Source organism: Pinus tabuliformis, chromosome 1_2 (assembly GCF_031772625.1).
Source record: "Pinus tabuliformis cultivar Carrire ecotype Pingquan chromosome 1_2, CPIR1, whole genome shotgun sequence".
NCBI lineage: Eukaryota > Viridiplantae > Streptophyta > Pinopsida > Pinales > Pinaceae > Pinus > Pinus tabuliformis.
The window spans coordinates 1,151,275,267-1,151,563,624 of NC_142298.1; the positions used below are offsets into that span (position 1 = coordinate 1,151,275,267).

The 288,358-nt window shown below is 39.3% G+C and overlaps 1 protein-coding gene across 1 annotated transcript; it reads left to right on the forward strand.

Moving 5' to 3' along the window:
• The first annotated feature begins 47,691 nt into the window (after positions 1 to 47,691).
• LOC149210288 (uncharacterized) lies at positions 47,692 to 189,418 on the forward strand. The gene is made up of 4 exons (XM_089396675.1): positions 47,692 to 48,115; positions 101,119 to 101,228; positions 187,363 to 187,550; positions 188,531 to 189,418. Exons 1-4 carry the CDS (start codon positions 47,943 to 47,945, stop codon positions 189,401 to 189,403), a joined length of 1,344 nt encoding a protein of 447 aa, XP_089252801.1. The 5' UTR covers positions 47,692 to 47,942; the 3' UTR covers positions 189,404 to 189,418.
• Positions 189,419 to 288,358: the final 98,940 nt, after the last annotated feature.

The window sequence follows — 288,358 nt, forward strand, 5'->3', positions numbered from 1 at the left end:
ACCATCTATCCTGATTTTTATATTGTAGGGGAATTGAAAAACTTGTGTATAAAAATTCCACTCCTCCAGGCCATACAAGACATCCCAATCTATGCCAAGATAATCAAAGAATTATGCGGAAAGAAGCCTGGAAGGAAATTAAAAAATCCACCAACTGTTCACGTAGTAGGAACTCAATCTGACCTTATCTTAGGCAAACAAGTACCAATCAAGTATGAAGACCCAGGAAACACTGTAGTAACTGTTCAAATACAAGGTTGTACCTTTCCAAACACATTGGTAGATCTTGGAGCAGTTATTAATATTTTGACTATTGAAACTTGTAATATTATGGGAATCACGGCCTTAGAACCAACCTCAACTCTATTATAACTCGCTGACAGATCGGTGGTTAAGCCTGAAGGTACTCTACAAGATATAACCATCTCTGTCAATTCTTGGGAATATCCTGTGGATTTCTTGGTCATTAACCCAAGAAGTAGGTTGGACGAGCATCCTTTGATATTAGGTCGACCATGGTTAGCAACAACAGATGCATTCATAGGATGTCGTGCAAGAAGCATGACAATCACTAAGGGAAATGCTGTGAAAAATCTTATTTTGTATCCCCCAGCTAAACCAAGTTTGCCTATTACGAACCCTCAGTTACACCTGCCTAGATATCTAGAATAAAATATAGGCTCACCTCTTACATTAGAAGAAGACCTAGGACTTAAAGATCAAATAGAAGATGATGTAATTAGTAGCTTCATCAATAAACCAACTATCATAACTAATCCAACATGCCAAATGATAAAAGCTATAATTGATAATGAGGCACAAGGAGACCCCTTGAAAGATTCAAATGACCAACATATTCCCACGATTGTTGTTCATAATAGCAGGCCAATTGAGATTGAACCAGGAAGAACCCTTAATATCAATGCTAATCTAGATAATCATCAGCAATAAAAACTAAACTAGATCCTTCGTAAATATAAAATATCTTTTGCCTGGGAATAGTCAGATATGAAAGGCATCAATCCAAAATTGTGTACTCATCACATATATATTGAGAAAGATGCTCATGCCATTCGACAGCCCCAAAGGAGGTTAAACCCACACCTCAGGGATATTGTGAAACAAGAACTTCAAAAAATGTTGGATGTAAACTTTATATATCCCATCTCAAATAGCCAGTGGGTCTCCCCGTTGGTAATCGTCCCTAAAAAAATGGAAAATTGCAAATTTGTGTAGACTACAGAGAACTTAATAAGGCTACTCAGAAGGACCATTTTCCCCTTCATTTCATAGACCAAGTCCTTGACACTTTAGCAGAGAAGCAGCTTTTCTCCTTCCTGGATGGCTTCAGCGACTATAATCAATTCAGATTTCTCTGGAATATCAAGATAAAACTACATTCACCTACCCCTGGGATACGTTCGCATACAAAGTTTTACCTTTTGGATTATGCAATGCTCCAACTACATTCCAGAGAGCAATTTTGAGTATTTTTTTTATCTAATTAATGAAGGACTTGAATTGTATATGGACGATTTTACCCCATATGGTGATGATTTTGATCAGGCTTTAAAGAATCTGGAAAAAGTGCTTGAACGATGTATTGCTACCAGGTTATGTTTAAGCCATGAAAAATTCCACATGATGATGACCGAAGGTGTGGTTTTGGGACACTATATTTTGCGGCTAGAATTCAGGTAGACCCAGCAAAAATAGAGGTAATCCTTAAACTGCCTACACCCCATACACAAACTGAGGTACGTAGTTTCCTTGGCTATGCAAGGTATTACCGCAAATTTATAGAACATTTTTCAAAAATAGTTGCACCTTTATATACTTTAACAGGTAATGTTGAATTTGAATGGTCTGACAAATGTGATATTGCTTTTGCAGATCTTAAGAAATTGGTTTCGACAACACCAGTATTAAGAGGACTGAACTAGGAGTTACCTTTCCACATCTCCTCAGATGCATCGGATATATAGCCATAGGTACTGTTCTTGCACAAGAAGAGAATAGGAAACCCTACAATATCTATTACATTAGAAAAAATCTTACTTCTGCCGAATTAAACTATACAGTGACAGAGAAAGAATTTTTGGTTGTTATATACGCTATCAATAAATTTCGACATTATATAACAGGATATATTGCTTTTTTATATATTGATCACTCTGCTATCAGATATTTTGCTAATAAACCAATTACTAGTGGACGAGAAACTCGATGGCTATTTTTATTGCAGAAGTTTGATATCACCATCAAAGATCAGCCAGAAAAGAGAACCATGTTGCGGATTTTTGTCTCAGGTTCCCAAAACAAATGATCCTTTATCAGTAGATGACCAGTTCTCAAATTAACATTTATTCGTTGTGAAAATCAAAACACCCTGGTATGCAAATGTGGCAAATTATTTAGCAATTGGAAAATTTCCAGCACACCTGTCAACAAGGGAAAGGAAACTGACTATCCAGCGCAGTGCAGATTTCTCTTGGATTGGCGAGTATCTTTTTCACACTGATTCTAACTTTCAGATTCGTAGGTGCATCAGAGAAGATGAAATATATGATGTCCAAAAGGCTTGCCATGACGAACCGTGTGACAGACACTTTGTGGATCGCAGAACTGGACATAAATTTCTTCAGATGGGCTATTATTGGTCCACAATATTCAAGGATGAAAAGAAATATGTTCAAGCCCGCGACAACTGTTAGAGGATGGGCCGTCCTAACCAAGCTGAAGAGATGCCCTTGCAGCCACAATTGGTGGTGGAACATTTTGAAATATGGGCATTGGACTTTGTTGACCCCTTTAATCCACCATCAAATCAAAAAGTTTATATACTGGTTACCACAAATTATGTGACTAAATGAGTATAAGAAGTAGCTTTACTGAGGGCCAAAGAGGAAGCAGTGATTAATTTTCTCTTTGAACTATTTGTGCGATATGGATTACCAAGAGAGGTAATAATAGACGGAGGACTGCAATTCACAGGACATAAAATTTTGGCCACTATACAAAATTATCATTTCAAACATAGAATTACTTCTCCATATCACCCACACGCAAACGGACAAGTGGAGAGAACTAACAAAGTCTTGGAAGCAATTTTGACTAAAACAGTCTCGACAAGTCATCATAATTGGGCAACCAAGCTTCTGGAAGCCTTATGGACCTATCGAACAACATGACGCAATACTACCGGTTACTCCCCTTATCATCTTGTCTTCGGTAAAGAACCAATTTTTCCAATAGAATTTGAGATAAAGACTCTTAGGAGGGCCCAGGAGATTGGATTGGATTTTACAGAAGCACAAACGCAACACCTATAAAAACTTAACGAATTAGATGAAACACACCTATTTATTTTCCAACGCACAGCTATTATTCAACAACAAAGGGCTAAGTGGCACGATAGGCTTATTAAAAATAAACTGTTTCAAAAAGGCGATTGGGCATTGCTATATGATTCAAGATTCTAATACTTTCCTGGGAAATTGCAAAAAAGGTGGCTCGAACCTTATGAAATCCAAGAAGTACATGATAATGGTACCATAACTTTAATCACCATCGACAGGTCTGATACTCCTTTTCTAGTAAATGGACATCGGTTATGCCTCTATCATCAGCCGCTCACAAAGGAGTATTTTTATCAAGAGGTAAGTAGTGATCCTACTTTTCAAATTATAGCTGCCTAGGGTGGTAACCCAGTAGCTCTATCTCCATGAAATCTATTTTTTCCATGTTATACATAATATATATACTTTTGTTTGGAATTTGGTTAAGTCTTTTTCTTTTTTCCTTCTTTCTTTTCTTTAGACATGCTGGAATTTTGGCACAACTGTTGTTCCTTACAGCTTAGTCATTGTCTATTTATAGTACAGTTGTTGTTCCTTTCGTTACAGTTGTTGTTCATTTGAAAGAAACAATTATTATTCCCTTCGTTACAGTTGTTTTTCACTTCAACAGTTGTTGTCCCCTTTGTTATAGTTGATGCTCATTTCAAAGTGACATTTGTTGTCCCCTTTGTTACAACCGTGTTTCACCTTAAAGGAGCAATTATTGTTCCCTTTATGACTGTTGTTGTTATTTACAGCCCAACTATTGTTCCTTTTAGTCGATTGTTGTCCTTTGTATGTCCGACTATCCATTTGGTTATGAACTTAGATGTGAATTCTAAAAGTATTAATCTTTAGTTTATCATGGTGATAAATATAGAATCTTCTTCATTACCTTTGGAGAATATTTTTCTTTTTTTCATCTAGCACATCCTATCAATTTAAATATTTTCTCTATATCCGGATTTTTATGGAAATATCATAAATTGTTCATGATTTATAACCACCATACTAGTTTTCTCTTTCTTATTTACTCAAATGGTGATTTTCTTCAAAAACATAATAAAAGGACTAAGACATATCTTATCTGGAATTTTTTTTACTTCTTACACCATCCCTAACTCTTAAGGAGTTGATGAGCCTCCTTTAATGATTAAAAATAATAAAAGGAAAATAAAACAATTATGGAAATGTACTCAATTTAACTTTTCTCAAAAGGATAGGCGGTCTCACCACGAGCCAACCTACCAAGATCATAGGAGATTAACATAAGTGACATTCCCATTATGGCTACCAAACAAGGGTAATGGCCTTTGACACTAGTGCCAATGGACAAGAGGTCTCATCATGAGCCAGTTTGTTTACTTTGTTATGATCTAGTGAGTGGCATTGTTGTTATCTGGCTATCACGCCAGAACAATGGCCTTTCTGAGAAGAATCATTTAAATAATTATATGTTAAGGGTACTTGCTCATCTAAGGGTTAAAAGGCAACCCTGTCGAGGTTATGAACGCCTGCTAGCACTAGTGGCTCTACCTGTGGTATTGAAGTTTAACTTGAACTACCATATATTTATTATGTCATTAAGACTTCCTTTTCTTTTCAAAAAAAGGGTGTTATCACCACTACTAGTATGTAAAATTTTTCTCTAAAACTACTAAAGGTGGCACATTTATATCACATGAACAAATCATAATTTTCTGAATATCCGTAATAAGCATTATTATTTCTAAAGGTATTTTTCTATATTTCGTTACTTATTATTCTCCAAAAAGAAATATTTTCTCTTTTCCCCATGGTATACATATCTTGTATGCTTTAAATATCACAATGATTTTTAACCATTAGCACATCATGCATTTACTGTCTTTTATTATCCTCCATATGGTTGCGTATGATCTGACTGTCTCCCGTTACAATTCATTAAATACCTCTATATAGATCCGATTTTCCACACTCTTAAAAGGTCGTGGTCGACCTTTCTCCTATTGGAGGAGGTAGGCAATATCACATGTATAATTTGATGGGGTACAATCAGCAAAACCTTGTAATTAATATGATAGTTCTCTTCGCACATAATCCTGATTTTGACATAATATATGCTACTTTATCAAAAGACTTATGGTTCAATAGCTTTGCATGCAGGCACTGTAGCTGTTTCATGAATTAGCAAGCATGGGCAGAAAATCTATTCGCAGTGAACCCACTCTACTGAGGATTACTGAGCAAGCCCATAGGATCCTAGAATGGGTAGGATGGGTGCAATACTTTGCTCGATTATAGGGGTTCGACGATGGTGTTGCCTTGGAATTTCTACAGAACTTAAGCAATGAAGGCACAACAGTCTAAGGCAGGAAAATACCAGTTACTAAAATAATCTTGGCAGAGGTCATTGGTATTCCCACAGAAGGGGTAAAGTGGGTAGATAAACACACTGGACTTCAAGATGTCATGGAGTTATTTGCAGACCCTGGTGAGGAATTGACCCAAAAAGGTAAGGGTCTTCACCCTGCTTCACTCAGCGAGCCATGGCGGGAATTAGCTGAAGTAATTCATAGGTATATCACGTGTGATGGGCGCCATGATGTGGTAAGACCCCGACATCTTAAACTTCTAGCAGCTCTAAAACTGAAAATAGCAATAAATTTTCCTTTCTTCCTAAACTTTCTTTTGTATGAAGTTGCCAGTAGAATAAGTAAAGCTAAGAACCCCAATGTTGTAGTTAGTCATCATGGTCTATTCAAATCAATAGTCATTAGAGAATTGACCCAGTTGCAGCTAACATAAGATAATTTCATAAGGCCTAATGAACCATCATCTTTAGAAGAGATACCTGAAACAAAAAATGAACAGCCTGAAACAGGAATTGCCCAGCTTGAATTTGGAAATGTTCAATTAGAAGAAGAAAATCATACCTCGGTAGTGCAAACTCCGCACAGGGGCTGGAAAAGAGTAGACTCTATTTTTGTGTCTCTCTCTGTCAAACATAAAAGGTTTGATCGATTAACCTAGCCTAGAAGTCTTACTGAGCATAGAGTGGAGGCACGACCATCTCAAGGATCCCCTGCAGAACAGTAGGGCGATTTCCCTCAGATTATGAGGAAGAAATAGCTCGAGTTCTAGAAAATATGGGGACTCTCTTTGCAGAAGATGTGGGTTGTTTTGAATACCCACCGGAATGAACTCATACCCCTACTCCTTCGACCTCCACCCATAGATCTCATGATACAGAAGTATTACCTCTTTACGAAAATACTAGAAGCATGTAGGAATCCATTGAAACAGTGTAAGAAGGATCCAGATTCTTCTGCGAAAAATAAATGAATAATAAAATAAATAAATAAACAAATGTTATCTCCAGAAGTCAGAAGGTGACTCAGGTGGTACAATTCCACTTGATCAAGATCCTGAAGGTTTTGAAACTTCTCCTGTTGATGAAAATATCATTGTTGTCCCCTCTTTGTCTATTGAAAAATATACTTAAGAGATAAAGAAAAGAAACAATCATAGGGTAAAGCTATTAAAATAGGAAAACAAAAAACTAAGGAGAAAGATAAAACAACTCAAGAAATGGTTAAAGGATTCTATAAAGACCTATAAGAAGAAGATAGAACTCAAGACAATTGGGATTCAGAGTGAAAACTTTCTCAATTCCGCTGAAACTCAAATTGAGGAAATTTGTACCAACTCTGTGGGAACACAAGCAGATTTCTATCTCTCTGTGGCATCAACTAAAGTAGCTACTCAAATAGATTTAGTAATGACTTTTAGTGAAGCTACTCAAACTGAAATTATACCTCCTTATTATCCTTTAATTAAGGATGTCACCATTCAAAAATTGAACATAGAATTGGCAAAGTCTCAGCAAATTTTAAAGCAATATCAAGGCAAAGTCATGCCTTAGGCATAATACCAGGAACTCTTAAAGAAATTCAATGCATTATCGGTTATAGAAGATGATACTTACGTTGATCTTAGGGAAAAGTGGAAAAAGGTAGAGAAAGTACAAGGTCAGCTCCAAAAATCTTGGAGCAAATCAAAGAAATTTGTTCTATTTACACAGATGCATTGTCTTGCAGATCCCCTGCCAAAAACTATGCACTATTTTTACTTGAACGTTACTTGTTGTTGAAAATTAAAGTTGTGAGATCAGACCAACCTTTTGAATTTAGTACCATTACTGATTTTATCAAGTGTTTTCAAGAACAGAATGAGGATGTAAAATATTTCTTGTGTGAATTGTATTTACATAATTTCTTTTTGGAGGATGAAAAGGATGGAAATCCTAGTCCTTTCATTGGGGATGTTCAGTTCCAAGCTTTTATATCCTTTGCTAAAAATCAAATTAAGTGGGCTAAAGCATACACTGTGTTTCAGAAAAGAGAGAATGGACTAGATCTCTGGGTTAGAGGTGAGCCTGCAAGTCCCCTGTGAACTTTCATACAGCATAAGAAATTCATGGAACAAACTGGAGTTGCGTATACTCTAGCTCCTATTCGTAGAGATACCCTTAGGTCAGGCATTGAATATTTTGAAGAAATCAAGGAAGAATCCTTTCAGTCTACAAAGTAAAGACGGAAGGCATCCTCCAATGAGGTCAAGAATAGAGAACCATTCAATTATAGGAATTCCATGGCAGATGCTACACGACTAACATGTTATAGTAATTTGGTTATGAAAAAAGGTCCCACCTGGATTGGATGCTAGTATAGAAGTCCTATTATTTGGTATCCCCCAGAGGAGTATCAATGTGAATATGAGCTTTCTGAAAGACAAGAAACCATGGCTTTTGAGGTACTCCGAAACAAAAATGGATTTCGGCTTTATAAAGAAACCACCTATCCGTAATATTCCTTGACTTTATTGCATGTCAACTATCTTATTGCATGAGGACACGCAAAAAGTAAGCTAGGGGGTATGTTGGGTTGTGAAAAAGGTATGCTTTTCCTCTTTATTACCTTGGTTGATAATATGTTTTTCAATTATTTTACTTTTAGTTTGAGGATATTTGGAAGAAAAGAAAAATGGAAAATGGTTGAAAGTATTGTCGATTAATTTAAGTATTTTTTATGTTATAAGTCTTAATTAATTTAATTTAATTTGTGTGTAGAACAACTTGATTGGAAAATCGTTGTTCCTTCGAATGAGTGGAAAGCGCTAAGTATGGACAGTTTTTATCTTAACTAGGGAAATTCCAGCTAGGAATACACACAAGACAACTCAAGAAGATAAGAATTGTTATTAGAAGTTCCGATGATCACGACGCGAAATCCTGAGGATCTCCCAATGCTCAGGATAACTCCATTTACTAGCATTTTTATGTAATATATAAGTCAGTCGTCAATAGAAATGGAGAGAGACTTTACTTTTCATTCTTACAGTGAAACTGAGAATAATTATTCAACCTTGAAGTGTTATAAACGATTTTGTAACTTATTTTGATATTAATGAAGAGTTAAAGATTTTGTGTTAAGTTCATGTATTGAGTTTCTTACGACAATTCCTTCTGGGGACCTCGGGCTCACTGGAATATTTACTGCTCGGTTATATTATTTTCATTTACTCTCTTTGTGAATATTGTTATGCTATTTCCTTTCACAGTCGGAAGTGGATTATATCTTATGTTTTCTAATGCTACTACCTTTCCTGAATTTGTTAAATACATTTTATGAGATTAAATGTTTTACTCAATAAGTTTACTGAGTTATTTCAGCTTTATGAGACTTTTCGAATAATGGTGTGATGTAAGTAATTTTCCTTTATGCATATGATTCTGTAGAAGCATTGTGAATTTGATTGTTGAATCTCGTTAATTCCTTTGATGAGTTTAGAATTATAAGTAATAGGAAGTAAAACGGTTGATGTGTGAATAGTTTATTTCTGCAACGATTGGATAGATTTAGCACTTCATTTGAGTATTTTGTAGTAAGAGTGGCTTACATTTCAATCTTTTAGGATTTTATCTTGTACACACTATGCCAACAGCTTTGAAATAAAAGACGAAACCCAGGTTAACATAATTAATGTAGGATTAAGATTGATTTTTAGAAGTCATCTTAGTTACCCAACATAAGGAAGGAGCAAGCAAGGAAGAGCAAGATCAAGCAACTACAATAGTATTCTTTGCAGGTATCGATTTGCATGTGTATTTTCCTTGCTATATTTGGCATGCCTAACGTTACATGTGGTTCTTTTGTTGTTATGGTATGGGTTTTTCCAGGTGTGATAGTGTTTTAAACCTAGTCTTTCCATTTCTGGATAGCCATAGTGTGATGGAGTTCTCATATTTTGGTTTAGTTGGATTGTCGGATGGATTTGAAGCTGAGTGAGGTAGATCTCCGAATGATAGCATGCATGGCATAGTGGTATATGAACTGGAGTGTGGATCACAGTAAATCCACTAGCCTAGTAACCCCCCAAGCCAAACTACGGGTTGTGGTAAAGCCAGGATTATGTTGCCTCGATGGGCCTAGGAATCCTAGCCGGTGAATGGCAGGATATATGGTAAAGCTAAGAGGTAGATTTCTCTCCATTGGGCCTAGTAATCCCAGGTTTGGGATATGCAGTAAAGCCTGGAGAGTAAGTCTTGGTTAGGGCCTATTGATCCAGTGTGGATTGCGGTAAAGCCTGAGAGACTAAGAGATAGGAAAAATTCTCACAGTGTAGGTGGAGAAATCTTGTGGCATCCATGCTTGTTTGGCCTAGTGATCAGGTGAAAGTCATGGTAAATCCTATTATCACATGTTTACTGTGTGGGCCTAGTGATCTAGGATGGATTACACTAAAACTTGGTTTCTATTAATGAGGATGAGGTGGTTTAGCCTCGAAATGCCATGGTTGGTTATTTTGGTTTGAGTCCCACATCATGCTTGGAATATGGCACAGGGGTGAATGGCTAAAGAGATATTTGGTTCAAACATTCTATGGTTGGGTGGAACGTGGTAGTCCCATCCCAGGTTTGGATTTTGCATCATTGAAATGAGGTTATTTCTCCTTGTATTTCTATGGGTATTATCCCATTTTATATGTGGATCATATGGTTGTAATTTCCTTGGTATTTATGTTGCCATTATGTTGGTTATGTATATGTTTTATGATAGTGGCTATCCATGGCTCTCATCATGTTTTTACTTGTAAATGAATGAACAATTTATTTATGACCTAATAGATGATAATGCAGCAAATGACATAAGGGAACAATGCTTCATAGCGATTCTCATAAAAGTATGAGACCCTTATGCTTAAATATGTTGTTTACACCTTTAGATTACATATTTGTGATATGTTTGACGAAATTCCTGTCATGGCTAGTAGGGGTCTACTTAAGGGCTTGTTCAAGTATTTACTTTCGCATCATTGTTTCCTTGTTATCTTTCTGTTATGAAGGTATCATTCAATTCTGGGCAATGACCCATGCTCTAGGCCTGAAAAAGTAGCTCAAATCCCGGGGACGCTAGCACAACGCTGGGAAAAATAGTCCTTGAACGTTGGCATGCCTTGGCATGAGAGTGTCTAGAGCCTCCTCGACGTTGTCAAGTCCATATCATGGGAGCATCCGGGGGTCAAGTGGTCTAAAACCTCAGTGGGACCTTAGGGCTAGCTACTTGAGTGGTTAGGATGGTTCCTGGGAGTCCCGTAGCTATTGTGGAAGGTATGTATGTTGTGTTTCTATCGATTCCACTTCATTACGGTCACATAGGAGGTTTAATCTAATCATAGTAGCCTCTAGTCACATGTTTACCCCAGTTGACTGGTTACTTGGGTAGATGTGGGAGGAGGGTGTTACATAGTGGTATCAGAGTAGGTTGCGCTCTCTTTAGATCATATATGATACCACATAGTGGTATCAAAGCACGATTCACCCCTCAGACTGGATGGTTGTGTGTGTTGGTCATGCATTCATGTCTTTTGCACGTGTGTTAATCATCCTTGTGGTCTATGTTCTTGTTGCATATGCATGGTGTCAGTCATGGTTGTAGTGATGTCGCCATGTGAAAGAGAATGTTGTTGTTATGAAGTATGTCTTCATGAGTGTATGATTGGTTACATGTTGTTTATGCTTGCGTATTGTCAGTGTACGTTGGTATGGTTATTGTTGTCATGCATGAGGTCATGGTATGTGTAGTTGATATGCTCATGCATTAATGACTGGACTCTAGCTAGACTGATGGTTACATGGTTATATGCTTATGTATCATATGTTTATATGTTGTTATGATTATGTTATACATGTATTACATTGATATTTTGATCTTGCAGACAACGTATCCTCCCCGAATTTTTCTAAGGTACATTGGTTTTTTGTGATTTTGTTTAGCTGACATAGTATGCCTTACATGAAAGAGATCAAAATGACTAGCAATATGGTAGACTACAAAGACTCTCCCTATGAATCAGATGAGCAACGTGGTGTTGGGAACTCTTCTGATTTGGCAAACACATTGAGAAACTTGAAGGAATATACTAAGGAGTTGTAAGGCAGAAAATGGAAAAATAATGTAGGCACAAGAGAAGCAAGAAGAGGTTAATGCAATAATGCTTCAGAGTTTGTCAGAATTGCAGCAACAAGGGCCACTTCAGATCAACCATGGATAGGAGGACATAACTAATGGGGTATACGATAGTAGGTCTCATGGTGGTTACAGGTCAGGTAGAGATGACATGGTTAGATATGGAAAAATTTTGGATACTCCAGATAGGAGAGGTGATGGATACATGTATTATTCTAGTTCTGGTTCTTATAGGCATTATGATCATCATCATTATCATCCTTACAGGAGGAGTGATATGGGATACTTGCCAGATGAGTTTAAGAAATCAAAGCTACATACTTTTGATGGAGATGTGAAGAAGTTGGAAGATGCAAGGGCTTGGATACTAGCTTGGATACTTGGGATGAAGAAGTTCTTTGAGTTACACGAGTACAAAGATAATATGAAGGCCAGAGTTGTTATCTTCAACCTGAGAGGTAAAGTAGACATCTGGTGGGAAGATGTGAAGCGAGTTAGAGACATCAGGAGAGGTGACTTGACTTGGCATGAGTTGTAGAGGCTTTTCAGTAAGAAGTACTTGTCAAAAAGGCAATGTGACAGTAAGGCCAAATAATTTTGTGAGCTAAAGATGGGATCAATGACAGATTAAGAGTACATGACTAAGTTCCTGGAGCTATTGAGGTATGTATCATATCTTAAAGATGAGAAGGCTAAAGGTCAACGGTTCATCAATGGATTTTCATTAGCGTTTAGAGATCGAGTTGAGTATGATGAGCCTTGGTCACTTGAGAAGGTTATTGGGAAATTGAAGCATTGCTATGAACAAACAAAGCATAAGAATGAATTTCAGCAAGGTTGGAAAGGAAAAGACAAATGTAAAGGTAAATGACAACCGAAAAGAATAAGGCCTCAAAATGTAGATGAGAAAGAAAAGGTGGCACCACAAAAGAGGTTTAGTGTAGCTAAACATGGAAATGGTTCACAACATCAACATAGAGGTGAGGGTACTAGTCGGTTGGAGTGTTTGACATGCGATAAGGATAACCTTAAGAGAGATTGTCCATGAAATCATGGTGGTAGGCCTCATATATATAATGCACAGGAGGCACAAACTGTTGGGCATGTTGGTCATAGCATTGCTCGTATTTATGCAACACTGGATAACAAACAGGAAGAACATCAGGCATCTATCATTGAGATGGATGGTAATATTTGTGTTCAAGTTATTTCTATTTTGATTTACCCTAGATCTAATTCTAATTATGCTAGTCCTAACTTGGTGGATAAGTGTGGTTTGAGTAAGGAATTGAATGCAGAATCTTGGTTAGTGCAGTTGGCTACATGTAAAAATAAGTGAGTTCATCATTGGGTAAGAGCTTATGCATTTGATTTTAATGGTATGCCTACCGCAACACATTTGAATGCATTACCATTGGGATCATACAGTATGTTGTTGGGCATGGATTGGTCGTATCTTCATAGAACCAAGGTGGATTGTTATGAAAAAGTCATTGAGTGTGTGGATGACAATGGGGAACCAAGATTCTTGCAGGGAAATAACAAAGCCACATTAGTTAGGATGGTGATAGCTATGCAGGCAAAGCGTAGTCGCAGAAAAGGGTGTGTGTTATTTGCAGTGCATATTTCTAGCTACAAAGGTAAGGAAATTGAGGATGCAGATGTTTTGAGAAGGTACCCAGTTCTACAACAGTTTCAGGATGTATTTCTTGAGGACATTTTAGAGTTTCCACCTCACAGAGAGGTATAATTTTCTATTGAGTTATTGTTAGGGGCAGCTCCAACATCAAAAACACCTTACAAGATGAGCACACCTGAGTTAGTAGAGTTGAAGTTGCAGTTGAAGGAAATGTTGGACAAGGGATACATTAGGCCAAGTGTATCGTCAACTCCACGTTAAGCACAAATGGCATCAGACATTGCCCTCATACCAAACTATAAAATATGCCAATTTTTTCTTTAAAAATTTTATTTGAAAAAATAATTAAATTATGTAATATATTTCTTATACATTCAATTATGTTGCGCATAAATATTAATAAAAAGGCATTGGAATTTAATTAGCCTTAGGCATTTGTAAAGATTAAGATTTACTCAGTCGATTCAAATTTTAAAATTTTATTTTATATAATTCTATCAACCATAAAAAATTATGATAGAAAACAAATTATAGATTAAAATTAATAAAATATATTTGATTATAAATAACAATTTTGAAGAATTAAAAAATGGTATGATTAAGCTACTATAGGCTTCCCAACTCTCAACACAATCCAGAACCGAACCTTGGCCTACAAAAATTGGGTCAGAACGAAACCCCACAGACCAGGTAGCTCAATCTAATAAAAACTCGAACTATGACATGTGGTTCATATATTAAAGCCAAACAAAAAAAATCAAAATATCCAATCACACTTTAAACCACTCGATAATAACATAAATATTTCGATAACAAATGCCTATGTGACTTGGAAAAAAAAAATCAATAGGGAAAAAAGTAATAATGAATTATTACACAGACAGAAAGAAGTGAAAGTGTAACCCAAAGCGAAAGGTATAGTTTAAAAAAGACTAAATAGAAACAAAACACCACGAAACGTAAGAAAAAGGCTTTAAGAGGACAAAGATGTCATGTAGAAACCAAATAAACAATGAATCAATCAATCCTCATTTTATTTGAGATCTCGGAGTTTTTTTCAAAATGCATCACACACAACAATTTAGTATGTTAACTCGTCATTCACCACACATGTACTTCAGTATGGCTCACTGGTCTTCAACTAAGAACATGAGTATGGGCACTCTTACCAAATTGGCTCACTAGTCTTCAACTAAGAACATGAGTATGGGCACTCTAACCAAATCGCAAGGCACTGTAAAACTCTCCAAATTTGTTAGCACACATCTCAGAGTTTAATTACACAACATGCCTTTCTATGCTTATTTAATTTGATTTGCACTGCTAAATTGAAGATTGACTATGCTTTTCTTTCCTCGGTACAACTGAAAGACTTGGTTCATTCAATTTTTGAATGGCGTAGAGCATACTATGTCTTTCCAACCTTTCTTAAGACTATGAGTTTTCTCCAACTTTATACAGATCATAGAATTTGATAGGGTCTCAAGTCTTCTCCAGCTATGCAAAAGGATTTCTTCCATTTATTACAAAATGGCACCAGGAGTACTTCATTTTTCATTTGGACAGATTGCAAAGAAAATCCATCACTGAAATAATGAGCTCCACCAACTCCATCGACCAAACTCTATGAATTAGTATAGCGCAGTGTCATCGACCTTGATTCCTTTACGTCAGTGAGCTTTTTGTCGTTTTGATATTAATTTTAGCATTTGTAGAACTTAGCGGATGTTTCAGAATTTAGCAGGCCTTTAAATTTTGATAAAACAATAGCCTACTTTGACCTTTACGCCAAATATTTCTTATTCCGCTTAATATTAATTTTAGCATTTGTAGGATTTAACGGATGTTTCAGAATTTAGCAGGCCTTTAAATTTTGATAAAACCACTGCCCACTATGACCTTTACGCCAAATATTTCTTATTCCGCTTAAAATGACGTTAACGCCAAATGTGGGCTCCTCTTTCAGTGTTGGTCGGGAAGTCGGAGGTCGAACTGCATTACCTACTAAGTGCCTTCATTTGTAATGACTTGCTTGAAGGCTTGACAAGCCCAAACGCCCGATTCAAGGTAATTTTCTTTTGATTTTTTGCCGAAGATGATTAAACTAAATGCACATGAAAACCCTCACAAAATGACCCCATGGCACAAACTTTAAGGAATTTCCACATCATCGAATTACATCACACATGCATCATGTTGATGTCATCAACGCCACATGGTGCCTCTAGGGTACTGACACGTGTCACCAAGATTTGCCCATTTGGCCACCTAAAAATGTCGAAAACACATGCCACGTGCCTGAAGTGCCATGTTAATATGAGTTGATGCCATCTTGCCACTTTGATTGCCACCTATAGCTGGTCCCACACAGGTTTGGGTTCGAGGGTCGATCTTGTAATCCTACTGAAACCTCCTGATTGGGCCGACCTACTAACTAGGCCAAAGACTCGACTAGGCTAATACATGTAAGTAAAGGGTCCCACTTGGTCAGGAATTGGGGGCCAAAGGTCAGGGGTCAATCAAACCCTTTTTGACCAATGGCTTGACTCACCAGAGGCCCAACTAGGCGGGGGTCAGGGCCCAACTGTCCTTCTTTGTTCTCCCAATTGGCCTGACCTTCTTAGCCTTCTTACTGCCAAACTTCAACTCACCATAACTTCTTCATCCTTAGGAGTTTTCTAGGATGCCATATACCATTGGAAAGCTATTTCTGAGCATTATCCAACAATGCCATTTATAGAAGCATACGAATTGATCTCTTAAGACAAAAAAGTCTTCAAAAACTAGAACTTCCCAACCAACATAGTTATAACATTTTATAACATCTTTACTTATCCTATTACTATGATGGTTATCTATCAAAGAATGTAGAAACCATAGGACTCCCCCCTGAACTTAATACACCATGCATCTACCATCCTTTCTCATTTGACATTAATTCCAACATTATGCTCAACAATCTCCCCCCTTTGTCATTGATGGAAACAGTTCCAGACCTCGTTGTACCAACTCCCCCTAAAACCAATCAGTGTTCTCTCCATCTCTACACTCCCTCTATCCTCAATAATCATTCCACTAAGAAACTTCTTCTCCCCCTTTGAAATCAATGGAAATGGATGCACCCAACAAAAGAAACTCCCCCTGAAAGTTTGCATCCTACTCTTTAATTGATCCAACAAGCTAAGTAGTTTCCAATACTCATTCAAATTGAGTCATTTGGTTGTAGGAGAAACAATTTCGATTTGTTGCCTGAGATACTCAAAAGGTTCTTGTGTCAGAGGCTTTGTAAATATATTTGAAAGCTGCTCATTAATGGCCACATATTCAAGTCGAACAACATTAGCAACAACTTGTTCTCTTAGAAAATGAAACTTAATTGGAATATGTTTGGTCTTAGAATGCATGATAGGATTTTTAGAGATGTTGATAGCACTAGTGTTGTCACACATTATTGGAATTGAATCATTCAACTCTACTTTGATGTCCTTTAAGGTTTGCTTCATCCAAATAATTTGTGTGCAGTAGGTAATGCTAGTAATGTACTTAGCATCAACCGTAGATAACGAGATTGAGTCTTGTTTTTTGTTGATCTAAGCGTTGGGTTGTGTTATATTCTTTCCACGACTAGCCCACGTAGTTAACCGGGGATTAGGAGGGGGGCGGAGCCCCCACCTTCATTGTGCTGATTGCGTAGCGGGGGGGTCACAGGGGGTTTGAGGGGTGTAGGTAACCCCACTCTATGGGGTCCGGGGCAGCGGCTCAGAAAATTTTGGTTTTGGACCCTATGTTAGGTTGGACGGACCTACCCATGGTTTTGTGCATTATTTTCACACATGGTTTTGGACGCGATGGTTTTCAGTCCATGGTATTAGATGCTTCGGCATGTATAAATATGTATTGTAACATTGAAAGGATTATAATGAAAAATCAAGCTGGTAGTCCCAGTTTTGGGATCCAGGGAAAAATCTTTGTGTATATGTGTTTTATGTGTTATGCTCTTGCATTGTTTATTTTCTGTGTTTTAGAATTCATATGCAGGTAATTTTTGTACAGGGTTAAAACCTACATTTGGTATCAGAGTTGTTTTGGATTCAAGGGGACGCCTTTGTTGCTGAGGGGTTTCGCTCGGGCCTCTAGTAGACCTTGTTCAGTGGGATATCTATGAGATCGATTGTAGTGGTGAAAGAAGATGCCAAGTAGTGGAAAGATAGAGATCGAGAAATTAAATGGTCAGAGTTTTGAGTTGTGGAAACTCAAGATGGAGGATCTATTGGTGGATAAAGATCAGTGTATCGCAGTAGATCCGGGTACTAAACCAACAGGAGTGTCTGATGAAGAATGGAAGAAGTTGGATCCAAAGGCAAAGAGCACAATACGATTATGTGTCTCAGATTCAGTATTGCTGAATGTATCAAGGGAAGCTACGGAAAAGGCTTTGTGGGACAAGTTTGGGACTTTGTACCAATCTAAGTCTCTGGTGAATAAACTGTTCCTGCGGAAAAAGTTGTATAACCTGATGATGAAAGATGGAGACTTGGTGACAGAGCATGTGAATACATTTAATACTGTGGTAAGTCAGTTATTATCTGTTGATATTAAAATTTCAAATGAAGATAAGTGCATCAGTTTGTTGTGTTCTCTACCAAATTCGTGGAATAGTCTGGTTATTGCAATAGGTAGCAATACAACTACCTTGCAGTTTGATGAAATAGTATCATCCTTGCTAACGGAGGAGATGAGACAGAAAAATATGTAGAGCCAGAATGATTATGTCTTGTCTGTACGAGGACGGTCCCAAAACAGAAACAAAAATAAGTCATCGAGTGGGAGATCTAAATCTCCAAGAAAACCTGTAAAGGTGGTGAGCTGGAAATGCGGAAAGGAAGGGCACTACAAAAGGGACTGTAAATCTAGAGCTCCTGATAAAGGAAATGGATCTGATGATGCTCCTTCTGCAGAGGCGAAAACCACCTTAGATTAAGGTGGGGATGTGTACTTGGCTTCTTCAAGTACACATGTAGATCATGAGGCATGGTTGATTGACTGAGGTGCATCCTTTCACTTCACTCCCCATAGAAAGTGGTTCTGCGAGTATGAGAAATATGATGGTGGTGATGTCTTCTTAGGGGATGATAGGAAGGCTAGAATCGTAGGTCACGGAAAAGTAAAGTTGAAGTTGCAAGGTGGAAGGGTTAGAACACTTCCGGGTGTTCTTCATATTCCTGCATTGGCCAGAAATCTGATTTCTGTAAGCAATCCGAATGATGCAGGTGTAAAAATAGTGTTCGAGAAGGATACCTGCAAGATGATTCGGGGAGCACTGTTGTTGATGCGAGGAGTTTGGATTGGAACTTTGTATAACCTACAAGGTAGCACTGTTGTTGATGGGTGCAACAGCTCTGTGGTTCCTGAAAGTGGAGCAGAAAATCTAGTGGTCTCTAGAGAGAAGACCATGTTGTGGCATCAAAGGATTGGACATATTGGAGAAAAGGGCCTTTGAATACTTCATGGTAAAGGTATGGTAGAAGGTATAAGTAATAGCTCTTTGGATTTTGATTTCTATGAAAAATGTGTATATGGGAAGCATAATCGAGTGAGTTTCCCCTCTGGTGGTAAGAGGGTGAAACAAATATTAGAGCTTGTGCACAATGATGTGTTTGGACCTATGAAGGTTCCATCACTGGGTAAGTCTGTGTACTATGTATCATTTATAGGTGACTTCTCAAGGAATACATGGATATATTTCATTAAGAAAAAATTTGAAGTCTTTGACAGGTTTAAAGAATTTAAGGCTCTGGTGGAAAACCAGATAGAGAAGAAGATAAAGATGCTGAGAACAGATAACGGTGGAGAGTTTTGCAGTAAGGAATTTTAAGAATTCTGTAAGAAGTGTGGTATAGCACGGCAGAAGACTACTCCATATACACCTCAGACTCTACAGTAGAGGAGGAATCAGAAGATGAAGAGCCACAAACTCCGGGTGTGAGCAGATCAGTTCAAGAAATAAGGCAGCCAGAAAGGTATAGTCCCTCTAATTTCTGTTCAAATTTTGCTTTATCTATGATGATGATCCCAGAACTGTGAAGGAAGTAGTAGATTCAGAGGATGGAAAACTCTGGAAAGAGGCCATGGTTGATGAAATGGCATCTTTGCACAAAAATGAGGCTTGGGATCTGGTGGAGTTGCCGGCTGGAAGGAAACCCATTTGCAGCAAATGGGTGTTCAAGAAGAAGACAAATGCAAAAGGAAAGGTGGATAAATACAAAGCTCGGTTGGTAGCAAAAGGTTATTCCCAGGTGCCAGGAATTGATTTTGGTGATATTTTTTCCCCTGTTGCCAAGGTAGTTTCTATTCGATTACTTTTATATGTTGTTGCTGCTCTTGATTTTGAGGTAGAACAGATGGATGTGAAGACAACATTCCTTCACGGGGATCTGGAAGAGGAGATCTACATGAAGCAGCCTGAAGGTTTTGCGGTGAAGGGTAAGAAAGAACTAGTATGCAAGTTAAAGAAGTCTTTGTATGGGTTAAAATAGTCACCAAGGATATGGTATTAGAAATTTGATACATTTATACGGGGACTTGGCTTCATTAGAAGCAAAGCAAATCACTATGTGTATTTTAAATTAATTGGTGACCATGTTATTTATCTGGTCTTGTATGTGGATGATATGTTGCTGGTTGGAAATGACAAAGAAATTATCCAGGATTTGAAGATCCATTTGTCCCCCAAATTCGACATGAAAGATCTTGGTGCTGCAAACTATATTTTGGCCATGGAAATTAAAAGAGATCGAACAAAGAGGAAGCTCTGGTTAAACCAGAGGAAGTATGTTGAGACAATATTGCAGAGGTTTAATATGCAGGATAGTAAACTGGTGAAGTTTCCTATTCCTGTAGGTGTAAAGTTATCTATTGAATAGTGTCCCAAGACACAAGAAGAGGAAGAGGACATGTCCCATGTTCCATATGCAAGTGCAGTGGGTAGCCTGATGTATGCGATGGTCTGTACTAGACCAGAAATTGCACATGCAATAGGAGTATTGAGCAGGTTTATGTCAAAACCAGGGAAGGAGCACTGGACAGCAGTGAAGCAGGTTTTCAGGTATTTGCCTGGCACTACTGATTATGGTTTGTGCTACCAAGGAAGACCAAGATTGGACAGAGTGTTGGATATTCATGACTTTGTGGATGCAGACTGGGTTGGAAATCTGGATCAGAGAAGATCTCAAGTGGGTATGTGTTTAACCTATTTGGAGGTGCAGTCAGTTGGATGAGTAAGAAACAACTTGTAGTAGCACTATCAACTACAGAGGCAGAATACATGGCAGCCACTCATGCAAGCAAGGAAGCAGTTTGGTTGCAGAGATTGTGTTCAAGTATGGGGTTAGTACAAGGAGCTATAAGGATAGACTATGATAGCCAAAGTGCAATTTTCTTGGCAAAGAACCCTGCATATCATTCAAAGACAAAGCACATTGATGTTCAGTATCACTTTCTGAGGGATATGATAGAAGACAAAAAAGTGTTTCTGGTAAAGGTGGACACTTTGAAAAATACTACAGATGCATTGACAAAAAATGTGAGCTCTAAGAAGTTCTCTTGGTGTAGAGAAACAATGGGCGTTGCAGGGCTGGATAAATGACTAAGCTCTCCTATGGCCCCCTGTGGAAAGAAAACAACAAGTGGGAGAATGTTGGGTTGTGTTATATTCTTTCCACAACTAACCCACATAGTTAACGGGGGTTAGGGGGGGGGGGCTGTGGCCCCCCCTTCGTTGCACCGATTGCGTAGCGAGGGGGGTCACAGGGGGTTTGAGGGGTGCAGGTAACCCCACTCTATGAGATCCGGGGCAGCGTCCCGAAAATTTTTGGTTTTGGACCGTATGTTAGGTTGGGTAGACCTACCTATGGTTTTGTGCATGATTTTCACACATGGTTTTGGACGCAATGGTTTTCGGTCCATGGTTTTGGACGCGATGGTTTTCAGTCCATGGTATTGGATGCTTTGGCATGTATAAATATGTATTGTAACATTGAAAGGAATATAATGAAAAATCAAGCTAGTAGTCCCGGTTTTGGGATCTAGGGGGAAATCTCTGTGTATATGTGTTATGCTCTCGCATTGTTTATTTTCTGTGTTTTAGATTTCGTATGTAGGTAATTTCTGTACAAGGTTAAAACCTACACTAAGACACAAGACAATCTCCCAAAAAGAATGTTGCACCAAAGGTGCTTTTCCTGTCATCAAGGTTGCCAACCTGATCAACATCAATGTAAGTTATTAATTTAAAGTCTATATCTTTGGCATAACATAAACCAAAGTTTGTTGTGCGTTGCAAGTATTTGAAAATCCTTTTTACAAATTTGACATGGATTTCTCTAGGGCTAGCTTGAAATATAGCCACTACTAAGCCTACTGCTTGCATGATGTCTGGTCTTGAGGTAGTGTGGTACAACAAGCTTCCAATCACCGATTTGTAGGTTGTTTGATTTACAAGATGACTTTCATCCTCTTCATATAGTTTGCAACCAGTAATCACGGGGGTAATAATCTGATTGCATTCTTCCATCCCAAATTTCTTCAGTTTTTCTCTTAAATACTTGGATTGAGAGATGAAGATGTCATTTTTAGATTGAGTAATTTGAAGCCTGAGAAAGAAGGATAGATATCCTATCATATACATATCAAATTCTTTCTACAAAGACTCAACAAATTGGTGTCCCATTCATTCCAAATCGCTACTAAAAATAATATCATCCACGTAAACCCCAACAACCAGCAAATGATCATTTTCAGATTTTATATACAAATTACTATCAACAGATCCTCTGTTAAAACCTTGTTTATTTATCTAATCTGGCATACCAAGCTTTAGGTGCTTGTTTTAGTCCATATAGGGCCCTCATCAGTCTGCAGACATAATCTTCATTCTCTGAGAGCTTGTACCCTACTTGTTCGTCTATATATACTTCTTCCAAATCTCCATTGAGAAAGGTCGATTTCACATCCATTTGATATACTTTAATATTGTTATGAAGAAGAAGGAGGTGGTAGAGGTAGAGGTAGAGGAGGAGGAGGAAATAACAATAATAATGGAGGAGGTAGAGGTCCCATTGGAGGAGGAAATAGAGATGGGGATAATTCATTTGGGTTTCCCATTGTTAATGAGGATTCCCGAGCCACTATGAAAAACATGTCACCATCCGTCCTCCCAAATTTCCATGGGTTAAGAACTGAGGACCCTGAAACATTCTTGTTTGAATTTGAAGTTGTGTGTCGAACCTATGACTATCTGGATGATACTCAGAAACTCAAGCTGTTCCCCTCAACATTAAAAGATCAAGCTTTGAAATGGTTCATGGGGTTACTTACTCAATCCATTAGGACTTGGGATGAAATGAAACAAACCTTTTTGGATAGGTATTTGGACTATTGTATGCCTACTAATCACAAGGACGAGGTATTTAAAATGATGCAAAAAGAAGATGAGAGCTTAGAAGATTTGCTTGAAAGGTTTCAATATAACTTAAAAAGAGCAAAGATGAGTAGCCTGGATGAAGAGACCTTAAAAGCCCTCTTATTAAAAGCCATTAGGGATGAATGGATAGTTATCTTAAACATGATGGGGAAAGGGGATATCTCTCAACTTTCTCTCAATGATATAGCAGAACTTTGTATCCATCTCTCAAGGGGCAAATCAAAAACTCAAAAAGGGCCTAGAGATCCTTCTCTCCTTAGGGCAAATAAATCTGCAACAGGATCCGTGAGTAGGGCTGAAATCGGCAGTATGCTTGATGAATTTAAAACTGACATCTTAGGGAGTCTTAGTGAACAAATTGATACCCTTAAGATCCAAAACAAACAAAAAGCAGAAGCTGAGGCTATGACCATTTTTTGCCCGAAGTGTAGAAAGAAGCATGCTTTAAGGGAATGTCCCTTGGAAGCAAATGTTGTAGAAACATGTGTCATTTGCTCAGAAACTCATGAGACCAAGGATTGTCCTTCAATCCCTGGCCTCAAAGCAGTCTTTCAAGAGGATCCAAACACACTTGAATCTCTCTGTTTTGTTGCAAGGAGACCTTGGCAAGGACAACAGAATCAAGGGTTTAACAACTCTATGAATTCTCAATCCCAACCAAATTGGAATCCTTGGCAACAACCTTGGCCTCAACCACAAAATGCTTTTCAAGCATGGTTGCAAAGCATGCAAAATCCTTATGCGAGACTTGCTCAATTCTATCAATATCCTCCATCATTTCAGAATCAGCAAGCTCCCCAACTTCCAAATCAAGGTCAACAATTATCATTGCCATACCCTCAACAACAACAAACTCCTCCACAAAATCAAAATTCTCAACTCACCCAGCAGAAGTCAAATCAACTTCCCTCTCAGCCATTACCAAACCCAAATAATAGGAACCCTCAAAATGCTTATGTGATGGAAGGTCAACCATTCCCTACCTATATGGTTGTTCCTCTCAATGAAGTACAACTCAGATCAGGTAGAATCTTAGATCAACCTTCCACAAGTGTTCAAGAACCAAGCATTTCTGAGGAAGAATCTCTCAAAGTCAATAAAGGTTCTGAAGTATCACTTCAAACCCAAAAAGAAAAAGAATCAACTCCCTTAGTTGAGCAACCCACATCTTCAGCTACTCCTCCTTTTCCTGAAAGATTGCAAATTGACAAAGGAGTGGAGAAGCAGATTTGGTTGCCTGACTATAGCTTTCTAGATGAATTGAAAAATGTCTGTATCAAGATTCCCTTGTTAACAGCCATTAAGGAGATTCCCATTCTAGCAAAGACGATAAAGGAGTTGAGTTTGAAAAAAACAATAAAAAGAACCAGAGATACCAAAAGGATACATCTAGTTGGAAAAATTGCAGACATTATGATGGGTAAGATTACCATGCAAAAGTATGTGGATCCCGGTAGTCCTATTGTCAAAACTCATATTAATGGGGTTGAAATCCCAAATACCTTGATTGACTTAGGAGCCGCTATCAACATCATGAGTAGACAGACCATGGATCAGTTAAAGCTTCCTAACCTTCTCTTTACACCTACTTTGCTGCAACTTGCAGATAGATCAATCATTAAACCTGATGGTGTATTAGAAGACATTCCTGTCTCTCTAGATTCTTGGGAATATCCAGTTGATTTTATGATTTTAACTCCCAAGAACAATCTAGGAGGACATCCTCTTATTTTAGGAAGACCTTGGCTGGCCACAGCTGATGCTTTCATAAGTTGTAGGTCTGGGGACATGTACATATCAGATGGTAATTCTACCAAGAAATTCAACTTGTATCCTTCCGCAAAGGCAATAACAGAAATAGGAGAAGATGAGTGGATTGATGATGAGGATACCCTTCAACCTGTTCTAACCATCTCTGAGATTAGTGAGGACAGTCAAATTCTAAATACATTAGAAAATTTTGAGATACCTTTAGAATATGACTCTTCACAGTTTCAGTTAGATGCAGACATTGAATATCTCTCCTCAATGGAAGAGTTTGGTAGTTCTACAGTTGAAATCTTTCCAGGAAAAACATTAAACATTAACAAGAACTTGGAAAGACTACAACAAGAAGAATTAACTAAACTGTTGCAAAAACATTCCACTGCCTTTGCATGGGAATACACTGACATGAAAGGAATCGACCCTAAGACTTGTATTCATCACATTTATATTGAAGAAAACAACAGACCTATTAGGCAGCCACAAAGACGGATGAATCCAAATCTTAGGGAAATTGTGAAAGAAGAACTTCAGAAATTGCTCAAGGTAAACTTCATTTACCCCATTTCAGATAGCCAATGGGTTTCTCCCTTGGTTATAGTGCCCAAAAAGAATGGTAAATGGAGAGTTTGCATTGATTATCGAGAATTGAACAAAGCAACCTTAAAGGATCATTTCCCTTTACCTTTTATTGATCAGGTACTAGACACTTTAGCAGGTAAAAAGTATTTCTCATTCTTGGATGGTTTTAGTGGTTACAATCAAATTCAGGTAGCACCTGAAGATCAAGACAAAACCACATTTACTTGTCCTTGGGGAATTTTTGCCTACCGAGTACTCCCTTTTGGATTGTGCAATGCACCCGCTACATTTCAAAGGGCTGTACTAGGAATCTTTTCAGATCTGATTCATGATTGTGTAGAGGTATACATGGACGATTTCACAGTTTATGGTAATACATTTGAAGAAGCTTTGGCAAATTTGGAAAAAGTACTGGTAAGATGCAAGGAAACAAATCTTTCTTTAATTCATGAAAAGTGTTTTATGATGTTTACTGAAGGGATTGTTTTAGGACATCATATTTCAGGAGATGGAATCAAAGTTGATAGATCTAAAGTCGAAGTCATCTCTAAGTTACCTATTCCTAATTGCCAAAGGGATGTTAGAAGTTTTCTTGGATTTACTGGTTATTATAGAAGATTTATTGAAAACTTCACTAAGATAGCATCCCCTCTTTTCAAACTCCTTACTAAAGATTGTGAATTTAAGTGGGATCCTGAATGTCAATCTGCCTTTGAAGCCTTAAAGACTAGAATATCTGAAGCACCCATTCTAAGGGGTCCAAATTGGAAACTCCCTTTTCACATTTCTACTGATGCTTCAGATACAGCTTTAGGAGCTGTTTTGGGACAAAAGGATTTGATCCCTTATGCCATTTATTACACAAGTAAGAATTTGACTCCCACTAAGTTAAATTACACTGTTACTGAAAAGGAATTTCTAGCCGTTGTTCATGCGATAAACAAGTTTAGACACTATATAACCGGCTATGAAACCTTTGTCCACACTGATCACTCTGCCATTAGATACCTCATGAACAAACCAGTCACTAATGGTAGAGTTACAAGATGGCTTTTGCTTTTACAAGAATTCAACATAACTGTGTTAGATCGACCAGGTAAACAGAACACAGTAGCTGATTTCTTGTCTAGAATCCAAAACACTAATGAGGACTCTCCTGTAGAGGATAAATTTCCAGATGAGTATTTGTTTGCAGTAACTACCAAAACCCCTTGGTATGCTGATATTGCTAATTATTTAGTTACTGGAAAGTTACCTTTACATTTATTTCCTAATGAGAAAAGGAAAATCATTCAGGATAGTTCACATTATTCTTGGATTTCTAATGAATTGTTCAGAACAGGGCCAGATTTGATGATCAGAAGATGTGTACGGGAGGATGAAATGCCTGACATCCTTAAGGCATGTCATGACGAACCTTGTGGCGGACACTTTGCTGATAAGAGGACTGCTTATAAAATCCTTTCATTAGGATATTATTGGCCTTCTCTCTTTAAGGATGCAAAGCAATATGTTAAAAGGTGTGACAGTTGTCAGAGAGTTGGGAGAGTATTGGGAGTTTTTCATTCCTCCAACTTGAATTTTAGGGGAAAAAAATTTCCTTTACAAGTTTCTAAAATCATCTCCCCTTGTTTCTTGACCAACTCTTGTTTCAAGAGTCTATTCTCATCCTCTAATTTTCCACATGTCTTTTGTGTTTCTACTAATTGAAGTGTTAGGTTGTCTTTGATTTTAATGGATTCTTCAAGTTTTTTTGTTTGATAAACTAACTCATCATTATCAAAGTTGTACATACCTTCCTCAACTCACAACAACTACTCTTTTAGTTGCTTGTTCTTCTTTCTAGCCTTCTTTAACTCATCAAGAGCATTGATGAGCTCCCCTTTAAGATCCACTACTCCTTCTTCTTCCTCAAGGTCTGAGTCATTATTGGATTTGGAGTCAACTTCAAATGCTATAAGTAAGCACTCATTCGGTTCATCTTTAGAAGAATCCTTGTTTTTTTCTTATGATGCAAACCTTTCTTCTTTGGAGTATAGCCCTTCTTCTTGAAGGATTTCTTCTTTTCATATTTCAGAGTTTTATCTTCGAGCTTCTGAACCTTATCCTTTTCTGATTTTTCTTTGTAAGGACACTTGGAAAAAAAATTCCCAACTCTTCCACAATCAAAGCATTTGAAGGGTAGCTTGCCTTTATACTTACCTGAACCACATTTTAATTTTCTAGAAAAATGAGCTAACTCTTGATCAGATTCATAGATGGAACATTCTTGGTGATCTTTGTGCTCCTTGGTCTTCTTAGCCACTTAAAATGTTGCCTCCTTTGGTTTAGTTTTCTCTTTTCCTAATCTCATCTCATAGGTTACGAGTGTCCCATAGAGCTGGTCCATTGTGAGATTTTTTAAGTTTGTCATCTCCTCAATGGTTGGGATTTTGGCATTGAATCTCATAGGTAGAGATCTCAAAACCTTCTAAACAACTACTTCATCTTTGAGACCTTCACCAATTCCTCTAATCATGTTGGTTACTTCATCAACTCTAAGGAGATACTATGTTATGTTTTCTTCCTCATTCATACTTAAGCTCTCGAACCTCATTATAAAGCTTTCAAACTTGGCTTTCTTAACTTTATCATCCCCTTCATGACTCTTATTAAGTTTATTCCACACTTCTTTGGTTGACTTATAGTGCATTACCTTTACTAGTTCAAATTGACTAAGATCAAAGAGAATGGCATTCTTGGTGTTTGCATTGTTCCCATTGACCTTTTATCATTTTCATTTGCACGAGGGGTTGTTGGGACAAGATAGTCAACTAATACAAAGCTTCAAACATCTACCCCTGGGGGCATGAGATAGGCATCCAACCCAACTTTCCAAAAAACATAGTTTGTCCCATCAAAGAATGGTATATTACTTGAGTAAGAATCATGATTCTCTTGTCTAGACATGGTATCTTATATATCTAACTTTCAATGGTTAAATTGTTCCTTAAGGAACTTGGCTTTGATACCAATTGTTGAAATAATGAATTACTAAGAGATGGGGGATGAATAGGTAATTAATGCTAATTTTAACAATCAATATCAATTATTATTTTTCTCTTCACTTGGCAATCACTCATATGAACATTCTAGCTAAATACATAAGTAGCAATGTAAACCATCCACATGAGCACACCATCAATCATGAGCAACATACACACATGGACATAGAGATTTAATGTGGAAACCCAAAAAAGGAAAAACCATCAATTTGTTGTTATTATGATGTAACCATAGCTCCTACTCAATTACATTTGTTTGATTGTGAAAACCCACTCACAGGAGGCTCTAACCCCCTTTAAATTAGAAAACCACAACTTGGTAAGAGGCTCCAACTTCTGATCAATGCAGGCCACAACTTGCTTCAACTAGCTATCCTATTTTTCATACAATTTTTAGACTAAAGACAATTGCTTACTTCAATTACAAAAAGCATAAAGAGCCTGGTTTGTTTTCTCTTACAACCCCTTCCTCTCTACTCTGCATCCACTAATCCATGTGCATATTGGTGGCCACCCTCCTATTCCACTTGGACCCCCAACACTGTCTCTTTCAGTTTTTCAGTTTCCCTAATTATAGCACAATTTACTATTTTTGGTAGTTTTTTGGGTCATGAACTTCCGAAGTCGTTTTGAGGCCCTAAACGATTCTTTTAGGAAAAACAGAGAGACCGAAAAAGCCTCAAAGAAATTGCCATATGCTTTCTTGTTTTCGACCTCTTCTTTGAGATCTTTGAAACGAGGTATTATGATAACCAAACAGAGATCGTATGCCAAAGTTACGACCTAGGGAAATTGATGTACCAATCTACCCAAACAAGGCCCACAATTTTGGTGCTTCATCTCCTAGGGTTAGGTTTTTGGATGTTTAGGGTTTTCTGTTGTAGATCTAACCCGGAAATATTATAGATCTGATATCAAAACATAAGATAATGCAAATATACCCAGAAATAATATGAAATGCTTCTTTATTATCAAGACCCTTAAGGTAGGGCAACACCATACATTCACTCCTTAAGGAAGGAGAGCACTCCACAAGCCATATGCCTGTTCATGCAATAATACTTCTCTTCATATCTCTCCATGTGGAGTCTCTAGCCTCTATATAGGCCTCATACATACAATACCATGCATCATTACCATGGTTCCCTCATACCATCAACTAATACCATGGGCCCATTACATTATTATTAACTACTTGTGGTCCCTTACATGACATGGGTTAACCACCTTATTTATTACTATGGCCCCTCCCATTATTACATTATTACCTTCGGTATCTCCCTTGGTACCCCATATTATCCCCCCTAGGTATATAACATTCCACCCCCCTAAGCATGTTTCGTCCCCGAAACATGGGAAGAACACAAATAATAAGATCTACTCAAAAGAGTAGTCCACTGATACCATGCACGTGCATCTAGCCATCCAAGAGAAAGGTGAACCCTCGATCTCGCTGGTGCCTCGCTCGCTTGAGATGGAAGTTGACCATGGCAGCTCTTCTGTGTTGATGTGCAGTGGGTGGATCTTCTCTCCTCGCGATCCGTCATGTGACGACTTGGTGTCCATCTTGATGGTTGTCTCGCTGGGTGATGTGGGTGATGATATGTTGAAGTTTTAACCCACGATGGTTGTTTCTTTACTTCACCCTGCTGTGGTGCCTGTTGTGGTGTCTTCTTTTTCAATATGACTTCAACCACTGATCCCTCCTCTGATGTATCATCACCTGTAACCTTTTCTTCTTCAGCCTCTGTTTGTGTTTGATTGTCGACCATCAACTGCTCATCATCTGATATGTCAGTCCCTGTAACATCTTCTGCGTCGACTTCCGTGGACTCTACCTATTTATTGATGGAAATATCCTGTAATGTAATTTTCTTCTTTTTATACCATAGCTTTAGGAATTTCTTCTGCACATTAATATTGATAGTACCCACGGATTCCATCCAAGGATATCCCAAAACAACATCCATATTATCCATCTCTGAAGCATAAAAATCACCATGCAACACATATTTATCCATAGAAATCTTCAAATCCTTGTACACTTGAACATCCTCATTATCAACCTGTGTATGTTCAATTTGTTTTGCTGGGACTTGCAATTTTTTTGCCAAATTAACACTGATAAAATTATGTTTACAACTAAGATTGATAGAAACAATGATTTTCTCTTTCCGAATCAATCCATGAACCTGCAATAAAGATATACCAGTAGGAAATAACCCTTTACATGGCTCATTCTCCTTTTTTCTAGCACAAGACCATTTGTCTAAAAGGACTTTTTCAAATTCTGCATCGGAGAGTTTGGTCAACTGGTTGTTATCAAGTGAGAAATTCCATTTTTGAGCCTCGCCTCTCATATTAGACAGCATTCGAAACTTCCAAAATATCCCATATGTGGACTTGTATCTTTGTATGCATTCTTCAATAGTAGGACCATCATCTTTTCCTGTAAAATGTAGAGTCGCCATGAAGAAAAAATTCACTTACTTGGAGAAAATTTGTAATTGTCACAGTTTCGTCAATATTGCTCAGAATCTCTATTATAACCTATTTTTGGAAATGGAGCAACCATTCTGCATTTGCCCATGTGATAGAAATCCTGATTTCAGGGAAAATTTTAAGAACCCCCCCTAAATTTATAAATATAATAAATGGGCGAATCTCCATGGTATATAGGAAAAATGGAAGGCGATTTTATCAATAATATAATATGTATATATAATTTTTTGGCGAATCTCTCACCAGGCATGGCGAATATTTTACTCAATTATAAAATCTTGTAAGATCTTGGCGAGTCTTTCACTAAATAATAAAACTTTGTAAAGTCCTAGTGAATCTTAGCATAGGCTACATGCTGGTTTAATTCCCCCATTTAAATAGGCTACATTCCAGGTGAATACCATGGGTCAATACCATGTGCCATTTTGGTGAATACCATGGGTCAATACCATGTGCCATTTTTATTTTTATTAATTCTAATATTAGGGTTAATAATGGTTTTTTGCACGGTATTAATAGCAATCTAGTCCATGGTATTTGTCCCATAGTATTTTGGCCATAGGTTTCACCTAAATATAACCCATTTTTTGAGTGTTCGTAAATATAAGGTGACTTATGGACTAAATATAAAAAAAATGTTTTATTTGTTTACCATACCTCTCATTTATTTATATTTTTATTAATTTACCATACCTCTTTTACAAATATGGTATTTGGCCCATAGGATTCACTTAAATAAAACCTCTTTCTTGAGCCTTCATTAATAGAACGAGGGTTATGGACTAAATATAAAAAGAGGTTTTATTTATTTACGATACGTCTAGTTTATTTATATTTTTATTTATTTACCATACCGTTTGAGTAAGTATAAAAAGACGTTTTATTTATTTACCATACCTCCACTTTACTTATATTTTTATTTGTTTACACCGTTACATGTATATAATGTGACTTATGGAGTAAATATAAAAAATGTTTTATTTCTTTACCATACCTCTCATTTATTTATATTTTTATTAATTTACCATACCTCTTTTATAAATATGGTATTTAGCCCATAGGATTCACTTAAATAAAACCTATTCTTGAAAATGGGCGAATGGATTCACTTAAATAAAACCTATTCTTGAAAATGGGCGAATGGGAGGTTGTAAGTCCTAATTTCAAGGGCTAAATTTACCTTTTTTACCCTCTCCCTTAAAATAAGGTGGGCTATTTGAGGTGATTTGTAAAAATGTACTATGATACAAAATATTCGCCCACTAAAAATTTAAAACCCCTTAATTTCGCCAAAGGGCGAACATTCGCCCCTAAAATTATCCTTGCCTGATTTAGACACTAGAATTACAGATCTGCGCTGCTACTTTCTCGCCGTCACCCAAAATTTCTGCAAAAAGAGCTGATTTTAAATCAGCGATATCTCCCTCATCCGGACTCCGATTCAACTGATTTTTTTTTTTGAAATTATGTGTTTTTTCACAAAGATTCCATATCTGCAATTAGATCTTGCAGATCTTGTACCAGGACGTCTAGATCTGCGCCGCAAACTCACTGCCCTAAAAAATTGTCTGCAACCCCACTGATTTTTAGATCAGCGATATCTCCTTCATCCGGACTCCGAATCAACTGATTTTTTTTTTTGAATTTGGGTATTTTTTCACAAGGAATACAGATCTGCAATTAGATTCTACAGACCTGGCACCAAAACGTACAGATCTGATCTGCAAATTCGCCGCCCAAAAATCCCTGCAAAAAATTAAAAAAATAAAAATTCTCCACTTTGGTGCCCAAGAAAGTGCTCTGATACCAATTGTTGTAGATCTAACCCGGAAATATTATAGATCTGATATCAAAACATAAGATAATGCAAATATACCCAGAAATAATATGAAATGTTTCTTTATTATCAAGACCCTTAAGGTAGGGCAACACCATACATTCACTCCTTAAGGAAGGAGAGCACTCCACAAGATTAGTTTTTCGGTCAAAGTGGTCCATAAGAGCTTTAGTGAATTTGTCCCAAGTCAAGGGCCAACGATAGCGACGTTGATGCCCTTGCCACCATTGCAATCTTTCATTGTCCAAGTACATTGTTCCCAAATTCAGCTGAGTCTCATCATCCATGATGTAATTCAATCTAAAACATTTCTCCATTTGTGCTAGCCATTTGGCTGGATGAGAGCCATCAAATGGATATAAGTCATTCAAATTCAGATCTCGGCCCGCCATCACAAAAATTGGCGAAAATTTGAAATGGTCACTTTCGTACCCTTGGTACCCCATATTATCCCCCCTAGGTATATAACATTTTCCATTATTTGTCAATAATAAATATGCCTTGGTGCCTCATTGTAACACAGTTTCGAGGCATGTAGCCGCCACATCTCTTCTTACAGATAAGCCACCATCGCCCGAGCTAGTTTATTTCGATTCTGTTTGTAAGCATATTTCAGTATTCTGATATTAATCAAATGAAGTGTTATTTCTACTGCATCTCTGTATTTATGGTTATATATGTAATTTTTTGCATTCATGTTTTTAAGTTCAGATCAGTGGTATCAGAGGGGTCTACTCTTTCTCTGTTTTTCTTTACATGTCCCCAACGAGGTTAGGGTATAAGGATTTATGGTTCGATCTGGTTGAACCTTTGCAAAACTAGCCTTGCAAACCTCGACGGCCTCATATAGCAGAAGAAAATAAAGACGAGGGGCCGGGAGATCCTATCAAAATATTTCTCCAGGAATCCCTCGAGCGACAAAGGAATGTGATGAAGGATAACTTTGCCCAGATCCTTCGACGGCTACCCACAAGCGACGCATCTTCATCCAGCAGCCGCTCTGGAGGCACCATTCCTTTTAAGGTACAAGTTAACTTTTACATTCCCATATTTAAGGGCCAGATAGATGCAAACATCGTAGATAAATGGTTGAATTTGTTAAAAGGATATTTTTCAGTTCATGACTTTTCTAATCGAGAAAATATTACTTTTTTCACTTTTCAAAGCCGCCCCACACGTCAAGGACTAGTGGTAAACCTACTATGAACAAAAGGACGAGAGGGAATCCTCACTGTTTTTAGTTGCACCCACTTGGGATTCTTTTTGAGACGCCATCAAGGAACAATATTACCTTGTCGAGAGCTATGAAGATAAATACATAAAGTGGATCGCACTACGGCGGGGAAGGGACCAAGATGTGTCAGAGTTCACAAATGTTTTCCATACCCTTCGCACAAATTTGGGTATCAAGGATTATGAGAAGAATTTGGTACTCAAGTACCACAGCTGTCTACACAAGTACAACCAGGACGATATGGAGTTCTTGGACATCTCCTCACTCGACACGACATGATACGTTGTCAAGATTGAGCAGAAGTTTAAACAGAAGAAGCAAGACTTTTGATTTGAGAATCTGAATCAAGGAAAAGGTGCCCCCAAACCATAGAGCAAAGGCCAAATCTAAGGTGGGGCGACCTGGGACAACCTGCCGAAGCCGCAATCAAAGAAAAACACCACGAAGACAAAGAAGGACACAGGAAAATGGTGTGAGTTCCATAAGAGATCCACTCACAACACAAGTGAGTGTCAGGCCAAGCAGTCACTAGTGGCCAAGTTGAAGGCTTCTGATTCATACACATGTTACAACTCTAAGTCATAACTTGACAAGGGGAATGATAAAGGGAAGTAGATCATTGACATGGAGCCTAGTGCCACCATGGCCACCACCAAGATCTATAAGAATGAGCCTGAAGATCCAGAGGAGGGGGAATGCCTCTTCCACTCGCAGATGTGGGAGAAGGGTTCTCCGATGCAATTCATTGTTGACAGCAAGAGCCAAAAGAAACTCATTTCAATAGAGGTCATGAAGTGGTTGGGCCTACCGACGACAACACACCCACATCCATACACAATCGGGAGGCTTCACCAAGGACAATATCTCTGTGTCAGCCAACAGTGCCCCCTCCCCTACAATATCAAGCCCTTCATGGATGAGGTATTGTGTGATGTTGTTCCTCTTGAAATTTGTGATGTATTATTAGGACAACCATACTGTGGAAGTGGCATGCTATATCTAAATCTAGACCTCGCTCTGTGATTATTACTTTAGGAAATAAGTTGACCAGGATATGGAGGTAGCCCCACCTACCACCATCTCCATGATTACTGCAAAGCAATGCAGTATGATCATTTCCCATACTAGGAAATTTGTTTTCCTTATGATTCGTCCTCAGGGAAAGAAGAAGGTTATGGCCATGACTTCTATAAAGGGCTCCTCTGCACAGTATCAACAGATGGACATGGTCGTGGAGGAATACAGGCACATTTTCGCCTCACCTACAAGGCTACCTCTACACTGTCAGGTCAAGCACTCCATTGATCTGACCCCGGGTGTGCCACTACCCAATGGACCAATCTATCGATGCTTTTTTCTGGAGAATGATGAGATCAATATGCAGATTTAGGAGTTGTTGCAAAAAGGGCACATCATGCCAAGCTCATCACCCTATGGGAGCCCAATTGTATTGGTACAGAAGAAGGACAAGACATGGAGACTCTGTATTAACTATCGAGCATTGAACAAGATCACTGTCTAGAATAGGTACCCAATCCCCCGTATTGATGAACTTTTGGACCAAAAGGGGGCTAAATACTTCAGCAAGATTGACTTGAAGTTTGGTTATCAACAGGTTCCTATCAAATCCTTCGATGTGTGGAAGACTGCCTTAAAATCCAAGGAGGGCCTTTTAGAATGGTTGGTCATGCCTTTCAGGTTGACGAATTCCCCCGCAACCTTCATGAGATTAATAGACGACATCTTGCGTCTCTTCACCAATGCATTTGTGGTGGTGTATTTAGATGACATCTTGATCTTCAACCAGAGTTGGGAAGAGCACCTCCACCATATTCGATAGGTCCTTCAAACCCTGCAACAACACAAGTTGTGTGCCAATTTGGAGAAATGCACTTTTGGCATGACCCAGGTTCAATATCTGGGGTACATCATTGATGAGAAGGGTGTGCATGTGGACCCAACCAAGATACAAGTCATTCGGGATTGGCTAACCCCAACCACTCTAACAGAGCTCTGCAACTTTCTAGATCTTGCCAATTTCTACCACAGGTTCGTGTTGGGGTTCTCCCATATCACTTGGCCTTTAATTCAAGTCACCAAGGGCGAAGCAAAAGCAAATTTTTTTTGGTATGAAACCCAGCAAAATGTGTTTTCCAATTTGAAGCATCACCTCTACTTTGCACCAATGCTCACATTACCAGACCTGCAACAACCATTTGAGATTGAGACAAACGCCTCTGACTATGCTATTGGTGCAGTTCTTACTCAATAGAGGCATCTAGTGGCTTACCACAGTGAGACACTTTCAGAAACGGTTTGAAAGTATCCCACTTATGAAAAAGAAATGTATTCCATTGTGCAGGCCTTCCATCAATGGAAGCATTACATTTTTGGGAAGGAAACAGCCATCCACACAGACCACCAAGCCTTGTAGTTCATATAGACACAAGGGAAGTTGCATAACGATCGCCATTAGAAATGGTTCACCTACCTGCAATAGTTCCATTAGAACATTAAGTGCAAGAAAGGCAGCACTAATAATGTTGCAGACTGCCTCAGCCAACCACCAGTCATGGTGTTGATTACTATGCTTGACTCCTATGGGCATGAAACTTTGGGGTGGCCACATCTTTACCAAAGCGATCCAGAATTCGGAAGCACATAATAGACACTCCTAGAAGGGAAGAAAGTTACAAATGTTCACCTTCAGGATGCACTATTATTCCACTTGGGACACATTTGTGTTCCTTCAAGTGAGCGTGCCAAGATTATTTGGGAGTCACACTACAGTCGGGTCGTTGGACATTTCGAAATAGAGAAAACAGTGGCGGTATTGCAGAAGTATTTTTATTGGTCGAAACTTCGTCAAGATGTTGGGAAGTACATTAGATCCTGCACCATTGACAAACCAACCATCACGAAGCAAGGCCTATATACTCCTCTACCTACTCCTAGTTGACCTTGGGAATTTATCTCCATGGATTACATGTTGGGCCTTCCTTCTACTAAGCATGGCAACGACTGCGTTTTCGTGGTCGTTGATAGATTCTCTAAGATGTCCATCATGGCGGCCTACAAGAAGAATATCATAGCAGAGACCACTGCTAAGCTCTTCTTTGAGCAGTGTGGGTACAATTTGGGATCCCACAGTGCATTGTCTTAGATCGAGATGGTAGATTCCTGAGTGCATTTTGGTCAAGTCTCTAGTCGATGCTGGATACAAAACTTACTAAGTCTACGACTTTCCATCCCCAAACTGATGGCCAAACAAAGGTTGTCAATAGGATGATCGTACACATTATGCGCATGTACAACTCAAAGCATCCACGTACATGGGATGAACGTCTCCCCTATGTCCAGCACAGCTACAATAGAGCTCTCCACAGCTCAACGGGACACAACCCCTTTCAGGTAGGGATGGGATTTCAACCATTATGTCCCATTGATGTAGCCATAGCATTTGTAGCTACTTAGGCGAATTCGGCTCATGTCCAATCCAAAGCTAACAGGGCTAACAACTTCATTGAGCTCATTACACACATCCAACAACAGGTCCATGATATATTGGACAAAACCAATGCTAAGTACAAGCAGTGTCATGATCAACATCGGGTGCCACACAAGTTCCAAGTGGGCGACAAAGTTTGGCTACAATTGCAGAAGGAGCGCCTCGCTGGACGCTATTGCAAGATTCGCCCGCTCCGATATGGGCCATACACCATCACCAGGGTTGTAGGGGAAAATTCCTTCAAGCTCAGCATTTCATCGTTCCTTGGTCTGCACCTAGTGTTTAATGTAGACCGCCTTCGGCCATAATTTCCACCATGGCTAGACACATCGGACATTGCAGAAGAACTCACACCAACGGAGCTAAACCTAGACTGCATGGAACAGGCCACAACTAATCGAGTCATGGACATACAAATCAATAACACTCGCCAACAGAAGATCCAACTGTATCAGGTTGTTAAAGTTTTCCAACTCCTGCACCAAGGCAAGTGGCTCACCAGGGACCAAGTTCAACAGAAGTTTCCCCATCTCATGGAGGCACTCAACGCAATGAGGACCATTGCTTCCTAAGGGGGGACGACTGATCTAGGTGGATATTGGTTGCCACCCTCCTATTCCACTTGGACCCCGTTGTGCTATTCAACAACCCCCCATTTTTTTATTTTATAAATTCCTTATGAAATTTACTATATTAAAATAATAAGGACCATTTAATTTTTAAAAAGCCTTTGATTTTTCTAAAACAAACAAAAAATTTGAGAAAATCAACATAAAAATTGTGAATAAAATCTTATAATCAAAGTTTAATACTTAGGCTTTTTAATTAAAACCCAAGTTTAAACCTTGATTATCCTACAAAAACAAATTAAATAGCCCCCGAGACCCAAACTATACTTAGGCTTAAGTATTAAACATTATGGGTTATTTGATTAAATAACAAAATAAATCGGAGTTTTTCCCAAATGTTTAACTCTTTACAAACTCCAACTCACCGCTATCCTGCATTGCATATCCCATAATAACAAAAAATAAGGCAAAGACCAGACTTGAATGGGTTATTAACTACTTCTAAAAAAAAAACCCGCGTCGATCGCAATCACATGATCCGCTATTATATAAGTCCAAGCCTCCTACCTTAGCCAATTGCGATATGAGATAAAGCCCAGACCCGACGGGAAAATACATGCCAACCCATGAAATCCTGCCTCCGCGGGCTATCGCAAAAGTTCCAAAGTCCATACTTAGCTCCCTTTCCTGATTGCGATATGTGATAAAGTTGAACCTGCCGTGATTATAAAATGCGTTTAAATTAAATATCATGTACGCGCAATCACAAAATTCCAAGAGTCATGCCTCATTTGAATTGCGATTGCAATATGACTCGATTGCTGATTACGATATGACATTAGCAGTGACGTCAGTTCCACGTCATCTGCCACATCACTTATCACCTGCCAAGTTCCATGTCACCATTCCACATTATCCACCACGTCATAGTGATGTCATCCCACATATCGCAAATCGCAAATCTTTCAACCACCTCTTATAGTTCGCAACTCCTAACGCCTATTGCGACAATCCTGTGTCTTGCGATATGCGATCAAGTCCCGTACACGATAGAATTATACATTGTAATTCATTTAATCCCTGCATCCACAGCTATCACAAATAACAAAGGATCACCATATCACTGCCTCCTGTCACGATATGCAATTAGGCCCAGACCTGACGAGATTATAAAATCCATACCATAAAACCCGCATCTAGAGCTATCAAAGTTACCAAAGGGTCATGCCTCATGCTGATTGCGATAAAGCCCTGGACCCGACGGAATTATACAATGTAATCCATAAATTCTCGCATCCGTGCAATCGCAAAAGTCATGGACCTTAAGCCATTCCTCCTTTTCCCATTCCGATTGTGATTTGGCCTTATTCAAATTTTCGTCTATTTCAATAGGGATTCTCCTTGCTTGAAATATGACGATAATTCAACCCTCGGTCTAAAAGCGATTGTGATTTTGCGATAAAACTGTAAAATTCTGACTTGTCTTACCACATACCTCACTCCACATGACTCTCCATGATGGGTTTTTTTGGGATTTATTATGCTCTACGTTTTTTCCTGATTTCCTGCAAAATTTGATTTGTTTCAAATAAAATTCACTTAACATCTCATTTATGTTTATATTATCGATTTTTGTTTGTCATGTTTAGGTTCATGACAGAGGAAGATAGATGTTCTAATAAGTTGGCTCTCTATTGAGAAAAGGGTTACCCTTTCCTTCAATCGAGATAGATTAGATTAATTGCGTTGTAGACTTAGTCTTGCATGTGTTATCATAGATCTTACATTTCAGAATTAGTTTGCATTTAGATTAATTATACATTCCTAGAAGTCCTCTTTTGAGGCAAAACTTTAGATTGGTTTGGTTGTTCCACAAAAACAACTTAAGGATCATTCTTCTTGCCTGATCAACTCGAAGAATTGATTTGATGGCCCTAGCTATTAGCAATCAAAGACATATTTAAAGCTGATAGCAGTTGGGAGAAGGTAACTAGACCTAATTGAACCAGTCAGAGCCACTATCCCAAATGGAAAAGGAACTGCTTTAAGGTCAGCACTGGGTTGTTTCCCCAATGTTGTGGTAGCGATTTTCAAGGCCTCAACATTTTTGGTGCTAGAAGGAGGGCCTTGAATTAGTTATTTGTTTAAATTTTGTTATATCATTTTTTAACTAATCATGGCTCCCATATGCATTCCTACACTTGGTCATGCATTCAGTTCACCTAAGCCTACACGAGGCATGCCCAAGAAGCAGATCGAGTCCTTGTCACAATTAAAGTTTGATGGTGAGAGTAATATTTATGCATTAAATCATATTGCTTGTTTTGTTAATAGATGCAAATATTTTAATATAAATGTTGATAATGAGATCTGCATGCTTTTCACTCTCACATTCAGAGGATGAATCCACAAATGGTTCAAAGTGCTTCCCGAGAAGTCGATTCATTCATGGAAACATCTTTGCCAGGTATTTCTCAAAGCACATCAAAATTACAATTACAATAGTTTGTGTTTAGAATTATATAATATTTACATGTCTGTGTAGGCTTTAACCCCGTACAGAAATTACCTGCATACGAATTCTAAAACACAGAAAATAAACAATGCGAGAGCATAACACATAAAACACATATACACAGATATTTTCCCCTGGATCCCAAAACCGGGACTACCAGCTTGATTTTTCATTATATTCCTTTCAATGTTACAATACATATTTATACATGTCGAAGCATCCAATACCATGGACCGAAAAACCATTGTGTCCAAAACCATGGACCGAAAACCATCGCATCCAAAACCATGTGCGAAAAATCATGCACAAAACCATAGGTAGGTCCGCCCAATCTAATATAGGGTCCAAAAACAAAATTTTCCAGGGCACTGCCCCGAACCCCATAGAGTGGGGTTACCTTCACCCCTCAAACCCCATGTGACCCCCCCCCCCCGCCCCCACTAAGCAATCGGTGCAACGAAGTGGGGGCTCCGCCCCCTTCTAACCCCCCGGTTAACTACGTGGACTAGTCGTGGAAAGAATATAACACAACCCAACATTCTCCCACTTGTTGTTTTCTTTCCAGAGAGGGCCACAAGAGAGCTTAGTCATTTATCCAGCCCTGCAACTCCCATTGTTTCTCTACACCAAGAGAACTTCTCAGAGCTCACAGATTTTGTCAATGCATCTGCAGTATTCTTCAAAGTGTCCACCTTTACCAGCAACACCTTTTTGTCTTCTATCATATCCCTCGCAAAGTGATATTGAACATCAATGTGCTTTGTCTTTGAATGATATGCAGGGTTCTTTGCCAAGAAAATTGCACTTTGGTTGTCACAGTCTATCCTTATAGCTCCCTTTACTAACCCCATACTTCAACACAATCTATGCAACCAAACTGCTTCCTTCCTTGCATGAGTGGCTGCCATGTATTCTGCCTTTGTAGTTGATAGTGGCACTACAGATTGTTTCTTAGTCATCCAACTAACTACACCTCCAAATAGGTTAAACACATACCCACTTGTAGATCTTCTCTGATCTAGATCTCTAGCCCAGTCTGCATCAACAAAGCCACGAATATCCAACACTCTGTCCAATCCTGGTCTTCCTTGGTAGCATAAACCATAATCACTAGTGCCACGCAAATACCTAAAAACCTGCTTCACTGTTGTCCAATGCTCCTTTCCTGGTTTTGACATAAACTTGCTCAATACTCCCACTGCATGTGCAATGTTTGGTCTAGTACAAACCATTGCATACATCAGGCTACCGACTGCACTTGCATATGGAACACGGAACATGTCCTCTTCCTCTTCTTGTGTCTTGGGATATTGTTCAGAGATAACTTTACACCTGCAAGAATAGGAACCTTCACTGGTTTACTATCCTGCATATTAAACCTCTGTAATATTTTATCGACATACTTCCTCTGGTTTAACCAGAGCTTCCTCTTTTCCTGATCTCTTTTAATTTCCATTTCAATGGAGGGGGTTTCCTCTAGTTTGTCCACCAAAAAAGGTTTGGGAGCCTGAGCTGGTGGAGCTGTTTTCTTGGGCATCTGAGCATGGACAACATCTTTGTATGAAAAAGCCGCAACTGAAGATGACTGTCCAACAGCTCCCCCTCTCAAACGAAGGGTAAAAATGATGGAGGCATTTCTCTTAATGTTGTAAAAAGAAAGGGGATAAAGATCCTCAAGTTGTTTACCTTCGTGGAGGAGTCGTTGAGATGCAAAGGGAATCCCCAGCTTGAATTCCAGAATTTGCTTGAGGTCCTGCACTAGATCCGAAGAGCTCACCCATTGTAGCAGAGTTTTGCCAGAAAGGAGCACGATCTGGATCTGGAACGAGGCAGAGAGATCAGACTTCTGCTTTCCTCTACAAATCTGAGACGAGAGGAAGCTGGTGCTTTGGAGGGCCACCTTTTCCTGAACTTGCCGCAGGGGCTTGTGAGAAGATGTGGAGAGAGTCCAATGGTCATTGAGTTTGTCATTTCTTTCCGCCCAAAAGAGCTCCCAGATGCTCCATCCAGGCAGATCCAGGAAGCTGAAAGAATTCTGAATATGAAATACAAAGTATCGACTATTCTGGGGAGACAGAGGAGGTACTAATGGGGATGAGTAGCCTTCTAGAGCGTAATATTTCTTCCCAAGAGCCGCAGCCTGAGGAGAAGCAGGATTATATTCTGCATTTCCGTCCTTAACCTTTGCATCTGCTATCTGAAGGGGGCGGCTGTTACGATATGCAGCAGCAGAGGGCCGAGATCTGGCTACACCGTTGTCCAGAGCGGAGCAGATTAGAGGGAGGTGAGCTCCCAGAAGGGAATGGAATACATGCGGCTCAGCATCGATGGAAGAAGCCAGCATTCCATGTCTGAAGCTCGCGTCGCCATCTTCTGCAGGGCCGAGCAAAGGCCAGACGGCGGCTGAAGGAAGGGAGGCGACGACAAAGAGATTAGGGTTCATCTTCGGAGCTCTGACTAGGTCAAATCATAAAACATGAGATACTTGAAGATTAAAGGTGATCGATATTTCTTCACGCAATAAATATGAAAACATTTCACAAATAGTACTAAGAAAATAGATCCAAAGAAAGACAAACAGAGAAATTCATATTTTTTTTCTTGCTGAGAAGTGTTGGCCAACTAGACTACCCGTCAATGTTCTGCTAATAATTTTTTTATATGATGTCCGATTAAAGTGATTCTAGAGACAAAATAAATTATATTCATATGGCTATATCTATTAGAAATAGGTTTTGAAAATTCCATGAGGTGCTATGTGAAATATGCTTAGGAACGACCTGTATGACGAAGTTATTTTAAAATTCCCACATAGACCAATAGTTAATATTTAGGTGTAACTTTTTGTTTGTTGATAGATTAAAATGATTCAAATTGGAGATGAAAGTATATCCCTTATTGTATCTCTAGTATAACTAGGTAAATAATAAGAATTGATGGGTCAAATATGCAAGTGAACATACTAGGAAACATAGTTTAAACATTGTAGATTTAGGAAAGACAAAAAATATTTCATGGATAACTATATCGCATGATATTGAAATGAAATAATTCAAATTGAATTGCAAGCTATATTCATAGGAGAATACACCATGGAAATAATTATGAAATATCTATCCATTTAGGCGCTGAAAATTGATTGTCCCAACTTTGCCCTAACTTTCATTTTAACACTGAGTGAGTGTTGTGACCAATTTTTTTTGTTTGATATCCAAGTTGGGAAATTCAAATATAATTAAAAAATAGATTTCAAGGGCTATTTTAGGTACAAATAGTTTTTAAAACCATGCCTATATGGTCTCTCAAAACAAAACTATCCCAACTCTATTTTAGTAAATCTGTCAAGCCAACATGTTAGAATTATTTGATTAGCATTTTTTTTTTGTTAAAAAGATGATATGGTAGTAGTGAGATGGTAAGAATGGAGTTATAACAATGGGATTCTAACATACCTATCATGGGAGTTAACAAAGTGACCCGTTATTTGGAATATGAATGTATTTATTTTATTGAACTTTGTTTTTAGGGAATTTGTAAAACAACAATGTTGCAGAAAAAATTGGCTTAATTTTTCATGTAAGTACAAAGTTGCTTTACACTAATGATTCTCCTACCATTTACTTGTAAGATTGTTCTTTAAGGAACTATACTAACTAGGAACCAACCATACATTTGGGCCAAATCGTAGTATAATTACTAGGAACCAATTGTGCTCCAAGGCCAAACATCAACCTTGATGGAAGGAATGAACTATTGGTCATCCTATGGAGTACACATTCCCATCTACGAAGACACCTATGCATCCAACCATGGTGCTCACTAGTCATATAGAAGAATGGTGTGGATATAAGATATATCATTGTCAGTCCTACATTCTTTTATAAAATAATAGTCATTAACAAAGAAACAATTAGAGAATATGAAACATGTAATTCTATGGAGAGAGTTTGGATTAAATTTATCATACGAAAATACTCCTTTATTCACTTGTAATACTGTGACTAAGAATAATATACCAACTGAGAACCAACCTTACCTTTGGGCCAAACACTGGTATAGGTTGACTAGGAATCTGTTATACTATAGGGCCAAACATCAACCTTGACGTAAGGATTGAACCATTAGTCATCCTATGGACACATTCCCATCTACCAAGACACCTAGGTACCCATACATGGTGCTCGCCAATTCTATAGGAAAATGGTCTAGATACGAGATGTATCAACGTCAATCCTACATTCTTTTATGCATCCGCCATTGAGGACTTATAATGAAATAGTATTCCAAGGGAATGGAGGAGATGAGGCATGTAACCACATTGTACCAAACATACTCAAACATTATATCCAACCATTAATTTATATTATTATAAAACATAATAATAAAATAAAACCATATATATATATATATATATAGTTTGGCATAGTCAAACTTACAACTTTTTCATTGAATTCCATGATACAATTTTAAGCAAGATCGTGATTTTCTGTATATATATATATATATATATATATATATATATATTCTAACTAGTAGATAATATCACTGATCCAGATTTAAACAGGAATGCAACCAATTACAGAGGTAACCATAAACACAGAGATGCAATAGAAATAATACTTCATTTCATTAATGTAAAATACTGAAACATGCTTACAAACATAAATGGAAATAAACCAGCTAGGGTGATGGTAACTTATCTTTGAGAAGAGATGTGGTGGCTACATGCCTCTAAACTGTGTTACAATGAGGCTCGAAGGCCTATTTATTGTTGAGAAACAATGCAAAACCCTAAGCATCCAAAAACCTAACCCTAGAAGATGAAACGCCAAACTGTGGGCTCTGTTTGGGTAAATTGGTACATCAACTTCCCGGGGTTGTAACTTTGGCATACGATCTCCGTTTGACACGCACAATATCTCGTTAAAAAGATCTATTCGAGAACTACAACTTTGGATTGATGTTTCTCCTAGTTTTCCCAAAAAACGTCGTTAAGGGCCTCAAAACAACTCCGAAAGTTCAGGACCCGAAAAACTGCTAAAAATAGTAAAAAGTGCTACAATTAATGAAACTAAAATGCTGAAAGAAACAATGGTGGGGGTCCAAGTGGACTTGGCGGGTGGCCACCAATGTCCACCTAGATCAATTACCTTTCTCAATGCATTTTTTTCTGGTTAATTTTAATCAAATTTCGTCAAAGATTTTTAAGAACTTGAGTTTAAGTTGTTTAATCTGTAGAATTCAAGTGGCTGAAGGGTTTTTTAGGGCACTGAATCCATTTATACATTCAAAAATGTATTTAAAATGACAAAATATCATAATCTTGAAATTGTATCACGATTTTGTCTATGAGTTAGACTACCCACTAAAAACATAGGTGCCCCTAATTATGTGAGGGAATAACATGGACATCATTAATTACATGATCAACCCTATTATATTAATTTATTTATAAAACATAATAATATATATATATATATATATATATATATATATATATATATATATATATATATATATATATATATATAGTCAAACTTACAATCTTTTCATTGAATTCCATGATACAATTTCAAGCAAGATTGTGATTTTCTGTCTCTCTATATATATACACGCACACATATATTCTAACTAGTAGATAATATTACCTTTCTCAATGCATTTTTTTCTCGTTAATTTTAATCAAATTTCGTCAAATATTTTTAAAAACTTGAGTTTAAGTTGTTTAATATGTAGAATTCGAGTGCCTCGAGGGTTTTTAAGGGCGCTGAATCTATCTATACATTCAAAAATGTATTTTAAGTGACAAAATATCATAGTCTTGAAATTGTATCACGATTTTGTCTATAAGTTAGACTACCCATATATATATATATATATATATTAAGAAAAGAAATCGACATCCTATTAGTCTAAATGCAAGCAAAAGTGAGGTGTTGGTACCAAGCAAGCCCACAATTATACTCACTTAAGCATACTTGTCTTAAGCTTACTCACTTAAGAGTACTTGTCTTAAGCTCTTGAAAGCCATTACAACTATAATAATGAAGGCATTAAAGCTCATCACGTCAGTAGCAGATATTTGAACCTAGGTGTGGAGGATAATAATGGTTCCGCCCAACCACCCAAGGTAACCTCAATTGACTAAATTTTTTTGGGTATTGGGATCACCTAAAGAAAGAAAACACAAAAAAGAGAGAGGTCACACACCTAGTTAGCTACAATATAAACTGAGTTAAGAGCACAACATAATTACTCTATTCTAGAACTAGAACATGTCATGCAAAAATGGAATATCTACCTCAATGTCTGTCACATATAGCAAGGAGCTAAAGAATTTTGTTATGGAGAAGCTTTGTAAACGGGTATGGGAAAAGAGTTGGGTAGAAAGAAGAAGTACTACATTGAAGAATTCAACCCTATGTGTGACCTACAACAAAAAGAGTTCATTGGAGCTAGCATTCTATGGAGGGCAAAGGTTCTTATTGCTCAATTAAGAACCAACTCACATAAACTTCAGTGTGAAACAAGACGGTGGAAAAGGCCTAAAGAAGCTTGGGAAGAACGAGCGTGTACATTTGGCACGTCTGGGGCAGTGGAATCTGAAAAACATTTCATTTTGGAATGTGATGCGTTCAAAGACATCAGAGAAAGTTATGGGAATATGTTAGCATCGGTTTCTTGACATTTTCTTTTCATCGAGGAGATTGTTGGAAGGTTGGGCCAATTCATCATCAATTTGAATAAGAAAATGATTGAATTGCAAAAGGTGAAACACAGGGAACGATGGTCCCATAGACTATTTTTAGTCTCTTGGATGTTAAAATATCATTTCATTTCATTATAAAACTTGAACTTAGGTGAAGAATATCACAAAAATTATTTCCAACCACTTAAACTAAACTCCTCTTGGATGTTAAAATATCATTTCATTTCATTATAAAACTTGAACTTAGGTGAAGAATATCACAAAAATTATTTCCAACCACTTAAACTAAACTCAATTGAATAATTTTTTTTATTAATATTAATATAATTGTGAAAAGTACCTAGGTTAAATTTACAATTTCAATAATACAACATTTTAAACAATATTAAGAAAAAGATATATCCAAAATCATCCGAAAAGTATGCACAATCAAAACGTAAAACAATTAAATTATACAAATGGTTAATGGTTCATGTCTTATTCTCAACTGAGATCGTTTCAGAGTTCTTTCCTCTAACTCAATCCTTCCACAGGTTCGTCTTTGTTGACACTCAGCTAAATTTTTTGGTGCTCAGATTCTAAATCTTAGGCAGCTGCGAAAGGAAACGAACTTTTTAATGCTGATCTTCTAAATACGAGGCAGCTGCAAAAGGAAACGAATTTACAGTCCAGAGCATTTTTGCTGCAAGGATTTTGATGCTTGGAAAGTCATGAATCCTTTAACACAAGTAAAGAATCTACAGAAGATAACCGCGAGGGAAGCGGCCGCCGGGATATCAGAGGACGCTTCATGGCACGCAAAGTACAAAGAGTCCGCGTATGTCTTCGTTGGCGGTCTCCCATATGACCTCACGGAGGGCGATTTGCTGGCAGTATTTGCTCAGTAAGTGTTTTTTTGTATTTGAAAAATTTCATTTCCAGCCTGTGAATCCTTGCGATCTTCGAACACTAGATGTTTAATTTAGTAAAACCACGAAAACTCTAAACCACTTTGAAGCGTTGCAATTTTTTAACAGTATGGTATTCATTTACGATAAATTTGGTTTAAACCGATACCTTCAAATTGAAAACCTAAACTACAGCAACTTCTGCAAAAAAATCGATCTAACACTCGTGGAAAATCCCATTCAATCAAACAGTAGGGAAAATTGTTTGAATACAATGCTCGCTTAATTTACATAGACCACATACCTGTGAGCCACCAGATTGGCTGCTGGAGTAATGGGTTAAGACGCTAGTCTTGTACAAGTACAGGGACACGCTTTCCTTCCGTGTCTATGCAAAAGAATTGCTCTCTAAATCCGTAGAACTTCTCATCTCTTTCGCTATAAATTCTGAGTGCTATTCTATTTAATACGGGTATGTGCTTCATTTTCTTTTTGCCCAGAATCTTTTCTGTATTCAGGTTTCTGTCATCCGTAATGGTCCATAATGGATTAAGTAAAGTCTTTTGGTAGAGAATTTTTTGGCCTATGCGTTTCGAACCAACCATCTTTCGCTAGAGAATTTTTTGGCCTATGTGTTTCGAACCAACCAGTGTACCAGATGAAGAGGCAGACCATTGCTTTCTATTTAAGCCTTTGCCATGATATGCCTCTTCATCTGGTCTTCATCTGGTCTTGATGATGAACTACTTGTTGGTTCGAAAAGCGTCGGCAAAAAATTTCTCTTATCTGATTTCTACCGAAAGGCTTTACTTAATTCATATAGATCCCATTGACCGGCCATCTGGGTATTATAAGCAGATAAGTTGCCCTTTTTGTCTGGGTATATTGTTATTATTATTATTATTTTGAAATGAACAATAAAAACCCCATTCATAGTAATTTGCAGATCTACTTAAAATGAAAAAAGCCAGATAATAAAAGCTGTCCAGGAAGCTTGAATTGATCACAATTTACAGAAATATAAAATGTATATTGCAAAAATAAGTCTGGAGCGCAAATTGAGTGACAAGACACAAAACCGTAAATATCTGTTTGGGACTTTGGTCACCCAAACATCAAGATTTGGAAACATGCTGCCAAAATGTGGCTATGTGGCCCAGAGGACATTCAACATAGAAAATACCATAGTTTTTCTGAATAAACTGACTGCAAGCCAATGGATGAATGGCTAAGTCGCTATGTTAGAATACTATTTCCACTGTATTTGTCTGCTAAACATGTGAATAAAATATCTCAGGTGCAAAATATCGAATCTATTTCAACTTTCTTGCATTTGGCAAAGCCAATGATGTTTCTAAATTCTAGCCACTAAAAGAAAATCAATTATGAAGTTTGATTATGGCCACAATTCCAAATGCCAACTAAACTGTGGCTGCTACATAAAATGTCCACCAGAAGAGCCAGGAATCCTTCCGCTAACATTCTTATAAACCCAGACATTGAGAGCAGCAACTAATAAAATTGTGTTGACAAAGTTGATCACAAAGTTTTCACCAAAGAAGGAAGAGAGGATGTAGAGCGCTATTACCGCTGCCTTGAAAACAACATGAAAAAAACTTGTCTTTGCGTTGCAATAATTTTTCTCTCTGCTATTTTTGAAGAAATAAAGTCCATTTTAAACAGATGGGCATTGAATATTGCCTCAAGCCATTGGCACTGCCGCTGCCCTAGCCCGAGTAAATTATTTTTTTCTAAAATCTGGTTCAGTTGCTGACTGAACCTGGTAACAAAAAGATGTAGAGTGCTATTGCTGCTGCTTCGAAAACAACATGAAACAAGCATGTCTTCACATTGGCATAGTTTTTCCCCTTTTTAATTCATGGAGAAACAAAGCTTGTTCTCAACAGGTGAACATCGAATGTTTTTTCAAGCCATTGGCGCTCCCATACACTGAGTAAATTATTATTTCCTAAAATCTGGTTCAGTAGCTGAATGAACCCTGTAACAAACATGAATGTAATGCACATTGATTTTATTTCATTCCAGGTCGCTTTGAGCTTTTTGGATGTTTCTGTGTGCGAACAACTAGGGTTTCCTTGGCAGTAATTTAGGGTCATCCAGGTTTACTGCGAAACCTAAATCATGGTCATTTGTTTCTACGAATGAAAGACAATTGTGAATACCAATCAGTCTGGAATTATAGAAGCAAGGAAAATAGCATTTCTTATGACAGCCCCACTCTTACATGGGTTGGAGCCAAGGTTGCGGTGGAGCGGCTCCCCCCTTTTGAATCCACTCCTAGAGCGCGCTCCGGGCAGGAGTGACCCTGGGAGCGTGCTCCTAAAATTTGCTCCCTGTGGGAGCGAATTTCGGGAGCGCAGTCCCTAAATTTTTTTTTGCTCCTTGCCAATTCAGGAGTGATAGAGGGAGCTATTGAAGATTGGAAGCAATAATTTTTGAGTGGGGCAGGCTACTGTTCAAGCCTATGGCCCTAGTTTTGATATGCAGTTCATGGTAATGTTAAGAATAATGTTGGTGGAGAATGTCACTTTTACTTAAATTTTTAACATTACCATGAAATGACTCCGGATGTTTGAGAGTGGTTTCGACATCACTGGATTTCATATGGAGAAAATAGAATTTTAGATCGCACTCAAAATCCAACAGACTTATCATTTTTTCATGATTTCAGGAATGGGGGATTGCAATGTTACCATTGGATTTTGTCATGTACTAGGGTATGGAACTTGTATTTAATCAAGAGCACCAAGCCCTCTATGTGGGGGAGGCTCCCAATAATCAAGAGCACCTAGGGTACTAGGGTATGGAACTTGTATTTAATCAAGAGCAGCAAGGCCATTCGTCTATGCAAGAGGGGACTCCCAATAAAGCATGAGACAAGAAATTAGAAATTTCTCGTGGCAAGAGGGTCAAACAATAGATAATAGATTTATTTGTCTTTTCTAGTTTCTAGTACTTTTTATAATTATTGACTCTTTCATATTTATTATGATATTTTGTAAACAATATATGACAATTTAAGTTTGAAGTTTGAAGTTGGCATTTATAACTCATTGGTAATGAATTATGAATATGACGCTTTGTGAAAGTTGAAACATTTCGTTTCATGTTAGATATTCTTTGTTATCGTTTGGTTACTTGGTAATGATAATGGTTACAAGTACAAATTACAACTTTAGTGATCAAGGATGATAAATGTTATATATTGAATTTTGAAAGCTTGAAACATTAAGATTTATGAATCATAAGACTCGATGTGTTGTATGTTACTAACTTGTGGACGTGGTTGATGAAGATTATAACTTCTAAATGATTGATGTTATATGGTTCAATCTATGTTTTTATGTTTTTTATATCTAATTCATCATTCTACATTTTTTTGTTGACATGTATGTATCAAAATATATAAAATTATATATTATATAAAAATTCGCTCCCAATTCGCTCTTGAACTGGAAGCTTTTGAAAATGTCCCCTCCTGCTACCGCTCCCAAGTAACTTTGGTTGGAGCTCTCAGAACCCATAAAGAAAGTGCCGGCAGACAACAATCTTCAAAATTGAAACTGAGACAGATCAGTAAACCACCAGATCTATATTGTAGCTGTCCTGGTTACATCCACCTGTATTGTCAAGACGAATGCACAGGTCCTGACATATAAACCTCAAGAGTCAAGACCGTCTAATGAATACTCACCATTTTTGGTTCTTACTTCTACCACTTTAACCTTGACCTTCAGTAATTCCTTTACCTGAAGGCATGATGTCATAATTTGAATATATTTTATCAAGGAGTGGGAACAATTTTGGTATTTGTAAGTACATTTAATTTGTCAAAAGAGCAGAAGTGAACAATGCATGGCGGGCTTATGTTGTAGTCCAGTCTCCACAGCATGTTCATGCATGTCTCCTGCAACCCTGCTGTGTTCTGAATAAATTAGTGTTTATCTCGATTGAGTTTTCAGATCCTCAGGAGTCAGGAGACACCCATAGGTTCAAGGCATTGATCTGTGTAAAATTTGAACATTAAATTTGGCATAATTGGCTATTTCAACACTTGAACGTGGCTCTTGCTTTAATGAGCTTGAAAACTGTATTTTGTCATATGATTTTTTTACATGTTGGGGCTTGTTCTCCGATGGCCTTTGGATTTCATAAAAGCTATTCCTGGGTTTTGTCACAATGTCCAGGAACATTATGGTATCGTTTTATGTTGAATTCTTTTTTCCTTGCCTTTTTTTAATAGAAGATGCCCCCACCATGAATAGAGATGGACTTAAAATCAGTGACGCTTGGAGGTTGGTTATACATTGGTTGAGTCTTCTATTGTTTGCCAATCTGTTGCTTTCATTATCACACAATGTCCAGCAACATTATGGTATCGTTTTATGTTGAATCCTTTTTTCCTTGCCTTTTTTAAATAGAAGATGCCCCCACCATGAATAGAGATGGACTTAAAATCAGTGACGCTTGGAGGTTGGTTATACATTGGTTGAGTCTCCTATTGTTTGCCAATCTGTTGCGTTCATTATCACACGTGTCTTTCAAGGTATATCCTTTCTAATTAGTCTTTTAGTTCACACTTTCTTTATATATAAACAACTAAAGTTATGCTAATTAGTCACCTTAATTGGCATGCATTTTAATCTGGGTTTATATATAACCAACTTAATACTATACTAATGACTTAGGTGGCATACATATTTGAACTATCTAATAATTATGGTTTTAAGCATGATTATTTGCTAGAGGCAAACCAAAGATTGTTGGAAATTCTCACGGATTAGAAATGAAGGAAACATAATATATTAATTTGGAGGACCATGTACAGCAAACTCGATACTGGTGAAACAGAAACATGCAGACTGAATGTGTGCACACACATCCACACACATGATTGAGTCTTCTTAATTCAACTGCCAGATATCAAATGCAACCACCAAATCCTGATGATGGACCAGGAGTTTTTGGTCAGAAACTTTGAGACATAAAAAATGAAATGCTAGAATTCCAAAGCTGTTTAAGACACCAAAGTTTTCTGTTCCTTTACCAAATTCCTATGAGCACTTGAAAACACAATTTAGCATCCTGGAATCGCTCCTGCTCAGCCTAAAGTACAGCAAGGTAGAGAAATAATGCCAGTGCAGGCAATGCTTGTGAATCTTTATCTGGTCTTTATTATTTAACTAGTACTGAGAAATGTGCAGAAGACAACCGTTTAAAATTAGAAGGCAATGCAACATGAGCTCATCTTATCAAGCCTGACCTTGACTGTCTTTATTAATGGAAAGCACTTAGAAGATTTGTGAACTGTAGACACTGTGGATTCCTTTAGCGGTAACAGCAGTTATAGCTCCTATTACGATTTTTGGGTTCCAACCTACATAATCAGATGCTAGAGCCATTATTTCAGTTCAGAGGGTTTCTCTTTGATACTGTTTTATCACTCTTTTTATCTACTAGTCACTGAATGTGCAGTTCTTTTTGGTTCTTATTCTAACCACTCTTCTTTATATTTTTCATTTGCTCTACTTCTCATTTATATTCCCTTGCTGGAATCTTTTTCTTCTCTTTGACTTCAACTTCATTTCTTTATCCGTTGCCTGTACTTTGCCTGGAATCGCTCCTGCTCAGCCTAAAGCACAGCAAGGTAGAGAAATAATGCCAGTGCAGGCAATGCTTGTGAATCTTTATCTGGTCTTTATTATTTAACTAAGTTGCACGAAACGTGGCCCTAGGGGGCGTTTCGCCAGGGGAAACGAAACGAAACGCGTTTCCCCATACCGTACGGCCTGGAAACACGTTTCCGGCCGTACGGGCCACGTTTCCCCAAAAAAAACATTTGTTTTTTAATTTTTTTTTTCTAATGTAGATCTCTTACATTTGTTTGCCCTAGTGTTGATATGCAGTGCATGGTAATGTTAAATTCTTAAAGTAAAAGTGATATTAATAAAGAAGAATATCACTTTTACTTAAATTTTTAACATTACCATGAAATGACTCAGGATGTTTGAGAGTGGTTTCGTCATCATTGGATTTCATATGGAGAAAGTAGAATTTTAGATCTTACTCAAAATCCAGCAAACTTATCTGTTTTTCAGGATTTCAGGATTGGGGGGATTTCAATGTTTCCATTGGATTTTATCATGTACTAGGGTATGGAACTTGTATTTAATCGAGAGAACAAAGCCCTCTATGCAGGGGAGACTCCCAATAATCAAGAGAATGTAGGGTACTAGGGTATGAAACTTGTATTTAATCAAGAGCACTAAAGTCATTCGACTAGACTCCCAATCAACCACGAGACAAAAAATTAGAAATTTCTCGTGGCTGATTTTGGATATGTTAAATTTGGACAACTAGGTCCAAACTCCATGTTCTGATGCTCAGATTAAGAGGCTAATATTTTTGTTGGATTCCTCTTTTTGAGAGGTGTAAAATCCATATAAAAATAGTCTTAATCCGATGAGCAGAACTTATATTTTGAATTTATTATTCTTAATAAATTATATGTGCAAGGTCAGCCTGTTTTGTAATGTAGGCTCACATGCCCAACAGATGTGTCACACACCCTCATTGATGGATATATATACAGGAAAAGTTGGAGAGAATTTGAACATAACTCACATCTTCCTCTCTCATCCTAAAAAGTACGAGCTACCTGGAGGACGAATTTCAGCCTCACGTGGGAAGGACGAAGAGGATTTCTTTTGCTGCTAGGGTTTCTGCTGCTAGGGTTTTGCAGAAGTTTGACCAGCGTTGACTTTGGTCAACGCTTGGTCCAAACAAGCTGAAAACTTGTGGGAGGTTCGATTTTTGAAGGCCGTACTACCTGGCACAAAAATCGAGGTCAAAGGGTTGACCGTTTTGCTGCTGCGTTGACTTTCAGCTTGCTGCCCCTGCGTTGACTTTTCAGGACAGCGTTGACTTTTGTAGAACTGACTTGGGTTGACTCATCTACTGGTTGGAGGGTTGTTGTGACACATGCTGGGCTGGCTGACCAAAGGAGACTTTGCTGGTTGAAGCATCCTGTTGACCGCCGAAACGAACACATACATTTTTCTTGTTTTTGATTTGTCTTCTGTAAGATCTGCTTATATGTTCTATCTGCATTTTGCTTATCTACTTGTATGATTGCTGTGAGAAAAGTGAAATTGCTCTTTGCATAGAACATCTACAAAACTTTACATGGTATCAGAGCTGAGGTGAAGACAAACTCTATCTATAGCAATCATCATCGAAGGAAATGGATTCCTCTAAGCTTGAATTCAGGGAGAATGACAAGCTGACTGGAAGTGATGACTTCCATGCCTGGAAGATGTTATTAGATCTCAAATTAGAAGATCATGATCTCCTAGATCATGTGACAGGGAAGATTCAAGAACCTCCATCAAATGCCTCTGCTGCTGTTAAACACAAGTATAAGAAGGGAGAAATCAGAGCAAAGCTGCTGATCAGGGAATCCATAAATAAGAGTCTGGTTGCCTACATATCTGAACTAGGCACATCCAAGGAGATGTATGACAAACTGATACTTATGTTCCGAGTAAACAATGTGAACCAAGTGCTATTCCTCAAGAACAAGTTGAAGAATATGAAGAAGGGCCGAGACGAGTCTATTCAAACTTTCTTTATGAAGTTGACCGAAACCAGGAACAATCTGCTAGCTATTGGGGAGACAATAACTGATCGTGAGATGGTTCTCACCGCACTTGGAGGACTTCCATATGAATGGCAAGTATTCACAACTACCATTCTCAACAATAATACCATCCCTAACTTTGATGAGCTTCTGTCTAGATGTATGCAAGAAGAAACAAGGATGAAGGAATTTGATAATGAAAGAAATGCTGCCTATGTTGCTCATTCCCGAAAGAAGAACTCTGGTGGTTCCAAGGACAAAGGAAGGACTAAGACTCAAAAGAAGAAGGGTAAATGTTTCACCTGCCATAGGACTGGACACTATGCTAGAGAATGCCCCTTCCAGAAGAATTCTCCCGATAGTGACGACAACAACAACAACCAAAGGAATGGGAATCGAAGAAATGACAAATCCAAAGGAAAGAGGAAGACTCACTTTGAAGGAAACAATCCACCTTCTAAAAGGACCAGAAATACCAGGTATGAGGAGTCTAATGTTGTTGATAAAAGAAATGAGTATATTCTAATATTTGCTCTCTCAGCTGCATCTCCGCCCGACACTATGGATGTCTGGCTAATCGATAGTGGTGCCTCAAGACACATCACCGGATTCAAGGAAGCACTTTCTGACATGATTGAAAGGGATACTGATCTAGAAATTATCCTTGGGGATAATGCCACTTATCCTGTGAAAGGGACCGGGACTGTGACCCTCCACTTGTCTCAAGGACAAGTCCTCCATCTACAAGATGTACTCTATGTACCCAAATTGAAGAAGAACCTTGTGTCTGTATCTGCCATGGAAGACAAAGGATTCAATGTAACTTTCTCTGATGGAAAGGTACTCATGTGGAAGAAGAGCTTCAAGGAAGCTATCTCAATTGGTTTTAGGGTTGGTACACTCTACCAGGTTGGAGGGAGTCCGTTGGGAGCTATGACTTGTGATACTATCCGTCAAACCGAACTATGGCACCGAAGATTTGGACACCTTCATTACAAGGCTCTTCCCGAAGCAAGGAAGGTGGTGACAGGGATGCCTGATTTTGGAAATAATCATAAAGGTGTATGTAAGGGCTGTGCTGAAGGAAAACATACAAGGGGACCTTTCCCCTCAAGTGTCACAAAGACATCTGAGATATTGCAACTGGTCCATTCTGATCTTTCCGGTATGTTACCTGTAACATCCCTGGGGGGATGTTCTTACTATATGACATTTACTGATGACTTCTCTCGCAAAACCTGGATATACTTCTTGAAGAAGAAGGATGAGGCTTTCATGTGGTTCCGTACCTTCAAAGCCTTGGTGGAAAATATGACCGGAAAGAAGATCAAGATTTTGAGGACTGACAATGGCACTGAATATGAGTCAAATGAGTTCAAAGACTTTTGCAAAGAAGCTGGCATTAAGAGGGAGACTACCACTGCATATACTCCTGAGCAGAATGGTGTTGCTGAACGCAAGAATAGGACTATTGTGGAAGCTGCCCGTGCCATGCTATGTGACCAAGGTCTTCCAAAGTTTCTGTGGGGAGAAGCTGCAAATACTGCTGTGTACATTCAAAACCGATGCCCTCATTCTGCTTTGGACTCCAAAACTCCCGAAGAGGTTTTCTCTGGTAAGAAACCTGATGTCTCACATTTTAGAATTTTTGGATGTCCTGTCTATTTTCATGTGCCGAAAGAAAAGAGAAGTAAGCTGGATGCTACTGGGAAGAAAGGAATGTTTGTGGGCTACAGTGAGACTTCTAAGGCATATAGAGTCTATGTACCTGGTCAAAGGGAAGTAGAGATAAGCCATGATGTCACTTTTGACGAAGATGCTTCCCTGAAGAAAGTAGTAGATCTTCCTAGATCTGAAGAAAACCATGAAGAAAGACCTGGAAATCTGGAAGAACCCCAGGATGAGACTATGCCTGATGTTGAAGGGCCAATGGACCCTATTGATCCTTCCCCTTCTCTAGGAAAGAGGCCATCATGGCTCAGGGACACCCTCGAAGATGCTGAGGGTCATGCTGCCCCAAGGGGAACATTCCAAGAAAGCAAGAAGCCGTGTAGATACCAAGGGTATCTAGCTGCCATGAGTACTATTATACAATCTGAACCTGGATCTTTTGAGGAAGCCATCAAGCATCAAGTCTGGAAGGATGCTATGCATGAAGAATATGAGGCTATTATGAAGAATGATGTCTAGGATGTGGTCCCGAGACCGAAGGACAAATCTGTTGTCACCGCTAAATGGCTCTACAAGATTAAACATGGATCTGATGGGAGTGCTGAAAAGTTTAAGGCAAGATTTGTTGCCCGTGGCTTCTCTCAAAAAGAAGGAATTGACTATGACGATATATTTGCACCTGTGGCTCGATATACCACCATCCGATCCATCATAGCCCTTGCTGCTACGCAAGGATGGAGTCTTCATCAGATGGATGTCAAGACCGCTTTTCTGCATGGTGCAATAAAGAAAGAGGTGTATGTAGAACAACCTCTGGGATTTGAAGTTCAAGATCGAGACACTTATGTCTGCAGGTTGAAGAAAGCCCTCTATGGGTTAAAGCAAGCACCCAGAGCTTGGTATGAGAGGATGGATAGTTACTTAATGAAGCTGGGCTTCACTCGAAGCAATGCTGATCCAAACCTTTACTTTAAGGTTGTGGAAGGAAAGCCTCTCATTCTAGTGCTGTATGTGGACGACCTCTTCCTGACAGGTAATGACCCTCTCATTCATCAATGTAAGAGGGAGCTTGCTGCTGAGTTCGAGATGAAAGACCTAGGACTGATGCACTATTTCCTAGGCCTGGAGGTCTGGCAGAGACCTGGAGAGATTTTCCTTTCTCAAGGAAAGTATATTGTGAAGCTTCTGGAAAGATTTGGGATGGTGGACTGTAAGTCCGTGTCGACACCAATGGAACTCAACTTTAAGAAGTTGAGTGGCAGCGCTGCAGGGCCTATCTTGGCCAATCCTACTGAGTATCGTCAACTCATAGGAGCTTTGATGTTCTTAGTGAACACCCGTCCGGACATATGTTTTGCAGTGAATACTTTGAGTCAACAGATGGTTGAGCCTCATCATTTTCACTGGGTTGGTGCCAAGAATCTTTTGAGATATCTTCGGGGCACGATAAACCATGGGCTGAGATACACTGCCGGGAGTGTGATACTCCGGGGATATACTGATGCCGATTGGGCTGGCAGTGTGGTGGATCGTAAGAGCACATCTGGATGCTGTTTCAATCTTGGTTCTGCTTCGATCTCATGGATGAGCAGGAAGCAGAAGTCGGTGGCTTTGAGCACTGCGGAGGCCGAATACATTGCTGCTAGTATGGCCTGTTGTGAAGCAGTTTGGTTGAGGAAGCTCTTTAGTGAGCTGTTCCAACATGTGCTAGATACCACTGTAATACTCTGTGATAATCAGAGTGGGATTCGTATGACTGAGAATCCTGTGTTCCACGACCGATCCAAGCATATTGATATCAGGTACCACTTTATCCGGGATATGGTACAGCGAGGCGCCGTAAGGCTCGATCATATAGGAACTGATGAGCAGGTCGCGGATATTCTCACTAAGCCCCTGGGGAAGGTCAAGTTCCTAACCTTCCGTGAGAGTCTTGGTGTCGTGGAAAGACCCTATGATGTGGGTCCTGTTGGACGATGAGCTCTGGGAGCTCTGGGGGGCTTTGGGGATAGCTTCTCGGAGCTATAAGCACTCATAATGCTTCTGCCCCACCCTTGTGATTATTGAGCTGGTTCGCCACTCATTTAATCTGTGCCCCGTATGCATCCTACCCATTGAGTTCAGGGCTCATGGGAAGTACCTCTCATTTGGCCAATGAGGTGTGGAAAAGCCAGAGACTATTAGCAAAGACTGATGGACGCATCAGAGATTGCCGTACTCTCTATCTAGGATGGCATGGTCCAACCACTTGATCTGGGATCAAGATTTGTGAGGTCTGGGACCTCTGGACTGATTATGTTAGTCGGGGAATGATGTCTTTGTGACTGACCCACTTCTGTTCTGAAATAAAGAAGCCAGCAAAGCAAGTTTCGGCGGGATGACTCACGATGTTAATTGCACTAATAGATGGAGTTCTCCCTAGTTGAGAGGGAGTGTTAAATTTGGACAACTAGGTCCAAACTCCATGTTCTGATGCTCAGATTAAGAGGCTAATATTTTTGTTGGATTCCTCTTTCTGAGAGGTGTAAAATCCATATAAAAATAGTCTTAATCCGATGAGCAGAACTTATATTTTGAATTTATTATTCTTAATAAATTATATGTGCAAGGTCAGCCAGTTTTGTAATGTAGGCTCACATGCCCAACAGATGTGTCACACACCCTCATTGATGGATATATATACAGGAAAAGTTGGAGAGAATTTGAACATAACTCACATCTTCCTCTCTCATCCTAAAAAGTACGAGCTACCTGGAGGACGAATTTCAGCCACACGTGGGAAGGACGAAGAGGATTTTTTTTGCTGCTAGGGTTTCTGCTGCTAGGGTTTCGCAGAAGTTTGACCAGCATTGACTTTGGTCAACGCTTGGTCCAAACAAGCTGAAAACTTGTGGGAGGTTCGATTTTTGAAGGCCGTACTACCTGGCACAAAAATCGAGGTCAAAGGGTTGACCGTTTTGCTGCTGCGTTGACTTTCAGCTCGCTGCCCCTGCGTTGACTTTTCAGGACAGCGTTGACTTTTGTAGAACTGACTTGGGTTGACTCATCTACTGGTTGGAGGGTTGTTGTGACACATGCTGGGCTGGCTGACCAAAGGAGACTTTGCTGGTTGAAGCATCCTGTTGACCGCCGAAACGAACACATACATTTTTCTTGTTTCTGATTTGTCTTCTGTAAGATCTGCTTATATGTTCTATCTGCATTTTGCTTATCTACTTGTATGATTGCTGTGAGAAAAGTGAAATTGCTCTTAGCATAGAACATCTACAAAACTTTACAGGATATTTCTATTTTCATTATGTGATTATTCATGAGTAAATGTGATGTAAATTTAGATACTTATAGTCTATGCATTGACAATTGACAATTTTATCGTAATGTAATAAATTAGAATGTATCATATATGCTTTATGATTGCACATATTTCTTAAATTCCTAATATATATATATATATATATATATATTCGCGTTTCCCCGTTTCCAAAATTTGGGGAGGTTGCGTTTCGCATCGCTTCCCGTTTCGGAAACTCGTACCCGTTTCCCCGTTTCGTGCAACCTTGTTATTTAACTAGTACTGAGAAATGTGCAGCAGACAACCATTTAAAATTAGAAGGCAATGCAACATGAGCTCAGCTTATCAAGCCTGACCTTAACTGTCTTTATTCATGGAAAGCACTTACAAGATTTGTGTTTAGACACTGTGGATTCCTTTAGCGGTAACAACAGTTATAGCTCCTATTATGACTTTTGGGTTCCAACCTACATAATCAGAGGCTAGAGCTATTATTTCAGTTCAGAGGGTTTCTCTTTGATACTGTTTTATCACTCTTTTTATCTACTAGTCACTGAATGTGCAGTTATTTTTGGTTCTTATTCTAACCACTCGTCTTTATATTTTTCATTTATTCTACTTCTCATTTATATTCCCTTACTGGAATCTTTTTCTTCACTTTGATTTCAACTTCATTTCTTTATCCGTTGTCTGTACTTTGCTTCAAGTCTACCTGCTTGATAAATGTGTTTTCTTTCTCCAGTATTCAGAATTACTAGGAGGCATTGAAGTTCTGAAGTTAACCAACGATATTAGATGAGAGATATTGTTTTTGTTTAAAACTGTTCATTGCAACGTTAAGATTGCAATATTGATACAGAAGAGTTCCCTTTTTAGACTGCTGTTTAAAGACTTGTATTCATGTTTCCGTGTTGGAATGCACAAATTGGGATAAGTGTGAAATGCTTTTCATTAAAATGATACAGATATAAATACATGGTTTATGATCTTTGGGTTCATCTTCCTGTTAGAAAATCAAAAGGCAGAAAGATTTTCTTATCTTTGATAATTACTTGTGATTTCCTTAAATTCTTATTAACTTCTTTATGTCTTCTTTAACTTCTAATCATCAAGCAACTATCAAAACCATAAACATGAAGATCAAGGACACAAGATGTAGGCTCTCAGCCAGGGCAAAAACCCCTCTTCTAGGGGAAAACCCAAAAAATTCTTCTCTTCTTTCATGAACCAAATCAAATGAGACAACCAAGACCTAAGACCAAGACAAATGACCTTCTCCAATCCACCAAGTCAGCTTCCCATGAAGATAAGTCAAACTTCCAGAATGAAGTCAAGGAAAACATCTAAAATCATGTCAACTAGGGTCTCGGCCCTCTCTTCTACTTCTGCAATTTTTGGTCCATTGTCTCCATCCTGTACCTTCGGCCGTACAATACTTCAGATCTCTTGCATGTGTGACAGAAAATGATAGATATTTCGGCTTCCTTTGATAAGTGTCTCCTCTTCTTCGTTGATGATTCTCCTTCTTCCTTTTGGTTCTTCGCATTCTTCTTCACTTGTGTGTTTCAGATTGAATTCCATGAATGAATGATCTCTCAATAGGTCGAATGCTCAACTATTTATAGTGGTTTGAAGCTCCTCTATTAGGCCGACATGAAGAGAAGGGCAGGCCGACTTGGTGGAGGAGTATTGCATGACCAAATTACATAAAATAATTTTATTTCTTTTACACAATGAGCCCAAGAAGGGTCTAGGACAAGATGACATGGACAATGACTCACGACATAAACCCTAGAAGCACACAATGGGTGCTTTGACCTAGAAAAAAATAAATAAAGCATGAAACCCATGCTTATAAATAATTTTTCTTTTACAATAATTTTTTTTTTCTTTCCTTTTGACAAATATATTACATCATGACCCAAATACAATTATGAAGACCGATACTAGTTACATTTCTCAACACTCCCTCTTAACTAGGGAGATATTCATAATTGTTCAACTGGTACAAGGTTGACCTCAATTTGAAATGTTCCAAGAAGAGTACAACAACATACGTAATGCTAGGGATACCCTAACTGCCAAGGTATCCTCCCAACAAGGACTTAGTTGTCATCAAGGAAACTTGCCACTATAGGTACGATTAGGCTACAACCATGGTATCAACCCAATTGGATATAGATACCATTTAGGCCTTTATGCCAAGTGTTGTCGCTCCTTGAGATGGCCTCAGATTACTTACAAGACCAATGCCTGGGCACATCTAGAGTCTGTGTCTTGTATGATTCTTAGGAAATAGGAGACATCACACACACACATACACACATAATAAACAACATGGGTTGGTTCATTCATCTAAAGGCGTAAGCCATGTATTTCTGGTACTTCTTCACATATACAACTCACAGAAATATATGCATGAAATAGTGGAGGCTGAGTAGTTCAAGGACCTACAGTTTAATAAGCTTTGATAGAGCAATGAGAGAGGATAAGGAGGAGTAACTCATCACATAGAGCTTGAAGCATCAAGAATTCTATACTTAACACAGAGCTCGAAGCATCAAGAATTTCTAAACTTATCTGAGTTAAAGGTGGATATAATGGACAAAAGAGACATTGGGTGCTATGATTCATGGAGCGCAATTTTAAAGATATAATTTCAATAATCCATACAGGCATATGCATTAACAAGTCGATATAAATGAATCTGTGAGGAAGTTTGAAATATTTCTAATAACTATGATTACATGAATGCAGAGAAGAAACATGAACATAATGGATTTTAACAAAGGGAGAACATACTGTAGTACTCGAAGGTGGAATCACCACCATTTTCTTTATGTTCTGAAAGATGCATATCATACAGTGATATAGTCTAAAAATAACATGTAGCCTTTTCTTTAAGATTTTTGAACCTTTGTAAAGTGTTGCTTCCCCCTATTTATCTGGAGAGGGGATTGCTGAACATTGATTACAACAAAATATCTTCAGTCGAGTCTCAATTGTCAGATCGACTAGCTGTCTCGTCCAGGGATGGCTTTGTGGCCCAAACACATTGCAAAAGATTAATTGCCTGATTAAATGATTACCTCATTAAATGATTGACACATTACATGATTACAAAAAACAGGTCAATCGAGCAGATGAACATGCCAACAAAATATCTCCATGCCCATCCCTGTGATTGCCTTTGCTTCAGGTTGTTGCTGGCCCACGGTTTGGTTTCTTGTGTCACTTGGCCAGTTCCCATCGCTTCTGCCTTTATGGCTCGGATCGTTAGTTCTTCAAAACTGGGAGCGATCATCTATCATTTTAATGCCATAGTACATAAGGATAGGTCGCCTGGGCAGTACTTTGTCTTCCCCCTGTATGGGGCACCATGCTGAATAATCAAGTCCTCCCGAGCTTCCAAGTCTTTGTTTACTTCTGTCAGCATTGACCCTGGTTTCGTGTCACAAGGGGTCTTTCTGGGTCAGTCCATGCCGAGTTTGAATGCTCCATCTCCTTTCTTAAATGCCACAACTGCCGACCCACCACACCTTTAAAGTTCTGCACTACCTGGTCGCCAAGTTATTACATCAAGGTTTTCAATTTAACAATCTTTACATGGATGGGGCCTTCCGATCCATTTTAGCCCCTTTTGCTTCATGTGATCGGGGGCTATGACCAGGTGCTTAGTCCTCGGGCGCTGGGCCTTCAAACTCCTCTTGACACTTGCGATCACTGATCTGTGTGATTGGGCCCACTTGGGATATCGTAATTGGAGTATAAGAGAGGGCTTTCCTACCATATTACATAGAGCCTGCCGATTGTCTGGACGCGAGACTTCAAGAAAATAGGATGCATAAAATATCGCATCCGGGAGGGGTCTTGCCTATCGGAATTGTAGGTCGAGAGGGACCTTGCTTTGTGCGATCACCAATCTGCAGGATTGGCCCCTTTAGTGCTTGGCACTTGGTTTTTCGCTGCAATCCTTTGTTAACTAGTTTTCGGCCCCTCCTGACGACTTTACACTATATCAGGACTTTTCCACTTCGCAATCTTTTAACCCTAGTCCTGCCCAGAATCGCTGGTCGCTGATATTGCAAGACCTCCGATATTGTGGGAAGTCCAACATGTGGGACCTCCGCCCGCCGATTTGCGATGTGCGATATTTGCGATCGGCCGATCACAGATTTCACTGTTTCCCCTGCCGCTACCTCAGAAAAGCCTTGATTGCGATTTGCAATGAGCTTGACCCTTAGCCATTTTTTCTTTGTTTTCAAGATTTCAAAGGGTATCTTCAATCTGCTCTAACTTTTGATCCAGGAGTCCATTTTTGGACTTCCACCTACCGTTGGAAAGCTTATTTCGAGCACTATTCATTGGAGAGGGTCCGATTTAGCTTTGAGAGCCTCTGTGGCTTGGAATATGGCTGCAAACTTCTCTGTTCTTTGGTACTCTTTGTACAACTAGAACTCTATTTTCAAAAGGTGACAACATTGGCTCTACCTGGGGACAATGCCTTGCTAGCAAGGTGTTGAGAACCTGCAAACTGTGAACTTCTCCTTTGGGCATGGAGTCTTTTCTAAACAAACAATAGTTTTGTGAAAGTGGAATTTTCAACAGAAACTGGAAATTTCATCTAATTATTACAATACACACACCAGTATTTACAATGAGTGCAAGACAAGTACCTCTAGTTTTGGAAATAGAGTTTGAGGAACTGACCATTTACCGACAGTTCCAACGATTCACCATCCATATTTTCAAGTAGGTACGTGTTATTTCCTCTCTCTTCTGCAATATTGAAAGGGCCAAACCATAATGGATCGAATTTTCTGTGTTTGCCTTTTTCTTCTCGTCGGACATCCCATCGGAGAACTAAATCTCCTGGTTGAAGAGGTCGATCCTTAGCCTTCCTGTCAAATAAGGATTTCATCTTCTGTTGGTAATTTGACAATTTGGCCCCACCTGTTCTCTGTTTTCATGACGTTTCTGATTTATCCTTCGTGTCAAGGCACTTGGCTCTTCCTCAGCTTCTTGTAATAACTTCGCCACTGGCATTGCTAATTGGCTAGGTTGCACAAAATGGGGAAATGGGTACGAGTTTCCGAAACGGGAATCGATACGAAATGCAACCTCCCCAAATTTTGGAAACGGGGAAACGCGAATATATATATATATATCTATATATATTAGGAATTTAAGAAATATGTGCAATCATAAAGCATATATGATACATTCTAATTTATTACATTATGATAAAATTGTCAATTGTCAATGCATAAATTATAAGTCTCTAAATTTACATCACATTTACTCATGAATGATCACATAATGAAAATAGAAATATCCAAAATCAGCCATGAGAAATATCTAATTTCTTGTCTCGTGCTTGATTGGGAGTCTCCTCTTACATAGTTGAATGACCTTAGTGCTCTTGATTAAATACAAGTTTCATACCCTAGTACCCTACATGCTCTTCATTATTGGGAGTCTCCCCTGCATAGAGGGCTTGGTTCTCTTGATTAAATACAAGTTCCATACCCTAGTACATGATAAAATCCAATGGAAACATTGCAATCCCCCCAGTCCTGAAATTCTGAAAAACAGATAAGTCTGCTGGATTTTGAGTGAGATCTAAAATTCTGCTTTCTCCATATGAAATCCAATGAGGGCAAAACCACTCTCAAACATCTTGAGTCATTTCATGGTAATGTTAAAAATTTGAGTAAAAGGTTGAAAATGAAAATTAAAGGAGAATATCACTTTTACTTTAAGAATTTAACATTACCATGAACTGCATATCAACATTAGGGCAAAAGTTCACTTTTATAACTGTAGATAGGCATCTAGAAGCAACTAGAAGTCACTAGGATAACCTAAAAATAAATTAGAAAACAAATTAAATTAAAAAAAACACAAGTAAAAAGCTGAAACGTGAGTCGTACGGCCCTGAAATGCGTTTCAGGCCGTACTGGCCACGTTTCAGTTTCGTGAAACGTGGCAGTATGGCCTAAAACGCGTTTCAGGGCCGTACCACACGCGTTTCAGTGTTTCGTACTCGTTTCCGTACGGAAACGCCCCCTTGCCCTACGTTTCCTGCAACATAGCTAATTGGATTGAGAATATTGTAGCCTTACCATACACTAGCTCGAATGGCGATTTTCTAGTGGATCGTTTAGGGGTTACTTGATTAGCCCACAGGGAAAACTTCAGTTGGGAGTCCTAGTTCCTCTGATTCTCGGTGATGGTCTTCTTCAGCACTCTCACCACCATTTTGTTTGAGGACTCAGCCAAGCCATTACCTTGAGGATAGTAGGTAGTGGAATGCCTGATGATAATATTGATTCTTGAATTTTTGGCAGAAGCTGGTGAATTTGGCAGATTTTAAGACTTGAGCATTGTCATTGATAACTTTGATAGGACAACCAAAGCGAGATAACATGTTCTCCTCCATAAACTTAATTACCACTGAGTCTGTAGCGTTTCTGGCTGGGATGGCCTCTACCCACTTGGTGAAATAATCCATGGCCGTTAATATCCACTTGTGTTGGCCACTAGACGGTGGGTTTATTTCTCCTATGAAGTCTAGTCCCCACTGTCTGAAAGGTTCTTCCACATGCACTGGAATTAGGGGGAGAGGAGAAAGTTTTTGCCTTTCAGCAAACATTTGGCACTTTTGGCACGACTTGACTTGGGAATGAACATTTCCAAACAGTGTAGGCCAGTAGAATCCTGCCTTGAGGATTTTGTGTGCTGTGGTCTTCCAGCTGTAATGACCTCCACAAACTCCTCCATGAAATTCCTCAATCACTTTATGGGTTTCGCCCTCTACCAAACATAACAGCAAAACTCCCACTGGGTCCTTCCAGTAGAGTTGACCATTGGATATGATATATATACTTTTGCGCTTGCAATCTCAGAGTTCGGTATTTGGATTTATCTAGCCCCAGCGGGCACCTCAAGAATAAGAGATAATGGATGATATTCTTATACCAGGGTGATCCCTCATATTTAGCATAGATCTTCTGCTCGGATGTTTTAATCCCATTCTGATGAACCTCTAGTCTGCCTTCCTCTGTTATCAAGTTTATCCCTAAAGCTTGGCAATTAGATTATGATAAAACCTTGGCCAACCCCTGTCCTTTTATGAGCTTAGTAGGCTTGATGTCTAACTCATATTCTTGTATCTTTGCTATCCACCTACCCCTTTTTCCTTCGCTGTCTCCTTGCACTAGGATGTCCTTGACTGCTGTCGTTGGGACAAATGCTGTGATTTTTGATTGTAGCACATACATACGAAATGCCTTCAAAGCCTTGACTAGTGCATAGGCTTGTTTCTCCAAGATGTTATATTTTAGCTCAACATCCCTCAAGACTTGGCTGAAGAAGGCGATGGTCTATTCATAACCATCTTTATTCTTCTGTAGCAGAATTGCGGCAATAGTATGCAGAGAAGCAAAAGAAAAGATATAGAAAGGCATTGAATAGTCGGGGCTGACTAGTACCGGGGCTTCAGCCAAAGCTTCTTTAATTATAATAAAAGAATCTCGGGGGGCAGGGCTCCACTTGACTTCATTTTCCTTTTTAAGCATGTTTGGACTCTGTAATACCTTTGACTATTTCTGCATAGTTGGGTATGAACCTCCTCAAGAAATTTATTCTCCCCTTTTTTGCTTGGACCTATTTCTTATTTCTGGGTAGAGGAATATGATTGATGGCTTCGACTCGTTTAGGGTCGATCTTCACTCCTTCTTGCGCTACTATGTGTCCTAGTAGCTTCCCCTCACTCAGGGCGAACTGAGATTTCTTGGGATTCATAGAAAGACCATACCTCTTGCATTTCTCAAAGGTGAGCTTCAAGTGGAGGATGTGCTCTTCATCATTCTTAGAGAAGATTGTGATATCATCCAAATAAACAACCACGAACTTGTCTTGCTCACCTACAAAATCTATATCCATAGCTCCCTGAAATGTGGCCCCTGCATTAATAAGACCGAAAGGAATGCGAGCATATATTAATGTTTTCCACGGGGTGGTGAAAGTAGTCTTCTTCTGATCATCATGGTGGACTGTTACTCAGTTGTAACCAAAGAACTCATCCATCATGGACATTTTGACTAAGCCAACCACCTTCTGCAATATATAATCCATCTTAGGCAGTGGGTAGTTGTCTTTCAACGACGCCCTGTTTAGATTCCGAAAATCTACACATAGCCTTATTTCTCCATTCTTTTTCCGGACTAGGACTAAGTTGGCCACCCACTCCGAGTACCTTAAAGGCACTATGATTTTGGCCTGTAGAAGTTTCCTCACTTCTTTTTCAATGGAGGGGAGTAAGAGTGGATTAATATGCCTGAGCTTCTGCTTGCATGGTTTTATTCCACTCTTTAAAGGAATCTTATGCTGTATGATGTTAGTATCAAATGTTTTTAGATCCTCATAAGACCAAGCAAAAACATCCTTGTAGATTTTGAATAGATTTAAATACCTTTGTTTATATTGCAAGGGGATTCCTTTTGATAGCCTGACCATCTGGGGTTCATCCTCTGAGCCGATATTGCACTCTTCTACTTGTTTGTCCATCTTCAAAGCCATTTGTTTGGAGGCTATGTCGTCCTTATTAAATAATCTTTCCAGTGGGACTAGTCCGCGAGGAATGGTATTCCCTTTTAGTTGTAGAATTTTGCATCCAGCCACTGTGTCTTCCCAGGAAGTGGTTTCTTGATTAACCTCTTTTTCCTCTTCTTGGTCAATGGTTGAGTTAGTGAACTCCCCAACGACTTCTATAAATCGTTTCACCTGTTCGTCATCCTTGAATACTTGCCAGTGCTTGAATTTATCAGGTATAGAGGGTCTGTATGTGACCTCCACCTCATACCTGAGGAGCGGATTTTGAGGTGGGCTTGAAACTACTTGTTGCTACAACAAGGGAATCAACCATTATGTTTCCTTCTCGGGGCAGAAATTGGATATTACAGGAAAAAGTTATCAATTAGACCCCACACTTCATTCCGGTGAGTCCTCACTCTGGGGTGTTTGGCATGGCACTGATTTCTGATCTGCCTTACAACCAGCTCAAAGTCTCCATACATCGTTAGGCATTCAATATTCATGTTCTTTGCTGTTTGTAGCCCGAGGAGCAATGCTTCATACTCCGCCACATTGTTGGTTGCCTCAAACTCCAGCTTGAATGAGAGGGGTATCAGGCTGCCCTTTGGAGATACCAACAATACTCCTGCTCCATTTCCCTCTTTGGAATTTGCTCCGTTAAAGTATAATTTCCACACTTCGTTTTCATTTGCGTGCTGGTGTTCTAATTGCCTTGTTAGGTGTATTGATGTTTCTTCTAAGATGGTCTCATCTTCTTTGAGGAACAGGTAGGAGAGGTCGCTTTCTTTTCCATGCACTGGGGAGTTTTTTGAGCCTTTAGCTGGGGTCATTTTTTTTACAAATCCAGACCTTTTGTACAACTTCCTTTGTTTGCCTCCAAAAGTGGGGATAGTGGCATAAGTTAGATCTAACTTGATAGAGCCCCCCACCTTGGAACCCAAGACCTAGATAGGAGCATGCCGAACCGAGGGGGAATATCGACCACCACTATGTCCATTACTACACTCTTCACGGGGATTTGAGCCAGGTTCACCACCAGGTCCTTTATCATTCCCAAGCATTTGACCCTCTTAGTGTCAAAGGAGTATAGGTCCTTGTAGGGCCTGGTGATTTGCAAGCCAAGCTGTTCCATCACTGTTAAGGGCATGAGGTTGTGCGAGGCTCTAGAGTCCAACATGCAATTATGTAATAAGAGGTCATGGATTACTAGGGTCACATAGAAGGGTGCAATAGAAGGATCAAGTTCTTCCACATGAGGCCCAAAAACAACCATTGGCCTTTCTTCTTGAAGGTTTAAACAATCATGCGTAGGTGAAGAGGTGGATGGAAGCATGAATTGAGAGACTTGAGCTATATAAGTAGGTTGCTTTAGAAGTTCAATCAGCGGAACATGAATCTTTACCCTTTCGAGCTCCCTTTGAAGATTGAATGTAGGTTGGCCCTTATCTATACCTCCTGGCTCTACTTCTCCTTACTTACCACTGGCGGTTTTTAGTAGAACATGTGCCTTCCTTTCTGTGTATTCCTCGGAACTATTGCTTTCCTTATTTGAGGAGACTTTTACCTGGGATGAGTCAGGATTCAACTTACCTTTCCCTTTATTTGGCACTGGGGAAATATCTTGGGGAGCATTTCCCCCTTGTTGTTCCGGTTCCCTTGTCCTCTTTCTTGAAGATCATAGATCATACTTTCGGTGTAGCTGTGCTTGCATGAAATCCACAAACTGTTTATAATAATAATCTATGTCCTCCTCATTTGCTGCTGCTTCTCTATCATGACTAGTCCTTTGGTGAGCCATTTTTTCATGTTCTTCTTCAGAGTAAACGGAATACAAGTTCTCATGTGTATCCAACAATTGTTCATCGGGACCATCTTCTAAATATAGAGGATGATGGATTTGATTGAGTTGTTCCTTTCTTTCCCTTGGAAGTATTTGCAATGGCGGCCTTCTGTACTGTGGGTTATAAGCCCGGTTGTTGCTTTGAGCATTCTATTTGGGGAGACTCTTGTTCTCAAGTTCAAGCTTTCCAACCTTATGTGATAAACTCTTGATGAGTTTATCTAGTTCATCCCACTTCAGATCTAGTGATTCTTTAGCTTGACTGGAGGAGGATGCTTTTTCTTTCCCCCTTTTATTCTCAGTAGGTTCCTGCTTTCCTATTGACTAGGGTAAGACCAAAGTCGGATTCAAAGGCTCCCAAAAAAGCTATGCGAGCAACAGTTGGAGGAGGCTTTATCTCACCCGGCAGGTTATTTTTATTTTTTATTTCTTTTTGGCTGTGGTTCACGAACATCTTGGTCAATAGGTGGTTGCTACGTCCACAGAAAATCTGGGTTGATCGACCCTGAAGGGAATCTAGCCTCGTGGCCCACTAGCAAGGCCTAACCCCAAGGGCTTCGGGTAGAATGGACCTTGTGACCTCCCGAACGGCGAGGCACTTATTTTGACCAACTGAGCTAACCCTTGGGGCTCCCAGCAGGTTATTATACTGCTTATTGAACCTTTTTATAAATTTTTAATTGTCCCCTTTCAGCTTCTTGCTTATAGCATTAAACTCTGTGAGGAGGTACTCATGATTTCTCTTTTCACCCCATTTTTGTGTGAAAGAGTTTTCAAGTTCCTCCCAGGTAGTGATGGAGGCATTAGGTAGGGCTTTAAACCATTTTCTGGCTTCTCCATCAAGGGATTATATGAAGAGTCTTAGGACCACATCCAGTTGTTCTACATTTAGATTCTCAGCAAAAGCACAGAAGGTTTCAATGTGTCTCTATGCAGTGTTTTCATCCTCCCCATTGAACCTAGGAAAAAGCTTTAGGTAGTCCTGGGGCATAACACTTAGGGGCTGAGGTAAATCAAGAGGGGCATATTTATTCAACAAAAAACCCAAAACAACCATCTGGATTAATGGAGGGGGGTTAAGATTTGTTGGAGGAACTTGGGCCAAAACCACAGTGGTTGGAGTGGCTAGACTGAAAGCAGGGTATGTAAGGGTCTTAGGAGTAAATCCTGAGTAGTGAGTAACAGTGGGTTGGGAGCTGGATGAGGAAGCTTCAAAGACTGATGAGATGGTAGCATAGGTAGTAGGAGTTTTCTCCTTCCAGACTTTCTTGAAAATTAATTTCTTTGGGTCAGATACAAACGGGGTTTTCTACTGAGAGGTATCTGAGTGAGTGTGAGGCTTTTTAAAAGCTAGGATGATAAATGATAATGGGGTTTGTGGAGTCGCCAAGGTGATGTGGATGCAATCAGAACGCCTTTGCTCACCTACACAAAGAGTGCTCAACTTGTCGTATCCCAGGGGAAAAATCCTTCAATACATTCCCCAACAACGGCGCCAAAAGATGTTGTCACTCCCAGAGATAGCCTTAGATTGCTTACAAGACCAGTGCCTGGGCACATCTGGAGTCTGTGTGTCTCGTATGATTCTCATGAAATAGGAGACACGCACACACATATATATAATAATAATAATAAACATGGGCTGGTTCATTCATCAAAAGGGGTAAGCCATGTATTTCTGTTACTTCTTCACATATACAACTCACATAAATATATGCATAAAATAGTGGAGGCCGAGTAGTTCAAGGACCTACAGTTTAATAAGCTTTGACAGAGCAATGAGAGAGGATAAGGAGGAGTAACTCATCACATAGAGCTTGAAGCATCAAGAATTCTATACTTAACACAGAGCTCGAAGCATCAAGAATTTCTACACTTATCTGAGTTAAAGGTGGATATAATGGACAGAAGAGAGACTGGGTGCTATGATTCATGGAGCGCAATTTTAAAGATATAATTTCAATAATCCATACAGGCACATGCATTAACAAGTCGATACAAATGAATCTGTGAGGAAGTTTGAAATATTTCTAACAGCTATGATTACATGAATTCAGAGAAGAAACATGAACATAATGGATTTTAACAGAGGGAGAACATACTGTAGTACTCAAAGGGGGAATCACCACCATTTTCTTTATATTTCGAAAGATGCATATCATACAATGATACAGTTTGAAAATAACATGTAGCTTTTTCTTTAGGATTTTTGAACCTTTGTAAAGTGTTGCTTCCCCCTATTTATCTGGAGAGGGGAGTGCTGAACGTTGATTACAACAGAATATCTTCAGCTGAGTCTTAGCTATCAGATCGACTAGTTGCCTCGGCTAGAGATGGCTCTGTGGCCCAAAAGCATTGCAAAAGATTAATTACCTCATTAAATGATTGACACATTACATGATTACAAAAAACGGGTCAATCGAGCAGATGAACACACCAACAAAATATCTCCATGCCCATCCCTGTGATCGCTTTTGCTTCAGGTTGTTGCTTGCCCACGGTTTGGTTTCCTATGTCACTCGGCCAGTTCCCATTGCTTTTGCCTTTATTGCTTGGATCGTTAGTTCTTCAAAACTGGGAGCGATCATCTATTAGTTTAATGCCATAGTACAGAGGCAAAGGTCGCCTGGGTGGTACTTTGTCTTCCCCCTGTACGGGGCACCATGCTGGATAATCAAGTCCTCCTGAGCTTCCAAGTCTTCGTTTACTTCTGTCAGAGTCGGCCTTGGTTCGTGTCACAAGGGGTCTTTCTGGGTCAGTCCTTGCCGAGTTTGAATGCTCCATCTCCTTTCTTAAATGCCACATTTGCCGACCCACCACGCCTTTAAAGTTCTGCACTACCTGGTCGCAGAGTTATTACATTGGGGTTTTCCATTTAACAATCTTTACATGGATGGGGCCTTCCAATCCATTTTAGCCCCTTTTGCTTCATGTCATTAGGGGCTATGACCAGGTGCTTGGTCCTCGGGCGCTTGGGCCTTCAGACTCCCCTTGACACTTGCGATCACCGATCTGCGCCGATTGGGCCGACCCGAGATATCGCAATCGGAGTATAGGAGAGGGCCTTCCTACCATATTACATAGAGCTTGCTGATTGTCCAGACACGAAACTTCAAAAAAGTAGGATGCATGAAATATCACATCCGGGAGGGGTCTCGCCTATTGCAATTGCAGGTCAGGAGGGACTTCGGCGGAGGAGGGACCCTGTTTTGCGCGATCGCCAATCTGCGGGATTGGCCCCTTTAGTGCTTGGCCCATGGTTTTTCGCTGCAATCCTTTGTTAACTGGTTTTCGGCCCCTCTCAATGACTTTACAATATATCGGGACTTTTCCACTTCGCAATCTTTTAACCATAGTCCCATCTAGAATTGCCGATCGCAGATATTGCAGGACCTCCGATATTACAGGGAGTCCGACATGTGGGACCTCCAATCGCCAATAAGCCGATATGCCGTGCCTTGGACCCGCCGATTTGCAATGTGCGATATTGGCGATCGATCGATCGCAGATTTCGTTGTTTTCCTCTGCTGCTGCTTAAAATAAGCCTCGATTGCGATTTGCGATGAGCCTGACCCTTAGGCATTTTTTCTTTGTTTTCATGCTTTCAAAGGGTATATTTAATCTGCTCTAACTTTTGTTCCAGGAGTCTATTTTTGGACTTCCACCTACCGTTGGAAAGCTTATTTCGAGCACTTTTCATTGAAGAGGGTCCGATTTAACTTTGAGAGCCTTTGTGGCTTGGAAGATGGCTGCAAACTTCTCTGTTCTTCGGTACTCTTTGTACAACTGGAACTCTGTTTTCAGAAGGTGACAACACCAAGAAACCATCCCTCAGGGATCTAGGTATCATCTACAAGGTTAGAGCTCCACAATACCATTGATACCCTCCCTCTTCGGGATCCAGACATCATCAAGGCCTGCCAAGATGTCTTCTGAAGTACCATCATACAGGTAGTTTATGGTACCTCATCTCTCCCTCTTAACCAAATTAGAGATATCCACCAATTCAAGCATGCTCCTTGTTGACCACTACGTGTCAACGATCCATAGCAGTAAACCCCCTTTTTTCGCAAAAGGGATAGCGCTTGATTGATGTGTTCATGCCATACAAATATCATCATCAATTTCACTTCCAAGATGTTATGTAAACCCTTTCTGCATGTGTATAATGTAAATAATCTCAACAGATCTGTGTCGTGTGTGTAATTGCCTAGGTAAACCTACTTTTCTGGTGATGATCTACATTCTGGGAGGCTTTTTGTCCGACTGATCTATTCTCGGATGATCGACAAAGTTTTCTTTCAGTCTTACCCCAAATTCGGAATGAATTTTGTCACTGAGATCTTAAGCGAGTCCTAGTGTTCTAGATCGAGTCTATGTAAAAGTGATTTGGGAATAATCCTAACTATTTGGTTAGGTTATTTTATTACAAATTACTTGGTTTGTTGGATTATATTTGTGTTACAGAAATGGGTAGTCTGTGAGGGTCTTTTGCAAATGGGTTTTCCCTCTTGAGATGTAAAAAATATGAAAATCATGATGTAAAGTGTCTTGAGGGTTGGAAAAATAATTTATCCCCTCATAGGTTAATTAATAAATTTTTTGGATCTTTTAGAATAGGAGGCTCGATGGTGAAGGCTCGAAGGAGGCGATGGAAGCGACTAGACAAGGGTTAGGTTTTTCCCTGAAGCTGGCAACCTGAGGCTTGGACAGGTTCTCTGCCCCTGTGACTTGGATCCTGTCTTGACCGTGGGTCGTCTTTGTCCCCGTATGGCCTTCCCCGTTACCATTTTTTCCATTCTCCGTCAAGGGTAGGCTTCCAAAGATTGATCATGGCAGACCCTGTGGATATTATTTTCCTGCAAGAAACCCTTGGTAGCGTTGAAGCTATCTTTGGGTTGCTTGTTTCAATGATCCCGGGCTAGACTTTTCAGGCCCTTGACGCATCCGGGAGATTTGGAGGTTTGGCCCTAGGCTTCAACTCTCAGACCACTAAGCTTATAAACTGCTGGGGTGGCCCTGGGCACCTGGGGGCCGATCTTTTTTCAGCAGAATTGAACTCCGAGATCAAGTTCATTAATGTGTATGCCCCTTGTCACCAGAGGACTGAGTTTTGGGAAAAACTCTTGAGCTCTGAGATTCTCTGGAAGGAACCTCTAATCCTGGGAGGGGACCTTAACTTCTCAATAGGTCACTCGGAATCCTGGGGTCACCATGCCCAGGCTGACCTCCTCTCAGACTTCTTTGAGCACATTTTGGAAGCGGACAGCATGGTGGACCTTCCCTTAGCAAAGCTGCATCCCACCTGGAGGAATAACAGAGTTGGGGAAGCCAACCTTTCCAAAAGGCTGGATCGATTCCTCATTAAGGAAGGCCTTCTTAGCTCAGGTTTCAATCTCAGGCAATGGGTGGGCACAGGAGGACTTTCAGATCATTTGCCCATCTATTTTGAAATCAGAGGAAGGATAGAAAAGCCTAAGGGTCCTTTTAAATTCAACTCCTCCTGGCTAAAAGAGGCTTCCTATATTCAAATGGTCAAGACCTTTTGGCAGGCCCACCCCCTGCTGCTAGAGGGAATATCGCCGAAGGCTTTGTGGCTAATCTAAAAGATTTGAAGAAACTCTCAAAATCTTGGGCACATAACAAGAGAGTGATGGATGATAGAATCCTCCGGGAGATCGAAGCAGAGATCGCTGTGATCGAAAATGACAAGAGGGGAGTCTTCACCTCTCCTGATCAAAAGGACAAGCTGCAATCTCTCTATGTCTCCCGAGGCAAAATCTTGAAGGATAGAGAAGAGACATGGAGACTGAGAAGTAGGGCAATTTGGCTACTTGAAGGTGATGATAACACGAAATTCTTTCACAAATTTGCAAATGGGAGGAAAGCAGTTAACACCATATGGCAGCTCAATGATGAAAATGGGATCCCCTCAAACACTTTTCCTCAGCTCTCGGGTATGGCTACTTCATACTTTAAGCAGATTTACAGAGCTCCCACCAATGTCTCTCTAGCGGAAATCATTCGAGTAGCCCAACTTTTCCCTTGCTTTGTGGATCAAGAGGAGGCATTGGAGTTGGAAAAGGAGGTCTCAATGGGTGAGCTGGAGGCTACTCTCAAGTGCTTCAAGAGAGACAAGAGTCCAGGTCCGGATGGCTGGACAGTAGAGTTTTACTTGACCTTTTTTGAGACTATTGACCCTGATCTTCTCAAAGTAGTTGAGGCCTCTAGGAGAGAGGGCAAGATGCTGGATGCCTTCAACTCCACTTTCATTGCTCTCATCCCCAAGTCAGCCAATCCTGCCTCTTTTGATGATTTCTGGCCTATTTCTCTGTGTAACTGCCTCTACAAAATCATAGCCAATCGCCTGCGACCTATCCTATCCTCCCACATCTCTCCAGAATAGTTTGCCTTCCTCCAAGATAGGCAAATCCATGAGGCGGTTGGAACTGCGCAGGAGGTCCTGCATACCCTTCAGACTAAGAAATTGAAAGGAATGATCCTTAAGGTGGATCTCTCTAAAGCCTTTGACAGAGTCAGTTGGCTCTATATAAGAATGCTCTTAACTCACTTAGGGTTTCCCTTTGCTTTCATCAAATGGATAATGTGCTGTATCTCTAACATACCCTTCAGTGTGTTGGTCAATGGAGCGGCTTCCCCCTTCTTTCTCTCCGAGAGAGGTCTTAGACAGGTTGCCCTTTATCCCCTTTGCTTTTCTTGCTAATCATGGAAGGCCTGAGCAGGCTTATCAAAGAAGATCACACTCGAGGCAGACTCCAAGGAATCAAAATCTCTGATGGATGTACCCTGACTCACTTGTTATTTGTGGATGACGTTCTGATCTTTCTCAATGGAGGAATAGGGGACCTAACATCCCTGAAGAACTCTTTCTCTCTATTTCAGACAGCTACTGGGATGATTGTAAATTGCAACAAGTCCACTCTAACAGCACCAGGCTGCTTGCCCCACGAGACTCATTATGCCCTCCTTCGTTTCAACTTCACCCTTCTGAGAATGGAGGAGGGGCTCCGATATTTGGGTTACAAGCTCAAACCTCTGGGCTACAAAATAGCAGACTGGGTCTGGCTTATAGCTAAGCTGGAGAAAAGGCTGAATATTTGGTATCTCAAGTACTTATCCAGGGTCGGCAGATTAACTCTAATAAAAGCAGTACTGGAGGCTACTCCGGTATATTGGATGGCCCTGGCTTGGATCCCAAGAGGCATTCTTACCAGGATACAAGCCCTATGTAGCAGGTTCCTATGGAAAGGCAATCAATCAGGCAAAATTTTTGCATGGGTCAAATGGGAAGCTCTTTCCATTCCAAAAAAATGGGGAGGCTGGGGAATTAAGAAGTTGGAAGATTTCTCCTCAGTGCTAGCAGCAAAGCTAGGCTGGCAGATCATCACCTCAAACAGCCTGTGGACAAAGGTGGCCATCTCCAAATATATTGCCCCCTAAATGTGCTGGACTGGCTAAGACAGCCATTAAGAACCACTTCAGGGATATCAGTAATCTGGAAGGCGGTCCTAAAATCTATGGAGACCATCAGATCGGGCCTCATCTGGAGAATACACGATGGCAATGCCGTGAGGATAGGGGAGGATCCCTAGATAGGCTGCGGAAATGCCCATAGATTGCCTCCTGAGCTTAAAGCTCACCTCTGGGAATCGGGCATTACTCATATTAGCCAAATCGCCAACCCTGATCAAACCTTGATTTTTCAACAAGCTTGGAAATCAGCTCGAAGCCTGCTCATTCCTTTGCAATGGGAACAGACTTGGAACAACTATACAACGACTTTGACTGAAGCACAAGTCAGAATTCGAGAAGGAGCAGATGAATTAATTTGGGCTCATGCAAAGACTGGGAAATACTCTCCTAAGGAGGGCTACTTGATTCTAGCAGATAAATACAAACCTCAAGCTCTCGAGGCATGGTGGCGCCTTTTATGGAAGCTTAAGGCCCCCCCAGAACTCGCCTCCTCATGTGGACGATCCTTAGAAACAAAATCCCAACAGGGGACAACCTCCTTAAGCGAGCACAGCATGGACCTTTTTGGTGCTGTCTGTGCAAAAGCAATAATGAATCTGTGGACCACCTCTTCCTGAATTGCCAGGCTGTAAAAGACCTCTAGAACCAGTCCACCTTATCCTTTTCTACCCCTTGCAGATGGCAGGGAGGCTCACTGTATGAGGCCTGGATGAATTGGTGGGCTAGTGCAGCCCCACCTAAAACCAGGAATCTTCCCCTTCTTATCTGCTGGGCCCTCTGGATAGCTCGCAACAACCTCATTTTCCAGAACATCCCGCCCCACTGGCCTTCCATATCAGCCCGTATCATGCATGATTTTAACATCATTCCAGAAGAGGATGTCATCCATCAGCCTAGATCCATCGTCCCTGAAATCATCAATCACCAGTTACCCTGGGCCTACTTTGATGGCTCTGCTCAAGAGCAGGGCTGTGGGGGAGGGGCCTTACTGTACTTATCAGACTCCCATTACTTCAAACTGCAAATGGGCCTGGGAAGAGGCACAAATAACTTTGCAGAACTATCCTCAGCCAAATTCCTCATCCAATTTGCACTGGGAAAACATTGTAGAGCTCTTCAGTTATTTGGTGATTCAAAAGTAATCTGTGACTGGCTAAACAAAAAATCTTCTTGTTCAGTTTTTACTCTGAGACAGATTCTGGATGAGGCTCATCGTCTCATCACTCTTTTTGACTCCTTCGTATGCTCTCACATCTACAGGGAAAGAAACTCAGTTGCCGATTCTCTATCCAAAGAAGCTGCAGACAGGCCTCCAGGCATCTGGCTGATCCAGGAACAGAGGGACGGGCACCATTACCAGTTCTACCACTGGCCGTATATAGATGCTCTAGTCTAAAGGGCTTATGGGAAGCCTGGAACATGTTTTTTATCATAAGTTATCATCTGTAAATATTCATATTTGCATCAAATTACCAAACTCATAACAGACAAGTACTCTTTGACAAGAGCAATTTTGATTAAAATTTTGTTGATCTAGCAACTGTGCCTCCCTGCGCGGATCAAGGCACCTGTTACTGATTTTTTTGGACTTTTCTTAAGTGTTGATAGACACCTTGCTTCTTTTACAGCATATGCAATCTGCATATACAACATGTAATTTTCTTCTTTAATGAAAATTACGATTTTTCCCAGGGGAAAAAAATAAATTTTCTGGCCAAAAATCAATTAAAATCTTAAGCCAGAAATTTAATTAATTCTAGGTCCTAGGTAAATTTAAATTCTTGGAAGGCAAAATTCGTCGGTCCTTAAAAATTAAATTTTAAGAGGTCCAGGGACTAAGCTAAATTAATTATTTTGATAAATTTTAAGCCTTTGATCCCTGGAGTTAAGTCAAAGTCAAAATTTTGGGGAAATTAATTCAAAAATTTAATTTTTGAATTAATTAAAATGCATTTAATTGCAAAATTTGATTCCCCAAATATTTAAATATTTTGACAGATGAGATTTAAAGAAATTTTAATCCTCATCAACGGTCGAGATTGCTTTGATGAGGATCACTTGAACTAGCCGTTGGAGGATTTATTTTTAAATAGGAAGTCATTCGTCAGTCAATTCATCTGACCTTTGAGTCGTGTGCTAAGTGAAAAGCTCTCGCGTAATCCATTTTGAATAATAAGAGAAGGCTTTGGGGTTAATCTTCACCGGTGTGACTCTTCATAGAAATACTATAAGATGCATTGCTTTTCATGCGTAATTTTTTTTAGCCATTGATAATAGCTTCTGAAGAGTGATTTGAGTACAGGTATCTTGCTTAGTCGCTGGGGTTTGAATAATAATATAAATTCTGAACGTAATAGCAGGTATCTCTATTTGTCTGAGTTTTATTATTGTTTTCTCGCTCTATTTTGATGGTTGAATTGAGTTTTGCAGGAAAGTCTTGATTTTTAGATCATCGGGCGTTTGGGGAAGTTTTCAGTTGGACCAACCAACTCCCGATCCATGTTTTCTGAAGAGCCCAACTTAATTTGATCCCGGGCTTATCATAAGATTTTTAGTGGTGATGCATGAAGGGTTTTGAGCTAAGCACCTCCTTTAAAATTTAGAAATTTAATTTTTATGTGGGAAATTGATAGATCTGGCTGTTGAGAGCCTTAGACTATAAGATTTGGGAGCGGAGTTGGACTCATACTCCTTAGATCTGATAGATCTACCATTCTTGTACATAGATTTGTAAATTATTTTTGGTTTTCTGGGTTTTAGTTTTATCATTGTATATATCGCTTGAGTGTTTCTTGTTGTCTTGCAGCTACAAATCTGAGGAAGAAATTTGTATAGAGTCCAAATCTAGGCCTTGGAGGGTAAGATCTGGATCTCTGGGGTTCATCAACATCATTTTGCAGGAATATTATCTGGTTTTTTGCAGTCCAAGGGATTAAAATTTTTTAACTCTGGAAACGATTTAACGAGGGTTTTCATTGATAAATCTGAAGCATAAAATACATTGCTATGAAATTCGTTTTTTGAGGTTTATCTTGAATTTTGGGATACAATTTCTCCGCTGCCTGGAGTTTTTCAACAGAAAATTTTCGGATTTGTTTGTTTCCTGAGGTTTTCTAACAGATTTTTTTTGAAAATCGTTTTGCTACCTTGGGTTTATCCCTCTCGCTTGCTGCGTTTTTCTCTTCTTTGGGAGATTTCGAAATTTTTTTACTGCCATTCGCTGCTCCGATCCATACCTGTGTGTTGTCATTGTGCTCCCTTCTCCACTCCTCGGCCCTCATTTCTTGGCTCTCTGCTCTCCTGCGGCTCCCTCTCTTCTTCTACTCGCAACATCCTTCAGAACCTTAGATCCCTCTCCTACGCTGCCCCATTCTTCCTGTCCGCATCCCTTTCTGTTGTAGTCCGCAACCTCTTTTCACCATATGCATGTTGCTAACTTGCAGCTACAACTCATCCACCCTTCGGAACTGATCGTTGTCCGTGCATCCTGCCATTCTTCCCCTCCATACTCTCGGCCTCCTCCTGCTGTCGAGCAACCCTGCGATCTTACCCTGATTCATCCTCTGCTTAGGCTCCCTCAACTTGCATTCTAGATCTTCTGTTGTCGAGCTCTCATTTTTGCTCGTCGTTGCCATCCCTTCGACCTGCACGCAACAACAAACAAAAAACTTTCGATTTTTATTTTTATGTATGTGTTTTATTCTTATGTATGCGTTAGTTTAGGTCTTACTTTTATTTAGTTTAGTTAGTCCATTTTTTATTTCATTTGTATATTTTGGTTAGGGTTTAGGTTAGTCCATTTTTATATATATATTCGATTTCATTTTTTTTTTAAAGCTTTAGTTAGATTCATTTCTTCCCTTTTTTATCATTCGATCTTTTGTTTTTTGTTTTTTGTGTCTTTTTTTTTTAATATTTTTTTTCTTATTTTTTAAAACATTAAAAAACTTAAAAATCTAAAAAATAAAAAATATAAAAAGATTTGAAATTTTTTTTGTGACTTTGGGATTGAGAATAAAATAAACTAAAAAGGGATTTGCGCTTTCACATTCAATATTTTAATGTGGCATATGGCCCATTAAAATTTTAATTTTTAACCCTTTGATTCATTTTAACTCTGTCACATTAAAATATTTTGATTTCTTCATTCCAGTGTTGCACACATCGCGATCGGGATTTAATCGGCGCCGGGAAAAAAGCGGAAAAAATCGTTAAAATCGGGAAAAAATCGGAAAAAAGCGGGAAAAAATCGTTTGGCACAAAAATATTCATTTTTTTTCATTTTTTTTCAATTTTTTTAATATCTAAACCATCTACAACATAAAATAAATACATTGACACATAAATATGATAAAAAAACTAATATATAAGATGCTTAATATCATTTCTAGCGCTAAAATCACACATAACATTGAATCATGTCCTGAATAGTAAGTCCCAACTCAGCCTCAAAATATCAACAAAAAATATGATAATGTATCTCATCATGTCATAATGTCATATACAATAAAATGAAAGTCTAATCCTATTGATTTCCTCTGCCCCTCTTGCGAGAAAATGCCACAGCTTTCCCTTTCCCTCTAGATGTAGATGCTGGTGCCCGTGCAGGTGGAAATGGCAGTGGAGTCTGATGTGATCTAGACGTTGAAGAACTAGAAGTAGGAGCTATAGGAGGTAGACCACGTCCTCTACTGGTGGCAGGGGTAGCCCGGGCAGGTGGTGTCACCTGGAAACATTACAATCTCCCAATCCTGAAATCCTGAAAAACTGATAAGTCTGCTGGATTTTAAATGAAATCTAAAATTCTACTTTCTCCATATGAAATCCAATGAGGCTGGAACCACTCTCAAACATCCTGAGTCATTTCATGGTAATGTTAAAAATTTAAGTAAAAGGATGAAAATGAAGATTAAGGAGAATGTCACTTTTACTTTAAGAATTTAACATTACCATGAATAGCATATCCATACTAGGGCCTAGACTTGATCATTAAGCTACCCCACTCAAAAATTATTTGTTTCTTTCAAAAAACATTGCATGAAAAAACCCAAAAAAAGTTATAAAACTATGCTGTCCTGATCCCCCACGATTTTTTGTTAAAAATCGCGCTTTTTTCGAAAAAATCGCGATTTTTTGAAAAAAGCGCGATTTTTTCAGTAAAAATCGGCAAAAAAAAGTAGGCGATTTTTTCGTATAAAAATCGCGATTTGATCGGCAAGATGAAAAAATCGCGATTTTCCGATAAAATCGCGATTTTATCGCGATTTTAACAACACTGCTTCATTCAACTAATTTCCTAAGGAATAATTAAAATTCTAATTTAAAGTTCCTTGGTGTTATTTGGTGATTAAATGCAATTCACATGATTTTTCTATGGTCAAGGTGCGATAAATGTTTTAAATCATATTGATTTTTGAGAAAGATAATTTTGCTAGATTGTCCTGCATACTAAATTTTGGGCATTTTTCAATTAATTGTTCATGATCATCGCTTTGTCACATTTATAAGTTTTCTCTGGATAACTTGTTTTATTAGTCTATGGTTAATTCAAATATTAAAGGCACTGGTCTATAGTCATTTATATCTTGTGATTGTGTCTTATTTTAATCTATCTATCTTAATTGACCGAGACTTGCTTTAAATTCATCAAGTTGTTCATCCTTAAAATCTCCTAGAGCTCGTGTTCCACAGGCTACCCTCATCCATTCGCCTTAGGGACTACCCCGTTGACTTGTCTAGGAGAGAGTCTAATCGGAGTGAGTAAGGATTAGAGTGACAACCCTTACTCTGAGCGTTGTCGCGGTGCCTGGACACTTTGTGCGACAACACTCCTAAAATAAACTAACTTATTGTTGGGAAGAGATTTCGCCAACACATCAACGATTTGTTGATTTGTTGGCACGTATTGTAGCTTCACGACCCCAACCGGTATCAAACTTCCAATGTATATGTTCTTGTATGCTAGCACAAAACTCTGGGGTCTTCAATTATTCTGATGCTGCTTAGGTTAACACATCTCAACGAAAGTTTCCTTCTTCAACTTCTTCGGCAACAACAAACTCAACCTCAACACTCTCCAAAACATCCAATTCTTGTTCACAACTTCATCAATCACAAACACGACTTTATTAATCATGAATAACCATCTGTAGTGCTTTAACCATTCTCCAATCCTCATTCTTTCTTCATGGTCTTCACTATAACTGTCACAATATTTCCTCCCTCTAAACTGGGGAGGTATACACCTTTATCCAAGCTTCTTTTCTTCTAGGGAACAAATCCATTAACATCTATTACGGCTCCCTCTTACCATCATGCTCAACATCATCATCAAGTCATCATCAAGTATAAGGTAGGTAAGCATCTTCAACATCTTGAAGACTATGTACTTGCAAATCTTCGACAACAAGTATAACCAAGAACAAATATATTGTAATGTCTCAAATATAAACTTTGCTGAAAATTGCATTTGAAAATTATGCCATCAATTTAAATAACAATTTGCACAAATTCACCCATCAATTTAACAACAAAACTGGAAAATACAATCTGCAACTCAACTCTGATACCACTGTAATGTCCCGTTTAGATTTTGCTGTTAAAATTATGAAAATTTTCTTCAGGAAAATATGTCATGATTTCTGTTCAACAATATGATGAAAATGCACCAAGAAATTGCCGACAGATAATTTATAAATCTTGAAATAAAAAATGTTGCTACTAAGATAAATTAATAAATGTTGCAAATACAGAATGTGCAACAAACTCAACTTTATTTATAATGATATAAAATATGATAATACAAGCCGGAAGTAGCTGAGACAATGATGGCCACCAAATAATCTGCGACAATACTGAACCTGGCCTCCAAAATAGCAACTAGAAACTAACACCCAAATTGAGAATCTGAATGATCCTCACTCCAATCTTTAGACACACTATAGATCTAATCTCCAATAAGACTGTTGAAGCTTTGTGAGATTTCTGGGTGAAATCTCCTCAATGGTGGGTTGAGTTTTCGTCTTGGTGCTACTGCTGAAGCTGGGAACCCCCAATTCTCCAAAACTCTCCACAAGAAAATATCACAACTCATGGATGTTCCAAATGATCTCCTCCTCCTCCTTTTAAAGACTCCATAGATAAATCTCCGAGTCTCTAGAAGCATCTTATTTTGTTTATTTTAATATTATTTTATAAACTTCTTTTTGACTCCATTTAAGTGACTTTTAATTTTATTTTATTTCATTAAGTCACTTTTGGCCATTTTTCTTTCAATTAATTATTTTCCCCTCTTTTAATTTAATTAAGTGACTAATTAGAGTCACTTTTAATATGGGAAAATGGTTAACCACCCACCATACTTTCTCTGGCCACTGGAAGTCACTTTTAAGCATCCCATCCTGTAGATGTTCTTGTTCCTATTCCAACGAGCTATTACGTTGAGGTATTCCATTAAATATTCCTTCTAGAAAGCCACCTCAAGTGTAATAAATTAAGTCAGGCCCATTAATAACTCTATTTTTTGAAAGTTGTTGGAATGCAACAGAACGAAAGGCAAATTGTGCGGATGATTGTATATGCCAAACAAATGCCATCAGATCCCATAAAAAAGTCCTCAAAACTCCTCCGATACCCCTGATGACATAATGTTGCTCTTGCGCCCTGGGCATCACATACCTTGGAAACCCATCCTGGTTGTATTATAGGGGAAAAGAAAAATGGGGACATGACATTATATGTACAAGAGCATGAAGTCAACTTTATCAAACTAGGGTTAGTACGATATTACAAAGAGAATATCTAGGGTTATCAAACCTTTGAGTAACAAATCAATCTTTAGATATCCAGACCTAAACCTGGTTAGGTTTACAATTAACAAAGTAACCACTTTTCATGTCCTAGACTTTCACAACAAATTTTGCTAGGGTTTTGTCACAAACTTTAGATACCATTATCAAAACTAAACCTTAGATATCTATAACTGAACAATTTAGGATTTCAATCATAGCGAAAACATTTTACATCATGCCCTAGAATCTTATATCAATTGTAAACCCTAGCAATTATCAAAACATTAATACAACTAGACCAAGTTAGGGTTTTAACCATACAAAAACATATATGCCTAGGGTGTCATTCCTAGGATCTTACATTAACTATTATAAGGGTTTTGTCATAAACCCTAATTCATCAAACCCTAAAAACTAGGGTTTCATCATATGTTCTAGATATCATCAACAAACCCTAAAAGGCTAGGGTTTTTATAGTGAACCCTAAAGGTTAGGGTTTTACCAAAGTGAACAAAAGATATATAATATGATAAGGGTTGATTTAATCTAAAGATCAATCACCCTAACAAATAAGAATCTTTATGATTCTATAGCAAAACCCTAAACATGAGAGAGTTAATAATATAAAGTAAATTTCAAAATGATCGTACCTTCTTATCTACTACAAATCTTACAATTTTACATACCTCGAGTTGCTCTTTTTACAAACCTTGTAGGGCTTCCTATTGAAGGACTCCCTCTGCAACAAAGCTTCTTACAAGTCTGCCTTTGAAGAATCCCTCTGAATCTAGTCACAATCCTTACTCTTTAGAATATGTCTACAAGGTTAGTCAATACAAAAGAAAGGATAATAATCAAGCAACACGGGTAATGCTATATAAATATATATATATATATATATATATAGAAAATCAAAGATAATACATATCTTTTGTGAGAAGGTGGAAGTTCCCTTTGGAAGGGCTCCCTCGCACCATGAAGTATCAACATCCACATTTCTTTATGTACCTCATAGTTATCAAAACCGGATTGGTCATTGAACCAGTAGACCCCCTAAACCGGGAACCGGTCAGAACTGTATGGAAACCAGTAAAAAAACCAGACCAAAAAACCAGTCAACCAAAAACACATAAAATATTTAAATTTTAAAGAAAAACATATATATTCATGTGCATCCATATGAATCCAAACCATTTATACACAAATAAGCAAAATTTCTCATTTATATAGCATGTAAGAGTGCACATAACCAAAATAACATAGAGTGCAATCTATCTCTAAACTGAAAATACATCATCAAACAAGCTCCACATGGCCTCTAACATCCAAAAAAAAATATGCTGCAACAAATACCTACATATCATCAAAATCATTGCCTATTGGGATCTTTGTCATCAATCTCACCCTCTAAGAATTAAAATACGATAGAAAAATCATAGCATGTCAAGTCAAGATTTTGTTTGAGTTTGCGTCACTCTTCTGGCTGGTCGATTTGCTGCCCAAGAGATTTGATTTCTGCCTCCCGACTTCTGAAACTCGAATTCCCTCTACAAATTTTGCACTCCTCACTGGCTTCTGCGCGGCTCTGCGTCAGCCCCTCTGGCTTAGCGCTGCCATTGCTGGATTACTCTCTGCTGATGATTCTCTGGCTGAGAAAATCACTCTCTTCGGAAGCTATCCCTGCCCCTCTGCTGCAAGAAATCTCCTCAATCGAATTTTCCTCCTGAGAACTTCTCACTTCAGAAAATCGATTTCTTGATCTCTCTTAGTGTGTTTTCCAAATGACCCTCAAGCCCCTTCTTATATCTTCTTATTGGACAACCAACGATCTAGATTGACTCCCAATCAAAGGCTCAAATCATTTTGACTTGATCTTCGTTTTTTCTAGAAGCTACACCCACAATTAGATTAATACCCATTAATATTTTAATTTCCCTAAGTTTAGACTTAGGAACTCCATTAAAAATATTAATTATTTTAATATAATTGTCTTTCGGTGGAATTTCCCAAAACGCTTTCTGGGTTCTTTGGAATACATATGCCCAAGCCTTCCTACAAAATTTGAGGCTTAGAGCACATCCGATGCTACCCCAAATCAACACTCCCTCTTACCGAGGAATGTGCTCTTAACAATATACTGCTGCTGCATACTGCTTTGACTTTGAAACATCGTCCTCTGCGCTGCTGATGTATGACATGCTGTCCATCAATTATTGCGCTGCTGATGTATGACATGCTGTCCATCAACTACTGCGCTGCTGCTGCAACTGTACTGCTGCCTTTGACACTGCCACTGCGAATGCTACCTTTGTACTACAACTCCCTCTCAAATGCTACATCTGCTATGCTGCTAGCGCTGCCACTGCTAACACTGCATCCGTACTGCAACTCAGTTGCTGAGAGAAGCAATTGAAAAACATCGAAAATTACTAAACTAACTGTGTTCAGTATGATACCATGTGAATGCTGGAATTGATTGCTGCTAGTCTCTGCGTTGACCCTCTGAATCTCCTGCTACTGTGGACTTCTGCTCTGTGCCATCTGCACTGCTGCCAACTCTGCTCTGCGCTGCTTAGACTCTGACGCTTCTAGCCACGACAACTGTCTCCCTGACATTCCTTGGCACCATTTGACACTACTCCATCCCACTACTGCAAAACTAGGCTCCCGTAGCAAGATATTGATCCGATAGGTGGACTCCTCAAGGATCCTACCCATCTATAGCTCTTTCGAACTACAGCTCCAAATCAGCCCACCTCCCTCCTAGAGGTATCTCGACTATCATGGCGAACGGGAGGTATCTTGACTATCATGGCGAACTCCTCCTCCTCTTTGATCTTCGCGGTTGCAACCTTAGGATTGTGCTTCTCATCCTTGTCCTTTTTCTTTAAAGGACACTGGGATGCATAGTTGCCCATCTTGCGACATTTGAAACACTTCACCTTGGATACGTCCTTCTTTCGTCTTTGTTGCCCATGCTGCTGCTTTCGTCAAGTTTGACCTTGACCAGGTCTCTCCTCAGCTCCTCTTGTTTTAGAGCTGCCCACATCTTATCCCAATTAGGCAATGCTGCTTTGCCCAGGATACTCTGGACAAATACTTGCCACTCATTTGAGATAAAATTGAGGTCCAGTCTAACTAACTCTGAATCTTGAGGTGTATGCCTCGCAACAGACAACTCATCACAGGTTTCCTTTAGCTTCATGAGGAATGGATCCACGTGCTCTCCCTTCTGCATCTGAGCAAATCTCAACTTCTGCTCCAAGTACATCTTCTGCTGCACGGAAGATCCCTGATATAACGTGGCCAAGGCATCCCACATCTCCTTAGCAGTCGCTATTCTAGCAACGCGACACACTACATGATCCCTGACTCCATCTGGGATCATCCTGTTGGAACTTGGCCTTTCCCATCTTAGCCTTGTACTTTTTCAACGGATCTGCATCCGCAAGTTCAGCCACCACATTGTCGACGTACGTCTTGAGGGCATGCTCATCTAGAAAGAAAGACATTCTAGCCTTCTAGATGATGTAGTTGATTGCCAGTCCAACCTATCCTGATCCCTCAAGCCACTGGTTGCCATCTCCTCCAAAAACTGTCGAACAACTTCCTCTTTCTCCTTAATGCGTAGCGTCTAGGCTGGCTTATGTACTCCTTGATGGAGTTGGTAAGTCTGCTGCTCCTTTGCTACCTAACAAATGAGAAATACATATTTCCTTAGCAAGAAACCACGGAGGAAGTATTCCCTCACTATGCGATCGGCTTCCTTCTTCCGACGACTTTTCTGGCCAACACTCAGCTTGCAGAAATCTGCATCCCTCTAGCTCTGCGCCGAGGCTTTGTGTGGCTCCCTCTGCCTTGGCAAATTCTCGATCGGACAGTCTTACTTCTTTGTCGATCCGCTCAGAGAGAGACAACTTCAAAAATATAGCCCTCTTGGCTAGAACTTCGCAATCCCTCAGGGGATTCGAACTGCTGCTTGTTGCAGCAAGTTGGTCCTTGCTTTAGTGCCAGATCTGCTACTCCTATTTCACATCAACAAGTCCGATACCATGTGAAAATTCCTAGATCTAACAATCTCAGGAATCCTATTGCAACCAGTTGAATCTACTTCACTTAGATTGTAAATTACATTACAAACTTATTTCAGATTTCTTCTTGAAATATTGAAGTAAATTACTGAAGCAGCCTACACCAAATTAAATATGATTCTGAAACATAGAAACTGAGCAAGAAAATACAAACACATAGGACACCGTTATTTCTGGACAAATGTCCACGGAAAAACCCAATGTGGAAAAACCGATGCAACAACTTTGAGGGTCTATTATTAATTAGTAGCAAATTCTGAATACATCTCTGAATACCTCACAGGGTTATTCAATTACAGAGAGAGAGATACTGACAGAAAAAAATTGTGAGGTTACCTCACACTATCACTAGAAATCTTGGCTGATCCAGCCCCAGACTGATTGCCCCCGACTTTTCTGGCTGCCTCTGCACAGTATCTGCGTTAGCCCAACGTCAAGATCTCTGGGGACCGCTTCACTCTTTTCGATGGTTGATTTGCAGCCCAGGAGATTTGATTTCTGCCTCCCAGTGTCACACCTCGGTTCCCGGCTTTTGAAACTTGAATTACCTCTGCAAATTTCGGACTCATTGGCTTTTACGCTGCCTCTGCGTTAGCCCCTCTGGCTCAGCGCTGCTACTGCTGGATTACTCTCTGCCTCTCTCTGTTGATGATTCTCTGGCTGAGAAAATCACTCACTCTCCGGAAGCTATGAAATCTTCTCAATCGAATTTTCCTCCTAAGAACTTCTCACTTAAGAAAATCGATTTTTTGATCTCTCTTAGTGTGTTTTCTAAATGACCCTCAAGCCCCTTATATCTTCTTGTTAGACAACCAACGACCTAGATTAACTCCTAATCAAAGGCTCAGATCGTTTTGACTTGATCTCCGTCTTTTTCTAGAAGTTACACCCACAATTAGATTAATATCCATTAATATTTTAATTTCGGAACTCCATTAAAAATATTAATTATATTAATATAATCGTCTCTGGGTGGAATTTCCCAAAACGCTTTCTCGGTTCTTTGGAATACATGTGCCCAAGCCTCCTTGCAAAATTTGAGGCTTGGAGCACATCCTTTGCTACCCCAAATCATCACCTATTATGGGCTACTGCCCAGTTAAGACAAACATTAAAAGAAAAAAAGAAAAATAGGCACCACTTGCCGCGTTCTACGTGGCTTTACTGTATGAAACTGGAGAAAAACGGTTCAAGTCACCTGTTGGAATTGGTTTTCGGACTGGCCTAAATTGACCGCTCCAATTTGGTCTTTATAACACTGATGTACCTGCAACATTTATTGACAAGTACTACCAAAAATATACAAGTACAAGAGTTTATACTAGGGATTTCAAATCCAATCCCTAAGATATTAATTCTAGGGTTTCAAATACAAATCTATACTTACTAGGGTTTCAAATTTCTCCCTAGACTACCTCCAAACCTTAGAGACCAAACCTAGGGTTTCTACGAGGGAACAAAATATAATAGGGTTAGCGTTTCTTAACCAACTAGGGTTTACAAGAATTTAGGTGCTAACATCTTTTGACATTAAGGCTATAAACCCTAGAACCAAAAATGAGATTTTAAAACCCTAATTTTATATAGAATGAAAAAGAAAAACATTTGTACGTACCTCAAGGACTACCTACCATAGTCCTTAATGATCACCAGAAGTATGTTGCAACATTTTCTCTAAGATGTCATAAATACTCCAAGGATGTTGAGGACAAGCGCTGCCTTTGAAGGTGTTGCAATTTTTATTGATAAGATGATTAATTGTAGCTTCATAATCCTATAAGCTTGATATCCATTTTTTCCAACCAGGCATGCTTTCTTCATCAATATAAATGTGGATGCAACCTTCTTCTGAATTGTAATAAGGGTAACTTTTCTATGAACTATATAACCATCCTTTATTGTAGAATGAGGCCTTTCCTTACTCGCTAGACTACAAGGCTTAGTTTTGGTAAAATCTGTAGAAGACTTTGGTCCTTTCAAAAAGGATTTGTTACGATTCTTGTTTTACTCAGAGTGAGGATGGCTGCCATACTCATATTTACTTCGCAATACATGGGTGGATAGCAGAGCATAGATTTGACGTGGCAATTGTCATATTGATATCCAGAAGAAAGTGTTGGGAAAAAGTACGAAGTAAGAAAGGAAGTAAAAAAGGAGTGTGAAGTTAGAGGAGGAAGAAGAAAAGAATAAAGTCAAAATTTTGGGCTATCTCTCTCTCTCTCAGGTGGATTCCTCTAGGAGATCGAAGTCTCTCTTGTCAGGTTGAAGTTTCTACTACTGCTGCTGCTGCCAGTTGCTGGGTCAAAGCTGCTACTGCAGGTTGTTGCTGTTAGGTCGAAGTTGCTATTAAAGGGCTATCATCTGCAAGAAGAGAGGGCTAACTTGGTGTGGAGGAAGTCTTTGTCTAGGTCAAGAGTCTTAGATTATCTCGTGAAATTATGGAAGGAAGAATTGTTGATTGGGTTTTCCTCTAGAGAGGGGTTTTGCCCTGGCAGAGTGCCTACATCTTGTGTCTTGTGTTTTTGTAATCTTCATACATACATAATTTGGTAATTGCTTGATGAAAAAATAATATAACAAAGAAGAAAAGGAAGCCAACATAATTCACAAGTAATTATCAAGAAAGAGAAATCTAACCCTAATTCTACTAGTATTGATTTCTCAACATGGTATCAGAGCCAAGGTCAAGGAAGATTGAAGATCACTCTATTGACTTGAAGGAAATGGTTACTCCCTCTATGATAAGTTATATGAGAAAGGGATTCAATACTGCAGGAAGCTGGATCATACGTGAATGACTTACTTAACGCAGTTGAATCCCAAAATGATATCTAATATAATGCACTGCGTAAACCCTCATACTTAAATTCAAAAAGAGTGAAGGGATCTCTGCTTGAATGATTCATGAGGCACAATACTTGCTAAGGTTTTGCAAATGGGGTAGCAAGCTAAGTGGGCTTGATTGTGGGGAAAACTCCACAGTTAAGCGCGCTTGAGCCAGAGGCGATCTGGGATGGGTGACCTCCCGGGAAGTCCTGGTTACCGGGTGCAAGCCCCGGAAGTGATGATTGACGCTATGTGATTCATTTCACTAGTTTCAATCCCACTTCTTCACTCCTGTGAGCATCACCCGATGCAATGAGTGCTAAGTGAACTATTCAAAAATCATGGGAAATTAGTCAGTTACGACTACCTCTCATGGAAATGGTCATACGTGAATGACTTACTTAACGCAGTTGAATCCCAAAATGATATCTAATATAATGCACTGCGTAAACCCTCATACTTAAATTCAAAAAGAGTGAAGGGATCTCTACTTGAATGGTTCATGAGGCACAATACTTGCTAAGGTTTTGCAAATGGGGTAGCAAGCTAAGTGGGCTTGATTGTGGGGAAAACTCCACAGTTAAGCGCGCTTGAGCCAGAGGCGATCTGGGATGGGTGACCTTCCGGGAAGTCCTGGTTACCGGGTGCAAGCCCCGGAAGTGATGATTGACCTATGTGATTCATTTCACTAGTTTCAATCCCACTTCTTCACCCCTGTGAGCATCACCCGATGCAATGAGTGCTAAGTGAACTATTCAAAAATCATGGGAAATTAGTCAGTTATGACTACCTCTCATGGAAATGGTCATACGTGAATGACTTACTTAACGCAGTTGAATCCCAAAATGATATCTAATATAATGCACTGGGTAAACCCTCATACTTAAAATCTACTACTTATTCAACAAAGTCAAAAGTCAAGGCTTCTTGGCTACACTTACATGGTATCTTAATGATGATAATGCACTTATTATTGACAGTGGAGCATCAAGGCATATGACAAGTAAGGGTAAACAACTTCACACTCTATCAAAGGAACCATCTTCTCATGCAGTGGAATTAGGAGACAACAAAAGCTATGCTGTTAGAGGCTTGGGATCAACATCATTGAAGCTGGAGAATGGAGCTAAGGTGAAGAAGGAGGAAAAAGGCAATTTAAGGATCTATTGAAAGGAATCTAAGGAACCTCAAGAAGTTGATCAAAGGATCATATAAGGAGACCTTATAAGGAAAGAAGCTTACTATCTTCAAGGACAATGTCTAACACAATAAAGGGATAAAGCAAATTAGAAGGAGCATCCAATTACAATGCTTGGAAGAAGAAGATTGATCTCATCCTCGAAAGGAATAAAGTCTTGGATCTTGTAAAAGGAAAAGTGAAGAAGTCTACAGAGAAATCAATAAGTCTAAAGGGCCAAGAAGAGGAACATGAATCAAGCAAACTTTGCCAAAGAAGTTTCACCAAAGAAGAACAAGATGGAAGGATTCGAAGTCAAAGACCTATTTGCTAGGAACTCTATCCCTTGCATATCCTTCTACTTTTGAATTGCTTTCCTTTATGTTTTGATTTCTAGGTTTAACATGCTTTGGAAAAACATTTTTGAATTGTTTTGATAAAGCTATAGGCATCCCTCGAGATTGGATTAAAAGGGAGTCCTTGCCATTTTTCCAAAGATAAGTATCTTACTCCTTGTATTCCCTTTTTCATTTTTTGGTTTCCTTTACTTATCTATGTTTTGTTTGTATTAAATACTAATCGCATTTCTATTCATATTTTCCTTGTTTAGGAAAAGCTTGCTGAATACTCAAGGAACATGGAAGAAAGCTTCACAAGACAAAGCATTACAAGTACAAGGTTTGTTAAGAAACAAAGGTATGCCTTAAACTATAAGTTTTTGTTCTCTTCATGATATTCATTCTTGATAAACTATTACTAACATTATTGTGTCTAGCTCTCTTGAATCATAAAGATTCTTGATTGGGTGATTCATCATTAGATAAATCTACCCTCATATCTTTGATTATTCTTATGGAACCCTATGAAGGTTCTTTGTAAAAACCCTAACTTAAGGGTATGTCAATGATAATGTGTGAAACCCTAGCCTACTTAGGGTTATTGGTGAAGTCTAAGAAAATGCTATTCTTGATGTTTGATGTCATGTTTGGGTTTTAGTATGGTTATGAAAACCCTAACTTGTTAGGGTTGAATGGTGATGTCTGAAATCCCAAACCTTTGAAGTATTGATAAATTAGAGTTTGATGTGTTATGTATTGAAACCCTAGATCGTTAGGGTTTGGTAGGGTGTATAAGTAAGACCCTTATTTTAGATAATGTCCTAGGAATGAAATCCTAGGTATATATGTGTTTGTTCGATCGAAACCCTAGTATGATCAAATTTGTTATATGTCTAACTTTAATATATTGATAGTCGTGTCATTGGGTTTGACTAACACATGTTATGATATGCTTGTGCATGATGATGGAATCCTAGATATATGTGTTGACCTAATTGTTGATGGTCATGAATCTTAGGGTTTGGAACTAAGCCCTAGTCAAAGTTTGATTCTCTAGGATGATAGTATTTGTGAATTCTAGTGTGTTGTAACTAAACCTTAGTAGAAGCTCAATTCTCTAATATGTGATGATTAGTGTGAAAGATTGTTGAAATCTGAAGTTGAGCTGTGATTGGTTTTGATTATTGGAACTTAATGGCTCTTGTATGAAATCTAGGATCTTGCACTAAATCCTAGTGGAAGTCTAACATATGAGTTCTAAAGTTGTTAGATGCATATTTGTTTGAATTGCTTTTAGGGTTTGCAATATTTTGTAGTAGAGTATGTCATACCTTTGGAAGAAATATTGAAGCCTTAGATATAATGAAGGTTGTTCTCTTGATTGAGGTGCTCGAAGTCTTGATGATGAAATCTAGGGTTTATGACAAAAGCCCTAGCATATAGTCGAAATATAAAAATATGTGTTTCTTGTTGTTTGTGAACCTAACTAAGTTTAGTTATTTGATGTATAAAGTCTAATGCTTCCATTATTATATGATTCTGATATGGTTAACTTCATGCTTCTATAGATTTGGTTGTACTTGCTATCTAAGTTGTGGAGGTACATAATCTTCAAGATGGTGAAGATGTTCATTTGATAAGCATGATGAAGAAAGTTATAGGGATGATGATGGTCATGATAACTCTGATAAGAAGGATGGAAGCCATGAAAGATTCTTCGATGTCATAGAAAAGAAGTTGATCTCCCTGGTTAAGAGGGAGTGATGGATATGGTTCTCTACTTCATGTGTCATGCACTAGACTAGGACTAACAATTGTAAGTCTTAGTGAAGGCCATGAATGAAGATAAGGACATATCACTCTTGTCTTTGGAAACAAGTTCCGAGTTGAAAGGGAGGGCATATTATAGTCATGATGGACACCTTGAAAGAAGAAAATTGGAGAATGCATTGTGAGGAGCAGCTGAGATAAGAAAAGCAGGATCTGTTTGTAGAATATGTTGCTGCATGTGAAGTAGGAAGACAGATGTATGATTAAGGAATCTTCTGTCAAGATCGTTTGGAAGTCCTACTATGATAAATTGAGAAGCAACATCAGTTGTATGGAAGAACCCAAAGGTTTGTGTTTACTTATGTACATTTGAAAGTTTGTTACTGATTGGGGTTGTGTTTGTACAGGTAAATCTCTCAAAAGTTTGATAGCATGTTGGTTACACGAGAGAGATTTGTTACTGATCTGTTTGATCAGGGAGGATTTGTTACTGATTGGAATAATTGAGAGTGTTAAGGCTTTGTGTGTAAGACACATTGCCTAGGAGGACATCTGGCCGACACTTTGTGTTGGTGTCTAGAACCCAAAGTAGGGAGGGTGGTGTTGGTCATAGAGATATGACCTCAGATACACACCTAGATCTTTGGGTTGATGGTTAGCAAGTAAGCCTAATGGTACCTAGACTGGTTGAAAGCTTTAGTCCATCTTAGTCCCACCTGGATAGATTGCCCTGGTCAGGAATCTAGTCCATGGCATTGTGAGTGCCTAAACTGTTGGAGGACCTTGGATAGATTGCCTGGTCAGGAATCTAGTCCATGGCATTGCGGTGCCTAAATTCTTCATGGTTCATATGTTTTGAGATCTTCCTTGTACTTGTTATTATGAATACCTCCCTAGTTAAGAGGGAGTGTTGAAATATGTAACTAGGTTCGGTCTTCATAAATGTATTTGAGTCACAATGAAATGTATTTATCAAAAGAATGAAGAAAATATTATTATTATTATTATTGTTATGACTTATTAAAGCATGGGTTTCATGCTTGGGTCATCATGTTTTAGGTCAAAGTCCCCATTGAGGACTTCTAGGATTTATTCTGTCATTAGAGTCATTGTCCATTAAAAGAGACCCTTCTTGGGCTTTTGAATCATGTAAAAATAATTAATATTGAGTCAAATATGCTATTTGTCCCCTCCACACCAAGTCGGCCTCAAGGAGATCAAGTCGGCTTCAAGAAGGGCAATTCAACCTCACTAGAAGGCTATATATATAGGGCAGTTCGATTTCATTTGGAGTATTCACACTCTCTCTTATAGTTTGATATCTAGAAGAAAGTGTTGGGAAAAAGTGCGAAGTAAGAAAGGAAGTCAAAAAGGAGTACGAAGTTGGAGAAGGAAGAAAAAAGAAGAAAATCAAAATTTTGGGCTATCCCTTTCTCTCAGGTGGATTCCTCTAGGAGATCAAAGTCTTTCTTGTTAGGTCGAAGTTTCTGCTGCTGTTGCTGTTGCCAGTTGCTGGGTCAAGGCTGCTACTGCAAGTTGCTATTGCTAGGTCGAAGTTGCTATTGAAGGGTTATCATCTGCAAGAAGAGAGGGTTGACTTGGTGTGGAGGAAGTCTTTGTCTAGGTCAAGAGTCTTGGATTATCTCGTGAAACTATTGAAGGAAGAATTGTTGATTGGGTTTTCCCCTAGATAGGGGTTTTGCCCTGGCAAAGTGCCTACATCTTGTGTCTTGTGTTTTTGTGATCTTCATACATACATAATTTGGTAATTGCTTGATGAAAAATAATATAATAAAGAAGAAAAGGAAGCCAACATAATTCACAAGTAATTATCAAGAAAGAGAAATCTAACACTAATTCTACTAGTATTGATTTCGCAACACCCAAGCCCATGCTGCTGATCTCGTATCTATGAAATCTTCATAAAGTAGTAGGCCATGTCTTCATCCTTCGATTTCATTATTCCGTATAGTTGGTTTCTCAAAGAAATCTTTTGACTTGATGTGCTTATAGAGTACAGAGTTACTAGCTTGTCATACCTAGCCTTAGAAGTCTTAAAATTAACAACAAATGGAACAAGATGATCCTTAATGGATTCCACATTAATCCTTTGTGCCCTTATTTCTGCTTTGTATTTTGCTATCTCTTTAGTCTTGTCTTTGTTCGGTTTAGCAACTTCACTGAGGACATATTCCATTACTTCATGTTTTGTAAGTGCCAGATCAATCCTTTTCTTCCATGCTCAGTTAATCTTTTGAGCTAACGAGCTTATTGCATTCCTTACAGAAAGAACCCATATGACCTGTAGATTCAGACATAGAGTAATAATATGATACTTGTCAACCAAGAGTCTTTCCTTCTTTGATGATGTCTCCAACTATCTTGATGCTTTCAAGATCTTCAAAGAGACTTTAATGATGTCCTAGAAATATGTCTTCTAGGATACCTTCAACAACAACTTCAAAGAGTAATGAGTGATTCTTTGATGACCCCTTCAAAAATGACTTCCAATGAGCCTTCTTGTGATCTTCCTTCTCAAGCCTTCCTTTGATCAGAGTTTGATGTAGTTTTCTTCCTTCCTTCAATAATAGTTTGATCCTTCTGCAATTGGTGCCCCTTGGCAAATCCTTCTTTGTGTCCACAAGATGATCTTCTCAACTGCCTTCTCTTGTTCACCTTAGCTCTGATACCATGTTGGAAAATGCAATATGGCAGCTATTAATTCAGATTTTCCTTAACCTTAATAATTGCTTGTGAACTTTATTTATCTTCTTGTGTTTTCTTTATTAGTTCTTCTTCATCAAACAATTATCAAGAACAAATAGTAAAAACAATGGACACAAAAATTAGGCTCCAAGCCAGGGAAAAACCCCTCCAAGGGGAAAACCCAAAAAATTCTCTTCTCTTCTTATAGAATCTTCTTCAAATGAGACAACCAAGACCCAAACCCTAGACCAAGTCCTTCCTCCAAGTACCAAGTCAACCCTTTAAGAAACCCTTCAAATAGGATTAGGTCAACAAGGCTCAATCCTACATTAACCAGCTTCTAACTGCAATTTTGATCCTCAGCCTTGACCTTGTAACTTTGGCTTGCAACTTTGACCCTTTAGCTACTGCAAAATCCCTAGGAAAATTCTTCAAGAGATCCTTCTTTTGAGCAAGACAATACTTCCTAAGGTCAATGAAGTCAAATTAGAGTGTTCGTTCTTCTAGCACCTTGATCCGAAAACTTGATCTCCTACAATTTGGACTTGCGATTTTGGCCTTCTTGAAGCTGCAGAAACCCTAGATTTCGCATGTGTGAGAGAGATAGAGCCCGAAAGCAAACTTTCCTTGTTCTTGGATTCTTCTTGCTTTCTAGAGCTTCACTCTTCCTTTCTTGCTTCTTCCAGCTTCATATTGAATTTTTTCTTGAGAGATCAAACTTATGTGAGTGAGTGTGTCAAATTAGGTTGAAGCTGCCTGTATTTATAGCCTTTCCAAGGGGTCGAATTCCCTCCTTTAGGCTGACTTGAAGCTGCCAGGGCCGACTTATAATTAGGAGGTTTCTAGGACCTTTTGCACTAAAAATAAATTCCTTTACAAGGTACATCTTTCACGGAAGGGTCTTATAATCATGGTGTTGACTCTCTTGACTCATGATAATATATTATATGACCTTACAAACCCTAGAAGCATGAAGAACATGCTTTTACCTAGAAGACCATCAATAAGAAGCATGAAACCATGCCTTAAAATGATAACTTTTCTTTCTTCTTGTCTTTGTTACCTAAGATATACATGTTGAAATGGGTATAATAACAATTATGAAGACCGAAACTAGTTACATTTCCAACACGTTTGACAGTAATAGTTCCCTTATTTTGAAATGTTACTTGAAGTTAACTTAGCATTAGGAATCTATGATTTTTGAACTAGTACTTCTTAGAATTCTGTGTTTGTATTTTCAAAATTATAGGCCGACACCACTAGTAAAGTAGAACAATCATCCAAGGGGTGCAAATATACCTTTTCAGCACCTCTGACCTGCTGGTGTAAAGATTGCCTCTTTGAGATCAATGTAGTCTTGAAGGAAAGGGTCAAGCATTGCCCATTCTCATTTATTTTCCAAAATTTTAAGAGGTGAAGTAGTAGGATATGCCAACAGTCTGTAAGTGACTGGTATGCAGATTTCTTCTTCAAAGTATCACTATTTAAAAAAGCAGTTTGCAAAAGTAGGCATCGGCCGATAGGTTAATGTATTAATTTATTAAAAACATATTCTACCTTACCATGTTGTGAGATTTATTATCATTATTTTTGTTTAGTTAAATGTAGAATCTATTGAATTTTGAAACTCTTGGAAGACATTTTCTCTTCCCAGTGCATAGTTTTAACATAATGATTCTCATTATCAAGTTTTTTGTGCTTACTGCATTCATTCAAAGATTGAATTCTTGGTTGTTTTGGCAGGTATGGAGAGATCGTGGATGTCAACCTTGTGAGGGACAAAGCTACTGGAAAGTCAAAAGGCTTTGCCTTTCTTGCATACCAAGACCAAAGGAGTACTACCCTTGTTGTTGGTTGGTGATTTGCTCTCTATTTAATATTGACATTTGCTAGTCTCTCCTTCTCTCTCTCTCTTGCTCACACACACACACACACCAGACATGTTCATATTTCTAAATTCTCATCTTCTTTACCTGTTTTATGCTTTAGTTTTGTGGAAAGGTTTTGATTGCAACTTTGATCCTCAAATATGATTCCAATGATAATTTAAACCTTGTGATGCTGCAAGATTATAAAAATGGTTAAATTTCAGATCTTGAATAGTGTTTATTTTGTGATACTAGTATTGGCAACTGTATATTGTTGAATGGAAAGCTATGTTATGCTTGGGGGTAAGTTGTATCCTAATTTCATAATCGATGGGCTATACTGTACCAATTTCTACATACCAAAGTACTAAAATCTCAAGACAAACACTAATAGTACTAAAGGCTCTATATTTTAGTTGTTGGATCCAAGTATCTGAAGTGCCACTAGTTGTTTTTGACTAATTATGGGAGTGTTACCACAAAATCTAGCAGCCCTAGTGCAAAGCTTCACTAGGCAACCTAGTTCTCATTGCAACAAAGAGATCAGTCACCACTGTCACCTCAGTGGCCTCTCTCTAGCTGTTTGGTGGTGGATGTTGTCCCCACAAGGGAGGCTTCCCTAAAGAAATCACCAACAAGATATCCAACAACTAGGGGCTTGGGGGTGATATAAGGTCCAATGGTTGGAGAGAAAGGTACCTGCTAGACCTTGAAAGGCCGAGATAAGAGCTGTAGAAATTCAGATACACTTTCTAATGACCTTTATGGTTTAAAAGATACTGTTATAATTTACTGTTTTAATGATATGCAAATTTCGGACATACAATGGCATATAAAAAATTGAGAAATAGCCTATAAATGATAAGTTCAATAAAGGGATCAAGGCTATCGAAGAGGCAAGCAAGGGTTAGGTCAGTGTTACTTGGGAGCAGGAGCTAAAACGGGTGCGGGAGCGACATTTTCAAAAGCTCCTGGTTTGGGAGCGAATCCTGGAGCGTTTTTTATATAATGTATATATTTTTTATATTTTGATACATATATGTCAACAAAAACATATAGAATGATGAATTAGATATAAAAAACATAAAAAAACATAGATTGATCATTGAACCTTATAACAACAATCATCTAGAAGTTATAATCTTCATCAACCATGTCCACAAGTCAGTGACATACAACATATTGAGTCTTATGAATCATGATTCATCAATCTTAAAGTTTCAACTTCAAGCTTTCAAAATTGAAAATTCAATATATAACATTTATCATCATTGATCACCAAAGTTGTACTTGTAAGCTAAGTTTAACCATTACAAGAAATAATATCTAACATGAAATGAAATGTTATAAAATGAAATGAAATGAAACAAATTTCATGAAGCATCATATTCATAATTCATTACCAATGAGTTATAATTGCCAACTTCAAACTTCAAACTTAAATTGTCATATATTGCTTACAAAAATATCATAATAAATATGAAAGAGTCAACAGTTATGGAAACTACTAGAAACTACAAAAGACAAGTACACTGTAAATCTATTATCTACCACTTCATGTGGCCCTTGCCATGAGAAGTGTCTGATGTATGAGCAGGTCGTGGTGGTCTTCTAGGAGTCTCCTCCCTCACAAACCGACGACTAGAACCAGAAGGCACATGCCCTCCATGTGAGGGTATAGATGGAGGCGGCGACAACAACGGAACAAGACTCGAAACTTGAGCATTGCTACTAGATGGTGGATGTGGCATGGTTGTTGCTTCATCTTCCTCTCATATAAGTTCCGCTTCCAGTTCTTCAAGATGTATAGTGTCATCCTCCAAATTATCAGACTCTGGGTGGTTGTCCCAAATTTTATATGTTGGATCCTCATAAGCCCGATCATAGTAATGATTCAACAACCTCAAGTTGTAGTGCACATAAACCAAGCTTTCTGCCCGGTCTTCATTGAGTCTGTTTCTTTTCACATTATGTATGAAACTGTAGGTGCTCCAACACCTCTCTGCAAAAGAAGTATTTACAACCTGTGAGAGAACATTTTTTGCCAATTTTGGCAAAAGTCCCTGGCAGCCATATGCTTCCCACCATGTGAGAGCATCAAATCTGTCTCTATCTTCCATTGCATGGAAGGTACCAAACAAACCAGTGCAACTGAAGTATCTGCGTAATTCAAGACGCAGACTAGCACATTCCTCCCTGTTAGGTATCAACTTGTCTAATGCTTGCAAATATTCTGTAGATACCTCTTCATATATATGGGTTTTGACCCTAACCCCACCCCCTGGTGTAGGTTGGCCCAACCGAGATGCAGAGTAGTATTTTGACGTAAGGATGTACGCCAAGGCATGTAGTGGAACATTAAGTTTATTCCACCGTGTACACACACAATTATGAATCAGTGTATACAAGTTGGGATCTTTTTTATGAACAATATCTTTTATTTTCCCCAACATGGTATCCATCTGCTCATACGCTTCCCCAATCGTTGGTTTATCTATATTTGCAAACCGAATCATGTGATAAATGGGCTTGGTGAATTCCCATACTTGCCTCACACGTGCCCAAAACATACCATCAAGAGCGGTCTCCTCCACCTGTTCAAAACCTTGCCTGTCAGCTGCATTTGTAGCCTTTTCCTTTAATACTTGCCAGTGTGGACTTGATACCATGCTAGCCAATGGCTCTCTTACCTTCAAAAGGCACCTGAAGGTGAGGTAATAGCTACCAAATGTAGTCCTCGCAATCTTCAACAACTCCAGTCTTGAGTGACTGCGGAAAAGGCCATGGGTATTGCTATGATTTTTAATAAATTTTATCATTTCTTTGCCTTTCTTTTACAAATCACCAATCCGTTTGTATTGTTGGTTTTTGTTCTTAACAATATCATGCATCAAAAGGTTCATTGTGTGAACCAAACACCCATACCAAAATATGTTGGGGTATTTATCCGCAATAATTGCCTGCTGCCTTACAATTAGGAGCATTATCAGTGATGATTTGGATGACATTGTATGTCCCAATACGGTCAATTGTATCAAGTAATGGTTCTGCAATGTTGATGCCGGTCTTGAACTTGTCTAAGTAATCATACACTGAAAGAAAGATGGCACCACTAACAGACACAACAAGAATACTTATCAATGGCTTGCCTTTTACATTTGTCCATCCATCAGAGACAATGGACACCCCATGCTCAGTCCAAGAATTTGTCATTCTAATCAAAGAATGTGATATTTTTGCTTTTTCATGATCAAGTCCAACGGTTCTAGCCTTGTCATACCCAAGGCTCTTGTATCCTTTAGGGGCATCATTTATGGCAGAAACCATTTCATGCCAATAAGGTGAGTGAAGAACATTGAATGGTATCCCACATGCATAGAGAAACTTGTAAAATTTTGAATCCACATCATTCCTACACCCTTCATCAAGGAAATCTGATATGCTTCTACGCCTTAAACTTGGTGACCCCGTGCCCCCATATCCACTGCCTTGGGAGGACCCTGAAGGAGTTCTTTGTGCATGTGATTGTGAGCTTGGTTTAAAGAAACCCTTTGATTTTTTAGATTTGTATTGGGCTTCATCCTCTTTCCTTATGTATTTGTCTCTATTTGCTGGTGACACACATGTACAAGTTTTGATTCATATTTGTTTATCTCCATCCCATGGCCTTTTCCCGCAGAGGTGCTTTTTGGCACGGGTGTATGAATGAGTTAGCTCAAAAAACATAGGAGTGTGATGAGTTAGCTCAACAAAATTACAAATTATATCTAACTTTCAAATTATAAACGATTTAACAAACTTTAAAAAAAAAGTAAAACTATTAAGAATTTGAAAATTGAAATTTTTGTTTACCTGGCTCATCTGCTTCTCTTGCAATCTTTGCTAGGTTCTTCCCAAAGGTACCTGCTGCATCGCTGAATATATTGGCCTGTCGGTGTATCTCCAGCTGATCAGACTCCAATGGGATCATGCGTTCAATGCAATCAACCAGTCCATCTCTGACCTCCCCCCTCAAAGCTCCTGACTCCTTAGCTTTATAATGATACCGTGGGTTCAAAAAATACCCAGCTGCATGTATAAGGCGATGGAGTTGATTGTTCCATCTTTCATCAATGATTGCCCAAATGGGCCCATACTTTGCCACTCTATCCTTGTATACCGTCTTTATTTGCTCCTTTGCTTGATCCATAGCCTCATAAATGAAGCCCATAGCCAACCTTTCCCCATCCACCAACGGCAACACCTTAACTAGTGGCTCAACAAGCTTCACAATCTCTGCTGCCTTTCTCCAAAAAGTTTCTTCATGGACTTTCCTTTTCAATTCTTTGCCTTCTGGTTTGTTAGACCAATTGCTTTGATTCCATTCATCACTGGAAAACATCTTTTGCAAGTTTCTATGTTGGGAAAGCATAGATTGCAATGTCAAAAAATGTGTAGCAAATCTAGTGATGGCAGGCCTAATAATATCCTTGCCCCCAGTGTGTTTCCTCATGAGGCTCAAAACCAATGTATGATTGTAGATAAATTTTGTTATGCTTTTGGCATGATCTATAGTGTTTTTGACCCAATCTAATTTTCCAATATCCTCAAGCATGAGGTCTATGCAATGTGCAGCGCATGGGGGCCAAAAGATGGTCCTATGTTTTTCCTCTAACAGTTTACTAGCAAGAACATAGTTAGAGGCATTATCTGTGATGATTTGAACAACATTAGCCACCCCCACCTCCTCAACAACCTGATCCAATAGCTGAAACAACAAGTGGCCATCTTTTATCTTATTAGATGCATCAACTGATTTTAAAAACATGGTTCCCTGTGGGCAGAAGACAAGAAAGTTTATGATGGTACGATTTCTTTGATCAGTCCATCCATCTGACATGATGGTACACCCTGTTCTTGCCCATGAGTCCCTGAACTCTTGCAAATACTCATTAATGGATTGAATTTCTTTCTGCAAACGAAACCCCCTTAGCTCATGCATAGTAGGGCCTTTGAAGCCTTTTCCAGCAGCATGTATGGCATCAAACATAGGCTCATAATATGGTGAACGAGCAGCATTAAAGGGGATATCAGCATCATACCACCATCTAGCTATGTAATCACAAGCAGTCTCCCTCAATTCTTTCTTCCAGTGGTCATCTAAAGTGGGCTGCATTTGAGTTTTACTAACTTCAGGACCATGTGCATCTGATGGAGAGGAGGGAGTGAAATAACTTTTGATAGTCACATCACCCTTTTTCATTCTACCCTTTCCCTTATCTTGAACAGAACCAAAAGAGGGAGGAACATATCAGAAAGGGTTGGATGTATCAGTTTGAGGGATAGAGGAAGAACCCTCAAAATCATAGTGGGGGTTGGTAGCCATCATTTTTTGTATCTCCCTCTTCCTCCCAATTTCAGCCTGTATGTCTTTTTGCCTAGCCTTATCTTCTTTAAATTTCTCAAAGCTGGCCAACAAATTCTTTCTAATCTCCCCAATTTCTGGTGAGGTACATGGGGTAATTTGGCCTCTAATCCCTGCCAAGTGTTGTTTCAGCCTATTAATGCCCCCAGGACCTTCCTTAATTTTCCTATGGCAAAATTTGCATTGCATTTGACTATCAACCATTTCAACATATGCCCAAGCAGGATCTCTTGCTCTAGGTGCCATTTTTTGACTAGGAAATGAAAGCAAACAATCTGAAAATGACAAAAAAAAAAACGTTGATTCAATGTTCATTTATTTGACAAAAAACACTCTCTAAGCTTTCTAGATATGCACCTAAAATTTACTAAGCAAAAACAGATTTATAGAGGTGGAAAAAAATACCTCCAGGCCCAAACTGCCTCCTCAAGCTTGCTCCAAGAATCAGCTCCTCAATGCTGCTCCAAATGGCTGCCCAAGAAGCTCCTCACTCCAGCTACAATGCTCCTCCAAGACTCCTCATTGCTACTCCAAAACAAGCTCAAGAACTGCTCACTAACTCCCAAAGAAGACTCTCACTCAAATGCATAAGACTGCTGTGAGTGAATGAGAGCACTTGGGTGTGTTAAATAGGGTTTGGGAGGGGGAAATGGACCCCAAAAATCATTTAGCATATTCATATAACTGTTTGGGGTCCAAACCAAACAAAAAACAATTAAAAAATCCATTAAAAAATATATTTTTTGCTGTTTACGTGTGCCTGGGCCGTTCACTCGGCCAACCGGACCGTTTCCATGGCCGGGTCACTCTCCTTGCTGGCGAAACGGATCAACCCGGCCGTTTTGGTTTCGAAACGGCCGTTTCTTAAAACAGGGGTCAAAAAGAGGCTCTTCTAGTGGCAAGGACAGGGTTTCTACAGCTGTCAATGGAAGCCCTAGACACTGTCAAAGAGAAGTCTAAAACACTTTCAAGGAAGCATGCCCTAGCTGCAGTCTTGGAGGAGTCTTATCACAGCAAAGAGAGGCTCCTACGCTGTCCTAAAGGAGACTTCTATAGCACAGCAAGGAGAGGTTAGAACACTGTCCAAGATCACTGTTTCAGGAAGCCCTAATGAAGACCTAAACGCTGTCCTAAAGGAGGAGACACATCCGCTATCTTAGAAGTGCCATTATGCCCTAAATGCAAGCCTTACTAGAGGCCTAATTAGGTGCCCTTATACACAGTCCCTTTGTGCCCTTATCTGTTGTCAAGAAGATACGTACGCAGATCAGAAAGGGTCCTTATTGCTGTCAAAAAAGGCCCTAACACACAGGCTTCTAACCGCAGTTTGTGAGGCCCTAATCAGAAGGCTGAACCTAGTATTATATATGTTGATTTAGGTGACAACGAGTTCTACCAACGCTGATTGGGACAATGGATTGCACAAGGAGTTAGAGCCCTAATCTATGGGTTGTTGGGTGAGTATAGGTGCTGGTGTTAGCCCTATACTCCTACGGAGGACATCAGCGAGGTATGCTAAGACACATGGGACAACAACAAGGTATGGTAAGGCTAAGGGGACAACAACAAGGTATAGCATGACTGTTAGGGACAACAACTACAACAATATATCTAGGCAGTAGTGGCAAGGGACAACTGCATAGTAAATGGGACAACAAAGGAGTGTTAAGGCAAACATGGGACAACAACAAGCATGGACAACATGTCAAGCATGCAAGCATGGCCAGCATGCCAAGCATGGTGCAGCATGACAAGCTTGGACAACATGGATAGTAGTGGCAAGCATGGTGCTGCGAGCACATGAGACGTGCTGTATGACAACATAGTTCAACAATGACACATGGGACAACAGTGCAACATAAGGTGCAGCAGTATGATGTGTACAACATGGTCAAGATGTCCAACATTATGATGATGGGTGCAGCATGGTCCAACACGGTGAGGTGGAGCATGATGACGAGATGCAACACAATGATAGGTGAAGGAGTCACCTTGGAGAATCAGTTGAAGTAGCATGTCTTCAACTGATCTCATCTATCATCTTCTTAGAGAAGATCTATGCTCTTATCTAGATAAAGTGTTGACTTCTGTTGTAAATGTACTATCTCTCTCTCTCTCTCTCTGTGCTAAACTATTGAAGAACATATAAGAAGAATTGATCAAGGGTTTCCCCATATTGGGGTTTGTCCCCGGCTAGCACCACATCTTGTGTCCTCTTGTCTTCTGCGATTTATGTTTATGTTCTATCTGCAGTTTACTTTAATGGTGACGTGATTGCTAATCTGGAAAAGGTATTGAGCTAACTGTGAAAATTGAAATAAATTGCTCTAAGCATAGAACATACCTAAAATTAACATGGCATCGGAGTTGAGGTGAAGACAAAGCCCAAGCAAGAGTGAAAGAGCAATCACCAAAGACAGTTGGGAAAGGACAAAAGGATCAATGGATTCTTCATCCCTCTTCAAATTCACCGAGGGTGAAATCGAAGCAGAGAATATTATCAGAATGGCGCAGCGGAAGCTTCTGATGGCCTACCTAAAGATCACTTCAATGGGAAGTCCATATCTAGGGGAGGAAGGAAAGGCAAATGCCTTGGTTATGATAAATCCAACCATTATGTGAAGGAGTGTCTAAATGGTAGGGACACATCACTTGATGATGAGAACAATCATTCCAGTGACATCTTCAATGATCAGAGGAATGACAGGTAATGTAGGTCATGAAGGAAATGACCGACTCTTCAAAGAAAGCAAGGAACCTCAAGAATGAAGAATCAAATGTTGTTTCTGATAAGATAAAGAAGCGTTATCTTGTATTGGCCCTCTCCTTCAGACTCTTTGGGAATTTGGCTTATTGATTGTAGTGCTTCAAGGCACTTCATCGGATAGAAGGGTGCTCTCTCTAACTTGGTAGAGATGGAAACAATCGTGAGATTATACTTGGAGTCAATGCCACCTATCCCGGAAAGGGTGTAGGGAATGTTACCCCTCAAGTGAATGAGGGTAACTCGATTCATTTACAAAATCTCTTTTATGTACCTGATCGCAAGAAGAACCTGGTGTCCATTTCGGCAATGGAAGTCAAAGGTTTCAGGGTGGCATTCATTGATGGAAAGGTACGTGTTTGAAAATGGAATTTTCAAAGATGCTTTTGAGTTCAGGGTTGGCAATTTGTATCAAGTTGCAGGATGGTCCATTGGGGACCATGTCAGTTGACACATCTCATCTATAGCATCGAAGGTCTACTTATTATGGGGCCCTACCCGATGTGAGTCAGATGGTGACAGGGATGCCTGAATTCAAGAAGAGCATGAAGGTACATGTCTGAGATGTACCGAAGGAAAATCTTACAAGGGGACCATTCCCCTCATGTAGCAGGTCCACAGGTTTGGAACAACCCGAGGGGTTTGAGATTCATGATCGGGAATCTCATGTCTGCAAGTGGAAGAAAGCCCTTTATGGCTTGAAGCAAAACACCCCGAGCTTCGTACGAGAGGATTGATAGCTGTTTGATGAAGCTGAGATTCACTGGGAATGAAGCTGATCCAAACCATTGCTAGAAGGTTGTGGATGATAGACCTCTCATACCGACACCTTCTGAGGACGACCTCTTTCTGACAGGTGCAAACCCTCTCATTTGCAAAAGTAAGAGGGAGTTGGATTTCGGATTGGGAATGGTGAACTGCAAGCCGTGACTACCTCGATGGAGCTTAACTTTCAGAAGTTATGTGGTATTGACGCTGGACCAGATTTGGGAAATGCCTCTGAGTTTCATAAACTCATTCGCATTGATTTTCTTGGTGAACTTCCGTCCGGATATATGTTTTGCAGTTAGCATGTTGGGCTCATATTTGGTCGAGCCTCGCTAGATTGGTGCCGAGAATTTTCCGAGATATCTTCAGGGCACAATCTCTCATGGATTGAGATACATTGCCGGAAATATGAAATTGCATGAGTATTCGAATGTTGACTGCGTAGGCAGTGTGAAGGATCTCAAGAGCACTTCTGAGTGCTGATTCTCTTTGGGTTCTACTTGATATTCTGGATGAGCAAAAAGTAGAAGTCAGTTGCTATAAGCACCGCTGAGATCGAATACATAGCTACGAGTATGACCTCGTGTGAAGCTGCCTGGTTGCGGAAGCTCTTCAGTGAGTTGTTTGTACACATGATGGATACCACCATGATCTTCTGTGTCAACCAGGGGGGATTCAATTGTTGAGGAATCCTGTATTCTATGATTGCTCCAGTATATAGACATCAGATACTACCTTATCTGGGATATGGTACGTCGATGAGCGAGGAGGCTCTATTGCATTGAGACTGATGTACAGGTTGTAGACATTCTGTCAAAGCCCCAGGGAAAGGTCAAATTTGTGACTTTCTCGAACGACTTGGAGTCGTTGAGAGACCTTCTTATGAGGGTCCTGCATGTTGCATGCATTGAGCTCTGGGAGCTTCAGAGGGCTTAGGGTACTTATTGGAGCAACAAGCGACCATAGGCGACTCACCCTTCCGTAATGGTGCGTGGTATACAGGGTGAATGGCTCAGCCTTCCCCTGTGATACCCCGTGGCGACTTAGGGACAGGATGAGTGGTTCTCCTGTTGAGGCATCCTACCCATGCAGTCTGGGATTCATGGGAAGTACCTCTCATTTGTCCAATGAGTAGGGGAAATGGGGTTAGGGACCATAGTAGTACTATCGATGGACGCATCGTTGTATTTACCGTTCTCCTTATGCTAAGATGACCTCCATTGATCTGGGATCAATGAAACTGATCTAGGATCAGTATGAGTGGTTTGAGACACTCTCTTGTGATATTGATCTGGGATCAATGAAACTGACTTTGGGTCAGTAAGAGTGGTATGACACACTCTCTTCATATGGAATTGAGTTTGGGTCAGTAGAGAATGGTATGAGACATTCTCGATCAATTCTTCTTCTTTATGGTTCAATAGAGCAGAGCAGTGCACGACATTGATGGCAGAGATAGTACAGTCGGACAGATGGGTCAGCGGATGGAGTTCTCCCTAGTTGAGAGGGAGTGTTAAAATTGGCAACTAGGGCCAAACTCCATGTGGGTCATCTTATTTATGGCAGCTGATATTTTTCTTGGATCCCTCTCATCGAGAGGTGTAGGATTGATCTAATGATCATCTGATTCCGATAAGTATTCATGGAGTTATGAATTTAATTGTGTTATAAGACAATTCGTCAAGGTCGGCCAACAACCAAATAACCCACACACGTGCTCTACGATTTAGTATAAAAAGAGGTGACTTGATAGTCATTTCTACACACTTCTATCTTGATTTCTCTCCACATGTCTTGGGTTTTAGTGGAAGAGAAATCTAGGAGTGGAAGCCGTAGTTGGAGGAAAGAAGACTAAGGGAGTTGCCCTAGAGGAGATGCCCTAGCCCTAGACGTAGTCAAAAGGAGAAGACTCTACGCAGTTTTATATGAAGTCAAGAGGAGGCTCTTTTAGCGGCAAGGAGAGGCTTTCTATAGCTGTCAATGGAAGCCCTAAACGCTGTCAAAGAGAAGTCTAAATCGCTTCAAGGAAGCATGCCCTAGCCGCAGTCTTGGAGGAGTCTTATCACAACAAAAAGAGGCTCCTACGTTGTCCTAAAGGAGACTTCTATAGCGCAACAAGGAGAGGCTAGAACACTGTCCAAGATCACTGTTTTAGGAAGCCCTAATGATGACCTAAGAGTTGTCCTAAAGGAGGAGACACATCCGCTGTCTTAGAAGTGCCATTATGCCTTAAATGCAGATCTTACTAGAGGCCTAATCAGATGCCCTTATATGCAGACCCTTTGTGCCCTAATCTGCTGTCAAGAAGATATATATGCAGATCAGAAAGGGTCCTTATTGATGTCACAAAAGGCCCTAATACGCAACCTTCTAACCGCAATTTTTGAGGCCCTAATCAGAAGGCTGAACCTAGTATTATATATGTTGATTTAGGTGACATCGAGTTCTACCAAGGCTGATTGGGACAACGGATTGCACAAGGAGTCAGAGCCCTAATCTATGGGTTGTTGGGTGAGTATAGGTGCTGGTGTTAGCCCTATACTGCTACATAGGACAACAACAAGGTATGCTAAGACACATGGGACAACAACAAGGTATGGCAAGGCTAAGGGGACAACATCAAGGTATAGCATGACTGTTAGGGACAACAGCTACAACAATATATCTAGGCAGTAGTGGCAAGGGACAACTGCATAGTAAATGGGACAACAAAGGAATGCTAAGGCAAACATGGAACAACAAGCATGGACAACATGTCAAGCATGGTAAGCATGGCCAGCATGCCAAGCATGGTGCAACATGACAAGCTTGGACAACATGGATAGCAGAGGTAAGCATGGTGTTGCAAGCACATGAGACATGCTGTATGACAACATGTTTCAACAATGACACATGGGACAACAATGCAGCATAAGGTGCAACAGTATGATGTGTACAACATGGTCATGAGGTCTAGCATTATGATGATGGGTGCAGCACGGTGAGGTGCAGCATGATGACGAGATGCAACACAATGATAGGTGAAGGAGTCACCTTGGAGAATTTGTTGAAGTAGCATGTCTTCAACTAATCTCATGTATCATCTTCTTAGAGATGATCTATGCTCTTATCTAGATAAAGTGTTGACTTCTGTTGTAAATGTACTATCTCTCTCTCTCTGTTGAACTATTGAAGAACATATAAGAAGAATTGATCAAGGGTTTCCCCATATTGGGGTCTGTCCCTGGCTAGCGCCACATCTTGTGTCCTCTTGTCTTGGAAAATCTTCTACGATTTATGTTTATGTTCTATCTGCAGTTTACTTTAATGCTGATGTGATTGCTAATTTGGAAAAGATATTGGGCTAACTGTGAAAATTGAAATAAATTGCTCTAAGCATAGAACATACCTAAAATTAACATAAATCTTGTCTCTTTTTTGTGCATTTTGATCTCTACCGTTCTACTGTTGAATTTTTGAAGTATAATTGCTGATTGATATATTGAATTATGATAAAAGAAGATCTACATCAAAAGTAATTATTTGAATTTCAGAAATATTGTGCTAACCCTAATTGTGCTAGAAAATCAACATGGTATCAAAGCTATGATATTATGACAACAAAGAATACTGAACTGAATGATGCAACTGGAAAAGAGAAGTTCAAGGAGGATGATATTACTGCCATGAGTCTAATAGTGGACTCCATTAAAAGATTATCTCAATCCCTACATTGCAAAGCATGATACCTCCAAGAAGATGCATGATGCACTAAATCTACACTATCAAGAATGTTGGTTAGTCCACAAGTTTGAAGAATGAGCTCTAGAATACAAGGATGACAAATAACGACATTGTGGCTTCATACTTCATAAGGATTCCACAAATTAGAGATCAAATTTCAACTACTATTGGAGAAACCATCTCTGATCAAGAACTTGTGACTACTGCACTCAATGGTCGCCCTAGATCATGGGATGCATTTGCAACAGGCATAAGCAGTTGGAAATAAGCTCCTTCATTTGAGAAATTATGGACATCATGTGCTCAAGAAGAAGCAAGATTGATGTCTAGAGATTGTCAAGATGAAGAAGGTCAAGCCCTTGCAACTCGCTTCAAGGACAAGGGAAGGAAGAAGTTTGGACCTCAGCATAAGAAGTCAAGAAAAGGGTCTTCTTCCTCTAAGAAGAAGGTAGACTTATCTAAGATACAATGTTATGGCTGTCAAGAATATGGACATTCAAGAGAAATTGTCCTAATATGACTAATAAGAAAAAAAGGGAAGCAACATACTTCCACAACAAAAGTTGAAGAAGATGAAAAACCAAAGAGATCCAAGGGTGACAAAGATTTCTTCTACTTTTTTTCTTTGACAGGTTCATTTGCAGATAATGATGACATGTGGCTGGTAGATAGTGGAGCATCAAGACACATGACCAGAGAGCGTAGGAATATTTCAAGCATGACAAAAAAGAAGTTGTCTCAAAGGGTTGAATTGGGAGACAACAACAACTATGTAGTCAAAGGAATTGGGAATGCATCCATAGAGTTGGAATCTGGTAACAACGTTCATCTCAATAATGTCCTTTATGTACTAGGTTTGAAAGGAATCTTGTCTCTGTTTCTTGTTTGGAAGACAAAGGAGATAGGGTTGCTTTTGTGGATGGTCAAGTACTTGTTTGTTCAAAGGGCTCTAGTATAGATGATGTTAGGGTTCTTCAGATTCGTGATGGTAGCCTGTATAGACTTTTGAGTCAACTAGATTAAGCATTAGTACATGACGAAATAGATCCAGGTGAGTTATGCCACCAAAGGTATGGACATCTTCATTTCAGAGCATTGTCTGAATTAAATGAAATAGTGTCAGGGGTTCTTGAACTACAGTTAAAGAATGATGGTGTATGCAAAGTCTGTGCTCTTCGGAAGAACATCAAAAAACCATTTCTAAACAGTGACAACAGATCTAAGGAAGCTTTGGAGTTGGTTCATTCCGATGTATGTGGTTTGATGCTCGTAAGATCGCTTGGTGGTTCGTTGTACTATGTGACATTCATTGATGATTTCTCCCGTGAGACATGGATATATCTCTTAAAAAAAGATGAGGTATTCGACAAGTTCTAGGAATTCAAAGCTAAATTGGAAAACTTGACAGTTAAGAGGATCAGATACTAAGATCTAACAATGGAGGAGTATACACCTCAAAAGAGCTTGTTGCTTTTTGCAAGCAGGCATGGATTAAGAGGGAGCTAATTGTCCCTTATAATCCAGAACAAAATGGTGTAGCTGAACGAAAGAACAAGTCCATTGAAGAATTTGTCAAGGCCATGATGCATGATATGGACTTGTCGTTGTTCTTATGGAGAAAAGCATCACGAACAATTGCATACATTCAAAATCGAAGTCCTCATAGAGCTCAGGAAGGTATGACTCTTGAAGAAGCCTTCTCTAAAAGAAAGTCAGAAGTTCGGCTTATGAGAATCTTTGGTTGTCTTGTATATATTCTTGTTCCTAGGGATAAGAGGAACAAGTCGGAACCTCCAGGAAAGACATATTTGTTTGTTACAGTGAATCATCAAATGCCTACAAAATTTACATTCTAGAGCAAAGATGAATTGGGGTTAGCCAAGATGTCACTTTCGATGAGAAAGTGGCATATTGGTGGTCTAAGGAAGTCTCCATAGATTCCTTGGATGAAGTAAAGTAGGAGGCCTCAAAGGAGGAGCATTCAAGTTCTGTAGAATGTACCGTAAGGCCAGAAGGGCCTCAAGATCCAGTAGAACTAGTCATAGTTCCCTAGATCAAGAAGAGACTAGCATGGCTTAAATCCACATTAGAAGAGGCGGAAGGACTTGCAACTCTTGATGGCACATCTAGAGATGTGAAGAAACCTAAAAGGTTCTCTAGCTATGCAACTCTTATGAGAAAACTCATTAATGAAGAACCTTCCACTTATGAAGAAGCAACCAATTAGTAGGTATGGAAGGAAGCAATGAATGAGGAGTACCAATCTATCATGAAGAATGATGTTTGGGAAATTGTGCCAAGGCCTAAGGGGAAGTTAGTAGTAATTTCCAAGTGGATATATAAGATTAATCATGTGGTAGATGGGAGCATTGAAAAATACAAGGCACGATTCGTGGCTAGAGGGTTCTCCTAGAAAGAGGGAGAAGACTATGATATGACTTTTGCTCCAGTTGCCAGGTACACCTCTATTAGATCCATCTTTTCACTTGTTGCTTCTATGGGATAGGAACTACACCAGATGGATGTAAAGACTGCTTTCCTAAATGGAGTAATTGAGGAAGAGGTGTACATAGAGCAACCACAACGATTCGAGGTATATGGAAAAGAGTCTCATGTTTGCAGGTTGAAGAAGGCCTTGTTATTGAAATAGGTAACTAGGTTCGGTTTTCATAATGGCATGTGTAATCATGATTTTATGTATTTAATGAAAAGAGAAAAATAAATTTATTGTTTATACTTGAGGCATGGGTTTCATTCTCAAGGGAAATTTATCTTTAGGACAATCACCCATTGAGTGCTTCTAGGTTTGTCATAAAGTCAATTGAGTCATTGTCATGTATTGAAGACCCATTTGGGCATGTTACATATTGTAAAGAAAACTTATTTGAGTCAAAATAGAGTCAAAAGACCCTCCAAGACCTCGTCATGGTGCAAAGATCAAGTTGACCTACATGAAGGGACAAGTCGGCCTAAAGATAGCAATTCGTACCCCTCACAAGTTTATAAATAAGAAGAAACTTGACCTCATTTGAAGACTCACTCAAGCAAGTTCGATCTCCTCAAGATAGAAGATGGAAAATGACGAAGAAGGAGAAGAAGAACAAGTTCAAAGTTTTGGGCCTCTCTCTCCCTCTCTTTTGTTAGGGTTTCTATAGTTATTGGGAAAGGCGAAATTCTGAAGCTGCACCAAAGTTGCGAAGCTACATCCAAGTTGTGAAGCTGCATCGACGCTGTGAATCTGCATCGAAGTTGCCAAACTGCATCGAAGCTGTGACGCTGCAAGGTCGAAGCTGTGAAGTGCTGAAAATTGACAACTATGAGATGAATTTCTTTGAATATAGTTTCATTTATAACCTTTCTAAAGTGACTTTCTAAAAATGGAGAGTCATGTCTATCTTCACAACCATGACTTTCCAAAAATAGTAAATCACCTTCCATCAATTCGTAATCATATATACATTATGGAAATTCACTAACTTGTCCTTAATCAATCTCAATTGTTTAATTTTTAACTCAATAATCAATATTATTATTATTACGATTATCCTCTTTATGGTATTCTTATATTATTATTAAAAAGAAATTCAAGTCTCTCAATCATGTCATATGTAACTCCCCTCAATTAATGCATATGTTACTCCCTCTCTCACAATGGATTCATTTCTCTCTCTTTAATGCTCTTACGCACCTCTTACACTGTCTTACACATTTTAATGACTCGTCATAAAAAGATTCCTCTTACACCTCTTTAATGCATAAGTTACACTCCTTTCCTTTGTGGCATAAGTTACACCTATTTTGGCATATGTAACTCCTCAAGGCATAGGAGTTACTCCCTCATGAATTCGACCTCCTTGCTCTTCCTATATATTTGTGTCTCTCATCCTCACTTGACACACTTGTGCTTGTGAGAGGAGAATTCGAACTTGAGAAAGAGAGAGTTGGAGAGTCTAGAGGAAGATTGAGAGAGAGAGAAAGAGTCTTGAAGAGCAAGAGAAAATCGTGCAAAGCCAGTGATTCAGTGTTTGCATCAACTACTGCTATCAGAGATCTTCTTCAGATTTGGGTGAACTTCTTCATTCTCTCATTGTACTTTGTATCTCTGCTGAACAATTGATTTCTAATAGAAGAAGAATCTGGTTGGGTTTTCCCCTTGTGGGTTTTTCCCTAGTCATTGACCTAACTTCTCTGTGTCTCATTGAGTTCTTGGCTGTCTTCCATTGTGCATATGGTTTATGTTCTATCTACAATTACTTAACTTATTTTGCAGCACATAGAAGTTCTGGATTTAAGTTATTGTAACAACAAAACATCAAATTTTCAACATGAAGCTGCAAAGTCGAAGCTCCTTCTAGGTCGAAGCTGCTGAAGTTGCATCAAGGTCAAATTTGCAAAAAATATTTATGGGGCCGAAGTTGTTGGGGAAGTTTCTGGGAGGTCAAAGTTTGTTGCTGGAAGCCATTCGAGAAGAAAAAGTTGACTTGGTCTTGGAGGGTCTTGGTCAAGGGTCATAGGTCTTGGAATTCGTCAATTGAATTTCTATAAGAAGAGAAGAATTCTAATGGGTTTTCCTCTTAGTTGGAGAGGTTTTGGCCCTACTAATCGCTTACATCTTGTGTCCTATTGTTTCACTGTTCTTTATGATTTGGTCGCTGTTTGATGATAGAGAACACTAATAATAATAAAGGAAAGAAGAAGTTAATAAAGTAAAGTAAAAATATGTCACAAGTAGTTATCAAAGTAAGAGAAATCACCTAATCTAGCAGTCCTATATTTCTCAACACTTGTATGGACTTAAACAAGCTCCAAGAGCTTGGTATGCTCGTATCGACAATTATTTGACAAGACTGGGATTTACCAAAAGTGAAGCAGATCCAAACCTTTACTTTAAGGTTGTGAAGAATGCACTTGTGATCCTATTATTATATGTTGATGACTTGTTTTTGACAAGTGCCAAGCCTCTTATCATTCAGTGCAAGAAGCAGTTGGCTTCTGAGTTCGATATGAAGGATCTTAGGTTGATGCACTATTACTTGGGATTAGAAGTATGGCAGAAACCTGGTGAAGTCTTCCTTGGTCAAGGGAAGTATGTGATAAAGATCCTTTAGAGTTTCAGAATGATGGATTGCAAGTCCATGTCGACTAACCTGAAGAGGTTGAGAGGCTTCGGCTCCAGTTTGGTAGATCCATCTATTTACAGGTGGCTAATTGGTATGCTAATGTATTTGGTTAACACTAGGCCAGACATTTCCTTTGCTGTGAACACTTTGAGCCAATTCCAGTCTCTAGATAGAACCAAGACATGAGTATATTTGTGTGGTACAATGAATTATGGCTTGAAATATGTTGCAAATAGGGATGTACAACTTTAGGTATATACAAACGCAGATTGGGCAGGAAGTGTTGAAAACAGGAAGAGTACCTTGGGAGTATGATTCATGATATCACTATTTTAAAAAACGGTTGAGTCGGCTCGAATTCGGCCGAGTTGACCGAGCCATACCCTTGGCCGGTCCGGGTCGGCAAAAAAACCGGTCCGATGGCCGGTTTGTTATTGAATTGGCCGAGTCGGTCACCGACTCAGCCGGTTCGGTAACAAACCGACTGACTCGTCCGGGTCCGAGTTAAACCGGCCGAACTGGCCAGTGACGCCCAAAGCTTCTAGTAGGAACTAGTTTCTAATGACACGGAAGCAGGTGAAACTATCCCTTTAGCTTGCTAGTTTTGCTATTTGAAGGATACAAGAAGAAGAGAATTGGGGAAAAAAGAAAATATTTTGATGTCATTCAACAACCAAAAATGGTTGAAGGGATTGTAGATTTCAGCAGGCATACATGAATTAAGGCAGTGCACACTGTTTTGTTTCTTCTATCAGCCCATCAGCTGTACCTATACCTTGCACAACCGAGTCTTGGCGGCCTCTTTGATAATGGGAAATTACTACACTGTTGCATAGGTTCTTTAACATGTCTTGACCCTTACTGTATTCATCTCTGCAGCCAGCTGCACTCATGTAACACTGCTATTTCATATGAGTTGGTTTTCCTGGGGGAGTGCTCTTTAAACTGTGGCTTCTCTAGTAGTAGCCAGTAGTACTGGTGACTAGTGATGTTTTATAGTTTACTTTTGTTGTAGAGGCCATTTAGAGCCTCCTTGGTTATGTGTTTTTGTTTTGATCTCTATATCATGTATGTATTGGATAGTGCACTGGTTGCCATTTTGATATAATGGATATATTCATGAGCCTACTTTGATCATATGTTGTCTTCTCTCTATATTCTAATGCTTTTTGTTTGGAAACATGAATGAAAATATTTAAAGTTACATTTTTTCATAAAAAAAATTTAATGTATTTTTTACAACGACCGAGTCACTGAAATCAAATTGGCCGAGTCGATACCGAGTCGGAGTTGGAGTCAAAGCCGATCCTCGACCGGTTCCGAACCCGAGTCAAAGTTTTAAAACATTGTATGATATTGTGGATAAGCAGGAAGCAGAGGTCAGTAGCACTCAACATTGCTGAAGCAGAGTACATCGCAGCTAATGAGGCTTGTACTGAAGCAGTATGGCTCCAAAAGTTGTTTGTAGGACTTTTCTGCCAAGCATTGGAACGACAATGATACACTGCGATAGTCAAAGTTGTGTGAAGCTTCCAGAGAATCTTGTGTTACATGACAGGTCGAAGCATATCGAGATAAAGTACCACTACATCCGTGACATGGTGCAAAGGAGAGCAATAAGGCTCGAGTACATCTCCACTGATGAGCAAACAACTGATGTTCTTACGAAGCCGTTGCCGAGGGGCAAGTTCGTATACTTTAGAGACAAGCTAGGGCTTGTGGAGATGACCCCTCTTGTTGAGAGGGAGTGCTGATTTGTCTGCAGCACAGATGGATAGGGAGAATGGGTCCAAGAGACCTAGAGGGCTCAATAGGCAGTGTTGAGCGAGTGTCTCTTGGAGAAGGACCCCGATCACACACAAGAAATGGTGGAGTGAGGTCCTGGACCTGATCACACACTAGGCATGGTGCAGTGAGGTCCGTCAGCATTTGGACCTTGATCGCACACCAGAAGGGTGGAGTGAGGTCTTGGACCCTGATCACACATCGAGTAGGGTGGAGTGAGGTCTTGGACCCTGATCGCACACTAGGTAGGGTGGAGTGAGGTTTAGTTCAAGATCTAGACCCAATCACCAACTAGGTCGGGGTTGAGTGAGGTCTTGGCCCAAAGTGCTCACCAGGAAAGCATGAGTAAGTGCTTGCTAGTTGAGGGTCTCAACATTTTGGCCTAGGTGGTGGCCATGGGATTTGAGGATCGATCACTCTGGAGGAGTGAGTCCTGATATGTTGATGACATTGCCATGAGTTTGGTACTGCCTCCAAAATGGCCGCTAGCGGATGCTGATAATAATGATGATGCTGGTAATAATGAATAAACTTTTCTTTAGAGAGATTTGTTCAATATGAGAACATCTATGCCAGTGATCATGAATACCTCCCTAGTTAAGAGGGAGTTATGAAATTGTAACTATAGTCGGTCTTCATAATGTACTTTTGGTCACCTGATGTAATTACATTTATCATTATAAAGCATATTTATAAATGCTTGAGTCAAAGAAAATTTATCTTGAGTCAAAGTCCCATTGCGACTTTTAAAAGATGTAAATTTGAATTTTTGAAATGTAATTTTTGGCTCCAAAATGTGACAAGTCAGCCCGTCCAAGTCAAGTCGGCCCTGGCCAAGAGATGCGTCTATTTACCCTAGACAAACTACTATATAAAGGCAACTCGAGCTCCTCAATTGGTAGATTCGTATTCCTCACTCAAAACAACTTCTGGGCAAGCGGAAGAGGTCAAGAAGGACGAAAAAGGACAAAGAAAGAAGGCCGAGGCTCTCTCTCTCCTCATCAACTAGCACGTGTGGATAGAAGTCTTTCTCTATGATTCACATTGTTTCAAGGCATTCTGTTGCAGGGGAGTCGAAATTTTCAGGGTTAACTGGGTAGTTTTTAGGGGCTGAAATTCTAGGCTATTGGATAGTTGCTGGGAGGCCGAAATTTCTAGATTAGGTAGGCAGAATGAAGTGCAAGATTAGTTTGGGTGACTTGACTTGGAGGAGAAGACCAGGTTTGACCATAGGTCTAAGCGTGTCTCTTGTTGAACAAGAAGAATTTCTCTATTGAAAGGGTTGCTGGGTTTTTCCCCATTTGTGGGTTTTCCTAGGGTAAATCTTGTCTCTCTTTTGTGCATTGTGATCTCTACTATTCTACTGTTGAATTTCTAAAGTATAATTGTTGAATGATATATTGAAATAAGATAAAAGAAGATCTACATCAAAAGTAATTATCTGAATTTCAGAAATATTGTGCTAACCCTAAGTTCACTAGAAAATCAACACCTCCTAGAATGGACAATCTCCATCAAGTGACAAAGTGGGTCCACGAGTGGTCCTCATTCCAAGAAAATCATCAAAGTGCATGGGCAGATCTCCAAGTAACATCTCTTGCATCGTGACGTCGTCTCCAAGAAGGCTCACATCACCCCTTTAGGGCATGTGGGGATGATGTGGCAATCTCTAAAGCAAGCGTTGGCATCTAGGCATGATGTGCTAGCCCTCCAAAGTCATCTCAATTATCTCCATCATCATTTGGGCTTTGGAACAAGGCAATGTCAATCAAATAGTGTCAAGGCCAACCTAGGGTTTCCTGGGTCCATTTTGGCACATTGTTAAATAAGCTAATGCCTTGGCTTCTTGATACAATGTTTCAACATATGGAGGTGTAGCAATTGGGGTACAACCATGTGGATGCTCTTGAAAGCCCAACGTTCATCTGAGGGCAACACAGGAGACAACTAGAACGGAGTGGGCGGGGATTAGAGTGACAACTCCAGTCTTGAGCGATTGTCGCGGTGCCTGTACAATCTAGGCAACAACATTTTTTGGCACCGTTGTCGAGGATAGATTTTTCTGTCGTTGGTCCTCACGACATCCTATCTTATCATATCGTCTTATGAACTTTCATCCTTCATTCATTTGTCCTGCCAACGCCATAACATTTTTTGGCACCGTTGCCGAGGACAAGTTTGCTTGTTGTCGGGGTTTACGACATCTTATCATAATATTTTTCGCCATTCATTAACCCATCAAGCGACACAACATTTTTGGCACCACTTCCCATCATTTTTCATCTTCTCATCACCTTATCTTTTGTTCTCTCACTAATCTCTTCATCTTGTTCATTCACACCATTAGCACCTGGACATTTAGGTTGGTTTCCTGTTTGGGTGGCGACTCCACTTATTCATCCATTCACAAGAACGTACCCTAGAAGGAATCCTAGTAGCCTAGTTAACCCCGCTCCCAATCCTGAAAAGGTTTTAAGAGCCCGGTTAAACAAGTTACATTCTAGAGATCATTTAACTTTTCTCGGACAGGAAGCTCTCCTTGATCTCCATTTGCTTTTTATGAACCATCCTATAAATCAGGACATCATGGGTGACTTTTGCAGGCCTTGCAACTTCACCAATGTTCAGGGATATCCACATGATCTACCGAATGAATCCAAGAAATTAGTGGCCTTGCCTCTCCAAGCTGTTATAGCAGAAGCCCCTTTTTAGCAATGGGGGTTGGATTTCATTGGTAAATTTAACCAAAATTCTAGTAATGGTTATTCATGGATTTTGACAGCAACAAATTACTTCACAAAGTGGGTTGAGGCCATTCCAACAAAGCATGCTACTGAGAAGGTTGTCATGGATTTCATTGAAAATCATATCATCACCCGATTTGGTGTTCTAGCTAAGATCACGATTGACAACGCCAAGGCTTTCAACTCTTCCGAGTTTTCTTCATCTTGCTTCAAGTAGGCATTATTCTGTTAGATTATTCAAATTATTATCCCCAAGGAAATGGTCTCGCTGAATCAAGCAATAAAAATTTAATCACCATCATTAAGAAGATTGTGGGGGATAATAAGCGATCTTGGGACAGTAAGATCAAGTATGCATTATGGGCCGATAGAATCACAAAGAAGAGGGCTACTGGAAAAAGCCCTTTTGAGCTTGTTTATGGTTTGGAAGTAACCTTGCCTGTTCATCTGAAGCTTCCCGCTTATCAGCTCCTTCAGCATTTTACAGAGGACAAAGATGCAATACAAAAAAAATAGATCAAATAATGGAACTTGATGAAGCCCGCAGGAACACTTTTGATAACATATGCTAGAGCTAGGCCAAAACAAAAGAGGTATTCGAAAAATCTTCACGGAACAAGTCTCTACAGATTGGTGATATGGTACTATTATGGGATCGCAAAAATGAGAAGCCCGACAACCATGGAAAGTTTGACAGTCTATGGCTGGGACCATATATTATTAGAGGAATCACTGGAGCAAATTCTTTCTATCTTAACACTTTGGAAGGCGATCTTGTGGACCTGCCAGCAAATGGGCAGATGTTGAAGTTGTACTACAGAGATGACATCTGATGCCATAGGGCATCATTTTGTATAGTATCTCTAACCCTACTCCCTTTTATTTCATGTCATTAGATAGTTTTATTTCACGCATTTATATTATGTCTTTTATATTTCAATTTGTTAGAGTAGATTTTTCTATTCTAGCGATATTTTCTATATATGCATGATGATTTTGATTTTGAATGGATATCTATTTGATGGACTTCTGTTTTCTTGGATGCAGGATTATGAGGTTCTCACGTTACTTTATGGAAGCAACGTGTCCCCATATGGAGCCAGATGTTGCACAGTATTTGTCAAAGTTCCAAGGAAGCGAAAATGTATTTTTTTTAACAAGATCGGATTGTATGTCAGCAGTCCATGTGTCATTGTTAACTCATTCTGCAAGTTATGAAATGTAAATGCTGCTAGTAAGACCTTTGAATGTATGTAACAACTTATGTAAGCTTATTATTTGGCGAAAAGTTTCATCCTAGGAAGTTTTTCGTCACACTGACTCGTGTGTTTCTAAACACAGATGGTCGACAAAGTTTTTTCCTCCAACCTCACCCCAAAGCTAGAGTGGAATTCTTCGTCAAAATTTTAGGTGAGTCCTAGTGTTCTAGTAGAGTTTAATGTAAAAGTGATTTGGGAGTAATTTAAGCTAGTTGATTAAATTATTTTATTACAAATCACTTGGTCTATTAGATCATGTTGTGTCACAGAATTGGGTATGTGTCTTGAGGGTCTAAGCCAAATGTGTATTCCCCCTTTGAGGGTTGTAAATGTAAATTTTTTATGTATTAGAGGGTGGGAAGATATTAAATCCCCTCATGTGTAAATTAATTAATTTTTCTGACAAAATAAAATTAAATCCTAAGCCAGAAAATTAATTAATTAGAGTCAAATTAAGTTGACTCAGGAAAATTAATTCTCCAAGTGGAAAAATTCATGGTTCTTAAAATAATTAATTTTTGAAGGTCCTACACCAATGGAATATTGTATATTTCAAGAAAATTTGGACCCTTGGACCTTGGTGGTTAAGTCAAAACCAATTTTTTTAGGAAATTAGTTCAAAATAATTAATTTTGAGCTAATAAAAATGGAATTAAATGATAAATTTGAAAATTCCTAAAAAAGTAAAAAATCAATGGCTAAGATTAAAAGATGATCAAGTATTTTTTGACGATCGAGATTATTTTGACAAGAATCAAAGAGACTAGCTGTTATTTTTCCACTTGGAGGATTTAACTATAAATTAGAGAGTCATTTGAGTCTTTAGCATGATGATCTCTGGCTAGAAAATTGTTGCGGAAGCATATTTGTAACACTATTGTCTCACTGGGAACTATTTTTTCTATCATAATAAAGACTTTGGGGTGCAATTCAAGGTGTTCAAGTTCATTGATTTTTGGTACGTACTGACTACGGACTTTCCTATGTTGTGCTGAATAATGGTAAGATCTGTTTTCATTAGATGGAGATAAAATCATGCTATTGATAGTTTTGGGCTAATTTTAGGTGGTTTGATTCCCCATATGATTAACAGATTGTTTTGAGATAAATACATAGTGTTCGCAGGTACTTTAGTCCTTGGCTTCCAAGTTCACAAACTTAGGTAGGAATCATTTTGCTTAGATCCCAAATATTTGTGTGGTGGATTAAATTTTCGCCAAGGCTATAGTGTGCATTCGGGTTTCTAAAGTGTTTTCAGCGATTCATCAAAGAAATAACCATAAAAATATTTTTCTCGAAAATTCAAATTTTTTAAAACCTTTGTATATTTGTAGATTTTGTAAATAAAATTTGCAAATTATTTTATCTAACTTTGGTTTCGGGGTTTTAAGAAATTTTGTATATATTTGGGGTTTGGGTGTTTTATTTTCATTTTTGCAGGTTGAATCAAGAGATCAAGCTGAAATAGAGAACTAGATCTAGGCCTTTGATGGTAATATCTAGTCTCTAGAAAATTTTGCAGGGTTACCTACTAAAAACGTTGCAGCAAAAGTCAGATCCGGAAGAGGAATTTTATTTCTAAAGCAAGGGTTTCACTTTCTAGGCTTCCTGGGCCCGGATCCAACCTTCTCTAGCCCAGTGTCAGCCTCTAAGGTCCCTGCGTCATCCTTTTATGCCCTGCGTCATCTTTTCTAGCCCTTTTAGGGCAGGCCATAGCATTTAGAGGCCTTGGCTTCCTCTTCTAGGCCCAAAGTTTGGGCCTTAAGGCCTTAGAAGGCCTAGCCGTGGGCCCTAGGCCACATAGCTGCCCTTCCTTCACCCTAACGGCTGCCCTTTGAGCTAGCCATGGGCCTGGAGGGCTGTAAATTGCCCCAAAAACCCCAATGTCAAGGCTTCAAGGGCCTTCCTCCTCCAATGTTGTCTTTCCTTGGCCTCCTTTGATCCCTGATCTGCCTTTCTAGTCTCCTTATCCCCCAATGCTAGCCTTATTAGACCTAGCGGTGGCCTTCCTTGGCCAAGTTTGCCCTAGTTTTCCCTAGTTACATATCTGAAATTTTCAGGACTGATTCCTTGGTGGATTTGCAAGAGAAATTTGCACAAAACTTGTGTTTGCTCTTTAAACCCTCATTTTGCCTCTGTTTTATTACAACAGTGATAACAGTGATATATTAGCCCTAGAATCACATTCAAATTGGTCAAAGTCACTTAAAATTGCAAAATTTTGGTTTTCCTAAATTTTGGCCACTTGGGCATCTTAGATCTAGCCTAGATCTAAAAATTTACTTGCTGGAATTTCCTGCATAATTTACTGAATCAGATCTGCAGATTTTCTGAATCACACATTTAAAGAGGGCTAAAAAATTGAATTTTTCAGTTTCTGTAAAATTTTCCTATTTTTGGGCATATTGGCCATTGATTGTAGCATCATTAGCTTGTTGATCTGTTAGTTTGTTTAATGTTGTTATAAGATATTTCAGATCTGATATAGCACTAAACACTGTATGTTAAAGTGGTTTAAGACTCATATTTCACTTTGTCAAGTTATTGGGCATTTCACTGATCATTACTAGTTAATATTGGCTTGTCATCTATTGGATCTGAGGTGTTTTCCTCACTGCTGTTAGAACTTTCTTACTGCTGTCATAACAATCATATATAACATCTTAAGAGGTTTGAAAGCTGTGAATTTACATTGGTTAAACACCGGGAAATTTTCTACCTCGATTTAAGGTGATTTCATTACTGCTGCCATAGAACTAACAATTGCTGAAGTATTATTGTTGATTTTGGAATCTAACATTTGTTAACTTGACGCATAATACACTCAACACTTAAGCTCTAAATCTCTGATCTTGTGATTGGTATAAGTTGCTTTAACATTTGGAATGTAATTGGCATCATTGTGTTTGGCATCTAATTAATAAATCATTTCTCTAAGTCATCTTAAACATTTGGCATCCTGAGTTTTGTCGATTATCATTCTAAGTGAGCATTTCAACATTGGTCATTGGCGTATCTCAAGTAACTATTGTTGATCTCAGTTTTAAACATCTCGTGGAATATTTTTTGAATATTGACACTTATATCTTGTATTACCTATCTTGTCTTAAGATTTTCATCTTAAATACTCTTGCTATAAGATAATTCACATTAAGTACTTAAATAACATGAATACTAAATAGTCTTAACTCAAGAAGTCTTCACTCAATCCATCTTGCACAAGCATTTTATGATCTAGCTTGCATTAAGAAATTTACCTCCTCGCATAAGCTAGGTTGATAGACTTCTAGGGAAACCCTTTTCCAATTAGCTTGAGGGATTCAACTTTTCATAGTGGTTAACACTGTGACTTTGTATTCGTCAGAGCCACAGTCTCTACAGCGTTGGAGGCACGGGGTGGTTGGAACACAGGAGGAGGTATTGTTAAATCAGGCCTTTGCCTATTTCCTGTTGGCTTCCATCCCACAACCTACTTTGAAGACTGTTTCTCAAAACAGTTAAGGGAGAGGTTCTACTTAGTCTATGCATATAACTAAAAATAACCAAGATCATCGCATCACACATAGATTCTAGGATTTGCACATCATATAGGTTAGTCAATCATCTAAGTAGCGGGTGTCCATCCAGTGACTTGGCATTAATTTACATTATGCAAGAATTGTGACTCCATAAGGCACTGGTCTCATACTTAAGACATCTAATCTAATCATTAATTTTGCTAAATTTAGCCAGTTAGCTAGGCCACTCATCCGTGTCTTCCAAGCAAGTTGGTTCCCAACTTGTTTTCTTTCACCTTTTTCCATAGGGACTACCCCCATAGCTTGTTGTTGGGAGATTGCTAGAACGGAGTGGGCGGGGATCAAAGTGACAAACCCCGCCCTGAGTGGTTGTCGTGGTCCCTGTACAATCCGTGCGACAACATGGCTGACTTGGTGGAGGCAACAAGGACATTTTGACTGAATAATAAATTTCTTTCTTGATTTACAAAGCCCAATAAGGGTCTATTACATGATGACAAGGAATAAGACTCTAGACATAAACCCTAGAAGCCTTCAATGGAGGCTTTGACCTAGAGCATGAAACCCATGCCGAATAATAATTTTTCGTTTCTTTCTTTTTGACAAATACATTACATCATGACTCAAATACAATTATGAAGACCGATACTAGTTACATTCTTCAAGATAATGTATCCTCTGAATATCTTGCCTATTTGTGCAAGGAAGACTTGTTAATGTGGGATGAAGGTAAAATTGTCCCTACAAAATGGAAGAAGATTCCCTTTTAAGAGAACCAAACTTGTATTCTTTACTTTGATAATGGAAACCTATTGCTAGAGGTAATGGGTATAGTTGACAAAATCGACCCACTTATTTAGATTTTATGCTGCAACGATGGTGAGGATCCTGAAGTCTGAGATGACTATGATGGTTTTACTATCTAGGGAAAATTTTAGGGCCGAAATTTCGCAAATGGGCTATTTTTTGGACTTTTTTCTAAAAAACTTATTCGTCAATTTGGTTAAAAATTCGCCTATTTTTTACATTTATATGATTAAATGGATGATATTCACCAAAAAATTACCAATTTTAATAATAAATTACATGTTTTTTATCGAATATTTGCCTACATTATATAAGTATGTATTTTCAAACCAGAATAGTTGTCTACAATATTATATATCGGAAAATATTTAAATCCTTAAAAAATACCCTGTTACTATCTATTAACAAAATGTCTTTTCCCCTAATAGTGAGTAAAAATATTGTAGTGGTTGCCTTACATTGTGGGAATGTAGCCCTCCAATTGCCTAGGTTGGCTCCCATTGCATTACTGTTCTTCTCTTTCCTAGCTTGACAATTTAAAGGTGAAACTTTAAACTTAAAAGTGTGCCTTTGCCACTTGTGGCTTTGTAGAACTGCTCGTGTATCATAAAATGCAAAAGTGGAACACATGTTTGAATTTTTTTTTGCTTGCTTTGTGAGATTCACACACAAGCGTGGACAGGAATACACATAGGAATTAGAAAGAGTGGATTAGTTCATACATTAGATGATGCAATGTCTCATTACATGGTAGGAGGAGAGGAGTGCATTAAGTAACTCCCAAATGTTTATTTTTGTGTGTAGCATTGGGAGGTATTCCTGCATGCCAACAGGTCACCTAAGTTGGCCTAGAAGAATGGTAAAAATTAAAATAATTTTTATTTTATTTTTGGGCATCATATAGGCTCAAAAAGGATGAGTTGGCCCCACCATGAAAGGGTGTGTCCCTTGGTCAACATTCAACCCATTCGGCTTGTATATATACATGTGACATTCCATTTTCATCATCAATTCATCAATCTTCTCTCTCTTAAAGTAACCACACATATGACAGAAGAAGGCAAAATTCTGATTGATGTTGATCGAGTGATTTGTTTGACCATTGAATAGGCTGCAGGCCATAGGGGTTGCAGAGTGCAGAGATACAGGGGCTGCAAGGCTTGATTTCTAATAGAGTTGACCAAGGTTGACTAGTAAAAGTTTGACTAGGTTTGTTATTGACTTGGATAATTGGCACAAACTTCTAGATAATTTGGATTTGTAAACCTTGCTAAAGAATAATTTCTCCTAGAAGAAAATTGGTTGGGTTTCCTTGGGAAAATTTGTTTGTCTCTATTGTGCATGGTTGTCTCTTTATGATCTTAATGTTTTTATTGCATTTAATGCTGAGATTTTCCATGTATAATTGCTCATTGATATTAGTGGCATAAGATAAATTGTTAAAGATCATTAGGTAGTAATTATCAGATTGGAAAATTCGTTTCTATTGTTCATCTTGTAGAAAATTCAACATGGTATCAAAGCCTTATTGAAAGAGCAGCCATGGAAGTCATTCTAGAGCTAAAGGGAACTAGGTGTTAGTTTTTGTAGCATCGAATGTGTTATAGCCATGAAATTTGGTGGAGAGGCTCTAATACATGAGATCTCCAAAACCCAGAAACCGTTGGAAATTCCAGCTTGAGATGGCTTAAATAGATTATTAACCAGTTTTTAAATATTTCCTAAGTCTAAACTTAGGCAATATGGTTAATTAATCGAAATTAATTAAGTTTAGGTGAGAATAGTCTAGAAACTCACACTGATCGACTCAAGATGATCATAGCCATTGATTAAGTTTTAATCTTGGTTATTGGTGCTCCAACTGTGGATTATAAAGGGAAGTCGTTGGGCACTTGGAGAAGACACACCAAATACACCAACAGTTCGATTTCCTTGGCAGATTGATTTCCAAAGAGCAGCAGCAGTTGCCGGAGAGCTAGAGATCGAAGCAGAGATAGTGAGGGTAGGGACAGTGATACGAAGGAAGTTTACCAGTTCCGGAGAGGTAGAGCAAGAGGTCGAGTTATTCCCAGCGGGGTAGCGCAGAGGACTGCGTAGTTGCTTCTGAAGCACAAACGATTTAGCTGGAGGAAAAATCGTTTTCAGTTCCAGAGGTCGGGCAAAAGTATTAGAGTGTTAGATAAGTGATTTCCTCAACAGAGACAGTCATAACGACTTCATTAGAGGTAGTTCTGGGCTAGACGTTATAGGGCCAGAGCAAACATTGCGTAGAGGCTAGTGTAAGGGTTCCAGGAGGACGAGTTTTTGAAGGAAAGTTGTGCCGGGGTTGCTTGTGGAGGTAGGGAATTTCCCTTAGATAAGTTTGGCCATATTTTCTTGCTGTTTGGATTGCCGATTGGACATTCATAGATTGTACTCATAATTCGTTGTTGCATAATATTATAAAACCCTCAGCTGCACCGATTTTCCCGCATTGGGTTTTTTCGAGGACATTTGTCCAAAAATAACTGTGTCATTTTTATGTGTGTGTGTTAGTATTTTCTCAATTTCTAGCGCTATTATTTTTCGTAGTTTTATTTGTGAAGGTTGCAGTGTGATTAATTTGGTATTTGCCTTAGCAAATAAATTTTTAAATTAATTAACACATAGAAGAATTAATTCTAGTTGCTGCAATAGGATTTCAGTTTTGAAATTTTCATATGGTATCAGAGTGTGATTGATTAGGTAGGAAGCTCAGAAGTGAAGAGGAAAATTTCTTTGTTCAAAGGGAACAACAGTGTAAATTTTTTTGGTGCTGCGCAGTGCTTAGTTAGGTAGTACGAATTGATAGGAAGAATTCGATTTTCAGTTGCCGGAGGCAGAAAAAGTTCGAATTTCCCAAAACAGTGATTCCAGCAGGTAGAGGGAGTAGCAACAGCTCAAATCATTGAGTAGATTCCTTGGCTGGACGCAGAGGGTTTTTGCAGCAGCGGAACCAACGTCAGGTGTAAGAGAAAAGCACACACAACAAAGGGAAAATTTCTCTCAGGGAACTTAGAGTCTTAGAAGTTCGATTTTTCCAGGTAGATTGGTAGTAGCAGCTAGCAGATCTGCGCAGTCCAGAAGGGAGTGCGAGTAGCAGAGCAACAACCAAGCAGAAGGAAAGAGGGGAGATTTTCGACAGTTTTTGTGTGATGGTCACAATAAGGCTTAGAGATTAGGACAAGTTGGATGGAGCTTCCAACTATGTCATCTGGAAGGCTAGGATATCCTTCCTCCTAGATGAATATGGCCTGGAAGCCTACATAGACAATGTGGTGGTAGCTCTTTACGATGCAAATCAGCGAAAATAGTACAAGGAGGAGATGGCAAGGGCGAAGCGGTTGATCTTGGATGGAGTCCAAGATCATATAGTGGCACATGTGGTAGAGAAGGGAACAACCAAGGAAATGTGGCATGCTCTCTCCACGCTATATCAGGGTACTTCCGAGCCGCGAAAGATGTTCCTAGAAGAGAAGATGAGATGCATAAGGATGCAAAAGGGGGAAGGCATAGATCTATTCCTCACCATGATTTAGGAGGTCCCTAACCAACTTGCAGCTGTTGGGGCAACACCTCAACCATTAGAGCTAGTATGATTGACACTCAACAGTGTCTCGGAGGATTGGCAAGTATTTGTCCAATGCATATTGGGCAGAGACACTTTGCCAAGATGGGACAAAATGTGGGCCGATTTGCAACAGGAGGAGTTGAGGCGAGCTCTGCTGAAGAGTTCCATTAGCGACAATAATAGATCGAAGGTGGTGAAGGAGGAGGAGAATGTGGCCCTCGCATCTAAGGGTCCCAGCCAGGGGCAGGGGGAACAAAGAAAGGATAGGAAGCACCTGTCAAAGGTCAAGTTCTTCAGATGTGGTGAGCTCGATCACTACAATAGGAAGTGTCCTCTTGGGAAGAAGGACAAGCAGGAGAAGTAGGACCAGTAGGCAACATCAGTTGAGACTTTGTGATGATGGCAGCCATACCTCGAGGAGTGAGTTGGGGTGACTTGGAGATGTAGCCCTAGAGAGCTACAGATTTGGGCAGGTTCCACTAAGGAGTCCAACTCATGGATCATTACCTAGCTACAGGGGCCCATAGTATTCAGTAGAAGGATGGATCAATGTTAGGAGATGTAGTCAGTACCAGAGTGACAATTGTAGACTAGTAGCAGTCAAATGTTGGAGAGCATAGTGCAGAGTATGCAACAATGCAGAGTTGGCAATAACGCAGAGTGGCACCGCGCAGAGTCAACAACAGTGCAAATTTTTCAGAGATGGTGCAGAGGCTAGTAGCAATCATGACTTGAGAGACAAATGCATCATATTGAACATAGTTGATTCAATAGTTTGGATTTTTCTTAGTTGCAGTTGTTGCAATTGCAGCAACAACAAATGAGAGGGAGTACAACAGGGTCAGCAACAACACAAATGTAGTGTCAGAGTTGTGTTGTGGTTGGTGGGCAGTGGCAGGCAGTGATAGTGGCCAGACATTAGCAGCATGACAAAGGATGATACAAAGACAGGGTGTTGTGGCAGAATATGCAACAGTACAGAGAACACAATCCTCACTAAGAGGTAGTGTTAGTTTTTGTAGCATAAGATGTAGGGCTGCAGGGGAACGGCTCCCCCCCTCGAATCTGTTCCTGGAGTGCGCTCCCGAAATCGCTCCCACAGGGAGCGAATTTCGGAAGCGACCACGGGAGCGAAATTTTCATTCCCTAGCCTTTTTTGCAGTAACATTCCAAATGCACTTTTTTTTCAAAGAAACAAATAATTTTTGAATGGGGCAGCCTATTGATCAAGACTATGGCCCTAGTATTGATATGCGACTCATGGTAATGTTAAATTATTAAAGTAAAATGATGACAATGAAGATTAAGAAGAATGTCACTTTTACTTAAATTTTTAACATTACCATGAAATGACTTTGGATGTTTGAGAGTGGTTCCGACCTCATTGGATTTCATATAGAGAAAGTAGAATTTTAGATCTCATTCAAAATCCAACAAACTTATCAATTTTTCAGGATTGGGGGATTGCAATGTTTCCATTGGATTTTGTCATTTATTAGGCTATGGAACTCGTATTAAATCGAGAGCACCAATCCCTCTATGTACCTTGATGTTAGTGACGTTGGTTGTTGAACTCCTCTGTCATGACCCTACTAAAAATGTACCCATCACTCAAACAAAATCTTGATTTGACATGCTATGTTTTTTCTATCTTATGTTTTTTTTTTGTAAATCATGCTAATTCTATTATAGTACAAAAAAGATTACAGAGAGAGTTACATCCGCCACAAAGAGTTGGCTACATGAACAGTTTGACATTCTGAGACTGAAACCGAGCCGGAGAAAAAGAGGGACTATGAAACTGTCCGCTGACCCCAAGCTAGAACCAACAGAGAACTGGACCTAGGTGCTATACTTCCACTCCCTGCCGAGGTGAGGGAGGAGTTTACAGACCTTGCAAATCCCACATTCAAAAAACCCGACATGACAGACACAGACATTATAATCGACATACAAAAAACTGAGTGGTGCGACCCGAAAACTATCACAGACTGACTCCCATTATTTACTGTAGCTGCTACTTCGACATCCTGAGACTGAACAAAGTGTTTCCATAACACACAGAACGACCATGCAACGTGCCTAGGCATCCACGGAGGTGGATGGTTGCTTCTCCACCACTGGACAGGCATATGGATCTGGTTGCTCCTCCACCACTGTACAGGCATATGGGTCTGAAGCACTCGAGTCTGTGTATGGCGCGTCGTCCTTCGCAGGCTCGCTTGTTCCCGCTCTATTCCCCGCCACCGCACCCGAGGCTTCCGCAGGCTGTAATTGCGGACCCTGAACAGGCGAGGGTGGCCGAGGCTCTGCTGGGGCTTCTGGTCTATCTGCATGGTCGCATTTTTCAATGCGCACTGAAACATAGTAGATTGTGTTGTCCAGAGCACACGGGAACTTGAAGCGGGTTGATGGGTGCGAACCAAACGGACACACCGCGGCTCTTCCCCGCCCTCTGCCTCTTCCGCGCCCTCTTCGAGCTCCTGGTGAGCTAATCTCCTCCGACGGGGAGTCGAAGGATGCCGAGGAACGTGGCGATGAAGCCCGACCTCTGGCACCGCCTCTTGAACCTCCCCGCCTGCAAGCGCCACGTAACCTCTCACGCGGCATCCTGTAATCAACAAATAACCAATTCTGTCCAGAGGCCGCGAGTGCTTTGCGCCACCGAGGATTCTAAATCCGTGCAACAACTTATACAACAGATGAGAAACAGGTAATGGAACACGAATTCGAATAGCAATGCTTACCACACAGGTCGAAAGCCGAGCCTTTTCAGGAGCTGCACGGGGTAAATCGCTCCCAGAGAGCTGAGCAGACCAGAACCAGGTATGACCAAAGCGCCGAAGGGCCAAATCTCTAACAAGGGCGCAGAGGAACTGAAACACTGCGACACTCAGAGCTTCTGGAGGTCGAAGGCGCTCAGAGACTTTGCTTAAAAAGAGCAGAATGACACTCAATACACTGAACCATAGCATAGAGCCGTAAATTCTCTGACAATCCAGGGTTGAGACCAGGGCCTCCGTAGCCGAGGGCCGAGGTCTGAGTCTTGGCTCATGCACCCACGGTGCAGTCATCCAAGAGCCGAACGCACCATTCACAATTGAGACCATACAGAGCTTCCAACAGACAATGGCGCTTCCCGCACCTTCCAACGGAACACCTCTCATCGGCAAACCAAGGCGAACGACCAATATACCTCTGCAACCAGCTGTTCTCCCCCTACCATTAATGCTCGCATAACTGTTGGCCGGACCGAGGTGATGGCTTCTCGAGGCTTCGGTCCATTTGGCTGGAGCGAGCGGCCACTTGCCATTTAATAAGGCCGCCTCCTCATTCATTGCGCTAATTAACACCCGCAGCCGGGGGTTGGAGATCCTGATTTGCCAGAGAGAGGCAATCTTGTTGTAGTTGAATGTCTGTTGTGTCATTGAGATTACCTGAGTAGGGGTGACTATTCAGATCGACTCCTTGATTGGCTAAACGATCGGCTACCTTATTGGCGGATCGTTTGACATGCTGAAAGATGATACTATTGGGGCTTCTGAGCCTTGCCTCCAGTGTTTCTAGTCTGCTAAGCAATCTCCAGCTAGAGGCTACTTTGGTTGTTGGTGTTCCTACTTGAATTCGAATAGCTGCATTGATAAGGATCTGGGAGTCTCCCTCTGCTACCAGCGGATAGAACCCCTGTTGATCAGCTACACATATACCTTTCCAAAGACCTTCCAATTCTGCGACATTATTGGTATCGTTTCCAATCGAGCCAAAGAAGACATGTTGGATGATTCCTCTGTCGTTTCGAATTACTCCTCCATATCCCGCTGGTCCCGGATTCCCCTTGGCTGCGCCGTCGAAATTCAATTTGAATGATGCAGAGGCTGGGGGGGACCAATGCAAAGGGGAGACAAGCTTGTTATGATGTCGAGTTGGAGCAGAGGGAGCATAGGAAACATGAAGATCCCATGATTTCCAAATGAGAAGCTCTTGGGGGGAGGAGGGCCAATCCGTTTCTTGCCAAATCTTGAGTGCCAGTGTCTCTTGAAGGCTTTGCTTGAGGAGAAGCCAAAGAATGTCTGGAGGGCGATTCCTATTGTTGAAGACTCTGTTATTCCTCTCCTTCCAGAGGGTCCAATAAAGAAAACCTGGGATGAGTGTCCACAGAGCGTTCAACAGAGGGCTTTGATATGGCGTCTTGGGCCAAGTTCTTAGAAGATTTGCTATATCCCCTTGACGATTTCCTAATCTTTGAGTACATCTGTCAATTTGATTCCAGAGTTGAGTTGCAAGGGGGCATGTCTCCATCAGATGCAAAATGGTCTCTGAATGAAGAGAGCAATTTGGGCATCGGGATGGTCCTATAAAACCTCTTCGTTGCAGATTGTCCCAGGTGAGGATTCTTTTTTTGCTTAAAAGCCATAGAAAGGTAGAGACTTTGGGCCACAATTTGGGTTGCCAGATGTTGCGCCATAGCTGATCTTTGTCATTGTGGTTTTGTGCATACCGCAGAGTGTAGGCTTCTTTTGTGGTGAAGACTCCTTTTGTTGTGTGCCCCCACCTCAATCTGTCCTGCTTATTTGACTTTTTGATCTTCCTGTGATTTAGTTCTTGTTCAATTTCTTCAAAGGTTTCTCCTTGCCAATCCTCCTGCCAAGTACTAGCGGGCCTCCATTGTTGATAGTCTGTGTGTGCGTGCTGCTGCCAAAACTGAGATATGTTAGCAAGATTGTTGCATTGCATGTGAGTCTGCCAGAGGGGTTTTTGGAAGATTGAGGCGAGTTTTGGGAGCTGCTGCCATGAGTCCTCCCAAAAACGCGCTGAGTTCCCTGAATGAACTTCCCAGAAACTATACTCTTGAATGAATGCGCTGTGAAGTTTTGCTGCGTTCCAGATCATGGAGCCTGAACTGCTTGGATTGAATCTAATCAAGTCCTCCCAGCAACTGCCAGACGCATATTTAGCTTGCCAAAGCTTCGCCCAAGGTATATGTGGTTTGACAAGCCAATTCCACCAGACCTTTGCGCCCATGGTATTATTGCTGTGCAAGGGGTCCCGTAGGCCCAGTCCACCGTTGAACTTTTGTTGGCAGACTTTTTCTATCTTATGTTAATGCTTAGAGGGTGATATTAATGACAAAGATCTTGATTTTCCAACAAGACTAAAAAATTAGACATTTCTCGTGGCAGCAAGAGGCCCAAGCGTTAGCAATAGATAATAGATTTACTTGTCTTTTATAGTTTATAGTAGTTTTTATAACTGTTGACTCTTTCATATTTATTATGATACTTTTTGTAAACAGTATATGACAATTTAAGTTTGAAGTTTGAAGTTTGAAGTTGGCAATTATAACTCATTGGTAATGAATTATGAATATGATGCTTCGTGAAAGTTGAAACTTGTTTCATTTCATTTCATTTCATGTTAGAGATTCTTTGTTCTAATGGTTACACTTAGCTTACAAGTACAACTTTGGTGATCAATGATGATAAATGTTATATATTGAATTTTGAGAGGTTGAAACTTTAAGATTGATGAATCATGAGAATCAATATGTTGTATGTTACTAACCTGTGGACGTGGTTGATGAAGATTATAACTTCTAGATGATTGATGTTATATGGTTCAATCTATGTTTTTATGCTTTTATATCTAATTCATCATTTTACATGCTTTTGTTGACATATATGCATCAAAATATAAAAAAATATATATTATATAAAAATTCGCTCCCCGATTTGCTCTCTAACCGGGAGCTTTTGAAAATCCCACTCCCGCTCCCTGTTTTTGCTCCCGCTCCCAGAATACATGAGATCTCCAAAACCCAGAAACCGTTTTTGGAAATTCCACCTAGAGATGGCTTAATTAGATTATTAAACATTTTTTATATATTCCCTAAGTCTAAACTTAGGGAATATGGTTAATTAATCAAAATTAATTAAGTCAAGGTGAGAATAGTCTAGAAATTCACATGGGATCGATTCCAAGATGTTCCTAGCCATTGATTAAGTTTTAATCTTGGCTGTTGCTGCTCCAACAATGGATTATAAGAGGAAGTCGATGGGCACTTAGAGAAGACACCAGATACACCAACAATTCGATTTCCTTGGCAGATCGATTTCCAGAGAGTAGCAACAGTTGCTGGAGAGCCAGAGATTGAAGTAGAGACAATGAGGGATAGAGACAGTGATCCAGAGGAAGTTTTCCAGATCCAGAGAGGCAACAACAGAAGGTGACGCAAGCGGAAACAATGGTTTAATAATAAACCCACAAATGGATCATATGACCCAACAATCACCCTGCTTTACACCCTTTTCCACAAAATATATGCCTTTCCCTATCGGAGCCGAAATGCCTTCGGAAACACTTAAACAATGCTTTTTCCTTTCGGAACCCAAATACCCTTGGAAAATACCAAAACAACGCTTTATCCTTTTTTTAACCGAAATACATGTGTTAATGCCGAAGATCGGGATCTTGCCGATCGAACGGTCAGGATTTAATCGCCTTATCGGTGGTCGACAGTCGCAAGGCCCTTATATCGGCGCTTCCCTTTGGCAGGGTCCCGATGCGATTATCACTAATCGCTATCGGCGATCGCTATGGCTCCCACATAGGCTTTATCGCTCCGCTCCAAAGTGCCGATGCGATATGTTGGCAATCGCATATCGCAAGGTTTCGGGGTTAAGTCTTTGCCATCCGCCGATCCGATATATATATAATATGTCTCAGACCCGATAAGTCCCAAAAGCAACATTTATAACATTTCAAGTCCACCTTACGAATCCGCTAAGTGTTTTTCATTAAAACTTAGTGTATTTTGGGTTTTCTGCTTGCGGAATTAAACAACACTAATTTTGCCTTCGTCGCTGGGTTTTCCATCATAAAACAAATGGAAATGCATTTATTGATTCAAAATAAAGGAAGTTACAGAGTCTCGGCCTTAGGCCTGATTACCTAGATAAAGACCTTTGTCTCACAAGAAATGCAATCCACCCACTATCTCTCTGCTTTCGTTCTATTCACACTCTTTCACTCTCAATTCATTCCTTCCTCTGTAAATACACACATAAACACATAATTACAAGTTGAGGCTCTCTGCCCCTCTCTGGCTTGATTATTCTAGTTAGCGGCCTTCTTCTCCTACACAGCCTGTAGGCTTACAATGCTCTCGAATCCTCTCTCCCTGTCCCCTTTGTCTCGAATTCCTCTTCAGAAAAGAAAGGGAATTACATATATCTCCTGTCTAACAGTTTCCTTCTCAATTGAAGGGATAGACTACATATTTAGAAATCAAATATTATCCTAATATGAACAATTCCAACTACTTGGCTTGATCTCCACGCAGGGAGGATCACTTTGCCATTTATTCCCAATTCAGTTCAGAATTAGGCAATAATTAATTACTTACATTTATTTTGAAATTAATACAAATTAAACAACCAAGTCTTCCTCCAAACTTGCATTAGCCACAACATGTGACCACTCCATCACATTGCTGGCTAGGCCTAGATGCTTCTGCATCAGACTCCCAAATCTTAAATTAAACATGATCTCCTGATCATGCGCTTCTGATCTGTATCCTCCTGGATCCCATACTTTGTTTGGTAGTCTGTCCTTGGTTACTGCTGTTGTTTGTTGTCCTTCAGGTCCCCATACTTTATGCTGTAGTGCCTTATTAGCCATGCTCTCACTGTTTGCTGCTGTCCTTTTCATATATCTTACTGCTGTTTGCTCATCTTTATGGTTTATGCGAGACTTCCACATCTTAATTTGCAGTTTTCCATTTCCTTCACTTGTACCATTTTTTCCAGCCAATCTTCCTTTCTTCTTTTGTCCTTTATTTAGTTTATTGGAATGTTGTGTTATGAGTTTCCACAACTCATCAATTTCCTTGTCTACTTCACTTCTCAGATGATGAATACTATCCTCCTGCAACTGATTGTGTTCCTGAATAAGGACATCATAATCTTTGTGCCAATACCTTCTCCATTGATCTCCTGCAACAATTCCAGTTCCTTTTTCTGGTTTCTCATTCATGGCTTCATCATTTCTTACAACAATTCTACAAATTTCTTGAAAACTCAGAATTTTTCCTGCTTGGTTAGGTACTTGGTTAAGGATTATGGCATTATATTTGTTTGCGTATGAAATGTCACTTTTAGCCTCTTCTTCGTCAATAAACCCCTGTAGTATAATAGTAATTTTGTTACTATCATCTCTTGAATTCATTTCTAGTTCAACACTCCCATACTGTAGATTCAACATCATTCCATCTTTCTGAGACATTTTGATCTCACCCTTCATTAATTCGATCTGATCTTCAGAATTAACTCCTTGGTTCAAATTGACTTCACATTGCCTTGTTCCTGCATATAAATCTTCATCAGAATTAATCAATTCAATAAACACAAATGCTTTACCCTGTTTCCTCATTATGCCAACATTTCTGACAACTTCTTCTCCATATTTGTCATTCATGACAACTCCTTCATTCTTATTCAGTTCTGGTTGTACAGTCTGATCCCTTATTCCTTGGTTTCCTTGCCTCTTACCCAAAAGACTTGACTCATGCCACAAATCTGTCATCTCATTTGGAATTTCTCCCAAAAGCTCTGCACAATCTCTACTATATTCATTGTCTGCAACATCTGTCTTTGGTCCTTCTTTACTCTGGCTTCCTTCAAGGTCAATAATCTTCAGTAACTGTTTATCATCTGCAAAGTTTTCTATATCAACTTCTAGTAGTTGCTCTCCTTTGGCTTCAGTCCTCAATAGTTGTCCAATATCTATATAATTCACTACAACTATGTTTAACAACTGCTCTTCTCTCTGTATCACAAGATTATTTGAATTCCCTTCTTCTAACTTCTGAAAAATCATATCTTTGCTTTTCCTTTCCCTTATGACAACATGAATCAGTTGTCTTACTTCAGTGTATCCTGCATTTACACACAACATATTAGTTTCAAAACTATGAGATACCAAGGTCTCCTCAAATAATTTCATCATCAACTCTTCCAGTTGACTTCCACTTCCTGAATACATCATACGATTCTTCATTTGCTTTGTATTAGCTTTATCAATTTTCTTGAGAAAACTCTTTGTTCTATGTTCATATGAATGGATCTCTTTCTTTCCAAACATTCCTTTGATCTCAATAATTCTTTTGCCATCCTCCTTTTGAATTATCCTTTGGATGTCATCTGACTGGACATATTCCTTCACTTGGCTGTAACTTTTCTCCTTATTCTTCATATGACTGTGGGTAGTCATCTCTTCATCTGTTAATATAATAGTTTCCAATAACTGCTTGTCTTTCCTCAAGTCTACATGACCTGCAAACATACAACAATCATCAATTTTAAAAACACAATACCTTTCATCTTCTTTTGATGCTTCAAGCACCAATCCTTCATCATAGATCTTCTGGATTTCAGCAGACCCTTCTTACTGTGACTCTATTTCTCTGAGTCTCTCCTTCTCTAACATATCAATATGAATTTGTTCAAGTTCCCTGAACTCGTTCATCAGCTTGCCATTCCACCTCTGTTGCAATAGCTTCCACTTGACCCTTTTCTTCATTCTCCATTTGTATCTTCGGTCTTCACTTGTCTTTCTTTGTACTACCAGACTAATCTCTGGTTCTTCATTCTGTTGCCAGTTGCTATACTTCTGCAATCTAATGCCTTCCTCAAATTCATTCTCATGTTGCTGATCATCTCTTTCAAATTGCTGGTTCCTTCCATCTTCATCTTGCTGGATTAATACTTCTGTCTCCTTCATGTCTCTGAGGACATAACTTCCTTGTTGCTCCTGATCTTTCATCTCACCTTCAAATAATCTCTGCTCAATTTCTCTGATTTTAGCATCATATTTATTAATGTTGTCTTCCACACCTGTAGTCACATCATTAACTGAAGAGTCTAAACATTTACTTAACTCTATAAATGTTAGAGACACTTCATCCTCATCATGCATAGTAACCATTTCCTTTTCTTCATCAGGTTCTGAAAGCTTCATTTCTCCTTCGGGTTCCTTAAGCAATATTTCCAAGAATTCTAATTCCATATGAAATCTCTCCAGCAGTTCATCACAACTTCTATTCTCAGCTTCATTCTTTTCCTGGCAATCCTCCTTAATTATCCTATTTTCTACACTGTCATATTGCAAAGTTCTTTCATCAATTTCATCAGACAATTTCATTTGCTTACCTTCTTGTAATACCACTATGGCATTGTCATTAGACTTTTAGTCCATATCAACTTCATCTGACTGTCTTACACCAAACAGAATTTCATCTATGAACTCTTTCTGCTGCAATAGATTAGCACCTTGTTCCTCTAAAAGGCATTCTCCATCATACTTCACCTTAAGAGCTTCATTTCTGTTTGTGATAGTTTTACTAGACTGTCCATCATTCTCTGCATATCCTGCAAACATACACAAACTATGAGAATAAAAATCACAAGGCTTCATTGCCTCATCTGCTTCCATTGTCATCATATCTTCGAATTGTTTTGAACTATGCCAATAGTCCATGAGATCTTCAACTGATCTCCCATTATCCTCTTCACCCAACATTTCACTTTGTTCTAGTTTGCAAATGGAAACTTCCATTTCTGCTTCTGCTTCTCTGAGTTCCTCTGGTTCCTCTTGAGCACTCAATATCTGCTCAATCTTTCTCAACTCTTCTGCTATCTCTAAATTCACTTGCTGATTTCTCTTCTCTTGTAGCCTCTGCCACTTTACTCTCCTTCTCATGGTCCAACCATGCTTCTGGTCTTCATCACTTCTCTGTAGCATCACCATCAATATTCCAATTTGGAAATCTATTTCAGCTCTCTCTCTGTCAAACTCTTCTTGACTCATCCTGATGTCATTTGCTTTGGCATCTTTCCTTTGGTTGTGGCTTCTTTCTGAACCTCTGCTATGACTATTAGTAGTCACCTTCTCCTCTCTCTTCATGAGCTCCTCACTTCTATGCAACAAGCCTCTGCAACAACAAGTCCTCCTTACTGTGATCTTATCTCACTAAGCTCTCCTCACTCAGTGTTTTGGTAAGCACGCTCTTTTATCTGGAACCTCCTCTTGAGTAACACCTTTGCTCCTTCTAGGCTTCTGCAATCTCTCACTCTCCCTTGAGAACACTTCAACTGTCCTCTCTGTCCAATCTCTTGTTGGATTCTTCAGGTTCACTGCCATTTCAGAGTGCTTTCCTTGCTCTGCTTTTAATTGTTTCATACAGAATTTCTCTATTCTGTTTAACCCCAATTATTTAATTACAATTCTGCTCTGATACTGAAAATGACGCAGGCGGAAACAATGGTTTAATAATAAACCCACAAATGGATCATATGACCCAACAATCAGCGCGCTTTACACCCTTTTCCACAAAATATATGCCTTTCCCTATCGGAGCCGAAATGCCTTCGGAAACACTTAAACAATGCTTTTTCTTTTCGGAACCCAAATACCCTTGGAAAATACCAAAACAATGCTTTATCCTTTTTTTAACCGAAATACATGTGTTAATGCCGAAGATCGGGATCTTGCCGATCGAACGGTCAGGATTTAATCGCCTTATCGGCGGTCGGCAGTCGCAAGGCCCTTATATCGGCGCTTCCCTTTGGCCCTTATATCGGCGATCGCTATGGATCCCGCACAGGCTTTATCGCTCTGCTCCAAAGTGCCAACGCGATATGTCGGCAATCGCATATCTCAAGGTTTCAGGGTTAAGTCTTTTCCATCCGCCGATCCGATTGTGTGATGCGATATATATAATATGTCTCGGACCCAATAAGTCCCAAAAGCAGCGTTTATAACATTTCAAGTCCACCTTCCGAATCCGCTAAGCGTTTTTCATTAAAACTTGGTGTATTTTGGGTTTTCCGCTTGCGGAATTAAACAACACTAATTTTGCCTTCGTCGCTAGGTTTTCCATCATAAAACAAATGGAAATGCATTTATTGATTCAAAATAAAGGAAGTTACGAGTCTCGGCCTTAGGCCTGATTACCTAGATAAAGACCTTTGTCTCACAAGAAATGCAATCCACCCACTATCTCTCTGCTTTCGTTCTATTCACACTCTTTTCACTCTTGATTCATTCCTTCCTCTGTAAATACACACCTAAACGCATAATTAGAAGTTGAGGCTCTCTGCCCCTCTTTGGCCTTGATTATTCTGGTTAGCGGCCTTCTTCTCCTACACAGCCCGTAGGCTTACAATGCTCTCGAATCCTCTCTCCCTGTCCCCTCTGTCTCGAATTCCTCTTCAGAAAAGAAAGGGGATTACATATATCACATGTCTAATAGTTTCCTTCTCAATTGAAGGGATAAACTACATATTTAGAAATCAAATCTTATCCTAATCTGAACAATTCCAACTACTTGGCTTGATCTCCACGCAGGGAGGATCACTTTGCCATTTATTCCCAATTTAGTTCAGAATTAAGCAACAATTAATTACTTATATTTATTTTGAAATTAATACAAATTTAACAACCAAGTCTTCCTCCAAACTTGCATTAACCACAACATGTGACCACTCCATCACATTGCTGGCTAGGCCTAGATGCTCCTGCATCAAAAGGCCAAGTTATTCCTAGTGGGGCATTGCAGAGGACTACACAGTTGCTTCAAAAGCGCAGCTTGATTTAGCTGGAGGAATAATCGTTTTTAGTTCCAGAGGTCGGGCAGAGGTCCCAGAGAGCTGGAGAAGCGATTTCCTCAGCAGAGACATGCAAAACAACTTCATCAGAGGTAGTTCTGAGCTAGACGTCATAGGGCCATTGCAAGCACTACATAGAGGCCAGTGTAGGGGTTCCAGGCGGACGAGTTTCTGAAGGAAAGTTGTGCCGGGTTTGCTTGTGGAGGAAGGGAATTTCCTTAGATAATTTTTGCCAGATTTTCTTGCTGTTTGGTTTGCCAGTTGGGCATCCATAAATTGTACTAATAATTCACACTTGCTTAATAATATAAAACCCTCAACCACTGCGTCGGTTTTCCCGCATTGGGTTTCTTGGAGGACATTTGTCCAAAAATAATGGTGTCATTTTTATGTGTGTGTGTGCTAGTATTTTCTCAATTTCCAATGCTATTATTTTCCACAGTTTTATTTGTGAAGCTTGAAGTGTGATTAATTTGGTATTTGTCGTAGCAAATAAATTGTTAAATTAATTAACAATTAGAAGAATTATTTGTAGTTGCTGCAATAGGATTTCAGTTTTGAAATTTTCACACTAAGGAGAAATAAGAAGAATGAAGCCATGGATAAGAAAGATATAGTACCTCTAAGGTTCTTCCTTTTTAATTCGCGGGTAGCCGAACATTGGCTCAGAAGCTTTCAACTCTGCACATTGTGGAATCACCCACATTCCGAATTGTGTGGGCTTTGCCTGTGTAAGAATTTTCCAAATGATTTCTTCTACAGGACAATCTAGTTAGAAGATAGCCTAGGTGAGGATCTCACTTGCATTTTATATGATGTTTTTGATTTCATCAAGGAGGTTTGTGGGCAAGAAGATTGTAGGTTATTTATGTATTGTTGCCAAGGGATTTCAAGATTTGTGGCTATTGTTACAACATACTTGATGTGGAAAGAGAACAAATCATTTGACGATGCTTATGCATTTGTCAAGGCGACAAGGTGTATTGCAAGCCCCAATATTGGTTTTGTTGTCCAGTTTTTGCAATGGCAGTCAAAAATATAAAACCCACACAGAAAAAATGTTTTTCACATTTATTGTGTGGTCCCTCATCTTCATATGCACCATTGCATCTGGTTGCCAAAACTGTAACAAATTCAAGTATCTATTCTCTTGATTTGAGAGGAGTCTTTGTAATCCAATTATCTAGATTCTATATATATATATATATATATGGAGGGGTGGAGGGGCAGACCAACCCAAGTATCTGTTCTCTTGATTTGGGAGGAGTCTTTATAATCCAATTATCTATATATATATACTACAACATACATAAATGCTTTTCAACTAGTCAGATATAAGCATGCACAAGGCCCATTGGTATCATGCAATGAAGGATTCGAGCGAACAAAACTTTGTGAAGTGTTAGTTTTTGTAGCATCAAATGGTGTTCTAGTCTTGAGACTTTGTGGAGAGGCTAAAACACATAAGTTCTCCAAAACCCATAATTTTTTTATGGAAACTCCACCTAGAGATGGCTCAATTAAATTAATTAAATTGGCAGAATTAAATTAATCAAATTTGCCAGTGTTCTCTTGGGCAGAATTGCCAGTTTGGCGACATTTTGTTGTATTAAATTTTTTTGTTGCTGCTTAATAATAAAAAAACCCTCAGTGCATCAGTTTTCCCACATTAGGTTTTTCCGGGGACAATTGTCAAAAAATAACTGTGTTATATTTTTTTGTGTGCTAGCATTTTCATTTCCACAATATTTTAATTGTGAAGATTGTAGTGCGATTAATTGGTTGTTGCCGTAGCAATAAACTGCATAATTAATTTTACAGTTAGAAGAATTAATTCCAGTTACTGCAATAAAAATTTCAGTAGTGAAATTTTCTCATGGTATTAGAGCCAGGTTGACCAGACAGGAAGCTCAGAAGCGGAAGGAAGAAATCGTCCAGATTTGAGGGAGTTTGACAACTTGATTTTCATATTTGCGTAGAAGTTGGCCAGAGTTTGAACTGCTGGGCAAAGGGTTCAATTTTTCTATTACAGGTGGTTGAAAAAATTCACAGAGCCCATTAGCAGTTCTAACAGACAATAGTGAAGCTGGTGAAGCAAATTAATGTTTTCGCTGCGCAGTTTTTGTTTGGGAACAAAGGGCTTTGCAATAGGTGGCTGGAGCAAAATTATTACCGGCCAGAAGAGGAATATCACACATACTTGTTTTCCGTAAATTCTTCAGTAAGCCATAGAAAAAATTTATATTCAGGAGGCTTCAGAATTGTCTTCCAGGTTAAAGGACGAATTTGCTTGCTTATCAGGCTCAACTTCACAGGGTGTCTGGTATATAGATAGTGGAGCGTCAATTCACATGACGGGTTAGAGAATATTTCTCTAGCTACAATGAGGAGCAGATGGATTTCCAAATTACGATGGGAAAGAGAACGAAGTGTACTCTAGTGGGGAGAGGTACCATTGATTTTCAGAGGGAGTCAAGAGCTAGTACTAGCACTACAGAGGTATTGCTTGTGCCAGGATTGAGGTGAACCTGATTTTAATATCTCAGCTATAGGATAAGGGATATGATGTTCACTTCGTAGGCAAGAAGGTGTTTGTCAAACACTCGAGCTAGAAGAAGGTGAGATGGATTAGAGTTTGAAGCAACAGGTTGTACAGGTTGCAGCTCGATTCTCCAATTGCACTAATAGGCAACGACAATAGCAGTGGGAAGGAACTGAATGAGCTATGGCATATGAGAATGGGACATTTACACCATGGAGCACTCAAGATGCTCAGGGAGACAGTAATAGGGGTTCCAAAACTTGGCACAAAACACGATGATGTGTGCAGAGGGTGTGTGCTTGGGAAATATGCTAAGGCAACATTCCCAAGAAGTGACAACATAGTAGATGGCGTGTTAGGACTTATACACTCATTTGTGGCCCGATGTCCATTAGGGCTCTCAGTGGGGCTGAATACTTCGTCAACTTTATTGATGACCATTCTAGGAAAACTTGGATCTACTTCTTGATGACCAAGGATGAGATCTTCGATTGGTTCAATGAGTTTAAGGCTCTTGTAGAGAATGCGACATGGAAGAAGATCAAGGTGCTTCGCTCACATAATGGTGGAGAGTATGTTGATAAAGACTTCACGTTTTTTTGTGCGAAGGAAGGCATTAGAAGAGAGTAGACAACTCCATACAGTCCACAACAAAATAGGGTAGCAGAGTGGAAAAACAAAACTATAGCTGGGGCTGCAAAAGCAATGTTATATGACTTGGATGTGCAGAGGTTTCAATGGGTAGAGGCATGTAACACAACAATGTATATTCAGAACATGACTCCTCATATGGCATTGGGGAAGAAAACACTAGAAGGAGTCTTCACAAGGAAGAAGCCAAAAGTTAGTCACTTCAAGATTTTCAGTGACATTGCTTATTTCCATGTGCCAGATGAGAAGTGCACCAAATTGGATCAGACTGCAGAAAAGGGGTCCCTCGTTGGGTATAGCGAAACCTCAAAGGAATACAAAATCTACATTCCTAGCAATGGGAAGATTGTAGTGTGATGGGACATAAAGTTCATGGAGGACCAGGCTTTCAAGAGATCTCGTGAGATGCTTGCAGGTGATTAGAATCAGCTAGCTGAAGCTCCATTGGTCCAACAGCAGGGGCAACCACAAGGGCAACTAGTGGGACAGTCACAGGTATCCAGTACAGTGACCAGTACTAGCATTTCCTCAGGTGCAGGGGATCTAGTGGGGTCACAACAGACAAAGTAGTAGAGGCAAGATGAGGAGGAGTTGGTTGAACTTCTCAATCTCCTGAGAAGCTAGACGGACTTGGCTAGGTCATGCTGATTTGACCAGGGGAGATGGATACATTCACTTGAGGAGCCATGAAGGACTTTGGTTAGACCATGCTGATTTGATCAAGGGTGAATGGCCCAAGGCAATTGTAGGATTGGACAAATCTCCTATGAAGCCAAAAGGACTTTGGTAGGTCATGTTGATTTGACCAGAGCAGATAGCTGTAATTCACCTAAGAAGCCATAAAGGAATTTGGTTGGGCTAGTTGGGCAGGGGTGAATGGTCCAGGGCAGATCTTCTCCTTAGAAGGCATAAAAGACCTTGGCTTGGTCATGTTGATTTGACTAGAGGAGATTGATACATTTACCTAAGTAGCCATAAATGACTTTGGCCAGGCCATGCTAATTTGGCTAGGGGTAAATGGCCTAGGATACACACATTGCCTACTTTAGGATGGAGTGATTTATAAACATGCATCAACATAGCAAGCTCATGAACTTTTCTCATGAAGGAGAAATTTTAGCTAAGGTTAAATTTGTTGTAGCCTGTTGGAAATTGGATAAACCAACGCTCTCCATGTGTTTTGCGACATGGACTAACCGCCTCTCGTGGATCCTTATCTCTGGCGATGCGTTCGTTGACTAACACCTGCGGGTTTTGGTCTAACGACAATTGTGATTCCCAACAAGTGGTATCAGAGCGTAGGTCATGAGTTCGATACACCCCTGACTCACGTGGGGGGGGGGATTGTTGGAAATTTGATAAACCAATGCTCTAGCCGCCTCTTGTGGATCCTTATCTCTGGTGATGCGATCGTTGACTAACACCTGCGGGTTTTGATCTAATAACAATTGTGATTCCCAACATAGCCAAGGAGAATATCTCCCTCGCTAAGAGGGAGTGTTGACTTTTGTGTGTAGTGTTACCCACACAAAGTGGGTGACCCCATAGGAGAATTTTTCTCGTAGATTTGTCTTTAGCCGACAACCAACAACCCCCGACAGCCACCAATGTAGCCGCTCTATTGTGCCATTTGATCTCTGCTCCTTGAGCTAGTCATATGTCTCCTCACCCATCTGTTGAGGCATATGTTTTAAGGTGGGCAGTCCAATCCTAAAGGTATGATTTTCATTGTGCAATTAGGTGCATATGCTTGTTTTTCCTTGAGCACTTTGGGCATGGATTATTGGGTGACTTGGAAGAAGGAATGGTTTTGACTGTAGTTTTGTTCCCTCACCTTAAATGGGGGATTAATACTCAATTCTAGTCCTGTGGGATCTCCCTTATTGGCTTATAGCTTCACGAAGGGCACTACTTAGGAAACCCCAATTTTGGTAGCATGGTCCCATTTTCCCATTTCATATTTTTCACTCCCCTCTGCACATTACAAGCCCTATTTCATCATCTTCTCTCTCCGGGTCCACAAGGCACTGGTACACACCCTCCCCTTGTCCACATGTTTGGGTCGAGCCTGGAAATGTTGCCTCGGAGATTGATGCAGCTAAAAAAAAGGTTGAAAGCATATCATGGCCACAAACAAAAGAAAAAAATATTACAAAATGCAAAAAATGGCTAGGAAATTATATTAGCACGTGGGAAAAAGCCAAACATGAGCTCTACCCCTTCATTATGGCCATCACCGTAGTTCTTAAGGCCCCATGAGTGCCCCCACATCATTAAGGAACCCGTGCACGTCCCAACCCCTGGTGGGCGATGAATTGCCCCACCTTAAGGGGGTAATTAAGGGGGTAATAACTGCTTATATCATACACAACATGCTCTCATATCTTGGAGCCCTGAATAGTGATACAAAGAGAAATCAAGAAATGGCAAAAGACAAATGAAGAAGGGTGGAAAAACAAAGGCTGTGGTAGCTCATGTATCCACGGTTGTGCCCTTCTACATCTATACACTTAAATGTATGGACATCCCTTATCATTACCATGGACCCATGGCATTTGGCTTTGAGACCCTTGTGTCCCTATTCATTTCATCATTATTCATATGACCACTATAAAATAAAGGATGTGCCTTGGACCAATCTTTTCCCTTAGGGGTTGGGAACACCTATTAAGGTTGTTTATTAGCCACTCCTACATATGGAGGTAACACTATTTTAAGCTTAAAGCCTCAAATTTGGAAGGGAAGCCCATTATGAAGTCTCATTTGTGCTTATGACTAACAAGCTTGGTTCACTTAGATGCACTAATGAATTATTGTACCTCATGGTGACGAAGCGCATTGGATCTTACATGTAATTCGTAGGTGATTTCATCATGGACTAGACAACTTAATTGGGGCCCAAGCCCATCATAGGATCACATTGACACACCTAGGGGATGCTTTGAGAGCCATGGGACTCCATCATGTGTTAGAGCATCATTTCATTCCATGGGCACCCTTGGCACCTTCAACAGTTTGTTCATTGCCCCACATGATTTGCGAGATGATGCACTTGGACCAGCATGCCCCGACCGACTTAGCATGATCATGGTGGTTGATTCGAGGCCCAAAGGAGGTTTTTCTCACCCTTGAGACATGTGAGGGTAGACACCATCATCAGAGCCCTCATTTGGAGCATTGTATAGGCTTTTCTTTCGTTTGGAGACCCAAGAGACCAGCTGATGTGCCCCAAACCCACTTTGGGGCCCCACATGATGGCATGCATAGAAAATTAGGGGTCATCCCCTAATTCATATTTATTGGAGCCCTCTCTCTCATAATGGCACTTAGAGGACTCAACACGTCCTTCCAATGGCCCTACATCATCACGATGTCATCAATACAACTTGCATATGGGTGGCTAATTCATAACTTGTGACAACTACTTGGTCGTCTTGTGACCAAGACTTTTTTTTAACACGTTATTTTATAACTTTGGGGGCTCATTAGGCTAATTCAATTTAGAGAGACACATAAATAGAAGTGAGTCTCATTTGTGAGAACTCATTATCATCACTTGGGATTTGCGGCCCTCTTAGGCAACTTTGCACTTTTTCTCTTGGGATCTTTTGGAGTATCTTGGATGCATTATGATATTTGGAGCTGATTTTTGATCTTGTCTTGAAGCTACCTCTTGAATATGGATGGATATATTGCATGGTGTTAATTTTAGGTATGTTCTATGCTTAGAGCAATTTATTTCAATTTTCACAGTTAGCACAATATCTTTTCCAGATTAGCAATCACATCAGCATTAAAGTAAACTGCAGATAGAACATAAACATAAATCGCATAAGACAAGCCAAGACAAGAGGACACAAGATGTGGCACTAGCCAGGGACAAACCCCAATGTGGGGAAACCCTTGATCAATTCTTCTTATATGTTCTTCAGTAGTTCAACAGAGAGAGAGAGAGAGAGAGAGAGAGATAGTACATTTACAACATAAGTCAACACTTTGACTTATCTAGATAAGAGCATAGATCATCTCTAAGAAGATGATACATGAGATCAGTTGAAGACATGTTGCTTCAACTAACTCCCCAAGGTGACTCCTTCACCTATCATTGTGCTGCATCTCGTCATCATGCTGCACCTCACCGTGCTGCACCCATCATCACAATGCTGGACCTCATGACCATGCTGTACACATCATACTGTTGCACCTTATGCTGCACTGCTGTCCCATGTGCCATTGTTGCACCATGCTGCCACAACTGTCCCATGTGCCATTGTTGTACCATGCTACCACAGTTGTCCCATGTGCCATAGTTGCATCATGTTACCACACTGTTGTCCCATGTGGTATGCTGAACCATGTTGACATACATCATGTCTCATGTGCTTGCAACACCATGCTTGCCATGCTCTCCACACTTGCCATGCTGTCCATGCTGTCCATGCTTGCCTTGCTGCCCATTCTTGCTGCTGTCCCATGTTTTCCTTAGCATTCCTTTGTTGTCCCATTTACTATGCAACTGTCCCTTGCCAGTGATCGAAGTATCAAACCTTAGATTGAAGAAGAAGTCTACACCAGCAAAAGTTTTGAATCCTCTTAGGCATCATGAAAAGACCACAAAGACCCTCATCAAAGTTGACAAGACCTACAAAGCAAGGCAACCCAAATTATAGACATCCAAAAGAAGCATTTCTAGGACTAAGATGACATCATCTTGGAGAGAGTCCAAATCCTAGAAACATTTCTGATCTGCACTCATTCACCACCGAGAAAATTGAAGTATCTTGAAGGCTAGAAGGCATTGTCATCATCTTCAAAAGCTATAAGGCAAGTTCCCTCTCATTGAAGCAAGGATCCCCTCCTTATCCTTGAAAAAGAATTATCCGAGAAGCATCAAGTCATCTTCATCGATCATCATCAACAAACAAATCAAGTTGAAGATTTCATCTTCACCTAACAAGTAAGTATCTTTATTCTATAATCTAAATCTGGTAAAATGACTTCGTTTTGCAAGGAGATCTATAAGCTAGTTGGGTCATCAAACTTCCTTGCATGGAAAAGGAGGATAGACATAGTCCTCGAAGAAAGTGAAGTCATTAATTGTATCTATGAAAAAGTCTCCAAACCATTCGAAGGTCAAGTATTATTTGAATACATGGAAAGGAATCAAGGGGCTCAAGGAATTCTTATAAAATCAGTCAAAGGTCCCCTCATTCCCTATATGGCAAAATTGGAGACATCAAAGAGATATACGATAAGCTGGTAAATCTATTCTCTGAAGATGTGATGAGAAAGGTCATATCTCTTAGACCTGATCTACACAAATTGAAGGTGTCAAAGGATGAAGGCTTATCTTCATACGATCTCAATTACAAGATTTGGGAGAGATAATCCTCATTGTTCTAAATACACTAACTGATGAACAAGGTAACAAATGTCTCTGAGGTTAAGAAGGCTATCCCATTCAACAACGTGTGGTCTCTATGCAAGATAGGAGAAGAGAGTTTGAGGACAAAAAAAATTCAGACATTTGTCGAAAGGTAAGAAGAACATAGCTAAGATTCAATGCTATGAGCGTTATAGGTAAGATTGTCAAGAAGGGCAATAACAAGGAAGATAGAGAAGAAGTCCATTTCACCAAAGAAGTGGAGGAAGCTGAAAGAGGAAAAGCATTTGAAGCAAGAGCTCGTGACATCACCATAGGGAAACATGAAGGACAACTGGAACAAAATCTATGGCAGTCAACTAGAAGGATATTACTCTTGGGAACCTCATTAGAATCTTAAGGAAAGGAAGAAGTCATCCAAGACAAGGCCCATCATACATCAAAAGGTAACATTTGCTAGAAAGGGATATGCAACATCCTCAAGGTTCTCTAATGGAATCTTCATCGAAAGGTTCACCGATCTAGAGAAGAAGCAAGTGATTCATCAGGAACTCCAACATGTGGAATTCATGGGATAATGGTATGATGACATAAGAGATGAAGCAAATCAAGAGGTTGAAGCTCTTTTTCAGCGAAGGAACCTGCTGAAAGAAGCTTAGATGACCTAAAGGTAAATGAGGTATGTATGCTTGTATTCGATATTATAAAGTCATGTTGTATGGTTGTAGGTAACATGGATCACTTCTCTATCTTTGAGAAGCATGATCAAAGGAAAGGAATCTCCTCCTATCAAAGGATGCCAGAAGGCATGGGTCACACTAAATGAAATCAACATAATATATGAAGTATGAGGTGGTTGATTACATTTGAGGAACTCTGATTGGAAGCTATTGGGAATGAAATATATGAAGAAAGGAAGGAATAGATCATAGACTATGCAACCATGGAAGACAACATTCAACATCTGAGACCAAGAAGATTTGACTTGGAGATCTCATGGAAAGATATGAAGACTTTGATGGAAGTCTGTAAAAGATGGAGACCCTTGACAATGGATATCTTTGGGAGATATGTCAACATGTATGCAACATGTTGATGCAAATTGAAATATGTCATGATGAAAGACCACCACAAAGGTAATTTTGATTTAAGAGTGCATTTCTTATTTTTAACAAATATTTGGATGGGCTTATGCAGGATTGCCAAAGGAAGAACTGTGGATGTCTTCCCAGAGGAACATGTAGAAGGATGTAAGATCCTTCTGAAAGAAAATGGTATGAAGAAGGCAGCATGACATGAGGCAAGGCTAGATGTAGATTGATGGATCACTTTCTGATGAAAGGAATTATGACATGACTGACTCATGAATGAAAGTGATGGATGGTCTGTTGTCATGACCCTTCTCAAACACATTTGTAACAAAGTGCTGCTCACAATTTTGCACAATTTTGGCCAAGGAAGAGAATCCATAATTTTCAACTTAGGGACCTAGGAGGCAATTCGACTTTATTTGGTTGCTAGTGGAATGTGGGGGCCACCCACATGGGAGTTCGAATTGGCCCATTCGAATAGCTTGGAGGGAAAGTCGAATAGGTGGATGGAGGGGCCCACATGAGGCTAGGGAGGCCCAAGGAGTTATAAGGAGGGAGCAACTCTCATTTTGGATTCATTCTTACACCTTGCAATCAAAATTACTTGACTGTTCGCTCTGCTGTTTAGCTAAGTCAACCGGCTGTTTAGCCATGAATCTCTCAAGCGGGAGATTCAACCTCTACTTCGGGGGACCATCCGTGCCCGCCCTAGAGAGGCAATTCCATAAGTATTTCAGGAGTTTCAGGAGTGTGTTACAACACTACCATTCAGCCACAACAGGGAGTGCGTATTGCTGGCTAGTTGGAGAATACACAAGGGGAGTTTGGAGTTATCAGTGACCAAGTATTTGTTGGGAGAGTTAGAGGATTGGGAGAGCAGCAAAGGGCCAGCCTTTCCTGTGAGTTTGGAGCTAGCAGAGACGGCATCCCAGCAGTTTGATTTAAAGTTACCTGGGCCTGCGTAGAGAGCCATCACTAGGCTCACGTGGGAGTTGGAGGAAGAAATTGTAGAGCTGGCGCTGACCAGGAGAAGTAGGAGATCACTTGGAGGGCCATTTGAGGAGGATTGTTGGAGTTGGGAGAGCAGGGATTGATAGGATCAATCGCAACAACAAAATTCGAAATTGGAGGAGGGACAAGCTGTGAAGGGTCAATTTTTCAAGGTTGGAACCAAGGGAAACCCTTTCTGGGTTTTTTTGGGTTTTGGGCAAGGATCATACTCCTAAATTTATAGATTTTTTTGGGCAGATCTAAGGGGTCAAACAGGGGTTCCAACTCAGCCGACAACTAGAGGAGCTAAGGGGAATTTGGGCCAAAATTCCGATCTCAACATTTGGTCAATTCCTCTATGGTTTTTCTGGCTTTAGGCCAAGGAGCAAGGAGCTGAAATCTCATAATTTTCTGAGCACGAGAAGCAATGGTTCCAGCCCTTCGAAGTCGGCAGACTGAGCATTTTTTTGGGGCAGGGCAGTTCAGTTTGGTGCAACAGTTGTAGCAACCTTCAATTCAACATTTTCTCACTTGGGTTTTGTCATGCTTGTCCATTGAGACAAGCCCAGGTGCACCATTCTATTTTACTATTGTATTTGCTCCTGAAGAAGTAATAAAATGGCTCAACAGATCTCTATTTCCAGTGTTTCCATGGGTGCTTAATGTATATTTCGCTTTTTTGATTGCTGGATTGTTTGCATGCTTTGTATATCACTTACATTCCTGTTTAGGAACATTACATCTGTGCCATATGAAGAAGTCCCAAAAGATGAAGACTCCGTGACGAAGAAATTAATGACATCGAAGGAAGGAGTTCTTCAAGCAACTGATTATGAAGAACTGCTTTAGGTCCCTAATTAAGAGGGAGCTTGGAAACGAGTTTCTTACTTGGAAGAAACTTGGAAATTCCTAAGCTAAGAAAGATGTTAGGTACATTCCTTCCATAGGAATTAGTACAGTCCTTTATTGGAATTGATATGTCCTCCCTAATTAAGAGGGAGAGATAGATGTTGAAATTTCTAAGTCTAACCTGTTAGAAAATCTTCTTGCACTATCTAGTTTATTTCACTTACTTGTTTATTTCTTAACAAGTTATTTAACCATATAAATATTGAAAATAAACACAAGTGCAGTCTCAACTCATCTACAGATCATCAACTGAAAATAATAGACAAACACACAAGGGACACTGTTATTTTTGGACAATCGTCCCCGGAAAAACCCAACTTGGGAAAACCGATGTAGCGGTTCTGAGGGTTTTATTATTAAGCAACTTTCTTGAGTACAACTAGGGTGCCAAATTGGCTCACCCAACAGAGATATCTATTTGGCAGTAATACCTCTCTTCGGAAGCAGATATTCGGCAAGTCTGCTACACGAAAATCTATCCAACGCTTCTTTGAGGCTCTGCGTCAGCCCTCCTGGCCTCTGCGTCAGCCTTCTGCTGCTCTGCGCTGGCTCTCTGGCCTTTTGTGTCACCCACGTAGGCCCTACCAGCCTCTGCGTAGTCACTCTGGTTCTCTGCATGGCTCCTGCTGGCTCTGCGTAGCCTCCTTTGCCTCAATGCTGATCCTTCAACACTATCGCTGCCTCTCTGCTATGCACTCATTGCCCCTCGCTGCAACTCTGATCATTTGTTCGACTTTTCTTAGCAAACCCTGCTCCAGAAAATCGAACTAATTGATCAATCTTGGTGTCTCTCCAACTGACCCTCAAGCCTCCTCTTATACTTTTTCGGTTGAGTCTTCAACGGCCAAGATTAAATCTCTAATCAACGGCTAAGAGTAGATTTGGATTGATCCATGTCTTTTAGAACATTCTCACCCAATTTTATATTAATACCCATTACTATTTTAATTTTCTTAAGTTTAGACTTAGGAACTCCATTAAAAATATTAATTATTTTAATACCTCTCTAATCGGGTGGAATTTCCCCAAACCATTTATGGGTCTTGAAGATCTCATGTGCTTTAGCCTCTCCACCAATTTTCATGGCTAGAGCACATTCAATGCCACCCTAAATCAACAGACACGTCATTCTGGTCTTCACCTGGGAAAGATAGAATGGAGGGTTGGGTAATCATCTGGCATCCGATACTCTTTGAGGATGAGATAGGGAATCCAAGATAAGAGTAGTCATGGACCGATATTATTTGAGGACTAGCTATCCAAGGTAAGAATAGTCCAAAGAAGGTCATACTCGGTGAACACCCGGGTGGAGTATATACCTTGAGAGACAATGATTATGGTGTTTATAAATCATTGGTCTCGCCAGTATTGTGCTCTTATTGTGTGGATAGAGCTATTAGTCAAGGCCTTGCTATGTGACAATGCTGGTTAAATATGATGCTAGACAGATGGGTTACCAATCTGACTCTTCTTATGAGAAATTCTTTAGATTGAGAATCACCAAGTACCATTATGAATACCTCCCTAGTTAAGAGGGAGTGTTGAAAAGTGTAACTAGGTTCGATCTTCATAATGACATGTAATTGTGATTTCTGAAAGAAGAAAAATAAAGTTATTTTGTAATGCTTGCTTCATGGGTTTCATGAGCAAGAGATTTTGTTTTAGATGGCTTCCATTGAGAGCCTTAGGATTTGTCATAAAAGTCAAAGATTCGATGTCATGTATGAAGAGCCCTTCTTGGGCATGTTACATATATATTTAAGTCTATAGGATTGTCCCATAGCCCTCCAAGACAAGCACATGGTTCTCCTATTCAAGTCGGCCTCCAAATGAATTAAATGGCACATGTTGGCTCACCTAATTTAAGACACACCCCTTCGTTGAGGTTATGCCGGCTTATATATATGGGCATACCACTATATATAGGCGTGAAGGGTATTCACATTTACATAGAGAAGAATTCAGACATCTCTCTGTAGTTCGGATAAGGTGATAGTCAAAAGTTCAGACATCTCCCTGAATTGGGGTGGACAACTAGAGTGAACAATACAGATATTATCATAGTCAAGGGAATTTAGATCCCTCTGAAATTCGGGTAACCAAGCATAGTGACAAGTTTGGATCCCTGTGTAATTCGATAGGAGACTACAGTGATACATACAGTTAGGTGTCATGTCTAAGAAACACAATTTCGGAAAGGATATAGAAGCTATAGTTACAGTTCGGTGCCATAATGAAGACCGCTGTTTAGTGCTATGAAGGAATTGCATGGTGATTCGATGGGATCTCAGTAAAGGTCTTGGTGCTACCTTAAAACGAAAGATATAAATACTATCTTAAGAGAGATGGCTCAGTGCCATCATAGAAGTAAGGTCTTGATAATATGATAGCAAGGAGGTCTCACTGTAAAGGAGATCTCGATGTGAAGACAATGAGAAGATCTCGGTGGTGATAATATCTCAATGCTAAGAAGGTCAAAGTGGAAGAAGAGTCAAGAAGAAGGTTGATTGTCCAGAGAACATGTGTCTTGGTCTTGGATTGGCAAATAGGTCAAGGGTCTTGGTGTTGGTATTCGTCAATTGGAATCTCTATAAGAAGAATTTGTGTAGGTTTTCCGCTCAAAGAGTAAGAGGTTTTGGCTCTGGTTGATAGCCTACATTCTGTGTCTCTTGTCTATTTATGTTCATGCATTGGTAGCTGTTTGATGAAGAAGAACATTAATAACATAATGAAGAAGATCCTAATCTAAAGTTGTAAAAAGCACTCACAAGCAGTTACCAACAAAGAGAAATCAGCTAACTAATGATGCCCTGGATTTCTCAACAATCTCTTTACATTTAAAAATAATTTCTTTTACATTGAATCAACAACCCTCCAAGGGACATTACATCATGTCCTTGATCTTGACCTTGTCAAAACTCTAGGGTTCTCAATGGGTGCCAAAAACTAATAAAATAATCTATGGGCAAGAAACCCATTTTTCAATAATAATTTTTCTTTTAAAATATAATTTTTTTCTTTTTCCTTTGACAAGTACATTGATTACATCAAGTCATGGTACATAAACAATTATGAAGACCAAACCTAGTTACCATTTTCAACTGAGGGATTAGAGGGCAAACCAATAGGCCTAATGGCCTTGTTTGTGACTATAGAGGCTTCCAATGAACTTGGCTACTTGCAATCACCAAGTTAGCTCCAAAATCACTGCAAAATAAGATGTTTGAGACAAAATTACAATGCAAACACAATCAATGACTGAATGAGGGCGAAGAAGGGTAGGATAGGGCTAGAAGAAGGCCAAGAGAGGCTAGAAGAGGCCACTACTAGGAGAAACAAGGCCAATAGGGCTACTGTCCAGGGGAAAAGAGGCCAAAGAGGGGGGGGGGTGAGAGGGCTAGAAACCCTCCTAAGGCCACGATAGTGCTAAAATGGCCTGCGACTAGGAGGAAAGCCCCACGAGGGGCTAAAGCCCTAAAAAGGGCAACCGATAGCCCTAGAAGGGCTGATGGCAAGGGAACAAGGCCCTAAGGGCTTGCGGCCTTAGGGAACAAGGCTAAAATGGCCTGTGACTCACCCAAACAAGGAGAAAAAGGCTAACGCAGAGGAAGAAGAGGCCACAATTAAGCTGGAGTAGGGGACCACTAGGCCTTTAGAGGCCTATTTTTAATTTTTTTTCCGAACCCTGCAATCACAAAAATTTACGACAAAACTATCGAAATTCCTTCTTTGAGGGCCAACGTCTTCCTTTCCTTGCTGGACGTTGAGCTTGGAGGGAGGCCAGGGGCTAGATCTTGCCTTCCTAGGCCTAGATCAGCCCCAAAACCCCAACGAAAATGCTCAATTAGGATGGACGTCCCACTTGGAGGAGTGAAACCCTTCAAACCCTAGCCTTAGGGCTCGATCTTCCACAAAAAAAAATCTATTTCCTTTGAGGTTTGGAGATCCATCTGCAAAAATAAATGAAAGAATTCCAAAACCCGAAATAAATACGAAAAATTCAAAACCCCAAAAAATCCTAAGTGGTACAAAATAAAACAAGGGTTAGAAAATAATTTACAAATTATAATTATTAGCTTGCATTAACAAATAAATTCTTTGTAGCTCAAGATCAAACAAAAGTTTTGAATATTTTTTAGATAAATTGCATGGATGAATAATTTCGAAAGATAGACCAGCCAAAACCCTTCTGCAAAATAATTCACCACAATGCCCCCAAAACAATACACCTCTTTTTTCGCAAAAGGGATCCATCATGTTCGAGTGTCCGTGCCATTTAGACTTCATCATCATCGATAATTTTATGAATATGTTAGCCCATTTTGCATATGTAAATTGTAAATAATCTTAATATGACCATGTTTGTATGTAATAGCCTAGGTAAACCTATGGTTTTGGTGACTATCTCCTTTCTAGGAGGTTTTTTGTCTCACCGATTCATCTTTGTCTCTAGACACAAATGATCAGCAGAGTTTTTCCCTCCACTCTTATGCTAAAGCTAGAGTGGATTTTGTCGGTAAGATCTTAGGAGAGTCGTAGTGCTTTAAGATCGAGTGTATGTAAAAGTGGTTTGGGAATAATCCTAGCTAATTGACTAGATTATTTTATTACAAGTCACTTGGTGTACTAGATTATATTTTGTGTCACAGAAATGGGTATTTTTTGAGGGTCTATAATGAATGAGTTTTCTCCCTTCATGTATTAAATGTAAAATCTTGATGTAAAGAATATTTAGTGCATGGCACCTCATAATTAGACACCATGGCTAAGTATTTTTTTCCCCTGGGAAAAATCATAATTTTATTAAAAATAACAAAATTACATTTTGTAGATGCAGAAGTGCATATGCAACAAGCAGCACAAAAGTCTGCAGTCAAAAACAGAAAAAACCGGAAAATATAGTACAAATGGGGAGGAAATTATGTTTTCCTCCCCTTTTCTTCTCAACCTTTCGCCACTCCCCCAGAGTCTGTGAGGATGAAAAAAGTACGAGAGAAGAGTCCCCCACAATGCAAGGATTATCCTTGTCTGTATCAGAGTGATCTGGAGAATGCTGTCTTTTAGCTCCGCTAGTGTCCTCTATATCTGGTATCTTCTCCGGCAAAGAGTCCATCAATTCCTGTGCTGCAATTTTCTCAGATTCTGGGGACTTGTGTATCTGATTGTTAGCTATGGGGATGGATGCCGTGGCTTCTTCCCCAATAGGATCATCATCATGTTCAGGTGGAGGGTTAACTGCCTCCTCGTCCTCTGTTTCTTCTTCTGGATTCACTGTGCATTGCCAGCCTCTTGGTTTTTGTGCTTGTTTCTTGTTTCTTCTGTTTTCTCTTTTGACTTGTGGACAGTTATTACGGAGGTGACCTGTTTGTTGACAGCCTCGACACCTGAAGGCCGTGTTTTCATAATCTAGTGGCTGTTTCCACTGTGTGTTGTTATGGATCAGAATTATGCTATCAGGTAGCCCTTGACTAAGATCAACCTCCACACAGATTCTGGCAAAAGTATGTATGCATCTTGCAATTCTTTCCACGTCTTGCTTGATGTATTTACCTATCGCATTCCCCATTGCTTCAAAAACTTTGGGAAGCTAGAAGTGTAATGGGAGGTTGTGTAGCCTGACCCATACCGGCATTTTGGAAACCACCATAGAGGAGGGGTCAAATCCCGGAACCAGGGGGTCATGAAGAGTCCTGCATTGCCCCAGAACCATGGCCCCTCATGGAGGACATATTCTTTTTCCTTGACCGTGTCGAATTTGACAATAAAGAAACCCTTGGAGCACAAATGGATGTCACAGTTTGTTGTCCATGTGGAGAAGATCCATTGTCTTAATGCATCTGTTTTGGGCCAAAAGCCATTGAATCTACATATGACAGCCATGGAAGAGAAATCAGTATAAAAATTGTTTACCTCAGGCAAATCGATTGTCAGTACTGGAGTCTGCGATCTTTGCTCCACAATATAGGGTCCAGGTAGATCTTGTGTTGGTGCTGGCTTGTTGGTGGCTTCCCCCTTCCCTTTGACGGCATCCTTGAAAGAACCTGTGCCCTTTGAGCAAGATCCAAAGCTTCCACCTCTCAGCCTCGTGCTTAGTATGATGGTTGAGTCTCGCACAATGCTATAGTGCTGCACTGTATATTTATCCTGTAGAATTTGTCCTGCATATACCAAGCTTAGCAGGTTTGCTGAGATGCCTAAATCTTCTTGTATTTCATCCTTTATATTTTTTATCAGCATCCCTGTCCAGATTTGCTTGCAAATCGTATTCCTTGACAGGGTTCTGATGAAAATTTGTGTCCGTTCCTGGCCGGGGTCCTTGATGGCTAGTTTTGTTTTTTTCCCCGGAATCTTCTGCTATTTGGGTCACCGATGCAATAAGGGGTGCAGGCTCACCGAGGTCATTTTTCCCCTGCTCATATAAAATACCCACAGGTCCTGTGTGTATCAGGGAAACCCTGTCCACTCGACGAATGGCATTTTTGATGGGGAGGGCCCGAGTCTTGTATTTCTTCTCTGCCTTGAAATCATGCTCCCACGTCTGTTCGGAGGTGTACGGGGGTGCATCGAAGCGCTTGTACCACGACCCTATGCTCCCGCCCCTTTCTTGTTTGTCGACCTTTCCTTTAAAAATTTTCCTGAGAACGACGGTTCGGTCTTCCCTCCCCAAAAAGGTTCTCGAAACAACGTCCAAATGAATATAAACCCCATCACAATGATGCACCAGAAGGAAAATACATTCGTATTTCTCCATGGCTAAGAGGAATCCCACCCGGGGAACCCTTAAAAATAAACTATAGCAAAGGAAAAAACATGGAGAGAGGATTACCCACGCAACAATGGCCTCTCCATCTCGCTTCGCCCGCAACGACAGATAAAAAACATCCGCATCAATGGGCTCGGATCTTTGAGCATCAAAATGTATGCCATTAATGGTCTTTTGTCTGTCCACCAAGCAAGATGCATCCATATAATCGCGCTCCCCTGTTTCATGTGAAACCCTCGGAACAATATGCCATATTTCCAAAAGAGTCTCTGCCAGAGAAGTCGTTCTATGACCGCTACTACGGTTTTTTGTTGTTGAATATCTTAGAGCCCAAAAGCCCCCGACTGCCATAGTCTCCAGCAGTGGATTGAGCCCAGACGTTAGGGCCGAACTGCAAAGAGTAGAGACGCGAAAACCTAACGAGAGCGAGAGCCATATTTTTTCCTCAGAATCATTTTTATGTTCCATGGCTAAGTATTAGAGGGTTGGAAAAATAATTAATCCCCTCATAAGTCAATTAATTAAATTTTCTGGCCAAATTAAATTAAAAATCCTAAGTCAGAAATTTAATTAATTTTATGTCCTAGGTAAATTCAAATTCTCCAAAGGCAAAATTCGTGGGTCTTAATTTTTTTTTTTTTAAAGGTCCCGAGCCAATGGAATATTGAAAATTTTAAGAAATCTTGGACCCTTGGACCTTGGTAGTTAAGTCAGTCAATTTTTGAGGTAATTATTAAATGAAAAATTCGAAATTCCTCAAAGAATAAATAATGTCAACAGATGCGATTAAAAGATAATGAAATCTTTTTCAATGATTGAGATTACTTTGATGGGGATCAAACGAACTAGGCGTTGGAGAATTTATCTTTAAATTAGAGGTCAGTGTCAGTTTATTTTTTATTTGATTTTTGAATCGTGTGTTAAGCTCTCAAGCTCTCTTGTATATTTTCTGGAATTAATGCAAAAGTCTTTGGGGTTTCAACTTGCAGTGTTGTTCCTCTTCATAAATCTATGGTAACATCGTTTTAATTTCTGCAAATATTATTTGAAAATCGCAAATCAACAGCTCTCTTAGAATAATCTGAATACATATATCTTATTCAGTTTGTTGGATATAGAGTAACATTTTTAATTTTGATTGAATTAGTAGTGTTTCTATTTCTTCAGAATTTTTATTGTTATTCTATTTCTCTACTTGGTTTGATGGTTGATCTAGTGTTTGCAAAAGATCTCTAAGGTTTTCATTGAGCGTTTGGGGATAGTCCTCGGTTGGACCAACCAACTCTCAACATATATTTTCTGAAGAGCCTACCTCATACTAACTTCAAGATTTATCTAAAATTTAAACTTTTATGCATGAAGTTTTTGGGATAGTACCTCTCTAAAAAATAAGTCTTTTAAATATTCTGTGGAAAAATTGATAGATCTGGCTAGTAAGAGTCTTATATCTTTAGATCTGGGAGTGGAGTTGGACTCATACTCAGATTTGACAGATCCGCAACTCTTGTGCATAGAATTGTAGATATCTTGTATAGATCTGAAGATTTTCTAATGTGGGTTTTTGGGGTTTTGTTTAGTTTTTGTATATATTGGATTTGGGTGTTTTTGGTTTTTGTTTTACAGGTGTAGATCTGAAATAAGAAAAGGATTTGAAGCCAGATCTAGACCCTGGAGGGCAAGATCTCGCCTTCAGTGATTTGTCCGAGGTCCGAAAATTATTCAGAAGGGACATTCAAAATTTTGATTAAGGATCTCCATAAAGAATTATTTTTTTTTTCGAAAGGTAAAAGAGGTGAAATTTCTGGGTTTTAGGCCCTAGGGGCAGCCCTGCTTAGCTGTGTCCTCCTTCTACGCCTTATGGCTTGCGTCCCTCTTCCCCTACCTTTTTACTCCTCCTTTTTCTTCCTCCCTTCCTTCCCTTTTCTTCCTCTCTTCCCTCCTCTGTTTTCCTTCCCCTTGGCCTTTTCTTCCCTTATCTTTCCTTTTCCTAATAGGTTGCAGCCTTTTCCTAATTATTCCCTCAGGCCTTGCCTGCGGCAGGCCTTTCCTTGCTTCCTACACCTCTATCTCTCCCCTAATCCACTCCAGCTCCTTATCTCCCCATGCTACAAACCTTTCCACCTATCCTATAGTCTTCCGCTGCCTCTTGACTAGCGTGCTATTCTATTTCCCTAGCCGCTAGCCTAACACTGCTCCTAAACCTACTATGCAGCCCCTTCCTAAGGCTGCTAACCCTTAACGCAGCCCCTGAAAGCCTTGCTTACCCTTATTCCTCCACGCCTAAACCCTCTCTATACCTTGCTACCTATACGCTGCCATATTTCCTTATGGCTGCAAGCCTTCCTAAGGCTGCAGGCCCGTCAGCCCTACACAACCTCTTCTTTTCCTCCCTAACCCTTTGCCCTCACCTACAACAATCTTTATCCATGTTAGCCCTCTTTCATTCCGCTGCTAGAACAACCTTCTCCTCGCTATTGGACACAGATTATCATTATGGCAATATTCGAGGAGCAACAGAGCTATCAGAGGAGCCAAGAGGAGCAGACAGAGACACATATGTATATGTCATATATATATGCCAAAGAAGAGGGGCGCACAGAACAGACGAAGGAAACAGAGAAACAGAGCCATCAGAGAGCTTATATGCATGCGTTTAACAGCAACCAGAGTCATCGAAGCCACGGAGGAAGCAAACAGAGTTATCGGGAGCCATCAGGAGCAGAACTCATATATATATATATATATATGTTATCGGGCCTGTAAAACCCATGTATGCATGCTTTAACACTATCGGCGGAGAGAAAGCCCATATATATGTGTTTAACACTATTGGAGGCGCAAATGGAGGCTAAGGCATGTACATAGGCAAATACACTATCGGAGGCGGAAAGTGGACTTCAAACTTTATACATGGGAGCGGTGAATCATATCGGGTTCGGCACCTCATATCGCATTGGCACTTTGGGAGCGGCGTTACAATATGTGTAGTGGACCATTGCGATCGCCGATAGCGATAATCGCATCGACATTTCGGAGTGGAGGTAATACAGTGTTAAGCGGCCCTCTTGCGATCGCCGATAGCGATATATATATATATATATATATATATATATACACGGACCCGATGCAATATCACAACTGACTTAATATAATATCGCGTCCAGTGGTGGATCAGCCGTCGGCCATCGGCGATGCCATGGTCTTGATGTATAAAGGATCTCCGGAAGTCTAAAGTGCCGATTGCGATTTCACTATGGACCCGATACAAGAATAGGTGCAATTGTAATATTTCCTCAAGTCCGCCTTTTAGTCCGTTTGACTGTTTTTCTCATATTCTCTGTGTAATGGAATTTTTGGTTTGCGTGGGGTGTTTTAAGCCAAAAGGCTTAGGATGGCTGTTCTGATGGTTAAGAACGCTGAACGTCAGTTGAAAGGGGTGAATCATGGTGATTATGATTGCGACCGGGACAAAACATCTTCGTTTAACTGAAAAAACTTTGTGCATGCCCGCAATCATTGCCTAAAGGAGCACAATTGAGGTAAACTGGGAAGATGTGTTCTCCGTGGATCGTTTGGACCTGTATAATGAATCTACGTGTCCCCAGAAAGTCAGTAAACTTGCACAGCACAGAGGAAGCCACAAAGACTGAGGAGGAAGCCTAAGAGGCAGTGCAAGTGGAAACGAATGGACAGAGGTATGGGAATGAATAAAATAGTAAAAAAAGAGAATTGTAGTTGCTGTTATTGTGGTGAAGAACCAGAGTGTGAGGTAGCAGAAGCAGCAGAGGCAGCAGAAGCAACAGAGGCAACAGAGGCAGGAGAGGAGTGAAGGAGAACCTCAGTTGAACAGAGATTAGCAGCATACCAGTTTATACCAAGGTTGGGTTGGAGCCCAAGAGGTTGGAACCTCAGAACTGAACGGGACTAAAGTCCTTAGGGGTAGGTGCTCCTAAGTGCAGAACCATTGCAAAACAGAGTTGGTGCTCTGGAGGTTGGAGCCTCACTAAAGTCCAAGTTGGAGCTTGGCAACTAATCACAATCAGATATATACATATATTGTATTTATTTCATTGCATTGTGTTGTGTTCAATAAAAGCATTAATTCCAGCTGTTGATTTCTGTGTTAAATATATATATTCTTTTGGTAATAACTAGAACAATTAAAAAGAAATATTGATTCATCCCCCCTCTCAGTATTTCCAACAATTGGTATCAGAGCAGGTTTCTTCATACTAGCCTAACAACTTGAAGAGGGATCCGTAGCCATGATGAGAAATCACAAAGCATCAGGAAGACCTCCTCTGTTTGATGGCACTAACTTTGGTTTCTGGAAAAAGAGGATGACCTACTACTTAATGTCCCTTGGGCTGAAGTCTGGCATTTTGTTCAAAATGAGTACCATATGCCTACCACTCTTCCAATGGATCAAGACAAGAGGAAAGCCTACATTGCAAATGCAAAGGCCTTAAACTCCCTCACTAGTGGAATCACTGACTTTGAGTTCACAAAAGTCATGAACTGTGACTCTGCCAAAGAAATGTGGGACAAGCTAGTTGGCTTATACGATGGAGACTCAAAAGTCAAGAAGGCAAAGCTTCAAACACACAGAAGACAATTTTAAAGCCTGAGGATGGAAGATGAAGAAGATATAGCAGCATACCTTCTCCGAGTAGCTGAAGTAGTCAACTCCCTTAAAGGATTGGATGAAAAAATTGAAGAAAGTACCGTTGTTCAAAAAGTATTAAGATCTCTTCCAAACAGATTTGACTCCAAAATAAGCACCATAGAAGAAGCAAAGGATCTAGATACCCTCAAGATGGATGAACTCCATGGAATCCTCACTGCCTATGAGATGAGGAAAGGCGGCCCAAGCTCCAAAGATGCAGCATTCAAGGCTTCAAAGTTAAAGAAGGGGAAAGAAAAGAATGATTGTAGTGATGAGTCTGATGTGGAATCCGAATTGGCTCAATTTGTACGAAAGCTGATGAAAGGATCTAAGCTTAAAGGCAAGTACCCTCTTATTTATTTTAAGTGTGGAAAAATAGGTCATTATGCAGCAAAATGTCCTCATAAACATGATAGTGATGATGAAGGAAAGTCTAAAAGAATGGCACACAAAAAGAAAGGGTTCAATAAGAAGAACTTCTTCTTGCTATTCTCTAAGCAAGATGAGTCTGATGAGGATGAGTTTATGGTCATAAAAAAAAAATCAGATGAGGAAAGTGACCATGATGAAAGCCAAGAAACATTATTCATGGCATTCACAAATGATGATGACTCAGGGCTGGAAGGAAATGTAGATGAATTGTTAATTAGTGCCATTGAAGAAAATGAGAAACTACGGAATAAAATCATTTCTCTCAAAGTGGAAAACGAGGAAACAAGAAGGAGAGAAGATCTCTTGGAAGCAAAGCTAAAAGAAAAAGAAGAGACTTGTGAAGAACGTGAGGCCGAAATAGTGTCTTTGAGAAAGGAGTTGGAGCAAATTAAAAAGGGCTGGAAAAGCTCTCAAATACTTGAGACTATTCTAAAAAGTCAAAAACCCCAACATGACAAGTCTGGAATAGGTTTCAAAGGAGAATCCTCAAGCACTAAGAACAGTGCGAAAAGCTATGCCGATGCACTTTCCTGCAATCCAAAAGAAGAAAAAGTATGTTATCAAAAGCCCATTCCAGATCCAAAGAATGAAGAGAGAATTATTCCAAAGAAGAATGTGGAGTCGAATCATGGACACTACAACAAATACAAACCTGTACTCCACCAAGGGCCCATCTCAAATCCAAAGAATGAGGGAGGAGTAATTCCCAGGAAGGAAATCGACTCAAACCGTGGCTGCTTCAACAGGTACAAAACCATCTTTCTTGGACACTGTTTTCACTGTAAAAACTTTGGTCATCAAGCCAGACATTGCATGGCTCGCAAAAGTGAAATGCCAAAGCTAAAGGACCGAATAATCAATTCAAATGCCCCCAAAAGGCAGGGACAAATCAAAACCTTCAATTCATTTGATCCCTTGACCAAATTTGATCTGATTTGCTCTTTCTGCTACAATAATGGACACTATGAACAAGACTGCCCACTCAAAGGAAGAAAGATGAGTAGTAAGAACTCTAGCATGGATAAATGCGACTTGGCTCTATATGCTCAAAATAACGGAAACCATTGGTTTGTGGATAGCGTGCTCCAGACACATGACAGGAGACAAAAAGAAGTTTGTCTCATTGAGCAAAAAGGAAGGGAATGTGTCCTTTGGAAGCACATATGGCAGAATTGCAGGAAAAGGAACTGTTACTCTGATCAATGGAAAAGGAAAAGCTCAAGATGCTTTGCTAGTTGACGGACTCAAACACAACCTCCTGAGTGTCAGCCAAATCTGTGATCAAGGACATAAGGTTGTCTTCAGCACCAAAGGCTGTGAAATAAGGAACTCTGCATCAGGGGAACTTGTGGCAAAAGGGGTGAGAACACCAAACAACATTTACATTCTGAACAAGATTCAAGAAAATAAATGCTACCTGAGTCAGACAGATGAAAGTTGGTTGTGGCACAAGCGACTTGGACATACAAGCTTCGAAAATCTGATCAATATCAGCAAGATCAAAGCTATACGAGACATCCCAAGGCTGTTCAAACCATAGTCTTAAAACTCCGACTCTGACTCCGACTCGGCCGAGGATCGACTCTGACTCTGACTTCAAAACGGTAATGACTCGACTGGCTCGATTTCAATGACTCGGTCGTTGTAAAAAATACATTAAATATTTATTTTTTTTTAATAAAAAAACATAATTTTAAAGATTTTCATTCATGTTTCCAAACACACAGCATTATAATATAGATGGAAGACAACATATGATCAAAGCAGGTTCATGAACCAATCCATTATATCAAAATGGTACCCAATGGCAATACATAGTCAACTGTCATACATGATCAAAGACTCAAAACAAAAAACACATAACCAAGGAGGCTAGAAATGGCCTCTACAACAAAAGTAAACTGTGACCAGACTCCAGTACTAGTACTACTGGCTAGTAGCTATTGCCAGAGGAGCCAAGATCATGTCGATCAATCTCTGGATCATCATCAGAGGCAGACAGGGGGCCCCTTGGCTCCTCCTCCTCCTCATCATCTCCAACTACAAATGTAGAAGTGGTACCACTAGCATGCTGTGCAACTGCAGCAGATGCAACCTGAGATAGAGTAGATATGCGGTTGCGCTTCTGTCGTGGCTGAGCAGAGGAAGCACCTACAACTGGAGTCCTTGCTGGCTGTGAGACTGAGGCCGGTGGATTGGGATCTGCATTCAACTGAACAACATGTTCAAGTTCAACTGATGTCTCGATATCTAAATCTAAATCAAGATCCTCATCAGGATCAAACTCTGCTGGACGACTCTCCATTACCCAATCTGATGTTGGATCAATGTCTTCCAACACAATGGGATCTGAATCAGGTCTTTTGTTTAGCAAATGGTTTCGTCTGAGCCGGAGGTTGTATTGGACATAAACTAGATCATTTAACCGTTTTTGATCCAAACGGTTTCTCTTCTTTGTGTGAATCCTCTCAAAGACAGACCAGTTGCGCTCACACCCAGATGCATTGCAAGTTTGACTCAAAATACAAATTGCAAACCTTTGCAATTCAGGACAATGGCCACCAAAGGCCTCCCACCATTGTGCCGCAAAAAACGTAGGAGTGTAATGAGTTAGCTCAACAAAATTACAAATTATATCTAACTTTCAAATTATAAACGATTTAACAAACTTTAAAAAAAAAGTAAAACTATTAAGAATTTGAAAATTGAAATTTTTGTTTACCTGGCTCATCTGCTTCTCTTGCAATCTTTGCTAGGTTCTTCCCAAAGGTACTTAATGCATTGCTGAAGGTTGTGACCTGTCGGTGTATCTCCAGCTGATCAGACTCCAACGGGATCATGCGATCAATGCAATCAATCAGTGTATCTTTGACCTCCCCCCTCAAAGCTCCTAACTCAGCTTTATAATGATACCGTGGGTTCAAAAAATACCCAACTGCATGTATAGGGCGGTGGAGTTGATTGTTCCATCTTTCATCAATGATTGCCCAAATGGGCCCATACTTTGCCACTCTATCCTTGTATACCGTCTTTATTTGCTCCTTTGCTTGATCCATAGCCTCATAAATGAATCCCATAGCCAACCTTTCCCCATCCACCAACCGCAACACCTTAACTAGTGGCTCAGCAAGCTTCACAATTTTTGCTGCCTTTCTCCAAAAAGTTTCTTCATAGACTTTCCTTTTCAATTCTTTGCCTTCCGGTTTGATAGACCAATTGTTTTGATTCCATTCATCACTGGAAAACATCTTTTGCAAGTTTCTATGTTGAGAAAGCATAGATTGCAATGTGAACAAATGTGTAGCAAATCTAGTGATGGCAGGCCTAATAATATCCTTGCCCCCAGTGTGTTTCCTCATGAGGCTCAAAATCAATGTATGATTGTAGATAAATTTTGTTATGCTTTTGGCATGATCTATAGTGTTTTTGACCCAATCTATTTTTCCAATATCCTCAAGCATGAGGTCTATGCAATTTACCAGCAAGAACATAGTTAGAGGCATTATCTGTGATGATTTGAACAACATTAGCCACCCCCACCTCCTCAACAACCTGATCCAATAGGTTAAACAACAAGTGGCCATCTTTTACCTTATCAGATGCATCAACTGATTTTAAAAACATGGTTCCCGTGGGCAGAAGACAAGAAAGTTTATGATGGTACGGTTTCTTTGATCAGTCCATCCATCTGACATGATGGTACATCCTGTTCTTGCCCATGAGTCCTTGAACTCTTTCAAATACTCATTAATGGATTGAATTTCTTTCTGCAAACGATACCCCCTTAGCTCATGCATAGTAGGGCCTTTGAAGCCTTTTCCAGCAGCATGTATGGCATCAAACATAGGCTCATAATATGGTGAACGAGCAGCATTAAAGGGGATATCAGCATCATACCACCATCTAGCTATGTACTCACAAGCAGTCTCCCTCAATTCTTTCTTCCAATGGTCATCTAAAGTGGGCTGCATTTGACTTTTACTAACTTCAGGACCATGTGCATCTGATGGAGAGGAGGGAGTGAAATAACTTTTGATAGTCACATCACCCTTTTTCATTCTACCCTTTCCCTTATCTTGAACAGAACCAAAAGAGGGAGGAACATATCAGAAAGGGTTGGATGTATCAGTTTGAGGGATAGAGGAAGAACCCTCAAAATCATAATGGGGGTTGGTAGCCATCATTTTTTGTATCTCCCTCTTCCTCCCAATTTCAGCCTGTATGTTTGTTTGCCTAACCTTATCATCTTTAAATTTCTCAAATCTGGCCAACAATTGCTTCCTAATATCCCTAATTTTTGGTGAGGTACATGGGGTAATTTGGCCTCTAATCCCTGCCAAGTGTTGTTTCAGCCTATTAATGCCCCCAGGACCTTCCTTAATTTTCCTATGGCAAAATTTGCATTGCATTTGACTATCAACCATTTCAACATATGCCCAAGCAAGATCTCTCGCTCTAGGTGCCATTTTTTGACTAGGAAATGAAAGCAAACAATCTGAAAATGAAAAAAAAAAAAAAAAACATTGATTCAATGTTCATTTCTTTGACAAAAACCACTCTCTAGGCTTTCTAGATATGCACCTAAAATTTAATAAGCAAAAACAGATTTATAGAGGTGAAAAAAATACCTCCAGGCACAAACTGCCTCCTCAAGCTTGCTTCAAGAATCAGCTCCTCAATGCTGCTCCAAATGGCTGCCCAAGAAGCTCCTCACTCCAGCTACGATGCTCCCCCAAGACTCCTCACTGTTGCTCCAAAAGCAAGCTCAAGAACTGCTCACTATTCTCAAAGAAGTTCTCACTCAAATGCATGAGATTGCTGTGAGAGAATGAGAGCATTTGAGTGTGTTAAATAGGGTTTGAGAGGGGGGAATGGACCCTAAATAACATTTAGCTAATTCATAAAACACCTTGGAGTCCAAACCAATCAGAAAACACCTTAAAATTTCATTAAAATAATGTTAAATCGCTGTTTTAGTTGGGTTACGGGCCGCTGTTTGTGACTCGGCCGAGTCAGTACGGAAACGGCCGAGTTGGCCGATTCAGCCATGACTCGGCCAAACGAGCCGTTTCTTCAACCGAGTCACTCCTGAGGGCATCGAAACGGACCAACTCGGCCGTTTCCGTTTCGAAACGGTCGTTTTTTAAAACTATGGTTCAAACCAAATCAAGGAGTATGTGGTCCATGTCAACATGGAAAGCAAACCAGAACCAGCCACAAGACAAATGAGCTCTCTACATCGAAGCCCTTGGAGATCATTCATGCTGATGTGTGTGGGCCAACTAGAAATCGGGCACTCCAAGGAGAAAGCTACTTTGTGTTATTTGTTGATGACTATACTAGAATGATGTGGATATATTTTATAAAGTATAAATTTGAAACTTTTGAGTGTTTTAAGAATCTAAAAGCTCTTGTGGAAAATGAAAAAGATTCAAAAATTAATTGCCTCAGAACAGATAGAGGGGGAGAATTCACATCAAACGAGTTTGGTAAGTTCTGTATTCATGGAATTAAAAGGGAATTCTCTGCTGCCAGAACACCTCAGCAAAATGGGGTAGTTGAAAGAAGAAACCGAACAATCCAAGAAATGGCAAGGACAATGTTACTAGCAACAGACTTGCAACCGAAATTCTGGAGAGAAGTAGTAGGGACAACTATCTATACGTTAAATCGAACTCAATTGAGACCAAACTGTGAAAAAACACCTTATGAGTTATGGAAAGGAAGACCAGCTTTAGTAAAGTACTTCAAGATCTTTGGAAGCAAGTGCTTCATAAAAATCAATGATGGCTCACCAAAAAAGTTTGATTCTCGGGTTGATGAAGGGATATTTCTTGGATACTCTACACGGAGCAAGGCTTACAAGTGCTACAATTTTCGACTGAAGAAAATAGTGGAAAGCATTGATGTAAAGGTTGATGAAGGACTTCCAGAAAAAGAAATTGAAGAATATGAAGATGATCTTTTCATTGAAGAAGAACCTGAAGAAGAAATAGATGAGGAAGAAGAAGAAGAGAAAGAACCACCTCATACCCCTTCAAAGATGAAGTTTATCCAGAAATATCATCCAGAAGAGCAGATTATTGGCAATAGAGATGAAGGGATGCAAACCCGAAGAAGGGTGACCATTACACCAAAGAGAAATGTTATTGCTCTTCTATCTATGACAGAACCAGAAACATTTGCAGAAGCAAGTAAGGATCCTCATTGGGTAAAAGCCATGGAAGAAGAAATGTCCCAAATTGAGAAGAACAAGACATGGGAGATGGTACCTCATTTAGAGGACAAAAACATAATAGGAACCAAATGGGTGTTCAAAAATAAAATGAATGAAGAAGGACAGGTTATCAGAAACAAGGCAAGGCTAGTTTGCAAAGGCTATTCACAAATTGGAGGAATTGACTATGAAGAGACATTTACACCAGTAGCCCGTATGGAAGCTATCCGGATGTTCTTGGCTTTTGCTTGCTCAAAAGGATTCAAAATCTATCAAATGGACGTGAAATCAACATTTCTAAATGGGGAACTCAAAGAAGAAGTCTACATGGAGTAGCCAGAAGGGTTTGATCTAATAGAAGGAAAGGACTTAGTCTGTAAGTTGAAAAAAGCTTTATATGGGTTGAAACAAGCTTCTAGAGCTTGGTATGCAAGATTTGATCACTATCTACAACAACAAGGCTTCAAAAAGGGCGTGGCTGGAAGTAATCTATAGATAAAGACGAATGAAGGTAAGTTATTAGTTACTCTTGTTTATGTCGATGATCTGATCTTTGCTAGCAATAATGATGAAATGAGCCATGAATTTTCTCAAAACATGTCAAAAGAGTTTGAGATGTTAATGATAAGAGAGCTGTCTCACTTCCTTGGACTTCAAGTATCTCAAACCAAAGCAGGACTGTGTATATCTCAAATCAAATATCTAAAAGACATGCTCAAAAGATATGGAATGGAGGACTGTGCACCCATGAGCACACCTATGACAACAAACTGCAAATTGAGCAAATATGATGACTCCCCTCCAATAGATGCAACTCATTACAGATCAATAATTGGAGCCCTTCTATACTTAACGGCTACAAGACTAGACATAATGCAGGCAGTAGGAATGGTGGGAAGATTTCAGTCTACTCCCAAACAATCCCATTTATTAGCTGTGAAAAGAATTCTCAAATATCTGAAAGGAACTCTTGATTTCGGTCGTTGGTACCCAAAGAGCTCAAAACTCACTGTTACTGCATACACCGATGCTGATTGGGCTGGAAGTATAGATGATCGGAAAAGTACTAGTGGAAATGCGTTCTTCCTAGGAGACTGTTTAGTATCCTGGCTCAACGAAAAGCAGTCATCCATATCATTATCCATAGTCGAAGCCGAGTATATTGCTGCAGCAGATTGTTGTACTCAGATACTATGGATGAAGGAAGCTCTAAAAGATGTCGACATATGTATAGATCAACCGATTACCGTCTATTGTGACAACACAAGTGCTATCAGTCTCAACAAAAATCCAGTGATGCACTCAAGAACCAAACACATACCAATCAAGTATCATTTCGTTCGTGAGCAAGTAGCTGAACAAAACATCGTCTTGGAATATATCAGTACTAAAGAGTAGATAGCTGATATTTTCACAAAACCTCTTCCTCGAGAAGCATTCGAACATCTGCATCAAAAGATTGGGGTTATTTCTTTATCATCACTCAAGTTCATTCATAAAGATGTAGTAGGACAGGGGAAGTAGTTTGACAGGGGGAGTCCATATGCTTTCCTTTGCCATTGATGTCAAAGGGGAGAGCAGAAGAATATTGCCATCAATAACAAAGGGGGAGATTGTTGGACACATATTGTCATTATGGCAATATTCGAGGAGCAAACAGAGCCATCAGAGGAGCCAAGAGATGTAGACAGAGCCACATATGTATATGTCATATATATATGCCAAAGAAGAGGAGCACATAGAGCAGACGAAAGAAACAGAGAAACAGAGCCATCAAAGAGCTTATATGCATGCGTTTAACAACAAACAGAGCCATCAGAGCCACAGAGGAAGCAGACAGAGTTATTAGGAACCATCGGGAGCAGAACTCGTATATATATATATCCTTTTATGTTATCGGGCTTGTAAAACCCATGTATGCATGCTTTAACACTATCTGCGGAGAGAAAGCCCATATATATGTGTTTAACACTATCGGAGGCACAAACAGAGGCCAAGGCATGTACATAGGCAAATACACTATCAGAGGCGGAAAGCAGATTTCAAACTTTATACATGGGAGCGGTGAGTCATATCGGGTCCGGCACCTCATATCGCATCGGCACTTTGGGAGTGGCGTTACAATATGTCTAGTGGACCATTGGGATTGCCGATAACGATTATCGCATCGACATTTCGGAGCGGAGGTAATATAGTGTTAAGCGGCCCTTTTCTTGCGATCGCCGATAGCGATATATATATATATATATATATATATATATCAGTGTTGTTAAAATCGCGATAAAATCGCGATTTTATCGGAAAATCGCGATTTTTTCATCTTGCCGATCAAATCGCGATTTTTATACGAAAAAATCGCCTACTTTTTTTTGCCGATTTTTACTGAAAAAATCGCGCTTTTTTCAAAAAATCGCGATTTTTTCGAAAAAAGCGCGATTTTTAACAAAAAATCGTGGGGGATCAGGACAGCATAGTTTTATAACTTTTTTTGGGTTTTTTCATGCAATGTTTTTTGAAAGAAACAAATAATTTTTGAGTGGGGTAGCTTAATGATCAAGTCTAGGCCCTAGTATGGATATGCTATTCATGGTAATGTTAAATTCTTAAAGTAAAAGTGACATTCTCCTTAATCTTCATTTTCATCCTTTTACTTAAATTTTTAACATTACCATGAAATGACTCAGGATGTTTGAGAGTGGTTCCAGCCTCATTGGATTTCATATGGAGAAAGTAGAATTTTAGATTTCATTTAAAATCCAGCAGACTTATCAGTTTTTCAGGATTTCAGGATTGGGAGATTGTAATGTTTCCAGGTGACACCACCTGCCCGGGCTACCCCTGCCACCAGTAGAGGACGTGGTCTACCTCCTATAGCTCCTACTTCTAGTTCTTCAACGTCTAGATCACATCAGACTCCACTGCCATTTCCACCTGCACGGGCACCAGCATCTACATCTAGAGGGAAAGGGAAAGCTGTGGCATTTTCTCGCAAGAGGGGCAGAGGAAATCAATAGGATTAGACTTTCATTTTATTGTATATGACATTATGACATGATGAGATACATTATCATATTTTTTGTTGATATTTTGAGGCTGAGTTGGGACTTACTATTCAGGACATGATTCAATGTTATGTGTGATTTTAGCGCTAGAAATGATATTAAGCATCTTATATATTAGTTTTTTTATCATATTTATGTGTCAATGTATTTATTTTATGTTGTAGATGGTTTAGATATTAAAAAAATTGAAAAAAAATGAAAAAAAAATGAATATTTTTGTGCCAAACGATTTTTTCCCGCTTTTTTCCGATTTTTTCCCGATTTTAACGATTTTTTCCGCTTTTTTCCCGGCGCCGATTAAATCCCGATCGCGATGTGTGCAACACTGATATATATATATATATACGTGGACCCGATGCAATATAATAACTGACTTAATATAATATCGCGTCCAGTGGTGGATCGACTGTCGGCCATCGGCGATGCCATGGTCTTGATGTATAAAGGACCTCCGGAAGTCTAAAGCGCCGATTGCGATTTCACTATGGACCCGATACAGGAATAGGTGCGATTGTAATATTTCCTCAAGTCCGCCTTTTAGTCTGTTTCACTGTTTTTCTCATATTCTCTGTGTAATGGAATTTTTGGCTTGCGCGGGGTGTTTTAAGCCGAAAGGCTTACGATGGCTGTTCCGATGGTTTAGAACGCTGAACGTCAGTTGAAAGGGGTGAATCATGGCGATTATGATTGCGATTGGGACAAAACATCTTCGTTTAACTGAAAGAACTCTGTGTATGCCCGCAATCATTGCCTAAAGGAGCATAGTTAAGGTAAACCGGGAAGATGTGTTCTCCGTGGATCGTTTGGACCTGTATAATGAATCTACGTGTCCCCAGAAAGTCAGTAAACTTGCACAGCACAGAGGAAGCCGTAGCGACTGAGGAGGAAGCCTAAGAGGCGGTGTAAGCGGAAACGAATGGACAGAGGTATGGGAATGAATAAAACAATAAAAACAGAGAACTGTAGTTGCTGTTATTGTGGTGAAGAACCAGAGTGTGAGGTAGCAGAAGCAGCAGAGGCAGTAGAGGCAGCAAAAGCAGCAGAGGCAGGAGAGTAGGAGTGAAGGAGAACCTCAGTTGAACAGAGATTAGCAGCATACCAGTTTATACCAAGGTTGGGTTGGAGCCTCAAAACTGAACAGGACTGAAGTCCTTAGGGGTAGGTGCTCCTAAGTGCAGAACCATTGCAAAACAGAGTTGGTGCTTTGGAGGTTCGAGCCTCACTGAAGTCCAAGTTGGAGCTTGGCAACTAATCACATTCAAATATATATTTATATTGTATTTATTTCATTGCACTGTGTTGTGTTCAATAAAAGCATTTATTCCAGCTGTTGATTTCTGTGTTCTATATATATATAGATGCCTTTGGTAATAACTAGAACAATTAAAAAGAAATACTGATTCACCCCCCCTCTCAGTGTTTCCAACACTAGCCACCCTTCACTGTCTTCTGCTGCCTCATCTCCACCAAAGCAGTAATAAAAATTGCAGTTCTTACCTTCCAATTGATAACATTTTTATTTGCTGATTATCTGGAGTATTTGAGGACTATTTCTGGAAGAAATTTGAAAGGGACTCATTGATTTTCTTATGATTTGAGGACTGAATTCAGTATATAGACTTGACCTCAAGCTATTAAAGTTTTGATATCATTCTTGCAGAGGTCTGATTTACATTTATGTGGATTGACTAATCTCATCCGGGCAACAAGTAGCATTACAGTGAAAGGGCAAGTACTATTGGCTGTTGCCACCCTTAATTGATATATATTCTATTACATTATTGAATCACTGTTAGCAATCTCGGTCAAAGTTTAACTTGTTGTATTATATCATCCAAGTGAGAGCATCATCATGAATACAGTTGACTGTCATTAACATTCAGATTTAAGGTTCATCATAACAATGACTGCATTGTTTTATTAGACTTGTTTCATGAATGTTGTATCTCTTTTAAGAATCCATTATCTTTAAAACATCTTTTGAGTGAGTGCTCATCTTGTTCATAAGTATTAAAGCTCGGATCTGATTCCTTAGCAAATTGATCTATTAGCTATGATGGTTCATTTCATTGACAAAGGCATTTAAAGAAGTAGATTGATAATTGTTTGGCTCATTGACTGTGGTTAAAGATATTTCTAATTTGATCATCTCATATCCATTTGCTAGTTGCATCATACAACTCATCTTCATCATACTAACATCTCTTCGCAGCATTGTTATATTGTAGCTTGATATCATTTCTTAGCAAGTACATCAATTTATCATTGAGTATTGTTGTCTAAAGGCACTGGTCTATCATTTCTATCTTGTGGTTTGCCTAATCATGTTTAATTTAATATATCTTAACATTGCTCATATCGTTAATACTTGCTTTAATTAATAACCAAGTTACATCATTAACAAATTTCCTTGCCATAGATCTCCTAGGCCCTGTGGTTCCACAGGTCTCCCATCATCCATCCGCCTACAGGGATTACCACCTTGAGTTAGCTAGGAGAGAGTCTAACGGAGTGAGTGGGAATCAGAGTGACAACCCCTACTCTGAGCATTGTCACGGTGCCTAGAAACTTTGTGCGACAACAAAAGGCCAAACAAGGTCGGCCCTTACCCACAATATGTGAACTTGGAGCCTAGGGGCTAGCGTACTTGTAAATTTCTATAGATTCTCAAGATAAATAGATAATTCATACATTGAATCAGATCACCTAAGATAACTTGTATAATAGAATGTTCTTATCACGAACAAATGAAATAACAATTAAAAAAATATTCAACACAATATAGGATAAACACATAGCCAACACATACCACAGATTAGTAGACGAAAGAACACCATGAACTGAACCCCAAAGTCTTTCTATTATGAGAAAAATGTTTCTAGTAGAGCAGTAGCTTAGTATATGCGTTACAAAATTACCTCATCCAAAGATCATCTGTGAAAACAGAAGCTAGATAGCTTCTTTATATAGAGAAACCCCTCCAAGTGGAAAGTAACGATTAGTTGGCTTGATCCTTGTCAAAATAATCTCGAATGTCGAAAATAACGTGATCTTTTTTTAATCTCCACCGTCTAATTTTTATTTTTGAGGAAAAATTCCTCTTGAAAGCCATTTTTTATTAATCCAAAAATTAATATTTTGGATTAATTTCCTAAATAAATTGACTTTGACATAACCACCAAGGTCCAAGGCTCGAATTTTCTTAAAATATCCATTTTTCCCTTGGTGGAAGACCTCCAAAAATTGACTTCTTTTTGATTCACGAATTTTTGATTATTTTCCACTTGGAGAGAAATTAATTTCTCTATAATTATTTTTTGACTCTAAATTAATTAATTTTTTGGTTTAGGATTTTTATTTAATTTAGCCAGAAAAATTAATTAATTGACTTTAGAGGGGATTTAATAATTTTTCCACCCTCAAATATTTTAGCCATGGTTTTTGATTGCGAGGTAACATGCACTAAAATAGTTTTTACGTCAAAATATTGCAATTAATTCAACCCTTAGAAACGGAAATACACATTTAGACCAGACCCTCAAGACATTACCCAATTTTGCGACACAATATGATCTAGTATGAAACCAAGTGTGTTTATAATAAAATAATTTAGCCATGGTGTTCTGATTACAAGGGACCATGCACTAGAATTATTCCTAAACACACTTTTATAATAGACTCGATAAACACGAGGACTCACCTAAGACCTTGTCAACGAATTCCACCCTAGCTTTGGGGTTATAGCTGGAAGAAAAAACTTTGCCGATTAGACGTGTTTACAAACACACATAATTTGGGGAGGTTAGAAGACTTCCTAGGATGAAATCCTTTGACAAAATTAGAGTCTTACCTAGGTGTTGTTACATAATTTTACTGGTCATACCAACATTATTTACAAAAAAACTTTGCAGAAATTGGGTTTACAAGGATGAATTTCATGATGACTGATGACTTTGATCTTCAAAAAATTTTCTCCACTTCTTTGTACTTTGCTTTCTCAGGGTGTTGACAAAGTGTGGTCAACAAGGATGATTATGCCTTTAGCCCTATTAAGTGCTTCTAGCCCCCAAGGGGAAGGACATTTCATAGTTATACTCATCAATCCATAGGTGCATGTGATAAGGTGGTGATGGAATGGGCAAGACTTCAAGGAAGATGGCCATAGCCATAGTAGCAACTGGAGGAGGTCCAACATTTGTAAGTGCTATTATGAGAAAAAGGAGCAATTATGGAGGCATGAATTATCCCTTTCCTTGGCCTACTTTTTCCACCCCTCTAGTGCGCCTTTTACTTTAATGATTTTTCTTTTTTCTTGCATAGCTTCGGAGACCCAACTTTCTTTACGCTTTTTTAATACTCCTTAAAGATGTAGTAGTTTATCGCTCATCAAGGTTGGGACATTCAAGAGCTCCCTTTAGATAAAGCATGAAATGCTGAAGAACTGGGTGATGGCTTATGAGGGGGGTAGATCTCATGCTAGGTTTGTGCCCATGTGCTTACTATGCCCCAACCAATGTTACTTGGGAGCGGGAGCGAAAGCGGGGAGTGGGAGTGAAAACGGGAGTGGGAGCGACATTTTTAGAAGCTCCCGGTTTGGGTGCGAATCCCGGAGCGATTTTTTAAAAATATATATATTTTTTAATTTTTGATACATATATGTCAACGAAAACATGTAGAATGATGAATTAGATATAAAAAACATAAAAAAACATAAATTGATCATTGAACCATATCACATCAATCATCTAGAAGTTTATAATTTTCATCAACCATGTCCACAAGTTAGTAAAATACATATTACAACTGCAACATGTTGAGTCTCGTGAATCATGATTCATCAAATTCAATCTTAAAGTTTCAACTTCAAGCTTTCAAAATTGAAAATTCAATATATAACATTTATCATCATTGAAACATGAAATGAAATGTTATAAAATGAAACATGAATAATGAAATGAAATGAAACAACTTTAGTCTTTCACGAAGCATCATATTCATAATTCACAATCATTACCAATGAGTTATAATTGCCAACTTCAAACTTCAAATTTTCATTGTCACAGTCATATATTGTTTACAAAAAATATCATTATGATATGAAAGAGTCAAGAGTCAAGGACTCAAGACTCAACAATTATGAAAACTAATAGAAACTAGAAAAGACAAGTAAACTGTAAATCTACATGTGGCCCTTGCCACGAGAGTCTCTAGGAGTATAAGCAGGTCGTGGTGGTCTTCTAGGAGTCTCCCGCACAGACCGACGACCAGAACTAGAAGGCACATGCCCTTCACGTGAGGGTGTATATGGAGGTGGCGACAGCAAAGGAACAAGAGTCGGAACTCGAGCACTGCCACTGGATGGTGGAGGTGGAGGTGGCATGGCTGCTGCAGCTGCAGCTACAGCTGCTTCATCTTCATCCCTTATAAGTTCCTCTTCCAGTTCTTCAAGATGCACTATACCATCCTCCAAATTGTCATCCTCTGGGTGATTGTCCCAAATTTTATATGTGGGATCCTCATAAGCCCGATCACAGTAATGACTCAACAACCTCAAGTTGTAGTGCACATAAACCAAGCTTTCTGCTCGGTTTTCATTGAGTCTGTTTCTTTTCACATTATGTATGAAGCTGTAGGTGCTCCAACACCTCTCTGCAGAAGAAGTATTTACAACCTGTGATAGAACTTTTTTTGCCAATTTTGGCAAAAGTCCATGGCCGCCATATGTTTCCCACCATGTGAGAGCATCAAATCTATCTCTGTCTTCCATTGCATGGAAGGTACCAAACAAACCAGTGCCACTGAAGTATTTGCCTATTTCAAGGCGCACAGCTGCACATTCCTCCCTGTCAGGTATCAACTTTTCTAATGCTTGCAAATATCCACTAGTTACCTCTGCATCTAAATGGGGTTTGGTCCTAATCCCACCCGCTGGTGTAGGTTGGCCCAACCAAGGTGTAGAGTAGTATTTTGGCGTAAGGATATACGCCAAGCAATGTAGTGGAAGATTAAGTCTATTCCACCGTTCACACACACAATCATGAATCAGTTTGTACAAGTCGGGATCTATGTTATGAACAATATCTTTTATTTGCGCCAACATGGTATCCATCTGCTCATACACCTCGCCAATCACTGGTTTGTCTGTATCTGCAAACCGAATCATGTGATAAATGGGCTTGGTGAAATCCAATACTTGCCTCACACTTGTCCAAAACTGACCATCAAGAGCGGCCTCCTCCACCAGTTCAATACCTCGCCTGTCAGCTGCATTTGTAGCCCTTTCCTTTAATCCCTGCCAATGTGGACTTGATACCATGCTAGCCAGTGACTCTAGTACCTTCAAAAGGCGCCTGAAGGTGAGGTAATAGCTACCAAATCTGGTCTTCGCAATCTTCAACAACTCCAATCTCGAGTGACTGCGGAAAAGGCCATGGGTATTGCTATGATTTGTAATAAATTTTATCATTTGTTTGCCTTTCTTGTACAAATCACCAATCCATTTGTATTGTGCATTTTTGTTCTTGACAACATCATGCATCAGAAGGTTCAATGTGTGAAACAAACATCCAGACCAAAATATGTTGGGGTATTTATCCTCAATAATTGCTTCCGCTGCCTTACAATTAGGGGCATTATCAGTGATGACTTGGATGACATTGTATGGCCCAATACGGTCAATTGTTTCAATTAATGCTTCTGCAATGTTGATGGTGGTCCTGAACTTGTCTGAGTAATCATGTGCAGTTAGAAAGATGGCACCATTAACAGACACAACAAGAACACTTATCAATGGCTTGCCTTTTACATTTGTCCATCCATCAGATACAATGGACACCCCATGGTCAGTCCAAGAACTTGTCATTCTATTCAAAGAATGTGATATTTTTGCTTTTTCATGATCAAGTCCAACGGTTCTTGCCTTGTCATACCTAGGGATCTTGTATCCTTTAGGGGCATCATTTATGGCAGAAACCATTTCGTGACAATAAGGTGAGCGAAGAACATTGAATAGTATCCCACATGCATAGAGAAACATGTAAACCTTTGAATCCACATCATTCCTACACCCCTCATCAAGGAAATCTGATATGGTTCTATGCCTTAAAGCTGATGACCCTGTGCCTCCATATCCATTGCCTTGGGAGGATGCTGAAGGAGTTCTTTGTGCTTGTGATTGTGAGCTTCGTTCAAAGAAACCCCTTGATTTTTTAGATTTGTATTGGGCTTCCTCCTCTTCCCTTATGTATTTGGCTTTATCCGCTGCTGACACCGCTGGACAAGTTTTGATTCCTATTTGTTTATCTCCATCCCATGGCCTTTTCTTGCAGAGGTGTTTTCTGGCATGGGTGTATGAACCTATATAATTATTGTTGCAATGGGGGCAATGAAATTTAGTGGTTCCACCCCCTGTCCCTGCTTCAGGGCTGTTAACATATTTCCACAATGGGGTTTGGTCTTGTTTAGTTTTTTTGAGAGTCATGTTCACCCTCCTCCAGCTCCTCCTCATCGGGGTTTTCATCAAATCCACTTTCTCCAGCTTCTTCATCCCCCTCTTCATTTTGGCCCCTCCGTTTCCTACTCTCCAGCACCATAATAACCATAAAAGGGACCAAGAAGAGGAAAATGCCAAGAAATATAGCCAGGTCCATGATGTTTGATATTTGTAGGCTTCTGAATCTGCAAAATTTAATGGGAATGAGAATATGAAAATTAATTTAATTTATTTAGATTAATTAATTTAATTTATTAACATTATTTTTTTACTAAATAAAGTTAATAAACTAAACTAAACTAAATTAAACTAACTAAACTAACTAAACTAAACTAAATTACTACCTAACTAAGGTTTAAAATACTAAATTACTAACCTCTTTGCAGGCTTGCTCCTTGCTCCTTAGTGCTTGCTCCTCGCTTCTCCTCACTCTTTTGCTCTTGCTCTCCAGCTAAACTCAACTCATTCAAGTGATAATGAAATGTTTTTTGCCCCAATGTGATTTTAAAACATATTTTTTTTAAAAAAATTAAATTTTGTTTCGCGTCCGCGATTTTTTTTCCATGCGGAACGCTCCCGGCATTGCTCGAATCGCTCCCGGAGCGAAATTTTAACGCTCGGGAGCGATCACTCCCGAGCTGTAATTTTCGCTCCAGGAGCGACGCTCCCGATATCGCTCCCGATTTTGGCAAGGAGCGCAATTTTTTTTAGCGGGAGCGTGCTCCCGACCCGTTCCCGAGCCGCTCCCGCTCGGAGCACGGATTGGGAGCGGGTTCGAAGGGGGGGGGAGCGCTCCCCCGCAACTCTGGTCCCAACCATCTTTTACATTTTTCATTTTCGTTATATGTGGGTTCACATGCTTTTATCTTTCTTTCAATTACATCAACCTCTTGGGGCAAACTTTTGGGCCGGTGCTAGTCTTAATGACAAATGACAATCAACCTAAATAATGGATGTGGATAATAAGGAAAACATGAAAGTGTTAAGTATGGATTACCTTGGGCACACCATTTTAATGAGCGCCTCCTATTATTGCCGCTCCTGAAGGAAGGACCTCATGGGAGGTCACACTGTACTAGGAGCAAAGGGTAACCTCCTAGGTAAAGCATGGGAACAAGGGTACAACCAAGAGCGGTCAATCATCCACCTTGGCCTGCGATCCATATTAGTAGGCCCCAAAACATTAAATGAAAAGACATGATTACATAAATGGTTAGTGTATGTTCCGATAGGTGACCCACCTACCTTTGAAAAGTATGCCAGATGGGAGAGATCACTAACGGGAGCATAGGTGAACTTGAAGAGCTTTGATGTAAAGCTATTTATGGGCCATCAAAGGGCTGCTGACTGGCTCTCTGACCAAATGGGAGAAATTTTTTCTCCTGTGGGTTACCCACTTTTGGTGGGTAACAAGCCCTACCAGGGAAGCCTTCCTTGTGTTGGACTGTGTCCTTCACTAAGGAGAGGGGAGTAGTTGCTGAGGTGACAGTGGTAACACTCCTATGTTTTGCACATAGTTTAGATCTCCTAGTGAGGCTTCACACTAGGCTGCTAGATTTTTCTCTTTTGTTTGTTCTGATTTGTTATCATAATGTTTTATGTGTTAGATAAAAAATAATGTAGCTGCTATCTTTTAGACTATTGGGTATGGAGAAACAATTGTTGGATAGGACATTTGGTTGATTCTAGCTTATTGGCAGTTTGTTCATGTTCTTTCTTCAGTTCAAAGCACCTTTTTATTAAAAATATAAGCAGTGTTTAATGCTTAATTCTTGCAGATAATTTGAATGGTGCAAACGTCGTAGGCAGGACTGTGAGAGTTGATCATGTAGCAAATTACAAGAAGAAGAAAGAAGAGGATGAAGAGGAAGAGCAGAAAAAAAGGGAGGAACGTGGTGTTTGCTATGCTTTTCAGAGAGGTGAATGCAACCGTGGGTCCGCTTGCAGATTTTCACATGATGAACAAGTAATATGATTCTCTCTTTGTCAAGGAAAAGTGTGAATAGTTTTTTATTTTCACGTTTTGTTGGGGAAAGATGTAAAATATTGAAGGAATGCGTTTGAGGCAGTGGCAAATATCACCAATTTCTCCCAGTATTTCAAAAATTTTCCTGAGTTTTTTCAGGTTAGCAATTTGTGCAGTATTTTCTGAGTCTTTTAAGTCCGATTTTTTTGTGGACATTTTCTGATAATTTCCAATACTTCTCCAATATTTCCAGTAGGTTTCTTTCCAAACTGCAGCGATATATTCCCTGAAACATAATTTGCAACATTGGTTTTAGGCCATGTCAATAAATAATAGTAGCCACCATTTTATAGATGTTTAGGCTTGAACGTTGTAATGTTTATAGAACCACCATACACGTGCTCGGAAACATTGAACTGAATTTATGTGATTGCCCCTATCAATCTTGCACTTAGTCACAATAGAAGAGCATGCGCTATATGTAATAACTTCCCTTTGTCCATAATTCATCACCTTGTTGCTGCTTCCTTCTATCTTTTCTTTTTGCTGATTGTTGGATACCATAGTTGTATTTTGTACAAACATGCTAAGAATGCATTTCAGCTATCTGTTGTATATTATGCCAGTTTATTCGTTGATAGGAACATGAGAGGGTGACACAGAGAAGATTGACTTTGAAAATTATTTTTTATATTTCTTACAACAGTCTCTTAGGAATTGTTCTGTCTCTCCATGTAGGAGCCTGCAGTCTTAATATTTGCTTCATACATCTAAACCTAACATTTAAACATTTCTCTCATAATCTTGGGTTGAAATATGCAGAGTTTAGGTGATCATCCTAATTGGAAAAGGGCTTAGCAACAGCATTTAGGTTGTCTTCTTGATGGTTTTACCTTTCAGTTTTCTTCAATCTTTTGATCAAAATTGTCAATCATTTTTATGCTTATTAAGTTGTGTGCTGTTTGACATGTTATTGACAGAGAAATGCAAATACTGGTTGGGGTGGCAAAGACAGTGGTCCAAGATGGCGGCATGATCAATATGATCATTCGTCCCAAGGAGGGCAACAGTTAAAACCTAAAGATGATAGCAGAGGTGGTGATGTCAGGTCAAGACATGGCATTCAAGAAGGGGATAACAGGCCAGTACCTTCAGGAAAACCTGGCCAAAGGAAAAAAGATGATGGCAGTCGAGACATCCTTACTGCAAGACATAAAGAGACAACTTCAAAAGAGGACGTTAGACAGTCAAGATATGACGACAAAAGAGGAAGCCATAATAGATTAACAGAAGAGGAGGGTGGTATCTCTAGGCATGATGAAAGTCGCTACATGGATAAAGCAACTGGTAGTAAGAATGATCATAAGAGGAGAGGATTTGGCTCAGGATCAACTGATGCTAATGAGAGAGATGAAGAAAGGAGATCAAGGGATCACAATAGAAAAACTTATGATAGAAATAAAAATGATAATGACAGGAGAGAAGAAAAATACGTTGGCTTGGGGTCAAGAGATGCTGATGAAGAAAATGAAGATAAGAAGTCAAGGGATCACAGTAAAAGAGATTATGATAGGAATGTAAAGAATAATGACAGGAGAGAATCAAGATACTCTGGCTCAGGGTCAAAGGACGCGGATGAGAGTAATGAAGATAAGAGGTCAAGAGATCACAGTAAAAGAGACTATGATAGAAATGAAAAAGATAATGATAGGAAAGAAGTAAAATACTTTGGTTCAGTGTCGAGGGAATCTGATGAGAGACATAAAGATAAGAGATCAAGGGATTACAGTGAAAGAGATTATGATAGAAATGAAAAAGATAATGAGAGGCGTGAAGCAAAATATCGCAGGTGAAATTGTTATCCTTTATTCCCAAGATTGGGCATATATACAACATAGTAACATGATGCATTAATATGTTCAAAGTTTATTTCTCTGGTTTAAATATGTAAAATGGAATGTCGAGTGTTTGAAAGAAATCCTTCTCGCTTTCAGGCTAATAATGCTTCTTATACACAAAAACAAATACTTACTGATTCTCTGATATCCTTGTCATAATACTTCTATTGCCTTTTTATGCAAATGCATCTTTTCTCCTTGCATATTTGACACTTGTTAATCCAATTGTTAAGCCAATGGTGTAGTTCATGTGCAGATGTGCTAAGTAGGAGCTTAGATTTTCACAAACTCTGGAAAAAACTATGTCTTCTCAAATTATTGAAGAACACACATTTTATAGTCTTTTTAAAGAGAAGCATGGCATCCTACATTTTTTACATGCACCACAAATATTATCTGGGCAGCAAAGTTTAGGGCAGTGAATAGTCTAACACAACCAGCGAAGATAAGAACTACTTGTTGGATCATTAAGGCAATTTGTGTTAAGTTATGTCCACCAAATCAAACCCTTGGTTAGACTTTGGCGTGTTAATTTCTCTCAATGCATATATTTTTCTTACATGACTGTGTCCTCGCTTTATGGTCCTTGTTTTGTTGAATGCTTAACTAGGTATTGGCAAATTCATGTTGTTCTAACTCAGAATTTTGCTATCTCTTGTACCTGTAGTTTCTTAGGTTTTCGGACCTGAACTTGTGCCTCTTATGCTACCTCATGCACCTATAGTTTCTCAGATTTTTAGACCTGAACTTGTGCTACACTATTTCAGGTCTTGGTCTCTGTGGTTTAGGGCTTAACATGAGGGTCGTAGCATCGATAAGTCTGTTTAGGTTAGGTCTTACCCATAGTATAGTTAAGGTTAGTTTTAGGGTCTTGTATAGGGTAGTATATCCACACTTCAAAGTTCAAACTAGTGACATGTAACCTTGCAATCATGGCCGAATGAAGGAAGTAGACTGTCATTGAGAGTGGTTCCTTAAGCATATTATAACGACAGACCAGGACAGAGGTATATTTCTTAGGACACACACTAACTGAGACTTTCTTGTGTTGTTTTTTTACAGTAACATTATTCATCACTTTGGCTGAAACCTTTCTGTAGACTGATGAAAACTTTATAGTAGAATGATGGGCTGCTGGCTGAGTTGCAAAGCATAAGCCCCTGAGGTGAGAGATAGTGTTATATAGCTGTGGATACAATAGATTTATGCAATTTGTAGAGGAGATAAATGTTCCCTGGTGTCCTATTCGTTCTATTGTCCATCTAAATCCCCAATGATTGATTTTGAAACTCTAATGCCCCAAGAGCTCAGTTTATTGTTAGAAAAGTTGTGAAAGAGAAGTAGCCTTCACATGGCTACTAGGATATATTGTATGGCACATTTGATCCTTGCTATCACGAAGGAAGGACAAGATCATCATTCCATGTCATTTATCATCAACTGTGCATGTTCCTTGACATCATGGTACATGTTATTCAGGGGAAACTTAAGCTTGCACTCAATTTGTTGTCTGTAAACTTGCTGCCCCATATTCCTGAATCCTGAGGCTATCAATAACTATTTGTGGAGTTTCCTGCTTGTTGTAGACTTGCGAGATGGCTCTTGACAAGTGGGCAACTTCTGTGTGTTCCTGGTCACAGGCACAAAACCATGAAAAGTGCCCAGAATTAGCACCAAAAGAAGAAAAAAATCGAGACCAGTTTATTATTAGAAAAACAAAAAACACTTGACTCTGAAAAATGCATCGATTCTTTTCTCTTCCTTATGAACCATGACTGAGCAGCCTGTCTTGTGTTGACTGTGTGGAGCTGTTTGTGTGTTAGGAGCTATGTATTGAAGCCAAACTTGGCACTGTGTGGTGGAGTTAAACTTGGAGATGTGTGTGAAATTGCAGTTGCACCATCCAACTATCAGTTCTGTTTTCATTTCCCATGGATATAAGTTGAGCATAATAAATTTACATTTGAAGTTTGAAGGTTTCTCTGGCTCAGAGTGACTAGTCTTTATATTTTATCTTTATGACCTTTCCTACTATAAGATTAGTAGTAGATGGCATTCCTTTTTATCTATTTTTAAATGTCCTCACAACTGTTGTAAGCAATGATCATCATGTCTCGTTTAACATTGAATCTGTTTTTATAGTCATGAAATAGGAGGATTACCCTCATTGATCGTTGACTCCTTGTAAGTTGGAACAGAAAATGCTAGAACGCAGAATAAATATATAAATATTTTATTAAAAGATATGAAAATTACAGATGATGTCTGATTACAATGGGGCTCCTGGCTTAAATACCGCCATGGACACCCTTTGGGAAAGGGCATGATCTTATGATCGTGCCCTTTCGCCTAACTAAACCTAAATTAAATAATAAACCTAAAATTAACTATTTTTTACATAACATTGCCTTCCTCTCGAAAGAATGCTTTGTCCTCAAAGCATACGTAACGACGGATGTTGTTGACAAAATGCTTCATTCTCCCAAGAAGCTTCTTCTTCGGGCAAGTCCTTCCACTTGATCAGATATTCCTTGATAGTACGATAACGAAGCTTTCTTTCTCTAGTAGACAAAATACCTTCTGGTTCTAAAATGACTCTTCCCTCATCATCTAGGGATGGAAGTGTTGTTTGCGCTGTTTGATTGTTACCTAGGGCCCTTTTAAGGCAAGATACGTGGAAGACGTTGTGAACACGACTTGTCTCTGGAAGGCTTAAACCATATGCAACTTGGCTAATCTTTTTGTTGATCTGATAAGGTCCATAAAACTTTGGTGCCAATTTGTTTTTACCTTTCTGTTTTAAGGATAATTGTTTGTATGGTTGGAGCTTAACAAATACCCATTCTCCAACTTCAAACTCTCTTTTGGTTCTGTTACGGTCTGCTTGTTGCTTCATACGATTCCTTGCATTATTTAGATTTTCTTTTAATATTTGGACGATTTTCTGGGTTTCTTCTAATTGATCTTTAACAACAGGTAGATTTGTTTGGACCATAGCTAGATCTTTCCATTTCGGGGGTTCATATCCATATAGGGCTTGAAATGGCGTCATTTTCGCTCATGTATGATAGGTGGAGTTATACCACCATTCAGCAAGGTGTAACCATTGAGCCCATTTATTTTGTTTTTCTGTAGCGTAGCAACGTAGGTAGGCCTCCAAACATTTATTGACAACTTCTGTTTGGCCATTTGTTTGCGGGTGATAAGCGGAACTCATATTTAAGTAAGTTCCTACATGGTTGAACAATTCCTTCCAGAAATTACCTTTGAACTTGGCATCTCTATCACTTACAATGACTTTTGGAAAACCGTGCAACTTATATATATTTTTGCAAAATATTTCAGCGATTTCTTTTGCTGAGTATGACTTCTTTATTGCCATAAAGTGAGCATATTTGGTGAGTCTGTCGACTACTACGAAAATCTTGTCCTTGCCTTCAGATACTGGTAATCCTTCAATAAAGTCCATCGAGATTTCCTCCCACTTCTGATTTGGAATGTTTAAGGGGTGAAGTAATCCTGGTGTCGTAATATTTTCGCTTTTATTCCTTTGACATGTATCACATTCTGCTACATACTTCTGAATATCACGATTCATTCCCTTCCAAAAGAAGGATTGACGTGCATTGTAGTAAATCTTAAAGAATCCTACGTGTCCAGCTGACGGTGAGTCATGTAATTCTTTGAGTATCTTAAACTTAAACTTGGAATTTGTACTTAGATATATTCTTCCTTTATACCATAGGATATCATTCTTCCACTCAAATTTTGAGTTGTTGGGAAGGTTATTGATTATTGCTGTTACTTCTGAATCCTTGGCATACTCACTTCGAATTTCGTTAAGCCACTCAGGAACAACAACCGACATTGCAAGTAGTGTTGGTTCTTCATCTTTCTTGGATAAGGCATCGGCTACTACATTGTCTTTACCTCTTTTATGTAGTATTTCCAAGTCAAAAGCGGCAATTTTTTCAATCCATTTTTGTTGTTCTTCGGAAAGCGTTTTTTGTTGAAGGAGATGTTGGAGACTGTTATGGTCTGTTCGAATAGAAAACTTACTTCCCAACAGATATTGCCTCCACTTAGCTAGTGCGTGCATGATAGCGAGCATTTCTTTTTTGTATGTGGATTTGAGGCGCTCTCTTTTATTGAGCTTCCTACTTTCAAAAGCTAAGGGATGTCCTTGTTGCATTAGTACTGCACCTATACCGAATCCAGAAGCATCACACTCAATGATAAATGGTTTAGAAAAATCTGGTGTTGCTAATACGGGAGCATTAGACATAATTTATTTTAATTTTTCAAAACACCTTCCTCAATCATTGCATCATTAAAAAATTCAAAACCTATTTGGGCTCCCGTCTTGGGATAATGGCCTGATTGAGGAAATATATGTACAACAACTGGATTTGACCCAGTTGATCAAATCCTCCTTGGCTGATCTAGATCTCTTTGTTTCCGCCTTCCTCAGACCCAACACACTAGAGTATTACACTCCTCACTGAGATGCCTCTCTCAATCTTGTGGTGTTGTATGGCGTGTCTTCTCCCTATACATGGCCTTGCTTTTATAACTTTTCATTGAGCTAAATCCCTAACCCCAATCTCCAAAGTGATTAACCACTGAGATTAGATCTTGCCTCACTTGAGATCAGGGGATGAGATTAAAACATAATTACTGAAGTAAATACTTTACTTTCTTTAATGTTTCTTTAGCTCATAAGCCAACATATTAGTTATGTGCTTTTCCTAAGTTAGACTTAGGCTAAGTTACAAATGCAACTTGCTCACACTAGAGCAAGTGTCTAAGGAGACTTAGGGCGAATTCTGTGCACCTAGACATTTAGGCCTATGCAAAAGTACCTACTCGATCTACAAACATCAACACTCTATTAGTGAGGGTGGTACTTCTACCCCTTGAACTGACTTCGATCTTGGCACTGCATCTGTTGTCATGGATGCTCCCTTTGAATTGGAAGCCTTCCCTGCCACCTCGTATGGAAACATCCTCGAAGTCCTCCCCTTGGTCTGATTCCTAGAGGCCTTTTTCTCATGAACGTCTTGTAGGGTCACCTCATACCAAGAGACCTTCTTGACAAATTTGAAGGAATTTATCAACTGCTCCTCCCCTCCTGAACCTGAAGGCTAACTCCCTCTTATCTGGGCAACCATCGGAGCTTCTCCCTCCTCGTCCTTTGTCACTGCTCTTGCCATCACTCGAATAAGCTGACCCTTTAGCCTATATAGGTTTCTCTCCCTAACTCCAATGACATGTTCCTCATCAGAGCTAGGTACCCTGGGTCTGATTAATACCTTCCCATCTTTGTTAATTTTAGGAATGTTCTATGCTTAGAGAAATTTATTTCAATTTTCCCAGGTAGCTCAATACCTTTTCCAAATTAGCAATCACATCAACATAATAGTAAATTGCAGATAGAACATAAACATAAATCGCAGAAGACAAGCCGAGACAAGAGGACAAAAGATGTGGCGCTAGCCAGAGACAAACCCCAATGTGGGGAACCCTTGATCAATTCTTCTTATATGTTCTTCAATAGTTCAGCTGAGAGAGAGAGATAGTACATATACATCAGAAGTCAACATATTGACTTATCTAAATAAGAGCAGAGATCTTCTCTAAGAAGATAGCATATGAGGTAGTTGATCTGAGCTGAGTAGAAGGCATACTGCTTCCACTGATCCAAGGTGACTCCATCACCATGCTGCACCTCATCATACTGCTACATCATCAAGCTGTACCTTATCATCATACTGCACACACCAATGCTGCACTCAATCATTATGTTGGACCTCATTACCATGCTACACACATCATACTGTTGCATCATCAAGCTGTACCTTATCATCATACTGCACCCACCAGTGTTGCCTCATACTGAACCTCATTGTGCCCATCATGCTGCATCTCATTGTAGCATTTATTTATCAATGCTGCACTACACTTCATCATGATGCCCATCATTATGTAGCAATATTCAACATCATGCTGCACCTTGCTGTCACATCTTATCATGGATTGCATACTGTTTAGGATCTCTATTAGCTGCATTGAATCTAACAGCAGATAGGGAAGCCTTCATTATGTGAAGATAGTCCTATCTAACAATCATCAATCCAAGCAACACAAATATGATCCTTGATCCTCCAATGATACCTCAACGGATCTGATCCTAAGATCCCCTAATTCTGCCCTCCTGAACAACCTCAATGTCTTCCTGAAATAGCTTCAGAGCAACCTTATTTCTCCACACTAAATACTCCTTTTGGTTGTTGTTGTCACGCTTTTCCTTTAGGGCAGATTCAAGCCTAATGTATTGGCTTGTCACCCTCAAACAATAGTTGCACCTTCCAGCAAACACTCCTTGTCTCAGCCTCCTCCAATCAGTGATATTGTCCTTTAAATAGACCCTTGAAATAGCCCTCAAATGTCCACACTGTCCAGTCCTCGCTGCAACTGGGGCTTCCTTTTGGACAACAAATTAGGGTCTTTAGACTGTGGATGGATGACCTTAGATTAGGTCTCTCTAGACTGCGAATAGGGCTTTCTTTAGGCAGTGTATTAGGGCAAGTTTGGGCAGCGTATAGGAGCCTCTTTAGGCTGCGTATAGAAGCTCCCCTAAACGTGGATAGATCTCCCTTCAATGATCTTGCTTTTGCTGCAGCTAGGAGCCCCTTTTGACTGCGGTTAGGGCATCCCCTTTTGCTGCATCCAAGGGCTGTCTCAAACCCTTTTAAAACAACAAATAAGATTAGGGCATGACTGCGTTTAGCTAGGGCATGATAATACCTGCAACTAGGGGATGATAGGACGGCATTAGGGTCGGCTGTTAGGCCTCCTTCACCGTGCTAGATCTCCCTGCTTGGACTGCGGCTAGACCACCTTCTTTGGGACTGCGGCTAGTGCAGTATTAGACCTCCTCTTAGGGTCTCCTTCTAGACCTTCGTTTAGGACTTCATCCTCTTAGATTTCTCTTACCACTAAAACCCAAAACAAGTGGAGAGAAATCAAGAGTGCAGTGTGTGACTAAATGAATCAAGCCACCTCCTTTTATACTAAAACGTTGAGCACAAGTGGGGGTTATTTGGTTGTTGGCCGACCTTGACGAATTGTCCCATAACACAAATAAATTCATATCTCCATGCATACTTATCAGAATCGGATGATCTTTAGATCAATCCTACACCTCTCAATTAGAGGAATCCAAGAAAAATATGAGTTGCCATAAATAAGATGACCCACATTGAATTTGGCTCTAGTTGCCAATTTTAACACTCCCTCTCAACTAGGGAGAACTCCATCTGCTAATCCATCTGCCAGACTATACTATCTCTGTCATCAGTTCCATGCACTGCTTTGCTATGCTCTGTTCTGCTGAACCATGAAGAAGAAGAATCGATCGAGAATGTCTCATACCATTCTCTACTGACCCGAAGTCAGTCCCATATGAAGAGAGTGTGTCATACAACTCTTATTGATCCCAGATCAGTTCCAAAAGTGAGTTATATCACTCTTACTGACCCTAAGTCAGTTTCATTGATCCTAGATCAATATCACAAGAGAGTGTCTCAAACCACTAATACTGACCCAAAGTCAGTTTCATTGATCATCAAAAGAGTGTCTTAAACCACTCATGCTGTCCTGAAGTCAGTTTTGTTGATCCTAGATCAATATCATCCTAGCATAGGGAGTACGGTAGTAACACGATGCATTCATCGGTATTACTATGGTCCCTATCCTCATTTCCCCACTGATTGGCCAGATGAGAGGTACTTCACGTGAGTCCCAGACTGCATGGGTAGGATGTCTCAGTAGGGGAAGTATGAACCATTCATCTTGCCTACATGTCGCAAGGGGTATCCTAAGGGAAGGCTGAACCACTCACCCTATACATAAAAAATCACTAGGGGAAGGCTGAACCACTCACCCTATGATTGTGTCTCGGCAGGAGAAGGATGAACCACTCATCCTTCCTACATAGCGAACCACTAGGGGAAGGCTGGTCACTCACCCTATGGTTTCTCATCGCTCCACGACGTACCCCCAAGCCCCCCGAATCTCCCAGAGCTCAATGTCCATATCATATAGGGCCTTGTGGAGAGAGTCTCTCCACAACTAGTCATTCTCAGAAAGTCACAAATTTGACCTTTCCCAGGGGCTTCGACAGAATGTCGGTGACTTGCACATCAGTCCCAATGCGATGGAGCCTTCTTGCTCATCAATGTACCATATCCCAGATAAAGTGGTACTTGATGTCTATATGCTTGGAGTGATCATAGAATATAGGATTTCTCAACAATCGAATCCCCTTCTGGTTGTCACAGAAGATCATGGCTATATCCAACATGTGTCCAAACAGCTCATTGAAAAGCTTCCTCAACTAGGTAGCTTCACACGAAGTCATACTTGTAGCTATGTATTCGGTCTCAGCGGTGCTCAAAGCAACCGACTTCTGCTTCCTGCTCATCCAGGATATCAAGGCAAAACCCAAAGAGAACCAGCACCCAGAGGTGCTCTTGCGATCCTTCACATTTCCTGCCTAATCATCATCAAAATAATCATGCGGTTTCACATTTCCAGCAGTGTATCTCAACCCATGAGTGATTGTGCCCCGAAGATATCTCAGAAGATTCTTGGCACAAATCTAGTGCCAAGAATCTTCTCAGATATCTCCAAAACTGCGCTGGTTAATTAACGTTACATGTGACAACCCACCAAACACTGCCGGATATAAGGGTTGCAATTAACACTGATCATGGGATTTAAATTAATTAATCTAGGTTTAAAGCAATTAAGCGTAGTTTAACAATCAGTTAACTCTGAGTTTAGTTTGGCGGAAGCTTGGTGGTGCCCCCAAATTCGGGCCTGCCTCCAAATTTAGTGCACTAACAGGATTCATTCCAGATTTAGCGGAGCTTTTCTAGGAAAATACTATCTGAGTCATAGAGAAGTCAAATTTTGACCAAATTGTGCTAAGGAAGAGGTGTTCTTGGCTCATTTGGACATTCTGAACACATTGGTGCAGGCATCAGGAGCCATAGAGCTTTGTAAAACAACATTTTTTCCACATTGAGCTAATACAAAGGCCCAAGCCATGGAAGCTGGACCAAGGAGATGTAGCCCGGGAGGGGTGAACTCCTTCATCAAAACACTGTGTTAAAGTTTCTCTTTGATGGTTTGCTGTACTTTGCATGTCTGCTGTTCAATATTTGTTTTTGAAGCTATTTTGCTCATGAATGTTAGTTTAAACTTAAGAAAATTTCCCTGATTACATACACAAATAGCAAATGAAACCTCAACACAAGAAGCAATAAGCAAACATATGTTTAGAAATATGTAATTTTTATTAGCGCAACAAAACTAATCATACAAAAAAAGATCAAGTTGGTATCAGAGCAAAGGTTGAATTTCTTGATTGCTTGCGCTTGTGCAATTAGGGTTTTAATTGTTGCAAAATTGTGATGCTTACAAGGTGAAAGTTGCAGAATGGAGAAGAGAAGCTATTGGTAGCAACTCCTGAGGTAATGCCTAAAAAAAGGAGAGCCACAAGGCCACAATCTCCACCACCCAAAGTTCCAATTCCAGTTGCACTTGAAACATCATAAGTTTTGCCTTCAACTGAGATTGAAGAGGTACAAGCAGTACCAATTTCTGAGCCTGAATCCATAGCCATTATGTTTGGAGAAAGAGAGCTTGAAGGTCCTTCTTCAGAAGAGGAAGAATTCAAGAAAGCTTTCTTCACTTTAATTGAGATGGTTAAAGTCCTCTATGAAGAGAGGAACACTAGAATGGTTGGAGAGAGTTCTAAGCCTCCACATGGAGAAGGAAGCTCAGAGGATAAAAAAGATGAGAAGAAGGATTCCAAAGGGAATGGTGGAAATCCACCTCCATCTCCACCATCCTCATCATCTTCATCATCTCACACAACATCATCTTCCACTACCACAACTGAAACTGCCCATACGCATTCAAAAACTTCAAAAGGAAAGACTCCATTACTTAAATTGGACATAAAAATCGAACTTCCCATGTACAATGGATAGGTGAATGCATAAAAGTTGGACAGCTGGATTCGATAGTTGGAGGTATACTGCAGAATTCATAACCTTCAAGAAGACGACATAAAGATCCAGTTGGCTTCACTGAGGCTAGAAGGAGCTGCACTAGTTTGGTGGGAAGCAAAGACTCAAGAGGAAATGAGAATCCATGGTAAGATATCCATTACTTGGGTTGAATTTGTTTCTGCAATTAAAAGACAGTTTTATCCTTTAGCCTATATGCAAAAAGCCATTATGAGTTGGCAGAATTTTAGGCAGCTTAAAGGCCAAACAGTCCAAGATTATACATAGGAGTTTAGGAAAAGGGCTTTGTTGTTAGGAGTGAATTTGAATTCCCAAGATACACTGTTGAAATATATTGGGGGTTTACATTCCTATTTGAAACATACTATCCTTATGTTTAATCCAAACAATTTAGATGAGGTATGTGTGCAAGCCACACAACTTGAATCTAGAGGAAAAAACATTCAAGAAGAGGGTAGTAAGAGGAAGCCATTCAAGGGCAAGGATAAAGAGAAGGGTGGAAACTGGAAGGGAAAGAAGAATGCAAGTGTGAAGAAAGAAGGGGAGAAAATCACATGCAAACATTGTTCCAAAGAGGGGCATGATGAAGCTCATTGCTGGAAATTGCATCTCGAATTAAAGCCTAAAACAAAACATCAAGGGAAAACAAAAGACGACCGCTACCACACAACATGACCTTGGTTCAAACTCTGGTGATGAGACCAAGATTTCAGCTATGGTTACAAAAGGAAAAGAAGCTGTTGCAAGCACTAGTTCATCAGATAGTCAAAACAACACTCCGAATGAAGAGTCAAGAATAGAGTTGTTTCATGTAAGAGTGATTTCAAATCATACAAAGATTGATGCATTATTTGATAGTGGGTCACATTCAAAATTGATTTCAGAAGACTTGGTTAAAAAACTAAACCTTGAAATTGTACCTCATCATAAGCCATATCCATTAGGTTGGATAGTTAACAATGCAAATTTACAGGTTACAAGGAAATGTTTATTCAAGTTCGCCGTTATTGAAAAGTTCATTGATGAAGTTAAGTTGGATGTAGTTCCACTTGACATCTCATGAATCATTTTGGGTAGTCCTTATTTTTATGATAGAAAAACATTTTTTTATCGCCATGACAACAAATATAGATTGCTCAAGAATGGGGTGGAGTACATAGCGAGAGCCCATCACAAAAAACTGAATATTTCTTTGGTTAATGCAGGGCAAATGAAGAGACTAGTAAATGCAAGTAAAAATTTTGTGCTTCTCATGATCAAGAAAAGGAATGATATTGATTACGAATCTTTTGAAGGCTGTGATGATAAATTGAAATCTGATTTGTTTGATGTGGTAAGCAAGCATGGCGAGATGTTTCAGAAACCAAAGGGGTTACCTCCCAAGAGGGGAATTCAACATGAGATTCAATTGCAACAGGGTGTTCCACTTCCAAATATTGGCAACAGGATGTCTATTATGGAGAGCTTGGAAATAAAAAATCAAGTTCAATAATTGTTGAACAAAGTTTTCATATACCCATATACTTCGCCATGCGGTTCGCCCATTGTTTTGGTGCGAAAGAAGGATGGAACTTGGCATGTGTTTGGATTTCCGTGCACTAAACAAAATCACAGTAAAGAATTGTTATCCACTCTCAAGAATTGATAATTTGCTTGATCAATTGAGGTATGCAAAGTATTTCACTAAGTTAGACTTATGAAGTGGTTATCATCAAATTAAGATAACTGAAGAAGACATTTGAAAAACTGCATTTAAAACTAAACAAGGATTGTTTGAGTGGGTTGTTATGCCTTTCGGTCTTACAAATGCTCCAACTACTTTCATGAGGGTAATGGATGATGTATTGAAACCATTTCTAGATGAATTTGTCATTGTCTACTTTGACGATATTCTCATATTCAACTAATCAAGAGATGAACATGTCATGCATGTAAACGAAGTACTTGATGTCTTGAGAAAAGAATTGTGGTTTTTAAAGATGTCGAAGTGTGAATTTGGCAAGACTTCTTTAATGTATTTGGGACACATTGTTGGAGGAGGTGAGCTGAAGATCGGCCCCTCTAAGGTTGAGGTCATTCTGAATTGGCCCAAGCCCAATACAGTTACAGAGGTAAGAAGCTTTTTAAGGGCAATGCAATATTGGAGAAAATTTATTGCTAATTTTTCTTCCATTGCAACTCCATTACATGCATTGACAAGTGTCAAGAAAGTCTTCCATTGGGGAGATGTACAATAGAAAGAATTTGATGCTTTGAAGCAAAAGATAAGTTTAGCATTGGTATTGGCACTTCCGGATCTTAGACAACCATTCAAGATTCAAATAGATGCAAGCGATTATGCCATGGGAGTAGTTCTATTGCAGCATTGTAAGTCCTTTTCATTTCATTCTGAAATCTTTAATGGAGATGTAACTAATTATCCCACATATGAAAAAGAACTTTATGCATTGGTACAAAGCGTTAAGAAATGGAAGCACTATTTGATGGGGAAGGAGACCATCATACATACCGACCATCAACCATTGCAATATTTACAGTCACAGCCAAAGTTGCAGTAGTCCCGACATCTTAGATGGATGGGTTTTCTACAACAATTTCATTTGGTTACTAGGTATAAAAAGGGAATCTACAATAAAGTAGTTGATATGCTTTCAAGGCCTATTGTAAACATCTATTATACTCGAGCATAATTATGTTTTGCATGAAAGTTACATAGAACAATATGCAAATGATAGTGACTTTCAAGAAGTATATGCAAGCTTGAGTCAAGGAAACCAAATTGAAGAGTTGGATTATCATGTACATAACAATTTGTTGTATCACTTGGCCAAGTTGTGTATTCCACAGGGAGAAATAAACAATAGCATAAGGGAGGCACACACTTCATCGATTGCTGGACACTTTGGTGTAGGCAAGATAGTAGCAAATATTCAAAGGTATTGTTATTGGCCATGCATGTTGGATAACGTTTCTCTTTTCATATGAGAATGTTCTTTATGTGCTACAAGTAAGCATAGCAATAGGAAACTTAGTTTTACACTCCACTTCCGGTACCTTCACGTTCGTGGGAGAGTATCTCAATGGATTTTGTAGGAGGTCTTCCATTGTCAAGGAAAGGTCATGATTACTTGTATGTAGTTGTAGACAGGTTCAACAAGATGTGCATACTAACACCATGTAAAAAACAAATTACAACTAAACAAACAACTCATCTTTTCATCCAAAAGATTTGGGTACATTTTGGTCTTCCTACTTCTATTGTAAGTGATCAAGATTCTCGATTTGTTGGGAATTTTTGGTCAATTTTGTGGGCCATGATGGACACAAAGTTGAAGAGTACAACCTTTCATCCACAAACAGAGGGACAAACTGAGGTGGTCAATAGAACAATTGTTCATCTTCTTAGAGGATATTGCAGCTAACATCCCAAGTTGTGGGATGAATAGTTGCATTGCATACAACATGCATACAACAGGGCAAAGCATTCTTCAACAAATACATCGCCATTTGAGGCATGTTATGGGTGCTTGCCAAGATCGCCATTGGACTTCATCTTTGAGAAATATGTCGCCATCGAAGGTCATAGTGATATCGATAAGGCAAGGAAGTTCATAGAGCAAAATCAGTTGATACATCATATAGTGCAAGAACAACTTGAGAAAAGTTAGAGAAGCTACAAGGCAAGGCATGAAAAACACCGGGTTGATTATAAATTTCAAGTTGGCGACGAAGTTTGGTTATATATTAGAGAAGAGAGACTTCAAGGGGAAGGTAAAAATCTTAAGCTAATCCATTATGGTCCTTTTAAGATTCTGGAAAAGATTGGTAACAATGCATTTAAGCTTGATTTGCCTCCTTATATGCAAATATACGTTATTGTTAATGTTGAGAATTTGAGATTGTTTGAGCCTCCTTTGATTGATGATCAAAGAGAGCATGTTCAGCTGCCATCAATAGATTATTTCTCGCCATATTATCTTAATGAACTTCAGTAGGATCTCATACTTGACAAAAGAACTAGGGCTTCGAAGAGAGGGGATGTCGACTACCTTAGAGTGGGACTCAAGGGACAAAAGCTTTCTTAAGCCAAATGGTTGGAGACTGAGAAGGTGAGGGAGCTGTACCCTCACCTGCTGAACAATTGATAGTATCTTTTGGGGTCCAAAAGGCTTATATGGGGAGGAATGATCAGGTGCTCAGTGTTTAGCTCAAAAATCAGAGTTCTCAGAATGGCTCGAAATCTGAACGACCGCATCTGTCTTGGAAAAAAGATCTTAATGCAACTTGTTTCATCGAAAAACGAGTTCGTATGAGAAAGTTATTGTGTTTTGATTTCCCAGTCATTACACAGTCAATAGTCCGTATTACTGATGTGGCAGGTGACTAGGCATGGTCAACGACGAATCACAGGTGGACAAGTGGCATCATTTGATTGGGTTGTATAGGTGGTGTGTTGGCATATTTTCATTGGTTTATTTTGGACCAATGGAAGAATGCCACGTGGCAAGCTCAGAGGCCGCCACGTGGCAGCTCGTAAAGGCCTTGACAATCGACATAATGGAGCAAAATATTATGGTGGAGGTCGGGGTTGAACCTACGACCTCTGGGCTACCATCCGCATAACTTAACAGTCTCCGCTACCACCATGGTTCCTACCATGTATGATCTTCGCATATCTTTAAAGACAAGCGGTGTGGAGTTGGGTGGTTATGGGAGGGCCAACCCGCAGGCCAGCCCTCCCCCATGTGAACACAACAAACCGCAATAGTTAGTATAACCTGGCGGCTTCGACATACCATTACTCCGCGACAGTTGACATGTGAACGCAAATATATAAAACCACATACAGTTTGTGTTAAACTGGCAGCTCCAAATCCAAATACTGCATGTGAACACAAAGGTTGTAACATAAAACGGTTAAGCGTCGACTCCAAAACCGTGCGGGTTAATTAACATTACATGTGACATCCCACAAAAAACCACTAGATATAAGGGTTGCAATTAACAATAATCACGGGATTTAAATTAATTAATTCAGGTTTAAAGCAATTAAGCATAGTTTAACAACCAATTAACTCCGAGTTTAGTTTGGCGGAAGTTCGGCAGTGCCCCCAAATTCGGGCTTGCCTCCAAATTTAGCGCGCTAACTGGTGTCATTCCATATTTAGTGGAACTTTTCTAGGAAAAAACTGTTCGAGTCATAGAGAAGTCAATTTTCAACCAAATTGAGCACAGGAAGAGCTGTTTTTGGATAATTTGGACATTTTGAACACATTGGTGCAGGTACCAGGAGCCATAGAGCTTTGTAAAACAATTTTTTTTCCACGTTGAGCTAATACAAAGGCCCAAGCCATGGAAACTGGACCAAGGATATGTAGCCCAGGAGGAGTGAACTCCTTCATCAAAACACTGCGTTAAAGTGTCTCTTTGATGGTTTGCTGTACTTTGAATGTCTGTTATTCAGTATTTGTTTTTGAAGCTATTTTTCTCATAAATGTCATTTTAAACTTAAAGAAATTTACCTGATTACATACAAAAACAACTAATGAAACCTCAACACAAGAAGCAATAAGAAAGCATATGTTTAGAAATCTGTAATTGTTATTAGCACAACAAAACTAATCATACAAAAACAAATCAGGACTATATTGTGCTTTGCTTTGATAATTGCATTTCTTCATTAACACATTAAGTTTACCCCATAACATCATAACATTATTCAAATCTACATCATTATTCAACAACATATGCAACTATGTAGAAAAAACAATACCATCATCATCATTGCCGCAGAACATAAAGGAACAATAGAAAAAAAGCAGTCACACATAGAGACACCTAGATTGATGTTGAAATTTGATGACTAAAAAAAAGTTTCTTGCAATCACAACCCGGTTTTAATTTCACTTTATCACTGTCATTCAATTAAATGCCCTTTCCCATAAACATACATTCAATATATAGAATTCTCGATATGAAATTTTCAGATTAAAACACATGGGATTGTCAACACATGTTGAAAATAAATATGGACATAACTAGACCAATGACACATAAAAATACACAGATTTTTGGTCAACTTAGAGCCAGGCAAAACCTCTTCAATCTTCTCCGGGGAAAACCTGTTGGAGAGCTCTTCAAATTTATTTACTTTTCAAGTTCAAGAAAAATACATTTGCAGACAAAGCATAATAACAAAATACAACTTATCTCTTCAGCCCAAAACCCCTTGAAAACCATGCTCACTTTGCTTCGATTTTCGTGCCCACTTGAAGATGAAAATATGCATTGTACGAATACCACTGTATAGTCTGTATTGTACAGACTTTGTACGGACTGTACGTATTTTTTTCATTTTTTTCAAAAACTTCTCTCGAGCGACGTGCAGCTCAAAACATTCAATGCTGTTCGTATTGTGCCTTCTGCTGTCTTCAATGCCTTGATTTCCATGCCCAACTTTTCCCATAAATCGCTCCTTCAACTTTCTGCAACAAATTTCTCCTTCAAAACTTTTCTCCAACTATCAGCCTCCTTTCTCCAATCTGCTTATGAAGAATGAATGCAATCTAATTTTCTTTTCCCCTTTTTTTTCCCTAAATGACTTTTGGGCAACTCTAAGATCTAATAGCTCAGATTCATTTAGATCAAGGGATGAGAATAAATGTGCATTTAATTAACTATTTTTTAACTCACCCATTAATAAAGTACCCACATTGTAGTTTATGTCTAAAGTCAATTTTCATTTTATAATATAACATTGACTTTACGCTTATAAAGTCACTTTCACTTTATAAAGTCACACTTGGGAAAATAATTATTTTGGACACTTTTCCCTAGGTAGAGACTAACCCATGGGAAACCACTTGTCCAAGGTACATTAAAAATCAACACTCCCTCTTACCGAGGAAAGTGTTTCTCACCACATCCATTTTGTCCTTGAAATGGACATGCTTGCTTCTTGGCAAGGACTTCGTGAGAACATCAACCACCTGCTCATCTGTTGATATATACTCCAGCTTCACTGCCCCCTCCTGAACATAGTCCTTGATGAAATGATATCTGGTGTCAATGTGTTTTGACCTATCATGAAACAATGAATTCTCTGTGAGTTTAATGCAACTCTGATTATCATAGTGAATAACCATCGGTCTCAAGTCCTAATCAAATAGGCCATACAATAACTTGCGAAGGCAAATGGCCTCACAACTTGCCTCACCACCAGCCATATACTCAGCCTCAAAAGAGCTCAAAGCAACTGAGTTTTTCTTTCGACTGAACCACAACACAACTTCCGAACCCAATCCGAAGCAACCCCCTGAAGTGCTTTTCTTGTCAGAAGCACAACCAACCCAATCTGAATCTGTGTAACTTGCCAACCTCACTCCATCTCCTCGCCTATAGTCTAGAACATAATCAATAGTCCCCTGCACGTAGAAAATAATGTGCTTTGCAGCTACCCAGTGCACCTTCATGGGCTCAACCATGAACTGGATAAGTGTGTTCACTGCAAAGCATATATCTGGCCTAGTGTTGACCAGATACATCAAGGACCCAATAAGCTTCCTATACAATGTGGGATCCACCAAACTAGAATTTGAAGCATGAAGTTTCTTTCAGTTGGCGATCATAAGTGTAGACATGGGTCTACAGTCTACCATGTGAAATCTGCTGAACACATCCACAACATACTGCCCCTGCCTCAGAAAGATATGCCCCTCCTCCTGCCACACCTCAAGCCCCAAAAATTAATGCATCAACCCAATGTCCTTCATCTCAAACTCCATAGCAAGATCCTCCTTGCAACCACTAATCAGTCTCTCTGCCCTAGTAATGAATGAGTCATCAACATACAACACAATAATGAGTGGATCATCCCCTACAACAATGTAGTATATGTTCGGATCTGCATCACTCTTCGTGAAACCCGTTTGCTGCAAGTATCAATCCTAGAATACCAAGCTCTCGGAGCTTTCTTAAGTCCGTAGAGTGCTCGCCTCAACTGACATACATGGGTATCCCGCCCAAGTACTTCAAATCCCCATGGCTACTCAACATACACCCCCTCTATAACTCCATTTAGAAATGTGGTCTTCACATCCATCTGATGGACCTGCCAACCCATTTATGCAACAGTAGAAATAAGGGATCAGATAGAAGTGTACTGAGCTACGACAACGAAGGTCTCATTATAGTCAACTCCCTCTATCTGTGAGAACCCTCTAGCTACAAACCTCGCCTTGAACTTCTCAATACTGCCATTCGCAACATGCTTGATCTTGTAGAGCTACCCGGAAGTCACAACTGACTTTCCCTTAGGCCTAGGCACCACTCCCCAGACATTGTTCTTAATGATAGAGGCATACTCCTCCACTATAGCCTTTCTCCATACCTCTTGGTTGGCAGCCTCCTCATAGCTAGTAGGCTCAGAGTCAACAATGCTAGTAGCCTTGGCTACATAACTACAAAAACGCTCAGGTGGCACACTCTCCCTGTTCACCCTCTTCGGAGGACCAACAGACTCTGCTTCCTTCAAGGTGTCTTAAAGCCACTTGGGCCTCCTCTTCCCTGAAGAAGCTTCCCCGTAGGGAACCTCATCCTCTGCCCTCCAGTCTAGTGAACTCGAAGGTCTGCCAATTGACCTTGGTGTGCTTGTACCAGCACCTGTCCTCGAAGAACCTGTACTGGCACCTATGCTTGTGTCAGTTGAAGTGCCATGTGAACTCTGTACCAGAGGACTTCCTAAAGAAGTGTTCGGTAAACTTTCCACTGGTGCCCTAGATGTCACTGACACTGAAGTACCTCATGTACTAGTCGATCCAGAATCCTTAGGTCTTGCTCCCTGTACCTGACCTCCTGTCTGAGGAGAAGTCTGTGACTCTCTCTCATCATACTCCCGTGATCTCCGATAGGCCCTCTCCTCCTCGACCTGCACATCCCTCTTAATCACCACTCCCCGTTTTAGAAGGAATGAAGATCCGATATGATTTTGAAGTCTCGCTGTAACCCATAAAGATACCCTTCTTTGCCATGGGTTCCAGCTTCGTCCTCTGCTCCTTGGTGATATAAGAATATGTGAGACATCCAAAGATACGAATATGTGCCACATGAGGTTTCTCTCCAGTGAAAGCCTCCTCTGGAGTCATATTCCCCAATACTTTGTGAGGACTCCTGTTATGAAGATAAACAACAGTATTGCAGGGCTCAGCCCACAAAAACAAAGGCAACCCCTGATCATGAATCATTGCTCTAGCAGTCCCAACAATAACTCTGTTCTTCCTTTCAGACACCCCATTTTGCTGGGGGTTGTAAGGAACTGTGAACTCTCTCCTAATGCCCTCCTGTGCACAGAAGTCAGAAAACCCACCATCGATGTACTCACCACCATTGTTTGACCTCAAGACCCGAATCTTCCTACCTGTCTGCTTTCCACAAGAGATTTGAACTCTTTAAAGCGACTGAAGACCTCACCCTTGGTCTTCAAGAAATATATCTAAGTCCTCCTAGAGTAGTAATCAATGAATATAACATAATACTCATAACCACCCAAAGACACATGAGACATACGACTACTAACATACCTGTATACCTGTATAAAGTCTAGTATACCTGTAGATTTGTTGTCGCTCGCTGGGAATGGTAACTTGGTGTACTTGCCCAAGCACACCCTCTGCAGGCCTCATAATGCTCGACACTGAAATCAGGAACTCCAATAGTGATCTCCCTCAATACTCTCAAAGCTCCATGATGCATATGCGCCATCCTCCGGTGCCATAACTCACACAAGTCTCTACTGCTGGTGGTACTAGTGTGAGTGCTACCAGATGTGCTACTCACCAATGCTCCTGCCCACTGAAAACTGAACCTGTATAGTTTCCCAGAGCGGACTCCAATCACTTTGGACGAAGTGATGGAAGCTTCCCTGGGATGCATCAATACCTGCCCTCCTGAGAAAGTGACGTCAAACCCCTTCTCCTCCATAGTAGACACTGAAATCAAGTTCTTCTTCATCCCCGGAACATACAAAACATCCATGACCTTCAAAGGAGGCAAAGAATCCCTCTCAAAGGTCACAATCCCCACACCAACAACTCTCACAGTGCGGTCATCTCCTAGTACAATCTCAATATCAAGTGCCCTCTCTACAAGCTCTGAAAAGAACTCCCGTGCACCTGTCATATGGCGGGAAGCTCTGTTGTCTATGTACCACACATAGGATGATGTACTCCTACTAGATGTAGAAGTAATAAATGCAATGTCCGGGTTAAACTGTGAAGCAAACTGCTCCACCTCTGCTGAAGCTGCAATACCCTTCTTCCCCTTGTTCTTCCTCTCAGGACACGTAGAAGCATAGTGTCCCATCTTCTGATATGCCCAACATTTGACTTTGGACATATCAGTATCTTTCTTCTTCTTCTCCTTTCCCTTAGCCCCCTATGATGAGGCCCCTTTCTTGGCCTTCCCTTTGTTCTTTCCCCTGGCTGCCTGTTACGAATTTAAATTCATAAAAGTTATTAAAATGTTAAAATATTATCTAAATAAATAAATAATTAACAATAGTCAATTAATTAACAATTAATTAGATAAATGAAGAGACATTAGTTCCAAAGGACATGTCCATCTAATTAGACATGGCCATTCAACTCCTATTAAATTAGCACCGCCTCAGCCTTGTATTCATCATTCAAATCTTATAAATCAATTAAATATATATTACATAAACTTCTATGTATTTCTAAAAAACGGTCCGCAATTAGAAATATAAATTTCTAACAGTGATATCAGAGCCAAAATTTGTTTGGTGACATCCACGACGTCCTGATGGCCGTCAGGCCCCACAGGCCCCCCATCCTCGGCCCGCTATGCGGTTTTTCTGCTGCAAGAATTGTCGGAACAGTTAGGGTTCCCTGTGCTCAGCGGCGTGGAAATAGAGCGTCTGCAGGTTTGGAAGTGGATCGACCGTCACTATGGGTCAACAAATTCCGTTGGGTGTAATCGTATCTAGGCATGTGCTCATCGGTGTGGAACACCACACCCATCGTGCCATTCGTAGGTTCTGACCAGTGTTAGCCGCCGCCGATCCCTCCGTTTGTGGTGCAGTTGTGGCCCTGTTATCGATGGTCAACAATGATGACTCAGGACCCTGTCAGCATCGTAACCCATTATCAATCGAATGATGTTTGCGTTACAGTGATAACATATAATTTAATTATAAATTATATAACATATACATAATTTATAATTAAAAAAAGAAATAATAATAATAATAATATAATTATAATTAAAAAAAATATTATTATTATTAATATTAAAAAGAAAAAAGAAAAAAAATTGGGTTTGATAGGAAAAAAAGAAACAAAATGGAAATAAACAGCAATGACGATATGAAAAAAATTCAAAAGAACATCAGTAAGTTAAATAAACACTTGGATAACGTCGAGAAATCAGTTAGTAAGCAGGACCAAATGGCCAATGATATCTCTTAAAAAACTTGATGAGCCAGTGTTTCAGAGGAACTGATCCACTTTTAGCTACATAGAGTCCCGGTATGAAAAAAATTCAAGAGGACATCAATAAGTTAAATAAACACTTGGATAACGTCGAGAAGTTAGTTAGTAAGCAGGACCAAATGGCCAATGATATCTCTTAAAAAACTTGATGAGCCAGTGTTTCAGAGGAACTGATCCACTTTCAGCTACACAGAGTCCCAAGACTTTGGAAGGTGAGACTTCTCCAAAGCATGAGTTCTTGAGGCATGAGAAGCAGCGAATACCACAAATTAACTTCAAAGGAAGCCAATATTATACTAAATCCTCAGAAAGGAACCATCTTAAAATAAAAAATGAATTACCCAAGTATGATGGTAAGAACTATAAGGGCGTTGTCATATGGGTAAATAAGATGGACACAATCTTTTTAGAAAACCCTTCACTTGGCGATTAAGAAAGAGTCATGACTGCATCCAACTACTTAGAAGCAGAAGTGCAAGATTCGTTTTTGTGGTGGTCATCTAAATGTACGGATTGCTCGTTCAATTGGAAAAACTTTAAAAATGCCTTGCTAAAAAGGTTTCATGATGAGGAGGATGATGTCTACGAGAGATTCGTTCACCTGAAGAAAAAATTATCAGCGAGTGAATACGCTCATGAATGGGAAGTATTAGCAGTAAGGCAGAGAGGGTTCTCGGATGAGGCGCTGTTAAAAATATATCACTGTTGCCTTAAAGACTACATTTGCGAAGAATTAAAATTTTATAAACCCAAAACCATTGAGGAGGCCAAACACGTAGCCATAATTATTGAGCGAAAATATAAAATACACAAGGCACCATATGCCAGTAACGAAAGAACTAACAACTATTCCAAGGGGAAGTCAGGTAAACCATCGTCAGAGCACACTAGCAAGTATGTTCCACCACCAATGCGAAATGAAGGAAAACAACAAACTAGTGTCGAAAGGAAAAATTATGGAAAACGCTGGAAGTACTAACGAAAGAACTAACAACTATTCCAAGGGGAAGTCAGGTAAACCATCGTCAGAGAACACTAGCAAGTATGTTCCATCACCAATGCGAAATGAAGGAAAACAACAAACTAGTGTCGAAAGGAAAAATTATGGAAAACGCTGGAAGTGCAGAGACAAGTATTACGGAGGACACAAATCACAATGCAAAAATTGTACAACTGCGAAGCCAAATGAGAAGAAGAATCTTCAGAAGACATCTCTGATGAAGAGAATAATGAAGAAAATGAAACCCTAGTCCAAAACTATAAGAAGTTATGCCACGGATTTCTTTAGCGGCCATCACAAGGATAGCTCAACCATAGACATTGAAGCTTAAAGGTCACATCAAGAAGCAAAGCGTTATTGTTCTAGTAGACTTAGGAAGTACACACAACTTCATAGATGTCAATGTTGCAAAAAGACTGAACATTTTTTCTTACCCAGTCGCAGATTGAAAAGTTATGGTAGCAGATAGGAAACATATAGATGGAGTAGGAAAGTGCCATAAGGTTAAGTTGCAAGTAAGCGAATACGCAATGGAGTCCAGCTTTTATATAGTTCCCCTAGGAGGAGTAGATGTCGTTTTAGGTGTACAATGGTTATGAACACTAGGCACATATTCAACAAATTGCATAACGTAGTTCATTAAATTCAAGTGGGATGGAAGGAAATATAAGTTGTTTGGGTTTCAAGCACCACCAACTCAAGTCATCTCCACTCAGCGGATGAATAAACTTATTCGCAAGGGGGCACCAACATTTGTCGCACAATGTTAGCGATTGGAGTTATTATCAGTAGAAGGGACCCACCAGCGATCAGAAATTTCATCCTTGATTCACAAATACGAGAAGGTTTTTCAAGATATACCAATGAAGTTACCCCATGAAAAGGCAAAATGAACACATTATCGAAGTCAAACCAGACTCAACACCAGTAAACGTTAAACCATATCGCTATCCCCATCACCATAATATAGAAATATAACATTTAATACAAGACGTGTTGAAGCATGGAATCATTAGGAAAAGTAGAAGTCCATACGCTGCACCTGTAGTATTGGTTAGGAAGAAGGATGGATCCTTCCGATTATGTATAGATTATAGAGGTTTAAACAAAATCACTATTAAACATAAGTTTCTGATTCTGTTCATTGATGAAATGATAGATGAACTACACAATGCATAATAATTTTCCAAATTAGATCTAAGATCAGGGTACTACCAAATACGAGAATGACTAGAAGACGTCAAAAAGACAACATTCAGGACTCATGAAGGGCATTATGAGTTTAAGGTTATGCCATTTGGATTAACAAATGCACCAACCACCTTCCAAGCAACCATGAATGAACTTTTTCACCCATATCTGTGGAAGTTTGTATTAGTTTTCTTCGATGATATTTTGGTCTATAGTAAGACGTGGAAGGAACATCTCAAGCATCTGGAAGAAGTATTGTTTGTATTGGAAAAGAACCAGTTCTACGCCAAGCTATCAAAGTGTATGTTTGGGCAAAATGAAGTTGAATACCTAGGACATGCCATAACTAGGGAAGGAGTACAAGTGGATCCCAACAAAATCAAGGCAATCAAAGAATGGCCCAAACCCAAGAACGTACCCAAGCTAAAAGTATTTTTAGGTTTAACCATGTATTACAGAAGATTTATAAAAAACTATGCACATCTAACAGCACCCCTAACCAATTTGTTAAAGAAGAATGCTTTTCAGTGGAATGACCAAGCAGACAAATGTTTTGAGAATTTAAAGGAAGTAATGTCAACCACATTAGTGCTAGCAACACCTGACTTCTCCAAACCGTTTGTAGTCAAATTTGATGCTTTTGGATTTGGAATTGGAGCCGTATTAATGCAAGACAACCACCCTATAGCATTTGAGAGCAGGAAACTTAATAAAGGAGAAGGCTTAAAGTCACATACCAAAAGGAGATGCTCGCCATCATACACACTTTAACGAAGTGGCGCCAATATTTGCTTGAGAGTAAATTTTCAATTCGAACTGACCACTACAGTCGTCAGTTCTTACTTCAACAAAATGTATTATCAACAAAACAACATAAGTGGATGGAGAAATTGTCAACTTTCGACTTATAAATATTGCACAAGAAAGGAAAGGAGAATTTCATAGCCGATGCACTCTCACGTAAGGATGATGACCACACAGCATGTGCTGCCATGATAGTTGTTCCGGAATGGTTGGGCGAAATACGAGCCGAATATGCCAAGGATGAGGATTGTGACTCCATGATTAAGAATACCAGTCAGTATACCAACTTCGAGTGGAAGAATGACATCTTATGGTACAAGGGTAGAATTTACCTAACACCCGCATCCAAATTTAAGGTGAGAATACTAAAAGAGTCTCACAATTTGCCTGCAGTCGGACATGTGGGATTCTACAAGACTTACTACAACATCCAACAATCATTCTATTGGAAGGGCATGAGTAAGGAAATTCAGAAATATGCTGCAGAATGTGATATTTGTCAAAGGAACAAGAGCGAAAATGTTCCAACTCCAGGATTGCTACATCCATTACACATTCCAAATCAAAAGTGGGAAGAGATTTTGATGGACTTTATTGAAGGACTACCTGCATCTGACAGAAAGGATAAAATATTTGTAGTAGTCGACAGACTCACTAAATATGCCTACTTTATGGCTATTAAAAATACAGACACAACTAAACAAATTGCTAATGTGTTTTGTAAATTCTTTTACAAACTACAGGGGTTTCCGAAGGTCATCGTCAACGATAGAGATGTAAGGTTTAAGGGAAAATTTTGGAAGGAATTCTTCCACCAAGAAGGAATATCCCTCAACATGAGTTTGACCTATCACCCACAAACAGATGGGAAAACCGAAATAGTTAACAAATTCTTGGAAACATATCTTTGTTGTTTCGTTACAGATAAACAAAACAGATGGACACAGTGGCTACACTTGGCAGAATGGTGGTATAATACCACGTACCACACGTCAGCTAAGATGACACCTTTCCAAGCCTTATATGGTTACGAGCCACTAGGTGGAAAGACTTTGCACTTCTTGATTCTAGGGTACCAGCAGTTAAAGACAACCTAGGAGAAAGTCAAAATATCATCAACTTACTAAAATAAAATCTAACCATGGCTCGTAATAGAATGAAACAACAAGCCGACTAACACTGCTCTGAAAGAGAGTTCGAGGAGGGAGATTGGGTTTTGTTAGACTCCAACCTTACAAGCAATTATCACTAAAACAATAGGGGAATAATAAATTATCACCTAAATATTATGGACCGTATCTGATAATCAAAAAAATAATTAGTGTGGCTTATGGATTAAAGTTACCTGATAATTGTCGAATCCATAATACCTTTCATGTATCAAGTCTCAAGAAAGTACTAGGGCAAAACCAAATAGCACAAACATAAATACCAAAGACCGATGAAGAAGGAAGAATAGTCATTGAACCTGAAGTTATACTCGCTACACAAGAAAAGGTTTTCAGGTCCAAGACAATAAAGGGATACCTCATCAAATGGAAGAGGTTACCAGAGGAAGAATTGTCGTAGGAATCAAAACGTTTTGTTCATCAACACCCAAACCTACCTATGTTTTGAGGACAAAGCATCTTAAGGGGAAGACAATTTTATGAATTTAAATTCATAAAAATGATTAAAATGTTAAAATATTATCTAAATAAATAAATGATTAATTATAGTCAATTGATTAACAATTAATTAGTTAAATGAAGACACATTAGTCCCAAAGGACATGTCTCTTTGATTAGGCATATCCAGTCAAATCCTATTAAAGGAGCACAACCTCAGCCTTGTATTTATCATTCAAATATTATAAATCAATTAAATATATATTACAGAAACTTCTGTGTATTTCTCAGAAACAGTCGACAATTAGAAATATAAATTTCTAACACTATCAAGGCTACATCCTCCTCATCTGCTATCTTCACCCCACGACTGTCAGTCTTCCGTATCTCATGCTGCACACAATCATCGAAGAATCTGTCCCAATTGGGAAGATTCTCCCTAGAGGTAACAACATCTCCAAAGACCTCTAAAGACTTAGGAAGTCCCGCTACAATGATCTTGACTAACTCTGTGGCTGCAACTACCTCACCATTAGCAGTCAAATCATCACGTACCTATTTGACCCTGCCAATATAATGAACTACACTTTCAGCCTTTGTCATCCTAATGTTCTTCAATTGTTCTTTGAGTACCATCATCCTACTCTCATTGGTACTCTGATAGAGAGTGGTTAGAGCTGTCCACATCTGATATGCATGTGTTTCCTCTCACCTAAGGAACCACATGATCCTTCAGACTGTCCATCAAAATCCTTTTTGCCTTTGCATTATTTTTTGTGAATTCAGCAAGTTCATCTGCAACAGTAGGAGGTACAACCACTTTCTGCACTATGTCCCAAATTGCTGCCTCCTCAAACACTGTCTGAATTATGTCCTTCCAAATGACATAGTTGGATATCCCATCCAGTCTGTCCTCTATCCTTAAGAACATGGCCATGACTGCTGTCCAAAATTTACAAAACCAATAAAATGGAGAAATGAACTTTCCAGCACACCTTGATGTTCCAAAAGTTCAGTCTGTGTGAAATTTCACCTTGTTGTCCCAAAATATCAGTTTGCTATCCAAAAATTCAGTTTGTTGTCCAAACCACTGTTTGCTGTCCCAAACTACTGTCTGTTGTTCAAACTGCAATTTTCAGCATATAGCTCTGATAACATGTTGAAATTTGATGACTAAAAAAATGTTTCCTGCATTCCCAACCTGGTTGTAATTTCACCTTATCACTCCCATTCAGTTAAATGCCCTTTCCCATAAACGTACATTTAACATATAGAATTATGGAAATGAAATTTTCAGAGTAAAACACATGGGACTGTCAAGACATGCTGAAAATAAATATGGACATAACTAGACTAGCAACACACATAAAAATACACAGAGATTTTTGGTCAACTTAGACAGGCAAACCCACCTAGGCGAATCCCTTAATCTTCTCCAGGGAAAACCTGTTAGAGAGCTCTTCAAATTTATTTATCTTTCAAGTTCAGGAAAAATACATTTGCAGAAAAAACAAAACAACAAAATACAACTTATCTCTTCAGCCCAAAACTCCTTGAAAACCTTGCCCACTTTGCCTCGATTTCCATGCCCACTTGAAGCTGAAAATATGTACTGTACAGGTACGATTGTATTGTATGGAATGTACGATTTTCTTTTCAAAAAATTCTCTCGAGCGGCGTGAAGCTCACAAAATTCAATGATGTTCATACTGTACCTTCTGCTGTCTTCTATTTCTTAATTTCCATGCCCAAAAATCACTCCTTCAACTTGCTACAACAAATTTCTCATTCAGAACTTTTCTCCAACTCTCAGCCTCCTTTCTCCAATCTTCTCATGCAATGAATGCAGTCTCTCTTTTCTTTTCCCCCTTTTGTTTGCCTAAATGAATCTTGGGCAACCTTAAGATCTAATGGCTCAGATTCATTTAGATCAAGGGATGAGAATAAATATGCATTTAATTCTAACTTTCTATTTTTTAACTCACCCATTAGAGAAAGTACCCACATTGTACTATGTCTAAAGTCACTTTTCACTTTATACTTTAACATTGACTTTACCACTTATAAAGTCACTTTAAATTTATAAAGTCACACTTAGGAAAATAATTATTTTGGACACTTTTCCCTAGGTAGAGACTAACCCATGGGAAACCACTTGTCCAAGGTACATTAAAAATCAACAATTGGTCGGAGACCAGGGAAAAACCCACTATGGGGAAAACCCTTTCAAATTTTTCTTCTTATTAGATCGTCAATGATTCAACAAATGAGAGTACAATAATCCATATCTTCATCCATAGAACTATTCAAGAAAAATCAACTAAACAATATCTATGAGATGAACTCAATCATGCTTATACTAAAAACCTTGATTTTGAAGCCTGTAATGCACTGTCACTATCTGTGGTCAATTGCCGAACACCGAGGTCACTGAGCGAAATATTTGGACAATTGAAATTTCATCATTTGTTTCCCGGTTGCATGGAGGAGAAGTCATGCGTGTGACTGGGAAGGTTCCAGTTGCTCCTTGGATCCTATAAACCATCGACTGTAGTTTGCAACTGTGATTCTGAAACCCTAGATGCCAATCACACAGAGGATGAGTTGTGTGTGCGATTGGGATGCTTTGGTTGCATAAATGGGCCTGGTAACGAGTAACTGTTGTCGAGATCTCTCTGTTTTATGCCTGTGACTAAGGCCCAAAACCCTAAAATAAAAATGCGAGCTTCAAACTCTGCAATTTCATTTTCGAGCGAACCTAATCCTCCGCAAATGTGCCTCAGACCTGTGCGAGCCAAAACCAAGAAGGAGAATAGAAGAATGTCTCATGATGATGTCCAAATGAGGTAGAAGTCACTTGTATTTATAGCCTCCAAGGGTGTCCACTTTGCTTTAGGGTCGACCCTATCAAATATGCACATGTGGGATTTTCTTCATAAGTATACTTTCCCTTGTCCGATTTGAGTGATATTTAGGTCGATTTTGGTCCCCTCGAAAAAAGAAGTCACTGCAATCATCATCTCCATCAAATGAGCTGTCATAAGTGGAATTTGACCGCAGTTGCATATTTTAACACTCCCTCTCAACTTAGGGAGGATTCCACCTGCATCATGTCATGTGAATCCTGTCATCAAATCATATCCAATCACATGTTTCTCATCATCACGTATCGTCACTATTCATCTCGATTGATCTCTTGCTTATTCTTGCTTATCTCTTAATTGCCCTTGCTCGTACGCTAAACATTCTCGAATCTTAAAGGAGAATAATTTGACATCGAAGGGGAGCTCAATCTACCACCCTCTATCGATCAGGGAGGCACTGCTACCACCCAAAATATCTACCAGTGGGGAGCCCAATGCTGCCACCCTGGAAACATTAACGGGGAGATAAATCTATAACTCGCATCATCATCGGAGAGCATATCATCGGGAGCACATCTCAACCTGGAACTACATCGGGGAGCATATCTCAACCCGAAATCTCATGGGGGAGCTAAACATCTATGACTCCATATCAAACAATAGGTGATATAGGGGAGCTACTACTCAATCCATTCTATTGCCTACAAATATTCCCAACAATGACCCTCAATAGTAATGTGGTAGAATACCTGCATCATAATCAACTTGGGTTGTAGGCACACTCTCAAGCTGTTGGCCAAATAGGGAGCGGTAATCCTAACAAGCCCAACTTGTGGGTATGATGCCAACTGGGGTATACTCTGAAAAGACCAAGATAGGGGAACTACTACTCCAACCCTATGGGTAACAGATAGGGGCTATACCCTATTGTCTAGAGATCCCTCAACACCAGGACCCCCCCATCTCAATGCTACACGTGGGAGATCAAATAGGGGGGGCGGGGGGAGCTAGCTCAGTCTCCTCGATCAACGATGTTCTTTGTAGATCAACAACATATCATCATATTCATATATGGTAATCATCATGTCTCAATAACAACTATCTCCTGTTCATATAGGACATCAAATCAAATATCATATTAGAACAAAAATATATATATCATAAAAATGATACCATAATCATCCTCCCTCTCAAGGAGGTGCCAACCACAAGGCTAATCTTGTCTCGTGCAACAACTCTTTCTAAATATATGAAGGTATCTCGGTCCCAGCTATATACGAGATTATTTGCCAATCAATTCCCACTCTTTGTCATCGCAATGTATCCATGTCATATCCAGAACCTGTTCAAACGTCTCTCCAAAGAGATTCTTCATCCTGCCTCATAGCTAGCCATGCTAAAAACATCGTACTCAACCTCAGTCATGCTTAAAGCTACAAACCTTTCATCCAAAAACGTCATGGCATATATCATACTAAGGCAACACTCAAATGTGCTCATCTCATTAATAATGATCCCAATAATCATCAGTACATCCAAGTAGTCACATATCACAGGAAGAATGTTTCAGACCAAAAATAGATCGTCCCATGCAAGTATCTCGAAGGGTTCTTGGCGACAACTCAATGTGTATGAAGCAGCTCAATCATGAATTTAGTACATCATATATATATACGGAAGGATGTTAAAAAACAAAACATCAATTCTTGAATCAACTGTTGGTTTCCAAGTCAATTTCAACAATATCTCTTCACGACTTGAAATTCAATTGGAGTGTCCAAGGATTTGCGTTCCCACTCTTCAAAAATTATTCAATAGCTTTGCAATATAGATTTTTCTTTCCAAACTTCAGAAATCAATTCATCATGCCATGATCCATTATTTCGAGTTTCAGAATCCATCTCCCTCTTATTTTGATCATAGGGGTTCATTACCTATCAAGAGTAGACCATCAATATATAAAACCAAAAGAAAAGTCATACCTTGGACCCTTTTGAAGTAGATGTTTGGATCGACACATCATTCTAGATTTACTTGTCAATGCGGGCATACCAGGATCAAAGTCACGTGTCATGGGAACGGGAGGATTTGCCCCAAGTTTAGTGGAACCTACAGAAATGAGAAGAACCTGAGCTATATGAATTTGAATCTCTACGGGAAAGGTATGATCAACTGAAGGTGGAATCGAGTCAAACCATTTTCTCAACCAATGAATGGTCGGGAACGAACTCATGGGATTCACGTTCAGAGAGAGTGGGATTGATTGGATTCATATTTTGATCAATCACTTCATCAACTAGTGGAAGATTGGGAGAAAGCTTCCGGTATCCAGTTGGAAGTCATGGCTGAGAAGCTGTATGGTTTTCCAAAACTTTTGAGTCTTCATCCATATAAGGACAAAGTTGATTAGGATGATTCCCTTCACATAACTTACAGGGAAATTTGACTTAACCCTTTTTCCCATGGACCTTACTATCACTAGGTGATGGTTTATCACCAACATGACCTCCAGAGGCGATGACAAAGGCTGATGTGAGCCTATAGACCACACTTCTAATTTCTTGGGAATACCAGGACAATCTCTTAGAAGGTGATCACCTTTACATAACTTGCAAGGGAATTTAACTTTGTGGGGCTGGTTGGAAGGTTTCTCCATACTAGTTTCATGGGTAGCAATCGCTGCTTGGTTGCCCTTTTGCTTATTTTTCTTCTTCTTCTTATCCACCTCGTTACTAACTTTGAGGCTTTCACCAGATGAAGAAGAAAAAGAGGAAGGAGACCGAACAGGCAAAGACGGCAAAGGGTCAACATTAGGATCAACTTGTTCAGGTGGAGGACTACTTGGTTGAGAAGCAGTTTGGACATTCAAAACCATAGTGGTCGAAAACAACCAAACTGGCAAAGAAATGGTAAATCTGGGAAGGGACAACATTGCCATATAAGGAGCACCAATATTTCCAAAAGAAGGAAAAGGACCAGGATTCCTGTTAGAGGGGTTTACTTGATGACCAGGATTCCTGTTAGAGGGGTTTACTTGATTGGTAAACTCAGGAACTATTGCCATTAGTATCAATCTAAGATCCTCTAAGGAGTTGTTCCATGGTGAGGATGTTGTTCTGCGGTCAATTAATTGATTTTAGAAATTAACAAGAAAAATAGATCAAAAGAGGGATAACTAGGAAAAAGGTTTACCAAGCAACTGTGAACTACAATATACCACCTTAGAGAAACAAGGATTTACGTACAGGTAGGCAATCTCCTCAAATGTTGTGTTGTTAATTTTAGGTATGTTCTATGCTTAGAGCAATTTATTTCAATTTTCACAGTTAGCTCCATATCTTTTCCAGATTAGCAATCACATTAGCATTAAAGTAAACTGTAGATAGAACATAAACATAAATCGCAGAAGACAAGCCAAGACAAAAGGACACAAGATGTGGCACTAGCTAGGGACAAACCCCAATGTGGGGAAACCCGTGATTAATTCTTCTTATATGTTCTTCAATAGTTCAGTAGAGAGAGAGAGAGAGAGAGAGAGAGAGATAGTATGTTTACAACAAAAGTCAACACTTTGAATTATATAGATAAGAGCACAGATCATCTCTAAGAAGATGATACATGAAATCAGTTGAAGACATGCTGCTTCAACTAATTCCCCAAGGTGACTCCTTCACCTATCGTTGTGCTGCATTTCGTCATCATGTTGCACCTCACCGCACTGCACCATGCTGCACGCATCATCACTATGCTGCATCTCATCACGCTTCATTAATCATGACTGTACCCATCATTGTACTACATTATGTGCCATTGCTGCACCATTGCTGCACCTTGCTTTCTTGTTGTCCCTTGCTTGCTTGTTGTCCCTAGCATGCTTGTTGTCCTTAGCATGCTTGTTGTTGCATGCTAGTTGTCCCTTGCATGCTAGCTGTAACATTGCATGCTTGGTGTATTTGATGCTAAGTACCATACAACTGTCCCAATGTTAGTTAGCTATCCCTTGCATGCTGCTCTCCTTCGGAGACAAACGCTCCGACTGTTTCGGTAGTTCCTGACAGTTCTGGAGTTCCGGCTGTTCTTGGCAGTTCCTACAATTCCGGTTGTTCCCAACAGTTCCGATTTTTTCAGTTTTTTGGCTTTTCCAGCTTCCGACAGTTCTGAATTTTCTGGCAGTTCTGGATTTTCCGGTAGTTCCGGCTTTTCCCGCAGTGATAGGTTTGTTAGTCGATGCCCTCGCTCTTCGCATCCTTCATCTTCATGTTCGTTTAGATTCCTTGCTACTTGTCATGCAATTGAATGGTGTGTATCATGTGCATAACCAAGTCCTATTTAGAAAATATCTACGAGTGAAGTTATTAGTACGTGAATTTGAAACCATTACATTCAGTCATGTACCTAGAGCCCAAAATCACTATGTAGATACCATTTCAAACAACATTCTAGATTGGCATTTATCACATGTATACCACAAAAGATAACCACACAAATGGTGAACCATCATCGTCATATAAAATGCATAATCATATTATGTATCATAAAAGTGTTTGGAGCCATAGCTCTAAATACATCCAGTACGCCCATATCATACTGAGGGGCACATAAGCCCCTACATATTCTTTGGAGGATCTCGTGTCAAGTTGGGCCAAAATGCTTGAATCCATTTTTCGAGCACTCGACACACAATTGCACTCCACAAACACCTGCTATGGGGCACCATTTCCACCTTTGCATACCAGATCAACATCCCATGCTTGGGGGCATGATGGTTTTTCCCTGGCCATATTCTTAATTAAGTCTTGGCCTATACCCCACTGGATCTAGGTATGGTTGATTATCCTCCCATTCTTTGAATAGTTTGTCCTACCGGCCTCTCTGGCGAGCCATATGCACATTGCATACGGTAGATGTTTGATGCCATATTTTCAAATATTCTACTCTATATCCACATAGTACCCATGTTTGACTTAGTGGTCGAGGATGATTTTAGACCTCCTCTAGTAGTTCATTCTCATTTTCCTCTCCCCTTAATTCCTCACCAGGAACCATCGTTCCAAGAATCGTTAAGGCCATGTTTGAAAAGTAAGGCCACTTGCCTGAAAGTCATAGACCTTGATTCCGATGGTTGGTTTATCTACTGCGATCTTGGTAGCTTAGTTTGACGAACCGTCAACACCGTTGGAAACCTCTCATCGAGCTCTATAATGGGTCTTCCTCATTTTTGGATGATTTAACACTTCACAAGGAAGCCTTTTTTCCAAGAAGGGTCACTTCGTCGCCTCTCGAAATTGAATTTCATCATAAAGTGACACTTGTAATTTGAGGTCCACCTCCTCTCAACACTTGTTGTACCATATGACAATTTTCGTCATGAGCAACCATCATTTACTCATGTTTTCATGGTCCCCACCGGGCCTAGTCTGTGTGGAAAAGTCATCAAGTCACCCTTGTTCAGAGCATTTGCGATGAGTCACCCTTGCATTCTTGGAGTCTATTTCGTGTCCCATCATATCATGTCATAGTATTCCATCCATATTTTCATATCATTCATCTTGTGTCGCCCATTTTGGCCTCTAGTCATACTGTCCCCATCCACTTCGGAGTTGAGTTAGTTGCTACCAGGTCAACCATGCACTTTATGCTCTGACAAGGGAAGTTGTATGTTTGTTCCTCAATCCTCTTTTCCTCATTATCCTTGGTGTCACTCGGTTCTAGCTTCCATTCTTGTTCAACGCCTTGGATCGAGCAGAGGGTTCCATTATTTCTATTTGAATTGATCGTTTCATGTTCGTGATCCATACACTTGATGGTCCAATGATGCAACAGACTATACCAGTGATTCACGGGTGTGTGTGAGATGTTTCAGACCTCATGAGGAGGTGTCCCTTTAGGTAGCCCCCCACATGCTCAGATGCATACCTAGTATTCTACAACCTTCGATGCAGTTCCACAAAGTTGATGGGTTCGGTTCCTACTGATTGCAGTGACCATAGCATGCACGTCTCCTTCATATGATCTGTTCAGTTTTGCAGATCCCTTCCCTGTTCAGCAGGGCTTCTCTGGTTGTTCTACCTTCCCTCCCACCCATTTCTTGAGGGAAGGGGATTTGTATCTCATGTACTTAGATATTATTGTATTCAGTCCTGACTCATATTTTTACCAGGTGCATTATGTATATGGGACACATTGTATTATTTTTTGGCTCTGTTATGCCAGTGTGTCATGTACCATTCAACATGTACTTTATTGATCAATTTCATGTTTCTAGGTGAACCATTCTTTTTGTACTAAGTTATCTAGGCAGGTATGGGTATGCCTCCCCCGCCTCATTGAGGTTTGGTACCACAACAAAAAGGAGACTTGCATTAGTCTCGCCCCCTCTGTCACTATCCTCTCTCAGTGTTAGCTTAATTGGTCTCTCTGTCTCTCTCTTGGACTCCCCTGTGTTGTCTAAGTGATTGTGTTTTTACAACGTACTTTGGTCATACGTTTTACTCCTAACACTCGTATGTTGGGGGGCAATATGTTATCACCAAAAAATTGATCATTTAGCCTAATTTACTAGATGAACCAAAGTATGCCATGTAAAGCCAATTTTACCCTAGTAAAATTGCTTTCACTGTGAGAAATTATCTAATAAACCACCTTTATTAAGTAATTTATAGTTAAACCCATGAAGAATAATTAAATAAATCATTATTTATTTGATTTTCTTCTAGGAATAATTAATTTAACCATTGTTTTATTATTATTCCTTGTCAAATTTGACCCAATCATGAAAAATAAACAGATAAATCATTATTTATCTTATTTTTCTCTAAGAATAATTAAATAATGACTAATTAATTATTATTCTTTGTAAAATTTGACTAAATCCCTTAGGAATAATTAAATAAATCCTTATTTGTTTATTATTCCTTAACTAATTCCTTGAGATAATAAATAAATCATTTATTTATTTATTATTTCTAAATAAAAGTTTAAATACTTTTTCCCTCCTAAACAAATATAATAAAATATTCCAAGTGGTAATTCCAAGAATGAGATCAATAATATTTTATTGTTGCTCATTATTCGAGGATAACTCAATATTTTGTTATAAATAGGAGGTTTTTCCATTCATTATTCACTTTTGATTATTTTCATTGTTGCACTCGCTGTTGTAACTTTGATTATTTTCATTGTCGCACACCATATTTTTGCTGAGTTTATGCATTATATAGGAGAGAGACTCTACAGAAGTTGAAAGCGTTTGAGGATTGCCAAGAACCCATCCCCTAGAGGGGGATTGGTAACATATATTTGTTCCCTTCACATGTGTTATAATAAAATAGCTCTCTACAAATCTGGTTTCCATTGGATGTTTTGGGTTATTACTCTTCATTTTACTATTTAACTATGATTGCAACATAGATCAGGATTTTGGCAGGTTTTGTTTCTATCAATAGCTGCAAATCTACAGTGTTTAGTAGTCATTTCTATTGTTGAGATTGTTTATCATCCATGATATTAAGTGGGTTCTTTTCGTACACCATCGAGAAGAAAACACTCTAACACTGAGAGAAATAACCATGCTATATCAGAGCCAACGAGGGCCATGCAGTATGACCAGGATATGCCAAGATACTTATGGGTGGAAGCATTCAGTACTGCGGTGTATATTCATAACAGGGTCCCACATAAGGCATTGGGAAAGATGACACCCAAGGAAATGTTTACATGAAAAAATAGAGATGTCGTCCACCTTATGATATTTGGCTACATGGTTTATTGTCACATTCTAGGAGAAACGCATTCCAAAGTGGATAAGATTGCAGAGAAGGGGCACCTTGTCAGGTATAACGAGACTTCAAAGGATCACCTAATATTTATTCCAGGGATGAGGAGGATGTTTGTCAGGAGAGATGTCTGATTCATGGAGGACAAGGTATATCAGAGTTCTAAATATTTTCCCGTAGCAGTTGATCATAATGAAAAACCAACATAAGCTCCAAATGTAGAACAACAAAATCAAGGACATGATAGTATGAGCACAAGCTCAAGTACAAGTGTTCCAGAGAGTTCACTTTCACCATTGGTAAATGGAACTAACTTGGTTCCAAGTGAAAAATTTGATAGTTGGTGACCTAAGACTAGTCTTGGGTTTACTATGATCAGGGGGTTCCTGACCATATCACCAAAAGGTATTTGGCTAGTGGCTTACTAGATCAATTTACAAAGGGTATGTGACTAGTGGGTAACTAGATCTTGTTAGCTCTGCTATTGATTTTACTGCTTAAGGGGTTAAATTGTGGTTGGTTTGCACTGATTGAGCTGGCAACAATCTTTTCTTCCTTCTCCTTCGGGTTTCTTCTTACCACATAGCCCTGCCTTATCCGTTTCTCTTACCCCTAAACCTCTTTGTTCCACATTTAAACATTCCTGTTTACACCCTTTTTCCTTGTGGTCCTGGGCGCAGAGGATAAAACTACGAATTTGTGGTTTTTACAGCTACACGCACATATAATTTAGATCATAACCCGCACCCTTGTTCTCCACAGTTGATCACAGATCTAACGGTCTCTGTGTTTTCCCGCCTACACATGAAACCCTGCGTACTTTCCTTTCCATCCCACCGTCCATCGTGAGATCGACGGTTGATGCGAGCCCCGATCGCGCAACTTGCATACGCGATAACCCGTGGGGGCGGCGGTTTCCATCCGCCACGCGTCCTATTTTGATTTGATCGCGGCCCGTTGTATGTAAACCGCCTTCTCCCAAAAGCGGTGCGGGGAAACCGCTTACCGGCCTTCTAGTATGGTGCCCCGCTTGTTGTTCGCTGTGCATCTTCTGCGTGCGATGGCCATCGGATCTGCCGCGTCCAGATCCGACGGCCCCCGTTGTCCTCGCTTGTCCGCCTCCCGATGGCTCCTCCGATGCGTTCTCCACCGTTGATTTCTATCATCCGACGACCTGAATTTGATCCCGCATGTCCTCCCAATAATCCCTGTCAGTTGATCGCAGTCGTTGATCTCTGCGATCTGACGATTGTTATTCATGCCACCTGTTCTTCCTGATTTCTCCCGCCAGCGATCTCTGCCATTGATCTCTGTGATCCAACGGCTGAGATTTATTCCCGGCCTGCTTATTCTTCCACCATGAAACCTTAATTCCTGACTGCTCTCTGCTGCCCGAGGAAGGACGAGGCCAACAACTACCTGTACCCTACAGATTAAAGATTCAACTGCCTGCAATTAAAGATAGGATGGCCGAAGGACAAATAGTACAGGGCTTGAGAAGATCACTGCATTAATTAGTCAGGGAGCTTTGTACATATGACACTCTACCTGTTCAGGAAGGACTGCAGAGCACCAGAAAGATTAAATTCATCCATTAAAGCAGTCAAACTGCAACAGAGACCCATATCTGAATGTAAATGTGGTTGGTGTCCATTAAGAGACCTCCACGCATAGCTTAGCAGAGCAATTTTGTAAACAGATTCTATATATACCCAGAAACACAATGTAATAGTTTGATGAGTGTTATTCTGTTGTAAGCTTCAACTTCTGGAGACTGTAACTACTATGTAACCTGCAGCTTCTGGTCTGCATTTCCAGCTAATACAAGCTTCTTTTGCTGTTGATTGCTCACTTTCCACTTCTTCTTCTTGTTCCAGGCTGTGCCTGTTTTACATTTATTCATGTGTTGTTAATGTTTAGCATTAGAGGGGCTGTCATCCCACCTCTGTGTTAGGATTTAGCATGTATCATTGAATTTGTTTGTAGGTTTCTGTTATTTTAATGCCAGAGAGCTGTCATCCTGTCTGTGTATTAGAAAACAGATTTACATACCTTTTAACTGGTTGCAGCCGACCATCACAGGGTCCTGTGCATCTGCTGGTGTGGTCAGTCTTCTCCATCATCACATTTTATTCTAAACTGTGAATAATTGGTGGTCTAAAGCCTTGTAGTCTGGGGTTGTTCACCCATGCCTGGGGTCAATCATAGTAGAAGTGGTTATTTGGCTTGAATATGCAGCGTTTCTTTCATTCATCCACCATTTTCCAACATTTTTGTTGAGTTTGTAATGTTCCCGAGCATCTCTGAGATACAACCTAGGAGAGTTTCTTGGGGTGATAACATTAATTGGCACCGTTGCCGGGGAGAGGAGAATTGAAGCTCAGCTTCCCTGGGAAAACGACAAAGTTCCAGCTTTTGATGATAGACAAGGTCTGGACACATATTTTGGTTGTAATCATCTATCTGGCGACTCCACTGGTGGAAGACCGAGCTTTGGCGACTCCACATTGAAGTTCTGGCCTAGTTGGTGAGGCATGTTTGGAGATATCTTCAGAAACCTTCAGCTGAAACAGTGCCTGATCCTGAGAAGATCGTTAGGCAGAAATAAGACTTTGCAGAAAGGAGCATCAGGGTCAGGTAAGCCTTAAAGATTTTTATGTATCTTTGCCAGTGTAGAAATACCTTCAGAGATTCATACAGCTCCTTAGTCATTCATTTCCCTTTCGGACCTCAGAAGAGAAAAGCATCCATGCTGTCCATCATATTCCTCTGTTTCTGTCATTCTTTTCATTGATTCATTCCACTTAGCCCACCAGTGTCCTTTTACCTTACCTCAGTCATGGCAGGCTAGCAAGCCCTCACAAAGATAGAACGAATACTTGCTGCAAGGTATGGACCCTTAGTCCTGCCCACCCCTTCGAATTCCATGCCTGCAGGAGATTATCAAGAATTCATGCCAAAGTTTACTGGGACAGAAGGAGTATCCACTGAAGAGCATTTAGAAGCCTTTTATAGGTATGCTGATAACTTGGATATCAATGAAGAGGATGTCTGGATGAGGGTTTTTGTTCAAAGCCTAGATGGGGAAGCTAGAAAATGGTTTAGAAATTTACCCCTAGATGATGTATTTTTAAAGCACTGGCAAAATAACAAAGATCTGCTCTTTTATCATGATGAATTTGGGAACTTGCAGAGAAAAGGTGGTGAGCTGCTGTCTGATTTCAACATTAGATTCAATCTTATGTACAACAGAATGCTAGCTGAAATAAGACCTACCCCTGCTTCTGCTATGCTCATTTATGCTATTGCTTTCGACTCTCAATTCTGCTAGCTATTAAGAGAAAGAAGATCTGCTTCTTTGGATGATATGCAAGCTGCAGCATTTGAAGTAGAAGCAAATATTATTGCTGCAGAAGGACTCCAAGGTTATGCCGAGAAGAGAAGTCAGGGAGGTGAGTCCTCATCATCCCATGATTCTGAAATTGATGAGTTGGCTAGGATGATTGAATTTTTGACCTTTGAAGTTTCCAAGCTAAAGGCTAAGCAGCATTTTGAAGAAGCAGGAGCTCATTGTTCCATTTCTTTTCCAACTCCAAATCCATGTAGAGGAACACATGAGCATTTGCAAAGAAATAGAGATGCAAACGAATATCAAAGGGTGAAGACCCTTTGTCAAAATATAGTCATGGAAGAAGTGCAGCAAGAGGAGGAGGTCCATGTTTTGGAAGGTGCTCCTTTCCTAACAAGGGCTGCTTATGAGAAAGCAATATCCAAAGGCACTGCTCAACAATTTGTTGTAGTTGCAGAACAACAAGTTGACTAGCAGTGGTAGACAGCAGCAGATCCTTTCCTCCAAGAATTCTAGCCTAAGGCCAACACATCTTCTAATGGCTATACAGATCTGCAAGTTTTCCAGCCTACTTTGGTCCCCAGTTCGGTGATTAATAAGGGAGAAGAAAGCTCCCCATCATCTTTTGCTTCTCTGTCTGCTCAAATGACAATCCCTCACAGTTGCCCCTTGAACACTGAGGCAGAAAGAAATTCAATGCCCAAGGTTGAAGCTGATCATCTCAGTCTTGATATTCCAAAACCTGCTCAGATGGCCTACACACAGAATAAAAACGCAGCTTATCGGATGACGGAGGAAGAGGATGTTCAGTTTTTGAATCCATCCTTGGATGTGGGCTGTTTTGAGCAAGATACAGGAGCAGAAAACCTCTCTGTGTCCCCTGCACAAGACTACAATGGTGCATCTTTCATATTAGTTGTGCAGACTACAATATACATAGACAAATACACAACATTCATGGTTATCCAGCAGGTTACAAGTGCTCCCATGAGAAACATCCAAGGAGGAAAATACACAAAAGGGAAATAAAATTTGATCCATATCTACCTGTCAAGCTCAAATGCCCTAAAATTTTTGAGGTAGAGGATCAAATAAATCCTGTCTTGCTGATATATGATGAACCGGATGACAGGCATCAATTTTGATGGCCTAGCAGATGGGCAGTTTTTGAAGTTTTGAGTTTTCAGGCTTTAATGATTGTAAACCGGTTTTTGTTCAGTTTTATGGTATGCTTAGTTGACTCCATGCCCAATGGATACTAGGCATAGTTTTTAAAGCCAGTTTTGCATGAAGGCATTGGTCTGCAGTTCTTGAGACCTCACAGGGAGGATCTCATCCCCAGAAGGAGCCAATGTTAGCTCTGCTATTGATTTTACTGCTTAAGGGGTTAACTTGTGGTTGGTTTGTGCCACGTGAGTTGGCAGCAATCTTTTCTTCCTTCTCTTTCGGGTTTCTTCTTACCACATAGCCCTGCCTTATCCATTTCTCTTACCCCTAAACCTCTTTGTTTGTCGTTTAAACATTCCTGTTTACCCCCTTTTTCCTTGTGGTCCTGGGCGCAGAGGCTAAAACTATGAATTCGTGGATTTTACAGCTGCGCGCATGTAATTTAGATCATAACCCGCACCCTTGTTCTCCACCGTTGATCACAGATCTAACAGTCTTTGTGTTTTCCTGCCTACACATGAAACCTCGTGTACTTTCCTTTCCATCCCACCGTCCATCATGAGATCGACGGTTGACGCGAGCCTCGATCGTGCAACTTGCATATGCAATAACCCGCGAGGGTGGCGGTTTCCATTTGCCACGTGTCCTGTTTTGATTTGATCGCGGCCCATTGTACGTAAACCGCCTTCTCCCAAAAGCAGTGCGGGGAAACCGCTTACCGCCCTTCCGGTACGGTCCCTCGCCCGTTGTTCACTGTGCAACTTTCGCGTGCGATGGCCGTCAGATCTGCCGCATCCAGATCCGACGGCTCTCATTGTCCTCGCCTGTCCGCCTCTCGATGGCTCCACCGATGCGTTCTCTACCGTTGATTTCTATCATCCGACGACCCGAATTTGATCCCGCATGTCCTCCCGATAATCCTTGTCAGTTGATCGCAGCCATTGATCTCTGCGATCCAACAGTTGTTATTCACGCCGCCTGTTCTTCCCGATTCCTCCCGCCAGTGATCTGTGCCGCTGATCTCTGCGATCCAATGGCTGAGATTTATTCCCGGCCCGCTTATTCTTCTGCCATGAAACCTTAATTCTTGACTGCTCTCTGCTGCCCGAGGAAGGACGAGGCCAACAGCTACCTGTACCCTGCGGATTAAAGATTCAACTGCCTGCAATTAAAGACAGGATGGCCGAAGGACAAACAGTACAGGGCTCGAGAAGATAACTGCATTAATCAGTCAGGGAGCTTTGTACATATTACACTCTACCTGTTCAGGAAGGACTGCAGAGCACTAGAAAGATTAAATTCATCCATTAAAGCAGTCAAACTGCAGTAGAGACCCATATCTGAATGTAAATGTGGTTGGTGGTCCATTAAGACACCTCCACGCATAGCTTAGCAGAGCAATTTTGTAAACAGATTCTATATATACCCAGAAACACAATGTAATAGGTTGATGAGTGTTATTCTGTTGTAAGCTTCAACTTCTGGAGACTGTAACTACTGTGTAACCTGCAGCTTCTGGTATGCATTTCCAGCTAATACAAGCTTCTTTTGTTGTTGATTTCTCACTTTCCACTTCTTCTTCTTGTTCCAGGTTGTGCCTGTTTTACATTTATTCATGTGCTGTTAATGTTTAGCATTAGAGGGGCTGTCATCCCACCTCTGTGTTAGGATTTAGCATGTATCATTGAATTTGTTTGCAGGTTTCTGTTATTTTAATGCCAGAGAGCTATCATCCTGTTTGTGTATTAGAAAACAGATTTACAGACCTTTTAACTGGTTGCAGCCGACCATCACAGGGTCCTGTGCATCTGCTGGTGTGGTCAGTCTTCTCCATCATCACATTTTATTTTAAACTGTGAGTAATTGGTGGTCTAAAGCCTTGTAGTCTGGGGGTGTTCACCCATGCCTGGGGTCAATCATAGTAGAAGTGGTTATCTGGCTTGAATATGCAACATTTCTTTCATTCATCCACAATTTTCCAACATTTTTGTTGAGTTTGTAATGTTCCCGAGCATCTCTGAGATACAACCTAGGAGAGTTTATTGGGGGTGATAACAGATCCTTTGCATGATGTTGATGCAGGATGTTTTCCAAATGGTTCTAGAACAGAACATGAAGTGGATGGATAAATTAACATAGCGGGCTCATTCAATCCTTTATTTGGATGGATAAATTGTTCAACAAAGAGGACATATGATAAATTTACAGTTGAATACCTCCCTAGCTAAGAGGGAGTGTTGTTTTTTGGTAGCTATGGTTGGTATTCAAATCAACCCTTTAAAAGAAATTAAATTATTAATTTTGAGCTCATGTAGGCTCCAAAGAGATAGGTCAAACCCACCAATTGAATGGGTGTCACCCTTGATCAAAACCCACTGGATTTGACCATTATATATTCTAATTTGGTCTCCCTCATTTGGTTAATTCAGATCACACATCAAATCATCTGTTTTCTGTTCACACGTGTGAAGGAGAGAGAGAAGAAGATCAAAGAAATTTGACTAGCATTGACCATTGTCTAAATGAGTTTTCTAGCCATTGTTTAACCAAAATTTTGAGACATAGTTTGATTGAAATTCGGAGGTACTTGACCAAATTTTCGAGACACTGTTTGACCGAATTTCTGAGGCATTTGACCGAGTCTTATGAGGCATTGTTTGACCAAATTTCTAAGGTATTTGATTAAGTCTTCTAAGGCTCTACTGTTTGATTAGATTTTCTAGGCAGTTGATTGAGTTTTGTTCTCTGCAGTTTCACCAAATTTTGGGAAGAGTTTGACTGAAACTTTGGCCAGTTTGATTGATTTTATTAACAATAGAAAGAGGTCGAAATTCAACCTGTTTGACTCAGGGTTGATCAAAATTTGTGGGCAACTACAAGAGGTCAAATTTATACCTGATTGGCCAGGTTTGACTTGTATGGATTCTATGGTTAGTTTGACCAAGTTTGACTTGAAATATCGCATTTTACTTAACTGAATTGAACAATTTATTCTAGAAAAAGTTGTTGGTTTTTCTCCCAAGTTTGGGTTTCCCACGTGAAAAATTTTAGTGTCTTCTATACATTGTCTTTCTACTGTGATCTTTACTGTTTCTGTTGTATCTACTATTGAATTTTATGAGTGTAATTGCTTAATTATGTTCTAAAATATGCTAAAGTAATAATGTATATCATTGGAAGTAATTATCAGTGGTAGAAAATTGTGCTCGTCTATATTCGCACTAGAAAATCAACACACTGCACTTTGCATCAACAACAAAAAATTGTAATGTATGATCACGACCGAAACTAGCCTTGATGATCTTGTACAAACATGGCACCTTGAGATAAGTTCTTAGAGTTTATAACTTTGATACCATTATTTTATATTATTGTTTTATTCGAGATACTTTTCATATCTAAATCCTAGGGATGCCTTCAATTTTCCACACTTTTTATTGCAATAAATGGCTATCAAGGTATAAGGAGAAAAATTTGAAGCGTTATCCCTCCACGGGCTTATTAAGCTACTTTTGGTTGATGATCTATCATTAAAATAAAACAAAATCACTTAGGATTAGTTTGTGAGGACGATTGATCCACTAATGTGTAGGTTTTAACCCTGTACAAAAATTACCTGCAAATGAATTCTTAAAAACAAAAAAAAATAATGACGAGAATATAAAAAAAATATACAAATATTTTCCCCTCAATCCCAAAACTGGGACTACCCGATTGATTTTTCATTATGTTCCTTTCAATGTTACAATACATATACATACATGCCAAAGCATTCACAAACCCCAATCCATTAACCCGGATTTGAACATAATCATAGTTCCCTTGACCGGATCTACTAAATACAATGGGTAGAAAACCATCATGCTTAAAACCATGTGCAAAACCAATACACAAAACCATAGGTAGGTCCACCCACCTAACATAGGGTCCAAAAACATTTGCTGGGGCACTGCCCCGGACCCCATACAGGGGGGCTATTGCCCCCCTGAAATCACCCGACAACACCTGACACAACAAATATGAGGATTTATTTCCCCCTTGTGACCCCCCCGCGCGTGCAACTAGTTGTGGAAAGAATATAACACACACCCAACATTTTCTCACTTGTTGTTTTCTTTTCTACACAGGGGGTCATAAGAGAGCTTAGTGATTGGTCCAACCCTCCAATACCCATTGTTTCTCTACATCAAGAAAACTTCTCAATGCTCACAAACATCGTCAATGCATCTGCAACATTCTTCAAAGTTTCCACCTTTACCAACAACACCTTTTTGTCCTCAACCATATCCCTCACAAAGTGATATTGAACATCAATGTGCTTTGTCTTTGAATGATAAGAAAGGTTCTTTGCCAAGAAAATTTCACTTTGGTTGTCAAAGTCTATCTTTATAGCTCGTTGTACTCACCCCATACTTGAACACAATATTTACAACCAAAGTTCTTCCTTGCTTGCATGAGTGGCTACCATGTATTCTGCCTCTGTAGTTGAAAGTGCCACTACAGACTGTCGCTTTCTCATCCAACTGGCTACACCTCCAAATAGGTTAAACACATACCCACTTGTAGATCTTCTCTGATCCATATCTCCAACCCATTATGCATCAATAAAGCCATGAATGTCCAAAAATATGTCCAATCCTGGTCTTCCTTGGTAGCACAAACCATAATCACTAGTGCCACCAAAATACTTGAAAAATTGCTTCACTATTATCCAATGCTCCTTCCCTAGTTTTGACATAAACCTGCTCAATACTCCCACTGCATGTGCAATGTATGTTCTAGTATAGACCATTGCATACATCAAGCTACCGACTACACTTGTGTATGGAACAGGGGACATGTCCTCTTCCTCTTCTTGTGTCTTAGGACACTGTTCAACAGATAACTTTACACCTACAAGAATAGGAACCTTCACCGATTTACTATCTTGTATATTAAACCTCTGTTGTATTTTCTCAACATAGTTCCTCTGGTTTAACCAGAGCTTGCTCTTTGCCCGATCTCGTTTAATTTCCATACCCAAAATATAGTTTGAAACACCAAGATCCTTCATGTTGAATTTCCAATCAACAACATATCATCCACATATAAGACCAGATAAATAACACGGTCACCAATTAATTTAAAATACACACAATGACATGCTTTTCTTCTAGTGAAGCCAAGTCCCAATATAAATGTATCAAATTTCGGATACCACATCCTTGGTGAATGTTTTAACTCATACAAAGAATTTTTTAACTTGCATACCAGTTATTTATTTCCCTTCACCGCAAAGCCTTCAAGTTGCTCATGTAAATCTGTTCTTCCAGATCCACGTGAAGAAATGTTATCTTCACATCCATCAGTTCTACCTCAAAATCAAAAGAAATAATTAGAAACAAAAGTAATGTAATAGAAGTTACCTTGACAATAGGAGAAAAACTATCACCCAAATCGATACTCGGAACCTGAGAATAACATTTTTCTACCAACTGAGCTTTGTATATCTCCACCTTGCCTTCTGAATTAATATTCTTCTTAAACATCCATTTTCTTCCAATGGGTTTCCTTCCAGCCAGCAACTCCACCAGATCTCAAGCCCCATTTTTGTCCAAAGATGCCATTTCACCAACCATGACCTCTTTCCAGATTTTTTTCATTCTCTGAATCTATTGCCGCCCTAATAGTTCTGTGATCATCATCAGTAATGGATAAAGCAAAATTTGAACATATAGCAAATGGACTATACCTTTATGGCTTCCTTCTTTCTCGACATAATCTTCTCATAGTTGGAGTTTGTGGCTTTTTATCTTCTGATTCCTGTTTTGCTGTAGAGTCAGATTCTTCCTCCTTTAACTCAAACTCTATCTTGTCAAGTTCCTTTGGTATGACTTCATGTTTAATAACATCTTTCACCTCTCTAAACACCACATCTTGATTGTACACAACCTTTATTGTTTATGTGTTCGAAATCTTATAACCTTTTAAACCGTCCTTAGACACAATAAAGATGCACCTTTTAGATTTACTATCCAAGTTGGTTCTTTTCTCCTTTGGAACATGTACATATGCATCACAACCAAATACCCTCAGATGTGAAAGAGAGGGTTTCTTACCAGTCCATACCTCATGTGGAGACTTATCCTCCAATGTTGATGAAGGTGATCTATTAACTAGGTAACATGATGTCTCCACTGTTTCTGCCCATAATTCCTTTCCTAACCCGACACCACTGAGCATGCTTCTTGCATTTTCCATCAACGTCATGTTCATTATTTATGCAAATCAATTTTTTTGAGGTGTGTATGGAGTAGTCTCTTGCCTTTCTATACCACATTTCTTACATAACTCTTCAAATTGCTTCTTGTAGAACTCTCCACCATTATTTGTCCTCAACACCTTTATCTTCTTCTCTGAATTTTTTTCCACCAAAGCCTTAAATTCTTTAAACTTGTCAAAGACTTCATATTTCTTCCTGAGGAAATACATTCATGTATTCCTTCAGAATTCATTTATAAATGGTACATAATACACATTCTTACCCAGTGATGGAATTGACATAGGTTCAAACACATCATTGCGCACAAACTCTAATATTCCTTTCACCCTCTTAGCACCAGAGGGGAAACTCACTCAATTCTGCTTCCCATATACACAATGTTCACAAAAATAAAATTCTAGAGAGAAATTAGACGTACCTTCTACCATACCATTACCATGAAGTATTCAAAAGCCCTTCTCTCTAATATGTCCAAGCCTTTGATGCCATAACGTGGTATTTTCTCCAGAGACCACTAGATTTTTTGCTCCACTTTCAGGAACCACAGAACTGTTGCACTGATCAATAACAATACTACCCAAAAGCTTGTACAAAGTTCCAATCCGAACTCCCTGCATCAATATTAGTGCTCACCAAACCAACTTGTGGGTATCTTTCTCGAACACTGTTTTTACACATGCATCATCCATCTTTCTTACAGAAATAAGATTTTTGGCCAATGCAGGAATATGCAGAACACTTGGAAGTGTTTTAATCCTTTCACCTTGTAACTTCATCTTGAATTTTCCGCTTCCGACACTTCTAGCCTTCATATCATCCCCTAAGAAGACATCACCACCATCATATTTCTCATACTCGCAGAACCACTCCCTATGGGTAGTGTAGTGAAAGGATGCACCTGAGTCAATCAACCATGCTTCATGATCTACATGTGTAATTGAAGAAGAATCCAAGTACACATCCCCACCTTCATTTGAGGTTGTTTTCACCTCTACAGAAGGAGCATCATCAAATCCTTTCCTTTCACTGGAGATTTAGATCTACATTCCTTTTTGTAGTGCTCTTCCTTTCCACATTTCCAACAAACTTTTTCAGGTTTTCCTGAAGATTTAGATCTCCCTCTAGATTTAGATCTCCCACTCAAGAAGTTATTTTTGTTTCTTTTCTGGGACCGTCCTCATACAAACAAGGCATCTCCATTATGGCTCTCCATATTTTTTTGTCTCATCTCCTCCAACAACAAGGATGGTACTATTTCATCAAACTTCAAGGTAATTGCATTTCTACCTATAGCAACAACCAAACTATCCCACGAATCTGGTAGAGAACACAACAAATTGATGCACTTATTTTCATCTAATTTTTTTATATCAACATGTAACAACTGACTTACCATAGTATTAAAGGCATTCAGATGCTCTATCACTGTGTCTTCATCCTTCACCTCAGGTTATACAATTTTTTCCACAGGAATAATTTATTCACCAGAGACTTAGATTGGTACAATGTCCCTAACCTGACCCATAAATCCTTCGTCATAGATTCCCCTGATACATTCAACAATAATAATTCTGAGATACACAACCATATTGCGCTCTTTGTATTTTGATCCAACTTCACCAAGTCTTCAACTGACATTTTCCATTGGTTTAGTACCTAGATCTACTGCGATTCAATGATCTTTATCCACCAGCAGATCCTCCATCTTGAGTTTCCATAACTGAAAATTACAACCATTAAATTTCTCGATCTCTATCTTTCCACTGCTCACCATCTTCTTTCAATGCAAGAATCGATCTCATAGATCTCCCACTGAATAGGGTCTACCATAGGCCCAAGCAAAACCCCTCAGCAACAAAGGCATTCCCTTGAAGCCAAAACAACTCTGATACCAAATGTAGGTTTTAACCTTGTACATAATTTACCTGCAGATGAATTCTTAAAAAACAGAAAATAAAAATTAACGAGAATATAAAACAAATACACAGAGATTTTCCCCTCCATCCCAAATCCAACACTACCAGATTGATTTTCATTATGTTCCTTTCAATGTTATAACACATATATATACATGTTGAAGCATTCATAAACCATAATCCACTAACCCTGGATTAGAACATAATCGTAGTTCCCTTGAACAAATCTACAAAATACCATGGGCAGAAAACCATCATGCCCAAAACCATGTGCAAAACCTATGCACAAAACCATAGGTAGGCACGTCCACCTAATATAGAGCCCAAAATATTTTTCTCGGGGAACTGCCCCAGGCCCCATACAAGGGGGCTACCGCCCCCTGAAACCCCCTGACAAGGGGGGTTGCACCCCCCTATGACCCCCTTGCTACACCCAATGTAACGAACATGGGGTGTTATCACCCCCCTATGATTCCCCGCGCGTGCGACTAGTCGTGGAAAGAATATAACACACCCAACATAAATGAAGCTAATGAAGAAATCTAATCCATTACGTAAGAACACCCTCCTATTGATACTTTAACATCATAAAATATGAAGCATACAAAGGGGAGTTTAAAAAAAGAAAGAAAGGTCGTTAATGCATAAACGGAAAGGAAAAAATAAAGTGTTGAGAAAATTCTTAGAAAAGTCACTCGTAATCCTCGAGTTAATTTTAGAGAGAAAAGAAGAAATGAACAAAGGATAGATAAAAAAGGGTAATAGCACACACATCATAGAAACACAGGACCCTATCCATGGTATTAAAGAGGCATAAATGAAGATAGGAGGTTCTCGTACTCCATTTAACCATGAAATTAGCGAGGATCAAGGTCCACCTTTTTGAACAAGGATATTGCACAGTAGGAAACTTGGGGAAAGGGAAATGCAATAATTTCAAATCCCTAAATATATCCTTACACCATGCATGTACGACATTGAGGGGAATCCAAATGATATTTCTGTTACAAGGGAATTTGAGCAATTCATGGACCAATTAAGAGAAGCAATTGAATAAATTGCCAAGTGGAGGTCAATACCTCAATCAAACATATATATATTTATCTCCCTAGAAGAGCACAACCTCATATTATATACTCTTCAAAAGAAGTCTCATTTATTTAAAACATTGAACCTAGACATTATTAAACAATTAAAAATTACAATCTCATCTTAATGGAGGAAAATCAAGATAAGAATGAGATGATTATGTTATCATAAATATTTTTGTTACTAGAGTTTATTATGTTTGACATTATTTTATCAGTGATAGTTGTTTGTTCCCAATGCATCACCATTTGTTGTCACGTATACAACAATTCCCCATTTGTTTCCAAAATAAATGGGGACCTATAATTTTTTTGATTTTGACTTGCTTATTTTCCCACGAAAAGTATTAATAGTATATTTATTATTTCATTTGTATGAAACTCCCAATTTTCTTTTATTTTATAAAGTCTTTCGTTAGATATCTTGAAAAATATGGAATCCTTGCCCATCAATCCACCCATCCACCATTTGTTTTATTCATCCAAGTTATATTCCTTTGATTCTTGGGATGCTTGGATAGGTGGATTACCTTTATCAATTTGTAAACAAATTAGACCCACCACCCATTTTCATTTTGTTGTATTTTATTTGGAATCCTCTTCATGTATTTTCCCATGTGGGTTAGCCCTAATATTAGAATTCTTTAACCTATCCACTCCTTGGACTCCCAAATATACACCCATTCATGCCTGCACAATAATCAATAAGCTTTACGCCTTCTCCCCCCTTCATGACTAGATGTCCTATTTTTTTTTCTTAGCAAAAAACATATTTTTTTTTAAAGGATCAAGTAAGGGATTTTATATTAATAAAAGTTAGATTAGGGGTCAGAACCCTTATTACAAGTTTCCAGTTACAAAATTTATGATAACATCAGTTCTCTCAAAATGCTTACCATCTCTAGGGTTGCAAATCCTTCTTAAGCTAAAAACATGACCACTGTAAAATCTACAAAAGGACCCAAGTATATAGAAAAATTTAAATAATAACATAGGAAAATTGGGCTACAACAGGAACAACCCAACAACTCAGCCCTCAAACCTTAGCAACAACTTTGGTGAGCAACATCAGTCCCCTTTGAGTGACGAGTTCTTTTTCTTTCCACAGTGGCACTAGTACTAACTCCTCCCAAAACCTACTGCACATTTCTAGTCCCGGAGACCTCCAACATAGAAACTCGAGTACAAAGTGAATGGATCTCCTCATACATAATTTCCAAATATTTCTCCATATCCTTAACAAATTTTCCTTGAGAAAGAGTTGAAAGGAACACCTTTGCCTTTCCATAATAACCTCAGGTTTCTAGATAGATGTACGACATTGAGGGGAATCCAAATGATATTTCTGTTACAAGGGAATTTGAGCAATTCATGGACCAATTAAGAGAAGCAATTGAATAAATTGCCAAGTGGAGGTCAATACCTCAATCAAACATATATATATATTTATCTCCCTAGAAGAGCACAACCTCATATTATATACTCTTCAAAAGAAGTCTCATTTATTTAAAACATTGAACCTAGACATTATTAAACAATTAAAAATTACAATCTCATCTTAATGGAGGAAAATCAAGATAAGAATGAGATGATTATGTTATCATAAATATTTTTGTTACTAGAGTTTATTATGTTTGACATTATTTTATCAGTGATAGTTGTTTGTTCCCAATGCATCACCATTTGTTGTCACGTATACAACAATTCCCCATTTGTTTCCAAAATAAATGGGGACCTATAATTTTTTTGATTTTGACTTGCTTATTTTCCCACGAAAAGTATTAATAGTATATTTATTATTGCATTTGTATGAAACTCCCAATTTTCTTTTATTTTATAAAGTCTTTCGTTAGATATCTTGAAAAATATGGAATCCTTGCCCATCAATCCACCCATCCACCATTTGTTTTATTCATCCAAGTTATATTCCTTTGATTCTTGGGATGCTTGGATAGGTGGATTACCTTTATCAATTTGTAAACAAATTAGACCCACCACCCATTTTCATTTTGTTGTATTTTATTTGGAATCCTCTTCATGTATTTTCCCATGTGGGTTAGCCCTAATATTAGAATTCTTTAACCTATGCACTCCTTGGACTCCCAAATATACACCCATTCATGCCTGCACAATAATCAATAAGCTTTACGCCTTCTCCCCCCTTCATGACTAGATGTCCTATTTTTTTTTCTTAGCAAAAAACATAATTTTTTTTAAAGGATCAAGTAAGGGATTTTATATTAATAAAAGTTAGATTAGGGGTCAGAACCCTTATTACAAGTTTTCAGTTACAAAATTTATGATAACATCAGTTCTCTCAAAATGCTTACCATCTCTAGGGTTGCAAATCCTTCTTAAGCTAAAAACATGACCACTGTAAAATCTACAAAAGGACCCAAGTATATAGAAAAATTTAAATAATAACATAGGAAAATTGGGCTACAACAGGAACAACCCAACAACTCAGCCCTCAAACCTTAGCAACAACTTTGGTGAGCAACATCAGTCCCCTTTGAGTGACGAGTTCTTTTTCTTTCCACAGTGGCACTAGTACTAACTCCTCCCAAAACCTACTGCACATTTCTAGTCCCAGAGACCTCCAACATAGAAACTCGAGTACAAAATGAATGGATCTCCTCATACATAATTTCCAAATATTTCTCCATATCCTTAACAAATTTTCCTCGAGAAAGAGTTGAAAGGAACACCTTTGCCTTTCCATAATAACCTCTAGTTTCTAGATAGATGTCAGGAGAACCTTGAGCAACATCCAAGAGGTTGCCATGCCCTTGCTAGCATTTACGTCCTTTAGGGGAATTTGAAAATCTGCGATCTCTATCCAAAGGCCCAACCCCAATGATGTAGCATGCTAATCCATAACCTGTATGGATTAAAGACATTTGAATAAACTGGGAGGGGGGTGAGAGATTTAATATATAGATAAAACTAGAACCTTAACATGGGCCAAAATGCAACAAAAATTCTATAGCCATTGCTAGAGCATCAATAGGATAAAGAATCAACATTTGAGGGATATCGTAGGACATTTGAATTAATTCCATTCCTCTACAAAATAAACTAGACTCCACGACCGAGAAGATCCACCAAAAATCCCACCATGAGAAAATTAAATAGACAAGTCGCCCAACGTTTGAATGGTTGAAATATCATGCCACTTTTAGATTGAAGTACGACACAAGGAAGGATCCCTAAGGATTTGTGGCTGGAAAAGGAAAGGCCACATGATCCTAAGGTCTTTCCGCTTTTGGAGATGAGTCAAAGAATGATAATTGTTGAAGGAATTCGACCACGTATCAACTTGATAATTTTTTCCCTTAATGACTGAATTGATTAAATAATGATTTCTTCTAGGGACTTGAAACATGACTAACGAGTGGAGAAAATTTAGGATCACTCCTAATCTATACTATTTGCATATTAGAAAACCAATCATCGTTAAGGAATTGGGAAAATGTTAAGTATGTTACCCATTTCTAGGTTATCTTGACCCAAGGTGGAGCCTTTTTTAGCCAATGCATCAACAATCGAGTTCAAATGCCTATATATATGGCAGATATCCAAATCTTCAAACTGAGAGGTGGAGATGAGGACCATATGATTCAAGGGAGAAGAGTCAGAGCATATGGCATTCTTGGACTTGGTTATTTGACAAATGACTAGCGTTGCATCTCTAAAAAATAATAGGCTTGAAATTTTCTTTTCAATAGTTATTTCCAAGCCTTTCCATAATGCGATACTCTCAACTTGGTTTTTGGATGTTGGGCCAAGTTCCCATGCATATTGTGATATAATTTTTTTGTTGGCGAAAAATAATACACTCCTACTCTTGCCTCCCCTGGATTGCCTCTCGAAGCCTTGTCAAAAAAGAGAGAGAACTGGGATTTTCCCAATCTCCACTTAAGGAAATTCTACTGACTAAGCCTGATGAGGGAACCATATTACTAACAAGTCAGAGCATGAATTTAATAGGAGGGGTGAAATCCTTACCCACCTTAATCCAATCACGTTCTTCTTGATCCAACTCCTTGATTTCTTTGGCATTGAAACCTGAAATAGAAATAGCTTCAAAGAGCATGGAAGTTGCTTTAAAGGCAACCCACTGAGGAGACAAGATCTTATTTTTGAAAATAACTTTATTCCTGGCAATCCAAGTGGACTAGCACAATAATTTAGGGAGGGCTTCCCAACATCGTATGGAAAAAATGGAGGCTTTCCAACACCATGGGTAATTAGATCTTCATTTTTCAAACATATCCACCCACAATATAGGAATGGAGGTAATAGGAAACAATGGAGTGAAAGCTAACTTCGAGGACTCCAAAGAGAAAGAACAAAGCAAAAATAGATGATAAATGTTTTCCTTAGAGTTGAGACATAAAACAAATCTTGATGGGCATGAATGATTTTTTTTCTTAGGTTTTCAACAGTGAGTATTTTTTGGTGGACAAGAGACCAACACAAGGTTTTTATTTTTGGCATACCATTTTTCTCTATATTTTTGACCACAAACTACAAGAAGGAGGGCGAGGAAGCTGATTTACCAAATGAGAATATCCCAACTTAATTGAATATTTATTCTGTGGGCTTAAACGAAGATCTTGGAGAGAGACAAATATAGGAGCCAGGTCATTTAAGATGCAGATCAAATTGTCCCATTGAAGCCCGAGATGAGAAGGAAGCTCAAGCCTAAGCCAACATCTACAGTGACCTTGATTGTCCCAAATATATATATATCTTTCAATTTAGAAAACCCTTTCTCTTTCATCCAAGAATCCAAATATCTAAATTCTTCACAAATTCCCAGAGGACCATTCCAAGGGAGAAATGACCTCTCTAGAGATTAAATGAGTACCATTCCCAACACACCATCTTAGGTGATCAATGACAAGGGTAGAAACCTCCTTGCATAACTTCCATAGTTTAGAGCCAAGACAAAACCAATTAATTATATATGCCCTTAACATGTGACTTTTGTTGAAATATTTTCACACAAAAGCCAATTTCCATGATTCTTTTGTATCTGATATAAGCCTCCAGATGATTTTTTCTCCAAGAGAAAGATTCTTGAAAAGAGGATCTTTCACAGCTAGAACACCATTTTCCTTTTGAAGTTGAACAATGTTCCATTGAACCAAGTGGAATTTATTTTCATTCTTTTTCCCTCCTTTCCATAAATTTTTTCTAATCAAGATATTCATTTGTGTGATCACATATTTTGGAGCTAATAAACCAAAACATAGATATAAAGGAAGGGTGGATAAGACAAATTTTACCAAGATCACCCGACCAACAATGGTTAGCAATCAAGCTCCCTAGGATTGGATTCTTTTATTAAATTTGTTTAAAATATTAGTCTTCTTGTCCAAGTTAGAGGCACCCAAAGATATAAGAATTCCAATATATTTGAAATACTACCACTCAGTCTCCAAAGAGAATTCAAGGACCTTGGAGATCTCATCAAGGACAAAAATAGAGTTGTTCCATTTGAATAATTGACTCTTATTTTTATTGACAATTCCCCCCAAAGAGATCCAAATATTTATCTAATATCCATTTAAATATTACTACAATTCACTTTGAAGCACACCCCAACATGAGTCGGTTGTCAATGAATTGAGAGTGTTTTACATATTTGATGTTCATGGGTATACTTAATCCCCTTAACCTTCCATCAGTCCTAGTGAGCTCTAGATTTTCATTGAGACTTTTAGAAACTAATATGTAGAATAAAGGGGAGAGGGGAAACCTTGCCTCAATCCCCTTGAGGTTGAAAATAAATTGCAAGGGAAACCATTTAATATTGGAGCAATCCAGAGATTGTGAACACATGCTCTTATCCATTTGATAAATTCTTTGCAGAACCCCAAATTTTCCATAACAGAGAACAAGAAGGAATAAAAAAATCTATCAAAGGCATTCACCATGTCCAATTTGATAACCATACCTGGCTCACTGATTTGCTTGCTGGAGTGAATAACCTCTTAGACTAAAATAACATTGTCCAAGATTTGTCTATGTTTCATAAAACCCCCATGATTTTCTAAAATTATTATGGATAAAATATTCCTTAACTTGTTGGAAATCACTTTAGTCAAGGTTTTGTAAGCTAAGTTGCATAGGGATATAAGTCTAAAATGAGAAAAGGAGACCGGTTTTGAATCTTTTGGGATGAGGGAAAGGTAAGAGGAATTTGTATTCCCTCCCAATTTCCCTTTTTCTTTTGAGGAATAGATATTTCTTAATTAGGGCCCAAAAGGATCTCAATAAACCAATGGAAAAACTATCGGGGTTAAGAGCTTTATCTGGGTCAAGAGACCAAATGGACTCTATCTCCTCTTCTTCCTCAATAGAATTTATGAGCTACAGGTTTTCCAAATTTGAAACAATTGAAGGTATGCATGAAATAAAATATTGCACCTCACATATTTCTACCTATTGCAACAACCATACTATATCACAAATCTGATAGAGAACACAACAAACTAATGCACTTATCTTCATTTGAAATTTTTATATCAACTAATAACAAGTGGGTTACCACAATATTAAAGGCATTTATATGCTTTATTAACGAGTCTCCATCCTTAATCCTCAGGTTATACAACTTTTTATGCAAGAAAAAATTGTTCACCAGAGACTTAGATTAGTACAAAGTCCCTAAGTTGACCCAAAAATCCTTCGTCGTAGCTTCCCTGATAGATTCAACAACACCGAATCTGAGATACATAACCAAATTGTGCTCTTTTCCTTCCGATCCAACTTCTCCCATCTTTTACTAATATTTTAGTTGGTTTAACACCCAGACCTACTGTGATCCATTGATATTTATCCATAGCAGATCCTCCATCTTGAGCTTCCATAACTCAAAACTCTGACCATTAAATTTCTCGAACTCTATCTTTCCACTTCTCACCATCTTCTTTCACCGCAAGAATCGATTTTGCAGATCTCCCACTGAACAAGGTCTACCATAGGCCTGAGCAAAATCCCTCAGCATCAAAGGCATCCCTTTGAAGCCGAAACAACTCTAATACCAAATGTAGGTTTTAACCCTGTATATAAATTCCCTACAAACAAATTCTTAAAAAATAGAAAATATACAATGGCTAGAAACAAAAAACAAATACACAGATATTTTCCCCTGTATCCAAAAACTGGGACTGCCAGATTGAATTTTCATTATGTTTCTTTCAATGTTACAATACATATATATACATGTCGAAGCATTCATAAACCCCAATCCATTAACTCTGGATTAGAACATAATTGTGGTTCCCTTGACTGGATCTATAAAATACTATGGTAGAAAACCATCATGCCCAAAACCATGCGTGAAACCAATGCACAAAACCATAGGTAGGTCCACCTACCTAATATAGGGTCCAAAAAATATTTCCTGAGGTGTTCCCCTGGACCCCGTACAAGGGGCTACTGCGCCCCTCTTGTTGCACCCCGTGTGTGATACTGGTTGTAGAAAGAATATAACAGACACCCAAAAATAAGTAAGAATTGAGAACAACTGGTCGAGATCATCATCTGTTACAATACATTTACATCATGATATCTTTGCTGAGAGAGGCATACCCATGCTCAACACATGAGCTAACATTACATGTACAATGATTAAGAAGACACGCTCGGATGACAAAGGGTGGACCCATGATTGGATGACTTCCCATATGATCATATCCATCATACATTTACTCTTGTATTAATACCGAGATCACAACTCAGATGGATGAAACTAGATCTGAGGTCTGTTATCTCGTTCATTTGATCATCCAATGTACGAGTCTTACCATGTCAATTAGTGAGTTGGAGTTAGACATGGTAGACACCATCTGATTACCATCCAATGATGTAAAGCATTAACATATGCGAGAGAAACCAACGATGATGTTAATGGATCTCAAGGTACCACAGTGCAATCTATATGGTGTGAATGAATGAGTTGAAGTTGAACACCACACAAAATATTTTAGTCGAAGGCCAATGATGTAAACCTGTCGCCGAGAGCGAGGAAATTTTCCATTGATGTTTGCAAGTACCAAGGTACCGAAGGGAGTTTCTAAGTAAAATTCCTGGATAATGAGCTGATGTTGACAAAAAACAACCCATCACAGGATGACCTTGATGTATCCCCCATCAATGACACGAAATAGGTACCATGATTTGAGACATAATGATGTTGATGCAACACTAGTTCATGAAAGGAAAACATGAATGTAGGCTTAAGAGTATCATAGCAGAGATCAACTGAAGGACTCCTCTTGAACACATCGACAACACTAAATGGAATTGGAAGCATTGACCCAAAACCGAAAACAAAGGCTTTGAAATGGTGTGATGAACCAAAACACAAACATATTTTCCAACCCCACAACCATGATGATGAAGTGGAAGAGCGTCATGTTCAAGAGCTACTCACTTCCATTAACAAGTGGAGTATCATGTTTTCCCAATTTCCCCAACCATTTCTGGTTAGTACCTCTTTATTTTTTAACAAGCTTGAGGAGGACAAATTATGCTTGATTTGTAAGTTCATCCTTCAGATGAATCCCTCTAAGTATGTTTAACGAACCCTGAGAAGGAGTGGTTTGGTCTTGTCATGATCAATGAGTCCATCACTATTTGATGTTTTTATAAGTCCAGAGAAGGTGAAAACTCGACATCTTTTTCATGTTTAAAGAGTTTGAAAAAGAGGTGAAAAATAAAACTCCAAAGATTCTTTTTCGGAAATAGTGTCTTGAGTCCAGAAAGGTAGAAAACAATACTCAGGAGAACCTCTTAGGTATGTTCGACTAAGGTATTCCTTTTTCATAACTAGTCTATCTCAGTCTGCAAAAGGGTTAAACTTATACTAAGTAGACGTCTTTTCATTTAGTTTAACGAGTTTGAAAAGACAAGTGCTCAAAAATCTTTAAATGTTTAGGGAGTCTGAAAAGAGCTTAAAGAGGACTCCTCCTAGAGGAATGAGTGGTATAAAGGGTAGTGTTAGCTCTGCTACAATTTTGAACGGTTGAGGGTCAATGACAGCTTGGCAGTGTTGTTGGTGCTTAAAGGAGCTTGCAACAATCTCTTTTTCCTTCCTCTTTCAGTTTCCTCACATCATCTTAACCTCCCGCTGTTTCTATTTTCATTCAAAATCCTTCGTAAACCATAAATTCCATTTTACCCCGCTGTTTCCGTTTTGTTTCAAAAACCCGCGTAAACCCATGTTTATTTAGCTCGGGAGCTTAACACATGACCCCAACATATAACTTGGCGCTCTCATATAACCCCCCCCACTTTGATCTACACCGTTGATTGCATCCTGATCCAACGGTCTCCGCCGCTTCTATCGTGCGCTAAGCTTCGTTCTTTTCTCCATCGTTGATCACGTCCATCGCTAGATCTAACGGTGGACGCTCCCCCCGATCGCACGATCTGTGCACACGTTAACCCGCGGGGGCGGTGGTTTTGGGCTGCGACGTGTCGCAATATTACGGGATCGTGCAGTCATATACGGATACCACCGTTGCTTCGTAGGCGGTGCGGGGAATACCGCCTGCCCGCGAAACCGCCTTTCCCCGCCCGATATCGTCTGTGCACCTTTCGCGCGCGATCACCATTGGATCCACTGTTGCCTGATCCGACGGCCTTCGTTAGTCCTCGCCCGTTTCCTCCCGATTTTTTTTTCTCCGATAGATCCCTGTCGTTGATCCACACGATCCAACGGCTGAGATTTATTTCCGGCCTGCTCATGCTTCCGCCATGAAATCTTAACTCCGTTGACTGTCTTGAGCTCCCGAGGGACAACAACGATTAGCCACCCTGTACCTGCACAGTTAATATCTCAGCAACCACATTTAACAAGCAGCATGGCCGAAGGACAAAAAGGACACTCTCGAGCAGTTCAACCATTTATCAGGAATGGAATTTCATCCATAATTCACTCCAGCTGCCCGAGAAGGACATCAGAATATCAGAAAAGATCAGATTTGTTCATTAAAACTAGCAGATCGTAGCAAAGGCCCGTTTCAGAGAATTAATGTGGTTGGTGGTCAGCTATGACCCTCCACGCATTACCTGGCAAAATATCTTTGTAATAAACCTCTATATATATTCAGAAGATAGATGGTAATGGGGTTGATGAGTGTTATTATGATGTATGGTTCAACTTCTGGAGCTATAACTACCGTGACACCTGCAGCTTCTGGTCTTCATTTTCAACTAATACAATCTTCTTTTGCTGTTAATTGCTCACTTTCCACTTCTTCTTCTTTGTTCCAGGCTGTGCCTGTTGTGCATTTATTCATGTGTTGCTGATGTTTAGCATTAGAGGGGCTGTCATCCCACCTCTGTGTTAGAATCTAGTTAGTTTCATTGAATTTGTATGCAGGTTTCTGTTGTTTTAATGCCAAAGAGCTGTCATCCTGTCTGTGTATTAGGAAACAGATTTACAGACCTTTTAACTGGTTGTAGCTAGCCATCACAGGGTCCTGTGCATCTGCTGGTGTGATCAATATTCTCCATCATCACATTTTCCTTAAAACTGTGAGTAATTGGTGGTCTAAAGCCTTGTAGTCTGGGGGTGTTCACCCATGTTTGGGGTTAAGCATAGTAGAAGTGGTTATTTGGCTTGAATATGCATCATTTCTTTCATTCATCCACCATTTTCCAACATTTTTGTTGAGTTTGTAATGTTCCCGAGCATCTCTAAGATACAACCTAGGAGAGTTTCTGTTAGGCCCCTATACTACTAGTGTAACCCCTTATTGTTATTAGTATAACCCACTTATTATATTGTTGTACCCATGTAGTGCCCATATTGTTACTATTGTGCCCCATAGAAGCCCACTATTGTTATTATTGTGCCCTTACATTATTATTGTTATGTCGGCTCTGATTATGTTATGACCCCTTAGACTCCTATATATAGAAAGGAGGTCTTTTCATTTGTATCATCCAAGAATTATTCATTTATGTAATGTAAAGGAGGTTGCCCCCTCGAAGAGGCTGAATTCTAAGTCGTGGATCTCTCTTTTCTATCTTTTTGTGAGCTGGTTTCATAACATTTGGTATCAGAGCTTTGGATTCTAGGGTTTCGCTACTCCAAACAGGTCATCGTGGCATTTTTGCTATAACTTTTTTTCTGTGATGTTTCAAAAGTCGCAAAAAAAACCCATTTGCGAATAAATCGCGCTGAACCTTGGGTCCGAATTTCAAAGCTTTTTGCGCAATATTTTCGGAGATATGATCTGAGGAAGTTGGTCTTTTTGCAGACTCCTGAATTACATTCAAAACAGGTGACCTGGGGAAAATCGTCATAACTTTCTCTCTGGGGATCGGATTGAAATTTCATAAGAAGGTACAGAAAGAGGACAGACTGTAGTTTTTTCTTATATCTTTGTCAGATCCAAAGTTCAAAACAGTGACACGTGGCACTTAATACAAGTTCGCTCTTCTGGAAAGGTCTATAATCAGGTCATCTTGGGAGATTGTGCATAACTCTTTCTTAGAGAATCCAATTTGGATCATACTGGTGGCATTGGAAAGAGGACACAGAGGGCCACTACATGTCACAATTTCAGAACTTAAATATCTGAAAGTATAGAGTTATAGTCGTTTCAAAGTCGAGCTCCTAAAATCAAGAAAAAGCAAGATGAAGAAGTTTGATGGCAAGGATCCGGTAAATTGGATACTTCAGATGGAGCAATATTTTGATCTACATGGTGTACAACTATTATAAAAGGTATGTATTGCATCTTCATATTTAGAACCAGATCAATTTTTATGGTACGAAGGGCTTTGTTCTCGTAAAAAACTTGTTACGTGGTCAATTTTCACGGAGGAAATGATAGCACATTATGAAGATACAAAGAGCAACACCTTCTTTAGAGCAACACCACAACAATTGGAAAGAGTAAAAGGGCTTTGTGACATAGTGGAAAGAAAAATTATGGAAACCAAGAAGCGTACCCCTCACAACTATAAAGATGGAAGTGTTTTTTCTCCTAGCCTTCCACAACCTACAAGGGTTACACCACAACAATTGGAAGAAAAAAGAGAAAAAGGGCTTTGTTACAATTGTGATAGAAAATGCACTAAAGGTCATAAGTGTGCTGAGAAGAAATTATTTTACATAGAATATGAAGAGGAGGAAGAAAATGATCAAGAAACATCAAAAGAAGAAGATATACACCAAGACCCCACCCCAGAGAAAGAAGAAATGAATCAGACCATATCTTGTAAAGCATTGGAAAGAATTACCACTCCTCAAACTCTCAAGATAGAAGGACATATCAAGAAGAAAAATGTGCAAGAAGTGAAAGATCACATCGAGAAGGAAGAAATGAATCCAACCATATCTTGTAATTCATTGTTAAAAATTACCACTCCTCAAACTATCAAGATAGAAGGACATATCAAGAAGAAAAATGTTCAAGAAGTGAAAGATCACATTGAACATCAAGAAATGAATCCGACCATATCTTGTAAAGGATTGGAAGAAATTACCACTCCTCAAACTCTAGAGATAGAAGGACATATCAAGAAGAAAAAGGTTCAAGCAGTGAAAGATCACATCGAGCATCATCAACAAGTTCTCCAACTTTTAAAGGATAACACCACTTCGGTGAAAAATCAAACGAAACAACAGGTAGATAAACATTGTAGTGAAAAATGTTTTGATGTAGGTGATTGGGTATTTTTACTGCTACATCTCAAGCAAGCTATTGAGAAGGAAATGTTGGCAATACTACATGCACTTAAAAAATGGCGACCTTACCGAATGGGAAGACTCTTCAAGGATGAGGTTGTGGAAGCATTGTTTTGTGCTATTTATATTATCCAACCAGATTGGATAAACGAAGCAAGGGATGAATGGAAGAAGGACGAAGAAGTATGGCCACTTATTCAAAAGTTACAAAAGATCCCAATTCAAACAATATTGCCAGAAATTGAAGAGGAAGGAAAAATCATATTGGAACCTAGAGCAATCACAGAAACAAGAACCCGACAAGTACGAAATCGATCAATTTCAGAGTATCTCATCAAGTGGAAGAACTTACCCGCTGAAGATTCCACATGGGAGGACAAGAATTTTATACAGAAGCATCAAGAACTACTCAAGCGTTGAGGACAACGCTTTTTGAAGGAGAGGGGCATGTTAGGCCCCTATACTACTAGTGTAACCCCTTATTGTTATTAGTATAACCCACTTATTATATTGTTGTACCCATGTAGTGCCCATATTGTTACTATTGTGTCCCATAGAAGCCCACTATTGTTATTATTGTGCCCTTACATTATTATTGTTATGTCGGCTCTGATTATGTTATGACCCCTTAGACTCCTATATATAGAAAGGAGGTCTTTTCATTTGTATCATCCAAGAATTATTCATTTATGTAATGTAAAGAAGGTTGCCCCCTCGAAGAGGCTGAATTCTAAGTCGTGGATCTCTCTTTTCTATCTTTTTGTGAGCTGGTTTCATAACATTTGGTATCAGAGCTTTGGATTCTAGGGTTTCGCTACTCCAAACAGGTCATCGTGGCATTTTTGCTATAACTTTTTTTCTGTGATGTTTCAAAAGTCGCAAAAAAAACCCATTTGCGAATAAATCGCGCTGAACCTTGGGTCCGAATTTCAAAGCTTTTTGCGCAATATTTTCGGAGATATGATCTGAGGAAGTTGGTCTTTTTGCAGACTCCTGAATTACATTCAAAACAGGTGACCTGGGGAAAATCGTCATAACTTTCTCTCTGGGGATCGGATTGAAATTTCATAAGAAGGTACAGAAAGAGGACAGACTGTAGTTTTTTCTTATATCTTTGTCAGATCCAAAGTTCAAAACAGTGACACGTGGCACTTAATACAAGTTCGCTCTTCTGGAAAGGTCTATAATCAGGTCATCTTGGGAGATTGTGCATAACTCTTTCTTAGAGAATCCAATTTGGATCATACTGGTGGCATTGGAAAGAGGACACAGAGGGCCACTATAGGTCACAATTTCAGAACTTAAATATCTGAAAGTATAGAGTTATAGTCGTTTCAAAGTCGAGCTCCTAAAATCAAGAAAAAGCAAGATGAAGAAGTTTGATGGCAAGGATCCGGTAAATTGGATACTTCAGATGGAGCAATATTTTGATCTACATGGTGTACAACTATTACAAAAGGTATGTATTGCATCTTCATATTTAGAACCAGATCAATTTTTATGGTACGAAGGGCTTTGTTCTCGTAAAAAACTTGTTACGTGGTCAATTTTCACGGAGGAAATGATAGCACATTATGAAGATACAAAGAGCAACACCTTCTTTAGAGCAACACCACAACAATTGGAAAGAGTAAAAGGGCTTTGTGACATAGTGGAAAGAAAAATTATGGAAACCAAGAAGCGTACCCCTCACAACTATAAAGATGGAAGTGTTTTTTCTCCTAGCCTTCCACAACCTACAAGGGTTACACCACAACAATTGGAAGAAAAAAGAGAAAAAGGGCTTTGTTACAATTGTGATAGCAAATGCACTAAAGGTCATAAGTGTGCTGAGAAGAAATTATTTTACATAGAATATGAAGAGGAGGAAGAAAATGATCAAGAAACATCAAAAGAAGAAGATATACACCAAGACCCCACCCCAGAGAAAGAAGAAATGAATCAGACCATATCTTGTAAAGCATTGGAAAGAATTACCACTCATCAAACTCTCAAGATAGAAGGACATATCAAGAAGAAAAATGTGCAAGAAGTGAAAGATCACATCGAGAAGGAAGAAATGAATCCAACCATATCTTGTAATTCATTGTTAAAAATTACCACTCCTCAAACTATCAAGATAGAAGGACATATCAAGAAGAAAAATGTTCAAGAAGTGAAAGATCACATTGAACATCAAGAAATGAATCCGACCATATCTTGTAAAGGATTGGAAGAAATTACCACTCCTCAAACTCTAGAGATAGAAGGACATATCAAGAAGAAAAAGGTTCAAGCAGTGAAAGATCACATCGAGCATCATCAACAAGTTCTCCAACTTTTAAAGGATAACACCACTTCGGTGAAAAATCAAACGAAACAACAGGTAGATAAACATTGTAGTGAAAAATGTTTTGATGTAGGTGATTGGGTATTTTTACTGCTACATCTCAAGCAAGCTATTGAGAAGGAAATGTTGGCAATACTACATGCACTTAAAAAATGGCGACCTTACCGAATGGGAAGACTCTTCAAGGATGAGGATGTGGAAGCATTGTTTTGTGCTATTTATATTATCCAACCAGATTGGATAAACGAAGCAAGGGATGAATGGAAGAAGGACGAAGAAGTATGGCCACTTATTCAAAAGTTACAAAAGATCCCAATTCAAACAATATTGCCAGAAATTGAAGAGGAAGGAAAAATCATATTGGAACCTAGAGCAATCACAGAAACAAGAACCCGACAACTACGAAATCGATCAATTTCAGAGTATCTCATCAAGTGGAAGAACTTACCCGCTGAAGATTCCACATGGGAGGACAAGAATTTTATACAGAAGCATCAAGAACTACTCAAGCGTTGAGGACAACGCTTTTTGAAGGAGAGGGGCATGTTAGGCCCCTATACTACTAGTGTAACCCCTTATTGTTATTAGTATAACCCACTTATTATATTGTTGTACCCATGTAGTGCCCATATTGTTACTATTGTGCCCCATAGAAGCCCACTATTGTTATTATTGTGCCCTTACATTATTATTGTTATGTCGGCTCTGATTATGTTATGACCCCTTAGACTCCTATATATAGAAAGGAGGTATTTTCATTTGTATCATCCAAGAATTATTCATTTATGTAATGTAAAGGAGGTTGCCCCCTCGAAGAGGCTGAATTCTAAGTCGTGGATCTCTCTTTTCTATCTTTTTGTGAGCTGGTTTCATAACAGTTTCTTGGGGTGATAACAGGTAGCAACTAGTTTTGGTCATGATGTAACTTCTCAAGACATGTAGAGGTATGTCAAGAGGTTAGCTAATAAGACCACTCATCACAACGGCTCCCCAAGAAAGGTAAAAAACCAAGTGAAAGTGTATGATCGGCCAAGTAGATGGTGACGATGGAATGAGAAAACCAAGGCTCATCTAGAAAAAGCGGGCTTAAAAAATGGAAATGAAGAGAGGTAGGATGATAATGGTTTAATTTTTATAGAAGCTTGAAACATGGGAAACTATGCTTGGAATTGGTTTAATTTTTCCACAAGCTTGAAACAAAGCAAACTATGCTTGAGAGTGATTGGCTTGATTTTTACACAAGCTTGAAACATGGGAAACTATGCTTGAGAGTGATTGGTTTCATTTTTACACAAGCTTGAAACATGGGCAACTATGCTTGAGATAAGTTTTCATGCCCCCAACATAATGGCTTAATTCTAGGCACATGCCCCCCAAGCCTCATTTCATTCACCTAAGTAGACTACTAGTTACTAATAGGTGGATGGAATGAAGTTTTGTTTACGAGATCAAGTGAAAAACTCAACTAGGAATTTGTGAGATCTAATCAAAGACTCAAATTGAAAGGGGATTTGTTTCATTTTCTAACGAGCTTGACACAGGAAAATAACTATGCTCAAAGGACCTTGTTTCATTTTTAATGAGCTTGACACAAGAAAAGGAATTGTGCTATGGGAACCTTGTTTCATTTTTAGGGAGCTTGACACAAGACAAAGAACTTTGCTTCAGGACCTTGTTTCATTTTTTAACAAGATTGACACAAGACAAGGAACTCTGCTCTAGAAACCTTGTTTCATTTTTTAGGGAGTTTGACACAAGACAAGGAACTTTGCTCTGGGACCTTATTTCATTTTTTAACGAGATTGACACAAGAAAAAGAACTCTGCTTTGGGAACCTTATTTCATTTTTTAAGGAGCTTGACACAAGACAATGGACTCTTCTCTGGGAACCTTGTTTAATTTTTTAAGGAGCTTGACACAAGACAAGGAAATCTGGTTCAAGACCTTGATCATGACCTACAAAAGGCCATGGCTTCTAAGAGGTTCTCATAAGATGGGAGAAGAACACTGGAAAGTATCAAAGGATCCAATGGAAAGATCAGACTCCAATGCCCACAGTAAATGATGCACTCCAACACCTACTAGATCATCAGTAGGCGTGGGCATGGAATAGGTTTCCACATAATTAATTTGTGGTAGAGGAGATACCACTTTCATATAAGTACCATGTAGGGAATATAGTTGATTAGGAGTCAAATTAGGATCAACAAACTAAAGCTAGTCAATGGTCACGAATCTTCCTTCATGTGGGAAACACATCACACGAAAGAGAGAAGAGACAAGAGCTCCCATGACATGAACATAGTCATTTCCAAGGAGTGAATTAAAATCAAAAGGGCCTTGGACTATGATCACATCGATATAGAAAATCTTTCCTCCCAAAGTAATGGGGAACTAAGGAAGGATACCTAATGGTTGAATGGTTTCTCTATTTAAAGCCAACAAATTATAGGTAACAGACACAAGTTGCGGAGAAACAAAATCTTGCCAAGCAGTTGAAGAAAAAATACTAACAGATGCGCCTTCATTTATGATGGTGTCAGGTACAAGAATATTATAAGCCTGTAGTATGATCTGGAAGGGCACATAAGGAGGAAGATGATATCTTGCCAATCGACTCCAATAAAAGGAAGTGACCAAACTACTTGGAAGGGGCATCGTGGGAAAAGGAGATTTGTCCTCTTGTTCTATGAGAACAAGAGAAATTCCCCCATCTATTGTGGGAATGGGAAAACTTCTCCCATGTACTGTGGGAAAGGGAGGATTTCCCCCTTGTGCATTAGAACCCGAAGAAACGAGAAGAACCTGAGTGGTATGAAATTCACTCTCTACAGGAAAGGTATGATCAACTGAAGTGGAATTGATTCAAACATGTTCTCTACCAATGGTTGGATGGGAACTGACTCATAGGATTCATGTTCAGAGAGAGCGGGATTAACTGGAATTAGATTTTGATCAATCACTTCATGAAATAGTGGAGGATCGGGGGAAAGATTTTGATAACCAGCGGAAGACGAGATTGAGAAGTTGTAAGGTTTTGCAACACTTTTGAGGCTTCATCCATATAAGGAATAAGGTGAAAAGGATGATTCCCTTCACATAACCTACAGGGAAACTTAACTTTACCCTTTTTTCCTTGGACCTAATGATCACTAGTCGATGGTGTATCACCAACATGATCTCCAGAAGCTAACGAAAAATGTTGATGTGAGCCTGTGGACCACACTTCTAATACCTTGGGAATACCAGGACAAACTCTAAGAAGGTGATCACCCTAACCTAACATGCAAGGGAATTTAACTTTGCGTGGTTGATTAGAAGATTTGTCCATACTAGTTGCATTCGTAGTAATGGTTGCTTGGTTTCTCCCCTGCTTATTTTGCTTCTTCTTCTTCGTACTTTTCTTCTTCTTCTTAAATTCTTGGTTACTAGAGTCAACACTTTCACCATGCGAGGAGGAAGACAGGGATGAAGAAACAATAGGTGAAGAAGGCAAAGGGTTAACTTTAGGATCAACTTTATGTTGAAGTCGTTTAGATGGAAGAGAACATGGTTGAGAAGCAATATGGACATTCAGAACCAAGGAGGTAGAAAATAACCAAAATGGTAAACCAAAGGTAAATTTGGGAAGGGACAACGTTGCCGTAGAAGGATCACCAATATTTCCAAAAAAAGGAAAAGGACTAGGATTCCCGTCAGAGAGGTTTCCTTGATTTCTGGACTCAAGAACTATTGCCGTTAGTCTCAACCTAAGATCTACTATGGAGTCATTCCACAGTGAGGATTTTGTTCCGTAGTCAATTAATTTTAGAAATTAACAACATAAATAAATAAAAAAAGGGCAACTAGGAAAAGGGGTTTACCAAGTAACTATGAATTTCAACATACCACCTTGGAGAACCAAGGATTTATGTACGAGTAGGCAATATCCTCGAATGTTGTGTTCGGTGTATCATAGTGTACAAGGCGACTGACTCAGTTACCTAAGGTAAGGATATCAACCTAGTGTGAACTTCAAAAATATACCTGAAGGTACGTGGACGCGCAGACCGTAATCTTGTTATCAAATGCGTAATCGTATGATGAGAGTATTCCCATATACTTTTCATGTGTGAAGCACCATTTCATATACCCAAAGGTACGTGGATACTAGTCATATACACTTACGTATGTGGAACGAGATATCACCCCCGTAATGCAATGTTGGAAAAAATGATAGCTCCTTCATTTAAAGACATCATAGCATATCTCTAGCCTAGACCTCTAGATGTTTGGTTAATGTTTCAAATGCTCGCATTAATTAAGGTGAATTGTAGAGTTTATCTTGAATTATGTTTTAGTTTCAAGGCTCAAAACTCGATGTCACCTGAACACACCTATGATGCAACCAATATGACAAAAATAACTCTTTTCATTTTCATTTTAACAATTAAAGGCCTAACTAAGTAGGGGAAGAAGAAATCAATCAACAATGCAACAAACAAGTGATGCAACAATCGATTTCCTCAACTTCACTATTCCATTCAAAATCAAATCTGTATATGCAATGCATAATGCATAATATTTTTCTTTTCGATTCCACTTAATATTCAGATGAAAACTAATATGTTTTCCTCATAATTGATAAAAGAAACTATTCAGAAAGATGGCTGAAACATCAATTCCTTCAAGCAATCCAATGATCAAGCAATCAATTTTCTAATGACCTAATTAAGAAGAACAAAGCAAAATCTAAAAAAATTCTTATCAAAGACACTCAAAACCAAAAACAAGAAAAATGAAGGCTTTTGAGAGAGCAAGCCACACTCAGGGACACAAGGAGGTCCTACTGGAACAAATTCAATCAGAGAGAAAATCATAAAAATGCAATTTTTTGCATGAAACACGGGTCAATGTAGGTGCATATAGGCTACTAGTGCTCTGCAACGCAGGTATGGAGAAGGTTGGGGGGTGCTGCAATGCTCTGTATCTAGACTAGGGGGAGCAATGATAAAGGAATTCCAAGTTCCGACACAAAAAATGAAACTAAAGCTCAATGAGAGGTCTTCCTAGGTTTGTGTAGGACTGAGTGAGACAATGAAAGTCTAAAATAGAGGTAAAATAGGTACTAAGGACAAGAAAACCACCAAGGGAATAAACCAATCCCTAATGGAGTTTCCAATTTGTTATGCGGAATTTATGATTGCGGATAGAAGTATCTTCCCTAGACCTAGTGTCCTTGTCTAGAACAACATAAAGAAAATAATATAAAGATCTCCTTAGAGGGATTGGGGAATGGAAATAATATTACTTGGAATTAATCGCAAGCTTCTCTCTCCTCTTGGGGTGTAAGCTGCAATTGTAACTCTTATTGCTATAAATAGAACCTGCACATACGATCTCAACAAGCAAAGGATCTATGGTATCTATGTAGCATTATATAATTATTATATTCAATGGATCAACAAAGCATTGAAATACATGAATGTAAACATAAAATCACATATAGGAAAACAATGTACTCTTTCTATTAATAGAAATGGAGAGAGTTACAATTAAATATAGAAGTTGATCTTATAGAGAAATCCTCAAGTTGACTTGTCCTTCCTAGCCACAAACAACACCTCTATGTCACCCTAATTCATGGAATTATGACTCTTAGATCCAAGGCAGCAACATGAGAGTATAATCAATCTCCAAAATCAATTTCCTAGATTGTGGATGGTAGTAAATATATAGGAGAGGATGGTAGTTTAGAAATTATTATCCATTTACCAATCTAGGCTTGAGATCCACTTGAGATGGGAGGATGAGCTCAAGGGATAAGAGGTGGAATCTCCAAGGTAGGATCAGATAGGATTCGAAGTTCGCATCCAAGGTAAATGGTTAGAACAACCTCTGGAAGCTTTTGGAATAGGAAGCTTCGGGATTCTTTTTATTTTTCCTAAATTTATAGAATTAGTGCACCCCCAACAAGGGACAACCTGTTGTTGATAAGCACTGGTCTAGAATGGGTCAACCTGCTGCTAAACCCAGGTCCTTAAAGGGCCAGGATGTGTTGGGCCTTAAAAGCATGGAAATGAAGAAATCAAGGTCAGAAACTCAGGGGTTTGGGAGAGTCATGTTTAGGGATTTGTGTATGGATGATGACAAGGTGTTCAAGGATGTTAATTGATCTGGTTTGAAGGCCTATTCACAAGATGCGACAAAATAGCATTTAACTATAGGAGAGACTCAAATTATGGAGCTTGATTGCTTTAGAAGCAATGTGTAGGGCTTTCCAAGAAATTCTTTAAAATGGAATCTAGACCTAGAGATTATGGATAATTCTTTGATGAGGGATGCCTTAAACCTATGATCCTTAAGGTAAGTTTTTCTAATATGGACCTTGTGAAATCAAGAGTGATAAGGGTGCAAGACCACAAAGAAGCTTGAGTGGACCTAGATAAGGTCAAGGATTTAGGGTGAAAGTTCAAACATAAGGCCTTGACCAAGTGAGGGAGAAGAAGAGGACCAAAGAAGTTGGATTTTTCTTGAGTTCTAATTAGATGATCCTTGACAATGCCACTAACCAAAGTAAACCAAGGGAGAATGGTTTTCGAGCTAGGGCTTGTGATGAGCCCCAAAAATGGATAATTATATGGGCTCATTCAACCTCCTAATTCGACTTAATCCACCATTCTCATTAGTTTATTGTATGTTTTTGATTATATTTATGCTAATAGAGTGAATTGGGTTAGTTATTATGCCAACAAGTCTAATGGGTGCTTTGTGCAGATTTTTAGTCAATTTTGAGACAAAATCAAAGGTTTTAATGAGCACTTGGCAGCCAAATTCGTGGAAGAACAAGGGAGAGGATTTGTAGGAAGGTTTCCCCTTAATTTATGGGCCCTTACCTCGAATTCTCCACCATCAGCTCAGAGTTCAAGGGCCACCAGATCAATTATCACAAGGGCAGCCGAGCAAGTGCTAGTAAAAGTGCTGTTAAATACAAGTTTTGGAAGTCGAGTTCCTAAAGTTTAGGAGGGCTGTTGGGGTCCTCAATTTGTATAAATAAGAGGGCTTAGGGCCTCATTTTAGTTAGTCACTTTGTAGGCAGAATTTAGCTAGTTTGTAGTTCGATTTTAGTCAGTAGATTAGCTTTGCATTTCAGCGCATTTTCAAGCTTTCCCTTGTGGACAGTTTTTGATGTAACTATTATTTCTTACTCAATAAAGATGGATCCAGCTTTGCACCAGCTCTAAATCTCTCTTAGGAGGCTGTAGATCTTGGGGTTGGGCCCATCTCAAGTGCCCAATACCTCCTTTGTTTACTTTTATGTGTTTTTGCTGCATTCTTAGAATAAAATCTGTTATTTAGATTTAAATCTTGTTTTGTGATTTAGGTTGCTTGTGATGATTAGAAAGACTTTTGATGTTCAGATTGAGTTGATAGGTTGTTAATAGGGAAAAGCTTCAAAAAAGGGCCATCAAACACCTTTGATTTCACCTCTCCCTCAGTGGGATCAGGAGCTAGGATCAAGGTGACCTTGCTGCCCACAAAAACACTGACTTTGCTTTGCCATGCAATCACTAGTGTTTGATTTTCATTTGTAGAAATTGGTTACAAGTTTAGATTTTTTCTTGCTTAGTTGCATAATTTAGTATACATGGTTTCATTGCAGGTCAAACTTCTGTTCATTCTCTTTACTGACATCTAGCACAGAGTAGGTCAACGTAACTAGGTCTTTGAATTTACAAGTCTTCGTTGGTTCAATTGGAAAAACGACTTGCAGAGCACCTGTACCACTCCTCTATCTATCCATACTCCATCAAACCCATCTGATCCATCCCTCAACTCAGCTTCTTGCCTTACGTTTTCCATTTGCTCATATAACCCTAGTTTTTGTGCATCATTGCTTCAGTCCTCCTTGAACAAATCTAGCCATCTACATCTGTCCTCAACTCCATCCACCAAGTCCTGGACCACCTCCATCCCTTATCCTACCTCCATACCCACTCCTTCATATTTCTTCCTCCATCCATCCTCCAAAATCCCATTTCTGAACATCCTGTAGAAAAATTACAGACATCTTGTAGAAATTCCAGAACATCCTATAGAACCCCTGCAGACTTCCTGTAGAAGCTCGCGAATGTGGTTTCTTGATAGCCAAACTCTATGAAACTCTCTGGAAGGGTGTTAGGGACCCCTTAGGTCCTCTCTGAACCTTCCCGACCTCCTCCAAGCATTTCCTCTCGCCAATCCACCTCTGTACAGTAAAAAACAGTTAAATCGCATGCATGATAATTCTGACAACTTATTAAAAAATACAAAAAGATTTTTTTTTTTTAATTTTTAATTTAATTTTTAATTTTTAATTTTTATTTATTTTTATTTTTATTTTATTTATTTATTTTATTTTTTAGATTTTACCATAGAAGTAGCTTAGACACATGCATTTTACCTTCTTATAAGACAATGGCATCTCTTTCAGTAGCTTGCATCCTCTTTCTTGCATCAGTAGTGCTAGCTGGTAAAATTAGGGTTTGCTAGGGTTTGTGTTTCCTTTCAGCTTTCCAGTTTCTTTCTGCAAGTAGATTAGCCTTCTTTGAGTTAGCTTTCATCCATCAGTTAAAAAGCTTCTTCTAAGAGCTCATAGAAGTTGGCTTAAGCTCCTTGCGGACTTGTGCCTGCTGATCAAGTGACAACCGCGACAAGAGCCAGTACTTGTGCATACAGCACCGTCGCTTCCAAGTTTGTTACGAACTACCGGGTTGATAAAATTAAAGAAGGGAGTCCCAGGAGTTGCAACACTATTGCTGCAATACTGGGGCCCACCACTCTTCTTGGCGCCATTGCCGGGGAAGCGTTAGAGTACTGGTGATTGCTGCTTTTCTTCTATTTTCCACTACAACCTTCTGCTAAGTAGTTTATTTCATTTCCATTATGCAATTTCATTTCTGCAAAAGTAGATTAGCATTTCCCACTTTCATAGATTAGCATTTCAATTCTGCAATTTCAATTCTGCAAGCGTAGATTAGCATTTCAATTCCGCAATTTCAATTCTGCAAGCGTAGATTAGCATTTCATTCCTGCAATTTCATTTGAGCAAAATAGATTAGTCCTTTCCTGCTTTCATTTCATTTCCGCATTTTCATTTCAGCAAGATAGTTAGTTGCAGTTCAATCTATTTTAGTTTGTAGGTACAAGTAGAAAAATGCAAAAATCAACCAAAAATATTTCCTTTCATGCCTTGTAGGAGTAGAGATAATTAAGAAAAATGATTGCACAACACCCCCATTGCTTCATACAGCCAACCTTCTCTCTTCTTCGATGGCTGTGATTAAAGAACCCTTAGGTGGACAACAAGACATATTTGAAGGACCTCAAGGGAAGAAGAAGAAGAAAACATTCCTTTGGAGCAAATGGCTACAAATAGGAATGTTGGGAGCAGTACCTTGTCCAAAAACGAATTTGCAAATCAGATGGAAGATTTCAAGATCGATATGAGGCAGTTTCTTGCCATGCAACTGGATACCTTATAGATCCAAAGGAAGCAAGAGGAATCCAAGAGGGCTTTGGCCATCTTTTGTCCCAGATGCACTAGAAAGCATCCTGGGAACGAATGTCCAGTGCACTCCCTAGAAGTGTGTTTCGTCTGTGAAGAATACCACCCTATGAATCAGTGCCCTTCCTTGCCTGGACTTAAATATGCATATCAGAGGGCCAAAGGAGTCACTGAACCACTCTATTTCATGAACCAAAGGAGGTCACATGGACCCATACCTTACTGACAGGGAATGCAAGGGACATCCCAGACCTATTATGACCCCTATCAAGCCACTTCCATGCCTTCTTGGGGTCCCCCTGCTCATCCTTCCTGGTCCACACCCCCTCCTTGGTCGGATCCATCTCCATATTATGTCCAACCAGCTGCTCATTCATTTCAATGTTATGCTCAGCCACAACCTCAGTGGAATGCACCTCATCAGGGGTGGAGGCCCCAGTACAACTCTCATCCCACTCCTTTGCCTCCACCACCTGCCCAACCACAACCCCATCCACATCCATCTCAAATATACACCCCCACTCAACTACCCATACCACCATTTCCAAACCCGCACATTGGAATAGCTCAACCCAATTGCAAAGCTGAGGCACAACATGTCCAAATGACTCCTCTTGAGCTCGATGATCTTCACCATAGCTCAGGAAGAGTATTGCAAAACAGAGATTATATTGACAACATTGAAGGACCAAAGGCAAAAGAAGATTCAAAAGAAAAGATCAAAGAACCATGGGCTGCACTTGATGAAGAGAAGGCATCAAAATCAGAGATCGAGAAAGTTCCCTCATGGTTACCATCAAATCTTCCATGTATTCAAGAGAAAGATCAACAAAAAGAGGAAGATGAGAAAGTCATGGTAGAAGGTGACATGAAACATGATCCAGATCAGCAAAAGGACCAAGGATATCAGAGCTATATTGAGATATGGTTTCAGACGGTCACTAAGTTGCAGTGGTACTCTCTTCCTCAGCTATGTTTGATCCCTTCAAAGTCAAACCATTTGGTCTCTGAAATCTGGATAGATGTCAAAGCATGCATTTCAAGCCTCTACATCATCTTGTCTCTAATCTTGATGTGCACATGGCTCCATTGGAAGTATTCTTACACTTGAAAAGAATTTTGTTTTTCAAGTAGGGTAGGGTAGAAAAAAGAGAAAAAAGAAAAAGAAAAAAAATGAAAAAATGGAAATAAGAGGAAAAATCTAAGGTGAAAACCTCCTCGGAGGCGCCTTAGATTGGCTCATTGATTGAAAACCTCCATGAGGCGGTCAATGGGTTGAAAAAAGAAGAAAAAAAAAGAGAAAAGAAAAAGAGAATAAGATCCCTGGGTGAAAACCTCCCTTGGAGGCGCCCAAGGTAGGAAATTAGGGTGAAAACCTCCATGAGGAGTTGTAGTTGTTTTCAAAAAAAAAAAGAAAAGAAAAAAGAAAGCAAGACTAATCTCTGTGAAAAATTGTAGGTTGCAGCGAATACTTTGCAGGAAAAGAGGGGCACGGAAAACGAGGACATGAGTCCGTACCAGGCTCCAAGACATCCCTTCAGACACTCCCTCCATGGCCACTCACCTCTCCTAGGATTTGGTCACATTCAGGTCAGGATTTGGCTTTCTACAGGAAGTTCCAGGCTTTTCTACAAGAAGTTCGAGGTGTTTCTACAGGAAATTCTGAAACATTCTGTAGAACCTTCGGACGAACCAAATTCAATTTTGAAAGGGAATCTGATGGTTGGAATCTATTGGTTAGGCCTGCAAGCACCCCTGTCTCCATCCCTCACCTTTCTCCATCATTTTTTCCACCTCATTGTGCTTTTATAGGAAGTTCCTGTAGAAATTAAAGGAAGCTAGAAATGGGTTTCAAAAAGGTAGTTTGCGAACATGCTAGCTTCCTCAAGGGTTCAGAAGTACACCTGCTATCTTCAAACTCCTCCTCCATCATCTCCATGCCTGCATCACAGCCCAAGCTTAGTTTTTTTACCATGCAAAAACTTGCAGAATGCTTTGAAAAAATACATAGAACAGAATTTGTTTTTTCCCTAGCTTGAAAACCATGCATCCATTTGAAAAATTGTTACAGGGGGAGTTGCATAGGGACAATGGCAACATGCCTGAGAAATTCCAGCCAATTTCGGTGCGTGGTTTCCAAGAAATCAGCCTCCATCACCTTCAGCCATTTTTGCATTTTCTCCATATCCGTGCATCCGTTTCAAAACCTGTTTCATGGGGAGATGCATATGGGTGATAGTAACCTATCCAAGCGGTTTCATCCAATTCCGATGAACGGTTTCCGAGAAATTGATCTATGTAATCTTCAGCCATTTTTTGTTTTTCTCGAAATCTATGCATCCATTGATCGCAATTTTCCTATGGGAGGTGCATAATGATGATAGGAACATGCGCAACAAGTTTCAGATCGATCCGGTCTATCGTTTTGGAGCAATGGCGAAAACAAGTTTCTGTCCTTTGAAAACTCAACATCAGTGGCTTGAGGGTGCAGATCTGAACATGGAAGCCAGTTCCTGCAATGTGGATCCGACCAGAGGATACCTACACAAGAAAACAACCATGAATCAACAGCCAAGCCATCACGCAACCATCGAAACAAATGCATGCAGAAACAAACAACACCTCATAGCAACCATTCGACTTCCAGGTACATGACTAAAACTCATTCCTCTGATTGCATGAATGTAATTTGGAAACTGCATGAGCAATGAGATGGTTGGGATTAAAAAAATTGGTGGCCAGCTAACTGGCCACCCTCATCCAGTTCAACAACGCTTGGTGGGTGAATAAGACACGTGCGCTCAGCCATCTCAGGAGGAAATTGGGAAATAGGTAATGGTGACTGTTAGACCTTCAACGTAATTGATGGAGTGATCACAGGTAGGAAACAGGATGTTTCGTGGCAGCACTACCGTCTGCATGGGCCAACGCACATTTTTTCCACCTCACCACAAATCACACAGCAATTAAAGAACGCTCGGCTGAAACTCACAAACTGCTGTTCATTCGCACTTACAACATCCTCAACTGAAGTATGCACAAAATGATTAACTAGTCATCCTCCACTGGTTTTTCTACCTGTCTTCGAGATTCTGCTGCATATCGGGCTCGCTCAGAGGCACAGGGGCGTTCTACAGGAAGACGTTCTACAGGAAGTATGGCATATCCTTCCGAAGCAGAGAAGCCTGGACTTTTCTTCATCGAGTTTGGAGTTCTGAGAGAGGTAGGCTTGAAAAAACACTCTTCCATGCATGATACGTTCGAAAGGTGGTGAATTAAACTGTTTTGAATAAGAAAGTATGAAACAAGTCTGCCTGTGAGTAAAAAAAAATAGTAGTTGCCTATGTGTGGCACGAAATTTCTGAGTCGATTTTGTGTCAAAATTCTCCTCCACAGTTCTTGTTAACAAATTCTTCCTATCGAAATGATAAACCACTATAAGGGCTAACCTGTGCATAAAGAATGTGACTTTTATGAGGTTGGGGATAGAAATTAAGCTCTACACTCTGTCTGTGAGAGCCTAATTCCCTTTTGACAGTTGACTTTTGGGCAGCAACAACATTCTAACCAGGGATTTGGTGCAAAGTGGAATATATACACCTGAGGGATACTGTCTTCAAAGTTCTTGGGAGGAAACCATTCACAGAATTCCCCTTCTGATCAGAGCACAAGCCAAAACAGAGCATTATATCCGAATTCTGGCCGAGGAACTCACTTCATCCATCAGTGAGGAAAGGGAGCACATTGAGGCAGAAGAGAAAGCTAGGGGCAAGGAAACCCATGACAGACCACCACAGAAGGAACAAGAAGAGGAACGAGGGAAAGGCCAAGCTGCTGAGGCCAAGACTGTGGGTGGAAGAAAGGCACAAACATCAAGGGAGAAATGGTTGCAAATCAGGGCAGAGAGGACTGAAAAAGTCCAAGAAAGTGAGGGCACACCCAAGGCAACCACAACAAACATTAAAAGAGAAGGCACCCCCAGCCAAGCAGGCCAAAACAGTGAAGACCGTTTCTACAGGAAGCCAGAAAACCGTTTCTACAGGAAGATAGAAAACAGTCAGCACAGGACTTTCAACAGGAAGTCTGGAAAAAGCGCAACAAAAGGAGAAATCGCCTGAGATTTTAGCCAGGGAGGCAGCAGCTGTGCTGACCACCCTAAGCACATCTCCAATGCAAAAATGGAAGTGAGAGAGGGAGCCCCATGTATTTTAAGGCAAGAAGGCGCATGCGGATAAAAACTAGCAGACCCCAGCCATCGTCAAAAGAGCCAATCACAATTTTAGACACCCCAGCTACACAAAAGGAGAGGTATCCCTCAAAGGCATCCATCACCTATGAACGGGGAAGCCTGAAGACATCCACCTGGAGAGAAAGAATGAAAATGTTGGACACAAAGGGCTCTCTACAGGATGCTGAGACAGTTCTACAGGAAGCTGAGAATTCTCTGGGAAAAGGAGCACAAACAGTGGGAAGAAGCAGAGAGAAAAGCATGGTTTCATGACCGAGAAGAGGACATCACTTCAGAATCTTGGCATGACAGGGAGGCCACCAGGGCCATCAAAGATGAGGAGATAGATTAGTTGCTCAGAGGATGAGCAACACTTTCAGTAGGGGGTTGTTGTTGGGAAAAGTATCTATTCAGAATGCCCCTATCCCACTCTAAGGTGTGAACTCTAAGGTGTGATAGTGCCTTAGCAACAAACAAGGAAACTTATTTGAGTATTTCTTCTTTATGAAATGTAAATGAGGAGAGAGGATGTAACTAACCTGTGTCTTCCGCTAGTTTGTTGATCCAATTGCTCCTCTCTTCAATAGTTCCCAGCTCCCTGCTCCCTTACCAGCCCAGCTTCACCGAATTCCTGCAAGATCACAAGAGAGAGAAACTACACGAAGATATAGATATACATTCATAAAAAGCTCAAGATCAGATTAAGCTAAACATGTAAGCATAACAAAACATCATTGGTACACAGCATGTAGGAGAAACTCAAATAGTTTATTGATAGAATAAGAAAGTACAAGAGGAGATACAACCAAGTGAGTTCCGATCCAGCGTCTACCTCCCAGCAAAGGAATCCCTTCCTCTCCTCCAACAAAGCATAAATCACCCAATGTACTAATCTCAATCTCAAACCAACAACAATTCTTTGCAAAGTACAAAATTCCAGCCTCTAGATCTCTGGGATGAGGGATCCATATATAGATGTAAGCAGAGAGGATGAGTCAGCTTATGTTTTGACTTGTGGCTTCTCTCTGTCAGTTCTTGCTTCCACTTGGAGGTTGAGAGCCTCTTACTCATCACTAGTCGAATTCATTGAGGCAAGTGTCACTGGAGAAGATTCTGGAAGCTTCCATGGTCTTTCCACCTCGTTGAATGAGCTTGCCATTTGTCATTTCCCACTCAGCGCACCTGGGTAGTGTATCCAAGTGCGTTGCAACGCACCTAGCCAGTGCATTTGGGTGCTTTGCAACGCAGGCAGCTAGTGGAGCTTCTGAATTGATCCTGATTTGACTAGTTCTGAGTGATTTTTGGTGGAGAACTTCTGGGAGAAGCTGTCATTGGTTGACCTTGTTCCTTTAGGAGCTGTAACAACATCTTTAGGGACTTTGGATCCCTTGAATTATGGACATTTCATGCTTATAGCTGTAAGGCACAAAAATGTCTATAACAGGGGTGATGATGAGCCCAAAAAATGGATAACTATATGGGTTCATTCAACCTCCTAATTCGACTTAATCCACCGTTATCATTAGTTTATTGCATGTTTTTGATTATATTTATGCTAATAGAGTGAATTGGGTCAGTCATTATGCCAACAAATCTAATGGGTGCTTTGTGCAGATTTTTAGTCAATTTTGAGACAAAATCAAAGGTTTTAATGATCACTTGGCAGCCAAATTCGTGGAAGAACAAGGGAGAGGATTTGTAGGAAGGTGTCCCCTTCATTTGTGGGCCCTTACCTTTAATTCTCCACCATCATCTCGGAGTTCAAGGGCCACCAAATCAATTATCACAAGGGCAGCCGAGCAAGTCCTAGTAAAAGTGCTGTTAACTACAAGTTTTGGCAGCCAAGTTCCTAAAGTTTAGGAGGGATGTTGGGGTCCTCAATTTGTATAAATAAGAGGGCTTAGGGCCTCATTTCAGTTAGTCACTTTGTAGGCAGAAGTTAGCTAGTTTGTAGTTCGATTTTAGTCAGTAGATTAGCTTTGCATTTCAGCACATTTTCAAGCTTTCCCTTGTGGACAGTTTTTGATGTAACTATTATTTCTTGCTCAATAAAGATGAATCCAGCTTTGCACCAGCTCTAAATCTCTCTTAGGAGGCTGTAGCTCTTGGGGTTGGGCCCATCTCAAGTGCCCAGTACCTCCTTTGTTTACTTTTATGTGTTTTTGTTGCATTCTTAGAATAAAACCTGCTATATAGATTTAAATCTTGTTTTGTTATTTAGGTTGCTTTTGATGATTAGAAAGACTTTTGTTGTTCATATTGAGTTGATAGGTTGTTAACAGGGAAAAGCTTCAAAAAAGGGCCATCAAACACCTCTGATTTCACCTCTCCCTCAGTGGGATCAGGAGCTGGGATCAAGGTGACCTTGCTGCCCACAAAAACACTGACTTTGCTTTGCCATGCAATCCCTAGTGTTTGATTTTCATTTGTAGAAATTGGTTACAAGTTCAGATTTTTTCTTGCTTAGTTGCATAAGTTAGTATACATGGTTTCATTACAGGTCAAACTTCTTTTCATTCTCTTTACTGACAGCTAGCACAAATTAGGTCAACGTAACTAGGTATTTGAATTTACAAGTCTTCGTTGGTTCAATTGGAAAAACGACTTGCAGAGCACTTGTACCACTCCTCTATTTGCCCATACTCCATCAAACCCATCTTCTCCATCCCTCAACTCAGCTTCTTGCCTTACGTTTGCCATTTGCTCATATAACCCTAGTTTTTGTGCATCATTGCTTCAGTCCTCTTTGAACAAATCCAACCATCTACATCTGCCCTCAACTCCATCCACCAAGTCCTGGACCACCTCCAACCCTTATCCTACCTCCATACCCACTCCTTCATCTTTCTTCCTCCATCCATCCTCGAAAATCCCATTTCTGAACATCCTGTAGAAAAATTACAGACATCCTGTAGAAATTCCAGAACATCCTGTAGAACCCCTGCAGATTTCCTGTAGAAGCTCGCGAATGTGGTTTCTTGATAGCCAAACTCTGTGAAACTCTATGGAAGGGTATTAGGGACCCCTTAGGCCCTCTCTGAACCTTCCCGACCTCCTCCAAGCATTTCCTCTCGCCAATCCACCTCTGCACAGTCAAAAACAGTTAAATCGCATGCATGATAATTCTGACAACTTATTCAAAAATACAAAAAGTTTATTTTTTATTTTTTATTTTTTATTTTATTATATATATATATATATATTTTAATTTTTTCAGATTTTACCATAGAAGTAGCTTAGACACATGCATTTTACCTTCTTAGAAGACAATGGCATCTCTTTCAGTAGCTTGCATCCTCTTTCTTGCATCAGTAGGGCTAGTTGGTAAAATTAGGGTTTGCTAGGGTTTGCGTTTCCTTTTAGCTTTCCAGTTTCTTTCTGCAAGTAGATTAGCTTTCTTTGAGTTAGCTTTCATCCATCAGTTAAAAAGCTTCTTCTAAGAGCTCATAGAAGTTGGCTTAAGCTCTTAGTGGACTTGTGCCAGCTGATCAAGTGACAGCCGCGGAAAGAGCCAGTACTTGTGCATACAGCAACGTCGCTTCCAAGTTTGTTACAAACTACCGGGTTGATAAAATTAAAGAAGGGAGTCCCAGGAGTTGCAACACTATTGCTGCAATACTGGGGTCCACTAGCTTGGCAAAAATTAATATTCAGCCATTGGAATGACTTCAAAATTGGAGGACCTCTCGAGGACACACTAGCGCAATTGTAGACCAAATTTCATCAAGTTTGGATGGCTACAATAAAACTCACTTGATTCCCTAGGGAGGCCACTAGGGTTAGGGATGATTTGAAGGAAAAGATGAAAAAATAAACTTGAGGTTACCACCAAAAGGTTTTAAGGATTAATGCCTTGTCCCTATTGAAAAGTGTAACTAGGTTCGGTCTTCATAATGACACGTAATTATGATTTTATTTAATGAGATGTAAAGAAGAAAAATATAATTATTGTATTGACTTGCTTCATGGGTTTCATGAGGAAGAGATTTTATTTTTGAGTCAAGACTCCCATTGGGAGTCTTTAGGATTTATTTTTCATCCAGTCATAAAATGTTTGAGTCATTGTCATGTAATGAAGTCATGTTACATTTTGTAAAAGGTCAATCTTGTCTATGTAAAGTATCCTCCAAGACCTTGTCACCTATCCTCTTCAATTTGACCTACAATGATGGAAGAACATGCTAGAAGAAGTAGGCCTAACTCTTGAGATCATGTTGGCCTGAAGGACATGAGAAGAAGTGTATAAATAACCTAACTCGACCTCACTTGAAGACAAAAAAAACTTGACAAGCATTTAATCAAGAAGAAGTGTGAAGTAGAGTCCAACAAAAGAAGTGCGAGGAAGGTATAGCGAAGGGGATTCTTCTAGGTATTGTGAACTAGGGTTTCTTCTAGGATCAACGAAGAAGATATTATTTTGGGCTAGAAAAGAGGAAAATTTTATTCTGGGCAAGTGAAGAAGAGGGTTCTTCTAGGCAAGCAAAGGAGAAGTTTCTTCTGGGGCAGAAAAAAGGGTTTCTTCTGGGTGACCAAGATAGAGATCTAGAGACCGAGTTTCTCTAGAAGAGACCAGTGAAAGCCTAGACTTGAGATTCTCTAGAGGAAGCCAAGGAGCAGTGTGAAGAATAGAGACCGATTTTATCTAGAAGGAGCTGAGAAAATAATTTCTAGATCAAGAAAGAAATTCGAGGAAGGGAAGAGGCAGAGCATCAAGGTTAGTGACAAGGTTCTTGGGAGGATACTAGAGTTAAGCATCTGTGTCATAGTACTCGTCAATTGAAGAACTATAAGAATAATTTTGATTAGGTTTTCCTCTCAAGAGGTGAGAGGTTTTGGTGCTGGATGACAAGCCTACATACTATGTTACTTGTCTTTTATTATGCATATTGGTAATTATCTTGATGAAAAGAAAACAATAATAACATAATGAAGAAAAGACTATAAACTAAGAAGTAAAAGTATATCACAAAAAATTATCAAGTAGAGAAATATTTTAACTATCCATGCCCTATATTTCTCAACATGGAATCAAAGCTTAGGTGTTGAACTCAAGAAGGGGAATTCAAGCAAGAAGATACACGAGAATCAAGCTTCAAAAATCGTAGCAAATCCAAGGGATACCAAGGGCAAGATATTCAAAACCCTAGATCGAAGAAATTTAGATCAACAAGAGTCTTGAAATTGTCTTCAATAAGGAAGCAGGAAGAAAGACTAGAACCCTAGAAGCACTCCAGAAATCATACATCACTAAGGAAGTGGAAGCTCTTCAAATGTAATGAAGGTTAGATTGAAAGAAAATCTTCTCTCTATTGAAGCAAGGATCTCATTTGAAAAGGATCATCTGAAGCAACAAGTTCATCATCAAGTTGAAGATTCTATCTCCACAAGTAAGTACCTTTATTATAATCTAATCTAATAAAAATGACTTCATGTTTCAAGGAGAACCAAAAGATGGTTGGGATATCAAGCTTCCTTGCATGGAAAAGAAGGATAGATATAGTCCTTGAAGTAAATGAATTCATTGATCATGTCCATGGAAAGGTCTCCAAGACATCCGGGGAACAAGTATTATCTGGATACAAGGAGAGGAATCTCAAGGCTCAAAAGATTCTTAAATAATCCATTAAAGATCCTCTCATTTCCTATGTAGTCGAGCTAGAGACATTTAAAGAAATATATTATAAGCTGGGAGAAATTTTCTTTGAAAGCACGATAGAAAAGATCATATCAATTAGGCCTGATATATATAAATTGAAGGTGTCAAATGATGAAGGGATATCGTCATGTCTTTCAAAAGCATCTCAAATAAAAGGGAAATTGCAGGATCTAGGAGAGATGGTATTTGATAACGAAATGATCTTTGTTATTCTAAATGCATTGACTGATGAAGAAGGTAACCTCGTATCTACTAGGGAAGAGAAAGATATCCTATTCATCAAATTATAGTCTCTCTGCAAGGCAGAAGAAGACAGGTTGAAGAAAGAAAGTAACAAAAGCTCCGATAGAAGGGATCAATCAGTGACAAGAAGAAAAGGAAAATTTGGAAAGTTTGATCCTCCAAAGAAAAAGAAGAATAACATGGCTAAGGAGAGATGTTATGGTTGTCATAAAATTGGTCATTATAGAAGAGATTGTCCTAAACGCAAGAGAGACAAGGAAGAATCCCATATTACTAAGGAAGTGAAAGAACCTGATACAAAGAAGCTTAAGAAGGAAGAAGTAAAAATATCTCTACTATGACTAAGATGATCTTCTTCACTAAGTAAGTACTTTTAACTTGTAATCTATAGATAGGAATCAATGTAAATAAGATAGGATGCATCACATTATAAAATAGCATCGTAATGGAAGCATTATAAGGAAGAAATCTTGACATGGAATGCAGAAAGGATGACTGGATCAAGTTCTATTACTTACAAAGAATGAGAGCTCTTAGAAACCTAATTGAAATAGAAAGAAGTAGAGGTAATCATTGAATGGGATCATCATAAAATAGTCAATAAATAAACATATGCTGAGTGAGGATATGAAAAATCCTCGAGTTTCTTTGATGGAATCCTCATCAAAGGATTCACCAATCTAATAGGAAGGGAAGAGTTTCATCAGGAATTCCAAACTCATGGGATCCAAGGAATGATGGTATGATGGCATCACATGAAAGAAGGTCTAAAGGTTAATGTTATTTCGCTCAAATGAAGTTGCTACAAGAAGTCTGGATGACTGAAAGGAAAGATGAGGTCTGCATACTTACATAGATTATTATGAAAGTCGTCATATGGTTACAAATAATATGGATCACTATTTCCATCTTGGGAAATATGAAAGCTTCTCCTCCTCCGAAAGTTTGCAGAAAATCTTAAGTCACACTATATGAAATCAACATAATATGTTCTCATATGAATCATGAGGAAGTTGACGACAATTGAGGAACTTTGATTGGAAGCTCCTGGGAATGAAGTATGTAGAAATAAAGGAAGAGATCATAAAATATGAAACAAGGGTAGAAGGCATTCAATAGCCAATACCAAGAAGAGTTGACTAGAATATCTCCCAGAAAAATATGAAGACTCTGATAGGAAAAAGATAGAGACCCTTGACAATGGATATCTTTGGGAAATGTGTCAATATGCATGCAGGATGCTGATACCTACAGGGATATGTCATGATGAAAAATCGATCATAAAGGTGACTTTGATTTAAGTGTTCATTTATTGTTTTTGAAGTAATACTTGGATGGGCTTATGTAGGAATTCCAAAGGAAAGATTTGTGGATGACTTCCAAGAGGACCGTATCAAGGGATGTAAGATCCCTCCAGAAAATATGGCATGAAAGCAGAATGACATGAAGCAAAGCCAGATGGAAATCTGATGGATCACTTTCTGATGAAATGAATAAATGACTAATTCATGGATGAAAGTGATGGATGGTCTATTCCCTATGAACGAGACCCAAACGATGAAGACTCCATGAAAAAATAAATTGATGACATCGAAGAAGAAAGAAGTCCTTTAGGCAGCTTTTTGTTCCACATAAGGAGGTGTTGTAGGTCCTTAGTTAAGAGGGAGTTGAAAAAATAAGTTTCTTACTTGGAAGAATCTTGGAAATTCCTAAGCCAAGAGGGAGCTCTGGTACATTCCTTTTGTAGGAATGAGTACATTTCTTTTGTAGGAATGAGTACATTCCTTATTAGAATATGGCCTCCCTTTTTGAGAGGGAGAGATAGACATGACATTCCGGTCTTCACCCAGGAGGACATAATGGAGGATTGGGTAATCATTTGGCATTCGATGCTCTTTGAGGATGAGATAGGGCATCCAACAGGAAGAGTAGTCGTGGAGGATTGATATTATTTGAGGTTTTGGGAGTCCAAGATAAGAATAGTCCTCGTGGAACACACCCTAAGTACCTAGGCAGGGATGATTCGAGAGAGACAATGATGAGGGTGTCTATAAATCATTGGTCTCGCCAACATTGAGCTCAGATCTTGTGGAGATAAGGAGCTACTAGTCAAGGCCTTTCTATGTAACAATGTTGGTTGATATGATGCTATACAAATGAGTTACCAATCCGAATTCTTCTTATGAGAAATTCTTCAGATTGAGAAAGTCCAAGTACCATTATGAATACTTCCCTAGTTAAGAGGAAGCGTTGAAAAGTGTAACTAGGTTCGGTCTTCATAATGACATGTAATTACGATTTTATGTAATGAGATGTAAAGAAGAAAAATAAAATTATTGTATTGACTTGCTTCATGGGTTTCATGAACAAGAGATTTTATTTTTGAGTGAAGACTCCCATTGAGAGCCTTTAGGATTTATTTGTCATCTAGTCATAAATTGTTTGAGTTATTATCATGTAATGAAGTCATGTTACACTTTGTAAAATTTCAATCTTGTCTATGTAAAGTATCCTCCAAGACCTTGTCACCTATCCTCTTCAAGTTGGCCTAAAATGATGGAAGAATATGCTCGAAGAAGTCGGCCTAAATCTTGAGATCATGTCAGCCTAAAGGACATGAGAAGAAGTGTATAAATAAATAGACTAACTCAACCTCACTTGAAGACAAAAAAAACTCAACAAGCATTCAATCAAGAATAAGTGTGAAGTAGAATCTAGCAGAAGAAGTGTGAAGTAGAGTCCAACAAAACAAGTGCGAGGAAGGTATAACGAAGGGAATTCTTCTGGGTATTGTGAAGTAGGGTTTCTTCTGTGTTGAAGAAAGTGTAACTAGGTTCGATCTCATAAATATAATTTTGATCTTTGTACTTGTAAAAGAAAAGAAATATTTTCTTTGTAAATTATAACAATGAGTTTCTTGCTCAGTGCATAGGTCTAGCACGTGTTGAAGTGTTGTAGGAAAGTCAAAGAGTCAAAATAAAATTGAAGAGTTCTTCTTGAGCATATATCTAATGTATATGAGTCAACCTAGTGACTAGATTAGCCTGCCAAGACCAAGCACAATCCTCCAAGACAAGCACAAACAAGTCTACTTGCAAAACGATGAAGAGAGTAGTTAAGTCAGCCTCAAAATGAATATTAACATCAAGTCACTCACATATGGAGACACATATTTTTGGTGGACATGTCGTCTCAACTACATGATCAAACCACTATATATACCCAATTAGGGTCTGAGTAGAAAAGAAAAAAACAGGAATCTCAGATCTTTGAAACTTTGGATAAATTACAGGACCTCAGATTCTCTCAGATAAGTACAGAAGTCTGAAACTCGCATTACAGGAAGACACCTCTCAGATACCCCTGCAATCTCATGTATAATTTTAGGAAGAAAGTTACAATCTTCTCCTTCTCAGTGGTGACAGTCTAGGGTGCAAGGAAGACAGTCACAATCTCAGTATAGATATGATGATGAAGACCTCAGTGCTGATCACTGTCTAGGCATGTTAAAGATGAAGATGATACACTCTATAAGACATTGATTACTGTCTCGACATAATTGTGATCCCACAATAATACTCTCTCAACGTAATATACACAGTCATGATCTCGACACAATATCCTACCGAAGATAAGGTCATAATGAAGAACGATATGATGACCTTGTTGATATGGTGAAGGTCTCTATGAAGATGCAACAATGATGTTCTCAGTGATGGCAACAATAATGAAGATCTCAGCAGTACAATGATGATGATCTCATCAGTGACAAAGAAGAGGACTGGTGTCTTGGTCTTGGAGTGGTGTGGAAGGCCAAGTGTCATGGTCTTGGTATTGGTATTTGTCAATTGGAATCTCTATAAGAAGAATTTTGTGTGAGTTTTCCTCTCCAATAGGGAGAGGTTTTGGCCTTAGAAAAATGCCAACATCTTGTGTTCTTGTCTCTTTGTTTTTTGGTAGATATTTGATGAAATAATGAAGAAACACTATAATAATAACAAGTGAAGATTGAATAAGAAGAATAAGTTGAAAAACATCACAAATAGTTATCAAGTGAAGAAGAATCACTCTAACTCTAACTACCCTAGATTCTTCAACATGGTATCAGAGCTAAGGTGCTAAAGTCAAAGGAAGGGTGTAAGGACCATATCCAGACTATATACATTTTTTTTTTTTTCTAAACAACAAATACAACCAGAAAAGAAACGCATTGAAATTCAAATTTATTTAGCACACACATTCCTGCCACTCATTTCAGGAAACATATCATAACATTTTCATACTTTTAACTAAGATCAATAGTAATGAAATACATATGTACCGTTCACCAGAAGGCGAGACTCCACTTGCTCTGTTGTTGTTGGTATTCCCTTGTAGCTGGTCACCTCCGCGAGTGAATGATGACGCACTTGATCCGAATGCGAAGACCCACCGGTTAACCTCCCAGCCTACTCCTTGGGTACTCTTCTTCCCCGCGGACCCCCGAGCTGCAATGGGGTTGTACAATGGAGGAAAGCACTAGCTGGTAGAGGAGAGCACACCTTGGCTCCAGAGTCCCCTCTCTAAAATCCTCTACCTCACCAAACTCACTATAGCTTCGTAATCACTGCTCTGACATCATCTCATCCATCCAACAATAGGGTTCCCCAAAAAAGTCCCTTCTCCCATGGCTTGCCCCTTCTTTTATAAGAGTCCTCCTAGATGACACTTGGCATGTCATGCATAATTATATATTTTTTTTTATAATTCAATAGTTTGATTATTCACCTACCCATGTGTCACTCTCTCATCAAGGGTCACCCAAAATTATTTACTTAACTTTTTATTTAAAACTAATATTTTCCTCACCTCAACAAGATTCCTATTTCTTCTCCTAGTTGTCTCTTTATTCCCCCCTTTTATTCCTTAATTTGTGTTCATTACTTGAAGTCAATTAATGAGTCAAGATTTTATCCCCAATCTACTCCCTAATTTAACTCAGGTTATCTCTTAGATGGATATTCTTATGTTGGTTGTTGACACATGGAGCTTCTCTACATTTCTCTAAATTTAATTTATTATTCTCATTTTAATTCACCTTCCTCTTTTCTTAATTAGGTTTAAATTAGTTTAGGATTAATCTTTATCCTTACAATTATGTTTGTCTTTCCCCTTTTTCCTAATTAAACCACATAATCTTCCTAGTACTTTCCAACATGGGAAGGGTAGAGTTTTTAAGGTACTCTATTTTAATTCTTCCTATGATCCTCCTTATTCCAAGTTTTATTTTTGATTTAATTACATTGGTTTCTAATCATCATTTACCCTTGATGTAAATTTACCTAGTTTTCATTCCTTGCTTATATTTATTTATTATTATTTATTTTTAATGATTCCAAGGGTGCCAAGTTTGGTTGTGCCCTTCAAGAACTTCCCTAGAAGTTCCAAGGGTGTCACACCTAATAGCTTATTTGTGATGTCAAGGGTGCCAGGTTGGTTGTGCCCTTCAAGAACTTCCCTAGAAGTTCCAAGGGTGCCACACCTAATAGTTTATTTGTGATGCCAAGGGTGCCAAGTTGGTCGTGCCCTTCAAGAAATTCCCCTAAAGTTCCAAGGGTGCCACACCACTTGCCCTTCAAGCATCCAGTGACTACGAGGGGAAAGTATAATGCAACGTCATATACCACTATCATCTCTTATGTTGCCTGCTATAGTGAGACTAATGGTGTCGGGGATCAAGGAATCCACCTTGATGCGCGCCCCCCGGTAAAGTCCTCATGAGCGACCCAACTTTAGGACCTGCCCTCATGGCATCGTGATCTTCAAGGCGAAGGTGTTTCAACCCTTCCAACCCAAGTCACGGCGGGAGTGCTAGTGGGTGAGATCAGGGACTCTGTCTCACCCCTCCCATGTAGTTCCATCCACTTGTACAACCCCATCACCCATATGTGAGTCATTCGGTCAAGCAACTAATCTGCGCCTGCAACCATTAATATATCATCAGAATATAGTTAAACATATATGGCAGATTCCAAGATCGACTTAGACTTTCAAAGATAAAATAATATGAATTTTCATCAAACCAGGTGTCATGAACTCGTCATATGCGAGTGCCTCTGATGGTTTCCTGCCATACTCAATAATCATTAGTAACAAGGTTTTTCAATGTTAGTCATTGTCATAATAGCATCATTAACAATTCCTAGTCATTCACATCATTGTCCATTGTAAGCCTGAACTAAAGAAAGTAGTCAACATAGGGGACACATCCATCATGGCTATCATCATTAAACATCAATGGAAACATACATGTTCATTAAGCTATCAACGTCGTAACATCAATAGAAATATACCTATTCATCAAATTTATCATCATCATGCTTTTAGTAGAGAGCATACATATTCTTTACTACCCTCATCATCATAAATTCAAATAGAGACCAAACTTAACTATTTAATGTTGCAATCATCAAAATACTGATAGATAAGATACATAACCATTCATGCTATCATAATATCAATGGAAAGCATTCATAAACATCACAACCATGAATATCTCAATCGCTAATAATAGTGTCATGTGCCCGGATCCTCAACCTGAGGTCCTCCTAGAATAAAGTATCTAAGATAATGTCATATTAGGGTCAGAAAACTAGAGTGGGCACTACAAAGGGCAACAAAGAGACAATCAAGGATAAAGTTTCAAGAAGGGTATCAAAGCAAGTTGAAGGTTATCAAAAGGATCAATATTTACATCAAACCCCAGATCAAGGAAGCTGTCTACAACAACAATAAAGTTTGTCTCCATAGCCACAATCAAAAGGCCACCAAGACCCTCATCTAGGTGTATACAAAGCAAGGTAACTTGAAGGACCTGAAGAACGAATATCACATCATCTTGGAGAAACTGGAAACCCTAGAAGCAGTCTTCATCAATACTAAAAAAGAAGGCAAAGCATATCGAAGGCAAGAAGGAATTATCATCTTCAAGGTTATAAAATCAAGCAAGGATCATCTCCTTTCCATAGAAGAAGATCATCCAAGGAATTATAAAATCATCCTCATCAAAATGAGAAACCTCTTCTATTGAGGAAAGAATCTCTCATTCAAAAGAAGGTCATCCAAGAAGAAGAACTAGAATATCTTCTTCAACCATCATCAAAGCAATCAAGGTGAAGATTTCATCTTCACATGACAAGTAAGTATCTTTTCATTCTATAATCGAGTTTGGTTAAATGATTTCATGATTGCAAGGACATCTATAGGTTGGATGGGTCATCAAGATTCCTTGCATGAATAAGGAATATACCCATAGTACTCTAAGAAGTTGAAGTCATTAAACATATCAATAGGTCTCCTTTGAATTTATGGAAATGGATGCTTATGAAAGATCCCCTCACATAGAAATATTGGAGACATCAAAGTGATGTAGATGATAAACTCATTCTCTAAAGATGAAATGAAGAAGGTCACATGAAATCTGATCTACATGAAAGTAAAGGGTATCAAAGGATGTTGGATATCTTCTATCTACAAGACATATAAAGGAAGATAACCATAATGCACTAAAACATAATCAAGGTAACAAATATCCATGGGATAATAATGTTACCTCATTCGACAACTTATGGTATCTATGCTAAATAGAGAAATACAAGTTGATGGAAAAAGTATTGAAGGGTAAAGGACTAAATCATGAGTAGAAAGAAAAAGGGAAGTTTGGTCCTCAAATAAGGTAGAATAGGTATAGTTAAAAATTATGGAAGATCATATCACCAAATAGATGGAGGAAGCTAAAGAAAAGGGCCAAGGAAAGGGGGAGTAATAGATCTCTATGATTGGGATAGTATCCCTCACAAAAGTGTCCTATCATAAGCTTATGTTATAAGATATTGCATTGATGATAAGATGCATCATAGCATCATGGAAGCATCAAATACAAGCCATAGTGACATCACCATGGGAGTCATGAAGGACAAAATCCATGATAGAAAAAACATGAAGGATATAGATCTTGGGAACCTCAGTGGACATTGAAATAAAGGAATACGTCATCTAGGACAAGGCTCATCACAAATCAAGTCAAAAGGGAAATATGTGCCAATTAGGGATATACAAGTTCTTCAAAATTCTCTAATGGAATCCTCATCTTAGGGTTCACTAATCTAGAAATGAAGCAAGTGTTTAAACATGAACTACAACTTATGGAATCCGTGAGATGATGATGTGATGACATGAATCAGATCAAGGGATTGAAGATCCCTTCAATCAAGGAAGCTGCTAGAAGAAGCCTTGATGACCTAAAGGTAAAATCAGGTATGTATGCTTGTGTTTAAAATTATAATGTCATGTCACATGGTTTCAGGTAACATGGATGATTAATTCTATCTTGAGAAGCATGATCAAGAGAAAAAGGATCCCCCCCTAAAAGAAGGCATAAGACACACTAGATGAAATCAACATAGTATTTCCTCATATGAAGAATGAGGTGGTTGACCACAATTAAGAAACTTTGATTAAAAGCACTTGGGAATGGAATGTGTGGAGAAGAAAGATATTGTGAGATATGCAACCCTAATGAAGGCAATCAACATCCAAAAGACTAAAGAGACTTGACTAGGAAATCTCCCGGAAAGTTATGAAGACTCTAATGGAAAAGATGAAGACCCTTGACAATATATATCCTTGGGAGATGTGTCAACATGAATGCAAGATGATGATAACTACAAGAAGATGTCATGATTAAGAGCCATGTCGTAAGGTATGACTTGATTTAATATGTTTCGATTTCTTGAAAAATATTTGGATAAGTTCATGCATGGCTACTCAGACAAGAGTTGTAAATACAAGTACAACTAACATTCGTGTGGAGGATAGAGAAAGCATGATGAAGAAGTAGCCATATGACAAAGGTTCTATAAATGAATAAGGCCACTTTCCAGGGAGAAAGGAATGACATGATGAACTAAGGAGGAAAGTGATCGATGGTTGATGCCCTACAAGGAAGAAGCTCAACTAAATTTCATGACATCAAGTTGAGAAGTTGATCAAGCAGTTGAAGGACCCATGAAGAAGAAGTTGCTGATGTATAGAAGAGTCCCTAAGAGGGAGCTCTGACAAGTTCATGATTAAAAGGGAGCTTGGGAAAGTTTTTAATTAGAGGAAACTTGGGCATATATTCCCCCGTTGAGAGGGAGAGATAGACACAACATTATTGTCTTCACTTTGGAAGAAAGAATGGAGGATTGGCTAATCATTTGATATTCGATGCAATTTGAGGATGTGTAGGGCATACAATATGAAAGTATGCAAGAGGACCGATATTCTTTGAGGGATGGGAACCCAAGATAAGAATAGTCCTACAAGGTCATACTCAGTGAACACCCAGGTGGCAAAGTACCTTGAGAGAAAATAATGAAGGTGTCTATAACCATTGGTCTCGAAAACATTGTGCTTTGATCTAATGAGAGATAGAGTTGTCATTCAAGGCCTTGTTGTGGAAACAATGTTGGTTACTATGATGCTATACAGATGGGTTACCAATCTGATTCTTCTTATGAGAAATTCTTCAGATTAAGAACGACCAAGTACCATTATGAATACCTCCCTAGTTAAGAGGGAGCATTGAAGAAAGTGTAACTAGGTTCGGTCTTCATAAATATAAATTTGATCTTTCTATTGTAAAAGAAAAGAAATATTATTTTTGTAAATTATAACAATGAGTTTCTTCCTCATTGCATAGGTCTAGCATGTGTTGAAGTGCTATAGGAAAGTCAAAGAGTCAAAATAAAATTGAAGAGCTCTTCTTGAGCATATATGTAATGTATATGAGTCAACCTAGTGAGTTTACTGAGTGAAGGCATAAGGAGGGGCGGGGTGGTTAACCCACCACCACAGAGACAGGGACAGATACAGAGGCTAGATTAGCCCTCCAAGACTAAGCACAATCCTCCAAGACAAGCACAAAGAAGTTTACCTGTAAAACGATGAAGAGAGCAGTTAAGTTGACCTAAAATGAATATTAACATCAAGTCAGATCACATATGGAGACACATCTTTTCGGTGGACATGTCAACTCAAATATATGGGAAAACCACTATATATACCCAGTCAGGGTCTACGCAGAAAAGAAAAAAACAAGAATCTCGGATCTATGAAACTAATGAAGACAAAATCTAATAATAACAAGTGAATATTGAATAAGAAGCATAAGTTGAAACACCTCACAAATAGTTATAATCACTCTAACTCTAATTGCCCGAGATTCTTCAACATTCTGGGATCAACGAAGAAGAGATTCTTCTGGGGTAGAAAAGAGGAAAGGTTTCTTCTAGGAAAGTGGAGAAGAGGTTTCTTTTGGGAAAGTGAAGGAGAAGTTTCTTCTGGGACAACAAAAGAAGGATTCTTCTAGGTGACCAAGATAGAGATCCAGAGATCGAGTTTCTCTATAAGAGACTAGTGAAAGCCTAGAGAATTCTCTAGAGGAAGTTGAGAAGGAGCAGTGTGAAGAATAGAGACCAAGTTTCTCTATAAGGAGCCAAGCAAAGCAGTTCGAGATCAAGAAATAAAGTCAAGGAAGAGAAGAGGTAGAGCATCAAGGTTAGTGACAAGGTTCTTGGGAGGATACTAGAGTCAAGGGTCTATGTCATGGCCTTGGTACTTTTCAATTCAAGATCTAGAAGAAGAATTTTGATAAGGTTTTCTTCTCAAGAGGTGAGAGGTTTTGACCCTACCTCACAAGCCTACATACTGTGTCACTTGTCTTTTATTGTGCGTATTGGTAATTTTCTTGATGAAAAGAACACAATAATAAAATAACGAAGAAAATACTATAAGCTAAAAAGTAAAAGTATATCACAAGTAATTATCAAGTAGAGAAATATTTTAACTATCCATGCCCTAGATTTCTCAACAATCCTTTGGGCTTAATGGAGTCAAGATACACCAACATTCCAAATTTTGTTATGCCAAGGTGCCTTAGAAGACTTTCGATAGTTTTCCCATGTGGAACAGCTAGGCCATAGGGTTTTATACTTCGTTTCGCGAGACAACAGAAGTTTCAAGTTTTTTTAAGATCTTAGACCACATCTAGGAACACGCACCTCTCTCCCAATGAGTAACACATGTAATATATTAATTATTCAAGACTTGTAAAAGAATTTCGCATCATTTTAGGGCATGTGCAAGAACAATGCTAAACATTCCATGCATTAGAAAAGTAACAAGATAAAAGATAACATTAAAATGTACTTACAAAAGGAGAAAAGAGTATATCCATTCATCATGCTTGCCAAAAAATGAAGCTCCAAAGACAATAACAAAAATCCAAACATCAAAGTGCATCAAGATACTCCAATTTCGTCCAAGAAGAGAAAGTGAGAAAATATTTTAGAGATACCAATCCAAATCCAAGTGATGCTCAGAATCAAATGACCTATCATTAATTTATATCATTCTCTAAGGGTTTGATTTGTCTAATTAGGCCTAATGATGTCCCAACTAATAAAATAATGTGGAAAAATAACATTACTTGGTGACAAGCCCACCAAGATAGCTCCATAATACAAAAATAATACTCTCAAGTGGGAAAAATGATAAGTACAATAGGTCAAAGGGCCATTGAAGAGGCCTAGTGGAGTCTAATGTGTGCCAAAATGAATGGATGAGTTCCAAACATAGTGATAAAGGGGGTTGTTGTTGGGAAAAGTATCCAATACGGAATGACCCTATCCCACTCTAAGGGTGATAGTACCTCAGCAACAATCAAAGCAAAGCTATTTGAGATTACTTCTTTATGAGATGTAGAAGAGGGGAGAAAGAGATCCACTAACCGATGTCTTTCGCTAATGATTGATCCAATCTTCTCTCTTTGCTGCTTGCTCCCAGCTCCTTGCTCTTTCACTGGCCCAGCTACAACAAGATCCTGCAAAATGGCAAGAGAGGGAAACTACAAGAAGCATACATTCATAATTGATTCAAGGATTAGAATAAATCAAATACACAAGTATAGCAACACATCATTGAGACACATGTATATAGAAGAACCTCAAATGCTTTATTAATGGAAGAAGTAAAGTTCAGGAAGTGATACAACCATAAGAGGCCCAATCCAGCATCACCTCCCAACAGAAAGAAATCTCCTCTTCACCTCCTTCAAAGCAAATCACCCAATAGTTCTAAACTCAAACCAACAACACTTCCTTACATTCACCCGATTCCAGCCTCCCTAGACCTCATGAGAGAGCTCTATATATAGGAGTTTTGGAGAAAGGATGAGTCAGCTTGAAGCTGACTAGTGTCCTCTCTCACTTCAGTTATTCTTCAGTTCTTGAGTCCACTTGGAGGTTCTTGCTTCCACTTGGAGATCTAGACCCTCTTACTCATCACAAGTCGAATTCCTTGATCCAAGTGTCATTTTGGAAGCTTCCTGGGCATTGACACCTTGAGGAATGACTGTGCCACATGTCCCAACTCGCCCAGTGCAGGTAGCCTTCTTTGCAGTTGACATTCAGCGCAGGTAGACAGTGGAGCTCTTGACATTCAGCGCAGATGCTCAGTGGAGCAGTTGACATGATCCAGAATTAGCTTGTTTTTGAGTGTTTTCAGGTGGAGAACTGCTATTCAGTGCTGTGGTTTGCTGACCTTGTTCCTCTAGGGGGAGGAACAACATGTTTAGGGACTTTGGATCCCTTAGATTATGGACATTTCATGCTTCATGCTGTAAGGCACAAAAATGTCTATAACAGTTGCCCCCTAAAGTATGAGGTCGTTTATCGGGTGAAATGCTTTATCAGGAGGATCCGAAGTTCATTCAATCGCTGATAGGTGACCTGTAATAAAATAAAATACAATACATTATTTTTCATTCTGCTTTCATGATCTGGCTGAGGCGGGCATTCCCATGCTCAGCTTTATAAATTCATTTTGGTACATAGAACAGACGATCGTCTAATGATAGACTGATAATTCTCTGCTGAAACTATCATCCTTTGAGTAGGATGATCATCCGCTGCAATGATGTACATGTCAAATGTCTTTATATTTCCTGAATATATATCGCAGCCCGGATGGATGAAACTAGATCCGGGGTCTTCAAACTCGTTCGATCTTCACTCTAAGTACAAGTCGATCCATGTGAGAATTACGCTGAAGTCGAACATGGAAGGACATTGCTTGATTACCGGTCAATAATGTAAACCGTTAACAAGCGCGAGAGGAATCACCGATAATGGTAATGACCCTCAAGGTACTGCAGTACAATTCACGTGGTGTGAATAAAGGACTTGGCGTCGAACACCACGCAAAATCTTTCGGTCGAAGGTCATTGATGTATACCTGTTTCCGGAAGTGAGAAACTTGCCATTGAGGCATGCAAGCTTCAAAGTACTGAAGGGGGTTGTTCCTAGATCAACTTCTTGGATAATGAGCTGAAGTCGACAAGAAGCGATCCGTCAAAGGAGGGCCTTAATGAATCCCACATCAGTGACACGGAACGGAGCTAATGATTTTAGTGGAGGTGAAAACTATCTGTGACATATGATTCAGGGTGGCGATCATGGATGGATGAAGGATAATGTATGGTAGTGGATGGGACACGG

Bases quoted from the DNA above. Each gene is read 5' to 3' on its own strand.
- LOC149210288 (XM_089396675.1), top strand. From the start codon at position 47,943: ATGAATCCTTTAACACAAGTAAAGAATCTACAGAAGATAACCGCGAGG. The intron at 101,229-187,362 runs GTTGGTGATTTG...TAATTCTTGCAG, and splicing joins GAGTACTACCCTTGTTGTTG to ATAATTTGAATGGTGCAAAC. The intron at 187,551-188,530 runs GTAATATGATTC...TGTTATTGACAG, and splicing joins GATTTTCACATGATGAACAA to AGAAATGCAAATACTGGTTG.